The sequence below is a fragment of the Epinephelus fuscoguttatus genome, linkage group LG16 (assembly GCF_011397635.1).
Source record: "Epinephelus fuscoguttatus linkage group LG16, E.fuscoguttatus.final_Chr_v1".
NCBI lineage: Eukaryota > Metazoa > Chordata > Actinopteri > Perciformes > Serranidae > Epinephelus > Epinephelus fuscoguttatus.
The window spans coordinates 37,529,493-37,813,765 of NC_064767.1; the positions used below are offsets into that span (position 1 = coordinate 37,529,493).

A 284,273-nucleotide genomic window follows, 5' to 3' on the forward strand; every position below is an offset into this window, starting at 1 on the left:
GTCCTGACCATGCAACTGTATTGAAGTGGGGATATGTTTGACAGTTTGAGCATGCACAACCAGAAACTATATATTACTAGAACCATCTGGAAACATGGATAATTATAAAGCAGCAGCCAACAATGTAAGAAGATGTTAAAAAAAAAAAATGTGGATGCAACAACCTCTGTCATGGCAATTTGTCAGCTGTTTTCCATGCGTCATTCAGTGGGTGTTTTGCTGTAGAACATCTTTATGTTGCACCACAATGTTGCACGTGTTGCAAAACACTTCACCCCTACTTTCGTTCAGAACATCGATTGTCTTGCATTAAATGCTTTGATTGTGACATCACAAAATCTTAGAGACGCTGCTTTATGCTCCTGTCAACCTTCACATGAACACAAGGAAACTACCATATGTCAAGCCCATAATAGATCTGACAGTGATGCCATACACACACAGATGTTATGATGCCATATGAGGTGTGCTTTCCCAGACACGCTGTAATCTGATTTTATACCGAGAGGACAAGTAGTGAGGTGTTTAGTTACAGCTGACAATCTGTGACTCAGTTATCAATGTCCTGCTCATACAAAAACTCACCAAATCAATTGGACCTACAGAGGTGTGTGTTGATCACAAACATCTTTCTTTCTCTACAACACACTAAACACACATGCGTAGGGCTATGGTGGGGAAATTTAGGACCAGTTGGGATTCAAATCAATTGGACAAACCCCACCTCACACATACACACACACTCCTCACACCATGTGTCCATCAATGTGAACTGAGCAGCTTCCGCCTTAAACCCATGCTGCTATACTCACCAACTGTGGGAACAGTTTCCCACGCTGGTTTGGACTCGTCTACCTCACCGCCTCGCCCACGCCTGCGTGTGTGTGTGTGTGTGTGTGTGTGTGTGTGTGTGTGTGTGTGTGCGTGTGTGCTCAGTACTATGTGTGTCTTTATATTTTTTAGTTCTGTATTTGAGTATGTGTTTGTGTGCGTGTGTATTTTAATTGAATATCAAATATCTGTGTGCACATGTAATGGCTGATTACTTTGTGTTTTGTGTTATTATGTATGAACTGTGTATATGAGTTTTGTGCATGTGTACATTAAGAAGTGGAGTATTAAATAATTATATGTATATATATATATATATATACATATATATATAATATAATAGTTTACACATGTGTTTATATAATGTTACACGTGTGCATGAATTTGTACAGTATGTGATTGTGCATGTTTATGTTTTCTCAGTGTGTTTGATCAAGCACATTCATTTGTTCCCACACATGTGCTTGTATATGTGGCTCTTGTCTATGTAAGTCTGTGTGTGAGCATTTATGCACGCAGTGTGCATGTGCCCACAGTCTGGTTGCTGCAGTGTTCTCAGACATTCACTCAGCTCAGCTAATTCTCAGCAGCGGCAGTTTGCCAGGTATTTTTACTGCTTCACCTCTGTGTGTGTGTGTGTGTGTGTGTGTGTGTGTGTGTGTGTGTGTGTGTGTGTGTGAGAAGAGAATGTGAAAAGCAGTCCAGCGACCTCCAGAGGACTGAAGTAAAGGCAGAGAACATTGTAAACCCTGTAGCAGATCCAGAGGCAGCTCTCTCAATCACAGCCATCAGTGGAAGGGTGGAAGGGTGTGAGGTTCTCAGCGAACATCAGAGGTCCTGATCACTGACATGCATACACACAAACCTCATACATACTGAAGCCATTGTAGGTCAAGTTTAATTATGTAGCACAATTTGATAGAAATGCCTCATTCATTGGTGTTGCACGTAAGTGCTTTACATGGAGATAAACATTGTGAAAATCAGGCTGTTCTCATACACTGTTGGAATGTTTTCATACGAAAAAACAACTCCACAATTCGTACATATCTCACATAATGATGAGCCAATAATTTGTGCATAACATCCGTATTTTGGAAGGCTGTGAAATGCACCAATGACAGTAAAAAAGAAAACAGTCCTGACTGGGCCAGTTATGAGATGTTGGGGCGATGGTTCGGTCACAATACACAGGACTTTCCCCAGGGGACCAGTATTTGGAACTCTAAGCAAACTTTGACTCATTTTAAGGTATGTCCTGTAGAATGTTTCTTTCCCAAAACCAAACCACAGTAACTTTATTTGTTTATTTGCATAAACCTAACCTTCTTATCTTTAAGTGAATTACTTAACTTTACCTCAGGGGCGTAGCATTATTCGTGGGACACTAATTCATATGATATCATATTTGTATGGCAATTCCTTGCAAAAATTAGAGCACAAGCAGTGGCTGACTCAGGCTGTCTGAAGGGTAAGGGCAAAAAAACAAAAAAAAGGGGGACTCCAGCTATATGTCACTGCACTGGAAGGGCACCCTCGCTCTGCATTATGTTTTTGTGAACATTTGGATTACCATAGCGGACATTTTTTTATGTTTTTTCTACCATGGGGGAATCCAAAAGTGCACTTTTATTTTGAACATGTGAGCCTCAGGAGGTGGGGTGATGGAGGGAGGGATTCAGGATGCCCCTCAGGGTGCTTAAGTCTTTCTGCACCTGCACCATAGAGAACAAACTGACAGGCAGCATCATCACCTGATTTGGAAACAGCACTAATTGGGACTACCTGGTGTTGCAAAGGGTGGTGTTGTCACCATAATGCATTATCCTACGTCAAGTCATGATAGACCTCCATCACGCCAACAAAGTAGGAAAGAGGACATGATGCAGTACAGTATATGCTGAAGGGATATTATTGCATTAATGCTGTCTGATTTTCAGCCATTGGTCTCAAGCTAAGCCCAGACAGGGAATAGTGTCTTAATGAACAAAGTTAATTTCAGTTGTTCTGCAATGGAGAGCACAGGTAGCCAAGGTAACAATAACGGAGCAGACTGGCAGTTGGTGTTTCTCAAAGGCAAGGATGCTTCCTTGGTAAGACGAGTCCTCCCAAGTCGGGTCCTACAGAGGGTAGGCAAGATTTCTTCCTAGCATTTAGTAAACACACATTGGAACAGGCTAGCGAGGGTGTATGGGTATGTGTCCTTCAAGTCCGTAAATCATGAGTATTGTGGGTACTTCATGCTTGCTGACGATACACACAGGCATCCTTAAAAATTCCCTGAAGGAATGACCCAGTCCTTGGTGGAATTCAAAGGATTCTTGACATTTAAACAGTCTTTCGGTGGGATTTGATGATGTAGCCTCCTTGACATTCAGGCATTTTAGGATCCTTCCTTGACTTTGAAAAGTACCAAAAGAGTGAGCAGTTTTCTGTTTGTTTGTTTTTGTTTTGTTTTTTCAAAAAGGCAGGAGTCAGTTTGAGTGTTCTTGTCATGGACTACAGACACTGAGGTCATCTGCTTCTCTGTGTGCTCTAAGTGTAGCACAGCACAAGTCATGAAACACATGTGAAGCTCTCTGTAGAAATCCTTGACCTCTGCATCAACATGATCCTGCACCACCAGGTCAGAGTCACAGTCTAGCCCTGGCTCTGTGTGTGTGTGTGTGTGTGCGTGTGTGTGTGTGTGTGTGTGTGTGTGTGTGTGTGTGTGTGTGTGTGTGTGTGTGTGTGTGGATAGATCCTATGCTTCAGCCAAAGATGGATTGTTCCTCTGTTGGTCTCATCCTACAGGTGATTGATCTGTTAACAACTATTTCCTTTACAGACCATTGATTGAGTGCTGCTTGTCTTTGCCTGAAAGGACCAGTGTGTGTGTGTGTGTGTGTGTGTGTGTGAACTAAATGATACCCACAGACTGAAAGATCATCACAAACACTTCACTCACTTTTTTTCATTAATAAGTTTTCAGATTCATCACCGCTGTATCATCAGCTACTGAGCTTCTTTGGTTAGTTTTCTTCTGTATCATCACTTTGTTTAAACTGATCAAGAAATGAGAAATTGTACAAACACTGGCACTGTCTGTGGAGCAGTACTCCATGAGATTCGGAAAAAGGGTATCACTCAACAGCAGAGGTGGGACCAAGTCATTGTTTTACAAGTCACAAGTCTTAAGTCGTTGTACTGAAGTCCCGAATCAAGACAGGCAAGTCACAGGTCAAGTGAAAAAATAGTAAAAAAAAAAAAAAAAAAAAAAAAAAAATTACTATTATAAAAATCATGAAATTTTTATTTTAATATATTTATTTCCTAAAATAAGTTTGTTGCAATCTGTTGTGTTTGCATCAGTAATTTTCATTCGGCACATTTAACATAGTGCAATTCATTTTTTGACTACTGTGCACTTTTTGAACAAACAAAATTATCTGTAGTATCATTTTTTCAAACTGGCATTCAATAACATAATGTTAATTCTTCATGGTTCTCTCCTGCAACTTGACTGGATGCTGTTTGATTTGTTCAAACAAAGTGGATCTGGGGAATTAAGTGTCGACTTGCTGGGAATGAAAAGCATTTATAAATGTTAATTCAGGAAAAAGAAAGGAAATTAATTAACTAATGGCACACTTCTCAAATAACATTCTTTTTAATCTTAGGTATTGGAAAAGGTATCAAGTATTTTCAAGTCAAAAGGCTCAGATCCACGCAAAATCAGGAGTCATTAGAGTTAAATTTCAAGTTGAGTTGCAAGTCTTTTTTGATTTTGTCAAGTCAAGTCTAAAGTCATCAAATTTGTGACTCGAGTCTGACTCAAGCCCAAGTCATGTGACTGACGTCCACACCCCAGCGCCCTCCTCGGCTGATAAAAGGCTCAGTACCTCCTGCATTTATGAAGGCACCATTTAAGGACAAAATCATTCTGAAATTAAGTACCAAGTGTGAATGCGCACTGTGTTGGCAGTGTCTTTGTAACTTTGATAAAACAAATAAGCTTTTTCCAAGGTAGAAACTTAACTTAACAGTCCTTAACCTATGTTTTCCCAGAACCTTAATTTTCAACAACCTTGTGGTACTAGGCAGTGCTGGGGAGTATCTAGTTACATGTATTGGAGTTATGTAATTAAATTGCAAAATAAATTTAACTTTAATCAGTTATGGTTAGTGAGAAAAAAAATATGTGATTGTTGATTATGATCGTTTCAGAATGACCCCCAGTATGTTAACAGAAAAGCAGCTGTGAATTATGACTCAGAGGTGGAAGTAGAATGCCAATGTTACAGAGCCACAGAGCCTGTCAATTTTAGAGTGAATTGATGGGTCAACAAAACTATGTGACTTTTACATGGGAAGCCACTGTTTTGCTTCTGGTTTCTTTCAACAATGACTATGATTGTTCCCTAACCTTTAACCCTTTAGCACTGCACATCTGCAAACTGACTCAAAAAGGACAGTTTGAATGCAGCATAATCAGAGACATCATCTCTTTTATTCCAAGCATCCTTCTTTCTTGTCAAAACCTGAAGGTTGCTGCTCAGGTGTTTTATACTAGTAGCAACTACCCTGGCTGCAGAGGTCTGATAAGTTCACCTCTTTATAACTGCACACCACTGACCTGGAAATCAGGATGCCCCGCCCCAAGCAAAAATCAAATTTGCACTGCACGGGAATCGCCTATTGGACCAATCAGATCAGTCTATCTGACAGAGGCGGGCTCTGGGCAGGCGTAACATGATGAAGACAGCGCTGCACCGTAGGAGTCGAAAAGTAAACAGCCAAGATGGCAGCTGCTGAAGGACCGCGTCCATTCGATTTAGCTTTGGAAGAAACACTAAGCCAACTACACTTGTCTTTTTCCTTGAGAGAGGAACAGAAGACTGCCCTAGAAGCCTTTGCTTCCAGGAAGGACGTTTTTGCCGTTTTGCCAACGGGATACGGCAAAAGCATAATATATCAGTTAGCCCCACTGGTTGGCAAACAAATGGGGCTTAGTGCAATGAATACGTCACCTAGTTTTTTGCTCTGATTGGCTATCGTGCTATCCAATTGCATATGGCAGCATTTAATATGCCTCACTTAGTGCCGCCCCTTGGGTAGGAAGGGTGTATCGGTGAGGGCCAGACTCAAAATATTTCTAGATTTGAGTGTGGATTTCCAGGCTAGCACACCGCCACATTTTTTATTTTCTTCAGACTAGAGGTACATTTCCTGTGAAAATGTAAGTGTATTTTGAAAACAGACAATGCGTGTACCAGGCTGAAGTTGACAGAACGTCAACAATCATCACACCCAGGGTACCTTGTACATCATATCTCGACATGGAAAGTCCATGATCAAATGTTGATATGTGACGAGGTCGGAGTGAGAAAGTGTTGTACCACAGTAGCTGTTTTTAACCAAAGCCACATTATTTACTCTACTTTAACCAAGTAGTTTGTGTATTTATAACCTAATTACAACAGACGTGCTGAAGCACTTTTCAGAAGTTTCCAAGAAACTAACAAAAATGCATGGCACATTGTACAGATCAGATTGAGTTTTCCTGCTAACTGGCACTGTATGTGAAATGTAGATACAGTATAATTATTTGGATGACTGTATATTTTAATAACTAAAAAGCAGGCACAAATCTTTGATTCATGTCGTTCATAGCTGGAATTTTTTTTTTATTTGTAGGCTACAGCACAAAAAAAATCATAAAAAAACAACAATAAACACAAAGCTTCAGTTAAAAATGAGACCAACATTTTCTACTGATGTGAAATTCTGAGCCACAACGAAGGCCAAAATATGCCTTGTAACAGAAGGTAAGGCTTGTTGTCTTCAGTTGAGCCAATTTCTGGAAAACTTGCAGCCACTACTTGCCAGGTTAAGAGGAGTGAGGAATTCAGTCAGTGAAGGCATAAAACTGTGAATCCTTGCAACCATGAGAGGTCCCTGAGCATGCAGTGATACATGTGCAAACAAAATATTAGGCTGATTGGTCCAGTAGTTTTCGTGACTAGGTGCAGACAAACAGATACACACTTACACACCTATCAGAAATAATAATGTAATCTTACTAAAATCAGAAAACATTTGTGTTGTTTTCATAGGCAAAGAGAAATGTTTGGGTTTTTATCAGTTTGGAAGACTTGAAAGCTACAGCACAGCCATGCACCTAGCTGGATTCATCATAGTTGGTAATACATATGGCACCATGTGTCTTGTGTATAGGCATTTGTTCAAAAGTAGCATTAGTAAGTAGCATACAGCTACTAAATAAGACTTCCATCTATGGCACCCTAATTGCCATACCATATTCAACCACTTATCAAGAGGCCGGGTCGCAGGGGCTGGAAAGTATTCTAGATTCCCTTCTCCCCACCAACACTTTCCAGCTCCTCCTGAGGGATCCCAAGGCGTTCCCAGGCCAGACGAGATATCTAATCCCTCCAGCATGTTCTTAGTCTGCCCGCAACACCTCTAATGGGAGGCAACCAGGGGGCATCCTGATTAGATGCCCGAACCACTTCAACTGGTTCCCTTCAACGCAAAGGAGCAGCAGCTCTACTCCGAGCTCCCTTTGGATGTCCAAGCTCCTTACCCTATCTCTAAGGCTGAGTCCAACCACCATTTAGAGGAAACTCATTTTGGCTGCTTGTATCCATGATCTCATTCATTCGATCATTACCCGTAGCTCATTACCACAGGTGAGGGTTGGGTCATAGATGGACTGTTAAATCGAAAGCTTTGCCTTCTGGCTCAGCTCTCACCACAACAGTCCAGCACAGCACCCACATCACTGCAGATGCTGTGTCAAACTGCCAATCTCTCTCATGTGCCATTCTACCCTCACTTGTGAACAAGACCCTGAAATACTTTGTTTGGGGCAGTAACTCTCTACCAACATGAATGGGGGCAATTCACTGTTTTACAGCACCCTAATTGAAATTAATATATGTACATTTATTTTAGATTTGGTGTCTAGCTGCATGAAGACCAACACATTACAGCCTATGTCCTCACTACCACTAGTTACTGCAGGTCACCACTTAACAGAAACAGCCCTGGGCAGCTGAACACTGGAGATGATCTGCAGAATCATCTCCTGCAAATATGGCCTCACTGTCAGCCTCAGGTTTGAACAGATCCAGGTGTCAGAGCAGAGGCTGACTCTGTGCGGGCTGTAAGTGGTCATATGGAATGGGTATTACTAGCATATGTTCCTTGAAGGAGGGTATATTTGGTCAAACCCAGCAGGGCAATCAAAGACACACTGGATTTGAGACTGGAAATGACTGTAATGCCAGGCTCGCTCTCTCTCCCTCTCTCTCTCTCTCTCTCTCTCTCTCTCTCTCTCTCTCTCTCTCTCTCTCTCTCTCTCTCTTTCTCTCTCTCTCTCTCTCCATCCAGATGGATAAACAGTTGAAGGCACACACCTAATGACTGGGGCCTGAGAAAGTGACTGGAGGACCACAGAGTTACTTGAGACCTCTGGCTCAGCTCTGTCTGTTATTTGGGTGGTTGTAATTGTGCAGAACAACAGAAGTGAGCTGACAGCAACTGTGTGCTGGTGATGAGACATAGTCACCCACATAAAGTACACAAAGTCAGATTGCACCAGTGTTGGTTTGGGACTGAAGCTGGATAACCGGGTACAGTGGACCAAGAGCTTACCTGCACTACTACACTCACACATTCCCGTAAAATTCGGATAAGCAAGGACATCAGCTGAGTAAGGGCATATGGCCACATTCTTTCAGCAGTGTGTATGCTTATGTGTTGTGGGCCACACTGAAGGACTACCTACTCAACTGATGTCCTTGCTTACCCGACTCAAACTTTCTGTTGCTGCTATTATTCAGGTTAGAGGTGGCGCTGAAGGACCATCTCCAGAGCCGTTCTCCTCTGGGGCTGGCAGACAGTCAGTTCAATGTCTGGCCAGTTGGCAGGAGCTAACACAGTAGCAGATGTTAAATGGTCCTGACAACCTCACACAGACACCAAAACAGCTCAGCTTCTGTGACTGTTAGATAACGCCGGCTGTGTTGTGCTAACAGTTAGGCCTGTCACTGTGTGTGTGTGGAGGCAGACTCTCACCAACTGTCCTTGCGTGGAGCTCACGCTCCCACTGCAGTAGTCCCCTGGCACTGGGGAGGTGGTGAGACCACGAGGTGTGCTTGTCTCATCAGAAACAGACAGAGAAGGGGCGAGGAGGGCCTGAGCAAATCAATATGCTGTGCCCAGCTTCACAAAGGAATCAGATTTTACCCATTTTAAATAATGTGTAGCCTGGCAAACCTCCAACTGCTTTAAAACAACAAACCATTTGGGCTTTGCAGGAATTATGTATGTTTTTATTTGCATATAAAGCAGTTAAGTGAGATCCAATCACAAGTGGTCACTCGAAACACATGTTGAGACGCATTCTGATGTCAGGGGTGAACAGACAGGCTTGAGTCATGTTTCCACCAAAAAACTTTGGTATAGTACCATACATGACCCATATGGACATGAAGCCTAGGCTACATAGAGTGAGACCACAAAGAGAGAGTTGTTGGAGAGATCTGGGGGACAGTGTGATGCAGCCAGGAGGCTATGAGGGGAGACTTTTCATCGCAGTGGCTTATCAGAACAGGTAAAGACATTTTGACTTTAGAGAGGGCCCTACGAACTATTTCATGTGACGTGTACTGAGGGTCTAAAGCCCATCCTAATCCAAACCCAGCTCAACAAGGTTGAGGGAAAAGAGAGAGATAAATTATGGGGGGAGGAGGAAGAGCAGAGGGAGGAGGGGAGATGGCAGATGGCTGCACGTTGGAATGTAGAGCAGGAATGATGGAGGGAGAGAGAGGTGTAACCAAGGTAGTAAATTGAAGGAAAGGGGGGTTAGAGGGGAAAAGGAGAATAATATTTAATAGAAAAAGAGAAATGTTTCACTGACATGTTCCAATAAAAACTGTTTTCTGTGTGCTGTTATTATCCACAGAGATCACGCAATAGGGCTGTTGCAAAGTCCCTTCTTTATGTCACCTTTGCATTTTTAAACAGAACCACAGGACAGTGGCATCATTCTGCTCCAGTGTGTAATTTTAGGGGCTGTATACATGCCGTGTTTTTTGCGCCCTTGAATTAATTGTTTTTAATGTAGATGCAAGGCAGGCGCACTCAAATGCCAGAGTGACGCCATCGTGGCCCGCATGCATTCCTAAGCGCCTATTTTTCAGGGTGCAACTGCTTTGCCCTGAGATAAACAGAGTTCAGCTTTTGGAACACAGCAGTGTGCACCACTTGTCATGTGATGAGCAGCACCCAATCACAGCATCAGGCACAGATAAAAAAGCCATCCTTTCCCATTGGCATGTTGCTGGTCACCATTATTTTGTAACGGCACCCGGTGGCATTGGGGGAATGTGGCTGGAAGACAACTTAAGTTAAGGGGCAAAAAGTCTGAGTAGGGGGGAGGTAGGGGTGTTGGATGGGTCTAAAAACCACAGACTTTCACCCGCTAGGCCAGTTTTCACTTCCCGTATGATTGTAAAGTCAAACCCTGTTACTTTTTTGTAAACCCAACCATGTGCGTGTTAGCTAAACATAACCATATGTGTTTGTTGTTGAAGGAAAAAACATTAGTTCACAATGTTGTACTGACGTAGTGTATTTATTTTTAAGGAGACTGTATGCAAACAGTACATTTTCTTTGAAAACAGACAATGCATGTAACAGTCTGAGGTTGACACAGTGTCCCAGAACGGGAACAACCAACACACCCAGGGTATCTTGTACGTCATATCTTAACATGGAAAGTCCATGACCAAACATTGATATGTGACAAGGTCAGAGTGAGAATGTGTTGCCATGGTCCTGTCCTGCCGGCTGTCCCTTCTATAAAGACACCATTTCAGCACTGTTACTACCTCCCATGGTGGCTTTAAGGCCACACCACTCTGTCCCCCCCATTCCATGGTTGTACCTTATATACAGCACTGCGAGGCAGCATGACGGCAGTGTAACAGGGCTAAAGACCGAAATGTCACTGTTGATTTTTTAATACTGTGTACATCACAAACTAAATAGGCTACCAATCACTTCCATTGTACTGTAATGGAGGACACCAGTGTAATGTTCTCTGAATGTGCCTTTCCACCTTCAGAGCAGTTGGCAGTGTTGTGTCATTTCACTACAGTGTGAAAGTCAGTTTAGTGATGTAATTCATCACAAGCAACATTATGTCAGATTATACCAGTTACATTATTGTGACGTAGTTCTGCAGTGCAGACTATTCAAATCAGCACTACGTTACCACACAACCATCATGTCACTATGATTTTAACAGTTATGGATGGCTCATCACAAGCCAGTTTACTGCAAGATTGTTTTTGGAGCATACCAAAATTAATGGAACCCAATGGATGCCAACGATCTAAAACTAAAATATGTAAGGTGATGTAAAGCATAGATAGCTGGTAGTAACTACCAAGACATTCTGGAGAAAACACACAAATACTGAATGGTGTTAAACATAATGATCAAATATGAATTATGTTTTTTATTTCAGTGTAAAAATATATTTTTGATAACCCCATACTGATGGCGCTCTGGTGATGAGTGGAGAAACAGAGAAGAGAGAGGGAGAATAGGAGCAGAGGGGGAAGGGTGTTTGCCCCCTGCAGGGCTGCTGATGGATGCAGGGCTCCTGGGGTTAAGGGGAGGGCAGCCAGGCCCTGAGCCAGGGTACAGAGTGGCAGCTACCTGCCGCTCATCACACACACACACACACACACACACACACACACACACACACAGGGCAGAAGATGCTAATGGGAGGGAGGGTAGGAAACAGAGAGACAAACCATGTGACAACATGAAGCCTGTCAATAGAGCAGACAACAGATGAAGTGACTCCAGCATGTGATACGGACAAAGCAGAGCCCCATTCACAGCTCCACACTGTCTTCAAAAATGTCATATTACACCATCAAGGGCACTGCAAGCTGTTGCAGAACCAGCCTCTCTAGAGCGCCCACTGGTGGCTTTACCCTGTATGACAGGCTGACAGTGAGACCACCTTCTCCGGTGGGCTGATTTCTCAGTTGTGATATTCTCTGATATGTCTTATCAAGATGTGTCAAAGCCAATTCGAACATTATTGATTCATAACTCTGCAGTCTTTCAAGTCACCCTAAAGCATCTCCTTGTTTGGCTCCCAGCTTGAGTCTTTAACCAGTAACTCACTTTACACTCCAAACAGCGCAAAGGGTGTTCTCAATGAAGCAAGTCAAGCCTCTCCACCTAATCTAACGACCTTAAATGGCGTTTATTAATCAGACCGTGCTGAGTTTCTGTGTCCTTGTTGTAGCCGATACTGAGCAGTCTAATTAATGCTCAATCAATCAATAAAACCTAACGGATAATTGAATGGCTATTCTCTATAATAAAAGGGTGCGATTTGCGGATAATTAATGTGGCGCAAAAAAACAAAATGGGCCTATTTCATTTCAGGCTGTGAGGTGTGAATGTCCCACTTGTCCATACTGCTGTCTGCTTCATCTTAATGAATTCATGTCTCACTCTGTCCGCAGCTTTGCTCTGCAGCCATTCTTGTATTGCTTTGGATAAATCCATGAATAAGTCTTTAAAAGCCTGTTTGTCTTTGCAGTTCACTCAAACCTTTCTCTTTATCAAATGGAGGGAGGGTGTGTTTTAAAAACGCTAATCGCCTGTAATCCTTTTAATATGTCTCACACTTTGCTCTGTCAATACACAAAGCAGCTCGATGCATCCCCAAACTGGAGGAGAGGAGTATCCATGGGCATGAGAGGAGACATGAGAGGAGAGGAGGAATGAGCAGGAGGGTCATCAGGTTACTACTGACCATTCATCACAAACACAACTGTATCGTGATGATGAGAGGGGGTCCTTTTTTATTTAACTGTTTTCCTCAGACTTGTGGTGGCAGTGCGCGCAGGGCAGCCCAGGCTCCTCCTCACCCCTTTCCCCCCCTACCAAGTGTGGACCGCTCCTCAGGTAGAGAGATGTTTTAAATCAAGGGGGGAGGGAGGGGAGAGTGGGGCTGGGGCTGTCCGCTTTTGTTCTGCAGAAAAGGGGGCTTGTTCTTAGCAGATCAGCCTGCCATTTTAACCGGGGGTGTGTGAGCGCTGATCGAGAGGCTTGACACGGGAGCGGTGTGGGATGGGAATAGAGAGAAGAGAGAAGGAACGTCCAGCCTGCAGTCCTGCCACAACCGAGCGGAGCAGCAGCATCGAGAGATCACTGAAGCGCCAGTCTCCTCTACAGCGGGGTCACATACACCTGAAGGCCGCAGAGGGATTACAAACCAGGGGGAATAGTCTGACAGCCGGACGAACATTTGTTTTATTGGAGAAGAAAACCCTGCAGCGCTTTTCCCTAAACTTTAACGCACCGCTCCACTTCTGCAAGTGCACTTAGACTTTGCGTATAGCCCTGTGACAGAAACAGGACATCATTTGAATGATTCTTATTAGTCAGTACTTTTCGGCTTCTTGATCGTCTTATGGACTTACAGTATATTTAATGAGGAATGTGCCTGCTGTGCGCGCATAAGCCTCTCTGTCAACACCCCTGACCTTTTTTGTGGATTTCGATGAAATCTTTGGACTTGAGTGATTGATTTGTAACGAGATCTGCTGGACTTTGCGGCTCTGAAAGGATCAGAATTTACTGGAAGAGCTTTTCACTTCCATCCAACATGCGACCTATCCCATCAAGACTCAGCTATCTGTGAGTGCCTCTCATTCACCGCGTCCATTCTTTACGCACTATCAATGCTTTAATGCATTAATGCTTAATGTATGTTTTATTTTTTGTCTCTGCAGGTGTCTACATTTATTCGCATTTTGCTACTATGCTCAGGTATGTCACTACTTCATTTCTTTTCTTATACAAGATTCAGAATGTTGCGTTTTTGTATTATTATTAAGCATATGGCAATCAAAGCGTGTGATGCGCAGCGAGAGGAGGAAAGGTGAGGGATCATCATAACATTATGTGATACAACAATATCGGATGGCTCCCACGGTGCGCCGGACAGCGGGGCGCGCGGCCTGCTGGCAGGTTGTTGATGAACATACCGGCCCTGGCACAGGACGCGCGGGCACAGGCGGGGCATCGGGGCATCGGGAAATGCTTGCGAGCCTTGTGAAAAATGTCGTGGGGTTCAAAAGTAACCAGGGCCAATGTTTCCGTCAGCAGCCGTCATTCCATCACAGCGGAGCGCGGCGGATAGAGGGATCCAAGTGAAAGAGAAATACAAATAGTGAAAAGTTAAAGTGGATGCTCTGTTAGTTCATTTATCCAACGTGTTTGTGCTCTGCGATGTGGCGCGCATTCTCCTGTACGCACAACCTGTAATCACACCGTGCGTCTGTTTTGGAAGCTGTTAATTTCATTTGGCAGCAGCTCTCCTGGAACTTGTTACACTTGTCACTCGGGGAAAAACAACAACAAGCTGTTGTTGCGTTTGGATATCTTTCCCCTCTGTGTTTAAGAGCCTCAGTCATTTCCTACACTAACCTGCAGACACACAATTGGTTTCAGTCTAGTCCAGATTGTTTTCTTCTTTTTGCGCAGTTAAATGTCCGTAATATATATATATATATATATATATATATATATATATATATATATATATATATATATATATATATATATAAGACAGATCTACACATACTGATGATTGTGATGACATCTAATTTCTGACAGGTAACCAATCAGTCCCCGCCTAATTTCACGCAGCATGTAAGCGAGCAGAGCAAAGTTACGGACCGCGTGAGCCGCAGGTTGATCCGGATCTACCAGCTGTACAGCCGGACCAGCGGCAAGCATGTCCAGGTCCTGCCCAACAAGAAGATCAACGCCATGGCCGACGATGGAGATGTGCACGGTAAGAGAAGCCCTGCAAGTCCCTTGTGGTAGCCAGAAATCCTCCTTCTGAAACCCGCCGAGATCCTTTCAATGTTTTGTATCAAGGTGGATCTGTGATTTTTTTTTATGAATTAATTAATTTATTTGTTTATTGAGTTTCCTAACATTTTTATGTGTGTTCATTAAATTTCGCAACAGTGTAAATATTGTCTGGATCTATTTCATGTTCTGGTCATTTACGACTTGACAGAAATCTGGCATTGTCCGTTCAGCGCAGGAAATTTTAGGTTTAGGCGTTTGATTAAATTTCGCTTTGCAATTTAAAAAAAAAAATCCGTCCTTATTAAATTCTGTCTCCTTTGGACTGCAAAGTTAGAGTTTTTGTATATTATTGTTGTTGTTATTATTATTATTATTATTATTATTAGAAAATTTCATAAGGTAGGTTCCGAGATAAATTTTAACTTCTACATTTTGTTTTTGCTTTGTGATTGAAATTATTCCCAGCGTTTTTACACATATGACTCAAGGCCAATATTCTAATATCATTAAACCAGTGAAGAGGGCCTGAAGCATTTAAAGAGCAAACTATCTTAGATATGAAAATTAGCTTCAAATTAACACGTTTAATTTGAATGTTTTAATTAAGAGGTGTAAATTAGCGAACATTTATTAATCAACATATTAGCAGAATTTGCTCCTATTTATTCAGTCAGTCAAAGATTTTTTGTCTTGTTTCAAGATACTACATTTCAAGACAAAAGTGAAAGCCTCTTATCACCATCATTATCTATACCTATTAAGCAAACTTAGAAGACCACTTCCACTGACTGGTGGAAGTGGTCTTCTTTGCACCATTTGTGCTCCCACTCTTTACTGTTGGAGGAGAAGAGGCTCAGAGCTCCGAGAAACTGTCCGGTAGATTGTAGATGGTGCTGGAGGTGATCCTCCAGAGATCCCGGAGGTCTGGAAGAGCCATTAGAAGTCATCCTACTTCTACCTTCCGAACATTTCCTGCATAGCTCCTTCTCCCCACCTCGCCTCCACCCCCATCTTCAACCCTACTCCGTCCAGCCTGAACCAAACGGGCTTTGTCAAGCTTTGCAGCCACTCTGGCCTTTTTTGTATTTAGAGTGAACTGAACTCCACTAAAATATCTGTTAATCATGGTGTTTTTTCTGTGCAGGGGGTTGTTGCAGAATGTAACTGTGTGCACATGCATAGCAGTAAAATGAGTGTGCAGCTATTCAGGTTCATACTGAAGTAATTGTCTATGAAATGAGAAAAAAAAGTGTACATGGGGGTGGTGTGTGTGTCTCCCACAACTGTCCGTCATTCAGCCTGCCTAAAACTGCTGATTTTGACCACAACTATAGCTCTCAGACATGTAGTGGTTAGTCAGTGGGTGTGTGACCTCAGTAACCCTGTGGCTGACGCCATGAAACCATTTTTATTAGACACTGTGGATTAAAAATGGTATTTATAAAAGGTCTTCTGCTATTGGCTTTTAATATTCAAGAGAAATATCTGTGAGAATGTCAAATCACTGCAGCGCAAACACATTGTATGAACTGACAATACACAGTACTCTGTTACTCTGCATAAGTGAAATAATAATTGTTCTTGTAGCTTGTTGAAAAGCAATGCAACATAAAGTCATGCTCTGCGAACTGTCCATATTTCCTGTATCTATCAGTATGTCTCTGGATATAGAGATAAATGTGGAGCTTTATGTGTGAGGTCAATACAGATTTATTTGAAAAGGAATTCTTGATGAGCCTGCCAGGGTCGCCTCTTTAGCTTTTAAAGAATCAAAAGACACGTGGTTTTATCATTTTGCAAGAATTTCAGCTTGCATAAATCCCCAGGAATGGTCCCATAGGTTCTAGTGTGTGTGTGTCTGTGTGTGTCTGTGTGTGTCTGTGTGTGTGTATAGAAAGAGAGTATGCATACTTGAAAGCACAGTCAAGCATTCCTGCGTGTGTTGTCGATGCTTTTATGTCCGTGCACATATGCATGTGCCCTGAAAAGTAATTCATTCAGGTTTTAATATTTGAGGAATATTTCAGACGGGCAACAAAAAAGACACATTAACATTTTTTAACAACCATCCTGTTCTCAGCTGTAGTTGCTAAGGAAAAAAAACCAAACTCTTTGTTTTATTTCTATAGCTAAACTCATTGTGGAAACGGACACATTTGGGAGCCGAGTGCGCATCAAGGGTGCTGAGACGGGCTTCTACATCTGCATGAACAAGAGGGGGAAGCTCATCGGCAAGGTGAGGAGAAAAGCTGATCTTAAGCAGCCGGGACAGAGGCAATGAGAGGAGTTAGAAGAGGATTCAGAGTCTGTCTCGTGGACTTTATTTTGTAAATGAAAACCTCAAGGCAAATAGTTGTGAGCGGAGAAATCAAAATCATCCATTAGTCCTTGGTGTGTCATTGGCTCTAGGGCTCCATGTTAGCATCTTTGGCTACATTTTATGAGAAGTGAAAAAATAATATGCTGTAGAAATTCTAAAGCAACCTCCAAACTAACCCAAGTTTAGGAGGCTCATGTTAAGACAGGTTAAGTTTACAGTTAATAGCACATTAACATCATGTAGAATAAGCTTGGACTACTTCCCCAGTGTGTGATATCAGTGCACAGCAGATGAAAATATGATTCCTCAGCTAAAATAGCTCCAAAAATGACCCAAGCTACATCAGTATTCATTAGTTTATGATACTTTTTAAACAAAATAGTATGTAGTCTTTTTTATTAATGGCAACAAGTCCTATAGGAGATCAAAAGCAAAACCTGATATAGCTTATTCCTCTTTACAAATATGTATTAGTCCACAGCTGAAACTAGTACAATAAATCAATTGTTTCTTCCTATTTATTAGTCCAAAACTACTGTGACCAGCTGTTTTAGAAAATTACGGAGGCTTTTTTTTTTAAAAAAACTGAAAGTATATATTTGTGAGCTGTTTTTAAAGATTTACATCATCAGTAAGAACCAATGAGCTTGGAGCCGAGAGCCATGGCAGAGTAGAGATAGTATTGTAGGTCTGTAATAATCACAAAGTAAAAAATAATTTCAACCTGCAGAACACATCTTCAAATCCACCAGAGGCTTTGGTTTTCCTTAGACGTATGACTTCAAGAACATGACCTGCTAGATAACGTAAGGTGTTTTGCTTGATGCAGCATGTGTAAAGGCTAATGATTTAAAGTATAAATATATCAGAGGTGGAAATCACCAGAGACCCCACGATACAATATTATCAAGATCCTAATGCAATTTTAAATGTTTCGCATTATGCTGAGTATTGTGATAGCATATATTGATATATAGATATATCATGATTTATTACCTTTTTCAACTGCAAATTATTCATGCAAAGGAAAACTTTGTCAACATGTGTTTAAAATTTTCAGTCTCTTAATCTAGTGGACAGAAAAAGCAGTTCAGTTTATTATTCTAGTAGGCTACTAAAAGTTTAATTTACATTTGCAATATTTATAATCAATACTAGACGTGGTGTTTGTGTATCAATACAATGTTGCCATGCAAAATATTGCGATACTATGCTATATCAATTGTTTCCTGTGTGTCCCGGATGTTTATTCGTTGCTGTTATGTGAGCATGTAGGTGTGTGTTATCCCAGTGCCCCTCTCTCACTGTGACGGCTAATAAACAGAGCTGCCAGCATCTCTGCTCCCCCCACACACACACTCCCCTCCACCCACCAAGCACCCTGCCTCGTACACCATCTGCCCCAAGCTACCGGCCCAGTCACAGCCTGACCCGGCCCTAGTGTGTGTGTGTGTGTGTGTGTGTGTGTGTGTGTGTGTGTGTGTGTGTGTGTGTGTGTGCACGCATGTCTGTGTGTGTGTGTGTGTGTGTGTGTGTGTGTGTGTGTTGAAGAGAAAGAATGAACAGAGAGTGTGCCTTTTGGGTGTATCATGACTATTTTTAACACACTGCTTGTTACAGTAGGCTAGCACTGTGTCCAAGTCTAGTTAACGCTGTTTCAGCTGACCTTACTGTACATTTGGTGTATTGTGTTTTTCACTTGATGATATCACCAACTGGAAGTCACACTTCACCCAGCTGTTTAGTTAGTGTCACAGCACACAGCAGAGGACTGGGGATGTGTATTTAAGGACCTATTGATTGTTACTCAATTCAAGCAGACCTGCTCGGTTAAATTTAACCACAAATGCAACAGAAGATCAAACCAGAGGTGAAAGTGACACTTGGGGGCTGATTAAGGCTTTATGGCTAGAGGATCCATCCCACAGCTACTGACCCACAAGGGCTGCTGGATGTTTGCTGAAGGGGGAGAAGAGTCATCGCTTACTGTCATCCCCCTCTCTCTGATCTGTAATGACTGTAGCATATGCCGCATGTATGAGGGGAGGGCTCTGTGTGTGTGTGTGTGTGTGTGTGTGTGTGTGTGTGTGTGTGTGTGTGTGTGTGTGTGTGTGTGTGTGTGTGTGTGTGTGTGCAGGGGACAGGCTGCACAGGGAAGCCTTTCTACATCTGATATTTGCCATCTGTAAATCTTCTCTGAACATTCCCACTAACTGTGTTTCTATGTGTGTGTGTGTCTGTTTCTGCAGAAGAACGGACAAGGCCGTGACTGTATCTTCACAGAGATCGTTCTGGAGAACAACTACACGGCGCTGAGGAATGCCCGCTATGAGGGCTGGTACATGGCCTTCACCCGTCGCGGGCGGCCACGGAAAGGTTCGCGGACGCGCCAGCACCAGCGCGAGGTCCATTTCATGAAGAGGCTGCCGAAGGGGCAGCAGCCCGCCCACTCGAGCCACCACCGCCCCTTCGACTTCATCCACTACCCCTTCAGTCAAAGGACTAAACGTACGCGCTACTCGTCAGAGCGCTGACGAGGAAAGGGATAGAAAAGACAGAGAAAGAGGATAAACTGACAGACTGACCGAATTTTCAGCAGCTGGCACACTCCTCCACTCTAAAAACCTCTAAAGACATTTTTATACTGAGCATTACTATATCTTAATATGTAGGTTGTTTTCTATTTTTCTCAAGGTCAAAAAAAGCTGTACATAGACAAAAACATGAGAAATTTATTTTTGTACTCCAGACTTAGTACTGACCCGTGTGTTTTTAGATGCACCTAACTAACTGTCTGACTTATTTGGACATCTTAGTCGAGTGCGTGGTGTTGTTTTTTTTTGTTTTTTTTTTCATTTTGACCAGTAGAGTCATTTTTTGGACTCTCGCCTGCTGCTCAAGGAGACTTGAAGGGCCCTGATTGACCGCACTGCCAGGAACGCTGCGTTCAGAGACACAAACTGTCACACACTGTGTGTTGGGTAAACGTTGCAGAAACATGTTGCAGTAACACTGCAGTGTTTAATCATTCTGACTGGGATCATTCTGTATCTTTCTCACACAGTGATGGAACAATGTGGCAGCTACATTTGATAAACAGGTTTCCTGTTCTGACTGTATTGTTAATGTGTACAAAATGCAGTGTGTAAGGCACCCCGACAGGCCCACTACCCCTCACCCTCTTGTGTTCTTGTTGCCCACTGAATGTTTGTTTTTATACATATAAAAATATATTTTTATTTGAGGATGTGTAAAATAATTTTAAGGATGGAATATTTATTTAAAATGTGTAATAAATGTACATTAAAATACTGATATTAAACTCTTGTTTGGTACATGTTTGCTTTGGGCCCATTTGTGAAACCCTGAAAAGACACACATCGGTTTGCTGAACAGACTAATCTTCTATGAGTACATACTGAGCTGTCTGTAAATACATGTGAGCTCAGTGTTTGTCTGATAGCACCTGCGCTGCGCCTGATGTAGAGGAAATAAAAAAACACAACTTCTTTCATGCTCTCTTTTATGTTTTGTTCACACCGGGCGTGAATAAAACAATTTGCGTGATTGAATTACAAAGTCAATGTAAAGATGCGATAAGATGCAAATTCCCGCTGGGCGGCACAATAAACACAACGGACGTGATGGATGTGACGTGAGTAGCGCGATTTCACATCATACCTTTATTCACGAGAGTTAAAAAAAAAAATAACTTAAGCGACCGATTTGTGCCGCAATAGCCAGTCCACATTGAGATCCATATGACACTGAGGACGTACAGGCAGAAGTTAATTCATGGGAAAAATGGAATAGAAACTGATTGTGTGCTGATTGCTGATTGTACCCCAAGCTGTACAACACCACGTCCTACTTTTATAGAAACAGGGATAAAAAGTAACTCACTTGGAGGAAAGTAAGTGAGGAATTCGTATTATCTGGTAAGTTGTGACAATATTTGTCTCTTAGTTTAGCATGTTAGCCTGCTGTGTAAGCCCCTCTTCTCTCACAAAAATTCCCATGCACAAATTCATGCACATATGATGCGAGATATTAGCACGTATGAAGTGAGTCAACACTCGATGCAAAAATGTGCATCCCGACTTATTTCTTCTAGGATGCTGAGTTCGGGCCAATGCCCAGCTAGGTCATTTTGGCTACCTGGGGTGTTCTCTCTTTACTCCAGTGGTAACTCTCCATGCAGATAGTTTCCTTGCTATTACAAAGTTGAATGGAATTTCATTTGTAGTGCTTACAGTATTGAAGTATGACAGTTCCTGTATTCCTGGATCAGTGTGCAAGGTCTTTGTGAGTCTGACCCCCTTATTAAAACATTGAACCTTCTGAAAACCTACAAATCAAATCTGTTCAAAGTCTTATGAATTAAGCATTTATTTCGACAGCTGTCATGTGCTGTTAATAATATGGTGTCCTTATTTTGTCTGCTGAAAGTCAGTGGTCTATTCCAGCACCAAGCTCTAAGCCATTTCATTGCAGATCAGGTTGGGGGTCTTACACAAGGTCAAAGGGTTTGGTTTATTTTCAGCTTTGGTGGAGGACACAAATGGAATGGGGCCCTGCATACCCTCTTAATCTACGCCTATGATCTTATATTAATGAATCAGGTCTAGAACATTGATTTAGTCAAAGGCCTAATTGCATGCTCACTTCTAGCTCTGAGTTTTGGGGGTATGGGGCTGAAATAAGTTTGCAGGACTTGTTTTCAGTACCATTTCTTGGTTTCTTATAGTACATGGATTATAAATTTAGGGTTTCCCAGTCCATAAACCTCATCTGTCTATTCGGTTTTACTCAGACCATTATGAAAGGAATCTTTTTGAGTGGGATTTTGTTTTCTTCCAGGAGGTTTGTTGAGCAATAAACAGGTGCTTCTTTTCTAGTGTTAACCATGCAACACCAACTCCTCTCATCTGAACAGAATGACAGGCTGTGGCCTGAGGTTTCTCCCTATATGAAACCTGACCAGGGAAAGCTAACAAGGAGGGTGTTCTTAGTGTGATGCCAACAGGGATAATAAGGTCACCACCACCACTCCCACCCCTTTCTTTTTAGCAGATAGCAGCATGTCAGTGTCAGAGTGCTTTGCTGTTGAGGGGATGATACCGTTGTGTTTGTTTTTAGGCTTTAGCGTCCTTCAGGATCTGTAACTCTCTTCAATGTTATTCTTAAATCTCCCGCTTTTTAACACCTCAGCATTTAATCTGATTGGACAGTCCCACCAAGCACAAGTGTGTGTGTGTGTGTGTGTGTGTGTGTGTGTGTGTGTGTGTGTGTGTGTGTGTGTGTGTGTGCATGTGTGTGTGCATGTGTGTGTGAGTTAGGTAATCTGTCAATTTCTGTGTTAATTTGCGTATTTGTTTGCCAGCAGGGAAGCAACTCTGCTGATTAAAGTTGACCATACATTTCCTTCAAGAGGGACGTGCAGACCATAATTCTTCTTCAATTCTTATTGCTATCAATTGCATGAATGTGTTCCAAATATAATTACAACCTTTTAAAGGTCTAGTCAGTAGGATTTGGGGGCATGTGTTGGCAGAAATGGAAATTAATATGAAAAGTATGTTTTCTGTCTTATATAATCACCTAAAAATAATTTGTTGTGCTTTCATCACTTATAACAAATAACAGTTTTCACATCAGTCACTGCACCTTCTACAATGACAGCTTGAGAAAAACACAGATTTTTGTTAACATGAATCCACTAACTCAGTGTTTTTATGAGGTCTGTTTGTTATGGGAGGAAGAGACCTCTGTGGATAATTCGGCTCTACGTAAAATCTCCTAAACGCCTAGATCTTAATTGTCAGAGAAACAAGGTGAGCACACATTAGCAGGTGCTAGTCGCACATTTGCAGTGTGCCAAACAGAGTAGGGGAAACATAGAGGGAGCGATCTTCGGGGATAACTTTGCACTCGGTAAAAACCACCTGAACTACAAACACTGTGCTTGCAATCTGCAATTATCACCACTAGATGCCACTAAATCTCCCTAAATCTTTGACATTGTTCCTTTAAAACAAAACTAATGTCTCATTTCCAATGCATGTTTTGGCTTGACTAACTTTTGGTACCAGGTCCTCCTCTCAATTTCATTTTCCACTGTACATAGTACCCCCTCAGTGTAGGATGATTCTTGGCTGATTGCCATAGAGGTGCTGTGTGAAACTGCTGTGACATCATCTTCAACTCATTTAATCCCTACTCATCTGAAACCATCAGAGCAATGTCGGCACTTTGTCAATTGCACGGCATAGTGTGCATAGTGTATGACAAAGTGCATTGTATCGTGTGTGGCATAGTGTTCAGTGTAATGTGGACTGTAATGTGCAGCACAGTATGCAGCATAGTGTGCATAATGTGTGGCATAGTGTATGGTGTTGTGTGGGGCATAATGTGCAGTGCAGAATGGGGTGTAGTGTGTGGTATATTGTGTGGCGTAGTTTACAGTGCAAGGTGTGGTGTAGTGTGCCACATAATGTATTTAATATTGAAATTAGAAGTTTACCCCGACTGTGTGAGCAGTGTCCCAGTAATGTGCTACATGAAATTATTTATCATGAATTAAATTTATTATGAATTTTCCCAACATTTATACTGCATGCCAATCTTCATAGCTCATTTGTTGTAATAGAAATCTAATTTCCTCCCATTAAAAAAAAGCATGTTATAATAAAAACCCTTTGTGACCCTACTGAGAGGACACAGCTGAAAAATTGATAAGTTCCTTTATTAGTTAATTGTGGCCTATGAAGGGCTGTTTAACCCAAAGTACTGAATTAAATGGTCTTGACAATACATGACATTAATCTGATTAACTCCTTCCACATTGGATTAACAGAGGGGTCTGTCCCTGAGGACTTCCCTCAGAAGCTCACAGACACCAAAGCAATCAATTAAAGTTGGTGCTTTGTGATAACTTTATGATGTAACCTGATAGCAATAGAAAAATACTGTTTAAAAAAATGCAGTTTTAATAGATTTAATAGGTATGGTTTTGCATGTTACTCCATGAGTTTATAGTGTTCCTTCTCAAATCCAGGACTTGCGGAGCCTCTGGAAGCCAGTAGACATTGTGTAAATTTATTCAATTAGGGCCCTAGTCTGCCTCTCCATTACAGCCCCCACCACTGCCTCCAGTGTCTGTTAAGTCAGAGTGAACCTCAGTAAACCTCAGTAAACTGGTTTGTGGGAAAAATCACACCTTCTGGGTCGCCAGTGCTGCCATGCAAATGTGGAGCAATTCCAGAGCCGAAAAACGGGGGTAACATCGCTTTCATCCATTTTATTGAGCCGCAACCATCATCCTTAACCCTGGATAAACAAACAAAACTACCTTTTTCATTTGCTTAGGGAGCAATTTAACCCCTGCCTTGACCCCCCCCTGTGGAGGCCGTAGAATAGCAGGAGTGACCAGAGAACGTGACCCTGCCTCCCTAAGCAGCTTCGAATGCCACAAGCGACACAGAAGCTGCCCCCATCAAAAAGCACTTACAACCTCCAGCCACTTGTATACACTTGGAAACATTCAGTAAAATGAGGATTTTCCCAGGGAGCAAACGGCTCTTGTTGACCCTGTTGGCTGACTTTGAGCTGTAGATGACAGGAGAGTCACAGAACAATAGCAGTCTGAACTTAGATAGATAGATAGATAGATAGATAGATAGATAGATAGATAGATAAAATACAGTTTGAATGTATTTTCCCTTTTTTTTGTTTTGTTTTACCATGGGTTGACTTAATGTTTGTTTTCTGTCTCTTTCTCTGTAATGTTATGCCTGTGATCTGTTTTGTTATGAATGGATGACTGAACAGGCCTTCCGGGCACAGGCCCATGGGCCCAAAGTGTCCGGGGCCCCCCTTGGCCTTTAACATACAGTACAGGCCAAAAGTTTGGACACACCTTCTCATTCAATGCGTTTTCTTTATTTTCATGACTATTTACATTGTAGATTCTCACTGAAGGCATCAAAACTATGAATGAACACATGTGGAGTTATGTACTTAACAAAAAAAGGTGAAATAACTGAAAACATGTTTTATATTCTAGTTTCTTCAAAATAGCCACCCTTTGCTCTGATTACTGCTTTGCACACTCTTGGCATTCTCTCCATGAGCTTCAAGAGGTAGTCACCTGAAATGGTTTTCCAACAGTCTTGAAGGAGTTCCCAGAGGTGTTTAGCACTTGTTGGCCCCTTTGTCTTCACTCTGCGGTCCAGGTCACCCCAAACCATCTCGATTGGGTTTAGGTCCGGTGACTGTGGAGGCCAGGTCATCTGCCGCAGCACTCCATCACTCTCTTTCTTGGTCAAATAGCCCTTACACAGCCTGGAGGTGTGTTTGGGGTCATTGTCCTGTTGAAAAATAAATGATCGTCCAACTAAATGCAAACCGGATGGGATGGCATGTCGCTGCAATTTTGAATAAATCCCCAACAGTGTCACCAGCAAAACACCCCCACACCATCACACCTCCTCCTCCATGCTTCACAGTGGGAACCAGGCATGTGGAATCCATCCGTTCACCTTTTCTGCGTCTCACAAAGACACGGCGGTTGGAACCAAAGATCTCAAATTTGGACTCATCAGACCAAAGCACAGATTTCCACTGGTCTAATGTCCATTCCTTGTGTTACTTGGCCCAAACAAATCTCTTCTGCTTGTTGCCTCTCCTTAGCAGTGGTTTCCTAGCAGCTATTTGACCATGAAGGCCTGATTCGCGCAGTCTCCTCTTAACAGTTGTTCTAGAGATGGGTCTGCTGCTAGAACTCTGTGTGGCATTCATCTGGTCTCTGATCTGAGCTGCTGTTAACTTACGATTTCTGAGGCTGGTGACTCGGATGAACTTATCCTCAGAAGCAGAGGTGACTCTTGGTCTTCCTTTCCTGGGTCGGTCCTCATGTGTGCCAGTTTCGTTGTAGCGCTTGATGGTTTTTGCGACTCCACTTGGGGACACATTTAAAGTTTTTGCAATTTTCCGGACTGACTGACCTTCATTTCTTAAAGTAATGATGGCCACTGGTTTTTCTTTAGTTAGCTGATTGGTTCTTGCCATAATATGAATTTTAACAGTTGTCCAATAGGGCTGTCGGCTGTGTATTAACCTGACTTCTGCACAACACAACTGATGGTCCCAACCCCATTGATAAAGCAAGAAATTCCACTAATTAACCCTGATAAGGCACACCTGTGAAGTGGAAACCATTTCAGGTGACTACCTCTTGAAGCTCATGGAGAGAATGCCAAGAGTGTGCAAAGCAGTAATCAGAGCAAAGGGTGGCTATTTTGAAGAAACTAGAATATAAAACATGTTTTCAGTTATTTCACCTTTTTTTGTTAAGTACATAACTCCTTCAGTGAGAATCTACAATGTAAATAGTCATGAAAATAAAGAAAACGCATTGAATGAGAAGGTGTGTCCAAACTTTTGGCCTGTACTGTATATCAACCAGGAAGAACCTCAAAAAGACCACAAAGAGACACAAAATGACACCAAGGAGACACAAAGCCACTACAAGTCTGTATGTCTTGTTTATATGTAGGAAAGGTGCCCATGCATTTTGTATTTTGTGTTTTATTGTTTTTACACAACCTCTCATATACATTTACGTACAATATTCATGTGTATATGCACTGGTAATGCATCATTTTCAAATAAATTGCTTGATCATGCAAACAAAATAAAATCAGTGTTTAAAGGTTTTCTCCTGCATTACAGTGGTTGTTTAGTTTTGTCATTTACAGGTTAAGCGTCCTGCAGAGCTGGTTATTGTTTGGACATTTTTTGATATTGGTAAAAATACAGTATTCTTTTTAATACCTTAATTTAATTTAAAAAAAAAAAAAAAAAAAAAAACACACCAAAGTCATATTTTCTGTATTTTTAATAGAATTTGAAGGTATTAACAACCTGAAGGGGAGTTTACATTACAGTTGTAGACAAATTACACATGATGTTTTTTTTTCAGGCATAAATTATTGAAATAAAAAAAAATGTATCCTCTTTTTTACCAGAAATGTATTCCTGGTAATGTTCAATAATTTTACCAGGAAATATGTTTTGAGAGAAATTATGTTTTTTCATCAACATAATGATGTAATACTGCTTATTAGCATACCTGGCAAGTCCTAAAAATGTTGATATTGAACATATCAGTAAAATGATCACTGACAACATATTTCATTTGTTTTCTGCCTGAATATGTAATCTTGCAGTTCACTACCCAATTGTAGTGACCAGAGCATTTTTAATTGTAACTGAAATGTAACTGAAATCATAATATTTTCCTAACCTTCAACTTAAGTGCTGGTATCACAGTCCTGCACTTTGTATATCCACCCTATTTCATTAACTGAAAGAACATTTGTCTCTGAATATGATCCAGGCAGCGATTATGTTCTCACCACAACATTATTATGAAAACAATTTATAAACATACAATTTTTAGGAGACAGGGTTGCCATGGCCAAACTCACGCATTTAATTGTACTACATGATATTACAACAAATGGCAAAACAAAATTTGCACTAACAGTACATTTTAAATATCATACAATGTATAATCAATGTGTCTGCAATTTCCCAACAATTCCAAGACTGTTAGTGTATAGCCACTACTCAAAAAAACCTGGTTCTGATCCCTCTGACCATGACAATTGTAGAGCAATTTCTTATCTCCCCTTTTCATCAAAAATCTTAAAGAAAATAGTCTAAAATCAATAGCTGGAGGTTTTGATCAGTAATATTTTGTCCTTGCAAAAGTTACCAATGCCATCCTGATAAAAGCAGATGCAGGTGAATGCTCGGTGGTGGTTCTGCTTGAACTTACAGTGTCTTTAACATGATGGATCATAGCATTATTATTGCAAGGGTGAGGACATGGGTTGGTATCGCAGGGACTGCCCTCCAGTGGTTCTCTGCATACTTTTTGTTAATGGGTTTACCTCCTCTCAAGCATTTTGTATCTATGTGGTGCCAAAGAGCTCCATTCTAGGACCAAATTTATTCTCTCTTTATTTATTCCCTTTGGCCCACATTATCAAACAGCTTGATATTTCATTTAATTTTAACAGAAATTATATTCAGCTGTACTTTTCCTGCAAACTATCTGTATTACCTATGTTATCCTCCCTGCATAATTTCCTAGCTGTGGTTATGTTTTGGATGGCAGAAAATATTCTACAGCTTCACACTTCCAATATGTAAATTCTTATTACAGGCCCTGAGCAGGCTTGCTCGTGGTACTCTAGCTCAACCTTTTGAAAACTACTGTTAAAAACCTTGGTGTTATTCTAGATGACAACCTCAGTTTGCAGTCCCATGTTAAAAAGTTGGCTCAGTCATGTTGTTTTCCCCTCTGAGACACATTTCAAATTAGATATTACTTTTAATGATCTTCAAAGAGTTATTCATAATTCTATCACTTAATGTCTGAATCATTGTGATGTGCTGTTTACTTAGCTTGGCCAAGACATGATTACATGTGTTTAGGGTGTCCAATACACAGCCACCAGACTTAAGCCAAATTGCATAAGCATGATCACATGTCCTCTATTTTAATTTTCCTTCACTGGCTGCCTGTTAATTAGGGCCTGAGCACCAAGCTGTGTGAGGACCCTATTGAAATGCAGAGTTCTTCTTCTTCTTCTTCTTCTTCTTCTTCTTCTTCTAACTAAAATAAATTGCCTTTGGGAGGGGCTTAATATACTCAAAATCTCATGACACTTTGCAAACATATCAGAAGTGGTGAAACATTTTGTATGTTAGGAGTTTTGTGCTCGGTTGCAATAAAATAGCTCAGTAGTGCCCCCTACAAAATTTCGATGAAACAGCCCCTGAAGGTGGTTTAACCCACATGCATGAAATTTGGTAGGCACATGTAACAGACATACAAAAAAAAGTCTCTTGGACCCATGCTCTAAACCCCACAGGAAGTCCGCTATTTTGAATTAACTATACAATTTTTGTGCATTTTGGCCATTTCCAGGGGTCATACTTTAATGAACTACTGTGTCGTCAAACGTAGAGGTACCGCCACAAAACAGGAAGTAGTTTATGACTCCAGCATACATGGTCCAATCTCCCCCATACTCACCAAATAGGACCGATGACAGTCTCACCCTGAATACATCTATATGTTAATAATTAGTGGAAGTTATAGCGCCCCCTACTGGTAACAGGAAATGTTTTATCCTTTGATGTATATCTCCTACAAAGTTGACCAGATCCACCTCAAACCTGGTCAAAAATGCTGTAAGACCTAGGTGATGCTTTATTGTGGAAAATGTGAGTTTTCATCAAACGGCGCTGCCATGATGGTGGAGCAAATGCACAAAAATTGGTACACACGTGTATCATGCCCAGATGCACAAAAAAGTCTCTTGGACCCATTGCCTAAACCTAACAGGAAGTTGGCCATTTTGAATTCCGTGGTCAGTTTTGATGTTTCCCACGTGTTGTATTTTATCAAACTAGTCCTAGAGATTTCATCCGATTGACTTCAAACCTTGGTCGGTCCCATCGAAAGATGAAAAGTTATTACAAGCTTGAGTTTTCATCCATCTCTGTGACTGTGGCATGACGTCAAACTTAGGTGTACTCCCATAACACAGGAAGTACTTTATAACTCCAGCATACATTGTCCAATCTTCCTCAAACTTCACAGGATTAATGACAGTCCCATCCTGAACACATCTATATGCCAATATTCGGTATTATACATAGCACCACATACTGGCAACAGGAAGTACATCTATTCAGACACTTACTGTTTGATTTACCTGAAATTTACATGCTGTGGTCTATATTTGATGTGTAAAACATGACGTATCGTTAGTGCATTCTCCAGCTCCCTCCGGTAGAAAGAGGAAGCGGTACAAAATGTGAAATAGGTAATTCCAGCACTGTATCAAGGACATGCCAACTCACTCCTGCATGTGATGTCTGACTTTGATAGAAATTAAGTGCTGCATCAGCTGGCGCCCTGCCAGCACCCCTGAGCTTCGCAGAGGTGCGAGGGCCTGTTCACTCTGCTTGCAGCTTTAATTTTAGAATTGATTTGCAAATTTTAAGGCCCTGTACGGTTTGCCACCACACTACCTGACTGAGCTTCTAAATCATTACATACCAGTCCATAACCTGAGGTCCTCTGATAAGGCCCTTTTAGCTATTCAGCAGTCAAGGCTGAAGACTAGGGGTGACAAGATGCAACATTGGATTGTGCTGTTAATGTAGTAACTAGCTCACTAGCATCAAGGCAGTCTTCTGATTTCCCTTTTTTGAATGACTAATACAGACTACCACCATCTGCTAGTGTGGAAAGTTATTTCCTCTCACGTAGGTGCAGAACATACATGCTGGTTGGTCATTGGCTGTAGCCTTTGTGGTGTGTTCATGTGCAACTTTTTGGTGGTGACACAGGCAATGTCAGAAGATGCAGTTCACTGTTCTCTTTTAAATCATCTCTCAAGACTCACTTTTGCTGTCTCTCTTTTTCTTTGTTGTGTTATCTGTTCTTTTATGTGTACTTTTCACTACATAATTTTCTTTACTTTTAGCTGCTTTACTATTTTATTTTGTTATTATTTGTTGATATTTGATTGTTCTTCTGCTTTCTTTTATTGGTTCTAGTATGTGATGCACTTTGTAATGGTAGTTTTGAAAGTGGCTATAAGTGAAGTTATTAATTATAAGCAACGTAACACTGTTTCACTTCATGTACTTTTTTACTTTTTACTTCACTACACCTTGTATATAATAAGTGACTGCCAGCAGTTATTACATATTGAGCTACTAGCTAACACTATTCTGAGGATGTTCAGATGTAGCCTACTGAGTACGGAAGCAGTAAGGTGGATGGATTCTCTATCAAAAATGACAGGCAGCCCATTAAAGCCCCCATTCAGCAGTGCTAACAAAAGCCACCAGTCCCACCAGGCTGGATAATTGAAACGCAAACAACTGATCAAAGTGAAGCTCCAGCTCGACAGTTTCATTGTTTATGTACGGGCCTTATGCGAGACCTGTTGACTTTTCCAATTGGAGCTGTAAACTTTTGTTTGTCCATGCATTTCCAAGACTGATTGTCAGACTGATCTGAACAATTACCAGCTAAATGTGTTTGCCAGCTCAGGCAGAGCACCCCCTTGCTGCCCTAAAAAGATCAAAAGGGAAGATCCCTCTCCCTTCCATAGCCCCCTTGAAACACCCCCACCACAACCCCCAAACGTCCCCTCCACTCCTTTTAACCCTCCTCCCAACCTCTTCATTTCCTTTTAACCATGACAGTTCAGCTGGAAAGCCAACCATAAATGATTTTTTTCGACGGCCCAGTGTTTGGGACATGGCCTTATAGAGAGCACAGCCTTAAACAGAGGGATATGTCTTTTTTTTTTTTTTTTTTTTGGTAAAGGAAGACAGAAAAACAATCTGCATATTTCAATTATGTGCGGTTGTGCACAGCTGATCAAAGAGCTGCAGGGATGCCACTTGCAACTGAAGGCTTGAGGACCCTCATGATGTGAATGAGCACAAATTGATGCTACTGATGCTAAACGGTTAAACGCCTCACAAAATGTCATAAGGTCAGTCCACTTTTGGTGGTCATTTGACCATAACACAACCTTGGCAGTTTTAGTGACTAAACAGCCCTCAGGGCTGTGCTGGGCTGGATTCCACTCTCATTCTATTGCACAATGTCTATATAACTCACAACATGAGGTTGGGAGGGAAATCCAATGCATGCTGGAATTAAGTGAAATCAACAAACATGATTCATTATAAGATTATAAGGATAAGATAAGGCTCAATAAAAACAGAACAATCTTTTAATTTGAGTGAAGTGACCCTTAAAATTTTCTTCTTGTTTTATTGTTTGTTTGTTTTCTTACAGATCCATCTTATATGAGTTCAATGAATGTCCAGCTGAGTGCTCACTGAACTCACTCAATTATCTGTGTTTGGGTTAAAACCATCTCTTTTCTGCTTTGAAGAAAAGCAAAAATGGTCGTTGTTTAGTGATGCACAGGTCGACCCACAGCGTGCAGCCTTACCTGTGTCGGGTGTTTCGGGTAATTTTGTCAAAGAATATTGCAGGTTTCGGCTGGGCGGGTCATACAGTGACAAAGCAGCATTATGAGTAGATATTAATAGCTTAAAATAATATATACTTTATTGATCCCCAGAGGGGAATTTCAAGTATCACAGCAGCACAAGACAAAAAGACATTAAATAGAATACAATAAAATAGAAAAAAATAAAATTAAAAGATGACAATAGATAAATAAAAGATAAAATAAAAGTAAAATTGCTGCATCAAGATGATTACAGTGACTAAAAATGGCAGACAAAGTGTCGAATAAAATAAAGAGTCATTTGGCAGATTAAGTGTCATAAAGTGTCATGTTGATCAGATGCAAAATAAGTCAGTTCAGAGCTGGATGTAGTTTAAGCCAAACTGCTGTTGTACAGTCTGATGGCGGTGGGCACAGAAACATTGTGCAATAATCCATTCTCTCTTCCCCTCTTCCCATCTCTCAGTCTCTCACACAACAAGCAGTTTTACTGCCAGCGCTGCTTTGCTCTGGGTTTCCGTTGTGTGGCTTTTGACCAGGAAAATCTGTTGAAGTCATATGAAGACATATTTAAATGTCTCCAGATATAATGTCCAGTAAAAATATTTCCCTCTGCAAATATGCAGGCCTAACACGGTATCCTAACAGCAAGCAAGTGCCTCTCTGTCCACACAGAATCCATTAAAAAGGCACTCACTGGGGCATCAGTGGCTTAGTGGTAGAGCAGGTGCCCCTATTGCCACAGCAGCCCAGGTTCAAATCCAGCCTGTGGCCCTTTGCTGCATGTCATCCCCCCTCTCTCTCTCCCCCCTTCACACTTACCTGTCCGGTCCATTAAAGGCAAAAATGCCCCCCCACCCCAAAAAAGTGAAAGTTTTCACCATTTATTTAAAGACTTTGTTTGAACGTTTACATTTAGACCATGTTTGACCGGTATTTCCAATTGTGAGATTTTTCATCCTCTACATTGTGCAAATAATACCCTGTCCTCGCTTTGGGGCCTAACTAAGAAATCACATCCAAATTTCTCAGTTGAAAGTCAATATTGCAAATCCCAGTGAAATATGGTCTATGGTGTATGTGAATGTGAGGTCAATGTCTTCGACTAGTTTGTGAAAAACTTTCACTTCTGAAACTATTCTGAAGGTCTTTTCACCACCATAGATTTAAATGCCTTTTAACCTGAAAATGCTCTCGGTAATATTTAACTACACAAGTGGTTCTGGCTTTAAGATTACAACTATAATAGCATACAAGTTACATAACAGGTCAGACTAACACATTTACAGCTTCTATCAAGGGTTTGATATATATCTTTAAGTATAACTATAATTTCTGTAACTGCAGAATGAAATGCACGAAAAACACGTTTTTTTATTGTGAATTTTACTGGACATACAATATAGCCAACAGCAAGTAGGTCATCACCAGACACTTTCAGCTCCAGTTTGCAGGTATGTGTTTCAGGTTTGGGTCATTGATTAATGCATATGTTTACAGGTCAGTCAGGTTGGATTTGCTCTCATAATGGGTTGGGTTGGCGCTGATTTTAGAAAACCCTGACTCGCACATCACCATTGTGGTTGCCTTTAATAATTATAAACATAATGCTATGTCACAATGCCTACCTCTGTTTAGTCATTTTTGTTTGCTTTCCTGGTATTCCAGTCATCGAAATCTCCAGTTTGACAACTGCTTTTCCCCACCTGCCCTGTAGTTGCTTGCAGTGGGTCTCATTCATGAAACCTGAGCAGAACAAATTTGTGTGTAAACTGCAGAAGGAAAAGTATGTGTATTTTGGCATTCATCAATATGTTAGTAGCTCTGATGTCTTCGTAGGTACTAACAAAATCCACACCTGCTTCTGACTGCTCGTAGTGCTTGTGTAAATAAGAAATTGCACATAAATGTTGCTTGTCACCATTACAAATTACAGGATTTTTTATGCATTGTGCTCTGTTATGTTCACAATACACAAATGCCTTTGAAGTATCCTAAACATGACAAGAGATTGGAAATGTAACACATTTAGTTAAATAAGTTGACATTTAGCAGATTTAAGCTTCAGATTAGGGTTCTTAAAAATGTAAATGAGTTATTTAAATCGACTTAATACAACACTGGAAAATGCTGTTCTCTGAATAAATAAAATAACAAACCAATGTGCTCCCCCTCTGCCCTCTTTACACACTACAGCCCCAAAATGCATGTCATTTTTGTTTAATTTAATTATCAGAGACGTGACGTAGGAGATGTAAAAATTATTTCAAATTGGTTTTAAAATGTGTGGACATGGGAAAGCAATTTGATGTCTATCTCCACTTGCACTGGGCAGCTGGTGAACCTAAATCTGGCAGAGAGTTGAGGGGAGATGGTGTGGTTTTACGCTGGACCATCTTGTTAAACATAACGGAGGGTTATTGCCTACATTAGACTGCCTGCATTAACATGGTTAAATAGTGGTTTAATTTTACAACAGTGACAAACAATGCTGAGGCTTGCGGCAAACTGACAGAGTAGTCTCTACATGCAATGTAGGCTACTTATCTGCTGTGACTGGGACAGAGCCTCCTGTAGCTGTTGTGGGGTATTTTTGTGTACTTGTACATTTTTTTGCATCTAGTTTATGTTGAACTATGTTCGTTTAACATTTTGGGTGGTTCTTACAGCAGAGAACACAAAGTTAACGGCGCCTGTTAAATCCGTCAAGCCCTTGATTTACCTGTCGCTGACGCACCACTACTAACAGAAGAAAATAAAATGTTTTTCTCAATCCTGCTTCACCTAAATAACTTCAATCTCAGCATCTGACAAGTTTTTTTTCTTTCTCTCTCTCTCTGTCTTTGTTTGCTTCATGTTCACAGGTCAACAGGATGCACCTGTCCATAGTTATTATCACCCTCATATATGGCAGTCACTAGCTATTCATGATAATTGCCGACTTGTGGGAGCAGGCTGTGTTTTCACGATTGATTGGCATTCATGAACATACACACGTGCCTACGATGAAATCCAAGTTTTCCACAGTGTTCATGAATCCGGAGTAGGCTTTTAGTATTGAGGTATCTTATGGGTAACACTTTACTTAAAGGTCAGATCTATAATGCATTATGAGCACATTCATAAGACATTATAACACATTTATAAGGCTTTATAAATGTTGTTACAAATGTTAATAATCATGTATGACAACTTATATCAAGGTTTATAAAGTATTATAAGTGGTATAAGTAGTGTTTTGCCGGAATGAAGCCTACATTTCCCTTGAGCTCTAGCGTGTATTGTCGTAAAGACGCTTACCTGGCTCACGCATGTGTTTGTTTGGGGATGAATGAAACAACAAGACAGGAAAACTTTGCCCCCGCTCCTATCGGGGATCCCAGCTCACCTCTGCCGTGCCCCATCTCTACCTCTCCAGCATAAGTGCCACTGCCACCGGGGGTAAACGCAGCGGTTGGCTGGTAAGGCTGGAGGCCTGTTTGGTGAGCACTTCCACGGCTTCTTGGACTGAGTATGGAGCGGTGCCTCGCCTCTTTATTATTCGGCACTCGATGGACCCTGTCGACACCTGGCTGGTACCTGTCGTCGGCCCGGGTGAGGTGTTCCAGCCCCGCGGCCCCTGCTCTCCTCGTCCCCACTGGCACAGTGAATCTGCGCAACCTGCGGCCTGTGTGTGGCTCCCCGGACAGCTAACGCCGTGGACCCGCCAGGATTGGGCTGGTAAATGCTAGATCGCTAGCGAACAAAAGGTTTATTCTGAAGGATTTCCTGACTTCCCGAGGACGTCGGGTCGAAGAGGAGGAATAGCGACTATTTATAAGAGTCACTATAAATGTAAGCAGCTAGGTAAGATGACATGTGCCGTCTGAGTGCCATAAATCGTTTTGTCCTGGAAGCGACCTGGGACGGACCCGGAGACAGTTTGCTAAAGGTATGGATATACACTACATAGAAATAGCTTATCTTCACACCGATGGTCTCATTTGCTTTTGTAGGTCACGCACAGACATCAGCAGAAACGAGAGACTTTTGCATATCCAGTAAAAGTTCCTTGTAGCTGCTTTAAGCATTTATTATATGTCAGAGCAGTTCTTTGAGTCTTTATAACTGGCTAAAGTTATGATATAATGTGCTATGTAACCCAGTACTTCAGATTCTTCTTTCAAATGCTGTTGTCACTTTGGCACGGAAGTATCAAGCATTATGAATGCTGAATTTATAATGCATTATGTAACCACTTATAATACTTTATAAACCTTGATATAAGTTGTCATACATGATTATTAACATTTGTAACAACGTTTATAAAGCCTTATAAATGTGTTATAATGTCTTATGAATGTGCTCATAATGCATTATAGACCTGACCTTTAAGTAAAGTGTTACCCAATATAAAGAGGGTCCTCACATAAACTGGGCTGTCTCTCTCGAAAGACACAAATACTTTTGAAGTTAGTACAACATGACCAGAGCAATGAACAATGGACAAAAATAACCCTGATGCACTACGTCACTTTACACATATCCACACCTTTTATCTTGTCTATTGTTACAGTTTTAATTTTATACTTCTTTTTAAGATCTGTACACACTGTGTGTGCTTTCAGAATCTCTGCTCTGCAATTGTTTCTAATCAGTGTATTGTCTTGTCTTGTATGTGGAGCCATGTTGAAGAAGATTTTCTGTTATGACAGACAATAAAGTTTTCTGAATCTGAATCTGAAAAAGAAGAAAAAGGACTGTGATGTTCACTTTTGCTCAAGAGGTAGAAAACCTCCAACTACCAGAAGGCACTGGAGTTTAAAGGTTCTGCACAGTATCTTGACTCATTAACAGCTTCTTCCCCAGACCGTCAAAGCCATCACCCCACCCATCCCACCCAAAGACTGACACTGGAACCACACTAAAATACTGAGCGCAATACAATACATACTCAGTGCAGATGTCTCTGTACACTATGCCAGCCACTCGGTTAACGCATTCTAAGTACGCTGTTCCTGCCTGCATCTTACACCCTGCTTTTATATGTCTCAGGAGCATCTTTGCACAGCCTGCATCTGGGGTCCTGTCTGGTGTGGTAGACCCCTGCTTCTATTGGTCTTGTACTAAGTTCCTGTTCTTGTGCTGCCATGATTAGTGCTTCTGTGTTCTCTTTCAGTCCAGCCTTTTCTAGCCACTGGTAGAATTTCTTGATGTCGGCCACTTCTTCAATCTGTCGGTGCCTGAGGTACTCACTTAGCAGCTCATCTTTGGGGGGCATCTTCCTGATTTATTCCTGGATCTTGGTTGTTTCATCCTAGACAGTGGCTCTGACACTCATCAGTCCTCAGTCCCCCTTGCTACGCTCAGTGTACAGTCTCAGGGTGCTGCACTTGGAATTCCTGTAAACCCTCTATGCATTGTGACATGCTTCTTTTTCTTGATATCAGTGGCCTCTATCTCCTCCTTTGGCCAGCTTATTATACCAGCAGGGTATCTGATGACTGGCAGGGCCTACACGTTGATGGCCTGGACCTTGTTCTTTCCATTCAGCCAACTTTTCAGGACCTGCCTTACACTGTGTAGGTATTTGGCTGTGTCTCCTTGCGGCCTCCTTATGGTTCAGAACAGCTACCACTCCACCTGGCTCAGTCTTGGCAAGGTGCTGAAAACATCACTGAGTCTAGATTGGTAGAAAAAAATTCTACATCTATCCAGTGTTTCACTTTATTGTTAAGCTTTCGGTCTATTTGACCCCCAAAGCATTCATGAAGCAACAATGGGCAGGCTGGCAAAAGTAACCAATCTCAGTCTAATTACCAGCTGTATGCAATACACCTGTGTGCAACCCTGGTGGTAGGAGCTCCACTTTCTGGGAGTTGTAGTACTGGATGACAAAGTGAAAGGCACACAAATGGAAGCCATATTTGTCTTGTCATACAGTACCACAATGTAAAACAAGGGTGGAACACAATGAAAACAGAAAATATTTAAAATCACAGAGCACCTTATAACAATATCAAATCACAATTACATCACATAGTAAATAGGGCTCTGAAAGGAATCAGGCTAGAGCCATCATTAATCTGATTAATGATGGCTCTAGCCTGTCCATTGTTGCCTCGTGTATGCTCTGATGAAGGTGCAATAGACCAAAAGCTTAACTATGAAGTGAAATACTGCATAGATGTAAGCATGTGGAAATCTTTTTTTACCAATCTGGCCTCCTCATGGTTCCCATTGGCCTGCGGGACCCCAAGGTATTTGTAGTTGTCCAGAACATCTGCAATGCCGCCCTCTGGTAGTTCAATCCCCGCAGTCCTGATCATTTCCCCTCTCTTTAGCCCCATTTCCACCAAACATTTTTGGTATGGTACCTTTGTAACCGAAAGTACCCTTCAGACATGGTACCTAGACCCTAGCATTTCCACTGCAAACCGTACCTTTAAATATGGGCGGAGTTATTGTCACTCACTGTATTTCCTCATTATCGGTGACACAGTCTGCACCCCGGTTATTGTCCACAGAACAAGACTGCACACCAACATTTTCAGAACAAAATAGCTCAAAACAAACCAGGCTGCAGTGAGAGTCTCTCTCCATGGGATATGCAAAAATAGTGGGTTTGTGCATGTAGTACTTCTCAGGCAAGCTCAGGGGTTTAGTGTTGAGTTGGCCTGACGCCCTTTTGACAACCCTTTTCTTTTCTCCAAGTGAGGATTTGGATATATGCAGTTCACATAACCCGGCTGAAATTAATATATTTAAACGCTTGAAGATCCACTCATTACTAAAAGTGCATGTCATATAAAAACTGAAGTAATGGTCAAAGTTGTCATATGCAATATCTAAGGTGTGCTGATTGAGTCATGTTGTCAGCTCGTGCACTGTGTAAAATTACGAGTTCATGTTCCACCTTAAAAATCCCAGCTGTTGGCACAGTATCCATGTGTATGTCATTGAGTCACAGGCTTTCTTGTAGTCAATCCTGGCAGTGCACAGGTAGGTCTGCCTGGTATTGCAGTCTTGGGTAACTGCTATATCAACCAGTAGCCTGTTGTTGGGTCCCCTCGTATCACTACCAATTCCTTTCTGGGTCTTGCTCTTGTATTGGGCCATGTGCCTGTTCATCTAAGCCGCTATGATGCCTGACAGAAGCTTCCATGTTGTACAGAGGCAGCCCTTCTGGGGATCCTTCATGATCAGGACTGTCCGTCCTTGGGTCAACCACTCCGTATGTAATCTCTCAAGACAGATTCTGCAATTTACATTGTAGAATCTGTCGGCAGCCCTGTGTGAAAGACGACTGTGGGGGGGGCATGGCTTTGAGTTTGAACGATGCTGCACTTTTGCCAATCACAATGGAGGGGGCGTGACCGAGACATGCAGGTGTCCCCAGGAAATGTGTACCTACAGAAACAGCAAGCTCCGCGTTCATAGCGACCGCTCCACCCAAAACGCCATCTCGTCAACATGATTTTTTTTTTTTTTTCCAGTGGATGTCTTAGTTACAACATGGTTGAGCAAACTGGAGTAGTTTCATGTTGTATCCAGCAACAGGAGGCTTGTAGCAGATGACATCCTGATGTTAGCTTTGCTGCTGCTGTTAGCTGTCCCTGTCAGCTGCAGTCTGATGCTTTCTAGACATCGTGATTTCCCAAAACTGAATAAATACCACACATAGCAACACAAAACTGCTTTGCTAGCTCAATCATGATGTAACTAAGATATCCGCTGGAAAAAATATTTTATTCACGGACCGTTTATTGAGTTATTACCTTATTTTTATACAGTCTATGGTTATTACAGACACCGCTAACGGCTAACGTTAACAGCTAACGGTTAGCCCAGCTAATCTACAATGTTATTATTGTTATTATTTACAAAACGTGCACACAGAAATAGTAACGTTTGTTCAGTCATTGTGTTTATAGATTTAACAAACATCAGATTAGTCTACACGGTGATACAGTGACGTGAAAAATGTGATATACAGCTAAACTCTGCTGGTTTTCTACCCGAAGTATTTGTAAACAACACGGCGATTCCCTGGGGGCACCGCCGGAAGTGAAGGGCGTGAAAAACTCCGGGCTGTGCCTTCAGAGGTAGAAGGGAAAAAAAAGTTTTGTTTTTTTTTTTGTTTTTTGTTTTTTTTTACCAATGGATTTCCAGATTGCTCTGTAAGTGTCCCATCCATCAGCAGCTGGTTTATTTTTGCTGCCAGGTGTTCATGGGGTGCAGTTAGTTTCTTTGGCCAGTAGGTGTGGATCATGTCAGGGCCCGGTGCTGTCCAGCTCTTCATACCTCATACTCTTTCTTTGTCTGTCTGCCATTGTAATGGTAACTGACTCTTGTTGGGAGATTGCTGTGGTCTGCTCTTAAATCCACTAGCCACTTAGCATCAGTGTTATGTGATGCCTCCCTCTCCCATATGCTCCTCAAGTATTGTTCAGTTTTAGCCCTGGGTGGATATATTCTTGTGTTGTTACCTTGCCACTGACAGTACACTTTGGATGGTTCAGTGGAGAACATCCTATTTATCATCCTTGTGTATCTCTCTAGTGGGTAGCCAGAGATGTGAGCCTTTGCTTTGCAGTCTCCAGTGCCTCAGGTATAGACAGATTGTTGTACTTCCTAGGTATTCCTTTCTTCCCTACACTTAAAGATAAGAGTTAACTAACCTCTCTCCATGTCGCCTTGATCTTGGCCTCCAGCCTCCTTCTTCTTCGTGGCTCATGGTGTTCGTCTTGTAGCCAAACATCTCTAGGATCACTGCTGCTGTGGTGTACATCAGCTAATCTGCTTAGTTATGGTCCTAGTGGGGATAGTACATAGTTCTGCATTCACATCATCTAGCAGACTTTCACTTTGGTAATCAGCTTCGGGGGTGCTGAAATTCCAGTTAATTCATTATTATCAATCTCAGGTCAATCGCCCTTGTTGTAAGGGAATCTGTGTCATAAGGACTTGGGGCTTGGATGATGATGACATCCCCACTTTGACCTGTCGTCCTGGCTCCACCTTGCTGTAGCATGTTTGTTGTACCTCATCAATCTCTAATTGTGAAAGCAGTTGCAGTTTGTGGATGTTGGGTCACTGGGCTAGGAGTTGTTTCTTTGTCAGTTTAGATGTTCGGTTTCAAAGCATCCATATATCCTGCATCCTCTGGATGTAGCCCCTCTCACTGGGGTTACTTGTATCATAGCATTCAAACAGTTCCATATTCTCTGCTCTAGGCCATCTATATCTTTGTTCCAGTAACCAGTAATCAAGGTGTCCTGGTTCCCCAACATATTGTTTATTGGAGCAACATCCGACTCCTGTTTTTGTGGTTTCACTCCCCCTGAGGTAGGCTAGCAGCATTATGGTCCTTGCCTAGCAGCATTATGGTCCTTGCCTTACGGTGCTTTCAGACCTAGAGTTTACTTGCTTTGGTCCGCATCAGGGATGAATGTTGTTACAAAGCTGCATAATTGCCTAGAGTTGGTTCGTGCTCTCACAGCAGCATTTACAAGTGGACCAGATAAAATACCTTGCACAAGAAAGCTGCTCTTGATTGGTCAGAGTTTCCATGTGGGAAAAATCCAGGAAGTAAACAAAATGTTAAAGAAGAGTACACTTGCACGATAAATGTGACACTTTCTAATGTCACAATGGAGGGACAACTGATTTTAGCGCTGGTCATCTGGTACTATATTAATTGTATTGTTCATTTTAGGCAAACCATAAAGTTTGAAAACAAGGCACGGCTCCAACTAGAAAACAATGTTTTGATGTATTGGATGCGCCGGATGCCCATATTAAGGCAGTACAGGAGGAGGCGCACTGTCACATGCTCATGCTTATTTAACCCATACAATGCCTAATGCAACTGCAGTTGGTTCAGACTGATGGTGGGACACGTTCTCACCTCAAAGAGTTCATTTGAAACAGGACCAGTCCAATTGTTTTTGTGCACAGAATGCACCAAAGTGCTACTGCTGTGTTAACACAGCAATATAGCAAATTCTGGAGGTAGTCTCTGATAAACACCACCCTGTGGGGGCAAGCATTGTCATCTTGGAGGATAGAGCTCGGTCCCAGACTGTGGAGATATGGGATTAGCACTGGTTGCAGAATTTCATCTCGATATATCTCTCTGCATTGAGATTGCCTCCAGTGAGGGGGATGCCGCCCCACACCATCACACTGCCTCCACCAATAGATGTTACTCTATCGGTGCAGCAGTCAGCAAAGTGTTCTCCGGGTCTATACATATATGTATGTATATATATATAGACATGCACACATGCACACACACACACACACACACACACACACACACACACACACACACATATTTATCCCTCAGAGAAAGGAGGGAGAGAGATTTTCTATTGTAAGGACTCTAGAAACCCATTTTCACTGAGAGGTGTGAGGTAAAGAGACCGCTTTAACGAGTTTTAGACTTATAAGGTTTTTTTAACAAATTAATCTAATTTATTCTGAAGAAATTTTTTTTTTTTTTTTTACATCTTTCTTTCCTTCTTAGACCTTATTGATTACATTACATTATAATGCTTGAAGATAATTTGGAATGAAGGGTTTGAATTATTGCATGTGATTATTATCAAATTCTAGGCTCACAAGAGTAATGCAACAACAAATAAATAGTAGATGACACAAACGTGAGGTCATGTAGTCCTCAAATAAGTGAATAAAGCACTGCATAATGTAACAACATTATTTGATGTGGTTTAAGGCTTCAAGCCACTGAATAGTGTTAAGATAGATGGATGCTCAGTTGCATTGCACAGTGTATTATATATCAAATACCCACCTCAATCAAATCTAGTGTACAACATACAGGTGCATCACCATAATTTAGAATAACGTTAAATAATGTTACCTTCGGGAGCATGGCACTCACTTAGGCTGAATCCAAATCTCCACCTCTGGATTTGCAGACTGAGCCCTGCGGACTTCAGGCGTACGTAACGTGACATCTTCACCGTCACCACATAAAGTCTGCAAGAGCGGAATTCTGCAGCATTATAAAATGAGGACAGAGACAGGCTTGGAGTCTGTTTCACTCGTTTCCGTGGGAACATTTGAGAGACCATCATGTATATGGTGATCACTGCAGCACTCACCTATGTGATCAGATTGCACAGCTTTTATAGGCTATTCTGCAAAATACATGTTGATTATCTCTATAGCCTATACCTCTACATATTTCTCTATCATGATGTTGTTGAATTTTATATCTGGCCTACATTATTCAAGTAACGTTTTAATATTACAATTTATAATACGTTTATGGGGTTTTGTGTATGTGTGTGTTTTCTGTCAGCAATTTGGAAAAATTAAAACATCACGTCCGTATTGCAATGAATTGTGGGTAATTAAACTAGTGAAGTCTGCACCCCAAGCGGACTCTCTGGAAGTCCAAAGAAAGTCTGCTTGAGGCCCCTTGTAGACTGAATGAATTGTGGATTTGGACAGCCCTAAGCACTCCCGGACTTCCCGTGAACGCTCCTGCAAAGTCCACAAGTCTGCAAGTGCGGTGAAGGGCGAACATTTGTGTTCAGCCTTAAAGGGATAGTGCACCCAAACATGAAAATTCACCCATTATCTACTCACCCCCTCATGAGGATCAGGTGAAGTTTTAGAGTCTTCACAACACTTGCGGAGATCCAAGTGGAGAGGAGGTAGCAACAAAACTCCACCTAATGGAGGCTTAAGGCACCCCAGATTCAAACGTCAAAAAAACACATAATTGAAACCACAAAATATCTTGATACTGCTAATCCGTAGTGATCCAAGTGTCCTGAAGCCCTGACATAAGAAGCTGTATGGAAAAGGCAACGCATTCATGTGTGCACGCTTGTGTGAGACCAGTGAAAGCACGAGATGTTTACAACATATCTGAGACAAAGGCCATTGTCCACCTGAACTTCCTACACAGACTTCTGGAGTGAACGCCACAGACGGAACTGTTCTAGTTGTATCCATTTCTTGATATATATCCATCCATGTCTTTTATATTTTATTAATTTGCGATGGTTTGCATGTGTGCTTTTCCTGGATGCTGGAACCAAATGAAATGTTTATCTTCAAGACCCACTGAGCTAATTTTTCTCTCTTTGAACCCAATGTACTGTCCAGTGGGGGATGGCTAGTTGTCCCAAATGGCTCCAACGATACAGGAGGGCAAAAGTTTTCTGTTGTGTCTGCCGAGTTTTTCCCCTCTCAACGCCCACTCCAAAAAACCCGATAAGCCACCAATCTGCACTGGCTGTAATAGAAGATATACAATGCACTGTGATTTCACATTTGATGCACGGTCTCGTCAGTACTGATGTCCACATTCTCAAGTGCAGGCATCGCCAATTCCCAGTCTGAGCTTTTCTCATCTGTTGGCATTGCTTTGCATTTGAAACAACTACACCACCAGGTTTCCAGTGCTCGACTCCGGTATTCTGCGGATGGCTGAGTGTTAGGCTCATGAACTGCGGCGGCTGCTTCGTCCAGTAGCCTGAGTTCCGTCCATATACTCGGGCTCAAACAAATACGGTTCAACAAAGAAATGCTGTTCCTCCTCAGTTTCAAAGTCTTCAGACATGTTGGGCTGTCCTTTGCTAAAAGACCGTAGTGCAAATTATCTTTTAGCTCTGTGGTTACTGTTGTTTCTCCCTGTAGTGCACGTGTCACGTAATGCAAATAAAGATGTACAGGTAAGCAAGCGCTCGCGCACATACATGAATGCGGTGCCCATGTCTCACGCAAGCATGCACACGTGAACGCAGTGCCCAGAGAGGCAGTTAGAGCTACAGGCTACAATGAGGCTAAAAACAGATGACGTTCAAATGACGTTTTTCCGAACAACTTTTTATGTCGGGGCTTCAGGACACTTGGATCACTATGGACGAGCAGTATGGAGATATTTTGTGGTTTCAATTATGTGTTTTTGGACGTTTAAATCTGGGGCGCCTTAAGCCTCCATTAGGTGGAGTTTTGTTGCTACCTCCTCTCCCCTTGGATCTCAGCGCAACCTGATCTCACAGAAATACGTGAAATGACCACGACCTCTTAACACCACATTCCGTGGTGGCAGCACATAATGGGTTGAAATTATGTGCCGGTACCATGGAAACAATGCCAATGTAAAGTCAATTAGGATCCTTTGTCGTCATGGACACACGGATTCCCTGATTCAACAATGTCCTGTATACACACAAAAGCACAGAAGTGTTCTTGATATTAAAATGGCAAATATATTCCTCTTATAATTTCCCACCAATAATAATAATAATAATAATAACATGATAGTTTGGCTATACTAGATATTTGATATATATTCAGTAGATTTACTTTTTTATGACACTATTTGACCCCTCTACAACTGGAAGATCCTCCACACCAAAAACACCGTTTCTAGATTACTTGCTAAAATATCTAACCATCTTTACTTTTTCTTAACACAGTTCATCTAGGTGCAATGTATTTACTAGTTCGGCTTTACTAGATATTAGATATATTCAGTAGATATATCTTTTTACAACCCTATTTAGAACCCTACTTTGCAAATCAGAAGAACTACAACTATGTTGCTGATATGTATCAAGCTGCATGGCGCGGTCCTAGGGAATTGTAGTTTTTTTTAAAATATAAGTGTTTTTCCTAGATTTGGAAGTAAATACTGAATTGAGAGTACACTGTGGACTATAAGGGGATGGTAAACACATTTGTGTAATCAGATTTTAAATCTAATTTCTAAATGGGTGAAAATTACTGGTATCTAGGCACCAGTTTGATGGAGGAAAGATGGAGGACAGTTAATTTAGACATACTATCCACACTGTTTTGATACAAAGCTGGTTGAACATTAGCTATATTTCCCTCTAAGGCGCTCCAGTTTACCCTCCTGGTCCTTGTCAGTGCTTGTCTCCAGACCCCATGGTGGTGTGGAGGAACCCATGTAGCTGCCCAAGCCAGTTGACACCCATGAAACTTTCACACCACTTTAGAGAGAGGAGGTGTCACTTCTATGGCCAGGCTAGCCACTTAACTTCAGTCTGTCCAGTAAAAGGTGCTCACCACTAGGTGAGAGGGCACAGGTGAACTACACTCACAATCTGGACATTCCCTCTCTGCCTCATAAACATCCCGAACACAAAATAAGAAGAAATAAGGAAATCCAGACAGAGGGCAGAGTCTCTGCAGAAAAATACACTGCACACACTGAGTGTGGGTCATAAGTGATGATTGCTTGTTGGCCCTAAAACAAAAAAAAGAAATGTTGCTTAATAATCTAGGGAATTTAACTCCCTGGATTAAATCCGAGGTTACAAGTCTTGGTGTTATCCTAGATTCAGATCTCAGCTTCAGGTCCCACATTTTCAAGGTGACGAAAACATAATTTTCCCACCTCAGAAACAGAGCTAAGGTATGGCCATTTCTAAATGAAAAAAGATCCAGAGAAATTGATTCATGCCTTCATTCATAGCTGACTCGGCTACTGTGATGCACTTTTTACTGGCCTCCCAAAAAACACAGCTGAAAGACTTGAGCTCATTCAAAACTCTGCAGCTCATCTATGAACCAGAACTGAGAACAGAGAGCACATCAGGCCAGTCTTAGCTGCTCTGCACTGGCTTCCTGTTGCATTTAGAATTGATTTTAAGCTCCTCCTCCCTGTATACAAAGCCATACTTGGGCTAGGCCCAAGCTACATTGCTAACTCCCTTGTTAACTATTTGCCTCTATGAACGCTGTGATCATCTGCTGCTGGTTTACTGGAGGTTCCCAGCAACAGCCAGAAGAAGATCAGGAATGCAGCCTTTGTCAATTGTGCCCCAAAGCTACAGAAAACGCTACCAATAGATATCAGGGAAGCCAGCTCGCTAAATATTTTTAAAAGGAAGCTAAAAATGTATTTGTTCACTTTAGCCTTTAACTAGCTCCGACTTTCCTGATACAGGTCTGAAACTCTTTCTTGTGTCTTGTGTGTTCCTGTGTTTCATGAAAGGCGCTATTCAGTAAAGTGATATTCATATTCAATAAGGGATATTTGCTGTGTGAGTCTAAACACTGTTTTTAGGAAAATTCTGCAGTACACCTTTAAAGGTTTGCTTTGTGTTCTAGTTTTGCTCTGGCCTCATCTCATAATTTGGCATGTTTTATTGTAAGGACTTTTGTAACATACAGAAAGAATGTTTACACCAGGCGCTGCAAAAATAAGGCCATGAGAATAATGTAAGGTCCCAGCCACCTGGATAACTTTCTTTTCACCCCGATGAGATCAGGAGGAATAATCAAGATACACTAGGCCAACGCTGAGAGGTTGAGGAAGAGCTCCTACACCCAAGCCATAAGGATACTCAATAAAGACCCTGCATAATCCTAAACACTGACATTTATTTATTACTACACTACTTTGAATATACACATCAATGGAACTGACACCTGCATATCCTGAAATCAAATTGTATGATTTGCAGAATCATATTCTATGATTTCATGTGACAAATGAATTGATTGATTGATTGATTGATTGATTGATTGAACTTTATAGTGCTAAAAGTATTTTGTGAAGTAGCCTCGTGTATGAATACTTATTATCATAAAAAATACGTAGATCAGTGTTATCACATACACGCACATGGATTCATATAACAACATAGTAGCCTACAGAATACAGATAAACCTGTTGTTCAGGGGTATTGGGAAAGACAAAAGTCTGAGATACACAAAAAGCACTGAGCAGCATACGTCATCACGTCCAGTTCCGTCGCACTGTCGTCATTCTCCGTCAGGTCATTGCTGGAATGGCTTCCTGTTTCGTCTGTCCTGCAGCTCTCTGAAATTGAGACATGATTATTTACTGTGTTTATCAGCCATTTTTACAGTAGCATTGTGTGCGGGCTAACACACAGAGCCGAGCTGTCAGCATGCTGCTGTCCCAGCTGCCAGAAGATGTTCTCTATCATGTCTGGTCGTATTTGGACTACAAATCTCTCAGTCGCCTCTCTCAAGTTTGTAAAACTATTTATCACTTTATAAACCGGGACACTGTGTGGAGGAAGATTGCTAAAGAGTTTTTAAACACTGGAATTACTCGGAATGGGACGGACATGTAAGATAACAGCCGCACACCGATGTCAAAAACCTCGTGTATTTTTAGCTTAGCGTTAGCTTCAACTGTGTTACTAATGGTGCAGTGACAGTGTTTACTGCAGTCTGTTGTCTTTGGACACATACACTGTGTATTGGTCATTAGTCAGGTACACTATAACAGTGCCTTTATACTGACTGAGTGTGTTGTGGTGGCGGGGATACTTTAACGTTAATCAGGAATGACCTTATGCATCAGATTTTAACAGCATCAACAGAGTGGTCGTGAGAAGGTAGTCTGTTTATATTTTTATCATTAAGTACTTGAAATGACATCCATGTTGGGAATGCATTAGTGTTACCTGTAGGGTAAAGTGTACCACGCCCACGTTTCTTTCTCTCTGCAATATATTGTCTACAGTCAGTGCCGGACTTAGCACATTCAGGGCCCCCGGGAACCTTCCCCTGACCCCCGACCCCCCTACCGCCCAATTTATTATTATTATTATTATTATTGTTATTTTTCAGGGTAATAGCATTTATAACTAACAAGAACAAGTGATATTGAGAAATCAACAGAAATAAACAACTTAGCTATAAAACAATAATAATAAAGAATGAGAGAATGCAGTATGTTCAAATTTCATCCTCTTGTTTTTGTACGTTCTCATCCCAACTTATCAAACACGGCCACTCTCTCAGTGGACCTAAACCAGAGTCCTGCACTGGGTCAGGTACCCGACGGATACTTGCAAAAACAGCGGATTTGCGGGTGGTTTTTAAAAAAACATTTTTTCCCGGGTTCAGATCTGGGTGGAAAAAATAACATGCCAGTCGGATCGCGGCTTTTAGATAAACACATCAGTCATCAGTTTGGTAAACTACAGATAACTATCTTGGTCATTATTTACTCTCTGAGGATCGCCTCTGCTATTTCGCAACAGTCATTGGTTCAGCTGTTTACACGCGTTTCACCATCTAATAACATAATTTGTGATTGGACGACAGAATCAACATGGCTGCCACCGTCTAACAAGCGCCGCTTCCAAAACAGTAATTATTTAGGTATTTGAGAAATAAGTGGATAAAACGTACAGCTATCACTTTATAATGTTTCTGAAGTGTTTCCCTGATGGATTACTTCTCTCCTCAATGGATTCTAAAAACACGTGATGGCTCGTAACTGCTGAACATCGCTCTGGACAGAAAGTAAGTCTATTATTACACATGTAAAGTTCCTTTACATAGATTAAAAGTTTAAAAGCATTAAACGTAACGAACGAATGCTTTTACACTTGTATGGGAGAAGAACACAGAGGGTTGATGATGGAGCTGAACTCAGGTTTTTATTGTGAGAGCTGCTTCATTCAGGTCATTGTTTACTTACTGACACCTTAACTGTGGCGATATGCTGTTCAATATTCAGCCAATATGACCCAGAATGATTACTTGAAATCCGGGTTACGGGTCGGGCTGCGGGTCGTGTTTCAATGGGTCGGACCGGGTTGTGGTACTAATTGGCCTGATGCACGGGTTTGTGGTTCGGGTGCGGGTTTGTACGTCGCCAGGTCGGGTTGGGGCGGATTTTGAAAAATGGACCCTTGCAGGACTCTGACCTAAACAGCCAAATATGATGTACAAGGTACCCTCCTGTATCTGTTTTTTAAGTTCTGGGAGGGCGTGTCAATGTGCACTTGCGACATGCATTGTGTCATTTCAAACAAACTTCCTTTTTAGCAGGAAACGTACAAATTTCACTCGTTACACGCACACAGTCATTTTTTAAAATAAATATACAGTGTACCGAAAACACCTGGTTTTTATGTTTATTTCCTTGAGTTTGGACAACCAGAGCATGTGAATAGGTTTAGAAAAAACATCATAGCTTGGCTTAAAATAAGTACTGTAGGTACATACGAAATGGAACATAACATACGCCATGTGATATATGTCACTACCATAGCATGCTACACATACTAGCATGCTTCATTGTTATTAAAATAACTCCAGTGATAGGAGAAATGAACAGTGGGGTCCTGGGTGAAAGTCCAGTGTTTATTTGACCCAGCCACTTCCCATCCTACCCTATTGGGACTTTCTTTATACTACTGTAGTTGCCTGTGGCATTACAGACTGCCCCAGGCCTGTGTGTTTCATAATGCTACAAAAGGTGCCTTTGTGCATTGGAATCTTACGCAAATGTACACCGACATAGCACTGGTATTTGATGATTTTGGTAGTTAGCCACTGCATCATCAACTGCTGTGACTCGGTGCATATCATATTGCCGTGAAAGGTGGTGGTATTTGATGAGTTGGGTTATTTTGGCTCACCCCCGTTTGGGAGGTGCCCTATGCGGCCGCCCGTGTCGTCTGTAGGGAGAGCCACCTCTGATCCACCACATGACCACATAATAGCAATTGTGTTTTAAATAATTTAGCACATAAATTTGAATATGCAAAATATGAGCCCAAAACTGAAATAATCTAGAACTTCAAACCTAGTCTTGCAAAGATCGGGTAATAAAGTAGGACCCTCCGTTTGGTCCTTATCCTGTCCTGTGGTATTTTGCTTGAGTCGTACATGATACCAAAATAGTGTTTTCAATGAAATTAGCAATTAGGATAAGGAAAGTGTTGGTTTTGCCTTGGTACTAAAATTCTCAAAGGAATACAGTAAAAACAAAATATAACTATAAATAATGGTATTTATAACAGTCTGATATTCATAGACTTGTCACACATATCTGTCAGATAGAGCATTGCAGTCACCAAGTTAATGACAGAGGCAGTGACATTGCTAAGGTACAAGAAACAGTCAGACCATCAGTCAGGTTGATAACAGACCCCTTGTCAAACTTGTTAGGAAGAAAATGAAGGCCAACTATCTACAAATCTCAGGTGTGCTCTCTTTCAGTTTGGCCTTCTGTCTGACAGCTAGTGTTTCTTGACCTGTTAGACTTTTTCTTACAGACATGCATCAGTGGGCCCTGGCTGGATCGGCTGGCGGCGGTGGATTGTGATTGTTATGGTTTCATAACCAGCAAAAGTGATGGCCATAACTACAAAAAGTGAACTAAACTACTTAAAGAACTAAAAGAATCAGCCCTCACGTTTCGATGTGGGTGTGACTGACTGAACCAGCACAGCCTGCAGACTGACTGACTGACAGGTCCAGAACCACACTGGCATCCCAGTGTCCTCCCTCAGGTCTTTCCTCCAGTCAAACCCACACAGGTCACTGTGGTTGCCTCAGGGATGCAGGTGATAGTGTAATGGCAGTTGTCGACCCTGCTGAGAGCAAGAAGGTGATACATCCTCTAGTTCCCACAGTGAGACGGCTTCAAGCTGCTTCCTCCTGCTTTCTGTGCTCCCCCTTTGCCATGGGCTTGCTGACCACATGTGAATGCATATGCCACTGTTCTGGATGAGTGTCTGCTGCTCCTGCTCACAGGCCCCGACCCCTCAGACAGGCATTGCAATATCAGTGTCGGAACAGCTTCTGCCTCTCATGTTTTCAAAAATGAAGTGTCACAGCATGACATGTGACAGTTTAACAAGCTATAAGGCTTTGTGAAGACTTGTCCAATGTTCTAGTGCAGTCTTATATTCATACCACAACCACAAATAGTGAATTCAAATTTTAACCTGTTACATAAGATATGCCTGCGTCCCGCGATGCAAACAAAATGACATTGATAGCTGCTAACTTCTTCCTTTGCCACCATAGTATGGGACGTGGAGTGCAAAGAGGATAAGGTTTGTTTAAGTGTCAGCTCACTCATCTTAGTATGCTTTCCCTATTTTCATTGTAATAGTCACATTTAATTTTTATTCTTTCTTATTTTTTGTTGTAAAACCTTAAACATAGAAAAGTAAGTGAACTTGTCATATGATTTATGAAATTTGTGTAGACTATTGATTTGTTTGGGAATTAGGAGTGTTCTTAAAGAGACAGTTCACCCCAACTACAAAACTCCTGAAATCATGACCTGAGGCCTGTACTGCGAAACAGGATTTGAAGTTTGAAGGGTTTTCAGCACTACGAAGCTGGTTCTCTTTTTACAGGGATAAATCACAGTGGTAACTTATACTGAACAGCTTACCTGCTCCAGAGCAGTTTAACTTCAGGGGATCAGATCACAACCTGTCAACATCCCGAAATCTGACCAATCAGATCACTGAAGAAAAAAGTAGCCATGAAAGAAAGTCCGGAGTGACAGGTGAAAAAGAGGAGCCTATATGCTGTTATAGCTCAGCAGAATCATTTAATATTTCCACTGGTTTCACATGATTTAGCACTATTTGAAATTATTAAAGGGATAGTGCACCCAAAAATGAAAATTCAGCCATTATCTACTCACCCTCATGCCGAGGAAGGCTCTGGTGAAGTTTTAGAGTCCATACATCCCTTGCAGAGATCGGCGGGGGGAACGGCTAGCACATCTAATGGCAGACGGTGCCCCAGACTACTGTCCAAGAACACAAAATTGAAACCACAAAATATCTCCAACATGCTCATCCGCAGTAATCCAAGTGTCCTGAAGCCCCGACATAAAAAGTTGTTTCGAAAAATACATTTGAACTCTGTTTTTAGCCTCACTTTAGCCTGTAGCTCTGACTGCTTCTCTGTGCTCCACGCTCACGTGTGCGCTCTCAGGGTGCAGGCATTGCCAATTCTCAGTCTGAGCAGCAAAGACTTTCCTCATCCATTGGCATTGCTTTGCATTTGAAACAACTACACCACCAGGTTTCCAGTGCTCGACTCTGGTATTCTGCGGCTGGCCGAGGCTCATGAGCTGCGGCGGCTGCTTCGTCCAGTAGCCTGAGTTCCGTCCATATACTCGGGCTCAAACAAATACGGCTCAAAGAAATGCTGTTCCTCCTCAATTTCAAAGTCTTCAGACATGTTGGGCTGTCCTTTGCTAAAAGACCGTAGTGTAAGTTATCTTTTAGCTACTGGGGTTACTGTTGTCTCTCCCTGCGGTGTATGTGTCACGTGATATAAACACGGGTGAGCAAAGCTCATGCTTTCACTGGTCTCACATAAGAGCGCACAAGTGAGCGCAGAGCACAGAGAAGCAGTCAGAGCTACAGGCTACAGTAAGGCTAAAAACAGAGTTCATATGACGTTTTTCAAAATAACTTTTTTTTGTCGGGGCTACAGCACACTTGGATCACTACGGATGAGCAGTATGGAGATATTTTGTGGTTTCAATTTTGTGTTCTTGGACGTTAGTCTGGGGCGCTGTCAGCCATTAGGTGTGCTAGCCGCTCCCCCCTCTGATCTCCGCAAGGGATGTGAGGACTCTAAAACTTCACCAGAGCCTTCCACTGCATGAGGGTGCGTAGATAATGGCTGAATTTTCATTTTTGGGTGCACTATCCCTTTAAGTTTATTTTAGTCCGCAGTGATAGTGCTGCTACTTTTACACTGGTTTCTTCACTGCAGCTCAAAATAACATGAGACACTTGTGTCTCATGTTATTTTGTGATAAGAACTAGGATAAAACAAGGATTTGTGATAAGAACTAGGATAAAACCTAATATTTTATTAGTAAAATAGTCCACACACTGTTAATTGGCTCTCGTCCCTATAAATGTAACATTTTGGTCAGACAGACCTCATTAGTCATAAAATACTTTTCCACCCTTTACTTTAGTAGCAGAAACAGTCTGGCATCACTTTAAAGTGTTTTATGTGACATATTTAGAGTAGTTTCATCATCCTCCAACCTCAGTGATACCTGCACGTAACTTAAGTTTGGGATGATGGTGAATTTTAAGATAGTGTTTTCAATCTTTCTGGATTTTCTGTTTTCAGATTACATCTTGTCGTTTACATCCCACACCACCGACATGTTACTGTCTCGTCGACAAAACACTTACGCTACCGTTTCATCACATATCATATGAAGCAGCCTACTTCATTCATGGTTCTGATGATGTCGCTCACAATTAACTACCCGCCTCTTTCACATGAACGGCTTGTGGCTGGATAGGAAAACACAGCGTTGACTGAACTAGTTAATAACCAGCTTCATGGTACCGGTTATCCAGACGGCCAATGTTTGGGTTAGTCAAACCATAAAACGAGAAGATATCCTGGGAAAGTTGACCTGGCTTCGTAGTACAGACCTCTGGTTACTAAGGATAATCCACAGACCTTGTTGTGAGCAGTTTTATGTAGCAACTTTTTCTTTGTACTGAACTACACGTGTCTGCCAACCTTGTCAATGTGCTGAAGAAGGAGTACATCTCAACAGGCACTACTGAGCGAGCTAATGTTACATCTCAGCTAAAGAGGACACCATTAACAGGCTCATTCAAGATGAGCCAGGCCTGCGCAGATTCAGTCACCATGGCCGCACAATGCATGGCAGTTAGTTTTGTGTCCGATTTCATCCTGACTAGCTCTGATGTCATGCAAAAGTGGATAATGATAATCTCGCGAGATCGAGGTGGCCGCAGTTTTTAGAGCCAGACACTGGAGTTGCTCTCTACCAATTGCAAGATGGGAAACGCCTGGCTCTCACCTGATCTAAAAGCTGATTGGTTCAGATGTTGACTCAACAAGATGACGTTTTAGATAAACTTTTCATTTTTGTTGAATTTCAGAGATTTAAATGATATTTGTCTCATTTGAAATTTTATTCTGTGAACAGAAAACATGTTGTGTGACTGATGGTGAAGTTCAGTCATCAGAGACCAAATACATTCATCATAAACTATAAGAGTCTACTGTATATTAATATTGGACTGCTTTAATTATTGAAGAATTTAGCATCACAAAGACTACTAAGTGGGATGTGAGGATTCTTTAAATAACATCTGTACAGGTGTGAAGCCCTGACTGTATCTGACTGATCTTTAATGAAAGCTGTTATCTTGTATTACTTTCCTCTGAAAACATTAACATTATAGTTAAAACACAATTTATTTAGCCTATGTAGTTGAGGGCATAGATCTGCTCTGCAGTAGCAAACTTATGTTTTCATGTAAAACGGGGGTTGAACCTTGAACATAAATTACAGATTGCCTGTAAAGCATTTTAATAGGCTACTGTGTAATAATAAAAAAAATTGGAGACTGAGAACAAAGTAGTCTGATAACATGTTAATAAAGCCTCATCAGATCTAACAGGATGTGAGTGTACAGACTGAAGGCAGCTGGAAACTGTTGGGAATTTGTCAGACTTCACTGCAGCTTTTCGTCACCGCCTGACCTTGTCCACTTTTCAGACGTGGCGCAGTTAATCTCAAATGAGCCAAATGTTTATCTCTCGGGCTGTCATGAGTACAAGCCTCTCATCCATAAGTAGATGCAGGATTCTTTCTGCATTGTGATTCGGTTGGTGGGAGTACTTAGGTGACATGAAGTGGCATTAAAAAGTAGTTTCTTTCTCGTGTAATGCTTATTTACGTGTAAAACTGGAATGAATTAATCATTTAAAAGAAGTGATCCAGTATGTCGTCTACCACTTAACAGATGGGATGGAGATGTTTTATACATATTACACAATAATATCCACCCTTCAAAATCTACAGTGTAGTGATGTTAAACTGTCACTGTCATTGCAGATATCCTTCCATCCCGCTGAAAGAGAGAGTGAAGATAGCTCAAAACTGGTATGATGGTGTCTGCAAAAGGGCAATTCCTCTCAAATGGAAAACAAAGTGAGTATTTTATTTATTTATTTATGTATTCACCGTTAAAAGGCTGGTATGCTTCAACCTTTTTTTTTTACTCAATATCAACCAAACAATATGAAGTGTAACTCATGAGAAATGGAATATGTATGAATAGGTAAGAATGTAGAGATTATATACTGAACATAATGGCCTCTAGTTTCCCGGCGCGGTGCAGGGTGGCACAGGGTGGTGAACCCCGCACAGAGCTAGTTTCGAGCAGCGCAATCCAAGGCATGCTCAGTTTGGTTGTTTGGCAGACCGAGGTGCACTGAGATGGGTGTGGTGGCGCAGCAGGGGGAGGTGTCGACAGATCCAGCTTGGCGCAGTGACAGTTTTGTGCCAAAAGGCTTTGCAGAAGGTGCGCTAAAAGCTCGCCAGCTGAAACCAGGTCTACTGTCAGCGCAGGGGGAGCGCAGCCGGTGTAAGTGGAAGTTTGGCTGACAGTGTACACATGTCACCAAAACCTCACAGGCAGGTTTCCAGAATATCAGGCACATTAATAATGCAATAAATACCCAAAAAACCACAATTCAATGCAACTATCTGCAATCAGCACATAAATGTATCTCTATATCAACTGTCTTGTCACATCTGATGTCAGATCAAAGGGGATTGGCACCGTTTGGCACGCATAATGGAAACCCAACCTGATTTGATTAACAAAACTAATGAGTTCACATCCCTCTCAGCCAACCACAAACAGCCACAGCATCAGATAGGGAGTATATATTCAGCATCTGTCATCTTAGAAAAGTCAAAAGAAAAGAAACAGAGTGAGACTGTGAGAGAGAAAGAGAGAGCACGCCCGCACGAGAGAAACGCAACATTGATTTACAATTGTGGTGACCTCCTCCCAGGCTACCTTTGCATCATCAGCCCGTGGAGGTCTGCTCGCAGTTCCGTATATTCGGACACTGTGAGCTTGAACCTCCCGGACCAAAACATCAGTTTCCTCCTGGGAGAAGTTTGGCCGTCTGATGCTGCTGCTCTCTTCTGCCATGGCAAATTGAGTAAACTCTCATTACGCCTTCACGCGGCGCATTTAAGGGTGAGGAGAGGGGCTCATTTGATTGGTGTGATGTGTGTAAAACCCACTCCACGCCTCTCTCCTCCCTCTTTCTGACTTACGTAGGTAGGAGGGACGGAGGTGGGAAAGAGGAGTAGCTGCGCCAGCGCGCATGGTGTGCCAAACTTGCAAAATCTGCCTGGCCACACCCAGTTGGCGCCTGGCCTCACCTGGTCTGCGAAACTAGAGGCCAATGTGTTTTACAGTAGGATAAGTCCTCTGAGGCTGTTTCCCCAGCATCCAGTCTTTATACAAGGCTAGGCTAACCATGTCCTCACTCTGTCTCCGTATATAATTAACAGACAGATTCTCACGAAGAAACTTAACAAGCGTGTGTCCCCAAATGTTAAACCATTCTTTTAACAATCATCACCATTCTGTCATGGGGACTTTACATTCATGTTAGCTTTACTCCCATCATTACACTTAAATCGCATATTTTGTCTTCAGACTGTTGCCATGGTTGCAGCTAGATGGGGACACACTGTTTCTGTCTCAGGCTGCTGATATCGGAGCGTACCATCTACACAAAGACTCTGGGAGGCTTCAGCGTAACCCATATGAAATCTACTCGGGCCACAAGGGCGATGTCTGTCGCTTTGTTCTGACGGACTCTCACCTGATCAGTGGTGGAAGGTACCATGCTTTGTTTTCCTTGTGACTTTATTTGACATAGACAACATGTATTTATATCTCATATAGGGATTTTCATATCTATCTATCTATCTATCTATCTATCTATCTATCTATCTATCTATCTATCTATCTGTCTGTCTGTCTGTCTGTCTGTCTATCTATCTTATTTATTTATTTTTTAATTATTTTTTTTACTTCAGTTACTGATGTTATGAAGCGTTCGTATAAGCAGTCTAAAATTAGGGAGATTATTGAAACAAAATACTTTGTACAATGTTATGTTGTACTCTGTACAACCAACAACATGTCAGAGGGCTAAAATGCTTATAGCTGTTAAAAATGGCGAAGCTGGGGATCATAAACCACTCTGTGGTGTTTTGGTATCTGATAACGCTTCAGGCTTATTGATCTGTTACTCAGAGTAGACTTCACCAGTTTTCATTCTCTTCTCTGCACTCTATGCCGCATTCTCAGGGATTCAGACAGACAGTAGACGGTGAACCTTATATAATTTTAGTGGATGAGAGTGGGACGGTTAAATTAGGAGTGGCTGGAAGAGAATATAGGCAACAATAATGGTAGGTGGAATTGCCTTACAAACTTGAGATAATTCAACATTTTGCCATCCTCTAAACAGAATTTACAACTGGATGTTACGTAGCTTCTTCACACCGGACTAAAACATGGACAATCTGGACAATTACTGGACATTTCTAGAATAATTATATAAAATAATAAACACAAAATACCTTTATATAATATATTTTATTCCATTCATTGTAAACAATTCCACATCAGTAGCACAACAAATTTTCATGCATGTTTGGTTTCACCATCCAGCCATTCCATTGGATTGTTAGTTTGTTTTTGCCATGTTGTCCAGAAGGTGTTGTCCATGAGCTGTCTACCGTGTGCCTGATTCCGTGTGAACGCAACATTTACAACACACCCATTCCAACAAGACACAGGGCTATTTTCCACTTCAATATGGCCTTAGTCAATGGCCAGCAAACAAAAAGTCAGACTCCATCTATGAAAAGTTAAAAATAAAGAGAGCAAAGGTACTGTATCCAAAATTATAGTTAGCCCATTTTCAATTTAGCCTTTTCCCAAACAACTGAGCTGGATAGGAACATGTTCTGTTCTTTAAGCATACTTCATCAAAACCAATAGCTAATTAGCACATAAGACAATGTCCAGAGGTAGCAATGACACATTTCCAACAGTCCTATCAAGCTGTTCCTTGGCTAACTCATGAGCATAAAACATCATGCTAATGAAGTGTCTTAACAATCAATTTAATTAAATAATCTCAAATTAAATCTTAACCTTGGAAATAATTTGACAAAAAAGTCTTACCTCAAGGCCTATTTACCAGCTTATTCCATTGACACAGCTACACTGAATACTTACCATCAGTAAATTGAGTTTCCTCAGTTGTCATAAGCCCATTTTACACAGAGAATGCACTAAAGAGCCGCTACAAAGTCCTGTCTTTGTGTCTCCTTTGCATTTTTACAAAGAACCAAAGGACAGCTGCATCATGCCGCCCTAGTGTGTAATTATAGACAGCATCCAGGCATCGCTGAATCAAAAGAGGTGTGATGGGCATGACATGTAACACCACAGCATCAGTGTCTAGTGTGACATAAAACATATGCATCAGTAGCACTCTATAAACAATAGCAATGGCAAAACATGGCGGCAGTGCTTTATAAACAATAACAATGGCAAAACATCAGAGGGTAAGGAGCTCCTGAATCTCACTGTTTTAACAATTTGTGGACATTTACAGCTACTGTTCTTCTTCTTTGAGTTAGCCACTAGCTATAAGTAGCTACTTTCTAAATCTCCTGTGGTGGGTTGCATGCATAACATGCTGTAAAAACATCACACCTATCTTGCCAATGGTCCCATCCTACTGCCTGTCTTGTTTATGCAAACATCAATATGGCGCTGTTACTACCTCCTGTGGCAGCTTGAGATCGAGAAATCTCTGTCCCCCATTCTGTGATTGTACCTTATATACAAAACGGTGAGGCAGCGTGATATTTTCGCCTCGAACAGGCAGTGTAACAGGGGCTATAGAGTTGGTTCACTTGTTATCATGTAACCTAGTAGTTCTGTCATTTGTCAACAAAGATATCTGTTTACAAATGAAGGTCATGAAATGTGGTGTAAAGCTCTGGAAAAACCTAGTAAGTGGACCTTGAATAAAGATTTGATTTTTTTTTTCCCGCCAAACTTTGACTGCACTTTACTGTATTTGTGCTGAACTACCTGGCAGTGAATTATATAATATCGTACCACAATGTACATTAGTTATTGCTGTGCATGAAATTGGTCGGTAAGTAAGACAAGCTTGAGCGTGAGTGGAGAAGTACACAAATGAGACATAAGAGAAGGGCTTTCAACTCATGCTGGAAGATGACTTGCAAATGTTGTTTTTCAATAAAGCCTCACGTGTTTTGTCCAGCTAAGATATCAGACTAGTCCTGAAAATATCTCTCATTTGTCTGTGTAAGTGATGGCAAGATCCTGGTTCACAGCAGGAGGAGTGACATGTCGGTGGAATTATCAGGTCATAACCAGGAAGTCAACTGCCTGGATTCAAAAGATAGACTCATCATCAGTGGATCCAGAGACCGAACAGCTCGGGTCAGAACACCACCACAATTCACATTTATTTATATGATACACAGTGCCATGATCTGCACAACCCACATTGGTTAACTGCATTGTTTTGAAACAGAAACTGTACAATTCTTCTGAACAAGAAAATGGCATGTTTTATTGCAGATTCAATTAATCATATAGCATCTCTGTTTATGCAAAAGTTATTTAATGTGTTAACTGGTGACTTTTGTTTCTCTAGATATGGACTCTGACTTCCAGCTGCCCGAGAGACACCATCCCCATGTATGACAGAGTGTGGTCTGTTGCTATTAGTCCCACATTGAGGTAAGAGTCACAGCTCAGAATCACTCACAAGAGTTTGGTTAACAGGAGCCACAAAGAGGTTGACAAATGTAGCTGTCAGTGGAGGTGGTACGCTCTTGAGATGACATTAATTCATGGTCCAGCAGGTCAATATCTAACTTTAAGCTAACCTCAACTGCATACAGAGCATACTGGTTTAAAAACGTCTACATGGTGGTAATGTAATTAGCTGGAGGCTGATGTTGGACTTGTCTTGTATCGAAGTCAGGGCTCTAAGCTAACATTTTTCACTAGCAGCACAGTGGCCCCTAACTGAAAATTTTAGGAGCACAAGCAGAATTTACACCATAAATGGACTTGCAACGCAAACATTCACATCCCTATCATTTTCATTGTATTACTGATGAATAATTTGATAATAATTGCAGAAATGGCTATTTGCTTTCAGTTCACAGTGACACATTTTATTGTACACTTTTAAAAAAGCAACATTAACAATATAGCTGCAAGCAGCAATTGGGGGGGCAAACAACATGGCAGGGCAGATTCTGTAACCTTGGCAGCATAATGGAAGTGTCAGAAACACGGCAGTAAACACTCGAGAAATGTGGGAATTTCAAAAGAAATTTGGCAGAAATGCTGCACACTATACTGGCCAAAAGGCACCAACTCTATTGCAAGTCCTCAGCCTGAACTGGACAGCCTGGAAGAAATTTGGAACTTTGAATGAAATTTGGTACTGAACTGCTGCACACAATATTGGCCAATAGCCTCCATCATTTTTGAAAGTCCTAAGCTATGCTAGAGAGTTTCTGAGATATGAGCACACTTCCAGTGGTCAAAGCCGGTAACTATATTGAAAATTCTTAGGATGAGGTGATGAGTCCATGCGCAAAGTTTGGTTTTGATACATTACATCAGATCCCCCTGTGGTGTACAGGGTGCATCAGAAGGCCAGCCTTTATAATTTGGCCTCCTGGATCTTTTGGCCTGACTGGACCACATCTGAACAGCCTCTCTGGCATCAAAATCCTCTAGGCTCGGTCCTTCCATGCTAGTTTGAATTAAGTCCTCTACTGTGTCAACATGTAGAGACCCCCTGACATCAGTTTTGATCCTCTTCTGTGCAGAAAATCCTCTTTCACATACAGCAGAGGAGACAGGAAGGGCCAGCGTGATATGCACTAGTTGGAGTATGTTCTACAAAGAACAAAATTTGTTAAAATTAGTTGAAGCTTTATTTAATAAAAAGAAGTCCTAATTGCCAAATAAATTAATGAGGGTATGATATGTAGGCTACCTTATAATCTGAGCAGAATGGCAACTTTGTTAGCATCATCTCCCATAATGCGTGGTAAGACTTGTTCATGTAGTTCTTGAAAATGATGCTCTGGCCAGGAATCATGATTGAGTATCTTGAATGACCTCCCTGCCTTTGCTGTTGCTGATGCAGATTCTTCAGCTATCAAGGAGCAGAAAAAGAGAGACAACAGAAAGACAAAGATGAATGTGTCATAATGTTATGTCTTATTAAATCTTCACAGAAAAAAGTATCTTGAATGAATATAACTTGCCAAGTAGACTATTGAATCTTTGCCTAATGTGCTGCATAGTGCAGTCAACAGTTGCTGTAATTGCTTGTTGTAGCTTTGGTGTGCTGGTCATGGAGAGCCCATCCTTTCCCAGTCTGTCAGCTTCTCCTTTGATGGTGACCCCCTGAGTTCACACAACATTTTACATTAAGATATTATGGACCTTTAGAAAACCAAATCAGTAGCTGAAATTATTCAAGTAACTGCTTACCTGATACTTGTACAAAGGTTGAGTCTCACTGTCCTCTTGTCATCCTCTTTGTGCCTTAAAGGATAACTTCAGTATTTTTCAACGTGGGCCCTATTTCCCCATGTGTATGTGTGTGTATGATTCATAGGTACAACTCGTTTTAAAATTGGTTTAGTATTGAGGGAGGCGGATGCAGCCGGCAACTGCGAGGTAGATATGGGGGCAAATGCGTCCCGTATAAGTTTGCGCATTAAAAGTGCTTTTTTTCGCCACTGACCAGTTCAGATCGCTAGTGCTATCTCTGTAAATAGCATACTAAAATATTTTCTTTAAACATGTTAAATATTAAGGGGAAAAACTACACATGACCAGATAAAAATGATTGTATTTGCCCTTTATACTTTGCAAAGGGCATCTCTTCCTTGGCTATGAAAAAAGCTGTGTTGAATTTCAAAATTAAATCTGCTTCATTTGCACTGTGATTCGCAGCCTCTTCCATATGCATCAGGTAGTGAAGTACCACTTTGTTTATTTGTGAATAGGTCACGGCAGATTCTGTGCTTTTGACTCACGTTATGTTTGACCAGTGTGTCATGTTTGACCTGGGTAGTGCCAGCCTGGTCTGAAAATTTAGTGTAACCCGCATGTTGCAGGTACTGACAGCAGAATTTACAGCTCATTAAACTGGTGTCTTTTGAGTACCTTAGCCATATATATATATATATATATATATATATATATATATATATATATATATATATATATATATGAGACATACTGACTGAAATGGGCCAGCCAATCTTTGATCTTTGTAGTTGTGGTTTAGAGGTGCCTTTGATTTTTGCCATGTTTACACTCAGACACTTAATAACCTACACACACACACACACACACACACACAGCATTGTTAACATGCAGGCAGACAGATGCAGAGCACTGTCATGTTTGACCTGGGTAGTGCCAGCCTGGTCTGAAAATTTAGTGTAACCAGCATGTTGCAGGTACTGACAGCAGAATTTACAGCTCATTAAACTGGTGTCTTTTGAGTACCTTAGCCATATGGCTAAGGTACTCAAAAGACACCATTTATACAGTTACACCAGTTGTATATATATGTATATATACATATATATACATATATATGTATATATACATATATATGTATATATATACATATATATACATATATATGTATATATATAAATATATATATATATATATGAGATGTTAATATATCCACAAACATACTGACTGAAATGGGCCAGCCAATCTTTGATCTTTGTAGTTGTGGTTTAGAGGTGCCTTTGATTTCTCAGCCATGTTTACACTCAGACACTTAATAACCTACACACACACACACACACACACACACACACACACAGCATTGTTAACATGCAGGCAGACAGATGCAGAGCACTGTAACAGTATCCTGACTTCACCACCTGCTAGTCAAGCAGAGAAGCAGGTGATTGTCCATCTGGCTGCAGAGTGGAAACATCACAGCTCGAACACTCTGTAAAAACGTTTAGGATTCATTTATATAAGGTACAGCAGGTGATGCTAGCACCTGAGGTTTCTGCAAAGCAGGACACTGACTGTTATATACTGGTAGTTTTTTTTCTTTTTTAGCAGTAGGGATTCGCTTGACCTCACAAAACATGTTTTTGACCAAATCTCATGAACTCAGAAGCTAATTATGACAGAATTTCACACAAATGTCCAATAGAATAAAATGATGAAGAAACACTGTTCTGGCCTTTACTCAAAGTCATATTTCATGAACAGAAGGGGAGACATTTGATTAGATACTGAGTAGAGATGCAACAGTTCTCGGTAAAATAATGAACCGTTCAGTCCGCCCCCTTATGGATGGCGGGTTTTCGGTTTTGCAATTAATTTTGCATTGATGCTTTACAGGCCACTGTGCGTGTGGGTGTGTGTGTGTGCCCGTCCACGGGCCGAGTCCATGGATGTATAAAGAGAACGGCCGAGTCAGCCTGCTGCACAAAAGCCCTCCCCGCGAGTTAATGTCCAATCACTGTTGCTCTGCCCACTCACCCCCTCACACTGTTGTAACTGGAGCTGGGGAAAGTGACGCTTGCCTCACACAGAAAAGAAGCGGAAAAAATAAACAAAGAGAGCCATGGCAAGTGCAAGCGGAGGAGCTGAGAGACAGAAGTTTGAAGAAGCACCGGCTTCATACAAATCTCCGTTGTGGGATCATTTCGGTTGAATACAGAGATGAGGGAGTGAAAATAGTTAACAGAAATTTCACTGTCTGCGAACGTTGCTTGAAACATGTCCCATACGTAAAAGGAGACATGAGCAATAAGTGCAAGCAAGCATCTCCAGCGTAAGCACCCTGATGTAACGCTTTCTGACAGTAAAGGATTCGAGAGGTGGTTTACCATTTGAAAGTGTTGTGTTCAGTAACTGTTTACATTTGAAAGAGTTTCTAAAAGATATGTCATACTACTGTATTTAGTATAGTGTATACTGTAAAAGTTGTCAAGGTTAAGAGGCTGTTAACTTAAAAAAATACAGTATGTTTACATTTGGAAAAGTTTTATTCAATACACCAGTGATACTGGAATTGTTTACTGCAAAATGCAGTTTTTACTGACAGGCAAAATAAAAAAGATAATTTTAGGGGGGGGGAATTGTTCTCTTTAAGCACAAAACACGTACCGAAACCGAACCGAAACCATGGCCCAAAAACCGAGGTACAGACCGTGGTCTACCTGTACCATTGCACCCCTAATACTGAGTATGTGATAATAATTTTGTGTGCCCATCTTGAAATTGTGCTAATTGTAAAGATCTTCTGTGCTGCCAGGGGGAAGATGTTTGTGAAGCATCCATTTTTTCACAGACATGGATGTAAATTGTAATTGCAACTAGACTGGTTTGATTCAGCCGTAGGGTGGTATTTCTGGTTTGGGATTGTTGCAGTCTAAAATGCCTGATTTCACAGCAGCTTTATTACAAAATTGCAATGCATGTTGCAGTGTTTTTATACATTTCTTTTTGCGATGAAATTGCTGGAGCAAGTGAAAATTGCAGAAATATTTGCTTTTTTGTGTATAATTCATTAAAAACCTCAGCAGAGGGAATTGTCTAAGTGTGTTCTAAGTAGCCTCACCTAAAAGGCTGAATGAATAAATAACACTACTCCTAACTCCTAAACTATTTCTTTATCAGACACACACACATTGTGTATGCACATAAACACACACACACACACACACACACACACACACATACACACAGTTGGTCATGCAAACATGCAAGCACGCCTCTATCACTTTGCGATTCATACTACATTAACGCTTCCACTAACCACACATATTTAGTCTAACTCACTTTGATTCTTTCAGTATGTGCAAAAGATGTGGATGTAACAGCCTGTGTCATGGTGATTTGTCTTGTCTGTTGTTTGCATGTTTCAGCCATTCTCTGTGTATGTTTTGTCGAAGAAAAATGTTTGTCAGTCAGTGACTTTTGTTTCTGTTCCATCACAACTATTGACGCAGTGTGAAACAGTTTACACAATCTTTTGTGTAGAACATCAAGTAATTACCTCCTCCGTCTTAAGATGATTTGTAAAATCAGTAAAAAGGTGGAGTAATTGGCTTAAATGGAAAGTCACAAGAATTCAAAAACCCCAGATTGTGTTTCATGATGTTTTGCAATATCCAATATGAACCCTATAGAGTGAAGTTTTTTTATTTATATCTTTGCATGTCACCTACTGTAGTGTTTGGTTAAGGTTAGGGGAGTAAATAATAGGGGTGTAAATCATCAGTTTCATTATGATATGATATAATAATGATTCTTTGGACAACGATACGATAATTGCCAATATTACAAAGGCTGCCAAGATACGATTTAGATTTGATACGATTCAGGGGCCTGTGATCAATAAGAGACGATATCATCTGCCCATTTATCACAATCAGTTACAGAAGACACTTCCCCCCCATTCTTTTTTTCTTTTGGCCATTAAAGATAAAAAACAACACAGAAATAATAAGTACAGTAAAATTTACTTTAAACTGACTCCACTAACACAGAAAACAGCACATAGGATAAATTAACCTTCAGGGCTCTCTGCCAGAGAGACCTTTCTGGAAGACTCTTTTTATTTTAAGTAAAAGGGCAGGAAAACATCATCTTTTTCATAAAACTTAAGGACTATCTGGTTTCTTGCCCTACAGGCAGACTTCTCCCAACAGCCATAAACATGGATTAACAGCAAGATCATTTGACAGAGGTGTACAGTTCAGCTTAGTAATAACTGTCAAGGTTCATGGACAAATAATTGTTTTTTAATAGTTGCTCATTATTAGCTGAAGACTGTTTACATTGCATAAATTAGCCTAGCGGCTAGCAGACTTTTTTTCCCCCTCCACTCAGCTTAAAAAATTACATGTAATGTTGTCATTTTTCTTACTCACTGTTGGTTTAAGCCACTGCAGTGTAGTGAGCAGTTAGAAGAGTGAGATGTGGGGCGCTGGTGGCTTAGTGGATAGAGCAGGCGCCCCATGTACAAGGCTGTTGCCGCAGCGGCCCGGGTTCGACTCTGGCCTGTGGCCCTTTGCTGCATGTCACTCCCTCTCTCTCTCCCCCCTTCACGCTTGTCTGTCCTATCAATTAAAGGCTAAAAAGCCCCCAAAAAAATCTTAAAAAAATAAAATAAAAAAGAAGAGTGAGATGTCCGAACAGGCAGGTATGTCATGTTTTATCTCATAACAGCATTGTTTACATACGGCATGTGTTCTGTCTGTTGATCCGTATTTTCTCCAAAATTGAAAATATTTCCACAGTGCTGATTTATTCCTGAATAAATAACGTTATCCTCATCGTCTCTCTCTCTCTCTCAGCTGCTTGCCATCTGCCTGCTGCTGTTTGACTGTGACACAGAATTTCAAAATAAAGGCATGTCCTATAGATGATGATATGGATCGATGTTTTCACTTTGCATCAATGATATTGTATTGTTAATCATTGATGTATTGATCCAGATTGATGGATTGTTACACCCCAAATAAATGAATGCGTAACCTACATTTAAAGTAACTAAAACAGTCATTCATTTAAATGAGACCACTGTGTTGGCATGGCAAAGAATCAAATACATGCAAATGCACGTGCCTGGTAAATGACATTGAAACTTAAAGAGTGTATTTCTGCTGTTTCCCCTGATAAGAGTTCCTGTCCCACAATATGATAAACCGTCTGATATCTGTTAGATTCACTACATACCCATCTATAACACCGACTTCCACACCTCTGCTTTCCTCTTGCCTATATAAAGGACACACTGCCTCCTGTATTTGCACTTCACTGTTGAGTCATCCAGTATGGACAGAATTTCTACAGTTCTGGACTGTTTTGAAATGGTTATACCCCTGACCCATTATACAAAAGATCTTATCAGTATTCATTCCTTAACACCTAATATTAGAATTACCTCTAACCCTAGATCCAACTTGAATCCTTTCAACCCAATCTTCCTCCAGTCTAGGGATGTAACAATTACTGGTAAAATGATAAACCACGGTAAAATTCCTGACAGTTAGTATTACTGTTTCAAATTTTAATTATCATTAAAACCATGTTTGATTACCGCACTCACGATGATACAGACATGACACACTATACGATGGTCAACACCAGTTATCCCCGGTCGTCTTTCACAACGTGTGTGATGTCATCGGGTTATTCTTGTCCTATTTTTTATTACTTTTACTATTATTTCAGTCACTGTGTCTGTTCATGTGCCAGCCGAAATGTTGTTGTAGACACCTAAAAAGCTAATAAGTATTTCACAATAAAAGCCTATTTAGAAAATGGAGGGATTCTCTCAGCTGAGGTTATAAGGGACTTTTTATGATAATAATGATAACCGTGATAATTTTGGTCACAATAATCGTGATATGAAATTTTCATACCGTTACATCTCTACCAGTCATGTCCTAAAGCCTTGTAAATAAGTGGGGAGCAGATAAAATGTCCTCATTTTCAGTCAAAAATTGTAACTGTTGCACACAAGGAAATAAGAAATCCAGTATATCAGCATACATGCATGGTGGCATTATCTGTCTGATCCAGGCTTCGCAGAGACTCTCAGATCTGAGAGGAACAGGCAGATTATCCACATCATTAATTCTCCAATTTGCTGGCTGAAATAGCAGACTGTGCCTCAGTCCACCGCCCCCTCATAATGGAAACCTGCTCCCTACCTCTCACTGACCAACGGCCTGGTTAATTAAAATTCTTCTGGAAAGCAGGTGTCAACTCACTGATAGACCTGTTAACTGACTTCTGCCCCACACACCAAGTATCTCACCCCTCCTGATCCCTGAAAGGTTTAAGCATAAGGCTAGCTATAAGTCAAAGGATATGGCAGAACAAATAATATCAAATCAAGCAGTTGAGAAAGAGTTGAAGAGCTGGGAGTGAAATGGCTGCAACAGACAATTAGGTCTGAACTAAAACAGTCGTGATTGACTTCCACCAATGTACCAGATAGCCATTGTTCTATGATGTAATTGTCATTTTTCTCATCAGATATTATGATGCAGTATGCATGTATTATAGAACTGATCAGTACTCACTTTATATTGTGAATGGTCTTTAAAATAACTTTGTGTCATATTTGCTGAGTTTTGAAAGATGTACATGACACAGATGTTTGTTTTTCAGAAACATATTTTAGTAACCATTGAGCTGTAAAATAAGAAAGTTTGCAGCCCCATCCACCATATTGGAAACAGTCAACTGAAGTACCAATCACCACCCACCAGCCAGAGCACACTTTCTTATCTTACGTTGCACTAAAATGTGTTTCTGAAATCCTTTGGCTAGAGAAATAGGCAATGCAGTAACAGAATCTTTATTCATATTTGATCAGCGACCGCAGTTTACAAGTGGTGACTGACATGATTGACAGTTGCGTTAGAGACTCCTCAGCTTTGATTGGTTGTTTTCATTCACATTCATTGAACAAAAAGCTAATATAACTAATTTGCAAAGCTGTTTGGAGATGTGGATTAGGACTACTTTGAATTTTAAGTAACAAACTTTTTCAGTTTGCTATTGCTGAGACACTTCCGCTGATGTTAACCATGCCTCGAAGGAGAGACCCCTCAGTAGACTGTAGATCAATAACTGATTTATTGTAAAGTGGAAAGGGTTACAGAGTTACCTGCTAGACTAAAGATATTCATCCATTCACAGTCAGACAAGTTGTCTACAAATGGGGGTGACTGAGAAATGTTGCATGTCTCTGTACATGTGGTCACCCAGCCAAGATGACTGCAAGGACACAACGAGCAATTGAGCTTAGCATTAGTTAAGGCAGCAGTGGCGGTTCTAGGCCAGTTTCAATGGGGAGGCCAAGCTAGGGCCAGTCCTTTTGATACAGGGGCACATAGAAGTACGGTCAAATATCTAAGTCTGAACAATAAGATATATATATATGTGTAAGGGGGTCCGGGGGCATGCTCCCCCGGGAGAAAATTTTGTATTTGATTTAAAGGCATCAATCTGGTGAATTCTGAGAGCAAAGTTATGATGGCAGAATATGCTTAGATTTCAACATCTTTGTGCTTTTTATGTGTGAAAAATGTTCCATTTTTACTGATAAAAACACTAGTTGTATGTTATGGTGAAGTGTTACACTCAAAATACGGCTAAGTATTAGTGGTTAAACATTTCAGTAATCAAAAGAAAAATGACTGACGTACTGATCTGTCTCTGGAGGGCTATTTTAATATTTAAAATCATGTGCAGACAAAATATTCTTTTAAAATTCTCACACTCACAAGTACAGTTCCAGATACGCAAAACAATACAAAATACGCAAAACGAAAGGAAAACAAAAGGTGAGATTCAAATAAATTACACACAAACAGGCACAAATTACTGCTTTCCTCCCTCCCTCTCGATTTGCAAGTACAGCACCCTGAATCAGAGCATTTCAAAAGCCCTCTGGTAGTTGAATGTCTCTGGGACAGGCCCATTTATAGCAACCTACTGGATCCGTGGTGTGGGCGATCCAGCCGATGCGCGGGTGCTGGAGCTAATAGCAGCCATTCAAGAAGCTGCTCCACCAGCCGCGGCCTAGAAGCGGCTCGGCGCTCCGCTCCGCTAAAATTACGCGCCGGGTCTATTTCTGACGGCACGTCAATTTGCACAGACCAAATGAGTCAAACAGGAAGTCAGGCGCAGAAAAGACGAGAGTATCCAGTCGATTTTCAAAATAAAAGACCCATGAAAACTCCGTATCGTATTTTACATCACTACATAAACATGATGTGACAGGCATGAGTCAAATGAAAAGGAAAAAGTTTTCAGAGCTTACCTCAATGGTGCTGTATGTTGCCGTGCAGGCTCAGAGTTGTCTTAAATACAGCCACACAATTCTCTACTGATGTGTTCTGGGTGTTTTCAAGAATGCTCACGAAGTGGATGTCAGTATTCCTCAATATTCTGCTTAGAAATGCGGTCTGCTCTATCAACTCAGGCTCACATTAGAGCTAGGAGAGCGACATCTGTGGTGAGGCCGGGGAGGGTGAGGGGGAGGGAGGGGGGAGCCGAAGAATTCCCAGTAGGAGCTCCAGCCGGTGCGCTACAGAGTGACGTTCATTTACCGGAGGCATTTTATATCTGGCCAGTTTTTGGAGACTGTGGCAGGGCAAATTAGTCAATGTATGGGAAACACTAAACACTAGAAAACTCAGGCCCTTTTCCTTCTTGTGTGGTGTATTCTGCATGATTCACTGGGTGCGTCTCTTTAAGTGGTCCGACCGGCAACCTGTTGAGACGATTTAGTTCCGCGTTCCCCCTCCGACTCCTCAGCGGGGGGGCCACAGGGGGGGCCGGACTCGGAGTTACAGGGGCACTGGCCCCTACTGGCCCCCGCCTAAAACCGCCATTGTAAGGCAGGCCATGATGTCAAGCTCAGCTTACATCCTAGCTACATCAGCTGATCTCAAACAGCCCAGTCAGCTGATGGAGCAGCTGATTGATGGAAGGGAGTCAGCTTATAGATAACATGATTCTTCTTCTTCTATTCTTTCTATGCAACCAACTGTCAATCTCATTCAGGGTGCCCTATTTAAACTGCTTTGGCCTACCTTATGTTGCTTTCTCTTCAAGCTGCTTTGCAACCCACCTCCACCCCAGCTCCTCCTTTTCATGTTGTGTTGTTCCTGGAGGGTCTTGGTGGCTGCTCTCTCTGCCTTAGGCTTTCCTTGTAGGCACATGGAAGGGCAAAGAGGTGTTCATGGAAATTAAGTTTTCTTTAAATAAAGTGATCATGACTGAAATATGTGTACTGTAAAGTGTAAAAAGAGAAAAGGCTTAAATGCATGTCATTGGAACAGGTTAAGAATTCTGTTCATGAATCAACCCAACAAAAATACTGTGGACAGACTTCAAGTAAGCCATTCACAGCAGATGTTCAAAGAACCTGGTGTAACTAAAACAGTTTTGTAATGGGTCAAAATCCCCTTTGAGAGGTCTACCAATCTAATCTGCAGCTACGTTTTAGGAGGTTCAGTCAGATATTAAATCCAATGATTCACCTACTTTTTCCACCAGCAATGTGAATGTTTATTAGGTGTGTTCAGTAAATACATATTATATTTGTTTCTGTTATTATTAACTTAAGTCTGTTTTTTCTATACCTTAGATAAAGAGCAGATAACATTTTATGACCAAATAAGGCAGAAAACCAGGTAATTCCAAAGGGTTCAATCTCTTTTGCTTGGCACTATATTTACACTCAAGCAGCATAATACACACTATAAAGGGCAACTTCTGTATTTTTCAACTTGAACCCCATTTTCTCATATTTTTGTGTCCAAGTAACTAATGGCAACAACAGTTTTTGAAACTGGTCCAGTATTTAGTTAGACTGCTGCTGCCAGCTGCAGTGTAACAGGCTGCAATGTTACCACTTACCACAATTGTGCATCGTCAATTTACGTCCACTAAAAGTGCTTGTTTTTTCCACTGACAGGCTCAGATTATTATTTTAAGTGTCTGGCAACATAATGGAAAGAGACTGACCTTTTTGATTATGAGTGAGGTCCTTTGTGTTAACCAAAAACAGCCTCGAAATTGCTACTGCGAAAGCCACCAGACTCTATTTAAATAAAGAGTAATTTTATTATCATAAAACACACTTCATTCAAAGTCCACAAAATAGAAATTACAAAAGCTGTCTTGGTTTGTCTTTCCTCTGTTTCAACAATCACCAGCTCCAGTTTGATTGCACTGAGTCCTTAATTCACCCAGTTAGATCTGAAAATCTGCTGGCTCTGCTGTTTATTAAAATGGAGTCTGGTGGGTTTGACAATGATAATTTCAGGGCTGTTTCAAGTCAAAGAAAAAGAATTTTACTCTTTAACACAAAGATCTATCTCTGAAATGATAATGTTCCATAATGTTGTTAGACACTTACAAGGGAAGGGAAGGAGTGCTGGACACCCTTTAACTCTTCACCTGCACTGAAAGTGTGCGACGGATGTAAATTATGTATGCTGCACAGCTGTTCAGCTGCACTATGTACATTGTCTAAGCTAATGACTTGATTTAGTTAATATAGACTGCAACATGTGGTAGTGTGACAGTGCTACAAGTGTGTCTCAGAGAGAATGAATAATGTGAAAATCATTGTCCTTGCAGTCTTAAAACTCAGGACCATGATCCGTGTACTCCAGCTTATCTTGAACATAGGTTCCCTCCTCATGTGCACACAGTTTGACTTAGTTTTTATAGTGTTTGTGTGTACGCTTTGTTTGTTTCATTCTGGAGGCTTTCAGTGAAGACATTACTAACAATACTACTATGACAGCGGTAATAACTTTTCAGGGGAGATTGCATAATAGTTGTTCTTTTATAATGGAATAAAAGTATATAATGTTTTGAAACATCTGCTGAATAGACAGTAGATATAGCACTGACAGTGCAACCCTGGTCTCCAGCAGCCAAGATGTTCTCCAGTCGGGAGGCTTATTCTCTTTCCAGATGTACGACTCAGGGCAGGTGTTGTAAATCACTCTCTTGAACAGTTTGTGGCATTTGTTTGTGCCATGTGCCTCTTTGACAGATTTTGTTAGATCTTTAAAAGTTAGTTCAGAGTGAATGTTGTGAACGGTGGCTGCCTCCACAGTACACCATCCACCAGAACAGCTTTTGTTAGACATGTAAGTCTCTGCTTCAAACACCTTTAATCACATACAGCAGTTGAAAAGTCTACAGAAACAGCATCTTTATGCCTTCTACCGACGATTTCAACTATGTTTTTGGATTTTTTGTCCGTCCATCCGTCCCATGCTCGTGAATGCGATATGTCAAGAACTCCGTGAGGGAACTGCTTCAAATTTCGTACAAACGCCCATTTTGACTCAAGATGAACTGATAAGATTTTGGTGGTCAAAAGTCAAGGTCACTGTGACCTTGCATCCATCTTATTCTTGTGAATGCAGTATCTGAAGAATGCCTTGAGAAAGCTTCCTCAAATTTGGCACAAATGTCCTAAGTGGGCTCAAGAATGAACTGATTAGAATTTGGTGGTCTAAGGTCAAAGATCACTGTGACTAATTCAATTCAATTCAATTTTATTTATAAAGCCCAATATCACAAATCACAATTTGCCTCACAGGGCTTTACAGCATACGACATCCCTCTGTCCTTATGACCCTCACAGCGGATAAGGAAAAACTCCCCAAAAAAAAAACCTTTAACGGGGAAAAAAAAACGGTAGGAACCTCAGGAAGAGCCACTGAAGAGGGATCCCTCTTCCAGGACGGACAGACGTGCAATAGATGTTGTACAGAACAGATCAGCATAACAAATTATCAGTAATCCACATGACACAATGAAACAGAGAAAGAGAGAGAGAGAGAGAGAGAGAGAGAGAGAGAGAGATGCAGGTAATGACAGTAGCTTACAACAACATTATTGAAAGTAATAATATTATAGTTATAGTTCTGGCTACTGCGGTACAATATGTTGAAAGTATGTATTAATATCTGGCAGTATACAAGTGTGACAATAGTCATATGTGTATAATAACAGTAGAAGTATGACTAATGACTAATGATAACAGCAGCAGCAGCAGGAGGCATCTGGCAGGACCACGACAGCAGCACAACCACACACGTCACGCTGTCCAGGCACCGCTGCGATATGAGTTAATCTGAGAGACAGTGGAGCACAAAGGCTCCGGAGAAGAAGCCGAGTTAGTGACATCCAGAATGGCCGAGTTAGCAAGATGCAGTAATAGAATACGAGGGAGAGAGAGAGAGAGAGAGAGAGAGAGAGAGAGAGAGAAGGAGAGAAGGAGAGAAGGTGCCCGGTGTATTATAGGGGGGTCCTCTGGCAGACTAGGCCTAAGTCAGCCTAACTAGGGGCTGGTACAGGGCAAGCCTGAGCCAGCCCTAACTATAAGCTTTATCAAAGAGGAAAGTCTTAAGTCTAGTCTTAAATGTGAAGACGGTGTCTGCCTCCCGGACCGTAACAGGAAGATGATTCCACAGGAGAGGAGCCTGATAGCTGAAGGCTCTGGCTCCTGATCTACGTTTGGAGACTTTAGGGACCACGAGTAACCCTGCGTTCTCAGAGCGCAGAGTTCTGGTGGGATAATAAGGCACTATTAGCTCTCTAAGATATGACGGAGCTTGACCATTTAGAGCTTTATAAGTTAACAGTAGGATTTTAAATTCAATTCTGGATTTTACAGGGAGCCAGTGCAGAGAAGCTAAAACAGGAGAGATATGATCTCGTTTCTTAGTTCCTGTTAGTACACGTGCTGCTGCATTCTGAATTAGCTGGAGAGTCTTTAAGGACTTACTAGAGCTACCTGATAATAGAGAGTTACAGTAATCCAGCCTTGAGGTAACAAAAGCGTGGACCAATTTTTCTGCATCTTTTCGGGTCAGGATAGGCCTAATTTTTGCAATATTACGCAGATGAAAAAATGCAGTCTGTGAGGTTTGTTTTAAATGAGAATTAAAAGACAAATCTTGATCAAATATTACTCCGAGGTTTCTTACGGTAGTGCTAGAGGCCAGAGCAATGCCATCTAGAGAAACTATGTCATCAGATAAAGAGTCTCTGAGTTGTTTGGGGCCAAGAACAATAACTTCAGTTTTGTCTGAATTTAACATCAGGAAATTGGTGCTCATCCAGGTTTTTATGTCTTTAAGGCAGTTATGGAGTTTAGTTAATTGATTACTTTCTTCTGGCTTCATCGATAAATACAACTGTGTATCATCCGCATAACAGTGGAAATTTATAGAGTGATTTCTAATGATGTTACCTAAAGGAAGCATATATAGAGTAAATAGGATTGGTCCGAGCGCAGAACCTTGCGGAACTCCAAAACAAACTTTGGTACGTAAGGACGATTCATTATGAACGTGAACAAACTGAAAACGATCAGATAAATAAGATTTAAACCAGCTCAGTGCAGAACCTTTTAGGCCAATTAAGTGATCCAGTCTCTGCAGTAGAATTTGATGGTCAATTGTGTCAAACGCCGCACTAAGATCTAATAAAAGGTCATTTGTAATTTTAACTAGTGCTGTCTCAGTGCTATGATGCACTCTAAATCCTGACTGAAATTCCTCAAATAGATTATTATCATGGAGAAAATCATACAGCTGGTCTGCGACTACTTTCTCAAGGATCTTTGACGTAAAGGGAAGATTAGATATTGGTCTATAGTTGGCTAACACCTCTGGATCCAGGGTGGGCTTTTTTAGTAGAGGTTTAATTACAGCTGCCTTAAAAGACTGTGGTACATAGCCTGTTAATAAGGATATATTGATCATATCTAATATATGAGTGTTAACTAAAGGAAAGACCTCCTTAAGTAGCCTAGTTGGGATGGGGTCTAAGAGACACGCTGATGATTTAGATGAAGAAATCAATGCGGTCAATTCTTGGAGAGAAATTGGGGAGAAGCAATCTAAATATATATTAGGTTTTACAGCTGTGTTTGAGGTTAGATAGGTACTGTCTGAGGACAGGAGGTCATGAATTTTGCCTCTAATAGTTAGAATTTTGTCATTAAAAAAGCTCATAAAATCATTACTGCTAAGGGCCAAAGGAATACAAGGCTCAATAGAGCTGTGACTCTCAGTCAGCCTGGCTACAGTGCTGAAAAGAAACCTGGGGTTGTTCTTATTGTCTTCTATTAATGCTGAGTAATAGTTTGCTCTGGCATTGCGGAGGCCCCTCTTAAAAGTTTTGAGACTGTCTGTCCAGATTAAACGAGATTCTTCCAGTTTGGTTAATAGCCAATTCCTTTCAAATTTTCGCGATATTTGTTTTAACTTACGGGTTTGAGAGTTATACCAAGGAGCGAACTTTCTTTGCTTTTTTAACTTCTTTTTAAGAGGAGCTACAGAGTCAAGTGTTGTTCGCAGCGAGCCTATAGCGCTATCGACAAAATGATCAAAGTCGGTACAGGAAACCTCTGTTACTGAGGGACTTGGTATTGAATTTAATGACGGAGTAATCTTTTCCTTAAATTTTGCGACAGCACTATCTGATAAACATCTAGTATAGTAACTGTTGCTGAGTGGCGTGTAATCGAGTAAAAAGAAATCAAAAGTAATCAGATAATGATCCGATAGCGAGGGATTCTGTGGAAAGACTTTTAGATTATCAATTTCAATTCCGTACGTCAGAACTAGATCGAGGGTATGGTTAAAACAGTGAGTGGGTTCATGTACACCCTGACTGAAGCCAATGGAGTCTAATAATGAGATAAACGCGGTAGCCAGGGAGTCATTATCAACGTCGACATGAATGTTAAAATCGCCTACAATAATAACTTTATCTGATTTAAGAACTAAACTGGAACTCTAATAGTTGTCTATTAGAATTAAATAATTAAGTGATGAAATTTGATATCCAAAAGGTCAAAGGTCAGCTTCACTGTGTTCTTCTGTACTGCTGGGTTGAAGATGTGTGTGAAGCATCCATGTTTTCACAGACATGGATGTAACCTGTATATGCAACTTGACTTGTTGGCAGGGGCATATAACCACAAGGTGGTAATTGTAGTTCTAAATGTTGTAGGATTGTAGGATTGTGTGAATGCGATCATTTTGAATGCATCCCTTTCACTTCAAGTTTAACCAAGCAATTTATAGCACTTTATGTGCACTGAAATTCTGCACAACGAATTAAGTAAAACAATAATTTTAACTAAGTTGCAGTCAGTCAGTTAGTAAAGTAAGAGCTGTATCAAAATTATAAGGTGAAGTATAGCCTACTGTGATTTTTCTTTTTTAATACTTCATATTGTATTATTAATGCCCAGCAGACCAGTGCCTCCATTAGTTGCTTGTGCTGAACCAGCAAGATACACTATTGTTGTTATTTTTGGCTTCGGACCTCTTGTCTGCTCCCTGTATTTTGTGATACTTGGGCTGTATTTTAAAGGATGGTTGGATTTGATAATGACTCGAAATACACAGTGTATTTTTGTCTGTACAGTGTGCACTGCAGGCATTAATTGGTGCTTGTCAAGAGGCATTGATTATTTACACTATATAATCAACCAGCTGAAGAAAAATCTATTTCTGTACAACTGATAATCTATAGATCTATTCCATCCAGCACATGCATACACACACACACAAACACACATCTCATCCTACCTCTGTTTCCATTCCCGTGTATCTGTTGTTCCACTGGATATCATCTCAAGGTCTGTAAGTGAGGATTACTGTGACTGCAGTGAAAGGCCAAGGCTAGCACAGGACGCCCGCCTCCGTCCATGCTGCCTTGGAAAAGATACTGATCCCATCAGTGCCCATGGACCTTGGCTTTTTCCCCTCCATTCAGATTGCTTTTCCCAATTATATTTCTTTTTCCACACCATATTGTGTGCCCATTGATGGAGCTCATATTGGACGGGTCCAATGAAATATGACGAGGCACTACAGGAGCTTACAGGGTTAAAGTGGGGACAGATAAGTTTTTCTTACTGGTATCTGTGGGTCTGTTTTGTTCCTGTGAGGTTTAATCTCCACTGTCCAGGGCCTTTTGGTGGCTCTTTCAGTTGTGGTCTTGAAAGACATTCCCAGAAAATGCAACAGTTTATAATTTGTAATTTGACTTATTATTCTGATATATGTAATTTTACCATATATGGTCAATATATAAACTACTTACTCTACCTTATCAAAAATATTTTGTGTCAGATTGATTTTGTAACTTTTAGTTAGCTTTTTATGCCTTTGCACCAGCTACCATCGTGGTTGGAGGCATTATATTTTCGGGTTGTATGAAAACATTTGTACGTCCTATTCTCATGAACAGGATATCTCAAGATTGTCCTCGAAGGTATTTCTTCAGATTTGACATGAACGTCCACTTGGACTCAACAATGAAGTGATCAGATTTTGGTGGTCATGGGTTAAGGCCACTGAGAACTTTCATTCATCTCATGCTTGTGAACACAATATTCCAAGAAAACCACTAAGAAATTTCTATAAATTTTGCACAGTTTGAGTCATGGATGAACTGATTCAAGTTTGGTTGTCAAAGGTCAAGGTCACTGTGACCTCATCTGTCTCATTCTTGTGAACGCAATATCTCAAGAACATCTTGAGGGAATTTCTTCAGATTTGGACTCGATGAAATGATTAGAATTTGGTGGTTGTAGGTCAAAGGTTAAGGTCACTGCAACCTCACAAAACATGATTTTAGCCATAACTCAAGAAATCATAATTGGATTTTTAACAAAATTTCACACAGATGTCTATTAGGATAAAATGATGAAGTCATAACATTATACAGTGGTGGAAAAAAGTTTTCGGATACCCTTAATTTTACACAATCTCAAATATTATCATGAAATATTTGTGGAAAAATCTTTTTTGTGTTTCAAAAGGTGTGGCTGCATTAGACAGATACAGACAAATACAAATTATATTTTTTTGTTTATTGTTTACAAGAAAAACTAACAAAACTAAATTCTTGACAGTTTCAATATGTCAGTTCTCAACATTGTCGGTATCAAAGTCAACAAATAACAGAGAATGTGTTCAAAACTGAACAAAAAATAAATAAACCATCACATCATCAAATTAATATTTAGTAGTCCTGCCACTGGCACGTAGTAGAGCTCTAATCCTGGCTGGCATGTTCCCCACGAGCCTTTCACACTGTTGAGGGGTAATCTTGTCCCATTCTTCTTGAATTACTGCTTTTAATTCTTCTAAATTCTTTGGTTTATGCTTTGAAACAGACCTTTGATAATCTACCACAGATTTTCAATGGGGCTCATGTCCGGGATTGAGCTGGCCACTCTAAGACCTGGATACTGTGCTCCTGCAGCCAAGTTCTACTGGCCTTGGATGTGTGGCAAGGGGCATTATCTTGTTGAAACATCCAGTTTTTACCTCGACGGAACAGTGCACGCGCAGAAGGGAGCATGTGGGTTTCGAGAATGGTACAATACTTGGTAGAGTTCAATGTGCCGTCACAGACAGTGAGATGACCAACACCAGCAGCACTCATGCATCCCCAAACCATGATACTGCCTCCACCATGCTTGACAGTAGGTACTGTACATGCTGGAGATAATGCTTCGCCTGGCCTTCTGCGTACCCTCACATTAGTAGGAGGACGATAAAGCTGGAAACTGGACTCATCTGACCACAAAATCTTCTTCCAATTCCTGGCTGTCCAGTTCTTGTGTGCCTGGGCCCAACGACGCCGGGCTAACCTCTGTCTCTCATTGATCAGGGGCTTCTTGATAGCCTTGTAGGACCTTAAGCCATGATCTAAAAGTTGGCCACGTACAGTGCGGGTGGAACACTGGACACCAGTTTGGTTTGACCACTGCTGCTGAAGCTCCTGTGATGTCATTTGGCGGTTTTGCCTGCACATGCAGATCAGGATGCGGTCATTTCTTGCTGAAGAAACCCTTGGACGCCCAGATCTTGGTTTGTCTTCCAAGCTGTTGGTTCATCTGTATTTCTGCAGAGTGTATCCAACTGCTGAAGGACTGCATCTGCACTTCCTGGCTATCTGGCGGCAGCTGTACCCTTCCTGGCTGAGAATCTTTATCTTCAGGCGTGTTTCCTGCGTTAGGTTCCTTGTTTTAGCCATTTTTGTGTCTGAAGAACTTTCAAATGTGCTGGCTTTATGTAGACACGAAGCTTGGCAACAAAAATTGTGTCTTTTAATAAAAAGAACGACCTTCATCACTGGTACCAATGACCCAATACTCAAAATTTCTTATGTAATTTTTAGTTTTTAATGGCTTTTTTAGGATTTATTTAGTATTTTGGCTGTGACTGTACTAAAAGAAATTGCACTTGAAGGCCTAAGAGTGATTCTTAATGCAATATTTCACAAATGCATGGGGTGTCCGAAAACTTTTTTCCACCACTGTATAACCAGAAGGTCAAAGGTCATCTTTACCGTGACATCATAATGTTCTGTAGAAACACTTTTCTGGACATTATTCAACGACATAACTCAGAAACAGAAGGGGAGATATTTGGTCAGATACTGAATTAGTGACACTAATCTTGAGTGCCCACTTTGAAACTGGGGCGATTGTATAGATCTTCTGTGCTGCTGGGGGGAAAATGTGTGTAAAGCATCCACGTTTTCACAGACATGGATGTAAACTGAAAGAGAAACTTGACTGGTTCACCAAGGCATACAACCACATATCAGTAATTCTAGTTCAAATTGTAAAAAAAAAAAAGCCAAAAAAAAAACCCAGAAATAATTCTGAAATCGTTTTGTTTTGTTTTTTTTTTTTTTTTTTTTTTTTTTTTCAATTTACTAAAATGGAAATAAGTGAATTAATTAATTTGATCTCGATTGGCATGTAGGAGAACAAACATGCTTGAGTGCAGCAGAGGAGATTGGCACATGGCACACCGACAGGAACACGTGAGGAATCTTTTTCTTCCTCCCTTGTTTTTTTTCTCTCCCCAATAGAGATGGGTATTGTTAAGATTGTAACGGTACTACTACTCTTATCGGTACTGCTTATCGATCTGGTATTTTAACAGTACTCTTATCGATACTTTTTGAGGAAGAAAAAAACAAATTAAGAACATAAATTGCTATATTTACTCAATTCTCATTATGCAACAAAATAGTTTTTTAACAAAACATTTTACTTTTTACAACTTGAAATGTAAAATACATAAAATAATAGTGTTGTCACGGTACCGAAATTGGGACCCACGGTACGATACCAGTGAAAGTATCACGGTTCTGAGTAGTATCACTACACCACAGCAAAAATTAGGCAGATGTGCCTTTTGTCATTTATAAAAAGATGAATTACTTTTCTATAATATAATATATAATAATCAATGATATTTCAGTTGAATAAATTACTTATTGACTCATTCATACTTCAAAAACAGCATCAATAAGTGATTAACATGGGGGGATCAAAATAAAATAAATAAATAAAATAAAAATCAACCAGCCACCCTCCTCCTCTGACAAGTAAAGAACAGTCCCTTAAGTGTGGTGAGGTTTGTGGACCGTTACCTGCCACAAAGAGAGAAATGTGAATGGCTCGTTTCCCCTCTGACACGTCACATACCTGTGTGCTGCCACGGCTCGGCTGTTCAGGTACTTCTGGACAGCCATGACATCAACAAAGAGGAAAACATTGGACCTGGAGCCCGGCTTCTCCATCGCCAGTAAGCCGTACTTGCACCGAGGAGCACTATGGCCGCCGTATTTGACAGGAATATGTATTCCTGTTTGTGACCCCCGTTCAACCCACAACCGACAGGATTCGCCTGCTGCTGGTTGAAATCTGTACTCGCACAACGTGCTCCTGAATGATTTCTTTTATTTGCACGAAACTATTTTTAGTCGCAAATGCAGTAAAATGCTCGCACCGTAGAGCTCTGTGGAAAACCAATCACTGTAGCATATATAAACAAATCTAGCCTACAAGTAAAAATATTAGGTATTCTAGGTATGTTAGGTATTCTAGGTATTTTATATGGTGATGTAACATTAATCACTATGGATATATAGTAGGGCCGTAACGGTACGTGTATTTGTGCCGAACCGTTTGGTACGCGACTTTCGGTTCGGCACGACCCTGTACCGAATTATTGGGTGCAGGATATTATTTTATTTTATTTTGTTTTATTTTAATTCCGTTTTTGCAAGCCGTACCATTTAAAATATCTAGATCCCTGACGGACATAATTGAGTGACGGACCGAGTCCCGTAGATCTCCGCTTTCACTTTGTGCAGCGCATTTTCGCATTTTGACAACATGGCAAGTGAGCCTGACGAACCTGAAGACCCACCCGCAAACAATCCTCCGTTTGGGAACACTTTGGTTTCAGGGTAAAATACAAAGATGGAAATAAACAAGTGGACAAGACAAAAGCAGTGTGCCGACACTGCAGAACAGCGGTCGGGTATGTACTTGGAAACACGTCTAACATGCTAACGCATCTAAAGCGACACCACCCGAGTTTGAACGTTAAATTATTTAAGCTGCACTTTAGATATAAGCATGTTTTGTTTACTGCACTTTAACAAAGTGGGAAAGCTAAGTAGGTTCCTAGTAAAACTGAATCTGACCAGGCTTTAAAGCTGACCAGCTGCACTATACTTTTTATTTTAATTGAGTAAAACTGTTTAAGCAGAAATGTATATTTATATTTTTCATTTAAAAAATGTGTTAAAAAAACAGCAGGATTTTATTTTTCACTTTTATATTTCTATTTTCATTCAAACAATGTGAAAAAGCAGGATTTTATATATATTTGTTTCATTCAAAAATTGGGTAAAAAGAGTTAACTGCTGTGGTGGTATGTTTTAATAAGGTTACCAATAAGTAAAAGATATTTAATAAGTGTCTGTTTTTTTCATTACTGTACCCAAAAAAAACCGAACCGTGACTTGTATACCGAGGTACGTACCGAACCGAGATTTTTGTATACCGTTCCCTAATATATAGACCAGAGGGGGGGGAATCCCACGCACCCAGCCCAGGCTATAATTATGGTTATATTCATGTATTTAGAAATATCTGAAAAATACACAAATAAAATCCCAAATCTGAAACCCTATTTAGTAAATAGGGTCGCAAAATAGCTAATGGTTATTAACTCCACGTGTTGGCTGCTAGCATAATGTTGCAAACCTGGACTGGACGTAGATGAACTAGCTGTGCTAGGGCAGTCAAACCCTGTACATCTTTCTGTCTGAATATGATGCACTTTCGCAAGGTGTTTTGACAAATTACTAGTCTTGCCGCCCTTACACGCAAAACATTTGTCACACTTGAGACAACGCGCTGTGTCTGCATCAACTCTTGTAATGTAAAGCCACACTTTTGACCGTTTGGCTCTCTCTGCCATCGTTATCTATCTAAAGGTAGGCTACAAGCTTGAGTTGGTGTATGCGCTGTCTTGTGTGTGTGTGTGTGTGTGTGTGTGTGTGTGAGATAACATTTATCTTGTTAAAAAAAAAAAAAACGCGACTGCTCCTGTACCGATAGCAGAACCGTTAAGGTCAAAGCTTATCAATACTGCGGTCTTGAAGAATGTAGCCCCGGGGCTCGTTCAGTACCGGGGTTCGGTACCCATCCCTACTCCCCAAGCAGGTTCTTTTCCCCCCGTGCACATTTAGGTGCTGGGGTTTTGTTGTTTTAGTTTATTTTGTTAGTTTTGGCTGGAGATTGCCAGTAGTTACGTTATTTGTGTCTTTCGTTTTCTTTAGGTAATTCATGTTTTAGGTAGTTTCGAGGGAGACATCTTCGCTCCTTTTGTTCCTTTTGGCTGGGGTCTCCAGTCCCTTTTGTTTTGCTTTAGTTTTGTTTGTGCTTTTATTTAATACTTGGGGTTACACAAAAAAGCTGGTGGGTAAACCGTTACCTTTGATGCGGCATCCTCTTTTTTTATATGTTGCAGCCTCCTGCCCTATTGAGCCGGGTTATGTTTCTGAGCCGGGTTTGTATGGAGGACGTAACATTTCTTTCTAAGAAAAAAATCTAGTAGCTCAGTCCATAGGGACTTGGGTTGGGAACAAGAGGGCCGCCTGTTCAAGTCCCCAACCGGACCAAATATGGAGCGCGGACTGGTAGCTGGAGAGGTATCACCTCAACTCCTGGGCACTTGAGCAAGGCACTGAAGGCACTTGGTGGGAAAAGGAAACTTTAAGGAAGCCTTGACTCTGCCTGTAGAGCACCTTCCACTGCTTGTTATTTCCTACCAGTCTGATTCCAGCTTTTGCCACCTTCATGTTAATCGACTCTCCTTACTGCAACACCTCACTGGTTCTCAGTGCCTAGAATTCTGCTTCCAAGGACCTGAGTGACAGTTGCAGCTTTTGTTATGGCCATAGCGTCAGATGCTGCTCAGACTCCTAGGCAGCCCCAGCCATCTTCTGAGGTGAGAACTTATTTTCCACTCCAAGGCCTCAACTACTGAGACTGGCTTTTCATACACCAGCACTGGTTATCGTATTCTGGGCTGAATGCCATGCTGGTACGGCCATGCTTTAAACTTCTGCCAATCATGACCAGTTCACTGCCCTCAGCTAACTCTCCAAATCAATGCAGGTGGACCATGTTGATGACATATCCCTCAGGTTGCTGTTAAACATCTTGCTGCAGCTTTTCCGTGATAGTGGGCATGGTAGAATAAAAGGAGTAGGTCAGGGCAGCAGAGTGGTGAGTGTAACATGACTCTTTTGTACTGATGGAATTAGAACTGTCGAGATTGACATTAAACAGAATTTAACACATGAACCAATATTGTACTCTGGCTATTATTTAAGACTTGATCATTATTTCTTACGCGCGCTCTCTCTCTCTCTCTCTCTCTCTCTCTCTCTCTCTCTCTCTCTCTCTCTCTTCTGTCTCTCTCCTGCTGTATACCTGGTGTGTGTTGGTCTAGGCCATAGGAAGTGAGGCAGGTGGTTAGCTAATAGTTGACTGAGGTGTTTCCTGCAGACCCTGCTGTCATTCAAACAAGACCCAACAGGTTGAAGTGTGGGTTAGGCAGCTGCAGATGTGTAGCAGCAGTTCAGCTCTCACACTGAGTCACGGCTGATTAGGTTTCTTGGACAAGGTTGGCTTTGAACTCAGCACCCGGCTGGGTGCTTGTTCAGCTCAGTTATCTTCTGTGGACATAAGATTTGGGTTTTAATTGGGAGGTCTCTTGTTAGCTTCTTGTTGAGCATTGTCAGTGAGGCAGATAATGTATATGCAATGTTAATCTGGCTGTGATGGTCCCTCAAGCCAAGTAGCAAACAGGCAGAGTATGTTTATGTTTACATAAACATTAGTGTTCAAGTTTTGGGACTTAACCTAGATTTTTATGCTTCCATGCAAGTGATAACCATTTGCCAGAGGCTAATTAAATAGAGTCTTTTGCCGATACCACAGAGTCTGCCATGATACAATGCAATTCAGGGGCCTGCGATCAATATGAGATATTATCTGCCCATTTAACACAATTTGTTACGGAAGAAGCTGTCACCCCTTTGTTTTTTACTTTTTGCCATAAAAAATAAAAACAATGCATAAATAATAAGAGTGCAGCATGGTGGTGTGGTAGTTAGCACTGTCGCCTCACAGCAAGAGGGTTCTGGTTCGATCCCAGGAGGGAGCCCTTCTGTGCGGAGTTTGCATGTTCTCCCCTTGTCAGCGTGGGTTCTCTCCGGGTACTCCACAGTCCACAGACATGCAGGTTGGAGATAGGTTAAAGGGAAATTTTGGTTTATTTCAACCTGTCTCCTATCGTCCTAAATTTGTTTCAAGTGACTAGTGACATAAAAATAATAGTTAGCATGTTAGCCATTAGTCTAGATACAGCCGGGGCACATTAGTAGCGTCAGACCTGTTAAAACGTAAGTGAACGGGCAACCTTCAAGTGCAAAGTTAGTCCACTCAACAAGACACACAAAGACCGCCTCATATCGTTAGGATAAATGTCAGAGAACATATAGAAAACGACATGCGCTTTCCAAAGCGCAGCCGAAATATCGCGAGAACAAGCAGCGATCTCATAGCAGCTGGAAGGATTCACTGACGAAGAGCTTCGTGAAATTGAACAGAGGAGGAGAGAGAGAGGCGCAACAGGTAGAGAACGAATGGCTGCTGCAAGGCTGCGTAGCTCTGGAGATTGGTGGTGTACCTGTGAAGAATGCCTTTGTTGCAAGGAATGGGACCGGTTGCAGCCTTATTTTCAAGGTCTGGATGTGACCGAGGACGAGACACCTCCACCTGGTGTAGTATCCAGCTGGGCTTTATCTAGAGCTGGCGAGATATATTTCGGCCGCACTTTAGAAAGCAGAGCTAGAGGGATAAACAAACACGGCACCAAACCGGTAAGGTAAGACAACACGTTTACATGTTGTTTTCTATATGTTCTCTGACATTTATCTTAACGATACGAGGTGGTCTTTGTGGAAAAAAAGCTTGTTTAGTGGACTAACTTTGCACGTGAAGGTTGCCCGTTCACTTACGTTTTAACAGGTCTGACGCTACTATGCGCCCCAGCTGTATCTAGGCTAACGGCTAACTATTATTTCTATGTCACTAGTCACTTGAAACAAATTTAGGACGATAGGAGACGGGTTGAAATAAACCGAAATTTCCCTTTAATTGGTGACCCTAAATTGTCCGTAGGTGTGAATGTGAGCGTGAATGGTTGTCTGTCTCTATGTGTTAGCCCTGCGATAGTCCTCTCCTCATAGTGTAACAAAGTACATGTGAGGTTATCATTTTTCTTACTCACTGTAAGTTTAAGTTACTGCATCTCCCGACAGAACAGCTTGGTTGAGTTTCAGCCTACATGCACATTTTCTTCAGCCAAACATTGTCGAAACCGAGCAGCTAATGTTGCTGCAGAAGTTAGCGGAGTGAGATGCTCGTCCAGACAGATAACATTACGTCATGTCTTCATGTCATCTAGTATCAACATTGTTTACATATGACGTGCGCTCTGTCTGTTTATCTGTATTTTCTCCAAATTCCAAAATATTTCCACACTGCTGATTTATTCCCCAAGTAAATAATGTTAACCTCATTGTCTTTCTCTTGGCTGCTTGGTGTCTGCCTGCTGCTGTTTGATGGGGACACAAACTTTCAAGCTAAAGGCATAAATTAAAGATGATGGTATGGATGGATATGATGTTTTTACTTTGCATCGATGATGTTGGCTCATTGATCATTCAATATCGATCCAGATCGATGGATCGGTACATCCCTAGAATGAAGTGGCATGTAGTGGTGAGGATCGCAGATAGGAACAAGCGGAAACTTCTCCAATGTGCCAAGTGGGAACTCCTAATTCCCTCAGGGTTCATTGTTCAGGAGGCTTTTACTGTGAGCTGAATTATCTGCAGAGGTCTCTTCCTCTCCAAAACAAACAGACCAGGTGATTAAAACCAGTAAAAACACTGAACAAAGCAGATTCATGTTACAAATCAGTGTTTCTCTGACGTGGCTCGTCATGGAGGCACTGCTAACTACAGTGGCTGACCCCACAGCGCAAATGTCGCTATCTAGAGCAAGCGTTTAGTTTGACCATTCTGGGCTACTGTAGAAACATGGTGGTGCAGTATCTCCATAGACGAGGACCTGCTCCCTGTGTAGATATAAACGGCTTAATCTAAGGTAACAAACACAATGATTCTGATTTTCAGGTGATTATACACTAAAGAAAACACACTTTTTTTTTTTTTTTTTTAATTTCAATTTATAGTCCTGTGCACAATAAGAGAGCAGGGCTTTGCCTGTTAATTTGACTGCCAAGTAGCATAAAACCAGTCACGTCTGCATGTTGCCCTGTGCCAATTTCCTGCCCTACTAGGCGGGTATCCTGACTTGGAGCTGGGATGGGATTTGGCACTGGGGGTACGCTACACTGACCACTAGTGTAGAGAAGGGGGGCTGGGCAGAAGTCAGTGAAGGGAGAAGCTACCCTGAAGAGAGGTGAGAACAGGGAGGGGGTTACAATTGTTTTGTCTAGAATTCCTCAAGCACAACTACAAAGATGTTGCAGGGGCCAAAAGCGCTTTTGAAAGTTTCCAAAAGGAGAAAATGATTGTTGGATAAACCGTCCCCAATTCGCCACTTTCTCACCACCACCGGGGAGGATGACCTTTAACCTCCAGTATCAAAGTACAGGGTGACGCCACAGCAGCCACCCAGCCAGCCAGAGCCGGCTCTCTCTGACTGCACCCCCACCACCACTGCCACCACCACCCAGCCTTACACACTCCAATTTCACCCCCACTGCTCTGCCCCACTCAACCGCAAGAAAAAGCCCGAAATTCATGTCTTTCTCTTTGGTCTCTCCCGAGCCGTCCCTGTGGCTCAGGAGTCAAGAATTCAATTAGTTAAAAAAAGAGAAGAAAAGAGCTAGGCTGCAACAATGCAGCGATAAGGGGGCAGAATGTGCGTTCCCACACGCTAAATACAGGGCGCTTTCCCTGGGGCCCACAGAGCCAGAGGACCCGCACCGCAGGAGGCGAGAATAATCACAGCTCCCTCTGAACCCCCTCATTACAGACACACACACACACACACACACACACACACACACACACACACACACACACATGCACCTTACATTCCTTACACACAGATAGCTTCACACAGACATGCATTTCAGGCAGACATTCCCTTGAAGAGAGACACACCTTGCAGATGCCCTACACTTACTACACACATAAAGACACACTGAGAGAAACTTCCAGCACACACACACACACACACACACACACACACACACACACACACACCTCAGTACATAAAGACCTCTTATTACATGCTGGCCTCATACAGGTGTTGTTAGGTCTCAGGTTTACCAGGGAAGAGTGTTTTCATGCAAGACACACTCTGCCTTATGTAGACGTGATAAAAACACAAACTGTGTGTTTCCACATGTTCCAAACAACACATACTTACCTGATAGAGATATTTTTCCTAAAATTGTCTTGAACTGTACAAATACAGCATGTCACACAAAAATATGCAGATAACATGTCTACTCATTTTTATTAAAAAAATTTTTCCAAACAGCTGAGTCCTCAGCTAGTTGAACTTCAGCAGTCACATTTATATGAGGTTAGAGAAAATGGATTTATTTTGTTTGTCCAACTGAAATAGGTCTTTTAAAATACATGTAAACATGTTAGTCCAACTGAAATCGTATGAAATCGAATTTCTCAAAGTTGGACTGACACACCCCGATAATGTTATTGGGAGTCGAATTCCTCCTGCATGTATACAGTTAATCTGACCCAAAGTGGCTTAGGTGCTCTGTGCATGCTCCATAGTTCCCACCCCAGGCTTTGACCAGGAAGTCGAATAGCATAAAATGTGTAACAGAAAAGGAAGCCAGTAACAACATTGCCAAATTCTAGATCCAGAGCTGTACATTTTTGGATGGCTGAAATGTGCAGAGTTGTAAAGTTGTCCAAGTTTGCTGCTAGCTAACTGTAGCCAACTTGTTTGTCTGTGACGTAATAGGTCAACCGGAAAAAGGTCCAGTACTAACAAGCTGAAAGGGGGCATATCGCCACCTATCGTAGCAGAGTCAGGCATACTTTGGTCAATAAATTGATTTCCCTCCTGTGCTTGTGTACTTGGTCAAGGACAGTAGTCCAATTAAATGGCCTAGTAGAGCTATAACTGTAGCTCCACTTAACTGTGCATGTAAACGTATGGAGTGACTCAGTAAAGCCTACTGATAGAGCAGGGATACTTAACTTGCCTTGCCTGGGGGCCAATTTAGCAAAATGACAGAAGGCTAGGGGCTAGCTAATAAACAAACATTAATAATATTTATCAGATAAAATAAATAAACATTAGAAATAAAAGCAAAATTAAGGCAAAATCGTCTGTCCATTTTTCATTAAATAGCCTGTTTTCACTCTTTTGACATTTGCTGTTCTCACTCGTCTTTGCCAAGAGGCACACCCAAACCAGCAGCCCTGCATAGGTCAGGTGTATGCAGGGGTGTTTTCTAGGATTTGAGGAGTTTTAGGGCTTAAGACATCTGCCTGGGAGTTTTGTTTTTTTTTCTGTCGATTAGATAGATAGATTTAGTCATTTTAGTCAAATTATCACTGGTGTAGTGTTTCTGTCCATTATAATTTGATTAATTCGACTTGTAATTATTATAATACTCTCAAATATTGCTTATTTGATATATTAGATACATCTTTTGTACATTGTCTCATCAATCTGATCTGTCCATAAGATAGGGCTGGGATCACTTAGGATCACAAATAATTTGATTAGTCATTTGACATAATCTGTTCAACACTTCATTCATTTATCAAAAATACTAAACATTTGCTGTGTCTTGATTTGGTTTTCATCCCTGTAAATTTAAATCTTTGTGCTTCTTACTGGAAGTTAAAACAAAACAAACAAGACATCTTCTAGCTCACTGAGCTAATTGACAAGTGACAGTTCATGTGTGGCTTCACAAATTGACTAAGCCAAGCATCAGGGTGCCAGACAGTAGCCATCCATGCCATGGAAAAGCAAATTTCAAAGTGAAAGTTCCAAAGCTGTAGCACATATGGTTGATTTGTTAGGAATTTTCAAAGTTTTGAAATTTAGAGGCTTGCTGTAGCGCCACCATCAGGACATCTGGCATGGGACTGGACCTTTATGAAAAGTTTGGGTAGATTTCTCATATGGAAATGTTGCACGAGCTGAGGCTTGAACTCACAATCTTCAAAACCAAGAACCATCCTCTATCTCACTGAGCTAACTGGCAAACAGAAACGTCACATGGAGCTTCACAAATTGACTAAGCCAGTCACTTGTGTGCAAGACAGCAGCTGTTAGTGTGTAAAGGCAGATTTCAACGGCTGTCAAAAATTCAGTTATTAAGACAAAAGTCCGAAAATACACAAATTGCATCTAGACAACAATGATTTATTGGCTCCATAAGTGAAAAACTGATGTTTAAAAATGCCATTTTTGCATTGACTCCAATTGTTGACATGAGAGCAAAATTCAAAATGCTGTCAAAAATTCAGTTTTTGAGATAAAATTCTGAAATTTTCCAAACATCATCTACCATGACTCCAAAATTTTACCATTTTTTTTTAATGAACATTGAAAATGTATTTAGCAAGAATTTGTCCGTATATGTTTACAATACCATTTACAGTCAAACATTTTGATGCACTGTAGGCTCAATTTTCGATAAATCAAAAATCTGTGTGGATGGTTTGTGTAGGACAGTCTGAAGATGCTCTGTGGCAAGTTTGGTGTCAATTGAGCAAAAATTGTGGGAGGAGATAGGTTTAATAGGTTTTACAGTTTTTGAAAAAAAAAAAAAACAGAGTAATGGACTTCATAATTTGCAATAGGTTTAAATGTACAAAAGTTTCTTGAGTATTGGGGCTACATTTTGGTGAAAGTTGCAAATCTGTAGCACATATGGTTGATTTGTTGTGAATTTTCAAAATTTTGAACTTTAGAGGCTTGCTGTAGCGCCACCATCAGGACTATTGTCCCTGTTTTTGCAGCTGAGGCAATCTGGCATGGGACTGGACCTTTGTGCAAAGTTTGGTGACTTTTCGCGCATGGGAAGTATGATTTCCTCGGAAGAAGAAGAAGAAGAAGAAGAACGTGCAGCAAAACGATAGGGTCCTGGCAGCTTAGGCTGCCCGTCCCTAATAAACAACTGATGCTCAATTGTACATTATAAACTGTGCTGTCAAACAGTTTTTAAAATTGTGATAAATTGCTGAATTTGAATGGTTCATTGTGATTAATCACATTTTTAAAACTGTATTAACAGGATGAAGCAATTCTTATAGGAGTGCTTTGATTGGGAATCAGATCATTGCAAAGACTTAATGATCTTGGCTTTTAGATTTATTTATTTCAAATCAGTGCTGCACTGCTACAACAGTGTGGTCTGAAACCATGACTTGGTGGTAGGAGACAACTTCAAAATGCTTATTCTGTCAATTAAAGTGTTTGTTTTCTTTTTTTAAATGATTACACTGGCACTGTCTGTGCCAGTTCTCATCACCTTCCTTGCAATGTCCTCTGCAACTTCGAAGGAGTGCTGGGCACGTGTTTTTACATAGTGTCGTTCTTTTGTATGTTGAACCATTAAAGCAGAAGAGTGCAATGTCCAATCAGTGTCAATATGGTGTGCAGTTACTCCGAGTTAATTTTGATTACTCACTGACATCCGATGATCCCTGGTTTACGTGACAGCATTTGTACTTTTCAGAAGTTCCAGTTTACTTTCTCTGATTCATACAGGTCCTGTATGCATGAAATTATTGTTCCCCGTGACAGTAAGACATATGACTGGTCACAACATGCCAACCTGAGGACGTTCCTAAGGCTCGAGTCTTCCATGATGTTGACTGGTCCGCAGTCAGTTGCCACCCATTTAGCGAATGCTGTAGTGAACTTCTTCAACTTATATTTTAAGCAATGTGCTCACTCCAAAATAGTGCTTTGCTGGCTTTGGTGTTGCTGTTACACACTGACATCTCTGATTAGCTGCACCTACGTGCTCAGCTCGTAGCTGGTAGCTTAAACTCATAGTACTTTGATGATATTTTAATTCTGTTTGACACAAGGTGCATATTACTTTTGACTTGTCAACTGAGCCATCTGGGATTTTTTAAAGTAAAAGGAGCCATTCAAAGTGCAGCTGCAGTATGGTAACACACCATAATGTATCTTTAAGCAGGTAGAAATGTTCAGTAATATAATATCTAACACATAAGTGGATGCTGCTGTATTAACATATATTAAATTAAAACACAGCACAGTTGTCATAATTTAAAAATGTCTTTCTAGAAAAAATCATAATGATTAACAAATACTTTACATTTGGAACTGCTCCTTAGAACTACATTATATAGTCTGTCAAGTAAACTAACCATTACTTGTTTAATTACTACTTCTAAATACTAAATAGGGGTTAAAGTTAAGTGTTGCCAATTAGCAATCATTGACTTAGACTGCAAAATAATAAGAAGTGTTACTATTACAGTTTGTCAGATCCCAAAGTGGCACCTTTTTATGCAAAAAAAACATTTTGGTATTCTTATCTTAACCTTCTCTCTTAAATTGTGTTTGTGCCTAAACAAATATTCAAAATACAAGAAAAATAATGAAGTTCTCCTAAATTCTGCCATCCATGCCTCTTAAAAACCATGTCTGTGCATATGAGTGGTTCTTGCATGTGGTTCTTGTTTGGTGTTTTCACTTAATAAATGACTTAAATGATCATTGAATTATCAGAATTATCAGACTCAGCAATCAGTGAATTGTTTCAGTTGTTCTTAAGTTTATACAAATAAAGGTTTAAGGATGTTGAGTTAAAGCAGCAGGTCAGATAAGCTTTTCTGTGGAATGTATTCACAGTTCTTTCTATTCGTTTCAGAGCCAGGTTCTACATTGCATTTTTAAGAAAACTCACATATGTTGAAGTAAACGTGTGTATTGATCCAGGCACAGTGGAGCCCTGACAGTGTGGGAGTGTGCGGTGTGCACTGACAGCAGTGTTATTCATACAGCACATTATCCTAATGAGCGTCACTCCCACCACATTTTAGCAGGAGAAAGCTCTGTGATCACTTAAGCTCTGCTTCTGGTGGATCCCAGTATAAAAGTTGTCAGTCGTGCTCCTCGCTGACCTTGACCATACAAACATTTGTCACAGAGACCTCCTTTCACTGATTCACACCAAAAATGTCACCACATGATTGTGACTTGAACTCATTTTGCCTCAAAACAAACGCTTTTGAATCATCCATTCACTGAACTGCTTCTTCAAAAGACGTAAGTCCAAATTGTTCTGCTGTGTCCTGGTCTTTACAAGGATACAGCTCAGTGCACTGAAGTGAGTTTCCTCCTGATGAAGGCCTTGGGTCACTAATTAGTAAACAGTAATCCATCAATCAATCGTAGTATCCATTAATCCATCATGGAGTTAAGGACATTGGATTAATCATTTATGTATTGGTCATTGGGTTAATTATCTATTTTTTTAAGACAGACCAAGAGTCAATGGACTTAAAAGAAATACTTCACCCACAAAATGACCATTTGTATATCAGTCACTGCGTGTTACCTTAACTTTGTGAAGGAAGCTTTGTCTTTCTTGCAACCTCTGTGCATGCTCAGTCACACTCAGGGCATGCTTCTCATAGGCTAAAGTCTTATAAATCATAATGTTTTGGTGAAAATGCATGTGTCTGGGGAGTACTGAGTATTCAACTATATAAATGATACTTGGCTTATACTGCACGAGTTGTTTAAGATGTTTTGATATAGTTTTGCTGTTGTCAGACACAGCCCCCATATACTTTGAACGTTTGCCTTTTTTGGATTATCCGTTCACTGTGGAAGCATGCAAGGAAAACAAAGTGACTTTTTTTGCAGACCGATGCAGAAGTTTGTGTTGCCTTGATAATCTCCTCAAAAAGCCTATGGGATTTTTCCATTGGATTTTAGATTATTGCAGAAAATAAGGTCTGTGGCAAACAAACATTTATGATACTTACAGGTTTTGTTAAGCAAGATAATCTTTTCAAATGAATATCACTTTTATGATTTTTTTAAGCTTAATTGCAATCACCAGAGGTAAAAAAAAAAAAAGCTTCAAAAAACTCATTAACTTTGAGATAAGAGAAACTGGAGTGCTAAAATGATAACTCATTTCCAGGTTTTAGGACTCATTCTTGCACCACTTTCTTTTGCAGGTGAAGTATTATTCTAATATGGAGGGAGAGGCATGCTTATAATCAATATCACCATAATAGGGTTGCAACAATATGAGATTGTCATGGTACAATAACCCTCTCAGAAAATGTTGCGGTTTTGTGGTATTACAGAATTATTATTATTATTATTATTATTATCAGTCAGAATGACCCTTAAAGAAATGAAAACAGAAGGGTCATTTTTTGTTGACTAAACGTTTTATTACTATAATTTAAACTTAAAACCATTTTTTAATGGAATGATGCATAAAAAGTCTCCCTTTTGAAAAATAAGTTGAGGTGAGATTCTCCATCCAGCTGCATTTTTTTAATATCATAGATAAGCAAAGGTACACTGTACAAAATCCGTCAATTTTCATATCACTGTATACCTTAAAGCCCTGCGATAGTCTGGCGACCTGTCCAGGGTGTACCCTGCCTCTCGCCCGATGTAGCTGGGATAGGCTCCAGCCCCCCCGCGACCCTCAAGAGGATGAAGCGGTTAGAAGATGAATGAATGAATGAATGAATGTATACCTTAAACCATTGCAACCCTACACCATAATCAACTGTAGATTGTACAATGGCTAAAGAGGAGCATGATTTGTCTCTACACACAGGTATCCAGTATTTATAACACTGAAGAAGGTGGTTAGAGATTGTTTGATTAGAGAGATATGACATGTATCAAAAGTTTACCACAGTGGCCACAATGAGCAAAGGTGTTAACAAGAGATTTGTTATTGATTAATTGTCAATTCATGTAATCAAGTAAGCACAAAAACAAATGCCTTTGCTTTTTTTATAGCATGATAAAATAAACAGGGTTTTTATTTAAACGTAAAAACTCTTAAAATAAGACAAAATAAATGATGATTAAAAAAATAATGATTAACTAGGGCAAGCTGGCTTCACTCTCCATGATGATGTTTTGATATCCACAGTGCACAAGTCATGATGATTACAATGTGAGCCATTCAAATAATAGTTCTCTAATATCATCAAGCTATTTTATCATGTACAGTATGTGTAATTTATTCATGACTCATCAATACCTTACACACATCGCTTCTTGTAAAAGTCACTTGTGGCAACAGTGACCACTGTTCACCATCAGTGAGAAATGTATTGTATTTTAACAGTACTTACAGGGACAGCTAGTTAACATTAGGGTGTTGTTGTGTCTGGTCTGTGTGTCCGGTGTGCACGGTTGCGCTGGGTCCCAGCCTGTTCCAGCCGGGTGAACAGAGCCAAGGGGCCGGCCGAGGAATGTCCTGGTGACCCTACACAGGAGACACAAACAGAAGCCAAAAGGGCCCCGTGTGGGGGGGGGTGGGGGGTGGGGGGGGGACAACAGGGTCCAGGCGTGTGCGTGTGCGTGTGTGTGTGTGTGTGTGTGTGTGTCCATGCATAACTGTGAATTTGTGAGAGACAGTGCATGTTTGTGTGCATGCATACGTTTGCCCATGCATATCGCTGTGTAAGAAAGGGCTAAAGGGAGCAAGGGAGGGGAGGCCAGGAGTGAAAGAAAGCAAGCGAGTGTGTGTGTGTGTCTGTGTGTTTTGTATGTGTGTAAGTGTGTGTGTGTGTGTGTGTGTGTGTGTGTCAGCGGGGGTCAGCTCTTGTACCCTTTGGCCATTGTCTCCCTCCCTGACCGATATAAAAGCATCATAACCCTTTGAGCTCAGACATATTTAGAAAGCAGATAAAAGCACTTTTTACAAACTAGATACACGTCAGGCACAAAGCCCGGGGTCAAGCGCAACAAATTAACAACCCTCTTTCTGGTGGGAGGTGGGGGTGGAGGGATGAACTGCCCCTAGAGTCCATAGCCAAATGCCTCCACATTCCCAGAGTGGGGATGTGGGCTGTTCTTTTGCATTCATGTGTAATTGGTCCCAGGGCCAGAGGCTGAGATAAATACTGACTTACTTTTTGTGTTTGCATTATGTCCTCTTAAAAGAGAACTTGTTTGGAATTTCCTAATTCCAACAAAAGTCAAGATGGCCATTATGAAAGAATTTAAATTATTTGTTACTCAGGGTCACAAGGGCCATCACAGCCAGCTTCCACAAAGTGAAATCCCAAACTTTTTACATTATGTGAATTTTAGATAAGCTTTTACATTCAGCAAATATGTGGCATATACTTACATTAAGAGCACAAGCACAATTGTACAGCTACACAGGTGAAATTCATCATCACAGCTTAGGGCCACGTCCACACACCACAGTTCTGTGACAACCTTCTTAAATGGGGTTCCATCTCATTTTGACACAATTAGTAATAGTTTACTTGACAACAAAAATAAATTTGTATTTTGATATTTATCATGTATCAGTCAAAAATGCCAAACATCTGTTGTTCAAGCTTTTTACATCATTGTAAAGTAAATCTCTTTGGGTTTTGGACTAGCCAGTTTTGCTATCACAATTGTGATGCATATTTATAGCTATTTTAAAAGGTCTGTATGGAATGGAATGGAAAGGAATGTATAGTAAGTTTATTTTCTTTAGTGTTTAATCACCTGAAAATAAGAATCATGTTTCCGTTACTTTAGAATGAGCCGGTGCTTTGCTTGGCCTACTGCCCCAGTAAGCAAGCCCCAACAAGCAAATAAAAATGGATCTTTAGGGCTGATTGACTTGTCATTCATAGAAAATGTATTTTTTATATATATACTTTGTGCAGATTTTTGGCAGTAAATGATTCTGAAAAGGTAAATTTCGGTTCATCTCTGTAGTACTAAATCATGTTCATAAATTAGCACAGCTGATTAATAGGAAAGCCCATAACCACCCAAGTGATGGCACAAAAACAATATCCTGTATGTCATTACAATGAGAAAATTTATCAAAACATAATGAGTTACCTATCTCAACTAATGAGCTAGCATAAAGCGAGTTGGTATTTTAAGAAATAATGAGAAAAATTCTCAAAAAATTGAGAATCTTTCTCAAAATAATGGCTTACTTACCTCAAAAATATTGAGTTAGTATTGCAAAAAGAGTAGTCTCTATATACAGACTCTACATTCAGTGAATGTAGAGTCTGTAGGCAAACCCCGGAGATCTTGCCTCCAGAAGAAGAGCGGAAGAGCCCTGGTTTCCCGTTGTAGGCTGTTTGTAGTCTACGCGATATTGACCAATCACGTTTGAGCCGGCTGCAGTTGTTGCCAGGTTAAACAGTCCGTGCGGTGAACTAACGAGGCAGAACATAAATGGTGTCACTGCAAACTCTGATTCCATCGCAATGGTTCAGCATATTTACTTATATATAAATGGAAGTCGAATTCGCCGAATACAGATGGGTTCGGAGAATGCAAAAAGAGGGGAAACTCTCAGAAAGTAATGAGTTAGCATTTCAAAATAAGGAATAGCTTTCTGTAAATAATGAGTCAGCATTTCAAAATGATAAGTTAGTATCTCAAAATAATAAAGTTTCCCACAACATCTCAATGAGCTAGTATTGCAAAATAAGGAGGAACATTCTGAAAGTAATAAGTTAGTAACTCAGAATAATGAGTTAGTGTCTTAGAATAATGACTGACATCTCAAAATGATGACTTATTTCTCTAAATGATAAGTTAATATCTAAATAAATGAGGCAGTATCTCAAAATGAGAAACTTTTCAAAATAATGACTTTTTTATCTAAAAATGTCTTAATCAAAATAATTAGTACCTCAAGATAATGACCAATTTTCTCCAAAAATGACTTATCTCGATATAATGACTTATGTCAAAATAATGAGGTAGTATGTGAAAAAAAATTACCTACTTATCTCAAATAATGTCTTATTAACATTTTTTTTCATTCTTTTGATATTAAGTCAATATTTTGAGAAAGTTTCATGTTATTTCTGAGATACTAAGTCATGTTGATACTAACTCATTGCTTTTAAAAAGTTTCTCATTCTTTTGAGATACAGTACAGTGGGTGCTCAGGCAGAACTCAAGACCTTTAGTTCACTAAAAATCCAGAGGAAAATCCAAGGCCCTCTGTTTCCTGATGGAATCCAGTTGAGTTCAATCCACCAGCAGCCTTACACTACAGCGGAGTCTGGGAAAGGCTCATAAGGTCTGTCCATCAGGTGCTGAACTCAGTTCTTCATCAGCAAACCATCGTTGATGAAAGCACAGTTTATAAAACTGTTTGTCATTTCTGTACTGAGACTTTTGGAAAGTCACCAATCTCAAGAGTTATGTTTTTGAAGAAGCTTAAAGTCCTACACACTTGTGGCTAAATACATGTGCGGAGAGGTTCCATGTTGTTGTTGTACACTGAGCTGGGATCAGAGAATGGTGACAGTCTGGACAGCAGCACTGTGTTGGTGGTGGTCTTGGGAAAGTGTGGTGCTCGCTGTGCGGTCAGCGTGTTGATTTGGAGCTAACAATGTTGGTACTGTTGGACTCAACTCCCAGCAGGGGCTCTCACACTTTGTATGTGTTTTTGTGTGTGTCATTGCTGCCAATGTCTATGCATCAGCCTCTATGAATGAGTGTGTGTTTGCACGCATGACAGTGTTGTGAATGTGTGTAGATGTTTCTTTCCATATCTGTGTGTGTGTGTGGCTGGGTTCCCACTGAGGACTCGGTAAGTTTGTGTGACCCTGCCACACAGGCCCTTAGATAATACAGCCAGCTGATGAGGTTACCCAAACGGCAGCAGAGGCCCAGCATGCTGCTAATGATGAGAGGTGGAGTGGGGTGGGGGGCAGATCGAGGCAGTGCAGGGTGATTCTGTTTGGTCAGAGATATGACTGTGCGTGTGTGCGTGCGTGCGTGCGTGCGTGCGTGCGTGCGTGCGTGCGTGTGCACATATGAGTGTGTTTAGGGGGGACACTTGCCCCACATTAGGCGAGAGAGGCTCTGACCTTAGCAGCTATAATATCAGTGCAAGCTCTGACCCCAGATCAGGCCTGGTTGGCCCTTCAGCAGGGTGAGAGAACTGGGAGAGACAAGGGGGGAGTCGTTCTTTCATTGTATGGCTGGTGTCCTCTGTCCTGCCTCTGCCAGTGCCATGGCCCAGTGAGGGGTGAGTAATGTGAGTAATGGAGAGTAATAGGGTCCAGATAGTGAGTGTGACCGTAACCCTATTGTATCCTGTGTCAGCAGGGTCAGAGGTCACGCAACGCGCATACTGGTCCTGGCCCCTCCCGACCCATTTGGGCCATAAATGAGTTTACCCAACACTAATTACCGAGGGCCTGCCAATGGGCCGCACTGCTTAATGGGCCTGACAGCTGCCCCTATGCTGCACTTAGACACCCCCCCCCCCCCCAAACACTGTCCTGTCCTGCCACCCCTTTAACCCCCCTCACAACACATCCCACTCCTCACTACTCCCCTTGGCAATATATTTGTGTACCCCTCAGTCACAGCACTGTTTGGAGTGCTGCATTGAAAAGTCATTTGGAGTCTGTTGGATGAATTTCTTATAAATATCAATGTTTTATTAGTTGCATTGGTGGGATATTAGATAACAATAACTACAGATGAGACATGGGTCAGGTGATTTGGTTAAGCTGATTGGAAAAAAAATCTCTGGTTTCAGGTGGGTGTGTCATAAAGTGACATAGCAGCATTCTGAGCAAGTTATTAATAACTTACAGAAACATTGTGCAATAATCTCTCTCTGTCTTTCTCTCGAGCACTTTTTAAACAGACATCACACTATAGAGCTGCTATGAAATCCCTTCTTCATGCCAACTTTGCATTTTTACACGTAACCAAACAATTGCGGCATCATGCCGCTCCAGCTTGTAATTTTACACAGCATCCCAGCATCCTAGAAACAAAAGAGGCATAACAGGTGTGACATGTAACACAACAGTGTTGGTCTCTTGTGTTACATTTAACACACACGTCGTCAGTGCTTTATAAACAATAACAATAGCATTACCCTGGCAATAACAATCATTTATACGGCAGCTGATCTTGTCCTCTGCTTGGAGTGTAAGGAGCTCCTGGACCTCATTGTTTTCCCAATCTGTGGACATTTTCTGCTGCTGTCCTGTTTTTTTAATAAGCTGCTCTCACGATCAGCTTCTTTTTAAATTTTCCACTGTGGATCACACGAATAACACGTCGCCTAAACCTCACATCCATGCCGCCCATCATCCCATCCTGCCAGCTGTTTGATTCTCTTCTCCTCCACTGAGCTGAACTGCCAATCAGTTTGATTTCATTCACCGATGAGCTCCACAGTCACCATGCTGAATCAGGCATTTATCAGGAACTGAAATATCCTTTGATTCACTGAAACTTCTGCACGGCGCCATTCAACCAGGAGGCTTCTTTTCTGAATGGCAATCAGACAGTGCAGAGGACTCTAGCAAAAGTTACCAGAACAAGAAACCATGGATTACCAGAACCATCCAGAATCATGGGCAATTCTAAGGCGTCAGCCAACAATGTAAGAAGATGCAGAAAAAGAATAAATCACACTGCACTAGTTAAAGGAGCTTTTGGGATCCCATTTCACTGGAGTTGTACCTTGTATTATTCCCGTATGACCAATAAACCATGATTGATTGTTTGATATATGACATTTTAGAGGACTTCCATGCCGGAATGTCCTGATATTGTCTGAGTGACTCTCGGTGGGGGTACGCTGTCATTTTAAAGTCAGATTGGTCTATGGAATAAGTTTGACTAATACCACAATGGAAATTGCTTTTTTTCTGTTAAATATAGTTTTTTATTGTTACTTGTTTTATTTATTATTTATTCATACATTAACTTTATTTTTTTCCATTATTTATTTTTATTCATTTATTCATTATTCATTGACAAACTGTAAAATTGCCTATCACATTCACAAGAAGGTCGCTTTCATTTTGAAGTCTGTTCTCACACGCTCTTACTGTAATGCCTAGTATATACACATACCACAAAACAAACAAGTGGAGGCTGGTTTGACTGCAGTGCGTTGCATTGGGTGGTGTTTTAAGTGATGGAGCAGATGCACAGTGCCATTTTACAAGGGCTCTCCTGAAACCAAACCACCTCCAGATGATAGACACACTGCGGGATCTTCCTCTATTTTAAACTGATGTGAACTCAGGACAGTGCTTGAGGTTAAACTGAGCCGTTATGCTTTCAGCCATGTTTGTTGTTGCTAGTATGACACCATTTTGGCAACAACTCAGAATATTGCTGTTATCACAATATGATTTTTTTCCATTATTAAAGATGATACCTGTATTCTTGTGAACAATTTGATATGGCACACACCTAGTTTCAATCTCTTAATGACATATGTTGGTCTTTGTTCCCCTCAGGTAGTTGCAAATCAATTAAGTTTCTCATTCTAGATTCTTATGCTGGCCCACCCTGTAGACACTTCACATTCTGATAAAGGTCAATGATCATCATAAACCTGGTGCTCTGAACACAAGCATCGCGATTCAGCCACCATTTCCGAAGCTGCAATCATTAGCTGCTTCATAACTTTGTAATGAAATTCATTGTCAGCTACATCCCAGGATGGTGGCACACATTACAAGATTATTACAAGAATGACTGTTGAGTAAAGGAAAAGTGACAACAGAATAGAAGCACTGGTTAGTTTACAGGAAGCTCGAGACTCTGGTCACATTGTGATTGTGTTCCTGACCTATGCTCCACCACAGCTGGAGCTAATAGCTTCCTTCCCTTCACTGTGGTTTACAGGCAGGGAGTTAACCTTGGGGTCAACATAAATGTGGTTTCTGCTTTGAATATACATACAGTCAGTCCTTCAAACAATCTCTGGGAGTTTCTTATACCCTCACACGTCCTCATATGCCCCTCTGGTTTGATTGACAAGTTTATCTTCAACAGGGGATGCAAATACATATTTCAATGGAATAATGATGCAGATGCTTAGATTTGGATGCCTAATACCTAAAAATTCCTAAATGGAAATGTTAAAGGTCTTCATTTTCCTATGCAACTTTGTGTTTATTGCAGAAATGATGTTAGTTATTGGTTTAGTTGCGTAACAAAAAATAAAACAATGGTAATTCAATTTAAGTCATTTACTTATGGCAAGGCTGACTAGTAGTGATTTAGTTTTCATGCACTCATATTTTTTCTAGGACTTTTCAGCTTTATTGCTCAGTTTAAAACATTTGTTAGGAAAGCAAAAAGTAATCAAATGTAATAAGTTACATTACTTTGATAAAGTGATCAAAGTAGTGAAGTTGCTTATTTTATTTTTTACAGAGTAACTACTAAGTAGTAATCTGTAACCTATTGCATTTCAAAAGTAACCTTCCCAACACTGTCAACAAACACTTTTGGATATGTGGGCATGTATCATTATATTTCCACAAAGCCACTGGTCAGCTTTTAAGTTAGCATATTCATTTAAGTTATTGAAGAAATCTACAATGACATTTTGATGAGTGGAAATTTCGAAGCTTTAAAAGGAATTGTAGATATCCGTTAATATAATCGTTACTAGTATGAATATAATTTCCCCTTCTCCACCCACTTTATGATTCCACAGAAATGCAGGAAGGTTTATCATGCTGCATCTGTCTCCTCCATCTCTAGTATTCTTATCCAGCCAACAGCACTTGTCAGTAACTATCTCTCGGAATGTAAAAGGAAGGCCCTCCCCCCTGTCCGTCAACCCTGTAGGAGGGCACTAAGCCCTGCAACTCAGGCCCGGTCCAACAGAAGCCCCCCTACCACCAGCACCCCTGGTCACCACACCACCCTCTCCATAGCTTCTAACAGCCAAACACACCCACTCCCACAGCGCTCCTCCCCTCTCCTTTCACTGCTCCCCCACCTCTCCACATGCGTGGCATTCACTGTGCATACCTAGGCTGCTAATTCCAACCTGCCACTCCAATCAAAGGATCACGACTGTTGTAGTTTTCTTCTCTTTTCTTCTGCTGGGAAACAATGTATGGTTGATGGAGGCAGGGACTAGTGTGTGTGTGTGCTGCTATGTGACAGCAAGGAGAATCAGATCAAATCAGACTAAAACTGGGGGAGCAGTCCTCCTACTTGATGATGTGAAAATTACAGTTAGCAGTTGTGGTTGTTTTGCCCGTGTTAGTAGTTATTTTATGTCCCTTAACTTTGAGGAAGTTTTTGTCTTTTTGACATAAATTTATGTCTTGTTTGGTCATTTGTGTCTCCTTGTGGTTGTTTTGCCCATTTTTTTTTGTAGTTATTTGGGTGTCTTTGAGGTAATTTGGGGTCTTTTTGAGGTCATTTTTTGTCACTTTGTTGTTATTTGGTGTATCTTTGAAGTTGTTTTGCCCATTTTTGTAGTCATTTTAGTGGTAGGTAATTTATGTCATATTGAGCTAATTCTGTCTGTTGTGGTCATTTTGTGTTCCTTTGTGGTGATTCCACCTATTTTCATTTCATTTTGTGTATTTTTTTTATTGTTTTGCCCATTTTTGTAGTCATTTGGGTGTCTGAGGTAATTGTGTGTTTAATGAAGTAATTTTGTGTCTTCTTTGGGCATTTTGTGTCACTTTGTGGTTGTTTTGCCCATTTTTTAAGATATTTTGTGTCCCTTAATAGATCCTTTGCATCTCCTCCTGGTCTTTGAGGAAAGTTTTAACTCCTTGAGATAATTATGTTGTCCTTCTGGTCTTGAAGGTAATTTTGTCTTATTGAGGTAATGGTGTGTTGTTTTTTTCTCTTTGTAGTCATTTTGTGTCCCTTTGTGGTTGTTTTGCCCATTTCGTGGTCTCTTTGTGTCTCTTTGCAGTTCCATTGCATCAGTTTGTGGTGTTTTTGTGTCTCTCTGGGGTCGTTTTTAGCCTCTACCTGGTTAATTTCAGCAGCATTTTGCAGAGGAAAGGCAGTGGGACCCCTGACGCATTAGGCCCCTTGGCCTGTGCCCTGGTAGGCCCATTCAGTAATACATCCATGCTTATAAAGCAATACATCAGACTGATATATAAAGTTTGTAACTATTAGTTGTTAACAAATGTCCTGAAACAATAAATCTACTGTATTTAAAAAACCAACAACAAAAAAAAAAGACGACAAATGAATTAACAATAAAACTAATGGTTAGTTGCAGGAGCACAAGATGTGCAGTTACCAGTTGATAAACACAGCCAGTCCACATGATATTGGTCATCAGATGTCGATGATGGGTTATTGATGTAATGAGGCAGTTTTTTCTGTGTGAACATCATCAAATCATGTGATTTGGTTTTGGGGAACACTGTAAGTTTTAGTGCCATTTATACTGACAACTCAGATGTATTTTGTTGGCCAGTACTGTCTGTGTACTGTCTGTCAGTGTGTCGTCCTTTTCAGTCAGTATGGGCTACCTGAAGTAGGACTGTATTTATGTTATTGTCAGTAACACTTCACTTTTTTCACCTGAGATTTGAGGTCAGCTGCTTTCAGTTGTTTTTGTGAGACTATTCATACTCTGTCTCTCTGTCTCTCTCTCTCTCTCTCTCTCTCTCTCTCTCTCTCTCTCTCTCTCTTTCTGTGTGAACAGATCATTTGTAACAGGCACTGCATGCTGTGAGAACTTCTCCCCTCTTCGTATCTGGGATGTTGAACGGTAAGTCAAGAGGTTTCTCTGACATGCTGCAGCACTGCTGTAAATTGTAACACATCAAGTGTTTTGTCATCCCACGTGTTATTGCAAGTTTCCTGATGAACGATATGGTCAAAGTGTAGACAGTGATGCAGCCATGTAATCCAAATGACATAAACATAACATGAGATGGCAGGTGATGATCCTTAAGGAGAGCACAGAGATTACACCATAAGGAAGCTACGAAGGCCCTTCTTAATGCTTCTGCTCCAGTGTATAATTTTAGACAATGTGCCGTCATCGCAGAACCAAAAGAGGTGTGACAGACATGACGTAACACAACAGCATCAACCTCTAGTGTGGCATATAACATATGTTTTAGCAGTGCTTTATAAACAATAGCAATAGCATAACATGTCAATAACAATCATTTAACATCACTGTTATATGGCAGCTGATCTCATCCTCTGCTTGGAGGGTAAGGAGCTTCTGGACCTCATTGTTTTCCCAATTTGTGGAAATTATCAGCTGCTGTTCTTCTCCTTTGAGTTAGCTGCTAATTTCTACTTCTGAAATTTCCTACGGTGGGTCCCACAAATAACATGTTGTCAAAATGACAAAACAACATTACTTTAGTAACAACCATACTTAATACAGTACTTACATAACTGCATTTATACAAGTATATTTTGAAAAAGACTGTATGCATTTAACAAGCAGGAACTGTACTTTACTGTGACAGGAGTGTATTTTGAAAACACACAATGCATGTAACAAATGTAAATTGACACCTTGACCTTGAATGTCCAAAACTGACGCATGAGGAAACCTAGTGCATCATATTTTGACATGTACAGTACAGGCCAAAAGTTTGGACACACCTTCTCATTCAATGCGTTTTCTTTATTTTCATGACTATTTACATTGTAGATTCTCACTGAAGGCATCAAAACTATGAATGAACACATGTGGAGTTATGTACTTAACAAAAAAAGGTGAAATAACTGAAAACATGTTTTATATTCTAGTTTCTTCAAAATAGCCACCTTTTGCTCTGATTACTGCTTTGCACACTCTTGGCATTCTCTCCATGAGCTTCAAGAGGTAGTCACCTGAAATGGTTTTCCAACAGTCTTGAAGGAGTTCCCAGAGGTGTTTAGCACTTGTTGGCCCCTTTGCCTTCACTCTGCGGTCCAGCTCACCCCAAACCAGAGCAGAAGGTCTTAAGGACCCTCAAACCCTATATTGAGTATATTTTTACTGCTTTCCCTTAATGTCAGACGGTTTCCAACAGGAAAATGAAGCCGTTATATCACTTTCTTCAAAGCCAGACTCTATTGCAAAAAACAGTAATTTAACATTGCTGAACACAGGAGCTGCTGGTCTACCTCTGCCTCCAACAGTTATTGTGTTTTGTTTAGTGAGGTACAATTTTCTTAATGGAGTCTGGTGGCTTTGACAAGAGCATAAATGGGGAACTGAAGTTGTTAACAGCTTCTCTGTTGAATGGGGCTGTCTAATGGAAATGTAACGCGGCAAAAAGATATTCTAAATAAATAATGATTTTTTTTTTAAGTGCCTACAGTACATATGTTTTGTTGCTGACCCCTCCACAGCAGTACATTGATTCGCTTCTTTGTTGGACTTCGGCCTGCTTTTCCAAACTGGGGGCCTGCCAACATCTACTGTATGTAATATATTCACTATGGATAAGTACCCCATACAACCCCATTTCAGAAGAACTGAATTATCCCTTTAATTCGCAAAATGATTTTTTAAGAAGAACCAAAGTGTCAGTAAAAGCTGAGCTGCTCTGTAATCAGTCCAAACATTTATCATCTTTGACATTAGTAACATGCACACATGTAAGTTGAGTTATTTTTGTATAAGTCATCATATGATGGACATTATATGGGGTCAGTTAGCCACACCTTGTCCAAATGATAAGTTTGTGAGTGTCATCCATCACTTTATCAGTAAATCCTGGCAGCAGACAGGAGACACACAGACAGATGAGCTCTGAAGTCACAGTGAAATGTCTACCGGTGAGTCCATGAGCTAATCAAAGATGAAATAAAAGGCGAAATTTGTGAGTTGGATTACAGAGTTATCGTTTGAATTTTGCTGTCTCTATTGTGAAGGGGGAAACATTTGAGCTGTCTGTCATTTTTTAGAGTCAGGTTATTCATATGAACCAGAGGTGATCGTACACATACACACCTGTGCATATTCAGTGCCGTGCACAGACATATTTTGGGGGGCAGGTCCTCAAGCCAATAAAAAAAAGGGCTCCCCATTAATTATTTATACAAAATAAAGTTACATATAGTTGCACACCCTTTACTTACTTACATATTTATTTATTTCAGTACCCATACACTCACAGTGGTTTAAATTCACAACAGTGACAAATCGAGGCTTAGGGCAAACACTTTTGTTACCTGGCTTCAGATGAAGGCAGGTCACACTGTCAGGGGGACATGGATGCTGCTCTGCATGTGTGTGTTAATTGTGATAGTTGTGACAAGGGAAGCTAAAGAGAGAGGGGGAAGGGCTCAGTAGTCTTGCAGAATTAGAACTCAAATCCAGTTGGGCATCACAACACCTTTTAACTGATGCCATGGGCCAAACTTAAAGAAAAACTAAAATATTAAATTGGAAAAAGAAATTTCAAAAAAAAAAAAGTCTTGCGAAAAGGGCACACATCCAGTCAGTGGGCAAAAGGGCAGGTGCTTGAGGACCATCTAGGGTCTATCTGTGCACGTGCCTATTAGCCATCCATCATAAAACATTCCTACTGAAGTTACAACTAAACCTATGCTCATGTTCTCACTACCTTGTAGACTTAAGCCCGGTATACAGTGTGCAATTTTAGGCTGTCCTAGACAAAATATGACCAATGTGAAAGACACTTGGCTCTAAAAGAGTGGTCCTACATCACACAGTGAGAGAGGTTCAAGGATGGCTGTTGTTACAGTCTTGCGATCAAGGACAGCCTGGGATAAAATTCTGACAGTGTCATAAATTTGGGATGACCATCTCACTGTGTGACTGCTGTTAATTGCCAACCATTAGAAATGCTAACCAATGCTACCCAGTGCTAAACAACCAATAGAAATGCAGCATGAAATGACGCACTGATCAGTGCAACAATGCTAAATGCTAGTACATGCTTATAAGATCTAGTTGCAAAATTAGCATGCCAAATTGGCATCTTTTCCCCAGCCACGACTGCATCCACATTCTCCTCCTCCCCTCTTCTTCAGACTTTAAATAAATGCTGCCACAGCAAGAGCTCTTTGTTTTCTTTTCATTTTTTTCTTACAACTACAGCGGCATAGATGGATGACGTTGATGGATGTATGTTGCAGCCTGCAATTTGGTAGGCGCTGTCATCATACAGTCTGCATACATCAAACTTGATGTTGTACCCAAGTTTATTAGATCTGTGTCACACAGTGTAGCTGCAATAAACTTACAAGATTGCTAAAATCTCACAATCTGCAGGAGGATTTAACCTCCTCCTCTTTCTCCTCTCTCATGTCATTTCAACCAAACCTTTTCTCAGTAGGGTGGAAGTGAGCATGCATGATAGTCATCATCGGCTTCTGTTAATAAATCTCTTTGTGCATTTAATAAATCTTTTTGTGCATATACTCTTGTGTCTTTCTAAAAGAGCATGAGCATTCATATATTATTTGTATCATGGTGTCTAAGGAAAAGTCTAGTTCATGATGATTAAAGGAGAGGTTGCATACCAAATGAATGTTCCCACATGGCGTCTGTTGATGTGAATTTTCCTTGTGCAACGTAACTGCATCAGCAACAGTATGGCCCCTGAAGCAGCGGTTTGGAAACACCATGGGACACACTTTTCTAAAGCAAGGAGCTGTTCAAAATGAGGGGCCTCTGAAAATTCCTGTCTCTGAAAGGCGAGGCTTAAACCTGATACATCCTCACCAAGGCTGCTGTAATTCCCAGCTTTACCTGGGCCAGTTAAAATCGTCCAACACAACACAACACAAAAAGCTGCTTCCTGCTCCCAAATGGTGTGGAAATCTGAGGAGGGAAGAAGACAGGAGACATACGGGGAGAAGGAAGGAAGGAAGGGATGGGTGGGCAGGTTATGCTGGAGGTTGCAGGTGGTGAGAGAAATGGACATGGTTACCAGGTGTAGCATATGTCCTCCTTCTGACATAGAAATGTATTTATGATGGAAAAAGACAAAAGTTTTTCAGTAATTATTGTGAAATCATTAAAAAATATATCCCATTCTGTTATTACTTTATCAGTTAATATTTAAAGATGAGCTAAAGAGAGCACTTTAAGTCAATACAAAGAAACTAAAAGAGAAATCCTGGTTGTATACAGGGTTGAACAAACCTTTCAATATTAGACTCATCAGAAAGGGTTTGGCTCTCCAACAGCTCTCAGTATGCTCATAGCTTAGGGGCAGATTTAAAGAAAGTTTCATTCATACATTGGAAATAATCACTTGTCCTCACTCTTCATGATAAAGGAACAAATACAAACTGCCGGCACAAGGTTTTAAGATTACTGTCCTCTAAAACATTCCTGTATATTTTAGCTAGTTTTAGATTTATTATGACGTTTAGATATGAAAAATATTGAATTACATTGCTATTCTAGTACTCACTTCCTGTCGGTGTCAGTGTTCATTTCGTTGGCAAAAACTGTGACAAAATCTTTTGGAAACAACCTTTTTTCCATGACGAAAATTAGACGATGACAAGCTAAAAATAGATCTTGAAAATAAAAACTAAGACGAAATCTATGTTTTATTTTCGTGATGAGACGGGATGAAAATGTTTGTGGTCGACTGTCAGACACTGAAAGCTGAGAGCGGCTGTGTTTGCAATGATCCTCTAATGCTGCATAAGCAACAGGATGGTAAACTCCAGTAAGTAGTCTGCACCAGGATGTTTTGCTAGCCAGAAAAAACGCTCACATAGGAGCAGCATCAGCCATTGGTGCAAGTTGTGGGCTATAATTCAGCAGTAAATGATCAGCAATGTGTGTCTGACTGTGGATGGTGGAGCTGCTGAATGGATTTGTGGAGTTTGTTGTAGCTGTGGCTGTTAGAAATTAGCTCTGCTTGTTATCCACTGAATGGCAGTGGATCAAGCAGCCACTGGCTGCCAGATTTTACATCTGATCCCTGCAGGACTGCACTCAGATCAGGACTGTCTGGAAAAGGTTTATGGGTTGATGCTGTTTGACAGGCAGGTAGGAGGCTCAGTTATCTGTGAGTGTAGCTGTGCTGTAAGTTAACAGTCTGAACTCTGAAGTTTTCTCTGACAGAAATTAAAGTTTTGTTTTAATCACCAACACTAATTGAAACCTCCAGACTAACATATTGCAGACAAAGAAAGAATTCATTATTCATCATTAATTCATTATTTCTCAGCTTCTTAACAGTGAGATGGATAAGTCAGAGTTTACAGTGAACCTACAATAAAGTAGTTTCATTGTCTAAACCTAATCACGACTATTTCACAACATTAACCATGTGTTACAGTGTGTTTCAGCTGTGCGTGTTACAAACACATTAAAGGGTGCCTTTTGCATCACTATGAGATGCTGAGGAGTGTGACAAAGCATCTGTATTTGATAGCTTGGGAATGAGACGAGGCTGGGCATTATTAACTTTAATGTCTTAACAAGTTTAATAAGCAAACTGTAGGGTTGCAACATTATTTTCACAAGGTTTCACAATATGATAACTATCTCATAAAATATTGCATTTTCACAGAATCAGGGTATTACAGAACTGATAATATTATCAGTCAGACTGACCCGTAAAGGGATGGAAACAGAAGGGTTTTTGTTGGTTGAACAAATGTTTTATTACCATAATTGAAACTTGAAACTATTTTTTAGTGGAAGTATGTGTAAAACATCTCCCCGTAGAAAATAATTAAAGTGAAAAGGATATTCAATGTCCAGTTGCATTTTTTTCAACATCATAGATAAACAAATGTACACAATATGTTATTCGTCAACTTTTGTTTCATGGTATACCTTAAAACTGGTATATCAACCCTTGTGAACTACTATTAGAACAATTTTAGTCTTTTTTTTTTTCTTCTTCTTTTTTCTTTTTAATCACAATTTAGATCACAACCAGATTATTGGTCAGAAGTTGCTACTCTATGTGATTGCTTTCTCTTGGATGGCACTGATAGGCTAACCGCAAGTTAAAAAAGGACAGGGGGTCATGAAGCCTAGGCTCCCTTTGAGCTCTTGTGGCTTTGATTTTGATTTAATTTAACACTTTCTCTTTTTCCCTCCACAATTAATTCTGTGTCTTTTTTCGTCTGGGCGGCACAAAGAGTTCTTATGATCAGCCATATAGAGGGGGATCCCACAGAAGTAGCGCCATTGGAGCAGCACCCCAACTTTTCACACTGTCTTCCCTCATGGTTAAACACAGAGGGGACAAAAAGCATCAAAGGAAAATCACCCTGACCATCACTCCCAGCTGCAAAGATTCCCCTCTGTTCCTTCAGAAAGGAAGCCCTCTTTTTTTTTTTTTTTTTTAACAATCGAATGGCCGAGCTAGGATTCCTTACATTCCTGACACTGAAAAGAGCGGAGTGAAACGTCTGTGTCAGGGTGGACGCTCTGTTATACAAATTGCAGCAGTATTGTCTTTGCGGCACATGCACGTATGTGACATTTTAAAGGTGGTCATTGTTGATGCGCACCCCCTCTCTGCTGTCTCTGCTCACATTCCTGCTGCAGCGGGCTCAGAGGTGCAGGATGAATTGGGTGGACATGCAGCAGGTTGCATGGCTCCCCTCTGTTTGTTTTAGCGAGTAAAAACCTCAGCAGGGCTTCTTTTCTCTACCTGTCTGATGGCTTTTGACGAGAGGGCCTGTTACCCAGTGCATCCCCAGGCTCCTGTTCAGAGCTCAACCTCCAGCCACTTCTGACACAAACACACACACGGCTTTTCTTTACCTGTCCCCATACTAAAGGATAATGCCTTTAGCTTCTTCTATTTTTTTCCACATTGTCAATTCTTTAATGATTCCTTTTACAACTTGTGTGTGTGTGGCCTTTAAAGCCAACCTGACTCCTGTAGTGAGACCAGACAGGCTTAAAGCAGGACTTAGGCCCTGTGTGTCACACAGCCAGCAGTCCCTTCATGACAATCACTAAGTCTGTGCCCCCTAGGGCCATTAGTCTACCCATCTCCCATAGCAGCTGCCACACTGCAGCTCAAACTGCTTCATTCTGAAGCAGCAAAATGATTTCTCTCAAAAACCATCATTTCCATTTGAATCTTTGTCACATAAATGTTTAGATGAGGCTCACAGGATCATTTTCATAAAGTTATAACTTTGGTGCTATTTTTGAAGTTCAGCCATGTGGTGTTTCTGTTATGATTCCAATGTAAGCCCCCTTCGCTCCAGTAAACCATGCCTTCATTTCATCTATCTCATCGTCATTGGGACTCTATGTGACTTTGTTTTCAGCTCTTAAGCCAGTCATTTTTGCATGTAACCTTTGATTGTAGTGTTTTTTAGGGATGCACCGATTGTGAAATTCTGGGCTGATGTTTCACATAACAATTTGGCCGATGGCCATTAATGATAGGGTTTTTTTTTTTCTTATTGTCTATATTGTTGTTGTTATTTATTCTCCTTTTTGTGCCAGGAAAACAAAGACATCTTCATTTTAAGAAAAATAACAGTTCTAAAGTCATTCAGCCCTTCATTAAACTACCTTTGAATGAGCACAAATTCAGTCCTGAAATTTATGAAACCACCTTTAAAATGAGCTTGAAAAACATTCTTAAAAAATAATTGCTTCAAAATCCCATTTGCTATACATAATAGCTCATAGTTCCCTCTCTAATATCTATAATATATTGCTCTGAAAACATAAACAAATTTTTCCTTCACAAGATCACATCTGAACACATAATGAGAACATTATAATTTACCTTTGCCCAATACTAATTTTTACGGAATAAAACTTAAACATATAATAATGTAACCCAGTGCAGCCTTCGTCAGCAGTTCGTTCCAGCCTCTCAGCTAACAGCGAACATTAACTAGCTCTCCACCTGCTGATTTCAGTACAGATTTGTTGTTCACAATATAGCATTATCAGGGAAACAATAGGATGTATCCCCAGACTGCGTTCTTTCCTCCTGACAGCATCCTGGGGAAGATCTCTGTTCGTCCCGAACACATTTTCTGTTGTCCCTGGAATGCTGTGGTTTTGCGCCCTGCTTTTTAGCCTGTGCAGAATTAATGTGACACAACAGAAAAACATCGGCCACTGCCATCAGTGAATCCCATCTAATTAGCCAATAGACTGATGGAGATAAACCGGGCAAATATCAGCCAATACCAGTGTGCAGCCGATACATTTTTGCATCCCTAGTGTTTTGTGTATCATGTACTTATGTTAATTAACAAGTCACAGGACTAAAAGCCCTGACACACAAAGCCAACAGTCAGCCATCGTTCAATGTTAGACCATTGCATGTGTCCCGCATTGACTTGGGCAACAGTCGGCCCTTGTCAGCCCCAGTCAGCTATTTTTTGGCTGATTCAGCATGTTGAATGATACTTAGAGCAACTGATATTAAGAGCGAGAAGGTCTGCGTATGGCAGGAGGGGGGATGAATGGGTCAAACAAAACACGACTTTCGCCCAAGAGACCATAGTTTATGTCCCACGTAAAACCAAAAATGAATGTTGTTTTAACATAATGTTGTGAAAATGTAATGTTATTTACACATGGTCGACGTAAACTGACATCACTAACAAGTAGTGTGTGTGTACCACAGCTTGATATATCTTCTTCTTCAGTGGCATACAGCTCCATAGAGCTCCTGTAGTTTATTTTGACTCAATCCCACATACATCTTCCTGCCGCCACACATACTCACTAGAGCACCAAATGTGGAATAATCCGCTGCTGAAAGTAGTCCCCAACAAATGCACTATTCCCTCCTATTTGTTTGATAAAAAAATGTGTTTGTTTTTTTCAAGATTTACATCATCAGTAGGAGCCAATGGGCTTGGAGCTGAGAGTGCACTGAGACATTGTTAGTTGTGTTGACCATTAACAATGATGTTGAGTAACGCCTGTCTTATTAAAGCCTTGACTAAGTGTAAACTGAACAGCAAGATCGAATGTCTTTTTCATTTCATTATAAACATACTCCTGTATTAATGGACAGTTTTTTTAATTACTTCATATTTAGGAATATGTAGTTTAGAATCTTTTATTTCTGATGGAGAATTATGGATGGATTGACATCAATGTCACTTTCTCAAAATAAATGACAGTCTTCTGTTTTTTTTTAAACTGAGGTTCATAGGGAACTACAGCCCTTATTATAGGGGAATCCACGTGCAGTGTTACTGTATGTTCTTTTTTTATGCCTCCTTGCCAGTGATGGCAGTGTTCAGAAGCATTATGTTTCCAGGTTGTCCATCTGTCCAAGAGTTTGTCCGTCCTATTCTTATGAACACAATATCTCAAGCCTTGAGGGATTTTCTTCAAATTTGGCACAAATATCCACTTGGACTTAAAAATGAACTGATTAGATTTTGGTAGACAGAGGTCAAGATCACTGTGACCTCACAAAAGATGTTTCTGGCCATAACTTGAAGTATGGTCAGATACTGAATCGATGACACTCATCTTGAGTGCCCACCTTAAAACTGTGTTGATTGTATAGATGTTCTGTGCTGCTGGTTTGAATATTTGTGTGAAGCATCCACGTTTTAGAATATGTAGCTTCTTTGCAACAACATCCAGAGCCCACCTGAAGCATTGTCAGCTGTCATGGCTGCATATGAGTTAGGACCGACATGGATATAAACTGTAACTGCAACTGGACTGGTTCACCGACACATGGAACCACAAGGCGGTAATTCTAATTAATGTTTAAACAAAAGCACTTATACTAATCTTAACCAAACTGCTTTTGTTAACAGACTGTGAGATTTTAGTAATTTTTTTAAGTTTAGTGCAGCTGTGCGACATGAATCTAATCAACTTGGGTACGACATCAAGTTTGATGTATGCAGACTGTGTGATGACAGCACCTACTGAATCGCAGGCTATGACATAGAATAGAGGGCCACATCATTAAAGGAAATGACCACTAGAATGAAAATACAGACAGTATTTACTTACCCTCATATTGACAAGAAGTCCAGTGTAGTTTTTTAATCCACAAAACTCGTTCGGGGTATCGGAGGATAACAGCTAGCCGGATTTTTCCATACACTTGAAATGCATGGAACCCACATCCAAAATCATTTTAAAAATGTAATAAAACTCTACTAATGCATTTCAAAAATGTCAGAATGGCTCGTCTGTCGTAATCCAAGTGCCCTGAAGCCGCGACATGCAAAATTGACTTTAAAAGACATAATTTACTCCACTTCTATAGCATCATTTATCACCGTGGTCAGTTAGCCTGTCCTGCAGGCGTGCTGTGTTTACATGGCAACTCACGCAAGACTCGAGAGCGGTACGAGACGTTCTTGTTCTTGAGTCTCGCGAGTTGCCATGTCTGTATTTATCACAGCAGCTAACTTTACCAGATTTGTTCTTAATCACCAGAACTAACAAGACAGAGATCATTGTATCCGGCAAGAATCCATGAATTAAGAAAGCATTGTAGCAGATGGCAAGGAGATGAGCTCATGATGGCATATTTGATGTGCTCAGCAGTGATGTGATCCAAATGACATGCTTTGTTATCTGCTAGCTTGTTTATAGTGTGGGACACCTCATGTGAGAAAATTACCTTTGAATCAACACACTCAACATTATCAGGCACATATATATCACTTTTGACACAATTAAGTAAGGTGCTGTAGTGCTGTCTCCATAGCTCAGCAATATTTTTAACCCCTGAGATACCATCTACAGTGCCTGGGGGCGATATCCATCCATCCATCCATCCATCCATCCATCTCTCTATCTATCTATCTATCTATCTATCTATCTATCTTCTGCTGAGTATATCACTTACCCTTTGAGGACACTGTGTGTGTGTGTGTGCAAAGGTTATGACTCAGCCAGTCAGCTATGTTTTTGAGCCTGCCATTTGAAACTTTCCTGTCAGGCATGCTGGAGGCCAGACCCAGGTATTCAGCATTATGGATCCAGCCAAGCAATAGAAAGGCTGGTCAGATCAGAACATTGCGCCGCTGCTCACTAACAGATACAGTCATTTTGACAGATTACATGCTTATGCCTCTGTCCTGTAATCACACGCGGCCCATAAAAGTCAGTGACCTATCAATTTGACAATCCCTGCTGTTTTGCACTGTGCACCAGCACATTGTATGGTGCTATTACTGGCTTTAAGATCACTGCGCAGATGTCAGGTCCATTTTATGGAAACCTAGCTTTTATTTTTCTTTCACATTTGGGTGTTTGTAAGTGTGTTTTTCAGAACAGCATAAGATTGTAATCATGTTGTTTGAAGGATTTCAGATGGGAGGGTTATGAATTGATGATCTCTTTGTAGTTGGAGTGGCCTTGCTGTGATGGAGACATCATTATTTAGTTATGAATGAACAGGCTCGTATCCCTTTGACTTGAATGAGTTTCTTTTTGTGTGGCATGTGCTAAGCTCCTTGGTTTTAGTGGTAAGGGGAAAATGAGGGGTCACTACCCCACACAGACACAAAGTCAGCCTCATCACAGACTCCCCATTGGCCCGGACTTAGTCATGAGACCCTGGCAATGGGAAAGCTCTCACCCAATAAGCTACCCTGTGGGGAAAGCCCTGGTCCAATAAGAAGGCCCCCTAGGGTAAGGGCTGGGGGATTACCAGCCTGAGCCTGTGGATTGAGCCCCAGGGCGAGGGAGGGGGGCACGAGTCGATGCACAGGGCTACTTGGTCGCCAAGGCCAGCGGCCTCCTTTAAATGGTTGCTACGGGGCAGGTATCAAACGTGCGAGAGTCGCACACAGTCACGGTCATGGAGGGTATTAAATGGCAACAAAGAGACAGTTATTCTGCAATAATCCGCCCTGCTGAGTTCAAGTTATTCTCCAATAATCAAGAGGCGAGGAGCAGGCGGGACAGAGCTGTGATCACAGGAGCATGGTGCTGCATGGAGCTTGACTCGCACATACACACTCTTACACTCAGGTCACACCACATCAACCCAGACACACAAACTTTATTTATCACTTGTAAAACTCATGTGTGTGTCCAGTCCCACACTCACTAATCTAGGCTCAGTGACACATAGGACATACTCAAACATGTTTGTTGAAGATGAAAAACTTGAAATGGTGTGATAATGGCACTAAAAGCCAATCATAACAGCAGTGATTATAACAGTAATAATGATAATGAGACAAAATGCTGCCTTATAAATCGATCTCAGTTCCTCAGAGTTGATTACAGCATTTACATCTATTTTACAATTATGTGATGGTGTGTGTCCAGGCTTTTGTCCAGTGTTTGGTGGGACAGGCTCCAGCTGTCTGTACATCTCAACACAAAAACATGGAATGATGACATATTTGTTAATTTGGGCCATTTGACAGCACATTGTATACCATGAGACTACATAATGTGTTGAAATTCTTAATTTGTCAAGTGTTTAATTCACTGGATTAGACAAAAACTGACATTCCCATTTCATTCATAAGAATTTGAAGAATTTGTAATAGTGGATTTCGACTCTAAATGTACTCATAAATTATTAGAAATTATGTTTTTCTTTGAGTAGGATAGATCCAACAGACTATGTTTTTAATACAATAATCTTTGAAAGTAAAAAAGAATGATATTTTTATATATTTTAATGATTAACTCATATTAATGAATAAATGTATGCTTGTCAGGGCGTCGGTGGCTTAGTGGTAGAGCAGGCGCCCCATGTACAAGGCTGTTGCCACAGCGGCCCGGTTTCGAATCCAGCCTGTGGCCCTTTGCTGCATGTCATCCCCCCTCTCTCTCTCCCCCTTTCATGCTTGACTATCCTATCTATAAAGGCAAAATGCCCAAAAAAATATCTTTAAAAAAAAAAAAAAAATGTATGCTTTTAAACACATCGCATATATATTTTGCACAGTTTAAACATTATGTACTTCAACAATTTGAGTAAAAGACTGAAATATGCCTTGCTCTTCCATCTTGCACTACTGTCTGTCACTGTCAGAAGGGAGGGGTGTTTTCAGTTAGTTTTGTTTTTTCACCTCTGGTCTGATGAAGAGCAGCCCACAGCTGCTTAAACTGTCTCAATCATAGGCCCAGGTGGTGTGAATAATGTAATGCACAGCAGACTAATTACAGCTGTATTCAGATTAAATTATGAGTTTATTTTTGTAATATTACAACTCTATTCTTGCCCTTTTGTGAAGTGGCCAAGCTGCTACAGCATTGAGAGCGCTGGTTTTGTTCTCACCTTGTCAGTGTGTGTGTGTGTGTGTGTGTGTGTGTGTGTGTGTGTGATCATAGTGAAATGTGGTCGAGGTGACACCAGTTTAGTGGGGACTACTACAGAAGTTTTGACTATTTGCCACGTGTCTGTTTGTGGACAGATTTTTCTTTTTTTTTTTTTTTTTTTTTTTAATGTGATCACGTCACAACCATGCAAGATAGTCAAGATACGATACAGGTATGTAGTTGAGATCCCAGTGAGGGCTGAAGTAGGGGGATAGGAAGAAAGAAAGGGGCTGTAGCACTTTACACCCCTGGCCTACATTTGCTTTATGGCTAGAGTGATCCCATTGCAAGATGGGCTGTAGTTTTATCCTGCAAGGTATTTGTCATAATAAGCGTATGAATTATGGCCAAAAACATGTTTTGAGGCCATAGTGACCTTGGCCTTTGACCTATGATCGTCATATTCTTATCAGATTATTATTGTGTTCAGTTGGATGTTTGTGCCAAATTTGAGGAAATTCCTTCAAGGTGCTCCGGAGATAGTGCGTTCACGAGAACGAATGGACAGCCAACCTGAAAACGTGATACCTTCAGCCATGGCTGTCACCGGCACTGATACATAATGGAGGCAAACCAAAGATTAATATCCATTTACTTATTTCATTGTCCATTTATGAAAATAAGTTTGTCACATTTTTGCTTTCATTGTTCACATTTAATGTGTGGTGGCACATGTGGTATTCAGATATGTCACATGTGAATTAGCATATTCTCCATGTGAAGACTCAAACTTCACTTGTTCATTCCTCCATTCCTCTCTCCTCCACCAGGTTGGAGTGTGTGTGCAGTCTAGGCGTAGAGTTTCGTCGTGGGGCTGGTGTGTTGGATATGGTGTTTGAGTCTCCATTCCAGCTCTTCACCTGCGGCTATGACACCTTAATTCGACTCTGGGACCTCCGAGTCAACCCAAGGTACACCACTTATTGCAACAGTCAGTGCTCCTTTGGATTTTAGCTTTTTTTGACTGTAAGATGTTATAAGATTTTTCTTTGGTCAAAAACAATAGTACAAAACATCAACATCATTGGCAGCCTTTTATCAGACATAATTTTTTTATGGCTTGTAAGGCAGGGGGAATTTGTCCATCTTGAAACATATGAATGATTCATCAGTCTTAGCAGTAAAGTAAGTCTTTCCATCTCATTAATCTTCATGAATCTGATTCATGAATTTGATTATTTCAGGCCAGCTATCTACTATAGGCAGATTATCTTGTGACCATTTATGAGTGATTTGCTGCAACTGTAATTATTTTCAGGTGGTATTCATCATTTCCTGAGATTCTTTTTGGTAAATTGCTCAAACAAAGTGATACACATTGAACAAAAAAACAAGGAAGTCTTGCTGTTTGTAAAAAAAAAAAAAAAAATGCAGACAACCAAGGAAAAAAACTGAGGCACTCCGTCTTCAGGTAAAAATATATATAAAGTAACTTTTATTATTTTATTTTTATTATTTATTATTATTATTTTATTATTACTTTTATTTTGTTGGCTTTGCTCTAATAAAAGTTACTTTATATATATTTTTACCTGAAGACAGAGTGCCTCAGTTTTTTTCCTTGGTTGTCTGCATTTTTTTTACAAACAGCAAGACTTCCTTGGTTTTTTGTTCAATATCAATTCACCTACTTCACTGAAGAGCACCTGTTGAGTCAGAGCCTTGTTTACCCAAGCAGCGCTTCCTTCCTTCTTTCTTTTTCAAAAAGTGATACACATGTCAGTGGGATCTACAACCCAAGAATGTGCTGCATGAGTCTCCAAATATTTCCCAGAACAGTTGTATCTTTGTGCAGATTCAAAAAATGTTATGGTGATTTGCCTTAACTTCTCCGCCGTTTTTCCAGCATGTATAGTCTGTAAATAACCACCTTATTCATAGCCCCCATGATACCTTTCATGAACTCTGTTACATAATATATACTATTTACCTGAATATTCCTTGTCTGAGCCTCTCTGAACAGACTGTGTTAGTGAATTCTGGATGCTGAGACATTTCCCTCGTCTTCTTTTTGGTTGTAGCTCTTTCATTAGGCCATCACTGCTATTATGTGTCGTATTAAACTACTCAGGCTTGGACATACTTTCTGCATTGAATATCCCCCAGCAGTAGAGGGAGGGCAGGGACATGAGCTTACTGTCTTCCTCCTGCCAACACAGGTGAAAGTAAAACTAAAAAAAAATGCTACTGGGTCTGGAGTAAGTTGAGTAAGTAAATGGTAAATGCACTAGATATGTTCACAGCAACAGAACATTGTTTTCACAGACAGTTTAACATTCGTAATACAAATAGGTACGACGTAGAAGAGAGAAACGAATTCCCTTTTTTATAGATCCTATTGACACTAGGATAGATCTTCAAAATGTAAACATAGAATCGAGAGTATTGACAATTCAGTATTGACCAATCGCTGCTGTGATTTCTATCGCCCTATCTGAATCAGTGGGGACTGGTTGCTTAAATGCTGTGGGTATAACGTTAGCATGTAGCGTTTGTGTTGCCCCTTGTTTTCGTCTGGTTCCACCAATAGACACACTGGTGCGAGGTCAGCATAAATGAGTCTACATGTTTAAAGTATTACCCCTGATGTAACTTACTGTCATGTAGCAGATGCAGAATTATCATAGATTTTTTTTTTTTTATCCACCACTCTCTCTCACCATCGTCCTCATAATTCTAAGTGAAACCAAAGTAGCTCCAAATGCCAGACCTGTAGGTTATTGGACTATCTTGTATTTCTTGTCTGTTACTGGTGTTACTAACCAGATAGTAACGAACTATCTTAATGTAGCATCCCAGTGTGTCTGACTTCAGTTTAGGGGGCGGTGGGGCAGACAGCATGTTGTTGTTCCGTCCTGTGGGACGCCTTGTTGAGCGCAGTGGTACTGCGCACCAAACGAAATGCTTCACTACAAATATGTCTTTTGTTACACGTTTTTACCCTGAATCAAAGCTACAACGCCAAGTGAAAATATTTTGATTTCAAGTCCATGCAACAGATTATCTTGGGTCTTTATAGGTGTAAATCTTAAGTGAGCCAGTCAGCTGCTTAATATAGCAGCATAATCCTGTGCGCACTGTTTTGCTACTTTATGCAAATATCTGTTATCTTTCAATGTGGATAGCTCCTTAGTTCCCTCAGTATTGTCCTCTTGTCAGGATGGAAAAGCTTCAGAAATAACATTCATGGCATCAAAATCATTCCAAGCCTTCTGTTTTATTTCCAGCAGTGTGAGCATTGGGAGCTAACCTGCAGCCCTCTGTGGTGTACATACTAATGCAGCAGCCATCACTTCACTATGTGCCGGCAGGGTCCCTAAGATGATTGGGGAGGGCAGCATTTCTTTTGGACAGCAGGGGTTAGAAGGGTTTCAGCTTGTATTTCGGGGGATCAGTCAAGTAAGACAAATCAGATCTGATTGGCAGATAGCTCTGGGGACTTAGAAAGGGGCTGGATTGGGGTAAAGGTTGGCAGAGGGGGGTCCCTCTTTAGATATCAATAATTCATACGGTCAAACCTAACTGGCCTCAAAAGGCTTCCAGGGTCATTCAGGAGGTTCAGGTTGTCTGAAAGTTGGGGGTCACCACCAAACAGAAATGTTCTGTGACAGACAAAAGAACAAATGCATATTCTGTATGTTTCCATAAGGCTTCACCAACAGTTGAACTGCATCAGAATATATACATATATGTGTGTATATATACATATATTACAATATCAATGTATTCTATGATGTGATAAAAACTGTTTTTCTGTTTACAAAGAAACTAATCAAGTAGGGATTTCTGTCTTTAGTTAATCTTGCAAATTGAATTCTTGACAGTATTTCATTAAATTAATGATAACATGATATTGCCATAAATCAGTCTTGGTGATTAATATCAGATATAGTGTTATGTAGTCTCTATATACAGATTCTACATCCTGTAGTCTGTAGGCAAATCCCGGAGATCTTGCCTCCAGAAGAAGAGCGGAAGAGCCCTGGTTTCCGGTTGTAGGCTGTTTGTAGTCCGCGTGATATTGACCAATCATGTTTGAGCCGGCTGCAGTTGTTGCCAGGTTAAACGGTCCGTGCAGTGAACTAACGAGGCAGAACATAATTGGCGTCACTGCAAACTCTGAATCCATCGCAATGGTTCAGCATATTTACTTATATTTAAACAGAAGCCGGAAATGAAAATTCGCCTCCTCCGCCCAAATCAGACCGGAATGCCAAAAAATCGGGGGTCTGCCCCCAGAGGCTGTATTCGGCATCTGACTTCCGGCAGATGGCGACATATTCACAAATCATAGCTTTTAATTGATGGAACACCACTCAGTGAAGAGGAGTAAGAACTGAAATGATTTTGTACATTAGTACGAGGTTTAGTAGTATCTACATATGAGGAGTGATGTACTGCAACATTGAAAGTTAGGCTTAGTTAGGCTGGGGAGTAATTATTTACCAACTCTGAGCTTAATCATACTGTCACTATATGATGTTATCATGTTATCCCCCCCTTCAAATGACCAAGCGGCAACCTCTGGGGCTAAAAAATGAAGCCAACACGGAAGTGCCAAAAACTGCAGTTCCTCTAACAGCCACTTGAGGCTGGCTCCAGAAGCAAGTCAATCCCCATAGACCACGATGTTAATATGCCCAACTTTATAGCAGAAATAAACATGTTTATAGGCTTGTACCAAAAAAAAAAAAAAAAAAAAACAGTTTTTGCACTTGCTAATTTCCTGATAATTGCACAGGGGGTGAATTGTTATATCAAGTCACCCATTTACATTTGATTAATGCTAAAAGTTATGCATAATCAAGGGTGGGCAGCTTTGAGTGACAGGCTGCCTGCCGTAGTGTCCTCGGCTTCTCAGTCAGATCCGCCCCTCGCTCCTTCACAGTGCCATCCTCTCGTCTAACTTTGGTCACTTCTGGTTCCAAAAAAAACAAAATAGCGATGTAATGCTGAATGTGAGGCTTCAAACAGGGGTCCTCAAACCAAAGGGTGACGTCATGGTAGCTATGTTCATTATTTGAACAGTTTATGCAAATGACTGATATCTGAGTGAATATTCAAACTTGGTTATTAAGGGAACACTCACATCACATATCAGATCTTATTGAACAAATTATTGAAGTTGAAAATCTTTACTGATGTACATTGCATAATTTGTTGAGAACAAAATGATGTAACAACAGTCAATGGAAATCAAAATTATTAACCCACTGAGGGATGGATTGAAAATCACACTGAAAATCAAAGTAACAAAATGAAATCAAATTCAACTTCTCAAATTTATTGAATGAAAAGATGGTGCAGTTTGAACCTGAGATAGTAGAATAGATTACCACAGTATGCCAACACAAAAAAACAAGTATAGTGATAAACCAAAACAACCAGCAAGTGGCAGTACTCGAGAGGGAAATATTCCCTTTTATGCTCAATTAGCTGTATTTGAATTAAAACCAAAACTCATCACTTCAGTAACTTCAGCCTTTTTTGTCAGACTTGACAATGCTTTCATGCACAGACATGAAATAAAAATGTCCAACCACTGAGAAGTTTTTTTTCAAAAAGACTCAAATATGTAGCTTTAGCTGAGTACTCACTCATTGAATATATAACAAACAATGTCCTAGTAAAACTATTAGTCACTTATTCAAGCATTAATCATAAGGCTGACATACCAATCAGAACATTTCAGTAACAGCCATTTTTAACAGACTCAGTTGGTGTTTTCATGGAAAATACAAGAAATAAGTAAGTGCAGCTACTGAGAAGTATGTAGCTTTAGCTGAGAATCCTCACCGGATCTATGACAATCAACACTGCACTATGGAAAAAATTCAGTTTCTTAAGCAGCAGTTTTCATCCACAAACTCAAAATAAATTAAACAAAAGGTTCATTTCAAAACTTCATTAACTTTTCTTCTGATTACCTTATTAGTAGGTAAATACTGAAAAACATTGTGCTTTTAAGAAAATTAAGCAATTCAACCTTTGGTGAAACACTGACATCACAGCACTGAGTTTGGAGGAATCAGTGGGAGAACTAGGCATGTTTTTTGCTCCTGACAAGAGTCTCAAAGTCTGGAGTTATAGTAGACAAAGCAACTCTGAGGTCATGCTCAATGTTCAGTCTGCGTCTGTGTTTTGTCATCAGCTGAACCAGAGCTGAGAAGCCACACTCATGTATTGCATTACAGGAGAACACGTTTTTTTTTGCTTCAAATGTCAGTTTGTTTATTGTATATATGATTTTTTTTTCAAGCAGTTGACATATGGTGTTACACTGTATTTGCTTTAATCACCCAGTTCACACAATTTGTTTTCTCTAATACAGCAAGTATTGTGTGCATGTGTGTGTACTTAAGTGGCTTGTGTTAGTGTTTTTCACCTTCAGGATGCAATGACAATGAGTGACCTCCCCATTTGCTAGAATTAGAGTCTGCAATTCTATTTGTTTTCTCTCTCTTTGTGTGTGTGTGTGTGTGTGTGTGTGTGTGTGTGAGAGAGAGAGAGAGAGGGAGAGAGAGAGTCTCCAGACGTCTCTGCTGCCCCATTGTCTGCCCCTGGTGTCTCTCCATCACTTATTGATGAGGATGCACTAATGGAGGATCAATGTCTATTGGCAGAAAATACTTATCCCAAAATACTTCCCCTCTCTTAACCACAGCCACCTCCACCCTGCTGCTGCTGCTGCTACTCAGCCTCCTGCTGCCCACGCGCGCGCACACACACACACACACACACACACACACACACGTTCTTGTTAACTACAGCATTGTCTATGAATATCCACAACATCCACTCAGATGTTGATCTCACCTGTTCTTTTGCAACTTCAATTGTCTAGACTTTATTTTTAGTGAAGATTGTACATTTGTGGCATTTTTCCCCAAACAACCTAACAACCTAGATTCAGACAAAGTACTGGGGACCTTTTTTATGGGTTGGAATCAGTTCAGTCCCAGAAATTCCCCCAGAAATGAACAGCTGCCTGAAAATAAAACACAACCCTCTCAGAACTTTGTCTCTATTTTATCTGTGATGGGCTCATGGACTTCAGATTTTTTGAAGTGGAGTTGTATGAGCTACTTATCCATAGTCAGTATATTACATACAGTCTGTCAGTACACCCTCAATTTGGAGAAGCAAGCTGGAGTCTGACATGGAAGCTTAGCAATCTACCGCTTTGGAGTGGTCAGCAACAAAACATATTTAAGGCACCTAAAAAAATCTATTACAGTTGAAGTGTATGCTATATTTATAATAGTTTCACTGCTTACCCTTAACGTCAGACAGTGATTTCCAACAGAAAAATGAAACAGTTATATTGCTCTGCTCAAAACAAACCTCTATTGAGAAAAGCAGTAACTTAACATTGCTGAACACAGGACCTGCTGATCTATCTGTCTGATGGTAAGAGTATACTTAAACTGATATTGATTTTTTAGTTGGGACTTCTACAACAACTTCTACGACAAAAATACATTTTGTCGCTAACCAGGGCCGTCGCAACCGGACAGGCAAACTAGGCAATTGCCTAGGGCCCCATGCTGGAAGGGGGCCCCCAGAGTCGGCTGACATTGGTCCATATCAATGACAATATGATGGAACCCCTGTAGACACTGCAACAACGACAACATGTTGGAATCCCCCCTAATGGGGCCCCCTACTAGCTGCTGCTTGCGAGTGGCAGTGGAAGTAGGGTGACCAGATGGCCAGCATTGCGTGGGATTGCACAGCATTTCTGTCTCTTTTCACACGTCACGCAAATTGAGACCATGTCCTGCATGATTGGTTGCCACCCGCGCTAGCATTGTTGGAGTACCGTAGTACTACGGTACCTCACGGTACCACTACTGTGGGATAAGTTCAAAGTCCAATCGCAAGAGCGTGAGTGTCCATGCGCCGTCCAATAACGGCGCGCGCTGGCCACCTGGGGGGGGGGGGCATTCCATGTCGGACTCCAGCCTCCTTCTCCAGAATGGGGCCCTGCCAACTGACACCTACTGTATTTGATACACTGATTATGGATAAGTAATCTATACAACCCCACTTCAAAAAATCTGAGCTATCCCTTTAAGTTTGGCTTCATTTGTCCAATACATTTTGGTTTCCTTGCAGTTGTGGGACTATCTATGAAAAGGTCTGCACTTCATGGTTAAGGCATATACTGTACTTTATAATCACTTTGATTCCAGCTCAGTACCTTAGTTGAATGTCCTCTCTTTCTCTTCCTGTCTGGATCTGCTGTCCCTGTTAATAAAAGCCAAATAAAGCTAAAAAATGGTGTTTATCAAAAGTGTTACAGTTCTTTCACTATTCATCTGATGTACATCATGCAAACACCTTTAAAGTTAAGCTGTCAAGACTTAACATTAAAGTCACTGTTTCATTTGAATTCCAGCATGTAGGAGCACAGAGCTGTCTCTCCGTGTTAATGATCAAGTCTGTATTGTACACAGATTATAAAATGAAGTTTAGTCAGACAAGCCCTGGAAAATGTATTCCTGTACTTTTAGAAGAGCTGCTACATATACACAGTAGAAAACATACCTTCAATCTGCACTAAAGAAAGACAGAAGCATATCCCCAGCAGGTCTGCAAGTAGTCCAGTTGCCTTCTACATACAGTATCTTTTCAACACATTTTCAAGTTGAAAACATTTAAGAATCAGATGTTATGTGGATCTCCAACTCAACACGTGTTTACCCACTCCCATCCTTCTCAACAGGAAGTGTGTAATGGAGTGGGAGGAGCCTCATGACAGCACCCTCTACTGCATCCAGACAGACGGAAATCACATGATAGCCAGCGGCTCCTCACACTACGGTGTGGTACGACTCTGGGACAAGCGGCAGACTGAGTGCCTGCAGGTGTGTTCAGTACATCCTCAGGATGAACAGTAGCTCACCTGCTTTTAGGACCAGTCTAAAACACCATTTTATGAAGTGAATGCCAGATGTTAAACGCTAAAGTTAATGCTCTTATAATGTAATATCATATTTTGTTTTTGTGCAGTTCTTCCAGCTGAGCTCACACCCAGTGAGCAGCCCAGTGTACTGCTTGAGGTTTAGCAACTCCCACCTGTACGCTGCATTGGCTACCTCCCTGCATTCACTGGACTTCAGACAGAGCCCCAGCTACATCAGATGACGCACGCACACACCGTTAAAATTAATATCTTCAATAAAGCTGTCTATTTTCACAATAAAACAATGTCGGTGCACTGCTTATTCTGATCCAGCAACATATTTACCTTGAGTTAAGCTTTGTTAATTTTGTGCACTGCTTTTGGTTTTGAAAGAACTGAGAATTTGTACATGTCACAGAGATGTAATATTCCATAAAGGTGGGGGACTCATAAGAGAGAAGAATGGTCAAAGCAGCAGAGTCTGAGATATCCTGAAATTCAGTCCCTGGTGTGATTTAAAGGTTCAGTGTATAAGATTTAGGGGGATTAAGTGGCATCTAGGGGTGAGGACTGCAGATTGCAACAAGTTAAAACTTCTCCTGGTTAGGATTCCTTTAGTATTTATTGTTCAGCAGGTTTTTACCGGGAGCCGAATGATCCACAACTGGTTAAGAAAAAAATAAATAAAATAAAAATAAAGCAGTTGCCCGTTACAAATCAGTGTTTTTCCAAAGCCGTTTGTTGCAGGTGGGCTAACTACAATAGCTAATGCAAAAACGCAAATGGCCCAATCTGCAGTCAGTGTTTGATTTTTTAGTTTTGGGCTACTGTAGAAATGTGGCGAACCATAGACTGTAAAAAATAATAGACATAGCTATTAGGGCTGGGCAATATATCGACTATGTACGATATATTGATATTCTTTCAAACAAGATAGAAATTTAGACAATACTGTTTATATCGATATAGGGTCAAGTTGTGTTACATACAGTGCTTAATTTGTAAAATTAGAAGTAGGGGAACACTTTGGGCCTCTGAGAGACGGTACGATACCAGTGAAAGTATCACGGTTCTGAGTAGTATCACAATATCACAGCAAAAATGAGGCAGATGTGCCTTTTGTCATTTATAAAAAGATAAATCACTTTTCTATAATACATCAATGATATTTCAGTGGAATAAATTACTTACTGACTTATTCATACTTCAAAAACAGCATCAATAAGTGATTAACATAGGAGGGATCAAAATAAAATAAATGAATAAAATAAAAATCAACCAGCCACCCTCCTCCCCTGACAAGTTAAGAACAGTCCTTCCATAAGTGACAAACCTGGAGTCGGACTTCTCTGACGACAGTAAGCCGTTATCTTGCGCCGCAGAGCTGCCGTAGGCTATTTGACCGACTTATTCCTGTCTGTGACCCCCGTTCAACCCACAACTGGCAGGATTCGCTTTTAGTTTCTGCTGCTGGTTGAAATCGGTATGCTGAATGATTTATTTTGCTTGCACAAAACTATTTTTAGTCGCAAATGCGAGTAAAATGCTCGCATGTAGAGCTCTGTGGAAAACAAATCACTGCAGACAAGAAAAAAAAAATAAATAATAACTTTCACTGCTCAAAGATACTCACATGTCTGGAAAACAAACCACTACAGCAGCATATTGAGTGCCAGGTGGCCAGTGCACGCCGTTATTGGACGGCGCATGGACACTCTCCCTCTTGCGACTGGACTTTGAACTTATCCCACAGTAGTGGTGCGTGAGGCACCATAGTACTACAGTACGCCACCCTGCAACACTAGTGACATCAGCCAATACTGTATGTAGTTTTTAGATGTGAAAAGTTCTAGACCTGTTCTTTCTAGCTGTGCGAAATTGCTGGATATTGGCAGGAACTGGAACACGCTGTCATATACGCCGATCCAGAGCATCCCAAACATGCTCAATGGGTGACATGTCCGGTGAGTATGCTGGCCATGCAAGAACTGGGATGTTTTCAGCTTCCAGGAATTGTGTACAGATCCTTGCAACATGGGGCCGTGCATTATCATGCTGCAACATGAGGTGATGGTCGTGGATGAATGGCACAACAATGGGCCTCAGGATCTCGTCACAGTATCTCTGTGCATTCATAATGCCATCAATAAAATGCACCTGTGTTTGCTGTCTGTAACATACGCCTGCCCATACCATAACCCCACCGCCACCATGGGCCACTCGATCCACAGCGTCGACATCAGCAAACCACTCACCCACATGACGCCACACACGCTGTCTGCCATCTGCCCTGAAAACCAGGATTCATCCATGAAGAGAACACCTCTCCAACGTGCCAGACGCCATCGAATGTGAGCATTTGCCCACTCAAGTCGGTTACGATGACAAACTGCAGTCAGGTTGAGACCCCGATGAGGACGACGAGCATGCAGATGAGCTTCCCTGAGATGGTTTCTGACAGTTTGTGCAGAAATTCTTTGGTTATGCAAACCGATTGTTGCAGCAGCTGTCCAGGTGGCTGGTCTCAGACGATCTTGGAGGTGAACATGCTGGATGTGGAGGTCCTGGGCTGGTGTGGTTACACGTGGTCTGCGGTTGTGAGGCCGGTTGGATGTACTGCCAAATTGTCTGAAACGCCTTTGGAGACGGCTTATGGTAGAGAAATGAACATTCAATTCACGGGCAACAGCTCTGGTTGCTCCTGGAACATTTTAGAGTCGCCTTTTATTGTGGCCAGCCTAAGGCACACCTGTGCAATAATCACACCTGTGAGGTGGGATGGATTATCTCGGCAAAGGAGAGGTGTTCACTAACACAGATTTAGACAGATTTGTGAACAATATTTGAGGGAAATGGTCTTTTGTGTATGTAGAAAATGTTTTAGATCTTTGAGTTCAGCTCATGAAAAATGGGAGCAAAAACAAAAGTGCTGCATTTATATTTTTGTTCAGTGTAGTTCTGGAACACACCAGGGCCTTTTCTGAAAAGATCCTGGTATGCGTTCCAGTACGTTCTGGCTCAAATTAAGCACTGGTTACATAACACCTTTCTTCTAAAAGAGCCATGCCAGTGTGCATCTCTCCTCTCTCACGCTCCCTGCAGAGCTCCGCCCTACTCACTGACTCACAAGTTCCTCAGCAACTCTAAAGCCCTGTTTCCACCGAGCAGTACGATACGGTCAGGTTCAGTTGTGGATAGTACCAATGTAACTGTTTCTAACCATTACCATTTTTAGTACCGCTTCTGTTGGGGTACCTTGCACACAGATCTGGTACTAAAAGGTGGAGCTGTGGCTGGTTATCAGTGAGAAGCCACTGTTCATATCATGAAGAGTTTAATTAGTAAACTGTAAATATGCAATGAAAGGATGTTTGCAGCCGGAGTTTGAGAGAAAAATGACTTCATTCACTGGGCCGTCTGCCGGGATTTATGGAACATTAACTCGTAATGTTACTCAATGCACAAGCTGACAAGGTGACTCAATCAGCACACCTTAAATATTGTATATTACAACTTTGACCATTACTTTAGTTTTTATATGACATACACTTTTAGTAATGAGTGGATCTTCAAGCGTTTATATGTATTAATTTCGGCGGGGTCATGTGAACTGCATATATTCTAATCCTCACTCGGAGAAAAGAAAAGGGTCGCGTAGCGTCTGGCCAACTCAACACTAAACCCCTGAGCTTGCCTGAGAAGGACTAAATGCACAAACCCGGTATTGTTTATATATCCCATGAAGAGAGACTCTCACTGCAGCCTGTTTTGTTTTGAAAATGTTGGCGTGCAATCTTGTTCCATGGACGACAAATGGGGTGCAGACTTTCCTCTGTGTCATCGATAATGAGGAAATACAGTGAGTGCTGGACAGAGCAGTGAGTGACAACAACCCTGCCCATATTTAAGAGTACTGTTTGCAGTAGAAACGCTAGGGTCTGGGTACCATGTTTGAAGGGTACTTTCGGTTCCAAAGGTACCATACCGAAAATGTTTTGTGATAACACGCTCTAAGAGAAACACAGAGCTGCTCCTCTGTTTAATCCGTCTGTTAATTAGTCTACAATGTGACATCGGTGTATATGTTGCATGTGCTACAATAAATTAGTTTGTGAGATGAATGAAATGACTGTCGTAACACACATGCGGTACAGTGCTGCGCTGCATGTGTGGGAGAGAGCTGCTTGATTTTTTCAGGTGAGCGCTTGTTTGCTAGTTTGTGTATGAAGTGGAACACAGCACATTGCCATTCTTCTTGGTAGTTGTAGTCTATTGTGTGACATTGAGACAGCGCCTGGAAGCAAGTGACGGATGTGCTTTAAAAAAAGCGCTGCAACAACACAGATGTTTCATATACAAGACATACATAACAAGGACAGTGTCTCTCGCTCCTTCCCACCCTCAGTCTTTCTGTCAATGCTATGTGCAGAAATAAGATTAATAGCACTAGATTTATTTGAAAGACCATGGAGAACGACTTTTATACCACCCACACCCACAAAGATTTTTAATTGTTCTAAACTCTAATGGATTTAGGCCCACTGCTGTTTATTTTATCACTTTTTATTTACATAACTGACCTCTATGATTTCTTCATCCAAATCATCAACCTGTCTCTTAGACCCCATTCCACCTAGGCTACTTAGTCATATTAGACATGATCAAAATATATTTATTAACAGGCTATGTATCACAGTCTTTTATGGTAACTGTAATTAAACCTCTTCTTAAAAAAGCCCACCCTGGATCCAGAGGTGTAATTTTAGGAATTTCAGTCAGGATTTAGAGTGCATCATAGAACACAGACAGCACTAGTTAAAATTACAAATGATCTTCTGATTGCTTCAAACAAAGGACTCCTCTCTGTACTTGTTTTATTAGATCTTAGTGCCACATTTGAAACAACTGACCATCAAATTCTGCTCCAGAGACTGGAACATTTAATTGGCCTGAAAGGTTCTGCACTAAGCTGGTTTAAATCTTATTTATCTGATCGATTTCAGTTTGTTCACGTTTGTGATGAATCATCTTTACCTACTAAAGTTTGTTTTGGAGTTCCACAAGGATCTGTGTTTACACAAATTCTTTAGCTTTATATATGCTTCCTTTAGGTAACGTCATTAGAAATCGCTCTGTAAATTTCCATTGTTATGCGGATGATACACAATTATATCTACTGATAAAGCCAGAAGAAATGGATCAATTAACTAAACTTCAAAATGCCTTAAAGACATAAAAACCTGGATGGTCACCAATTTCCTGATGTTAAATTCAGACAAAACTGAAGTTATTGTTCTTGGCCCCAAACAACTCAGAGACTCTTTATCTGATGACATAGTTTCTCTAGATGGCATTGCTCTGGCCTCTAGCACTACCGTAAGAAACCTCAGAGTAATATTTAACCAAGATTTATCTTTTAATTCCCATTTACAACAAACCTCACAGACTGCATTTTTTCATCTGCATAATATTGCAAAAATTGGACCTATCCTGACCCAAAATGACACAGAAAAATTGGTCCACGCTTTTGTTACCTCAAGGCTGGATTACTGTAACTCCCTATTATCAGGTAGCTCTAGTAAGTCCTTAAAAACTCTCCAGCTAATTCAGAATGCAGCAGCACGTGTACTAACAGGAAATAAGAAACAAGATCATATTTCTCCTGTTTTAGCTTCCCTGCACTGGCTCCCTGTAAAATCCAGAATTGAATTTAAAATCCTTTTCCTAACTTACAAAGCTCTAAATGGTCAAGCTCCGTCATATCTTAGAGAGCTCATAGTGCCATATTATCCCTCCAGAACACTGCCCTCTGAGAATACAGTGTTAACTTGTTGTTCCTAAAGTCTCCAAAAATAGAACGAGAGCCAGAGTCTTCAGCTATCAGGCTCCTCTCCTGTGGAATCATTTGCCTGTTTCTGTCTGGGAGGCAGATACTGTCTCTAATTTAAGATTAGACTTAAGACTTTCCTTTTTGATAAAGCTTATAGTTAGGGTTGGCTCAGGCTTGTCTTGGACCAGCCCCTAGTTAGGCCGGGGGACCTCCTATAATACATCAAGCACCTTCTCTTCTTCTCTTTCTCCCCTCAATTTCTGAAAAGTTGGTTCTTCTTCACTTGCTAACATTCACGTCCTATTACTGCATATCACCAACTCTGCTTTACTGCATGTCACTAATTCGGCTTCTTCTCCGGAGCCTTTGTGCTCCACTGTCTCTCAGGTTAACTCATATCACAGCTACGCCTGGATGGTGTGACGTGTGTGGTTGTGCTGCTGCCGTGGTCCTGCCTGATGCCTCCTGTTACTGCTGCTGTTATCATTAGTCATACTTCTACTGTTATTATACACATATGATTATTATTGTCACATACATATACTATCATATATTAATATATAGTTACAAAATATTGTAATTGTTATACAATATTACAGGTATTATAATATTATTACTTTCATTAATGTTGTTGTAAGCTACTGTCATTACTGTCTGACCTGCATCTCTCTCTGTCTCTGTCTCTGTCCCTCTCTCTCTCTTTCTGTCTCATTTTGTCATATGGATTACTACAAATGTATTATGTTGATCTGTTCTGTATGACATCTATTGCATGTCTGTCCGTCCTCGAAGAGGGATCCCTCCTCAGTTGCTCTTCCTGAGGTTTCTACAATTTTTTTGTGGATTTTCTGTGGATTTACTATTGGTTCTGCAACGTAGGGAGTTTTTTTAAACTCTGAAATTGTATCTGCCCATCTAAACACAAAATCAGGGAGAAAGATATCAGTCTTTAGTTAAGCAAAGCGTCTAAAGACTGACTTGTGAGTCTACTTATCCATAATCAGTGTATTAACTACAGTAGATGTCAGTTGGCAGGGCCCCAGTTTGAAGAAGCAAGCTGGAATCTAAACAATGTCCTGCTGTGGAGCAGAGCATGTGAGCGGAGCGGAGCGGGTGAAAATTTCCACTCCTCGTTCACAGACCTGTCGTCCGCTCCACTTGGTTCTGTGCATTCCTCGCTCCGCTCCGCTCCACTCCATCATAAATTTTATCCCGCTCCACTCGCTCATGACTCCGCTCAAAAAAACTGCGTCGTACTACCCTAATCTGTAATCTTCTATTCACAAATAAAACATGAGCTTGGTAGATTCTCCAGGGAAGCCCTCTCCCCTCTCCCCGCAGTTAGGAACCGTTCTACACGGTACTGCTGTCTGCAGGGTGGAAATAAGTCAAAGTGTAGAGGAGACGGACCAGGTTAAGCAGCTGACCTCTGGGAAAGCCCTCTCGCCTCTCCCCGCAGTTAGGGACCGTTCTCCAAGGTACCACTGCTTCTCTTCTCAGTTTCTTTTCTGAAGTACACAGTAAACTCCATAGTTTTGAAAGAAAATAGTGTGGGTGTGCACAGGTGCAAAGATGCATTCTGGGTGGGGCATGAGCAACCGAAGTGAAATTGGAACGAGAGATAAGGCTCCGCTCCACCTTTTAGCCACTCCTCGCTCAACACAAAATCCATCCGCTCCGCTCACATGCTCTGCTGTGGAGGGAGGGGTTAGCAACTAAATGTATTTCAACCTCCTCAGTTGAAGGGGGGTCCTTACCCGCTGTGAGGGTCCAAAGGACAGAGGGATGTTGTATGCTGTAAAGCCCTCTGAGGCAAATTGTGATTTGTGATATTGGGCTTTATTAGTAAAATTGATTGATTGATTGATTGATTGATTGATTGATTGATTGATTGATTGATTTTGTGCAAAAATATTTTGAACACAGTCTATTTTTTATAAAAAATGCTTGTACAATTTTAAGTCTGGCTTTGACTTGCAGCTGAACATGTAGCCCGTTTAATAGAAAAAAACAGAGATATATATATCTTCTATTGCCACTGAGCCTGAAAATACCGAAACATGATTTTTTTGCCCAAATCACCCAGACCAAGTAGCTTCTGTGACGTCATCCATTGGGTTGTGGTCTCCCATTTTGAAGCCTGAAGTTCGGCACTTTAATTGTCATCATCTTGTTTTTTTAGCCAGGAGTGACTAAATTTGGGAGAGAGGGTGAAGCTGTGGAGGATCAAGGTGTAGATCTGACTAAGAAGCCAAGGGCGCTATCAGCATACAGCCCATCACTCAAAGTGGCCTACGCTTAATTATATGTTACTTCAAGCCTTAATAAAATGTAAAAGGGTGATTTATTAAAAAAAAAAAAGATAAAAAATCACCCCCTGTACATTAATATTGAAAATACTTAGAGACCAAAACTTTTTTTGTACCAGGTTGTAAACATGTTTATTTCTGCTGTAAAGTTGGGCATTTTAACATGGGGTTCTATGGGGACTGACTGGCCTCAAGTGGCATTAGAGGAATTGCAGTTTTTGGTATTTCCGTTTTGGCTTCATTTGGCGAGCTCCATAAACAAAGACCCGTTCCCTATGTAGATAGAAACAGTACGTTCTAATGAAACAAAGACACAAAGATCCTTATTTTAAGGTGATTATAAAGCCTACTAAAGAAAACATACTAATTATATTATATTCCATTGTATGTCATTTCTGCCAATGTATCCCCCTAAATCCTGCACATTGGACCCTCCAGCTTTAAAAGCACTAATTCTTATATTTCCTATTAAATAGGAACACCACACCTGCTCCAGCCCACATAACAAAATTTGTTATGTAAGGTGGAGCAGGAGACAGCAGACCAAAGAGGCTCAAAAAGATCACTCCTTATTCTGGGGAAACAGCAACTTAACATCACACAACCAAATCAACTGAAAACCAGGACTTAAATACAAACTAGTTTGACGAGGGGATAAAGTACAGGTGGAGGAAAAAGGTCAGAGGAGCTCAGATGAGGGGAATAAAGTGATGAGGCAAAAGAACAGGCAGGGAGCTGATTGGCTGGGAAAAACTCAGGAGCAAGGAAGGACTAATGAGACTAATGCAGGGCAGGTGTGTAGCTGGGTAAACAAGGGAAAGGGGGAGTAAGAACAGGTGAGTGAAACTAATCAGGGCGAGGCTGACGAAGGCAGGAAAACAGACAGAGATAGGAAATACAATTAGACTTGACAAAAATAAAACAATAAACAGCTTAAACATGCATGTGCATGAAAAAAGTAAGAACAGAAAACCCAACAAACAAAATCCTAGAGATAAGACTACAAACAAAAAACCCTGGATCATGACACTATTATGCAACTTGATAGGATCTTTTATTGATAAATGCTGGTGTCTTTTAATTTCCACAACCCAAGTTTGTAATGCAGGGTTTATTTTATGGTAGACTGGTAGATTAGACTCTTGCCGTACCCGGTCGGCAAAACAGCAAAAACGTCCTTCTTGCAAAGGAAAGACTCGAGCGCCGTCTTCTGTTCCTCTTTTAGAGAAAAAGCCAAGTCTAACTCGTACATTCTAGCGGCCAAAGCCATTTCAAACAACTGGTGTTCATCCGTAGCCATCAATGTTTACTGACTGATTCTGGACTTCGTCGTCGCAGCGCTGTCGTCATCTGTTTAGCTCGCCTCTGCCCCACCTATATCAGATACACCGATGTGATTGGTGCAGCTCGGCTCCAACAGCATGGGTAACGAGCATCATTACTGATTGCCAGAGTGACTCGTTGAGCAAATTCAAATTGTGCTCTAGCAAGAACTCTGGATTTCCAGGGTAGTCATTTTGTGTCTCCTTGTAGTCATTCCATGTTTCTTTGTGGTTGTTTTGCCCCTTTTAGTTATTTTGTGTCTGTTTGCTTTCATTTGTGGTCTTTTTGTGTCTCTCTTTGGTCATTTAGAGTTTTTTGCTGGTTGGTAAGTGTTATTTTATGTCACATCGTGCAGGTGAAGATGAATATATATCCACATACCCTTTATTAGAAATATGACCCTTTGTTAAGTTTAACAATAGTTCATTTCTTAGCTAACAACAATTCATTTGTTGTTAAACAAATGAATTAAACAAGTTAATTCAGTTAAACAACATTTCATTTGTTAGCATTCAGAAACATCTGTTTACATCATACTAATATCAGTGTGATTTTTGAATAGCATTTTTGTCAGGGATGATAAATGAAAGCACTGAAAGTGAGCCGGACAGAACTTGTGTGTTGGACATGAGATGCATGCTGGGGCCTGCCAGGAAAGGGCTAATCCATAAGCTTGAGGCACTGTGAGCACAAATGCTCAGCACATAAAAATCATGTGCACACAGTGTCTGTTGAGCCAGTCAATAAGTCCCAGTGAGGAAAACACAGCTCGGTCCTTTCCTCTCCAACACTCGATCCATCCGAAGCTTCTGAAGGGATTAAGGCATATTAGCCTCTTGACAAACCCATCTCATCACCGTGGAAACACACTGTTTGGGTTTACATACATTTGACCCCTGCACCTGAGATCACACAGGAGGGGATTAGAGTGTTTGACCCCCCAAATCCACTCTGTACAATGTGAGGATCCACTTGATGGACAGAGATCAGATCTACGTCATCGCACATCTGGATTATCAAACCACACATACAGTGCACCTGGTGTCAGACACACAGGAACAGAATAGCTGGAGTTCATGTTTGTGTGTGGTCAGTTACAAGAGTCAGTTGAAAGGGATGAAGGATCAAACTGCTAAGAACTGCAGAGTAAATTTATTTTTAGTATATACAGTACAGGCCAAAAGTTTGGACACACCTTCTCATTCAATGCGTTTTCTTTATTTTCATGACTATTTACATTGTAGATTCTCACTGAAGGCATCAAAACTATGAATGAACACATGTGGAGTTATGTACTTAACAAAAAAAGGTGAAATAACTGAAAACATGTTTTATATTCTAGTTTCTTCAAAATAGCCACCCTTTGCTCTGATTACTGCTTTGCACACTCTTGGCATTCTCTCCATGAGCTTCAAGAGGTAGTCACCTGAAATGGTTTTCCAACAGTCTTGAAGGAGTTCCCAGAGGTGTTTAGCACTTGTTGGCCCCTTTGCCTTCACTCTGCGGTCCAGCTCACCCCAAACCACTTCACAGGTGTGCCTTATCAGGGTTAATTAGTGGAATTTCTTGCTTTATCAATGGGGTTGGGACCATCAGTTGTGTTGTGCAGAAGTCAGGTTAATACACAGCCGACAGCCCTATTGGACAACTGTTAAAATTCATATTATGGCAAGAACCAATCAGCTAACTAAAGAAAAACGAGTGGCCATCATTACTTTAAGAAATGAAGGTCAGTCAGTCGGGAAAATTGCAAAAACTTTAAATGTGTCCCCAAGTGGAGTCGCAAAAACCATCAAGCGCTACAACGAAACTGGCACACATGAGGACCGACCCGGGAAAGGAAGACCAAGAGTCACCTCTGCTTCTGAGGATAAGTTCATCCGAGTCACCAGCCTCAGAAATCCCAAGTTAACAGCAGCTCAGATCAGAGACCAGATGAATGCCACACAGAGTTCTAGCAGCAGATCCATCTCTAGAACAACTGTTAAGAGGAGACTGCGCGAATCAGGCCTTCATGGTCAAATAGCTGCTAGGAAACCACTGCTAAGGAGAGGCAACAAGCAGAAGAGATTTGTTTGGGCCAAGAAACACAAGGAATGGACATTAGACCAGTGGAAATCTGTGCTTTGGTCTGATGAGTCCAAATTTGAGATCTTTGGTTCCAACTGCCGTGTCTTTGTGAGACGCAGAAAAGGTGAACGGATGGATTCCACATGCCTGGTTCCCACTGTGAAGCATGGAGGAGGAGGTGTGATGGTGTGGGGGTGTTTTGCTGGTGACACTGTTGGGGATTTATTCAAAATTGAAGGCACACTGAACCAGCATGGCTACCACAGCATCCTGCAGCAACATGCCATCCCATCCGGTTTGTGTTTAGTTGGACGATCATTTATTTTTCAACAGGACAATGACCCCAAACACACCTCCAGGCTGTGTAAGGGCTATTTGACCAAGAAGGAGAGTGATGGAGTGCTGCGGCAGATGACCTGGCCTCCACAGTCACCGGACCTGAACCCAATCCAGATGGTTTGGGGTGAGCTGGACCGCAGAGTGAAGGCAAAGGGGCCAACAAGTGCTAAACACCTCTGGGAACTCCTTCAAGACTGTTGGAAAACCATTTCAGGTGACTACCTCTTGAAGCTCATGGAGAGAATGCCAAGAGTGTGCAAAGCAGTAATCAGAGCAAAGGGTGGCTATTTTGAAGAAACTAGAATATAAAACATGTTTTCAGTTATTTCATCTTTTTGTTAAGTACATAACTCCACATGTGTTCATTCATAGTTTTGATGCCTTCAGTGAGAATCTACAATGTAAATAGTCATGAAAATAAAGAAAACGCATTGAATGAGAAGGTGTGTCCAAACTTTTGGCCTGTACTGTATATAACTAATATTTATTTTGCTCTTATTTACAGTAAAACAAAGATAAAATACATTTAGAGAAAGTTAGAAAATAAATCCTCAGGACATTTTATTTCCAACATTACTTATCAGTTCTAGTACCATTATAGTTTTTTTTTTATTATAACTGTAAATTAACTTTATTATTACCAATAGCAAATAAATGTTGTATATATATATTTTTTAATTATTATTATTATTTGAAAAATATTATGAATTCACACGCTAGAACATATGACTCTCAGAAATAGACGTTAACAGCTGAAACAAGGACAACTAGAATTACCACCTCCCGGTTGTATGCCTCTGCACACCAGTCAAGTTTCTCTCACAGTTTACATCCATGTCAGTGTAAACATAGATGCTTCACAAACATCTTCCCCCTGGCAGCACAGAAGATCTATACAATCGGCACAGTTTCAAGGTGGACACCCAAGATTAGTGTCACCAATTCAGTGTCTGACCAAATGTCTCCCCTTCTGCTTCTGAAATATGATGTTGAATAATGGCCAGAAAAGTGATTTATGCAAAATATTATGATGTCACAGTGACCTTGACCTTTGAACTTTGAGCACCAAATTCTAATGAGTTTATTCTTCAGGCCCAATGTACATTTGTGCCAAATTTGAAGAAATTCCCATAAGGCATCCTGTAGGTATTGCGTTTGCGAGAATGAGATAGATGCAAGGTCACTGTGGCCTTCACCTTCTGATCAGTTCATTGTTGAGTCCAAGTAAAGTCTGTGCAAAATCTAAAGAGATTCCTGTAAGCTGTTCTTGAAATTTCGTCTTCACGAGAATGAGACAGACAAAGTCACAGTGACCTTGACCTTTGACCTATCGCCACCAAAATCTAATGAGTTTGTCATTGAGTCAAACAAACCTTTTGTGCCAAATTTGAAAAAAATTCCCGCAATGTGGTCTTGAGACATCGCATCGTTAGAATGGGACAGACAAACAGACGCACAACCCAAAAGCATAATGCCTTCGGCTGTGGCTATCACCAGCAAGAGGGCATAACAAAACTGATCAAAAGTAAAACCTAAACATTTAAGTGCTTTGTTCAGATAAATATAAATACCAACAACAACTACATTTGTTGAAGTGGGGCTATATGAGGTACTGATCTTTTACATAAAGTAGATGGCGGTCAGCGAGCTCCCTGATTTTAGAAGCAGACAAGACTAGCACCCCAAAAGCTCAGCAATGTATTTCTGTGGATTAGGGTTTTAAGCAAAATGGATTTTAGCCACGTAAAAAAGGCCTACCTAAAAAAAAATTGCAGTCTAAGTGGATGCCTTAATGAGAATATTTTCTCTGCTTTATTGTATTCAGCTGCAGGTCAGGTGTTCAGGTCAGAAAGTGCTGTTGCGCAACTGAAAAGAAACTTCACTTTTCTAAAGATTTCTAAGATGGTGTGTCCTTGTGTTTGTCTGGGTTGTTCAAACAATGACATGAAAATAGCTGTGGTTCATTTCACTGAAAATAAAGACATCAATACTCCACCTGCAATGCTTAGGCCTTGTTCAGATTACCAGTCTGGACAGCAAAAAAACACATGAGATCCGAGTTTTCCAAATCTGATTCAAACCACATACGGAGGTGTGATGCTATTCCAATCGGAGTTTTACAGATCCATTTCAATCTGAACGTCTCGGCTGCTCAAATAGGATTTCCAAGTGTCTTCTGCGTCATTTGCAGCACGACAGGAACAACAACAACAACGACCTAGATCTGGGGAGACGCTCGTTGCCTAGCGATGCCTGTGGAGTTACAAGTGGAAGAAATAGTCAAGCCACGGGTTAAAAGCATGGAGGAAAACAACAAACCGTGGACAGACGAGGAGATAAAGTGCCTGATAGTGGGGGAATTTGTCAGTTCAGAAAAAATTAGAAGGTGCATACAGAAATAAAGCCATATATCAGGACATGAGTATCTTGACGAAATTCTTCGTGACAAGCCCAGTGGGGATCCTAAATTTGTTCTGGACAGCGCAGCAGAGGAAGACCACAACATTCAGGAAAGCAACTGTCAGGAAGATGAGGAAGAAAGGCTGGATACTCCTGGGAATGGTAAGTTCATAATACTAACATGACTTTTCTTAACAGATTTAAATGTAGGCCTATAATGCCATGATGGAAAAAAGAGAGCTGGACTGGAGTTTTGAGTTCACTCATTGATGACTCCACTAATCGCTCCTCTACCATTCCAGCGATGATGGCAGCACGAAAGGCGACACAACTTAGCAGTCTTCTCTGTTTCTGTCATTCATTCATTCATTCATCTTCTAACCGCTTCATCCTCTTGAGGGTCGCGGGGGGGCTGGAGCCTATCCCAGCTGACATCGGGCGAGAGGCAGGGTACACCCTGGACAGGTCGCCAGACTATCGCAGGGCTGACACATAGAGACAAACAACCATTCACGCTCACATTCACACCTACGGACAATTTAGAGTCACCAATTAACCTAGTCCCCAATCTGCATGTCTTTGGACTGTGGGAGGAAGCCGGAGTGCCCGGAGAGAACCCACGCTGACACGGGGAGAACATGCAAACTCCACACAGAAGGGCTCCCACGCCCGGGATCGAACCGGCAACCCTCTTGCTGTGAGGCGAGAGTGCTAACCACCACACCACCGTGCCGCCCTCCTGTTTCTGTCACTTCCTTGCAATTCAGACGAAGGTTGCGCCAGGGGTTCACATAACCATTTGGGACAGAAGCATGCACAGTTTGCTGTTGCCATTGTTTGTTTTTCCTGGGCGTAGCCTGTTACCATGGAAATCAATGTGGATAAGACTACGTCAATATGGACACATGCAGATCGGATCTGATCACTTGCAATATGTAATGCAAACGGTCAGTCAGTAAGATTGGATTCTGATCAGATTTGCAAAAAAATCGGATTTGGCCTGCAGTCTGAACAAGGCTTTGGACAAATTGATGTTTGCAGTGAACATTTTTTCTCAAGGATTTTGTACAATCCCCGCCAAATAAGTGACACAGACACTTTCTGAAGAGCACTGCTGTACCCAACCAAAATGTCACCAAGACTTCAGTAAGCCATGGTTCACAGCTGATTTGTTGAAGCTGCTGAGGAAAAAGAACAAACTGTATAAAAGATATGTCTTAAATCCTACTCCTCTTACTCATGGTGCTTATAAATCCTACAGAAATAAATATATTAATTCTATTAGATCTGCAAAAAAGAAATATTTTAGTTATGAATTAAACAGGTGTTCAAACAACATTAAATCCATATGGAAAGTATTAAACCAGCTTCTTCAAAGAGAAAAAACTACCTCAGAATTACCTTCTCCTACATCTTTTCCCTGTCTTTAAAGACAGGAGTTGTGCCAGAGGATTTTAAAATTGCCAGAGTTATTCCCTTGTTTAAAATGGATGATCCATGATGTTTTAACAATTATAGGCTCATATCTATTTTGCCATGTTTTTCAAAAATACTTGAAAAAATTATCTACAACAGGATTCTTCTTCATTTAGATTTCAATACAATTCTTTACAATCATCAGTATGGTTTTCCAAAAAATTATTCCACTTACCGGTATATGGCTCTGCTTCACCTGATTGACAAGGTTACGTCTGCTCTTGAAAACAATGAATTTGTTTGTAGTATTTTCTTAGACTTCTCTAAAGCATTTGATACTGTAAATCACAATGTCTTATTGACTAAGTTATATAAATATGGTTTTCAGAATGTTACTCATAAATGGTTGACAAATTATGTTTCTAACAGAGCTAAATTTGTTTGTGTTAAGGGATGCTATGTTAACAGAGCTAAACTACACTGTGGGGTTCTGCAGGGATCCATTCTTGGACCACTATTGTTTCTTATTTATATAAATGATTTAGCAAATGTTTCAAATTCTCTTCTGTCATGTTTGCAGATGACACAATCCTTGTTCTCTCACGCTCAAACTTTAGTTCACTGATTGAAAATGCAAATATTGGTTTAGATGCCTAGGTTGCATGGTTTAAAATAAATAAATTATCTTTAAACATTAAAAAATCTAATTTTATTATTTTTAGCTGCAGAAAATCCTATAATAAGGATTTACCTCGCATTACAATTGAGTCCATTGAGATACCCCAGGTATCAACAACAAGCTTCCTGGGAATTATCACTGATGACGGTCTGAGCTGGAGAGAACAAATTGATTGTGTTAGTAGAAAAATAAATAAACCTATTGGTATAATAAGGAAGGTTAGCCATCTTATCACTAGAAATTGTCTTCTTACTCTCAGTTTAGGACTTACTTCGTAGCAGATTCACTTGTTCATTCATATAGTACACATCAGTCATCAGCTCTCCATCCTCCAAAATGTCTCACTTGCAGAAGCCAATTTTCTATTAAATTTAGAGGCACAAAATTATGGAATACATTTAATTAAAGCTTTGTAGCAAAACATTTAGCCCACTTGAAAGCTTTCTGTATCTCATTTCCAGTTTTTTTATCTTTATTGTAATTTTTATGCTTTGTATTTTATTTATGTATCCTTTATGACACTGTCATTTTAATTGTATTCGATGGAGGCTCCAAATAAGCCAGTCGGCTTTTTGCCTCTTCCTGCACTGTATTTTCTACAGTATATTTTATTTTTATGTTGTATTTTATATATTTTTTGTGCAAAAATAAAAAACCTAAAACCTAAACCATCAGGTAAAATTATGCTAAATACCTACAAATAAATGAACCCACTTACCAAACAATCAGTAAATGTGAAGCACTGACATCTTCGGATTCAGAAAGATCCTGAGGTTGTGTTGTAACCACTTAGCTCTCTGGGTCTGTGAGCATGTGTTTAGAGTTTACACAGTTTCAGCTCCATAAAAGTTTCCCTTCTTTCTTTTTTGTAACTCCAATTACTTGCTTAGTTTCAATAGTTGATCATGATTAATTGCATGTTTAAAATTCAATTTTTTATAGTTTTGAACTCCATATAACCAAGGTAAAGCAACTCTTACTAGAGTGTCCTGACCGGGAATTGAACAAATGCAAAGAAACCATCATCACAGACTGACGTTATAATCAACCTCTGTAAACTAAGTGCAATGCATGGCGTGTATTTGTATGACAGGAGACTTCCTGCTGCTGTCACATTCCGTGCACTGTCCACGACAGTTGTCACCTTCTTTGCAATGTCCCGTTGCTCTGTAACTTCAGAAGTGCTGGACAAATGTTTCTGCATAGTGTTGTTCTTCCTTTGTGTGTCAAACACTTAAAGCAAAAGATTGCAATGTCCAATCAGTGCAGTCAGTGTTCCCACAGAAGTTTCTCCTCTGTCTTTCTTTTTTGGCCTGTTTGGCCTTCCTCTGCAGTAGTTCTTCTTCTGTATACGCTGGTTCACAAAGGTCACCTTTTGTCTCCACAGTGAACTACATTACATCGTTGCTGTCATAATCATTCCGTTTTATTATTATCTTATAGATGTTCTCTCTTCTAAACTGCTAAAAGTCTGACCAAACAGTTGATCTGCAGTTTAACAGTGCATAGCTCAGCTGCACCTATGCGGACAAGTACAGAAGTTACATTGGTGAAAGTATGTAATGCCAAAGGAAAGGGCTGTCAAGGTGAAGATACTGTCAGTACTTTCAATATGACAGCCATTTGAACTGATGTAGATTTTTTTAGGCAGGCCTTTTTTTTTAAGTTGCTAAAATGTGTTTTGGTGAAAACCCCCACCTACAGCAATGCACTGCTGAGCTTCTGAGATGCTAGTCCCTTCTGATTCTCCAAACACGGAGCGTGCCGACCACTATCTACTGCATGTAACACACTGGGCTCTAGTTTCCCGGCGCAGAGCAGGGTGGTGCAGGGTGGCAAACCCCGCGCAGAGCTAGTTTCGAGCAGCGCAACCCGAGACGCGCTCAGTTTGGTAGTTTGGCAGACCGAGGTGCGCTGAGATGGGTGTGGTGGCGCAGCATGGGGAGGTGTTGACAGATCCAGCTTGGCGCAGTGACAGTTTCGTGCCAAAAGGCTTCGCCGAAGGTGCGCTAAAAGCTCGCCAGCTGAAACCAGGTCTACTGTCAGTGCAGGGGGAGCGCAGCCAGTGTAAGCCGAAGTTTGGCTGACCAGCGGACAGCGTGCACACATCACCAAAACCTCACAGGCAGGTTTCCAGAATATCAGGAACATTAACGATGCAATAAATACCCAAAAACCACTATTCAGTGCAATTATCTGCAATCAGCACATAAATGTATCTCTATATCGACTGTCCCGTCACATCTGATGTCAGATCAAAGGGGATTGGCACCGTTTGGCACGTTTGGCACGCGTAATGGAAACCCAACCTGATTTGATTAACACAGCTGCAAACTAACACGTTCACATCCCTCTCAGCCAACCACAAACAGCCACGCATCAGATAGGGAGTATATATTCAGCATCTGTCATCTTAGAAAAGTCAAAAGAAAAGAAACAGAGTGAGACTGCGAGAGAGAAAGAGAGCACACGTGCGCACGAGAGAAACGCAACATTGATTTACAATTGTGGTGACATCCTCCCAGGCTACCTTTGCATCATCAGCCCGTGGAGGTCTGCTTGCAGTTCTGTATATACAGACACTGCGAGCTTGGACCTCCTGGACCAAAACATCAATTTCCTCCTGGGAGAAGTTTGGCCGTCTGACACTGCTGCTCTCTTCTGCCATGGCGAATTGAGTAAACTCACCTTCGCACGGCGCATTTAAGGGCGAGGAGAGGGGCTCATTTGATTAGTGTGATGTGTGTAAAATCCACTCCACGCCTTCTCTACTCTCTCTTTCCGACTTGCGCAGGTAGGAGGGACGGAGGTGGGAAAGAGGAGTAGCTGTGCCAGGGCGCACGGTGTGCCAAGCTTGCAAAATCCACCTGGCCACACCCAGTTGGCAAAGCGCAGGTCCGCGGCGCCTCCGCCTCGCCCGGTCTGCGAAACTAGAGCCCACTGACTTTAGATAAGTACGTCAAGCTGTGCCCATCTGGTTTGAGATGACCCCATTCTTAATTCCACCTGCAAAGCTTTGATTGGCCAACTAATCCTCCAGCCAATCTAAACCCATCAACAGGCTGAAAACACTGAAGGTGTGGGCAGTGATTTAGGAAACCAATCAGTACTTTTAAGTTTTCAATACTCAGCGCTACAGACACACTTTGGTCCAAAATGTTCAAAGGTTTAATAACCAGCCCTACGCAAACTATAATAATTTGTTGCATTTATAGGTGAGGTTTTGTTTTGGTATATCTTGTTAGTTGTGCTGACATGTGGGAGCACAGTTACACTAAAAATAAGTCTGACAGAACAATAAACAGGAGCACTCAAAGCCTCAGACATGTTGAAAACAACCTTATCTGGAGAGAAAAAAGTTGATTAATTATAAAACTACTGATAAAATTAATGATAAATCTGTTACAGACCCAATTCCTGCTTTAACTTTGACCTGCTCTCCTTTCTGTACTTTACCTCAATGACTGTCATCTTCAACAAGCAATTATTAGTGTCACATGGCAGAAGTAAATTTTTATTATTATATCTATATTTTATGCTTGTTGTATCTTTTATATTGGTTGCTGTGGTTATTTTACATTGCATGTGTTTTTTTTTTAACCTTTTTGTATGCACCCCATGTTTTATCCAATGAGGCTCGGGGAGGCAGGAGGAGCAGTGAATGGTGGGCTGGGAGGAGAGGACAAAACGTCTGCTACACAGAAATGAGGAGACGACAGACATGCCAGACACGTAAGAGATGCCAGGGACACCAGGTTGGAAGCACCAGGAGAATGATACTGAGCAGTGAGGTGAGGAGAGCACAAGGAGGAGCAGCCAGACAGACCAGAACGGTACTCTAGCATCATGAAGAGATGGGCAGAGTTAGGAAATCTCCCCTTATGCATATGTACCACTATTGAAAGTGCTGTGAAAAAGAAATGAAGTAGGCCCAGAGTCTTGGACTTGTTACTGGCGCTCCTCTCTCATGTTTTTGTTTACCAGATCCGCGGGGAATAGTGGCAGAGGGACGAGGCGCTCGGCAAGGACCTGCCACGAGGACGGCATTCCTTGGCACCAACGAATCTGCTCCCCCTGAATAAGACATTGTAAATTGCATGTTGTATGAGACTTTTTTAAGGACTGATTTATTTAACAGGGTCAATTATACTGCAGTAGTATGTGTGACAAAGTTAAATGTCCTACATTTGTAACAATAAGTATTATAATTTCACAAAATTTGTTTCAGTTGTTAGTAACTGACATGCTTAGGCCTCTGCACACAGTGGGTCTCATTCATGAAAAAATCCCTGCCCATGAATAGCCAATAACCACCACATAAGGAGGTGTAGATGCATCCAGTGACCTGACCTGTCAGTCATGGCGCAAACAAAGACAGAGAGGGAAAGAAGAAAGACTTTTTCCGAAGCGGAGATCAAAATAATTTTGGGTGAAGTGGACTTAAGAAAAACATTTTATTTTCTTCAGTTAGTAGTGGTGTGACAGGGCAGACAAAGCGAAGGCCTGGAGGGAGGTAACAGATGCTGTTAATGTTGTCTCCGTGGTACAAAGAACCATGTCAGAGGTGAAGCGTAAATGGTTTGATATAAAACTGGAGGCAAAGAAATGCATAATAGCCCGTAAGGTGAATCAGAAAAAGTCTCACAGAAACTGATTTCCGCTCCGACATCTAAGAGTGGGCTACAGTGAGTACCGGGCCATCAAATCACAGCATCCGCGGTGAGAGGACACGGAATTGTGTGCGCTTTTACGCACGCGGGTGTAGGTGATCACGGATATTTGATGTGGGAAAGATGGAGCCAGATGTATTACCTGTTTAAGATACGTGGCTGTCTGTCCGTCTGTCCGTAGCACGAGTCATGTGCGCCACTTCACCACCGACCCAGCGAATAACGCTCAGGCGGAGATCATTACGCTCAGACGGAACAAGTGCCGAATTACGACCCCGATCACAGGACTCTTGCGGGGTTATGAGCTACGAACTCCCGCTGATTAGCTGAACATGTATCGATCTTTTTTATGAAGTAAAGATCGTGTAGTCCCCAGATGTCGGAACGAGATGAAACAATAACTGCATTCACCTTATGGTATATAAGCACACACAAAAAATACAGCGGTCACCAAACAAACAGAAGATTCATTTGTGGGGTCTTGAATGAAGTGGGAACGGCCGAAGGCTGAAGAGGCTGTGATCCGGCTGTCCTTACTTATATTTTTATTATTATCATTCAACATGTAGAAAGAACGTGTAATCTATTGAGTCGGTTTACATAGATAATTCACAATCATGAACCTAATCTGGATCTTAAACCTGCTAACTGCCAACTAATTTAACTAAATGTGTTTATATTTTTAATATTTTGTCATGTTTAGATTACGTGTTTCAAAGGCATCTGTGTATTGTGTACATAACAGAGCGCAATACGAATTAAAATTATAATTTCCAATAGTGACAAGCAATATTTATATGCTTTACTACATTTACACAAGCACTACGAGTGGTCAGGAGCAGGAGTAGATTTTGTTAGTAGCTATGAAAAGATCGGAGCTGCTAAAATATTGATGAATACGGACACGTACGTAAATGTCCGTCTGCGAACAGTTTACACACAAATTCCTTCTGCTCACATTTCATGAATAAGACCCAATATGTGGAATGTTTGATAACTGGTTTTTGTACCCCTATGTTCACCTATGGGGGTACCCCACCTATAAAGGGGTGTCTCCCACTTTGCCTCTCCCCTTTTGCTGTTGTGCTCCATGGGAGAGGTAAGCAACATTGCTCTTGTGGTAACTTTCGTGTGTTAGCACTGTTGAACTATGATTATAAAGTCAACCGATTACATTTAGACTTGCCCTTCTGAGGACATTTAAATTCCTTTTAAGCCCCTATTGCTTTTAGCGTGGATCTTATTGTCATTTGTCAATAAATTATTGTAAACTTTTGATCAATTTTAAGTTATCATCATTCCTCCTTTGGTTATTCAGCTTGCTCCCCACCTGATTAAAAGAGTTCCCTCCAAGAATGACCTTTTCAGTTGCTGTGTAATTAATGCATTCACACTGAAGGTGTGTGAATGTTAGAGACATAAAATAAAAGTATGATAAAGCTGTGTGTAAGTTTGTGCTTGTGTGTTGCTCTGGCAGCCACTCATGTCTGTGGGTGTCCACTCTGGCAGTCTGGACAGAGACCGTCCCTACTGGCCATTAATGGCATATATTAGATCATATGTCATCCATTAGCTAATATGCCATGGCCACATAAGAGGAGTGGCCAGAGTGCGTACAGACATTGCACACCCATGCAGGAGATGTGACCCCCAGGGACTCCTGACACTTGAATTAATCATAGAGGGCGGGGATCAGGACAGTTTCCAAAACAACTCGCCACATACCAGATTTTCTGGGTGGAGGTTTTTGTTCAGTATAATCAGCAGTTCTTTAGCCAGGGTTGGTAAGTTGAGGAAATCAATACCTGTTGTCCACTGTCTCACAAAGCTGACAGTAATAGCAGTAGTAGTGACAGTATTGGTATGGCTGGAACAATACTACAGTCACTAAATTTTAAGTTTGATACATTAAATTATGTTTTAAATACAGCTGTGTACTGGCAGCCTCATGGTTATGTATTGCAATTGCAATGTCCCTGGTTCAGATCTGGTTGGGAACTTCCCTTGCCTCATTTCCTCAGGTTCCAGGTAAAGTGTCACATCGCGACAGGAGAGACAAGTCCATGAACGAGTCGAGAGGCCATGGCTTGCTCAGACATGTTTGTCAAAATCCCAAGACAGACAGCAAAGAACACTGTAAATGTGTTTGGACAGCTAAGATTACAACTAAAGTTGTTTGAAATATATTTTGGATATAGATGAAAGTAGCCATGCGGCCACACTGGTAAATTTCATGGGAGCTGTAGTGTTTTTGGGGTGGAACAGTGGGCCCTGCTGTGCAGAGTTTGCATGTTTTATCTCATACAGGCTTCACCCTCTACTGGACTCTATGGGTAATACTCTCTTCCAATCACAACCATGCATTACCCACTGAATTTTGTATAAACGTAGCCAGCTAATCTACCCAATTACGAGCAGAGCCCAAAGTACATATAGGACAAGTATGACGGTCTCACCATCCTCTGTTCTACAGTGATTGGCAATTTGCCTACTGACCAGCTTTTTTATGAATGGAGTTACTGCTTCTACAACCTCAACATCATCATCAAGTCCCGGCCTCATTGCTGGAATAGACCTTCAGAACTGCCATTTCAAGTGCCTCAGACCACACAGAGAGCAGTGTTCAGCAGCCACCTCCCTGCGAAACCTGTCGAGAGCTGTCCAAGATTCGACCCCAGCAGCAGTTGGATCACATCAGACGCTTTGACGTGATGCTCCGTTGCAATAAGAGTTAGCCAGCGCGTAAGATCAACAACACCAAGATCCCAACTCCGACAAAACGTCTCCTCTGTTTCCAGTACTTCAGCATTCCACAGGAGTCTCCCGCCGATATCTCTGCGCAGGGACTCCAGCTAGTGATGACCATTGGTTCCCATTGCCTGGGCCATTCTGTCCAGTTCTGCCTCGTTCCTCTTTTGTTCATGGGCATCAAGGAGGTGAATCTATCCTCCCAGGAGACGACAGATTATCAGTCAGCAGAGATCCAATACTTGTGACAGAAATAAGCTGTGTCTGTTATCCCCACTCATGCCGAACAGAGGGGGCTCTACTCCACATACTTCCTGGTTCCCAAGAAGACTTGAGTTCAGACCCATTTTAGATCTCTGCATCCTAAACTAATGCATGCCCACAATATGTTACATATGCAACCATCAAGCAGTTACTGGAACTGGTCCAGCTGGGCAATTGGTTCACCTTTATCAACTTAAAAGGCATAACTTTCGTCTCGAGGTGTCTCCCAAAAACAGAAAATTTTTATATTTTGCTTTCTAGGGGATAGTCTACAAGTACAACTGACTGCCATTCAGCTATTCCCTGGCACCCCGCACCTTCAGCAAATGTGTGGATGTGGTGCTTCAGCTACTGCATGACCATGGCATGAGGGTCTTTTTTATCTTGATGACCTCATCATCATGGCCAAGTGTAAGGTACTGGCTATGGTTCACACAGCCCAGTTGATCTTACACGTAGTCAAATTGGGGTTTGTGATCAAGTGGGAGAAGAGCAGCCCCCTAACCACAGCAACAGGTGGAACATCAGGTGGTTGTGCTCAGTGCACCCAGCCTGTGAACCATTCTGTAAAACACATACAGATGCCCCGGCAGCAAGCAGTTTACAAACTGCAGCTTGGTGAGACAGTGACGGCATTGACCTTCATGCAGGTGCTCACGTCCATAGCAGCTGCCCACCCATTGTTACTGATGGGGCTACTGCACATGCAATACCTGCAGAGGTGGTCTGCCAGCCTATGCCAAGATGCATAAGCAACGCTTAGTTACCATTCCTTCCTCAGTACAGGAGAACCTGAGATACTTGGGGTCCCCATCACACCAGTCGTAGGGAACACCACTGGGACAAGTGACCTCCTACATAAAGGTGTTCATGGATGTGTCCCTGACAGGGTTAGGAGGGACCTGCCTGGGAATAGTAGTAGGTGGTGTGTGGCCTCCAATGGAGGTCTGACACATCAAGCTCTTTGAGCTATAAACTGTGGTTTTGGTCCTTCAATACTTCAGGCCCTTGACACAGGGAAAGCACATGCTAATGAGGACCAACAACTGCACCATGGAGGCCTACATCAACAGGCCGGGCAGAGTTCAGTCCACTGCCCTGATGAGGATGGCGGAGAACCTGTGGTTGTGAGCCTTAGGGCACCTGTTGTTTCTGAGGACTCATCACTTTCTGAGACTGGAAAACCTCATGTCAAGGGGTGGTCCCCTACCTGACAAGTGCTGCCACACCGAGGTGGTAAAGCCCGGAGTTTTTCGACTAACGGAATTGCAGGGGCCTCGGCGATCGCTCACGCCCTTCACTTCCGGCGGTGCCCCCAGGGAATCGCCGTGTTGTTTACAAATACTTCGGGTAGAAAACCAGCAGAGTTTAGCTACAGTGCCCTCCAAAAGTATTGGAACAGTTAGGCCAATTCCTTTATTTTTGTTGTAGACTGAAAATATTTGGGTTTGACATCAAAAGATGAATATGGGACAAGAGATCAACATTTCAGCTTTTATTTCCAGGTATTTACATCTGGATCTGATGCACAACTTAGAAGATAGCACCTTTTGTTTGAACCCACCCATTTTTCATGAGAGCAAAAGTATTGGAACATGTCACTGACAGGTGTGTTTTGTTGCCCAGGTGTCTCCCAATTACACTGATTATTCAAACAATAAATAGCACTGAATGTCTGAGCTCAGTTTCAGATTGGGTACGATAGATTTTGCTGTGCAGACTGCATTTAGAGGTGGAACCAACATGAAAACCAGAGAGCTGTCTATGGGAGAAGATGGACAATCAATCAGAGCCATTGCACAAACATTGGCCATAGCCAGTACAACCATTTGGAATGTCCTGAAGAAGAAAGAAACCACTGGTGTACTAAGCAACAGACGTCGAACAGGTAGACCAATGAAAACATCAGCAGTTGATGACAGAAACATTCTGAGAGCTGTAAAGAAAGACCCTAAAACAATTGTTAGTGACATCAGCAACAACCTCCAGAGGGCAGGAGTGAAGGTATCACAATCTACTGTTCGCAGAAGACTTCATGAACAAAAGTACAGAGGCTACACCAGAAGATGCAAACCACTCACTAGCAAGAAGAATAGGAAGGCCAGGCTGGAATTTGCCAAAAGGTACAGAGATGAGCCTCAAAAATTCTGGGAAAAAGTTTTATGGACTGATGAGACAAAGATTAACTTTTTCCAAAGTGACGGAAAGGCGAAAGTTTGGAGAAAGAAAGGATCTGCTCATGATCCCAAACATACAAGCTCATCTGTGAAACACGGTGGAGGTAATGTCATGGCGTGGGCTTGCATGGCTTCTTCTGGGACGGGCTCTTTCATCTTCACTGATGATGTAACACATGATGGCAGCAGCAAAATGAACTCAGAAGTCTACAGAAACATTTTGTCTGCTAATTTAAAGAAAGATACAACCAAACTGACTGGGAGATCCTTCATCATGCAGCAAGATAACGACCCAAAACACACTGCCAAAACAACAAAGGAGTTCATCAGGGGCAAGAAGTGGAAGGTTTTAGACTGGCCAAGTCAGTCTCCAGACTTGAACCCAATAGAGCAAGCATTTTACCTGCTGAAGAGGAGACTGAAGGGAGTAACCCCCCAAAACAAACAACAACTGAAAGAGGCTGCGGTGAAAGCCTGGAAAAGCATCACAAATGAAGAATGCAAAAGTTTGGTGATGTCAATGGGTCACAGGCTTGATGCAGTTATTGAAAGCAAAGGATTTGCAACTAAATATTAAGTCTCATTCACTTTAATCTATTTTAAGTTTATATGTTCCAATACTTTTGCTCACCTAAAAATTTTGTGTTCCATTACAAATAATGCTATCTTCTAAGTTGTGTATCAGATCCAGATGTAAATACCTGGAAATAAAAGCTGAAATGTTGATCTCTTGTCTCATATTCATCTTTTGATGTCAAACCCAAATGTTTTCAGTCTACAACAAAAGTAAACGAATTGGACTCACTGTTCCAATACTTTTGGAGGGCACTGTATATCGCATTTTTCACGTCACTATATCACCGTGTAGACTAATCTGATGTTTGTAAAGTCTATAAACACAATGACTGAACAAACATTACTATTTCTATGTGCACGTTTTGTAATTAATAACATGGTTATCGAAGATTAGCTGGGCTAACCGTTGGCTGTTAACGTTAGCCGTTAGCGGTGTCTGTAATAACCATAGACTGTATAAAAATAAGGTAGTAACTCAATAAACAGTCCGTGAATAAAATATTTTTTCCAGCGGATATCTTAGTTACAACATGATTGAGCTAGCAAAGCAGTTTTGTGTTGCTATGTGTGGTATTTATTCAGTTATGGGAAATCACGATGTCTAGAAAGCATCAGTGGCTGCAGCTGACAGGGACAGTTAGCAAAGCTAACACTGGGACGTCATCTGTTAAAAGCCTCCCGTTGTCGAATATGACATGAAACTACTCCAGTTAGCTTAATCATGTTGTAACTCAGACATCCGCTGGAAAAAAAAAAATTTTCACGTTGATGAGACAGTGGAGCGGTCGATATGGACGCAAAGTTTGCTGTTTCTGTAGGTACACATTTCCTGGGGACACCTGCATGTCTTGGCCACGCCCCCTCCATTGTGATTGGCTAAAGCGCAGCATGCGCCTTTCTAGCCTGCGACCACCCAAAGCGCATTTTGCACTACGATTCACATTCAAACCATTCACACACTGGTGGCCAAGGCTACTGTACACGGTGCCACCTGCTACTCAGTTTCTGATACACTCATACACTGATGGAAGCAACATCAGGAGCAATTTGGGGTTCAGAAGCTTGCTCAAGGATACTTTGATATGCAGACTGGGGGTGCCGGGGATTGAACCGCTGATCTTCAGATTAGTGGACGGCCCGTTCTACCTCTGACCCACAGCCACTCTAACTATTCTCTGAATCAAAGCTGAGCCTCGTCATGGCACAGCCACACTAAGGTCTGATAGAATTAGTATGGCACATTTACCAGAGTCAAGAGACAACAGCGGATCATTAGAGACTTTAAGTAGAGCTGACTCCATTCCCTGAAACCTGATTGAAATTTCTCCACAATTTTGTAGTTTTTTAAAAAGTATAATAGTTGAGAATAAACATTTTTTTTCTGTGGCTTTTGATAAAAATGGCTACTTAGAAATAGGAAATTGGTTAGAATGGTTATATCAAGGTTAGGCTATTTAACAATGGGATGTACTAACGCATGTTTAACGCATGGGGGAACAGAACCATTCGCTTGACTACTGTTTAGAATAAGTGAATTTGCAGGACCTACAGTATCATACACTTCCTTCAACAGGCATGTGGGAAGAGAGTTCAGGGGACAAACAGACAGCTTAGTATATGAAGCTCCTTTTTTCCATTTGAGCGAGAGACACAACCTCAAACTTAGTGAAGACTGCAGAGCAAGGGGGAACAACAGAAAGGGCATAGACAGGAGGTTATCAATTTTACTTAAAGGGAAAGTGCACCCACAAATGAAAATTCAGCCATTATCTACTCACCCTCATGCCGAGGGAGACTCTGGTGAAGTTTTAGAGTCCTCACAACACTAACGGAGATCCAAGGGGGAGTGAGTAGTAGCACAACTCCACCTAATGCAGGCTGATGGCGCCCCAGATTAAAACGTCCAAGAACACATAATTGAAACCACAAAATATCTCCATACTGCTCGTCCATAGTCATCCAAGTGTCCTGAAGCCCCAACATAAAAAGTTGTTTGGAAAAACGTCATTTGAACTCTGTTTTTAGCCTCATTGTAGCCTGTAGCTCTAACTGCCTCTCTGTGCACCACGCTCACATGTGAATTATATTCAGATTGCACTTAAGGAGTTTTTGGGAGTATAATAGAGGCCAGTAGGTTTGTAAATTCTGCACATGTGAAAAGCCAGCTGTGTCTAAGTAAATCCCACACCTTTAACCCCTTAAGTCAGGGGTCTTCAACATTTTTCAGGCCCCTTGGCTGATAGAGAGGCAGCCATACACAGCATTTACATTTTTGAAAAAATAAATCCTTTCAAAATATTCATTCATTCTTTCATTCATTCATCTTCTAACCGCTTCATCCTCTTGAGGGTCGCGGGGGGGCTGGAGCCTATCCCAGCTGACATCGGGCGAGAGGCAGGGTACACCCTGGACAGGTCGCCAGACTATTGCAGGGCTGACACATAGAGACAGACAACCATTCACACTCACATTCACACCTATGGACAATTTAGAGTTACCAATTAACCTAGTCCCCAATCTGCATGTCTTTGGACTGTGGGAGGAAGCCGGAGTGCCCGGAGAGAACCCACGCTGACACGGGGAGAACATGCAAACTCCGCACAGAAGGGCTCCCATGCCCGGGATCGAACCGGCAACCCTCTTGCTGTGAGGCGAGAGTGCTAACCACCATACCACCGTGCCGCCCCTTTCAAAATATTATCAAACAATATTTTGTTGGACCCCATAGGGAACATGGACCCCTGTTGAAGACCTAGGCTTTAATTCACACTTTACCCTGCTTCATCTTTCTTTTCTTTTTTTCAGCGAAGCCCTCAGACCCCTGGTAATACTCAAATTTATTTGTTTTAATACATTTACTAAGTCAAAATGTGAAAATTGTTTTAAAATATTCTTTTTATCTAAAGGTCTTATAACCCTACGTTAGTAGAGTCATTTTTAAGAGAAGTGGTCTAGCTGCCAGAAGTTTGCCATCCAGAGGAAGACATCAGTAAAACCATGCATAGTGGAAATTGATGACAGGATGTCAAGTCCTACCTGTGTGCCCTTGAGCAAGACACTTAACCTTTATATTGATTTCTTTCATTTCAATTTGTAGCTCAATCTATGTTAGATACTGAGACCCTAGGTATGTAGGAAAGAAGCCCAGGCATTTAAGGATTTAAGCTTTAGATGCATTTTTGTTGATGTCTTCACAGGTTCTGCCACTCCTGAAAGAAAAACCTTGCTTTAGGGTCCTTCTTGAGAAGCCTGAAGAACCCAGTGATATTACAGCAGCTGTTGTGGCTGCCCTCCTGAAACCCAACTACTCTGTTCTGGGAAGCAACAGAAGACCAAGAGAGGAGTTAATGGTGGTTAAATTCAGAGAGTTTCTCCAGTGTGTACGAGGTAAATGGATATGATTATGAAGTTTGGCTGAAAAATAAGCTTTTCCCTGATAAGCTTTAAGCCTTCATGAATCCAGAAATCACTCCATATTACAGTCCTTTAACACCTTGTACAAGTCAGATGCTACATTCTCCTTATGCGACAGTCATTTAAGCAATATCACACGAGAGGGAGTGATGTTGTACTGTATATCGTCACGGCTGTGATTCGGTCATAGACAATCACAGCTGCGACAATACACAGTACAACATCACGACCTTGAGTGTGATATTGCTTTTATGCAACAGTTCAACAACAGCTTATTAAACAGCAATGCTGAGTAAGGAAATGTTAACAAAAGGTGATGAAATAAATTATTTAAGTATGTTATGGAGCTCCGCGAAAAAAAACAGTTCCCCCAATTTGTTGCCAGGCAACGCAGCACACAAGCCAGGAACTCACAAGCTACTTTGTATTTACATTGATCTGCAACTGTGTAACTTCGGCCGTTGAAACGTTGATTAATTCAAATGTCATTTTGGGGAAAATATCCATCTTCTTGGTGTAACGCTCAAGTGTCAGTTTGTGTCAATGTAGCAAGTGTGACAGTTTGTATTTATATTTATAACACCTGTGAGCGGAGTGATTTTACTGTTACAAGTCCCAGTGATGTTGTACTCTATATCAGCACTCATGGAATGCCTCTCACCCAATCAAATTACTCAGTCGGAACTAACTGTTGTATAATAGAGTATGTAGTAGAGGATATTGCTGTTTGTGTAAAACTTGTGCACTATCCTGCTACAGTTGTAAGTGCTACAATATGCGTGTGGTGTTAAGTGTTTGTTAGGCCTTTTTTCTACATTTTCCTACCTGTGTTGAAGACAGTTACAATCATTTCACGGTCTATAATCTGTGACAGATATACTTTGAAGATATGTAGAGATAGTTTGGTTTTGTACATATATTTGTAATGTCTATATTTCCTGGGTTTTGTATCTTTTTCACCCTTGTAGAGAAAGAAGTTGTTGAATGTCTTCATGCCAGGACCCTCATTGAGGAAGAGCAGGCGTTTATGCTGACACTGAATCCTGGACACATCCTAGGCTTTGCAATGGGAAGCAGCAGAGTTCCTGCAATTGGATTTCTTCCCAGTCCAAAACTGACTTTTGTCCATGATGACACAAAACACATTCCAGTTGCTCACACATGCTCAAATGAGCTCCAGATCTTTATTAACAGAAAGAATCTGGCAGATGATGATGAATTTGATTACCATTTTCTGGTGGCTCTCATGAATGGTGCCATTTTCAGTGCAGTGTAGTGTTCCTACCAGTCCACTCTGATAGTATTCACAGTGCAGCATTTGATAAATGTACACCACTACTGACTGACATGTTAACATTACATTCTTTAGTTCAGTGCCTTCATTAGTATGGGCTCAAGAGTTACAGTTAGACATTTACAGTTTTGTGGTATACAAATTCCCGTACTCTGCAATATAATGTTTTTCCTTTGTTACCATCATTTTCAAGAGGGTTTACTGCAACAACCAATTCTTGCAACTCCTGCTGGTAAAGTGGGCAAAATTAGTTTGCGCTTTAAACTTGTTTAATGTGTGATTGATCCTGGGAATGTACACAAGTTTTAACTACGTAACTAACCATGAACAGTGTGGACGGTACCGGCGGAAGTGCACCTTGGAGTGCAGCACACAAACCTACAATGACCGCCCGTTCAATCTCTCCTAATTGGAGAGAACCAGCCATGTTTCAGTCATTCCCTTACTCAACATTTAGCTTTACAATTGGCCGCACATTTAGATTAAACATTTAGATTTAACATTTAACATTTAACGTTTAGATTCACCATTTAATTTCTACCTCAAATGTGAAGAAAATGAGCTAAATGTGAAGAAAATGAGCTAAATGTGAGAAAAGTGAGCTAAATATTCAAAATACACTGAACAAAAATATAAACGCACCACTTTTGTTTTTGCTCCCATTTTTCATGAGCTGAACTCAAAGATCTAAAACATTTTCTATCCACACTAAAGACCATTTCCTCACAAATATTGTTCACAAATCTGTCTGAATCTGTGTTAGTGAGCACTTCTCCTTTGCCGAGATAATCCATCCCACCTCACGATCTTGGAGGTGAACATGCTGGATGTGGAGGTCCTGGGCTGGTGTGGTTACACGTGGTCTGTGGTTGTGAGGCCAGTTGGATGTACTGCCAAACTGTCTGAAACGCCTTTGGAGATGGCTTATGGTAGAGAAATGAACATTCAATTCACAGGCAACAGCTCTGGTGGACATTCCTGCAATCAGTATGCCAATTGCACGCTCCCTCAAAACTTGCGACATCTGTGGCATTGTGCGGTGTGATAAAACTGCACATTTCAGAGTGACCTTTTATTGTAGCCAGCCTAAGGCACACCTGTGCAATATTCATGCTGTCTAATCAGCATCTTGATATGCCACACCTGTGAGGTGGGATGGATTATCTCGGCAAAGGAGAAGTGCTCACTAACACAGATTTAGACAGATTTGTGAACAATATTTGTGAGGAAATGGTCTTTAGTGTGGATAGAAAATGTTTTAGATCTTTGAGTTCAGCTCATGAAAAGTGGGAGCAAAAACAAAAGTGGTGCGTTTATATTTTTGTTCAGTGTATATCAGCTAGAAAAGTGTGACTGAATTTTTACATTCAGCACCCCATATGAGCTAGCATCATGACTTTGACTTAGAACTCAGCTGGTCCATTACCTAGCTAAAGTAAAGTTACCTAGTTCATCAACTTTTTGTAGTTTTAGTTGAATATATATATACATATATATATATATATATATGCAAAAATAAATGTCTTTGTCCTTTTGGTAAGGCAATTTCGGTGCCTACAGGTGCTGATTATAAACAATGCCCAGGTAAGATGGCGAATGGTTATCCCATAAGTTACGACGTATGCCGATCCAGTTATTATATCTATGCTTGTAGATGCACAGAATTGGTTCCACTGTGACAGAGACAAACCAAAAGTCTTTGCACACTGACCAACCTCCATTATCACTGGAGACTGGGCAGAGAAATAAACTGTTTTTTATCAAGAAATTGTTCCAAAGTACCTCCAAAACCGAAAACTGTGCTTTTTACATTCCTATTCGTGAAAGGATTGAATGAGATACAGCGTGTTACTCAAAGACCTTCAGAGCTGTTGGTAGATGTATTGTTGAACTTTGGACAGAACCAAGCTAGCTGTTTTCACCTGCTTCCAGTCTTTATGCTAAGCTAGGCTAACTACATCTTGATTCTTTACTTAACACACAGACGTTAGATGATATTCATTTTTTATCTCATCCTTGAAAAGGCAAATAAGTGTATTTTGCAAAATGGTGAACTATTCCTTGAACAATATCTTTATGTAATGATTATAAGACATTCTCTCTATGTTCTTTCATCCCGGATGTTGAAAGCATCCAGCAGGGTCACTAGCCATGTTTCCATCCAAAAGTGATTCGAATCATTGGGAAATGCGCATTAAAAGAAATACGAATCCTGTGTGTTTCCATTAAATGTATGGACTTTGGTGAAAACTACGAACTCGCCTGAGTTTTCCGCAGAACCGGAAACAAAACAAGTCTCGCGTTCTTCTTCTTCTACGTTTTCTGGCATTTGGCAACCAGCTTGTGAATGCATTACCACCTTCCCGACCCAGAGTGTGGATGTCATCATGGAGAGAGGTGCACTACGTCAGACTTAATTCAAACATTACTGTTTCCATCCCCCGTTTTGCGAATCAACATTTTTTTGAATCAGCCAAAACCTGGCTAAAGTTAGCGTATTTTAGTTTGTGCGAATCAGGTTTTAAGATTTTAATTTGAATTTTGGCATTTCCATCACAATTTTCCAATGTGATACTTCTAGATGCGCATTTAAACAGGCTGATGGAAACATGGCTACTGTAAGGGAGCGCTGAGTCCTTAAATCCTACTCTGGTCACCATTTGGTTAACCCTTACCTCTGACGGTGAGCCTTCAGGGGGAATTTCCATAGTATCAGCTCAGAGTGCTGCTCCAGCTAGCCTAAACAAACACAGAGTAACCACTGCAGGCACCTGTCACACATGGAAATCCACCATCCTGTGACTCATTCCCTTTCACACAATGGCTAACCTGTAATTTACCCCTAGCACTTAACAAGACCATCACCGTAACATGAGGAGATGTAAAGAATCGACTGCTGTTTTCTTTGGCCAAGTTCACTGGAGCTGAATGGAGCGGACAGCTTCTCTTTTCACTGGATGTGAGGCTTGTTTCCTTCAGCTCTGAGGCTGGGGTTGATTCCTGGCTGCAGCAGTGGCAGAGACAGAGGATAGGATATCAGAAGCAGCTCACTGCTTGTGGTTTGTGTGGTTTCTGCACAGATTATTGGGTTCTAAGTGTTGGTTCAATAAGCAGTCTGTCTGTCTTTTCTGTGACATGAAGAGCTTCAGTTTGGCTTCAGAGGGCTCTCTGACTGTGAGAGTCCTACTTAAGACATATTTGTACCAATGGGGCCATCTGGTGTTCATACACTGAAGTAACATCTTGGTGTTAACGGATACACATGCATACACTCTTTCCCTTGAGATTAAAACCAGGTGTTACCATGGGTTGTTTCACCTCTTTTGCCATTTGGATATTTGAATCAATTGAACCCCCACTTTGTACAGCATATTGCTGTTGATGTTAGAAAAACATTTTTCAGGAACACATATGAAATTTATATTTTCAGATGTGAAATAAATGAAGACTCCATGTGCTTATATCATGTGTTTCAGTTTTATCTGAAATGTCAAAAAACACATGTATGCCTGATTATGTTTGAATTTTTCACTTTGAAAATTTCTTTGAATTTGTAATAAAAGTACATGTTCAAATGTGAAATTGATGTTGTCATATATATGATGTCTTGCATTCTTACATTTTCAAATATTTCACATGCAACAATCAATCATTTATTTGTCACATGGAATTATAAGATAAGATAAGATAAGATAAGATAAGATAAGAAACACCTTTACTGATCCCACAAATTCCAGTATTACAGCAGTCAAGGGGAAAGAGTCAGATGAATGACTCACACACATGTAAAAATCATCTAAAGTTAACCAAAAACGCATCACCAAGACATGCAAAAGAGACATAAGAGCCTAAATTTGGCAGGTTCTTTTGTCAGCATTCATGTCCTATTACTGCATGTCACAGCCTTTGTGCTCCACTGTCTTGCAGGTTCCCTTAAATCACAGCTATGCCTGGATTGTGGGTCGTGGTTACACTGCTGTCGTGGTCCTGCCTGATGCCTCCTACTACTGCTATTATTATTGTCCTGCTTTCGCTTTCATCATTTTATTGTCACATACATACACCGTCATATACCAATATTTACTTAAAACATATATGCTATCAAAATACTATTATTGTTATCATTAGTAGTAGTCGTAGTAGTAGTAGTAGTAGTAGTAGTACTAAAATCAATGTTATTGTAGTCATCGTTTGCCCTGCATTTCTCTCTGTCACTGTCTCGCTTAGTCTCTCTCTGTCTTTCCCTCTCTTTATGTATCATTTTGGCACATGGATTACTGTTAATTTATTATGTTAATCTGATCTGTACAACATATATTACATGCCTGTCCATCATGGAAGAGGGATCCCTCCTTCCTTGCTTTTCCTGAGGTTTCTACCATTTTTTCCCCCGTTAAAGGGTATTTAGTGGAGTTCTTCCTTATCCACTGTGAGGGTCCAAAGGACGGAGGGATGTCGTATGCTGTAAAGCCTGCTGAGGCAAACTTAGATTTGTGATATCGGGCTTAGTCAATAAAATTGAATTGAAAATTGATTTGAACAAATTTAGCGGATATGACAGCAACTGGGAACTTGCGTGCCTACCAACACAACAGTGAGAGTCAGTGGACGACAGTTACAGTTTTAAACCACTGGTTAACATTGTGAGATGGCTGCAGTTAGGCACCAGAAGTACTTGGTTAGGTGTAGAAAATAGGTCACAGTTTGGGTTAAAGTAAGTATGATTGTTCAGTAATGTAAGTTACAGGTATAAGTTACCTTATGTTGCAACACAAGTTCAGTGTGATACGTGCATGATTTTAGTTAAGTACATCAAGTAAGTTAACAGACGTACGTAAAGTAATGTTGATTTATGGATTCACACAGGACATGTACATCAGTCTCCAGGGTTAAAGTCCTGTATTTCTTTGACCTATCCATCCACCCAACCTCCTTCTTACATGGACTTTGTCACTCTTTATACTGCATCATTTGACCCTACTTATTTGGTTCCATCATAATTACTACAGGCAATAGAGGTAGTTGCCTAACAATAAAGTAAATATGGGTATTAATAAGCTGCTTGCACGGATGACCTGTAAGGCTGGGGGGGTTTTTGGACAGTCTGTTCACATGGGATGTAAAAGAGCACCAAATCAGCATAACTCACTGGTGAAAATACTCCCCAACAAATGTACTATTTCCTCCTGTTTGAATAATGTTTCCTAAAATTAAGGTGACCAGCGGTTTCAGGAAATTAATAAACCTACTAAACCTAAACAATATACAGTAGAAACCACTTATAGTAATAACAACAATAATATCAACTGCTTATATGAATCAAAAAGCTTTGGACAGCATTATTTCTATACAAAGGCTGTTTGAATAATTTGTTTACAGTAATTAAATAGTCCACTTAGCCCACATTTAATCTCTTTTATAGAGGAAGGGGGGAGAAAAAGAAATATGGTTATTCTTTAGAGCCCACATCCACAAATTATCCAACCTCCCATACCCTCTCAGCTCTTACCCCTCACCTGTCAGTCATTCCTGGGTCCCCGGTGCTAAGGGGACCACAGGCCTGTCAGACCTCCAGCAGCCCTTCAAAGAAATATTCCCCCCACCCCCCCATCCCCTGTCACAGCCCACCCGTCCCTCCCCTTCCTCACCCCTATCCCTCTTGGGCCCGCCAAACAAAAATAAAGTCACATTGAAGAGAGAGTGGTTGGGGCTTCTGCTTTGCAGATCAGTCAGTGGATACCTGATTGTCACTCATGGGGTTGGGCCCTTAATCCTATTGTTTCTCTGACAGGATTACTCTCTGTGGTCCCTCTCTCCCTGTGGCTGTGTGCGGGAGAAAGGCCAGATTAAGGGGATTAGCGTGTATCCTCCTGACTTGTCAAACTGGGATGTAAGGAACCATTGACTTTCTTGGGGACCCTGAATGAGGAGAGGCAGAGAGGTGCCTAAAGAAGAGGTCATGAAAGGCAGCGAACAAGCCAAAATTCCCAAGGAGACAATGTGATTTGTTTGCTTTTGTTCCCTTGAACTGGGCTGAAAAGTTCAAATAGCTGGCCCAAAGGAGAGGAGAACACCAAGCCAAGAGAGGTAGAAGGAAAGAGGAAGAGAGTAGAGGGAAGTTAACTGAACAAATTTAATGACAGTTAACTACTGCTATAGCCAGGATTATGCTGATGTATGGGTCTATTCAATTCTTGTGTAGAGTGTACACTGAAGAGGTAAAACTCTAGCAACACTTGCAGTATACAACCCCAATTCCAAAAAAAGTTGTGTGAAACGAAAGAAAAACAGAATGCAATGATTTTCAAATCTTTTTTGTTGTCACATTTTGCGATTCATAATTCACCTCACATTTTCAATGGGAGACAAGTCTAGTACCTGCAATATTTTACTAAGCCACGCTGTAACACAACCAAGGATGTCACTGAAAAAGACGTTGTTTGGATGGCAGCATATGTTGCGCAAAACTTGTATGTACCTTTCAGCACTTATGGTGCCCTCACAGCTGTGCCAGTTACCCATGGTGCCATGGGCACTAACACGCCTGCATACCATCAGAGATGCTGGCTTTGAAGTTTGAGCTGGTAACAATCTGGATGGTCCTTTTCCTGTTTAGTCCAGAGGACACAACATCCATGATTTCCAAAAACAATCACAAATGTGGACTTGTCAGACCACAGCACACTTCTCCACTTGGTGTCAGTCCAGTCACGTTGACTAAGTTCAGTTAATTTTTTATTAAGATATAGTGACTTAAAATGTGCTCTACCAAGCAGTCGAGCAGATCATTTAAGGGTTCAAGCATTTAAAGGGTCACTCTCAACCAGATTACTAAATGAATAACTTAGTCTACAAATTTTCTCATTTACCTCTTGTGGTAGCCCATCTACTGGAGGTTTTATTTGTCCAGATTTGAGACATCACTCTTAGATATTTCTGCCACCACCTCAATGCAGTGGGCATGAATAAAATAAAATTCTTCGTGTTCACATGGTTGAAAACTGACAATATGAGCATATGAGCACAGAAAACATTAAGAATAGTTTGTGGACTATGGAAAAGGTTCTGTACAATAGGCCAAACACAATGTCCAAGGTTAGATATCACTACAGGTTAGTGACAAAAAAAACCCCTCTCACCCCCACCTTTACCAACACACACACACCCAACCCGCATATTTTTATTTTCATTTGCTCTTTGCTTTGAAAGGGCACCACAGATGTAAACCTCAGGCCCAGGATGTATTCACCAGTCTTACAATTGTAAAACTGGTATCCTTTGGCTTAGACCATAGCCAATCATTGGTTGGCAAGTTAAACCAGAACCATAACCACATCCTTTCTGGCCTGTCTCTGGGAACAGTGATGGTGCATATAGGTGGATGCTTTTCAAATACTAGACAACTTGGCACATGTACTGAAGCCTGCTCTTGTGTTATATCATTTGGCCTCATGTGGCTTTTTCTTGGTTGAAATCATAAAATGCTGTTCCACTTTTTTTTTTCTGTGTATGTTTTCCACAGGCCAGCACCAGAGAAGAGAGACACAGTGATGACCACCATTGTGTTGTGTGTTATTGTAAAACTGCTACCCAGAGAGTTGCTCGAGAATTTGGGAGTCCTGATGAAGGTGGGTTCTGCTGGTCTGCTAGGTCTGTGGGAGCACTGGGTTGTGTGGGCAATCTGTACACCAAGCCATTCCCTATACAACCATGGCCATGGATGACAAGAAACTACCATCTGACTTCTGAGTCTTCAGAATGAATATTCCTGAACTTTGAGATTAGCCTTGGCCTTTTTTCTGTCCTTAAAGTTTCACCTAAATTTTTGTAATGTCCAGGGCAAGGCTGGATTTACCCTCTTGAGAGCCCTGGGGCAAAAATGAACTGTGGGCCCCTCTAACCCCCCTATCTGTCTCACTCTCTGTGCATTGTTTTAAGAAGTAATTTGTGATTAGTTTCTGGTAATTCTATTTAGCATGACTTTATTTAGGTAAATGCACCATGTAACAGTATGATGAACTAAAAGAACATAGGCTTTGAAAGCCCTCTAGCAGATGTTGTGCCTTCAGATTATGTAACACTATCATTTCAGTTAATGCATATATAAATAATATATAAATTAAAAAAAAACAAGACAAAATGGAAAACTAGAGACCATGGTGTGATAAAATGAGTCCAGCAACACTACTTTCTGTGACCTAAATGAATGATGGCCAGGGGCATAAAATGGGGTACAATGGCCCCTTCCCTACTTCCTACCTCCCTGCTTGCGGTGACGGTGCTTGAACCACACCCTTCGAACTGTGCATTCATTTGGATCTCAATTACCCATCTGTAAAGTTTTGTGACTGCATCTTGCATGGTTGTGACGCTAACAGGTTGACAAAATCTGTCCATGGAGAGACAGACAAACAGATAGAAAGACAGACATGTAATTATATGGCAAAATACTCAAAACAGCTTTTGTGGTTGTTCCCATTACAATAGGTGTCACCAGAACCATATTTTGTAATGATGACTTGCACACAAAGACTCAAGGTGAAAACAATACCAGCTGTCATGACATGTTGGTCTTATTATATGCTGTAGTTCTACAACCCCGATTCAGAAAAAGTTAGGACACTGTGTAAAATGTAAATAAAAACAAAATGCAATGATCTGCAAGTCATTTTTGATCTATATTCAGTTGAATACAGTGCAAAGACAAGCTATTTAATGTTCAAACTGATACACTTAATTGGTTTTTGTAAATATAGAAGGTTCAGAGAATCCAGAGAAATCTCTGTATGTATGGGGCAAGGCTGAAAACCAACACTGAATGTCCATGACCTTTGACTCCTTTGGGAACCCTGCAGTTAAAAACAACACTATTGTATAAAGCAGGGGCGTAAATATAGACAGTGCAGGCAGTGCGAGTGCACCGGGGCCCATGGGGTGGAGGGTGGAGGGTGGAGGGGCCCGACTGCCACCTGGAAATACGCCCGTGTTCAAAGAAGAACTCACATTAAAACAATAATGGTGCTTTTTTCCCATACATGCCCTAAATAAGGCAAACCCATCTCCATCATGGTTTTCTGGTTTTGTAAAACAGTGTCAATCTATAACAAATTATAAACGTATTCTACATAAACTATTTAAAAAACTATAATTTACCAATAAAAAACTATCAAGTTAAACTAATAATTTCCTTTTTTCCTTTGTAGATTTGTCTTATATAGATATGTAATGATGATGTTGTGTAATATGTATGTTAATGTGTCCAATATCAAGTATCTGCAAGTGGATGTAACGTAAAAGCAGCAGTAAGACACACTGTTGCTAAAATATATATATACCTAAAACTGTGTGTGTGTGTGTGTGTGTGTGTGTGTGTGTGTGTGTGTGTGTGTGTGTGTGTTTGTGTGCTTCATAACTTTTAACTAGGGCGTAATAGTGCCGCTCATATTAGCGTGCTCATATTGGCCCGCTGTAACTGCCTTACACCACTGGTATAAAGGATATTACTGCATGGGCGTGGGAAGACTAGGGAAGACTTTGGAAAACTTTGGAAAACTTTGTCAGTAAACATAGCTCGTCGCTGCATCCATGCAAAGTGAAAGCCAGATATCAACAATGACCAGAAACATCGCCAACTTTTCTGAGTCCAAGGTTATCTGAGATGGGTTAACTCTACCATACAGTTTTTGTATGTAATGCTACAAAACCCGCTAGATGTTGCTGTGTCTTTAAACATTATGCCCTTTCCGGTTCATCTCCTTCAGGAAGTTGGTAATAGAAAGTCACTTGAGATGAAAAAGGCTCTGTGTGGTGGGATTTTAAATGGTAGGTATATTTTTGACATTTATTAATTTCAGAGGTCTTACTAAGAGATTTATGTAACTTTGTACAAAAAATAAAATTTTAATAAGGGTCAGACAACTTTAAAAAACATGCAACCATGATCTACCAAATGGTTCATTTGTCCTTTCATGGTGAAGGTAGTGAAGCTAAGATATTAAAATTTACAATTTTATTGAATACAAATAGGATTAATATTTAGTTGTTAATACCATACATCTAATATTATTCCATTATTTATCTGATGAAAACATTTATAACAGTATGATTTTTCACCATATCTGAGATGTTTTGAAAATACTGTGATGGTATATATCCATAAATACATGAAAATAATACGGTTACTGGTGAAACAACTTCTTTTTGTTGTGGTTATTATTATGGAAAGAAAAAAATGCAAATTAAAAAAAAAAATTCTTAGTGTGGACATCAAAGGTTTAACTGATTATTATTATTACTATTATTATTATTATTATTATTATTATCATTATTATTATTATTATTATTATCATTATTATTATTATTGGTGATTATATTGATAATGCCAGTGTTTCCTATTATCTCTCCACTGCATGCATTTAAAAAAGATTAAAAGTTGAGTGCTGGGGTAAAACTGATCACATCTGCCTGGTGACGTAGTGTATGCTGATGACAGATATGCACACGTCAACCAGAGCACCCTTTTAGAGCGACAAAAGCAAGAGCCAATCGCTGTTCAAGAAACGCCTATATTTATGAATGGACCAATGGCTGAAGAGCTGAACTGTTTAAGGAAACTATTGTTAAAGTTTGGCTGGACTTGTTTTGGTCTGGTCAGCCACCGAGACCGACGTTTTGTTGACAATGTGATCGTCAAGTAACAGCTGAGTGGTAAAGAAATATTAGTGTCAAATGTTTATGGCAATGGGGTCAGTGAAACTCAACGCTGGGCAAGAAAATTCAGCGACGGCGGCCACAGTCGCAGAGGTAACAGCCAGCCGACCTTCTTTAACAGTTGGTTAGCTAAGGTTAACTTAGCTAACGTTAGGTTACATTAACTTAGCTTTTAGTGAGCTTGTTGGCTAAATCGTATTAGCCCGATTCTCACTTGTTTCATTCTTTGGTTAAAGGTTACTGGCTACGAACTTGTCAGTAGTTAAAAACTACTTTCCCTGAAGGCCAGCTTTCGTATCCGCCGTTAACATTGCTAATGAAGTTAGCAGTGTTGTGAAAATATCAGTTAGACCAAGCTAACTTAGCTAATTCGGGTAACATTAACGTTTTTGAGTGATGGACATGAACACACGTTTTGCTTTCTGATTTATATCAAGCAATACGAAGAGTTGACCTAACGTTATATCTTGGCTTTAGAAATGCCAAGGACTGTCATTTATTACGTTTTATATTACGGTCCGGACTCAGGGGTAAAAATTAGATCGAAAAATGAATGCTACAATATTACGTCCTAGATTTACAGAAGCTATAGTGTCACATGACACATTGTACGTCACAGAAACGTCAGTGGTGTATACGCTTAGTAAAGTAATTAGTTTGTCCTGAAATTGCATAAATTCAATAAGATATAATTAACTTTTTACTGTAGTGATAGCTAACATTCTGCTAATCCGTCAGATTGTGTGTGTGTCCTGACGAAGTATTGACAGATTAGCTGTTTAAGGCAACACACACTTTATACGGCATGTGATTTTTATGGATATTTATTCACTGGCAATAAAACTAACATTCTTAAACAGGTTGCAGAATATGGTACAAACCAGATTGGCCAAAAAATAGAAACATCAGGATGGCCATCATCAATACAATGAAGATGTACCTATTCATCACCCATGATGGCACTAGTTGGGTCCAACCCATCAGTGGTGGTTAGGACTGTGAAGTGTGACAAGTGTAGATCCATATCCACTGAAAGTGACTCATTGGAATCTAGTCATAGCTTCTGGTCAGCTGTATTACTTAGCAGAAAAGACAGGAATTTGTCTTTGCTCAGTGATCTGCTGCAGATAGAAATGTTAGTTAAATGTGTCAGGACATCCACTCAAGAGGCTGACTGTGTTTACTTGGTCAGTGTGATATTTGATTCCAGAGGCTGTGCTCAGTTGGATCCAGACAGTCTCTGGGCAGCCGAGCTCAAGTTTGTTTTCTTCACCAAGAGCAACAAATATATAAATCAAAGACATTAGGATTGGACCTGAAACGATCAGACCACTAATTGATAAGTTGATCCATAGAAAATTTATCAGCAACTCTTTTGATAACCAGTAAACTATTTAAGTGGGGAAGGGCAGGACTGCGTGATAATATTTACTGTATTCTTGAAGGCATGTAAAACCTTCAGTACAGTTTTATAGCTTATATTGTGTATGCATCACAGTAAAGCTTGTTTTTATGCTTTTATCCCACAACAGTGGTGTTTGAATCTTGGGTAAAATTGTGTTAAAAAGTACGCTGCAAAATAAGCACTTTGTGAGTGATAATAATATTTATTTTAAAAAGTAATGAGTGTTATGTTTGAAAAATCATTTTTGGCCACTGTTTCCTCAGTGTCATGGTGGTAGATTTAATGTCAGTTTCAGAGGTTTTCAAAAAATAATTTATAATGTGCTTGATATTGGTTATGGTAAGTAGTATATTCATATAAAATGCCCAGCTCTTAATATAATCAGAATGTGGTATGTTCATGTGTTTACAGGCCAAGTTGGTGTGCCAGGGAGTAAACAACCAGAGCTACACCTGTGAGTCAGGTCACTGCTGTGGAGAGACACAGTGCTGCAGCTACTACTATGAACTGTGGTGTGAGTTACCCATCTCCTCTTTATTTATTTATTCATTCTGAGTGTTGGATGATTTCTCTTCATGACACTTATAAACAACATGTCCATATATAAATTCATACTGCTCATTCAACGTGCATTTGCTTTATTTTTACCTCATCAAACAAATATTATACTTCAAAGTAAAGGAAATCTCAAAACAACAAAGGGAGGAAGCAGAATGAGGTGCTGATGTTTGATAAAATTCAGGAGTAGTACCAGTTAAGCAAGTAGAGCCAGGCCCTGTGTATAATCTGTCACTCACAGTCTGCACTTGTTTACTTTTTTGCTGCTTGGCTGCCTGGTTGTCTCTCATTAAAATTGCATATGAATGCTTCTGTTACATAAGGACTCCATACCTTTCAAAGCAACCTCTGATTTTTTTATTCTTTTAAATTAAGTTGTTGTTTTGATACAGAGAACACCAAAGTTGACCAGTGGCAAAGGCCAAAGATAGAGGAAGGACTTATGGGGCTTAAACAAGTGAAGGGGCGTTAATGTTGACTGAGACAGGGTGTTGCTCACTACTAATATCCCTTTTCCACCGATTTAGCGTGCGTACAAAGGGTTTTTTTTAAATACAGGTAAACCCCCTAAAAATAAAACAGTAGACCAGAGCGGTGTTTATAGCTCTGCAGCATACGAGTATGCCTTTCTGTGTGTGTGTGTGTGTGTCTGTGTGTGTGTCTGTGTCTGTGTCACATTCAACATCACGGATGGACTAGAAAAAAGGTTTGTAAAAACTAGAAAGCTGTAATAACATTATGGTGGTTACTTCTGTTTACGTATCTTTTACTTATTCGGTCTCTCCTTCAAACTGGGTGCAGGCTAATTTGGGACAATGTTTAAGTGCTGCTTGGGGGCAGATGGACAGTGTTTGTGGTGGCATGTCATTGCATCTCGCTGGTTAAGGGGCCACCAGGGTGTTGTGTTCCCATCAATGCTGATCAGAGCTGAAGCCGATAAATACCATGATTTCTGCAATATTTTTTAAATTGAATCCACCATTTTCATATGAATTATAAATGTATTGTCTTTTAATCTTGTCCGTCTTATTATTCCAAAGGAACTTAAATATTTTTTGTTCAGAAGTTTTAAAGAAGGATGCCTCTGGTGAAGGAAGTGCCAATAGGAGATAAATGAACTGAGGAATTACGAGAGTGTTTATCAATGTAACCTTTCCTTGTAATGTCAAAATCCTTCCTTTCCAAGTTTGTAAAACGTATTCAATTTTCTCCATTTTTCGATCATAATTTATCTTAACTAAATCTTTTGGATTATCTGGAATATGAACTCCCAAAACATCTACTGAACTGTTACACCTTTTAATTGGAGCTTGGCACTGTAAACCAAAATCTGTACCTCTCAATGATCCTATTCTGATAATAGTGCATTTACCAAAATTCGGCATTAGTCCAGACAAATTTGAAAAAAGTTTAAGGGCATCTAATGAAGATTTCTCAGGCTGCAGGAAAAAAAGTCGCGGTCCATAAGGGCATATTGGTCTGTGCAGGGCGGACCGAACGGTTCAATATTTTACCGAGGACCATTGCATCCCAACTGCATATCGTGTCAATTTTGTTTCTATACCGTTTGGTTTTAATTTTGTAACACATAAAACACCACGGTACATATGATACCATAATCACGGTACACTACTGCGGGATAAGTTCAAAGTCCAATCACAAGAGGGTGAGTGTCCATGTGCCGTCCAATAACGGCGCGTGCTGGCCACCTGGCACTCAATATGCTGCTGCAGTGGTTTGTTTTCCAGTGACATTTCAGGTATTAGCTGAGCTACTGAGTGTCTTTAAGCAGTGAAATTTATTATTTCTTTCTTTTTACTTGTAGGTTAGAGTTCTTTATATATGCTACAGTGATTTGTTTTCCACAGAGCTCTACGGTGCAAGCATTTTACTCGCATTTGCGACTAAAAATAGTTTTGTGTGAGCAAAAGAAATCATTCAGGAGCACGCTGTGCGAGTACAGATTTCAACCAGCAGCAGAAACGAAAGGCGAATCCTGCCGTTTGCGGGTTGAACGGGGGTCACAGACAGGAATACGGCAGAGGCTCCGCCGTATTCCTGTCAAATACGGCGGCCATCGTGCTCCGCGGCACAAGATAACAGCTTACTGGTGACCGAGAAGCCAGGATCCAGGTCCAATAATTTCCTCTTAATTGGTGTCATGACTGCCCAGAAGTACCTGAACAGCTGAGCCGTGGCGGCACACAGGTATGTGACGTGTCAGAGGAGAATCGAGCCATTCACATTTCTCTCTTTGTGGCAGGTAACGGTCCACAAACCTCAGCACACTTAAGGGACTGTTCTTTACTTGTCAGGGGAGGAGGGTGGCTTGGTGATTTTTATTTTATTTATGAATTTTATTTTGATCCCCCCTATGTTAATTACTTATTGATGCTGTTTTTGAAGTATGAATAAGTCAATAAGTAATTTATTCCATTGAAATATCATTGATGTATTATAGAAAAGTGATTTATCTTTTTATAAATGACAAAAGGCACATCTGCCTCATTTTTGCTGTGGTATCGTGATAGTACTCAGAACCATGATATTTTCACCAGTGTTGGGTAAGGGTTACTTTAAAAGTAATCAAAGTACGTTACTGCGTTACTTTTTAAAAAAGTAACCAGTTGCTTTACTGCGTTACTCCCTGAGTAAAGTAACTCACTTACTTTAAAAGTACTTCCAACGTTACTCCCTGAGAAAAGTAACTCAAGCACTTTTAAAGTACTTTTGAGTATTCTACATTTCCTATTGGGTAATGGATCACAGGGCGCTAAGCCTACATTTTTTTGTCTCCAAAATTAAAGTTATGGTACACTTGCCCTTCACTGAGATCCAATTCTCTCATCACAGCCGTCACTTTGACCAGTAGAAACACAAACGATCTGCTGCCATAGACAACTGTATGACAATAACACCCCAGCGTTTTTAATATTTCCTCTAGGGATGTTACCACACAGAGTAAAAGGGGGAAATGATGGTGTGAAACAGCAGAGGCACTTTGTCAACCCGCTGAGTACTGTCATTAGCATCAAGCTAGCAAACAATATTACATCCTCACGGTCAGATATAAAGTAATAACATTAACAAATAGCGGCGGGGCTTTTACTCACCACAACTGCAGAGGCTCCCAGCTTCATTTGAAACAAACTACATTATAGATGGCCCGTTATTTATTAATCCCTCTGTGTGTTGATATATTTACTTTTTATCCGCTTCGTTGTCTTAGTTAACATATCACACCGTCATTTCAAACTCAACGCTTGTTTCAGATTAAAAGCCCCTTATTACCTCGGCTGAGAGAATCCCTCCATTTTCTAAATAGGCTTTCATTCTGAAACATTTTCCAGAACTTCCTGTGGAAGATACAGTAGCTTGACAGTTTACAGATGGCGCTTCAAATGTACCTCCTGCCATGTGCTGACGCTTTTAGGTGACTACAACAACATGTCAGCTGACACATGAACAGACACAGTGACTCAAATAATAGTGTAAGTAATAAAAATAGGACAAGAATAACCCGATGACATCACACACGCCATGAAAGACGACCGGGGATAATTGGTGAGTACCAGCGTGTAGCGTGTACCAGGCATAATGCAAGTCCTGAGTCTGAAATATGTCTGTTGGTGAGTCCTACTCTACCTATTTAGACTCCACCGTAGACAACGGCAGCATTTCTCCAACCACGTAGCGAGCCACAAGCTCCGTGGCTTCTTTCAGACTGATAGGTTTAACGTTATCTCCGTTATTAGAACCAAACGACACCCGTTGCTGTTTCGGAGCTGAAGGACCAGCGTTCTAAAAGTAACAGAAGTAACTGATGTCTTGTTTGAAAATGTACTTAAGTATTTGATTACTCAAACAGCAAGCTAACGCGTTAGGTTACTCGTTACTGCAAAAAGTAATCAAAGTACTCTAACGCGTTACAAACTAACGCGTTAGAGTACACCCAACTCTGACTTTCACTGGTATCGTACCGTGGGTCCCAAAGTTTGGTACCATGACAACACTACAACGAAGACTTATTGGACCTGGAGCCGGGCTTCTCGGTCGCCAGTAAGCCATTATCTTGCGCCGCGGAGCACTATGGCTGCCGTATTTGACAGGAATACATATTCCTGTCTGTGTCTGTGACCCCTGTTCAATCCACAACCGGCAGGATTCGCCTTTCGTTTCTGCTGCTGGTTGAAATCTGTACTTGCACAGCGTGCTCCTTAATGATTTCTTTTGCTCGCACAAAACTATTTTAAGTCGCAAATGCGAGTAAAATGCTTGCACCGTAGAGCTCTGTGGAAAACAAATCACTGTAGCATATATAAACAAATCTAGCCTACAAGTAAAAAGAAATAAATAATAACTTTAACTGTTCAAAGATACTCCGTGGCTCAGCTAATACCTGACATGTCACTGGAACACAAACCACTGCAGCAGCATATTGAGTGCCAGGTGGCCAGCGCACGCCATTATTGGATGGCGCATGGACACTCACCCTCTTGTGATTGGACTTTGAACTTATCCCACAGTAGTGGTTCCGTGAGGTACCGTAGTGCTACGGTACTCCAACAATATGGTATCATATGTACCGTGGTGTTTTTGTACCGCGGTCTCCCGTTGGTACCAGTATACCGTGCAACACTAATGCCATACCATGACTTTGTCATACCAAAAATTTGAAAAAACAACATTTGGCCACAGGGGGAGCCACAGCGATGCCTGTATGCCTACAAAGTTGTGTGGTGATTGGTGAAACCCTTGAGATGTTATACACCTTTATGTGATGAGCCACGCCCTCCGCAATATTCATTGCCTTATAGAAGCTCAGATTCAGTAAGTTTTCCAACTTTTGCCAAGAGTGACTTAAGATATTGGTCCCTAGATTATGTTCACCGAGTTTCATGCAGATCAGTCAAACTTCCTAGGAAGAGATCAATTTTAAGTGTTTTTCAAAAAATTCAAAATGGCGGAAAATATTATGGTTTCTTCAGGAAAATTTGTTCCTGGTGAGGAGAGGCATCTCTGTGCAGAGTTTCATGTCTCTACGACATACGGGGCATGAGATATGCCCATTCAAAGTTTGCAATTTCAGTCGGTTGTTATAGCGCCCCCCTTTGGCCAATTGATGTATTATTGCTTCATTCGCATCCTCCCATGACCCTCTACCACTGTGCCAAATTTCACATGGATTGACCAAGTCAGTGAGGAGAAGAACGTGGAACAGACGTGCACACACACACACACACACACACACACACACACACACACACACACACACAGAGTTTTTGTCATTATATAGTAAGATGTTTGGTTTTGTCACAACAACATTAAAGAGTGACACAATTGTTTGGCGTGTTTTGTTAATGGAAAAGAACTGTGAACTGTTTATATACTTGTTTGTTAGTACTGAAGCTAAGATTTTGACAGTTACGTAGACAAGTCTTTGTACTATATGTCAAGATATGTATTAATTGTGGTGTTTTTGTGTTTTTGGCTCCCTGCAGGGTTCTGGCTGGTGTGGGCTCTGATCATTATCCTGACATGCTGCTGTGTTTGTCAGCACTGGCGCTCCAAGCAGCGTTTCCAGCAGCAGCGCCGGCAGAACGAGATCAACCTCATTGCATACAGAGAGGCTCACAACAACTCTCAGCTACCCCTCTATCTCAGTAAGTAGTTGGCATGCACATTTCATACATAGTTAGCTTCTACCTCTCAGACACATGAGGCCTGTATTCACAAACATTCTGAGAATACTCACAGAGACCTCCTAACTTAGCCTAAAAATGTTTTAGTAAGGAGTCTTAGCTTAGGAGTGACTTAGGAAAGATCTCAGGGCAACTCTTACTAAGGAAGGGACAGAAACTTTTATCTTAGTGAGGAGGTATGGTTGACCCTGTTGCTAGGTGTGATGCATTCTTGTAACAGATGTGATTGGTTGTCACAGACACGTTCTTTTGTGAGCCTGCAAGGTGTGGACACTCGGGAAATAAAATGAAATGCTGACTGTTAAAGTGATGTCATTTTTAGTGTGATCACTCTGCTGATGGAAGGTTGAGACAGACAAAAGTCATCACTGCTGCACTGTTGGATTTTTCAAGTTTTTCAGATATCTTAGTCTTTTGGTCAATTATTTCTGGTGTTATAGTATTATTGCGTTGAGTGTGAAATGTGTGCATACCCCTAACGAGAATGATCACATATATTATCCTTGCATGATCTAATCTGTAGCATTTCATTGACTCACTGTCATGCGGTGTTTGGGGAATATTTCTCCGACTCCTCGTGTTTCCACCATTCCCTCCTCTGCTTCAGAAACTCCTAAGTCTCTTATAAGTCCTCCTCCCTACTCTTTTATTTGTACTTTATTTTTATAGAAAGAACAAACACAACATACAGTATAACAAAAAAAAAAACAACATAGAACAAACAGTTGGTCACCTACAAAATGCGTTATACTGATGGAGATACAAGTCATACAGTAATGGCTCAGTTATCATCTCTTGTGGTCACAAACATAATCCATTTTCCCAGTATTTCAAATACTTATCCATCCGTAGACTTAGTGAAAAGGTCATCCTTTCCATATTTTGAATATTAGTCACAATATCTATCCAGTCTGTCTCTGTTGGAGGTGTCGCCTGAAACCATTTTCGGGTTACAGCTTTCTTGCTGGCTGCTAATAATATTTTTGAAAGATATTTGTCTCGCATCAGTAAATGGGGTACAATATTGCCCAAATAGTAGATTGTAGAAAAAGAGCAGTAAATTTCGTCACCAAAAATATTTTGTATCACCCGTATAATCTCTTGCCAGTATGGCTGAATAGCTGGGCAGCTCCAAAATATATGAAAATGGTCTGCTAGCTGTTCTCCACAGTTCCTCCAACATAGACCTCTGACCTCTGTCTCCCCTGTCTGCACACATTTTAACTTAGGAGTTATGAAATACCTGACCAGATTCCGCCAGCAAAAATCTCTCCAAAGACCAGAACTAGTGGAAGTTGACTGCACAGAGCACATATTCAACCATTCTTCTTCTGTGATGATAGTTCCAGATTCTTTCTCCCACTTTAATCTAACCTTATCTGTTGAGTGTTTCTTATTAGATCGAATATGGGAGTACAGTGTTGAAACAAGTTTCTTATTGTCCTTATTTTTGTACATGTCAATAAATATGTCAATTAAGTTAGTCTCACATTCCTCTGTTGGTTTTATCTCATCATTAAAATAAGTCCTGATTTGAAGATACCTAAAGAAATCCAGTTTTTCTAACCCATATGTATCCGAAATTTTCTGAAAACTATCAAATTCTCCCTTCAATGAAATTGAACAGTAAGAAGTGATTCCCCTTCTGTACCAGTGTTTGAACCTCCCGTCAATCCTAGCAGGTTTGAATTCAGGGTCAAAAGCAACCCATCTTAGCAGTTTAGACTGTCTTTCAAGTAATGGTGATTTACATTCCTTAAACCAAATTTGAAGGCAAACTTTAGACCATTGATTCAGGCCACTAGAATGCTGTTCATACAGTATTTTACTACCCAGTATAGATTGTAACGGTATATCTAATTGTGAAGTTTCCAAATCCTTCCATTTTGCTGTATAATTTGGGTTACAGCAGCATGCCAGTGGTCTTAATTGTGCTGCCTTATAGTAGTCTGCTAAGCATGGTAATGATCTACCCCCTTTCTCTTTAGACATTTGCAGTGTTTTGAATTGAATCCTTGGCCTTCTTCCCGCCCATATGAATCTTGAGATCCACTTATCCCATTCGTTAAATTGCATTGGTGTAACCATTACTGGCAGGGATTGAAAGAGATATAACAGTCGAGGAAGTAGGTTCATTTTTATTGTTTCTATCCTATTGTGCATATCTAAAGGCAGCTGAGACCATCTGTCAGTATCTGACTTGATGTTTTTATTTATGGGACCATAGTTGCTTTCATAGATCTTGGATAGATCTTTAGGTATTCGAATCCCCAGGTACTTAATTTCAGATGAATTCCATTTAAAATCAAATGTATTTAGCATGTCTTTCTGACGAGTGTAGTTATAACATAAAATTTGGGTTTTTTGCACATTTAATTTATATCCAGAATAGGTTCCAAAGTTTTTCAGTGTAGACATCAACCTAGGGATGCTGACCTCTGGCACTGTTATAAGAAATAACACGTCATCCGCATATAGGCAAATCTTTTGCTCCAAGCCACTGGCCATTATTCCTTTTATTGCCAGGTCATCCCTAATTGACTGTGCTAAGGGTTCGAGAAATAGTGAGAAAAGAGCTGGACTGAGAGGACAACCTTGACGGCAGCCTCGCTCCAGCTTAATGGGCTGTGAGTGATGTCCGTTAATTTTTATTCTGGCATCTGGGGAGAAGTATAGTGTTTTAAAACATCTAATCGAGTCATCTTTAAATCCAAATCTTCTCAGCGTCAGATATAAGTACTCCCAGCGAACCGAGTCAAACGCCTTTTCGGCATCTAGACTGAGTGCTACAGCTCTGTTATTCCCCTTAGTCACATGATCAAGTACGTGCAGCACCCGTCTAATATTGTCTTGCGTCTGTCTATCACGCACAAAGCCTGTTTGATCTGGATCCACTAGGTCTGGTATTATATGTTCTAGTCTTTTAGCCAGTATTGACGCATACAGCTTGTAATCAATATTCAGTACAGAAATTGGTCTATATGCAGTACACTCTTTTTTATCCTTCCCCTCCTTATGAATAACTGAAATTATTGCTTCCCTCCATGTTCTTGGTGGATCCCCTTCTTTAAGTGTGTGGTTAAAGCAGTCCAAAAGTATGGGCACTATTTGCTCTTTAAAGGCCTTATATCATTCGACTGGCAAGCCATCCGTTCCCAGCGCTTTATTGGCCTTCAATTTAGAAATTGCCTTTTCTATTTCCTCCTTTGTGATATCTGCTGTTAGGGCTTTATTCTGTTCTTCACCTATGGAGGGTAGATCTAGTGATTCTAGAAATGTATTTATATCCTGAGGACTAGTTTTATTTGGTTTCCTGTATAGTTCTCTGTAGTAGTTTTCAAAAATGTGTTGTATGTCCTCTAATTTGTGGCACACTTTTTTAGTTCTAGGGTCTCTAATTTCAAATATGGAACTCTTTGCCTGTTGCTTCCTTAGCCTCCATGCCAGGAGTTTCAGGGCCCTAGGGCCATTCTCATAATATCTCTGCTTAACAAACTTGGCTTTTTTCTCTAATTCCTTCTCATAGAGTCCATTTAATTCCTTTTTGATGGTGTTGATTTTATTTAGAATATGGGGATCCTTCCCTTCAACATGTTCCCTCTCTAACACTTTCAGATTTTCTTGTAGATCAGATAGCTTTTTATCTCTTTCCTTTTTCTTATGTGATGTGTAGGCAATAAGCTTTCCTCTGATCACTGATTTAGCAGCGTCCCACAAAACACTTGGCGATACTTCCCCATTATTGTTGTTTTCCATGTGCTATTTAAATTCCTTTAAATAGCACATGGAAAAAAAAAAAATACATGGCCGTTCTTGTATTCCGTACTACGCTGGACAGCTACGTTGTCTATGTAATAATACGTTGGTTATGCCCAGGTACTGAATCAAATGTGTTTTCAGACATTTTTGCTTAGTTCACCTTATTGTCTATTTGTCTCATCATGTTTCATGGACATGGCGATGTGAATAGTGCTGTTTCAGCTCATTTCTGCTCACTTTTGAGGACTTCCGGGTCTGTTTTCCTCTGCTGAATGAAACCATGGCGACACGAAATGCGGGTACCTTATTGGTGTAGCGTGATCACGTGACGGCCGTGCCACCACTCGCGTACCAAATCTCATTACTCTCAGGCGGAACAGATCATTACGCTCAGACAGAACAAGTGCCAAATTACGACCCCGATCACAGGACTCTTGCGGGGTTATGAACTACGAACTCCCGCTGATTAGCTGAACATGTATCGATCTTTTTATGAAGTAAAGATCGTGTAGTCCCCAGATGTCGGAGCGGAAATCAGTTTCTGTGAGACTTTTTCTGATTCACCTTACGGCCTATTCCCTCTAAGATGCGTATGAATGCGTATGTTATTATGCCTCGAACGTGATTGCAGGTCTGTTAGCTTAATCTGCAATATTTCCTGGGCTTGTAGTGACTGACTCAGCGCCTCTCTTAAGTCCACGGTCCACTCCTCGATGTCGGCTATACGGCCTTCAGCTTCGCACACTCTTTCGGTTGTAGCTTTAAGGTTGGTTGGTACTTCACCTAGCTTATGTTGAATTTCCTCCCTTATGTCGGCTAGTTCCCATTTCAAATCTTCTCTGATGCTGTCTTGAAAATTACCCAGCTCAGACTTCATCTCCGTGACCATACTCTTTATGTCTGCGTGGATGGTGGCGATGCTAGCTGCCATATCCATTGCTGCTAGCTCAGTGTGTTGTCCTCATCCGCCATTACTGTCTTCGTGTTCCTTGGCTATGGCCCCTTCTGTCGCCAATTTGTCTCCCTTCTCTGCTTTCCCGGGTTGTTTACCATTGCCCTTCTTGTGTCTTTCCCCCTCCATCATTAATTAAAGCAAAGCTTGGAGAGTATTTGTATTTAAATTGGGGAATGAACTCCGACCGACCGGGAGGGATTATTTATGCGGCCATCCGCAGAAGTCCGCAGAAGTCCCCTCCTCCCTACTCTTAACATATTTTAACCTTTGGAGCTCTTTTAAGGTCTAAGAGGTTTTGTGAATAACATTTATCTTTACAAGGACCTAGTCTTAACTGTAAGGGGAAATTCATAGAAAACGTCACAATTCTAAGAATTTTCTTAGAATTTTTGTTACTAGGAGCAACTCTTAGCACTAGGAGGCTAGGAACTATTGTAGTTCTTAGAATGCTGTTTTGAGGGACTTTTTAGCTCCAATTACTCCCTCAGCACAAGACGAACCTTAAGTGAAACAAGTCTATTGTAGTACGCTGCTCAAATGTCTGTATCTGCAGCAAAAGGCATACTGGTCCTCAGTCCGAAGTGCTTGATCTGTGTAAAAGCACATGCTTAAGTTTAGCTGGAGATAATAGCAGTTTGAGTAAGACAGATCTAGTTACAGTCTTTTTAGTACAAAATTCTGCTTTAAAGCACTGTAGAGCTAATGGGAACTCAAGAGTTGGGGGTATTTCTCTGTGAGTTGATCACTTTGAATGACCCCTTTTTTACATTCTTCATGTCATTTGATAAATATATTGATATTTGCAGCTTTAAACTATAATTATTTTTCTTTGTGATCATGAGAATGCTTTGTAGAAAAATTGTTGATGGAATAGTGCTCAGCATCCATACCCTCAGTTATTGTAGCCTACTTGACCAAGAATGACTGAGACTGCCATGATGACATGACTTGTCCTCTTTCATACTTGTGTTGTACGTGTAAGTGTACTGTGTTTTTCTCCAGGATTCTTGCCCACCTACCTGTTGCCAGCCTATGAAGAGGTAGTTGATCGCCCAGTCACACCACCTCCTCCCTACACCCCTCTTCAGCCAGCACCTACTCCCACAGACCCACCTGAGGAATGCCCTTGCCCACACTCATCAGTCTCTGTCCCTAGTGATGCTGATGCAGTACTCCCTGCTACTCCAGAGGTCACGCAGCCCCACCTTCACAGCGCGTACAATCCCAACAAGGACTCAACGCCGGGCAGGTACCGGCGCTTCACAGGGGATTCTGGGATTGAAGTGTGCGATGGCCAGGAACTTTGGGATCAGCACAGCTTTTTAGAAAATGAGGAAGAGACAGAAGAAGAGGGGACAGGACAAATGGAGGACCCATGTGATCGCTGTGGTCCAGAGATCTTTGAACACAGCCATATTGGTGGAGCAGACATTACTGAAAACACAGATGGACACACAGCCATGGATACAGAGCCCCACAGTCCCTTAGGTAATCCAAAAGAATGCCTTTAATATCTGCAGTCCTAAAACAAAACTCTGCAGCAGTCTCTTCTGCAATATTATGCCTTTGGTGCTCAGAGGTTTGGCCTGTTTTCACCTGTGTACATTTGTAACACCAGTGTGTGTGACAGGCCTGAAGACAAATATGACTAAATGTTTTAATAATTTGAAAACTGTAAAGCTACATCATGCAATTTCTGGTTTGGAACAGAGTGTGTTTTTTCATTTTCAAGTCGAATTTGGACAGTTGCTCACATTGAAGAGCTGTCCAACTGTCTGCATTAAAATTTTCTCCCACCAAGGGGCAGCACTGATTTTCATGTTGATATACTCGGTTCTTAAAGCTTTGTTCAAAGGTTCCTTGAGTCACAGATCCTGATGTAACTTAAGGAGCTGTTGCTCTGTCACTGCATAGCATTGGTCTAGGTGAGGGTTCAGCAATATAGAGCTAGAGTTTTTTTGCAGATACTGATACATGAAAGTTGTTTTTTTAAATCCAGTAACCATATAGGAAAAGATACTCGTTTTTTTACATACAAGCATAACATTATTTTTTTTTTCCCATAAAGATGCCTTAAATTTGATTCTAAAAGAACTGTGACCAAAATATGTACCAATTAGAACATTTTGTAGTGATAATGTAACTATGTAATGTAATGTAAGCCACCTTAAACATTTCCTCTGATACTGATATATCATTGATAAGATGAAATCAGCCCGCTGTCTAGTGGAAGCTATGTCTTAAATATCTAAGGTTGCAGTAAGCTATGTAGAGCACTGTAGAAAATCATTGAGCAGGACGGCTTTTTTTGCCCTTAATCCCAAAATAGACAATATTCTTATTAAGCTATTTACACGGCTAATGAAAATTCCATTAATAGTCCAGTTAACATGCCCTAGCATGTCAATGTTTTATAAAAGGCATGGCCTCATTTATGATATAATATTTTACAGAGGTAAAATTATTATGGCAGTTACATCATTTATTTACCTATATATATATATATATATATATATATATATATATATATATATATATAGGGGCAGCACTGATTTTCATGTTGATAGAAAATACACTTTCAGCACTGTGGAGAAGGACAGCTCCAACTTATGATGTATGTCAATATGGATAAGTGGAACAACTTGGGCGGCTTGTCATTTTTTCAAAGTTTTCTCACCAGTGGTGGACTTATTGGATCATGCAAACACAACCTCCCTCTTTCATTCCCTTTAAAAACCTTGAAAATCTTTGCATTGAGATATTTCTGGACATAACAAAACCTGTTGATATCCAAGGCTTTCATAATGTTAAAAGGTAGATGTGTCTTCTTCTGACATGAATTGTGCGCTTTTCTTTTGCATCTCTACCCCAGCTTTGCAAACTGTTGGTGAATTGGTTTGGTTACAACACATCAATGACAATGTACAGAACTGACTATAAACAGACAAGAGGCTGTGTCGCAAACTGCGGTTAAAAACACCAGTTGAGATGTATATTGTGATTGCGCTGTATACATGCCTAAAGAATGCTATTAAAACACGAATAATACAGGCATATCCCACATCCCATCAGAAAATGTAAAATTCAGAATAAGGCCTCATTCAGAATATCTAAATGGAATATGCTATTTACATGACCTGCATCAAATTCAGAATACTGGCATATTAGGAATAATAGTGGAATATTAGTGTGCACGTAAACATAGTTAATGTCATGAAGTACCTTAAGTTGTCAGGTATTATTGCTGGATCAGCCCAAACCAGACAATCCTGGCCGGTTATTGTATCCATAACACTTTCTGCATAGATATACTACAAACTGTATCATGATAAATATTATTTTAATGATCTAAAATTACAAGTATTGCACATGTGGGTTTCATACATTTTGCCCACTTTATAACAAGTTAAGTTGAACTGGTAATTTCAGCTCAGTGCTACGTTTGACATGAATGCCCAGTCCAACCAAGCTGAACAGAGTCTAAACTGCAGCTAAAGAGCCGCAGAGGAATGCCACATACTAGTGCTCTGTAGTAATGCTGTATGTGACACTTAAAACTCACCTGTCAACTTCACTGACAATATAAAACAACTTTGCATATTGTACTGTATTCACATTTACTATACATAAGCATTGCCATCATAATGCCACACATGGGGACAACATTCAAGTTCAGAGACCATAGCTGAGCTGATGACAGAGCTACAGCCCCTAACTGTCCATGTTTTTTTGTTGATCATATGATCAACAAAAAAACATGATCAACAAAAAAACATGGGACGCTTTTAGGACAGTTGTCACATGATTGGAGGTTTTGCAAAAATGTTCTGCATTTGTTTCTTTGATAATAACGCTGACAATCAGAAAGTGGTAATTTAGAAACCTAGTGTTTTATATAATCAGTTTTCCATCATTTAGATAATGTACCAGATAGTGAAGTCTGATACAACAGGACTAATGTTTTACAGACTGTCACACTTGGTATAGTCAACCAGGACAGGTGAGAAATGTATTGAGATGGTAAAAAAGAAAAGGTAAATGTGCAAAATATTGCTAAAACTCCAATCATGGTCAAATACTGTTTATAAAAGGGTTTTAAAAAAACTCAAGATTGATTTAATGATACTGATTGAAAATCACCAGCTGCCTATGCATTCACTGCCAGCATGTTTGTATACAGGATGGACTCTTAAGTACATGATCAGTTTTCTGCTCCCTGCTGATGATCATTAGGTCTAAGGTCAAAGAGTCTTAAGTCAGCATCACACTGTTATATTAGATGTCATAGTGCCATAATGTATAGCCTTATTTAGCCTTTGAATAGAAAATATTTAGGTGAACTTATTCATAGCTCTGGAGTATCTTTGACTTTGAGTTGACAATTGTAACCCCTCAGTGTACTCTGATACAATCATCATTCAACCCATGCCATTTTATGCAGGATTTGGGTTTCTTGAAGTTTTGCCAAAAAATTCTGCACGTCAGATCTGGGTTTAATACTGCACAATGCCCAAACTCAATTTGTAAAGACTATTTGAACATATCACCATCAGTGTGTTTATTCTGAAAGCACACAGTATACAAAGGGGATGACTGACTATGGTGCAGCTTGAGGATACACTCCATGTAAAAACGTGTAAGTCAAATACAAACCTTTCAGTGCACTGAGGGAACGTTTCTCCAGTTGAGCACTTTTCAACATTATGCAGCATTGAACAGTGGTCTTCAGCACCTGCTGCTACGCTGTATGTGTACATATATGTGTGTGTGTGTGTGTGTATATATATATATATATATATATATATATATATATATATATATATAGATAGATATATATATGCTCTTTATTATCATCTGAATGAAATTATATTTTTCTGTAGCATTTTGTATAAAATATGGTTATTAAAAGTTATGGATGACACATGGCTACTACTGTTTTTTTTGTGTGGGACTTTAAGTAACTAAACAAGATCACTTATACAAATGTAACTTTTTTCACAAAGTAGAGCTTTGTTATACACATTTTATTTTACATTGATCCTCATGGAAATTAAATCTGTACTGTATGCAGTATACAGTGCACATATAATCCATAAGAAAGTGTGTAAACCCCTCCCACTTTTCTGTGGTACTTAATTGTTTTATTTACTCCTTTTTATGCCTCTATGCTGGTAAAAGCTGTGGCGGGAGGCATTATTTTTTAGGGTTGTCTTTTTTTCCATAAGAACGTTTGTCCATACATATGTCAGTAAATCCATCTGTCTGTACTATTCTTGTGAATGCAGTATTTCAAGAAAACCAAGGGGGGGAAGTCTTCCAATTTGTCACAAACATCCACTTGTACTCAACTATGAAATAAATACATTTTGGTAGTCATAGGTCAAACATAAGGGTCACTGTGACCTTGTCTGTCTCATTCTTGTTAACCTGATATCTCAAGAATACCTTTAGAGAATTTTTATATAAGTGTGGTCTGACAGATTTAAAGAGCAACTCAGGACTGCCTTGAAGAGACAAACTGGGATATTTTCTTTCAGTCCTGCCAGGATGCTGACAAACTTACAGATATCATCACACCATGTATTTAATTCTGTGAAGAAACCATGTCTGAAACAAAACTGTGAGAATTTTTCCAAACAAATCCCAGGTATCAAAACAGCTAAAAAAAAAAAAAAAAAAAAAACTGAATGAAAGGAAGATTGCCTTTTGTGTTGGCAATACTGAATTGCTGCATATAAAAAGGGAACAGTTAAGAGGGGAAATGTTTAAAGCAAAATTGATTTTAAAAATTAAGTGGAGAGCAAATTCCTAAGTGGTAATAATAAACAAGTGTGGGATGGATTGAACGTATTAATGGACAGATCCAGTAAAAAGAGTGACAGTCACGTAAGTAATAGACAGAACTTCATTATTGATTTGAACAATTTTTACTGTAGATTGGACACTGCATGGCAGGACAGAATGTGATGAGATATGCCAAAACCCCACTGCAGAGACATCAGTAGTTATTAGTGAGGATGATGTTGCCCCAAGTCTTTTAAAACTGAAGCCAAAAAAAGACCACTGGCCCAGACAGTCTGAAAGCCCGACTTCTTGAAGACTGCGCTGTTCAACTGAAAGCAGTTTTGCGAGGTTGTTTCAGTCTCTCCTAGACACATGCACAGTTCCAAAATCATGGAAAATCTCAACGATAAGGCCAGTGCCAAAAAAGTCAGGCGCAAGTTTACCAAGTGATTTCAGGCCTATTGCAGTAACTTCCATTCTGTGTAAAACCATGGAACGTGTTTTGGCCAGCCAACTGAACAACACTGTGGCCACTATGCTAGATCCACTCCAGTTTGTGCTATTCTCTCTGTTTACAAATGAATTTATGATCAATGAGGAATATTTTAGATTGTTTAAATTTAGTTAGTCTTTTACAGCAAAAAGACCCATCAGGAGAAGCTGCCTACCTGGCCCACACTACAGCCCTTCAAACATGGTGCCACATCAGCAAGTTAGAAATTAACGTGACCAAGACTAAGGAATTACTTATCTGCACAAAACCAGATTTAAAGACAGCGCCAGTTTCACTCAACGGTCAACTTGTTGAAACTGTGGAAAATTTTAAATACCGCGGTACGGTTCTGGACTCCCATGTGAGCTTCTCTGGAAATACTGAGTATATTTTCAAGAGATGCTCACAGCGACTTTATCTTCTTAGGAAACTCAGTAGCCTTGGTGTTAGTCAGCAGATTTTAGAATTAGTGTATAAAACTATGGTTTAGAGTGTTTTAACTTGTCACCGTCCTGCCTGTTACAGTCACCTTAACTGTACATTTAAGAATAAACTCTGTAGGATTGTGACACTGGTAAGTAAAATAGTTGGCAGGCCACAAAAGCCCTTGATCCAACTCTTTCCTGAAAGGACAAGAAAGAAAGCAAGGAGTATCTTGGCATATAGTTCTCAGCCTCTCTTTGGCCAGTTTGAGCTCTTGAGCTCTGGGAGGCGCTATAGAGTCCCTCTGGCAACCAAAAATGTATTTAAGAAGTCCTTCATCCCGAGTGCTATCAGTGTCCTTAACTCAACCAAGTGATTGATGAGTTTTAAACCACAGACAGACAATGTGCTGATTTAATGTGTTAAGTGTTTATAATGACTCTATCTGTTTTACTGACTGTTTGTTTGCTTTTACAATGTTGTCTTTTGTGTTTGGTGAGCCGAAGACAAATTTCCACCCATGGTGGACAATAAAGATATATTCTATTCTATTCTATTCAGGGCCACGGTCACTGTGACCTTGCATCCGTTTCATTCTTATGAACGCAGTATCTCAAGGCCTGGAGGGAATTTCCTTAAATTTGGCACAACGTCCACTTGGACTCCTGTATGAACTGATTGAAATTTGGTGGTTGAAGGTCAAAGGTCACTGCGACCTCACAAAACATGTTTTTGGCCATAACTCAATAATTCATTCATTCATTCATTCATTGTGACAAAATTTCACACAAATATCTAATAGGATAAAATGATAAAGTGATGACATTTTATATCCAAGAGGTCAAAGGTCAACTTCACTGTGGCAGCATAATGTTCTGTATAAAACACTTTTCTGGCCATTACTCAACATCATATCTCAGGAACAGAAGGGGGAGGCATTTGGTCAGATATTGAATTAGTGACACTGATCTCCAAGTTGTGCTTATTGTGGAGATCTTCTGTGCTGTCAGGGAGAAGATGTGTGTGAAGCATCCATGTTTTCACAGACATGGATTTAAAGTGTAACTGTAAGTTGACTGGTTTGCTGAGGCATACAAAGCAAGGTGGTTGTTCTAGTTTAATGTAATTATTGTATAACTTGCTACTGCATGGATTATTTCCTTTTTTTCCATACAGATGCAATGCCCATGTGTTGTTTTGAAATGTGTTGGTTGTCAATGTTAATGGAAATGGATGTTGAAGCAGGTAGTAAACTCCTACGGATTAAAGCAAAGCAATACAAAATTTAGGATGTCAGCTGCAGTAACAACTTAAAGAAGGTGGGGTGGTGGGGTGACAAATGTAAAGGAGTAGTGAAAAATAGAAATAAGGTACTTTATGTAGTAATATGAAGCGAGGCAGGAGAGACGGGGTGCAGGAGCGCATGAGACAGCATCACCTGTCTTGCATCCCCCTGCCTTTAATTATCCTGTCTAATGCCCGTTCTCTGCGCAATAAAACTGCGGAACTTCAGGCTCTTGTCCGCCACCATCATGAATTTAAAGAAGCCTGCATCCTGGCCTTCACAGAGACCTGGCTCGGGGAAAGGGACACTGACGGTGATCTGGCCATAGACGGGTTTGGGGTCCCGTTCCGCACCGACAGAGCATCCGCAACAACCGGGAAGTCATGCGGAGGTAGGGCATGTGTGTATATCACTGAACGTTGGTGTAAAACTGTTTTAGTGAGAGAGAGACTCTGTACCAAGGATGTGGAGCTGCTTTCTCTGTCCAAGCGCCCTACGTATTTGTCACGAGAATTTCCACAGATTTTTGTGACTGTTGTTTATGTCCACCCAAAGGCAAATGAAAAAAACGCCTCAGAGCTCATCTCTCAGTCTGTGCATAAACTTCAGTCCTTATCCCCTGACGCCCCTAACCTGGTTTCCTGCCCCACCAGGAAAGACAGGATTCTTGACAAGTGTTACGGGTCCATCAAAAATGCATATAAATCTATCCCACTCCCCCTGCTTGGCTCAGCTGACTATAACTGTGTGTTCTTGGTCCCATCATATCGGACATGTCGTCAGAGGGGGAAGGTGGCAACCAGAAACATCAAAGTGTGGTCAGAAGAGGCCACACTGACTCTCCAGGGCTGTCTGGATAGCACAGCCTGGGAGGAGTTCATTGAATCCTCCAGTGACATTAACGAACTCACTGATGTGGTCAGCTCCTGGATAACCTACTGTGAGGATATTGTTCTTCCTGTTAAGTCTGTTAAAACCTATCCCAATAGCAAACCACGGGTGAGCAGACACCTTGAAGCGTTACTAAATAAAAAGAAACAGGCTTTTAAACAGGGTAATTTAACTGAAGTTTTGTCTGTACAAAAGGAAATTAAACGGGAAATTAGGAGAGCCAAACTATCTTATAAACTAAAACTTGAAGACAAGCTTAGCAACAATAATCTGGGTTCGGCATGGGACAGTATTAGGTCTATGGTTGGTCTGACTGACAATGTGAAAAAAAGGGTATTATTAGATGGGTTCACCTCACATCTGGCTCTGGCTCAAGAGCTAAACAAATTCTACTGCAGATTTGATGTGCATGATTTTAATAATGACGCTGAAAAACACCACACTGGAACCAAATCAACAAGCCGCTCCTCCTTTTGATGTTCTTTCTGTTGTTAAAGCTTTTAAACACTGTAAAAGAAGAACAAGTGCTGGTCCTGATAATATCAGTAGTCGAATACTCTCCAACTGTGCTGAACAACTAGGCCCTATTTTTAATTTATCCTGGTCTCAGCAGAAGGTACCTAATCTGTGGAAACAGTCGACTATAGTTCCTGCTGCCAAGTCTAAACATCCCAGATCTTTAAATAACTTCAGGCCCATAGCCCTGACCTCATTAGTTATGAAATCATTTGAAAAACTGATCAAAGTTGAACTGCTGAAAATTACTGAACACTTGATTGACCCATTGCAGTTTGCGTACAGGTGCAAGAGGGGGGTCCAGGACGCCACCATAACTTTATTAAATTACATCTACAAGCACCTTGAGAGCTCTAACAATCATGTTAGACTGATGTTTGTTGACTTTTCATCCGCCTTCAATACTATTCAGCCTCATCTACTAATCCAGAGACTGATGAACAACTTTGGTCTGGAAGGCAGTATTGCTGGCTGGATTTTGGACTTTCTGACCTGCAGAACACAAAGAGTCAGAGTTAATGGTCAACTCTCTGATCTATCTGTATCATCTACTGGCTCACCTCAAGGATGTGTCCTCTCTCCTCTGCTGTACATACTGTACACAAGTGACTGTCGCAGCAAATTTGAAAACCGTCATATATTGAAGTTTGCAGACGACACTGTCATAGTGAGCCTGCTGAATAACTCTGTAACTTCATATGGTCCTGTGGTTGATTATTTGTTAAAATGGTGTCAGGAATTGTTTTTATCTTTGAATGTTTTGAAGACAAAGGATATGTGTGTTGATTTTAGGGGAACTGCCCATTGGTTCGACAGCCCATTGTTCCAACTATATTAAACTCATTGTTCCGAAGTCCGTTCTGAAATCATCATGATGCCCTGTGGTTAAGGTCTGGTTAGGTTTAGGCACAAAAACCACTTGGTTAGGCTCAGGAAAAGGTTAAAGGTTAAAATGAAAAAGAAAGTGACAAACACATAAGCCGTGAGCCTGCTCCGCCTCAAGCCGGTCGCGGCGCACCATACGCCCGCCACGAGCCGTTCAGCACCACGGACAGTCAGACTAATGGGATGTCGAACCAATGGGCTGTTGAACCAATGACATGGACCCGATTTTAGACGTGTGCAGCCCTCATCTCCTGACTTCACAGTGATTGATGGTCAGGCAGTTGAAATGGTAGAGTCCTATAAGTGCTTAGGCACTATTCTTGACAATAAGCTGACATTCAAGAAAAATATGGACTTGATTTATAAGAAAAGTCAGCAGCGTCTTTTTTGTCTTAGGAAACTTGCTAAATTCCAGGTTGACTCTACCCTGATGACTATGTTTTATCGTTCTTTTATTGAGTCTGTGATCACATTTTCCTTTATCTGTTGGTTTCAATCCTTGAGGGTAAAAGAGAGAAATCTCCTAAACAAAGTTGTTAGTGTGTGTAGTAGAATAACGGGGTCTGCACAGGAAACTTTACAGGGCCTTTACAGCAAACAGCTGATTAAGAAAGCAAACTCCATCTTGTCCGACTGCTCTCATCCACTACACCAACAGTTTCAGTTTTTACCATCAGGTTCACTGCTCAGACTCCCACTTGCTACAACAAACAGATACAAGCACTCCTTTGTTCCTTCTGCTGTCTCTCTTCTAAACGCCAGGAGGAAAAGGTAGCTTATTCATTAGTGCGGAACATCTTAATTCTTTTTGTTTTTAACATGAGTATGAGTGAGTATTTATTAGGCTTGTCCACAATGTGTTTATTATGCTGTGTGTATCTGTGTATTTGTGTATTTGTGTATTTTTGTACTTTGTGTTGCTCCCACTGCTGCGAAACTAATTGCCCCACTGGGGACAAATAAAGTGATTGATTGATTGATTGATTGATTGATTGATTGATTGATTGATTTAAACTAATCTGAGGAGGCAGAGAGAAAACGAAATCTGCAAAGAGGCAGTGAAGATGAGCAAAAATGTCCAATTAAACATGAGATGACTAAAACTGAGAGTGCACCAGGGAATGATAAAATATGATACATCATGTAGAGGGACTGAAGGACTATTACATCGACATCATACGTAAATTTATGGAATGGATGGTCAGTGAGAGGTTTTACTTATTGGAGAAAAGATGTATGGTGGCAATGTACCAAAGTGGATTCAAGAGACAAAGGGGCACAATGGATCCAGTGTTGTCTGGAGATGAGTCAATAAAGAGACAGCAACTGCAGTGTTTTTTGATGTGGAAAAGGCATATGACGAGTTATGGAGAGAAGAGTTGTTGATCAAATTAAACTCACTGGACAAAGTGACAACATCCACTCTCAATCCAAAATGAAACAGCTGTGGTAAGAAGTATAGGAATAGATTGGGGGCAATCAAAAAACAATAAGCAGAGCAAAGTAAGGTTAATGGTACCCTTTTCATTTTTGAAAAACATAGTTCCCACAGGTCATTGTAAAAAGTCCTGAGACAGTGGAGCACATTCTAGTAACGCACATGTGGGGCAAAAGCGATAAAAAGACGTGTAAAAGTAGCAGAACAGATGTATTATAATGTGTGTGCAAGTAATGGACTGTCAGTAACGCAAATATGATATTTATATCGGAGTTTTGCGTGTGAAAGTCGAAGTGAATACCATGTTTCACCGATTAACACATTACTGTGGAAAGCCATAAAATTACCAACTGTAACCTGCTAAAGTATGAGCAGAGATGGAAAAAGTACTGAAAAATTTTCTATGATGAACCATAGAATTCAATTCAATTTAGGGCTGCACAATATCATTAGAGCATCACCATCGCAATAGTCACATTGTGAGACTCATAGCATAAATTCATCATTCATTCATCTTCTAACTGCTTCATCCTCTTGAGGGTCGCGGGGGGGGGTGGAGCCTATCCCAGCTGACATCGGGCGAGAGGCAGGGTACACCCTGGACAGGTCGCCAGACTATCGCAGGGCTGACACATAGAGACAAACAACCATTCACGCTCACATTCACACCTACGGACAATTTAGAGTTACCAATTAACCTAGTCCCCAATCTGCATGTCTTTGGACTGTGGGAGGAAGCCGGAGTGCCCGGAGAGAACCCACGCTGACACGGGGAGAACATGCAAACTCCGCACAGAAGGGCTCCCACACCCGGGATCGAACCAGCAACCCTCTTGCTGTGAGGCAAGAGTGCTAACTACCACACCACCGTGCCGCCCTAAAGTCATCATATCAATATAATATTAGTCAAAGGCAATATGCCATACTTATTTTGCTGGTTAATACTTTAGGTTGTGAAGTTCTCAATTTCCATGACAGTTTGATTGTAAAATGTACAGTATATTTCATGCAAATACAGCCTTTCCAAAGCCCAAATGATGACTTCTTTCCAAATAGAGCTATTCAGGTTATTGCAATACACTGTATATTGCAATACATATCGCAGTATACAAAATCGTCGTCGCATTGTCAGTTTTGTCTAATACTGCGCAGCCCTCACTCATTTTGATTCACCAACACAACTGTTAGACTGATGATACACAGAGCAACTTTTTAGCAATGTTGTTGGGCATTATTCTCAGGGATCCAAACAGGTGTACGGTCAAAAAAGAGAGAGCTTGTTGAAGTGAAATTCTCAATATTAAAATACACTAATGCTAATTTGGAAGAATACTGTGTATTCCAAAACAGAACAAATCCATTGAGCAACAGTGTTTCCCCTATATGCAGCTAGCAGCGGTGGTGCTTCCCTGCTAAAATATGACCGCCACTGCTGATTTATTTTTAGTTTTTTTGTCTTAGCTCTTTAGAAACTACCGTTATATTATTTGGCGCTATGGACACGTCATATCCTGGTCAATTCACATACTTGTGAGCAGTGTTGGGGAAGTTACTTTTAAAAAGTAGTGTTTGCTCGTTATTTGTTACTCCTTAAAAAAAAAGTCATCCCTTACTTTACTTAGTTACCCTCTGTGAAAAGTAACTTTTTACGTTACTCGTTACTTTTACGTTACTTTTATGGTGCTTGACTTTGGGTAGAACCCCATCTCATTTCCTAAATGTGAAAAAATCAGAGTTTCCCACTGGTATTTACCACTTTGGTGATAAAATAAAGATTAAAGAGTGAGAGTTCATTTGTGTTAACTAGGCTACATGAATTTGTTACATGACAGATTACTACTACTAATAGCCTATTTGCCAGACCTGCTGTATCACTGAATGAGGAAAATATTAATATTCACAGACACTATCTTTGAACAAATAGTGTCATATTCATGAATAAATCATTTTCTGTTCTGTTATTACGTGTGTAACTGTGAGACTGTGTCTGTGTAACAGACTCATACTTTGCAGTAAGCTACAGACCTGCACGAATAAATTAATTCATTTTCTCTTCTGGTATGGTATGGTAGGTACTTTATTAACCCGTCGGGGGGAAATTTCAATGTCACAGCAGCAATTTAAAATACACAAAATAGGAACTGCTGCAACAGGCTGCCGTTCACACAGCACCAGGAAGGTAGGCAGGTTATGATTGTTCTGTTTCTGTTCACACAATGCTGCATTTTATTGATGTTGGGGGTCGTTTTGATTTCCTTTGAGGTTCCGGGGTCATATGTTGCCCATGTATGAGGTCTGACTAGCGAGGTTAACGTTACATTAAACAACACTTACCCAGCCATACAAGTGCAGTTCGCTGTCAGTATATAGTTGGTTGTCTTGTTCAGAGTCGCCCAGGTCTTGTACATTAGTTAACGTTACTGTTATGTGTCCTTGTCGCTAGCTTGGCAGTACTTCGGTCCGTAGAGCACAAAAACCATCAGATAAATCCCGGTATTCAATATCTTGGACATGACCGCAAAGTACAAAATTATACACATCAAGGGATTTATATGCCTTGAGTTTTTCATGCGTATAAACGCTGGGTTTCTCCACAAGATATAAAAAAATGTCCGGTCACTGTAGCTTAGGCCATTTCGTTGGGTCGGTGACTCACTGACCCGACATTAAGTATGGATCAGGAAACCTCACTCCGTTGCTAATTGTTAGCTTATTACAATAAGCTAACCTGTCTTCGGTTGACAAACTGTTAAAATAATCCGAGGAGGCATGTGTATCTTCCATATTCCTCATACGATTCTTGATTTTGGCGCTCCTGTCTGTACTGTTGACCTGGCAACTGTCACAGTTCCTGCCTAGTGCGCAGCTGAGGCAGACAGGCAGTGTCACCGTCAAATCTGTCCCCGGGAAAAGTAACGTTGTGCCCAACTGACAAAGTAACTACGTTCCGTTAGCATATTTTCAGTAGTAACGCGTTACACTACTTTTTACCCAGTAAAAGTAGTACTGTAACACGTTACACACAATACTGCTTGTGAGTAAAGCATATAAGAGGAGAGGAGAGGGCTCCGTCTTATCTCTTCATAAACTATAGTTTTATTATTTTGAGTGACAGACGCTTCATATAGTAATATAATATACTATTTATCATGTTATACGGTGAAACGTTTCACCTTATAACATGATGACTTATATTGTTTACACGACGGCATGTCATTTATGTCTCTACATGGTCGCACTTTTACAATCCTCCTCTGCTCTCTGTATCGCGCACGGTGGAGTTCGGTCCTGATGCACGTGCGCGCGCGCACACACACACACACACACACACACAGGTGAGCACTAGAGGCTGACATTTTTGCAGGAGTCCCACGGGTCACGTGATTCCCATGGGATTTCCACGGGATGGGAATCAGTTTCACTATTCGTCACGTGATTGAGACGGGATATTGGGCGGGATTGGGAATCATAATAAGGCCTGTCACGATATGTGATAAGTCGGTTAATTGCACAGTAAATTAAAAGGGATTAATTGCCATATTCATGCGTGTTTGTTTTCCTCGTCTCTCTCCACCAAAGAGACTGGACGACAAGAGCATTCACTGCTGTGCATCGTCTGGCAGCCAGGTGAGTTGGTTCATTAGCGTAATGAACGGAGGGAAAGCTCTTGTCATTGAGCGTCTTGGGAGAGGTGGGGCTATGGACTAATACACACACACACACACACACAAACACACATGGTGCGATCTTCGTGAGGGGGGGGAGGCAGAGGAAAAAAAATCAGTTGAGCGTAAGAGAAAGACAGGGAACTTGTTCCTAAACCAAATGCCACGGTCCCTGTGTGCGAGTGTTTTGGATTTAAACCAAATGACAGAGGGGAGCCCAGTAATTTGGACGAGCTGGTGTGCCGGGTTTGTTCTAAAACCATCTCAACAAAAATTGCGAATACAACCAACTTAACTGCAAACCTGAGAGTGAGAGACTGAGGGCCAAATTCACAAAGAATGAACTGCGGCCGCTGATAGCACCTTGAATTGCACTTCACTTTCACCCGCAGTTTGCTCCGTTTTAACGTCCTGTTCACAAAGGATATTGCACTAATGATATACCAACGCAAACACGCCCACAAAGTCTGGCAGCTGAGTGCAGTTTGCCCCTGATTGCAAAGTATAAATGCTGGCTTTGCGCCAAGAACACCGTGGCAGAACAATGGCAGACTCTGTTTGGCAAAGTACTGAATACTGTATGCCCCCATGTAGTGATGTCTGATAAATATATATATTTAAAAAATCTTAACAATCCAAACTTGTTCTATTAAAATCTGTAATCTCTTATCTCTCAATAGCTATTTTCATTTTCTCTCCACTCCTATCCTCTGGCCTGTAAATGGCATTTGAAATAGACGTGATCAGGCTCTTTGCTGTGTCTTCTTTGCACTGTAGCCAAAAAACTATTCATGAACAAAATCAAATTCATAATGGAAATTACTCTTCAATACTTCATCTTTCAATATGTGTTATCATTTTGTCTGTATCTCTATCATACATTGTACTGTTGGCATTTAGAACTGGCCAAAATTTCTGGTCCAGCCAGCAGGTTGAAAGTGCAGATGTTTATCAAGATTTCTGAAGACCTAATGACTAAAAGAAAAACAGTTTCCAGGTTCAATACTAATACTTTAAGGATAATAAATGATGATATAATGATATTTAAGTATCTGAATTATGGAGCTGATTGATTAGGTGAGGTCAAAGTCAGGCAGGAAAATGGTTCAAAAGTCAAAGGGGAGAAAATCTCCATTGAAACACAGTCAAGTAGGCTTACTGGGAGCAGGTGGGCTTAAAGGGAACATAAGTGAATTTCTGGTTAAAAGTCAGAATATTTTATTCTGCACACATGACATTAAAAAACAACTACATGAAATGAATCTATATATGCTGCACTAACATAACATGAAAAGTATCAATTGATCATGGAGACACTGAAGTAATTAGCTATACTCATTTACATCCCTAAACGGTGTGATTTTTTTGCTGGTGTCCCCTTTAAGCCCACTTGGTAAAAATGTTAGTTAAAAAATAAATAAAACTAAATATACACATTCATTATCTATTTAACAGTATAATAATATATTCTGCATACAAAAATGTAAATATACATGCTTATCATGCTTTATGTCATTGCAATGAAAAATGCTATGCAGCGACTGTACTGAAGCAGCATGTGGGCTGTTTGCTGCATGCTAAAATGCATATTTTGACTTCAAAAGAAAAAATATTTCTAATTCGAGTAATATTCCAACATATATTTTATTCAAAGCACTGATCTCTTAAATGTTTATAACAAATGAGTATTTACCAAAATCAGAAGTAGAAATATGGAAAAAATGCTGTTTTCTGAGGGCACCAAAATCAAGTGTTTTTGCAACTTCTTCTGGGAGCAGCAAACTTAATAGACAGTTGTAGTTAAGTCTAAAATTAAATGGCTCTACTGGTTTGCTCATCATGTCCACAACAATGCTTCTTTAAAAACATTCTTGTGTCTAAATACAGTACTTTCTGATAGCAGTAATTTAATAGTTAGCCCAAAATACTGTCACATTAGTGCCACAGGTTTTTAACCTCAGGCGTTGATTTTTATCATGCATGTTTTGTTTAACCCAAACCATCTCAAATCCAGTCAAAGCCTGAAAGAGGGCCCCTAACTAGAAATACAGGATTTTGGTCTCTAAAGTTTATTATAAAAGTGGAAACAGGATTTCTTTTTTCCTGAAATGTCTTGTCAAGGTATTAACTAAGTTAATTAAGTAAAAATGTGTTTATTAATAATGCCAAGCTCTAAGGCCTTCTTTGAGCAGGGAGAACAGTCCTGAGCAAGAGCTTTCTAGCCAAAGAAATTCTCTCACAGGATTTTTTCAGTCTTTTTAAGAATTTGTTGATATTACAAGTTAATATGATGTTCTGCTGTGTTGAAAATCAACAAAATGTTCAGATCCTCCCTGCTGATAGTTCAAAGACTTTCACAGTCATTATTGCATTGCCCCAGGTTTAATGAACAGGCGGCTCACTCAATGCGTGGCTGCATCTGTTAATAAAATGAAGGCTATATTAATTGATTAAGGCCAGTTATTACAGTTTTGTATTTCTCTGTAATGTAACACAGTGTTAACAATGTTATTATAATATCCTTTCTCAAACCTGGACTCAAACTATTTTGTTGCCTCCCAAAAATACATATTTTAATAATTAAATTAAAACCATAAGCATGCGGACAATTAGTCGACTAATGGCCTTAAATGACGACCACTGGTAGACTAAGACAATTCTTTGTCGGTGTTACGTCCCCCAGCCGCCTGTGTATGTATTATGTGTATGTGTTTATGTCTATGTAGTCTATGGATTTGATCACCATGTTTAGTGGAGAGTCAGACCTCTCTTTCTGTCCAGAGATCGTGTGTGTTGTGTTTACAGGTGTGCAGGTGATTCGCTGGACGATCGTGACGTTGCTCCGGCGGGATTGGCTGAGCAAGGGGCTCGGCCTTCTGTGTCAACGGTCGCCGACTGGATAACGAGCGTGACGTCACCGCTGCCGGATTGGTGGAGCAAAGGGCTCGGCCTTCATAATGCCGGCCACACGGAAGCCGAGAGACCCGGGTTGGCTGGAGAGGAGGTGAGCGCGCGGGCAATCAAAACAAACAAAACAGTGATATATGGTTAAAAACTCTCAGAGTAATAGTCGGAGAAATCTGACAGGTGATCCTTTGAGAAGGGCACCTCCAGATCCTTCGAGGCGAAGTGAGAAAATGGGGAAAAACAGAAAGAAGAAGCAACTTTTCATGGACTCGGTGGGTCAGCACGGCTGTGTTGTGAATGGACCAGAGATAGGAGCTGGTAGGGATGAGTCTGATGAGGCAGGAGATGATTCTTTCAGTGATAGTAGTAGCTTTATGGAGGTAGGTGCTGGGCCGAAGCAGAGAAGGGAGCGGGATTATCTTGGAGGTAGCGGTAGCGGTACTGATAGGACGAAGAGAACTAAAGTGTCTGAGGAGAGGGAGCAGAGCCGGTTCAGACCTCCATGGGGCCCTAGGCAAAATTCTGCAAAGGGGCCCTCCTCACTGAATTCAACAGCACCTGACACCGCAGTGCTTCCACTCATCCCCCCTTTAAACATATTGCACTGTCACCACGACGCCACCTGTTGGTCTAACTAAGAATAAAATCAGAACAAATTAGAACAAATCAAATCAAATTTAATGTGTAAACAAACAATCTAAGTAATCTAAATCAAAGTAACAGCGTCTACACACACAAGAGCACAAAGACTGAAGGTCAATAGATAGATGGACACATTTACACATCACATATAGTCATAATAGAAAAGGATGTGTATTGATACAACCTACATAGTTAACTCACCATTAAAAGTGTCCCTTTCTACACTTTTTGGATGCAAAATCATCAATGATGTCGTCATATGATATTTTCTTCCCCACCTCATGGTTGATACTCATGATGGCCAGACCACTCAGACTCCTGGGACTATAATTATGATTCATTTAGCACTGTTTATGCATTTATATTTGCCTGTGTACTGTCTATCCAAGCACATAACATTTATTCTTAGTCAATATTCCATTACTTTCCATGTATGTAGTATAATGTTTGCTTAATTGTAGTTGTAACTACGCTACAACTTATAACAGAAGCCAGCAAGAGTCACACAGAGACTGGGGGGCTCACTCGCGGGCTAACCGCCCTGTAATGTAGGTCAAACGCAGACTAGTCCCTCCCACTCTCTCACACAGAGAGGGAAGTTACCTGACTGCTGCTCCCGAAGCTCATTGTCATGCAGTTTCTTTTTCCTCTTTTCATATCCAGAAGGGAAACTGCGCTTCATCGTGGCCTGTCCCTTTTGTGCGCTGGGAATGCGGAGAGACACACGCGCGCTGCGGACGGTCACCTCGTCTTTTTTTTTTCTCCCCGCGTCAACGTTGCCGAGGTAACGGGGCCTCCATTGGTTTGCGAGGCCCTACGCAACGCGCGTAGTGTGCGTATTGGGTGAACCGGTACTGAGAGGGAGTGAGAGGAGTTGGGGTATAAAATCATATTGAGATTTGGTGAGGAGAAGGGAATTTCTTCTATGAATCCAGTGAAACTCTCTGGACTTTTGAACAGTAAGGTAGGTGATATTCGCATGGCTAAAGTCCTGAAAGACGGTAACTTGTTGATTGTTTGCAAGAATGAAAAGCAACGAGAGCGGGCTGGTAAGATCACCGAAATAGGACGGAGTAAAGTGGTTAGCTGAAGCCGGATTGAAAGTAGAGGAAAGCAGACAAAGGGAGTGATTTGGGGAGTGCCAGTTGGAGTGTCAATGGAGGAAATTAAAGCCTATCTAAAAGGGGGAGTTTTGAAAAGTGCCCTGCGGCTGCAGATAACTCGTGGAGGAGTGAGAGATGACAGTGAGTCTGTGTTGCTTGAATTTGAAGAGGAGGTACTCCCAAAGAAAATCACTCTGGGTTTTTTGAGTTATAGTGTAAGAGAGTATGTGCCAAAACCAATGAGATGCTACAACTGTCAGAGATTTGGACATACAGCCAAAAATTGCAAGGGAAAGAGAAGATGTGCCAGGTGTGCCAGGTGAGTATGGGCAATGTAGACATGAGCAGCCTTAATGCTGTAGCTGTGGTGGCAATCACAGTGTGGCGAATGGGGGGTGTGAAGTAATGAAAAGGGAAGTGATGATTCAACAGATAAGAACCCAGAATAAGACCACCTATGCAGAAGCTGTGAAAATGGTGACACAGAGAGAGGGGCAAGATGGAAGGATGGAGAGAAGCAGAGCAAGAGTACAATCAGCAGAAGTGAGAGAGCCAGATCAGGCAAGCAAGGGGAAGATGATGTTTGAGGTAAAGAATCTAGTCACTTTCATCGCAGGTATAGTCAATGTCACAATGGAGGTCAAGTCAAAAACAGAGAGAATCCAAAGGATTGTAAAGGCAGCGAACTTCTATCTAGATGCCGGTGGGCTGACTTGGGAGGAGGTGAATAAGAGTCTCAGTAGTCAAGAAAGTCAGGAGCAGGCATGGGCTGGGGTCTAGTGCTGTTAATGGTTTTTGTACTACAATGGAATGCAAGAAGTCTATTGGCTAATGGACAGGAATTTAAAAAGTATGTAGATGAGTTGCCCAGTAAACCAGATGTTATCTGTGTACAGGAAACATGGCTAAAACCAAATCTGGATTTCAGGATAGTTGGTTATGTTTCTGTCAGGTGTGATAGGGGGGGTGGAGTGGGGGGAGGCTGTGCAACATTTATCAGAGAAAATGTTTCTTTTAGAGAGGTAGGTATAGGAAATGAGCTAGAATATGTCACTGTTGAGATATGGACTAGTGAAGGGGAGCTGGTAGTCATTAATTATTATAATCCTTGTAAGAAACTAGAGGTAGATAAGTTAATGCAAATTGAGGGGATGGATGGAAATAGGATAATGTTGTGTGGAGACTTCAATGCTCACAGTACTTTATGGGGAGGAGCAAGAACAGATGCTAATGGGATGGTAATTGAAGAATTGCTGGAAGAAAAGGGCATGGTTTGTGTCAATGATGGTAGAGGGACCAGGATAGATGTGCATACAGGGAACACTTCGGCACTAGATTTAACCCTGGTTTCTAGGAATTTAGCAGGAAGATGTGAGTGGGAAGTGGTAGATGACACAACAGTAGGGAGTGATCATTTTCCAGTGTTGTGTAGTGTATTACTCCAAAGGAATGAAAGGCAAGGGAAATTTTGGGGGAATTGGATATTTAATAGTGCAAAATGGGAGCAGTTTGAATATATGTGTGAGAGAGCAGTATCTAAAATAGATTTAAATGAGGAGGTGGAGGAGATTGATAGAAAGTTTAGAGCAATATTGATAAAAGTAGCTAATCAGACAATTTCTAGAAGTAAAGGAACAATGAAGAGAAAGGCTGTGCCCTGGTGGACAGATGAGTGTAGTATGGTAGTGAAAGAAAGGAATAAAGCTTTAAAGGTTTAAGGAGAACACATAATTTCCAGAACTTAATTAAATATAAGCAAGCTCAAGCAGTTGTTAGGAAAACTGTACATAAAGCGAAAAGGCAAAGTTGGCAGATTTTTTGTAATAAAATTGGTAGGTCAACTCCTGTTAGGGATGTTTGGGGCATGATTGGAAGCATGAGAGGTGTCAGGAGAGAATGGCAGTATCCAGTTTTGAAGCTGGAGGAGGAAATGGCAGAGTCTGAGGAAGAGAAAGCTGAAATGTTAGCTAGGGCCTTCATTAAGATCCATAGCTCTGACAATTTGTCTGAGGAGGGTATGAGAGGAAGAGCAAGAACAAGTGCAGCACATCCTGGGATTTTGGAAAGAAGGGAGGATACAGACAGTGTAATGGATGCTCCATTTACTTTGGCTGAAATGAGGAGAGCACTAGCTAGATCTGGGCTAACATCTCCTGGTGGGGACGAGATTTGCTATATAATGCTAAAGCACTTAGGGGTCTTAGCATCCATGAAGCTGCTAGGTGTATATAATAAAGTGTGGGAAGTGGGGAAATTACCAAGTAGCTGGAAAGAGTCAGTGATTATTCCTATCAGGAAGCCAGGAAAGGATCCGTCAAGTCCAATGAATTATAGACCTATATCCCTAACATCACATATGGGGAAGATAATGGAGAGAATGGTCACAGATAGACTGACATTTTATATGGAAAGCAGAGGACTCCTGTCTCCTTCTCAGAGTGGGTTTAGGAGGGGTAGAGGGACCATGGACCCTGTTATGTGTCTTGAAACAGAGATCAAGAAAGCACAAGTGAACAAAGAATCTGTAATGGCAGTGTTCTTTGATGTAGAAAAGGCGTATGATATGGTATGGAAGGAGGGAGTAATGATCAAATTAAATATGATGGGAGTAACAGGTAGGGTATATAATTGGGTTAAGGAGTTTTTATTTGACCGATTTATTCAGGTTAGAATTGGAGCAGCTATATCACAGAAATATAAGGTCGATAATGGTACTCCTCAAGGAAGTGTTATTAGTCCTTTACTGTTCTCCATTATGATAAATGATGTTTTTTCCCAAGTGCAGGGGGATATTGGGCAGTCATTGTTTGCAGATGATGGGGCCTTATGGAAGAGGGGGAAGAATGTTGAATATATTGAAAAGAAAATACAAGAAGCAGTCAATGTAGTGGAAAAATGGTCCTATTCTTGGGGATTCAAGTTTTCTGTAGGAAAAACCAAAGCAGTATTATTTACAAGAAGGAGGGTGCTGATCCTCAGTTAAAGATGTATGGACAAATAATAGAACGAGTGAAAGATTTTAGATTTTTGGGTGTGTGGTTCGATGAAAAGTTGACATGGAATGAGCATATTAATAAGGTACATGCTAAGTGTAAAAAAATACTGAATGTAATGAGATGTTTAACAGGATTAGAATGGGGAGCAAGTAGGTCAGCTTTGAAAATGATTTATGTTGCACTGATCAGGTCAGTATTAGACTATGGGAGTGCTGCATATGGTTCAGCATCTAAGTCTTTACTGAAAAAGTTAGAGGTGGTGCAGTCTCAAGCCTTGAGGTTGTGTTGGGGCTTTCAGATCAACTCCTGTGTCTGCTCTTCAGGTTGAGGTGGGAGAAATGCCACTGCATTTTAGACGAAAGCAGTTAATGATGAACTACTGGGCTAATCTTCAAGGGCATTCTGAAGGGCGACATCCAACAACAAAGGTGCTTCTTCCCTGTTGGGAGAGTGAAAGGGCCAAGCGCGAGTGCTTTGCTTGGAACAGTGTGAAAGTAGCTAAAGATATGGCATTAGATCAGTTAAGATACTCACCTACAGTGCCTTTATCAGTAACACCACCCTGGTTGTTCCTGCAGTTTCAGTTGATTTATCTATGCTCCAGGAGCAGAAAGAATCTGGTAATATTGCTCAGCTAGTTGAGGATAGGCTGAATACAGTGTACCAATTAGCTGTGCCAGTGTTTACAGATGGATCTAAGGATCCGGTTACAGGGAGAACAGGGTTTGCTTTCAGTGTCCCAACAATGGAAGTCTATGTTAAAAAGAACCACAGGTCATTTGTCTGTCTATACAGTTGAGATGTTGGCAATAGCATCAGCATTACAGTGGGTAGAAGAGTCACAAATCAGAGAGGTTGTTCTTTGCTCTGATTCATGTTCAACACTAATGTCCTTACAGTCAAATATATCAGACAGTAGGCAGGATATTATTTATGAAATTTTTGAAACTTTGCACAGGATTAAAAATATGAACATTGGGGTGACATTTATGTGGGTTCCGGCTCACAGAGAAGTTGGGGGTAATGAATTAGTAGATACATTAGCTAAAGAGTCACTAAAAATGAACAAGATCATGGAAATCGCATTGAGCAAGTCAGAAGCAAAATGTTTAATAAAGGAGAAGATCATGAGAGAATGGCAGCACGAATGGGATACAGCTATTACAGGTAGACACCTGTATGCAGTCCAGTCAGTAGTTGGCAAAGTAAGACCAGCCAATAGAACCACCAAAGAGGAGAGGATTTTAACCAGACTGAGGGTAGGACATGCTGGAATAAACAAGACACTGCACCTGATAGGGAAACATCCCTCAGGGCTATGCGAGCATTGTCAGGAAGTAGAATCAGTGGAGCATGTTATTTTGTGGTGCCCAAAATATTCACATGAACGTGAAGTATTAAAGAGAGAAGTCAGGACTGCACAGGAGGAGCTGATACTGAAGAATGTATTAACAGTTGGTGTAGGAGGTCTTTTCAAGTTTTTAAATGATACTGGGTTAATTAGAAGGATTTAGTCGAGTTGAAACTGTTTATTTATCTATTTTTCTTTTTTTCTTTCCATTTATTTATTTATTTTTTGTTATTTTAGTGCTTTTGTTTTGAAATAGAGCGATAACGCTGGTCCACACTCCAACACAGTAGGTGGCGGTAATGCACCTCAATGTTGGTTGCCACCCACCAAAAACACCAAAAAGAAGAAGAAGAAGAAGAAGAAGAAGAAGCCGAGAGACCCACGCTCGTACATGGCAGCAGCACATTGTATTGTTCTCTGGTTTTGTGATTCATAAGTACTTTGTTATGTGATCCACGTGTGATTATTTAGCTTGCTTGCTAAATAATTAATTCTTTTGTTAAGACCAGCGCCGTAGGGCCAACTGAGTCGTTTGTATATATTGTAAATAGTCATTGTCACATATTATTGTTTGCACGGAGCGTAGGGGTGAGCTGCTATTTTTGTTATACCTGTTTTCTCCTGTTTTTCGTTAGCCTAGGGAGTTAGGCCTAGTATTGTATTTTTGTTTCTTTTGTTTTTGTTAGGGATTAGTTATTTCGCCGGTCGGTAGACAGGTTGCTTTTTGTTTGTTGTTTTGGCCTGGGCTCACCCTGACATCTTTTGCTCCATTTTGTGTGCGATATTGTACAGTGTGTTTTTGGAGTGTGTAGCAATAAATTGCTCACTTGTACATTTACTCTCGTGTTTCTGTGTGTCCTTATGTTACGCACCCACACCCCTAGACCGGGGCGTAACAGTCGGGGGTAGCCCCAGTTTATTGCTGCATATAATCTGCATATACTGTGGCTGTATGCTCTTTAACAACCCACAGTAGGGAAACACTGATGTCATCTTGTTGCACTGCAGTGATGAACCAGCTCGAAAGACACTACCCGTTGTGACTGTCACTCCAACTTTTCCCAAAGATGTCCAGATGAAGCTTGATGCGAAAGAACCACGTCACATAGTTCCAAAACTATGCAACAAAATAATCAGAGTGCTGTATGAAATGATGGCAGAATGCATGTTGTAAGTGTAACTGTTAAATTCTCTCTCAGTTCATAAACTGAGATCAAAATAAAAAAAGACTATATATATTGAGTTTGGAAGCGTATGTCTTGTCCTGTTCTTGAGTCATAATAACCTAAACAGAGCTGTAAAACAGAACAAATGACTGGAACATTTGCTGAGGAACCTCCTAAAGTCTTTCCTTCTTTCACAATTTTTAAATCTATTTTTAAGAAGCTTTATAAAGAAAGTGGTGGAGGGAAAAAAAAGTCATAACATTAACCAATATCTATCAATATCTAAACTTTATCATTAAAAAGAATTACACCCGAAACGTATCAAAACTGATCAATATCTATCCTAAACTTATCATTATGTCTCTAAGCCAAAAAAAGGAAAAGACAGAGCTGTAGAGAAACACTAAGAAACAGTGTGTGTGGTGGTGGAATGACACCAAGTACTCTATACCTGGTGGTGCAGCTAAGCATGGCGCTTTACCTGTGAGGAGTTACTTACAGCTCTGCTCTGCATGGAAAATTGTTACACCATCGCCGTACTTCTGCCGTCACTTCCACCTGATTAGCACGCGGAGCCCAAGCGGACATGTATACGAAGGGCCTGCCCACTTGGTAGAGTGTTACGTGCACATTAAAGTAGCCACGGCAGAGCGTGTGATGTCTCTCTGCTCCTCTCTCCCTTCATACCGTGGACTAGAGGCGGGTGGCTGGCGGCGATCGCGGTGTCTCTCCTGCTCCCTCCATCTCCTTCTAAGCCTCGTGGCACAAGGCTGTTGGAGAGATGGGCAGAGGAGGAAAAGGAAGGCACAGGTCAGTCTAGTTGAGTTAAGAAGAATGAGACAAATCATTTGGGTTGAGGCAGGTCGCGAAGGTCACTGTGCCGACAGAAACACCAAAACCGTTCACAAGTCAGTCATATTTTATTTAAGAAAAAAAACAAACATCCAAATGAACTTTCTTATTGTTAAATGATGTGCTCTAAAAAACCTGCTGGGATTCTTTAGTAAGTGATTTCCTGTATTATACTGCAGAGGACACTTCTCAGTTTGGAAGATATCAAACAAGGTAAATGCAACTACAATATACATTTCATTTGCACCAGCCATAAAGTGTTTGCTGTAACTTGATTTAAAGCTAACAGTTTTACCTTCATAAACATAATTTCTTCTGTATTGATACTGGCCTGTTTCCAGAGAGTCAGCAAACCTCCTGCGCCTGGCCATCCACTTATCATCACAACAACTATCATTAGATAATATTTACTGTGACCTTGCTGTAAATTCTGTCCTGTTTTTGTTGCAACAATTCCAGGAGGGTTTTGTCATGCATTACTAGTACTAACTCTACTGTTAACTCTGTACTGATTCCAGTGTTACTGGCTCTGATACTTACAAGAACATCAGGTAGTACTTTTACTGCTAATACAACAAAAACTGCCACGAGTATTACTGCTGCAATCCCAGCTGGCGTTGGACAGGGGGCGGGGTGCGCCCTGGGCGGGTCGCCGGACTGTCGCGGGGCTGACACATAGAGACAGACAACCATTCATGGCTAAACTAAGACTTAGGTGACTTAACCAAATAATTAGAATGGGTGTCCACGTAACTTTGGCCATATGGTGGACCTGTTCAATGCTAAACCATCTGAACTGTATTTATGGTGAACTCTCCCTAATGACTCAGTAAGAGACAGAAAGGGCTTCAGGGCGGTCTAACCCTTCCTAACACTGACCCTTTGGAAAAATAGGATTCCTGTTGTTCACACATTATTATGGTGTACTTTGTTTTCATGTACTTCACTGACTGTACTGCTACAAATCACACCATTGTGACACTGCTGCTTTGTAATTTTAACTTTGTATCTATTGTATTTCTATTCTTATTTTTTTATTTTACATACCTGTTGGATATGCACTATACTATTAACCTGTTTACAAGCCTTACCATTAGCCTGTTTACATTTCTGCCATTGTGTACTATTTTTGCACCTTAAGGATAATCTTTATTGTTTATATTTTGCTGGATTTGCATGCTATATATTTGTACTATTTTCTTGTGCTGTACAACAATTTCCCTCTGGATAAATAAAGTACTATCTTGTCTTTATTTTATTGTGTTTTGTTTTGTTTTTTAAATTCTCTATATATCTGTACTTATTTATTTCCTTGTGCTGCTGCAACACCTGAATGTCCCCTCTGAGGATCATCAGATGCTTATCTGGTCTTATCTTATTTGTATGGGTCAATATATTATGGACATTTCATGTAGGGTAAATTAGGCACAGCTTATCTAACTGATCACTTTGTTTGTAAATACCATGAATCATTTTATCAGTCCTGGTGGTAGCAGCATCAGTGACACACACACAGGTAAGCTACAGGCTGGGCTCTGATATCATAGGCTACGTTCATACTGCAGGCAAATCACATTTGTTTCTCAAATCAGATCTTGAATACAGACTGTCCACACTGTAATTTGCAGGTAATCAGAGTGGATTTGTTTGTCCAGACATTACCAAACTATCTGCACGGGTTGCTTTGGTAATGTCGTAGCAACACTAGTGATGTGGCTTTCCAACAAGGAAGCATGAGAAATAGAGGTCCATCATTGTGCCCTCCAATTTATTTTAACTAAGTGATGTGATAGTGATGTTGACCTTTGGTTGCAGCGTACCTGTTCTTGCTATTTGCTGTCTCTTTTGTTTTTTATCTGATTGTTGGTTTTATCAGACAGTATTTGCACATTTTAATTTTTCTCGTTTCTTCCCTGTTTTGCAAAGCACTTTGAGCTCCACCCCCTGCATGAAAGGTGCTAAATAAATAAAGTTTTTAATGTTTCAAATATTGATGACTTCTTAATTTTAAGTATTTATTGATATAACTTTTATGCATGTATTGCTTTTTTCTTTTCCTAAGTTGCATCTAAACTTTTTGCTCTGCTGTTGAACTTACTCTAATGACTCAGTAACTGAAGCGAAGGGCTTTGACAATGTTCCATCCAAATGTATATTTTCATTAAATGCAATGTAAACAGGTATAGGCCTCAAAGTTGATTTCATTCAACTGTTTATGTCTCATACTTGAGTGAACCAGTGAAGAAAATGCCAGGAGCAACGCAGCTACTTGAAAGAGCATTTCAGTTTTAGCCACAGGAGGTCAGGAGTGCACAGCATGAGCTCCATAACAGGTACCCTGTAGAGTTTTTGATCACCGGTGGAACTATGGAGCAATATTTTGATGACTGGGCTCCTGTTTTGTTTGTGTCTTGTGACTGATTAGCATGTGTGCGAGGACACGTGTACATGCATGAACATGCGAGTGGCACAATACACATTCCTATCAACCAAAAAACATAGCAATTATCATTACTGACCTGTTGTGTAAACAAGGATGTAAAAACAAATTAACTGCAATCTATTATTAAGTACCTCAGTACATCTATATCTATCTACCAATGTAGGCTAAATATTCAGCTGACATTCACACTCAACACCTGGAAATGACAGATGTGCTTATACTTTGACAAAAGAGTGCAGGCTGTGATATTAATATATGAGACCCATCAACTCCTGACCTCTTGTGGCTGAAATGAGTCTAAAATCCTATCAAATACTGATCAAAGTTGTTTAAGCATGGGAAACTGTTTCTGTCAAATTATTGCCTTCACATAATGCAGTGTAATAAATATCAGTTGGAATATTGTCAGTAGACCCTCCCAAAGTCCTCTTACTCTGTCAATTATCAATTGTTTATTTTTACTAAAGTTTTGCTGCTGTTGAACTAATTTCAGACTGAGAAAGGGCTGTAAGATAATACAAACATTATTTTATTATTATTAGAATAATACAAAAATAATACTTTTGTAACCAGTTTCTAACAGTTGCTTTTAAGTTCTCATCAGTTTTTTCCTGAGCAAATGAATTAGACATAGTTAGGGATGATATAAGAATAATGACAAATAACTAATTTCTGGCGATTACTTTCAACTGCCATTAATAATGACATTGAAAGAATGACATTAATAATAATGAGCAATGCCATCTTAAAGCCTGTTTCTTCTTTTTCACTCCTTGATTTATATTTATATTAAGGATGAGGCTGCTAAATATTTATTGATATAAATAAAACTCATGAAAAGATCAAAAGCAACAATGCATTAGTCCATCTCTCAACTCTTTCTGACTTCCCAACTCTGTCTGTGATGCTCAGCCTTAATCTGACTATGTAAATCTGAGTAATCTACTACAAGAGCTGGGCACTGTAGTTTTTAACAAACATTACTCAAACAGTGAATAGTGTATTTGTTGCAGACTTTTCCAGCTGAGCTTTCATTAATATTTGCTGCTTTAGTGAGTATTTTCCACAGCAGAATGTTGTATGTTGGATTTACTCAAAATAAACACAGTGTGTGTTCATGATGATGAGTGAACATGTCACCCAGTGAAAGCATGTGACTCACTGATGGGTAGGCTATCTAATTGCTGTTTTACAACAGTGGAGGTATATGGCACATTTAAATAAGATAGACTACATTAGGTTTTGGACACACAGATAATATAGTTAGTAGGATCAATTCATTGTTGGATTTGGTCTTTTCATGAAATGTGTTGACACTGATAATAATGTATTATATCACCAGACTCGTTCTTGATAAAAGTTTTGTAAAGAAAGTCTAGAATAATTTTTAGCATTCACGTACAGTATATCCTGAGGATCTTATAGAATTTGAAAGATCTGAAATTGACTTTGAACAGTCAAAAGTGACACGAGGAAAAGGCTTAAAGAGGGTCTAACCCTCTATAACCTTTGATAATGGTCCATCTAAATATATTCTTTCTGCTGCTCACACACTAGTTTCACAAACTATCTAACACTGGTGTATAGATTCTGGAAATGTGTTTACCTGCTAATCATTTCATATACTGGGATGTAACCAATCAATTAGACATCTAAAATATTAACCCCAGAAGGTTGGTGGTAGCTCAGTCCATAGGGACTTTGGTTGGGAACCAGAGGGTTGCTGGTTCAAGTCCCTGTCCAAGTTGAAACTTCTGTGCATAAAGTGTGGAAAAACAAGTTGGAAGGCTTATCTTTACATTTAGATATACTAGGGTTTTCTTTCTTTATCTTGTTTTTAGAATTTGTTTTGGATTGTTTACTGAACTGTAACTTCTTTTAACTTTTTAGTGTCATTTCAATTATTCAAAGTTAAGCCCACATTGATATTTGTTAACAACAGTGAATTCATGAACTAGAGCTTCAAGCTAACATCAATTTAGCTAACAAGCTAATTAATCACTCCAGGCCCACAGGCTAATTTAATTCAAAACACCCTAAAAAGCTTTACAGTTGTTTAAAACGGTTCGTTTTATTATCCTCTCCATGTCGAAATGGTGGAACTGAGGTCAGTCAGTAGTCTGTTGCAACTGTTTTGGTTGTTGGTTTTAGCTGGCTTAAACTTCCTTCAAAATCTCTCTCTCTGGGTTCAGGAGTGAAATGGTGACTGACAGCAGAGCCACCTGCTTATATACAACCCATAGCAACCATAGAATCCTAACGTTCTTTCGTCATTAACGTCAGTAATTGCCTTATTTAAATAAAGTAGCTACCATAGTCTATGAGTAGCTACGTCACTTACCTGACATGTAGCTAATAATTTAGCTAGGAGGTTGCACAAGTGCACATCAAAATTTTACACAATATATATGTAACTAATTCTTACCTATCCAAATTTTTAGACATTGATAATAATTGTACCTTCTGTAATAACGAGATTGAATCCATATCCCATTTATTTTATCAATGTTCATACTCACTTAACTTCTGGTCTCAGATTGAGCGATATGTATTGTGTAAAACTAATAATATTATCAAAATTGATTGTAAAAGTGTCATTGTTTATTTTAACCACAAAAATGATAAAACAGAATTTATTGTTAATCTACTGATTTTGTTTGGTAAATTTCATATCCACAAATGTAGATTCTTGAAAGTAACCCCTAATTTCAAAAGATATTCACTGGATTTTGTTGAATATATTAAAATGCTAGACTGTATTAATACAACCAAAAGTAACAAAACTGTCAATATATATAGAGATCTCTTTGAAGAAGAATAATGTAACCCTTTTCCTTTTGCAATGATGATTTTTTTGTTTGTAATGCATTTTATATGTGAGTCCCTCTTTTTCATTTATTTTTTTTTGTTCTTCAATTGTACGTTTTTTACGATTGAATTGCTTGTTGAGCACTTGTTGAGCACTTGTCTGCTTGTTTTGTACATGCTATTTTTTTAAATAAAGTTTGTTAAAATCTTAAAAAAAAAAAAAAATTAGCTAGGAGGTTTGAACATATAAAAAGTCCCGACAATTAAGGCTCTCTGTTCAGCAGCGGTTAAACCACAAAACTTTATTTACAAAATGTTGCTTCACAGTGCATCGTGTATGCTGCTATAAAAACAAGTACAGAGATGTCATTAGATTACCTTTCCCCCGACACGCTTCTGTGTATTTTGAACATGGAGTTAAGATTTGTAACTTACTGAGTAGATTTGTGCTGTTAAAACATCTTTTTACATTCTGGTACATCATCACTACTGCATGTGTTGTTTTCACATCTCTTGCTCACAAATATTACAGACTGGAGATCTGAATATTTCTAGATGGCTGATCTGCATGTGCTTATATTATATTATATTATATTATATTACCTGAAAAGAAACTTCAGCTTGATGAAAGCTAAAAGTTCAAAAAGGGTTGAGACATGATGCAGTTCACATTACAATCAAAACAGCATAATGAATCCAATGATTAAAAGTTGTAAAACTATAAAACATGAAAAAAGTCAGTGAATAGAGGCAAGCCTGAAAAATGTAAATAAATAAATAATAAATAAAATATGTTAACAGCACCTGACCTTTGACCTTTGCTTCATTTAATGAATTGTTTCAAACATGTCATAGAAATAATCTCTGCAGATGTAGAAGTATCATTAGAGTGAACCACTGACATGACTTTCCAATTTTATTTTATCACTATTTCTCCTCATCTTCCTTGTTTTCCTTCATGTCAAAGGCTTCACTTTAGAACTACAAAAGTGTTTTTTGTGCTGTGAAGTCTGTGTCCTCCCTTCATCCTGTTTGTCTGGGGACAGACACTTTCCATCAACTGTGGAATAACTATGAGGGGCTTTCTGCATCTTTGTGACCAGTCAAACAAAGGTCCTGCTGTGTGTTCATGATAAATATTTTAATCCACTGGAAAACTAAGTAATTTTAGGTCCATGTTTTCCATGCTCCGGAGGACAGATAACTTGAGCACACCAGTTTGGCTTTTTCCTTACTGTGATCAACAGGCACTGCAGAGGGCACATCCACTGCCAGCAGATGGCAGTGCAGTCTCTCACACTGCAACAAAAAGATATCTCACATTCAACAAAGTAACAGATTGACTGTTGATGAAAGAGGAACAGAGTACCATTTACCCATCACAGTCAATTCAATTCAAATTCGCTTTATTGACATGAAAGTTATAATAACAATATTGTCAAAGCACTTAGAGAATTAATAACATAAAATAAAATAAGTGTAAAAATAGTATAACAACAATAATAGTAATAGTATTAGTAGTAAAAGTAGTAGTAAATAATAGTAATAATAAGTAATAACAAGTGATATATAAAATTTAACATTAAACTATATACATGTATGTGTGTCTGAGGGGGTTGAAGTGTTACATTGTTGTGTTTATGTGTGTGTGTGTTCATGTGTGTGTGTGTGTTCATGTGTGTGTGTGTGTATTAGTTGTGTATCTCAGTGTCCACTGGTCGTTTTCAGCTCGTTACAGCAGCAGATGAATTTTGCTGCGGTCGTGAAACATTTGGGGATTTCTCCCAGTAAATAAGGGAGTTTCTCTGTGTCTGTTTTAAATTCAAATTCGGGGCATGTTTGTGTTATATGTGTGAAATATTTGTTTCTTAACGTTTGATATTTTGGACATGAGGTGAGGAAGTGGAGCTCTGTCTCTACCTGTCCTCTGTCACACTGGGAGCAGAGTCTGTCCTCCTCTGGCAGCCAGTTCTGTCTGTGGCGACCTGTTTCTATGGCAAGACTGTGTCCACTGAGTCTGTACATAGTCAACACTTTCCTCACTGAAGCACTTTGGATTGTGCTCAGATAATTTGCTAACGTGTATTCTCGTTTAAGTGCCAGATAACATTGTAATTTACTCTGTGTTTTGGTTGTTTCTTTCCAATATGTAATGTATTTTTCTTTCTGATGGTTTATCATTTGGTTGGGTCTGATTGGGTTGGTGTTTTGGTCTGCAGAGAGCCTCAGGACCAGCCGGCCGAGGGGACTCTTCTCTGGGCAGCTGAGGGCTTTGTGATGGTATGTCTGTGGGTGACTTGACTTCAGGTGGTTGTAAAATTTAATTGATCTCTTTTGTATTTTTAAAATAAGGGGTATTGGCGAGTTCTGCTCTGCAGGCGTTGTTTGGGGTCTTTCTCTGGACCTGCAGGATGTTCTTACAGAACTCAGTGTGAAACTTTCTATGACTGTTTTGTCCCATTTGTCGAAATTTTGATTTAATTTTGGACCCCAGATTTCACTTCCATATAGGAGAATTGGTTCAATTACAAATTGGAATATTTTTAGCCAGATTCGAATTGGAATGTTTGTTTTACATTTCTTTTATGGCGCAGAAAGCTCTTCTGGCTTTGTCTCTCAGATCCTTCACAGCCATGTTGGTGTTTCCTGTGTATGTGATGTTTAGGCCGAGGCATGTGTAGTATATAGTCTGTTGTAATTTAGTGTTGTCCAAATAGAAATTCTGTGTGTTCATAAGATTTGTGCAGTGCTTTTGAAAGAACATTATCTATGTTATTTTGGTATTTACTGTCAGGGCCCAGGTCTGACAGAAGTCCTGCAGGATGTTCAGGTGCTGTTGCAAACCCTCTTTAGTGGGTGAGAGCAGCACTAAGTCGTCTGCATATAGGAGACTTTTGACCTCTGTGTCTTTCAGGATGAGGCCAGGTGCTGTGGACCAATCTAATTGGTTTGCTAATTCATTGATATATACATTAAAGAGGATGGGACTGAGGTTGCATCCTTGTCTGACCCCCCGGCCCTGGGAGAAGAAGGCTGTTTGTTTGTCTCCAATTTTTATGGCATATCTGCTTTTTGTATACATATCTTTGATGAAATCGTATGTTTTCCCCAATTCCACTTTCAAGGAGCCTGTAGAAAAGACCCTCGTGCCAGATGGAGTCAAAGGCCTTTCTGAAATCAACAAAACAGGCGTAGACCTTTCTTTTCTTTACATTTAATTCTTGGTCAATTAAGGTGTGGAGAGTAAATATGTGGTCAGTTGTGCGGGAATTTGGCAAAAATCCAATTTGGCATTTATGTAAAACATTATGTTCAGAAAGAAAATTTACTATTCGTTTATTAATGATGTTACAAAATATTTTTCCCAGGTTACTAGTGACACAGATCCATGGTAGTTATTTGGGTCATATTTATCCCCAGATTTATGAATTGGAGTTATTAAACCTTTGTTCCAGATGTCTGGAAAAGTGCCAACTGATAGAATTATGTTGAATAGTTTGAGAATCGCCAATTTAATTTTATTGTTTGAGTATTTGATCATTTCGTTTAATATTCCATCGACTCCACAGCTCTTTTTTGTTTTGACGGATTGGATGGTTTCTGTGAGTTCTTGTTCTGTTATTGGGTAATCTAGGGGGTTTTGGTTGTTTTTTTTTTTTAGCGCAGATTCCAGGGTTTTCCATTTATTGTAGATATTGTTTTGATCACTATTTTTTGTGATATTACTATACAGATCTCTGAAGTGATTAGTCCAGGTATTGCCATCTTGAAGTGCCAGTTCATCTTTCTGGTTTTTGTTTATGGTGTTCCATTTCTCCCAGAACCGGTTGGACTCTAAGGATTCCTCGATTTCACAGAGCTGGTTCTTGGTGTGCTGTTCTTTCTTTGTTTTTAGGGTATATTTGTATTGTTTCAGAACATCATCATACTGAAGGCGTATGTTCTGGTTATCTGGATCTCTGTGTTTTTGATTGGATAATCTTCTTAAAGTTTTTCTCAAGTTTTTGCATTCGATGTCAAACCATTTGTTGTTGTTTATTTGTTTATGTTTTTGTTCGGAGATTTTCAAATTAGATAATAAAGCCAAATGATGAAAAATTGAATTGATTTTGTTCACAGCAAAGTTTACACCAATGTTATTATGAGGAAACATTTCAGACAGAAATAAATGAATTAAACTCTGTATTTGCTGATTTTCCAGCGCCTCCTGGTACTTCCCTACACTGTCTGGTTTCCATCTGAATGAGTGTGTGCAGTTATAAAGCTGACATGGTCGGGGGACTGTGTTGTTGGATGGTGCCCTTTTCAGATAGATTGTGATCTTGCTGTGGTCTGAGAGGGGTGTGAGGGGGCTGACTGTGAAGGCTCTGAGAGACACTGGGTGTAGATCTGTGATGAAGTAGTCTACTGTGCTACTGCCCAGAGCTGAACTATAAGTGTAGCGACCCAGAGAGTCCCCTCGCAGCCGGCCGTTGACTATGTACACACCCAGTGCACGACAGAGCTGCAGAAGCTGGATGCCACTTGTATTTGTGACTTTATCAAAGCTCTTTCTGATTGGGCATTCAGGGAGGGGAGTATATCCCTCAGGTAAATGTTTGTCTCCTGGGTGTTCAGAGTGTCTGCTCTTTCCCCTGTTCGAGCATTCAAGTCTCCACAGATCAGAATATTTCCCATGCTTTTATAATGGTTAATATCTTCCTCAAGGATAGAAAAAACATCAGGGTTATAGTATGGGGATTCTGATGGTGGGATGTAGACTGCACACATGTAGACATGTTGCTCAACACAAAGCATCTTATTTTTAATTTTCAGCCACATATATGATTCTGCTTTTTAATTATTTCTAATGAGTGAATGAGTTCTGATTTATACCATATAATCATGCCTCCTGAGTCTCTTCCTGTGTGATTGTGGGATTTTTGTTGATGGGATAATAATCTCATTGTATTTTTGAGGACGACCAGTGGAAACGTCTTCTCTGCACCATGTCTCCTGTAAGACAATGATGTCAGAGTCTTTTAACTCTCTAATAAAGTCAGAGTTTCTGCTTTTTAGACCAAAAGCAGAAGTTCTGAGACCTTGAATGTTCCAACATGTTATTGTGAGTGACTTCATCTGTAATTGTGATCTGTTAAAAAAAAAAAAGCATAAGATGAACACTGAAAGAAAAGAAAAATCATGTGTAGATAAATAAAAGGAGCGAAATAATATATGATAAGTGAACTGATAATATGTGGTTTGAAATATTGTTAGGAATTGTTGTTTTCTAACAAACCACTTAAAAAAAAAAAAAATCTAAACATCATGTTTAACAATTAACTATTATTTGATCATTAAGCTCTCTGCTCTTCTAACAATCAATTTAAAAATCTAAACATCATGTTTAACTATTATTTGCTCATTAAGCTCTGGGCTCTTCTACCACGTCCCTATGAGGCGAGAGCATAGCAAGTTTAACATGTGTTGTATGTCCCTGATGTCACCAGAGGAGGGAGGCCGATGCTCCTCTCACAGCTGCAGTGTAGCTCCGTCCGATGTTCTGCTGCTCTTGTAGTCTCGTCTCTGCTGTTGGGAGGAGGGGGGGTACGGGACCTCCAGGCAGGGTGGTTCTCCGGCTGGGTATTGGAGGTCTGTGTTGGATCAGCTGTGGTGTAGGCTGCTCGTTGTGATGGTGGTGATGTGGTGGGTGTCGTGGGCCGGCCATTCTCTCTGATGCTCTGGGGTGAGTGTATCGTGGGGGTCTGGGTGGTCTGGAGGGTTGAAGAGATCTTGATGGTCTGCGTGGGATCTGCGCTGTGCGGTTGTTCCTTGGGGTATCTGTAGGGTTCCTGCTGAGGGCATCGTCTTTCAGGGTCTTGGCAAAGATGGGGACTGCTTCTTTGTACAAATGGACGTTGTCATAAAGGCAGTCCAGGTCTAGAGTTGGATGTTGAGCCAAGAAGACGTTGGTTTTGAGTGCGCAGTCCCTGGAGAGGCTGAAGTTCACTCTGTCTATGGTGCGGGGGTGGAAGTCTCTCCTCTGCAGCAGTGTGGAGATGACGATCTTGCTGTTGGGGAAAGTGGTGGAGGCCTTCTCGATCACTCTCTTCAGAGAGTCTGCCACTCTGTCCTGTTGGGGCCTTAAGTCGTGGGTGCCGGTATGGATGATGATGTGGCTCGGCTCACCGAGCTCACGCACCGTCAGCAGCTCCAGAGCTTTCTTCGTGTTGGGGCACCAGATCTTTTCTGCTCTGTGCCTTGGGAACAGGGTTTTTTCATCCAGGAACTTTCCACTAGAGTCCATGAGGAGGAGGATGTCAGCCCTTCTGCCTGGGAGTGTTTGTTGACTCTGGGCTGTGTCTGGATGTGGGGCTGTTCCTGCTGCTGCGGTAGTTTCAGGTCCAGAGCTGCAGGTTGGGTCTCCAGTGGACATGGGGGGTTGGCTGGTTGTTGGGTCAAGGACTTGCCCGAGGTGTGACTAGAGGTTGAACTTGGTATATGTATAGTGGGGAGCTGGTTGGGAGAGGAAGGTGAGTAGGGGCTACATTCGGCTGCGTTGGAGGGAGTGAGCCCTCGAGGAGAGGACTATGTTGTTCTTCAGCCGGTGTAGTCTGAGTTTGGCTGGACCTGGTCTGGATCTGAGGGGGGTCTGTGGACATAAGGGACTGTATAGAGTTCAGTCTTACTTGCTGACTGGACAATGTTCTGTCCCTCTCCTTCAGTTCCTCTCTCAATGTGGCCAGCTCAGCTCTACAGTCGTCTCTGTCTTTCTGTAGTTCCTTCACCTCTACCCTTAGATGAACCAGCTGTTTCCTCTGATTAGCTGCTTATTGTTGAATCTCTCTCAGTTGTGAGTTGACATTGTCCAGTTCTCTCTTGAGTGTTACGATGTCATTTTTTGGGATGAGAGTTAGTTGTTGTTGGTCCATCTGCTCCCTGAGCTGGACTAACTCGATCTCCATTTGGGAGAACTGTTCCCTCATGCAGTCCAGGTCCTCAGAGCGCTCTAGGAGAGGAAACTCGCTGTCGGCATCTGTCGGCCGTTTGTCTGGAGCCGGAGGAGAACAGGACGCTTTGACTCCCAGGGTTGTTGGTGTGCCTGTGAGATTCTCTTTCTCCTTCTCAACACTTGGTTTCATAGCAGCAAAATCGTGCTCAAACTGTCCAAGGTATCCTTGTATCATGGCAGTTCCATTTTTGAACAGGTTGATTGTTGTTCTGGTTGAGTCTGGATCATTGTCTTCCAATATACTGATTTTCCATCCATTACAAATGCCTGTTCTCTTTACTGTTGAGTAATAAGAGCTGATGACATTCAGCCAGGCATAGGGTTCATCAGTCCAGAAGATTAGATTGCAGGTCCTGCCATCTTTGTAGTGGTCCAGGAACAGGGTTTCTGGTCTGTCTCGCAGTGTTTTTTGTTTATATTTGTTCCTTGCTGTTTTGCTCTTAACAGCTGGAGGATAATCGATTGTTTCAGAGCAGGTAGACATCTTGACACAGTTGTTGATATTCAAGGATCTGTATGTTTTGCCTTGAAATAGGGAGGCTTCTATTGCTGCTGCTGCTATTGATGCCGTTGCTAGGCAACCACACACAGCCAACTGTTGTTTAGCTAGGATTAGCTTGTTAGCTGTTAGCTTCAATATTTCAGTTGGAGCTTGTTTTATAGATATAATTGACAAAACTCACTGATTTCAGTGTCCAGTAGCTGGCTGATTGCTGTCACTTTCCTTGTCCTCTCCTTCCTCTTCCTTCTTTGTTTGTTTTGCTTTTTTCTTCCTTTGTTTGATGTCTCTCTCTCTCTCTGAAGTTTTCCTCCAACTGTATTTCCTCTCTTTCTTCCTCTTCCTTTTGCTCTCTTTCTCTCCTCTGATGAATTTTCATCACTCCTTTTACAATTTTTACATAAATCTGTGTTCATCCAACTTTTCGACAGAAAACAACTGGTTCATTCAGGAGCTATCATGAAGCATGACTGCTCTGCTCGCATATTCTCTGTCTCCATCCATGTAGATTTTTATTTGCTGAGGTCTCGTCTACCTCTCTGTTCATGAACGAGTATTTGAGGGTTGAGTATCTTGAGCTCCAGAACAATGCATCCTTTTGCATGTAGGCATTGTAATATCAGCTGTGCAAAAATGAAAACTAAGCTTCTCTGTCACTACAGCACGCACTGAGGAATTTATTACTTCAATTGACTGAATTTACCATTAACACTTAAAATGTGGCGAATTCAATATGAGGCGCATGTTGTCAGTGTAAAACAAAAATAAGGCAACACAGCAGAGTACCAGCTTAATGAGGGACAAGCAGCATCTGGGCAAGGAGGTTTAAGTAGCTCAGGAACACTGGCAAGGTGTTCCCAGTTAGGGCAATCGCACCTCAGCTATGAGTTGTGTGAATGTGTGAATATGGTCAGTGTCAGATTGAGTTTATGTTGTTAAACAGATGTTTTGTGCCAGGGAAAGTCAATAGTGAGCAAGGATACAAGAAAATACCTAAGGTTGTTCAAGTAAGGTAAAGCTGCAGTTTCCACTATTGAGTTGTTCAGTATCCCTAGCCTGCAGCATGCTCTGTGTGTGTGTGTGTGTGTGTGTGTGTTTTTATCTTTCCCTTGAGCCTCCCTGAATGAAATGCATAACCCTCCCCTCATCATAAATATCTTTTTTATATATTCACATCAAAGAAAAGCAATATTGGAGCCAAGGCAACGAGCAAACAGCACCAAATGACTCAAACAGACTCTTATGTCAAATGCAACTCCTCCTTAAAACATACTATTTAAGGACCATCTTTTTCTATCTTTATGGTTTCTGGCAAATGGATGTTTTTGGCCAAGAAAGAAAGCATGCCTTTTAAACCCGCCAGCGGGATTCTGTCATAACGAAGCTGTGGTGTGTTGGACCCAAAACGCAGACTCGGGCAGAGCACAGTGATCACAGGTTTATTAGTGGAGACAGAGTGAATCATGAGAGAAAAGAGGCTCGGTGAGTGGAGAGGGGTCCGGGAAGCAGGGCAACGGAGGTGGCTGAGGGCGACAGTGGAGCAGAGGCAGGCAGTGGCTGGCAATAGCAGGTGGAGGGGAGCTCAGTGGATGAGACAGCCGGAGCAGGTCCAAGGGAGCAGCAGGCAGTGCTGGAGAGGATTCCTGGAGCATGGAGACAAAGGTTAGTTCTCACACTGGAGCTAGAACAACAGAAACAAAAGGCTAGAGGTTAGCCTGACGCAAAGTACCACAAAGAAAACTGCAACGATTTGGCAGTGAGTGACTGACAAACTGGAGTATTTGAGCAGAGGCTTGATGAGCTGGTGGGCATCAGGTGTGTCACCTGCAGTAGCTGCCAATGGACCTTTTTCACAGCAGACATTTTGACTTGTGTCAGTAGAAAAAGCACAGGTGAAATTGATAACATTAAGGATGGCTGAGTTCCATTCAGTGTCCCAGTAAGCTAGTAACATTTAGCCAACATGGACAATACCAGGGTCTCCCCTAAGTGGAACGGAGCTGTCATTAGTGTCATTGAACACACCTGTGTCGCTCCTACTCTGACGTGTCAAAATGTCTGCCGTGAAAAAGGTCTATTCCTGGGACCCGCCCCTGGAGGAGAGAGAGTAGCCATTTCTCAATAGGCTCGTTCGAGATGAACTGCGCCTCGCCTGAAAAGCAGACGAGAGCAGGCGGCCGCAGCGGGGGCGGTAACAAAAAGCTGTGGTGAAGTCGGACAGTTTCCCGACAGTTTCCAGCAGCCTTCAGTCCGTACAGGAATTCACAGACACACTTACATCCTGTCTGGAATGATGTCAATTCATTAAAAAAGTGTTCAGACCCACATATCAGTTTGTTTTCACCATCAGTTACACAACATGTTTTCTGTTCACAGAACAAACCTTCAGGTCAGACAAATACAATCTTAATCTCTAGAATTCAACACAAATGAGTAGTTTATCTAAAACGTCATCTTGTTGAGTCGGCATCTGAACCAATGAGCTGTTAGATCAGGTGAGAGCCAGGCGGTGCAGTCGGTGGAGAGCAACTGCAGCGCCTGGCTCTAAAAACTGCGGCCGCCTCGCTCTCGCGGCTTTATCGCCGTCCACTTTTGTAATACGTCAAAGCAAGTCGGGATGAAGTGGGACACAAAACTAACCGGCATGCATTGTGCGCCGATCGCCGGTGATCGACTCTGCGCAGGTCCGCCAGGACGTGTGGAAAGGATGACGCAGTTATTTGGCAAACCACCGTTTATTACTGAACAGTAGCCTACAGGTTACTGTTGGCTGTAACCACGCCAAAACAACCAACAAACAAGAACTTAGCTGTAACTCCAACTGTGCACTGCTCTCTCCTCCAGCTCGCTCCTACACACACCAGCCCCCTCACACATTGCCCTCATTCCCGTCACACCCGTACCCCGCCCCCCTACCTATACTCATTCAATCCCAAACATGCCATTAACTCACAGAACACTGACATTATAACAGAACATTTACTACAGGGTCACTACTATATACATATATATATATATATATATATATATATAGATATATATATATATATATATATATATATATATATATATATATATATATATATATATATGATGTGTATATTCATATATATATATATACCCTCTTGGATTTTATTTTGACGTTTTTAGACTTCACTTCCGCTTCCTGTCTGCCCTGTCTGTGCTACTGTCTGTCCCAAATGAGAAATGAAAAAAGGAATTTGCAAAAACCAAAATCGTTTTTCTGGTTTTTCGTTTGGAAACAAAAAAGGAATAGATCACGTGACTTCGTTTTTCGTTTTTGGTTTTAAATTGAGAAACAAAAAACCATGTGACTCCATGGGTTGTTTCATTCTTCATTCCAAAACGAATAAGGAGAAAAGGAATATTCAATAACGAAAAAACGGCTCGGTTTTGATTGGTTTTTCGTTTTTTGATTGTGACATCAAAAACGGTTTTCTGACATCAAAAATGGTTTTTCCATTCTTCGTTTTGAAAGAAATATCAAAATAACGTTTTTTTCATTTGTCAATTAGAAACGAATTACGAATTATCCAAAGATACCTAGGCCCATATAGCAGGTAAGTTACAATGTTTTTTTTTGTTTGTTTGTTTTGTTTTTTTGTTTTTTTAGGGCAGCGTTCTTCGTATACCCTTTACAATCACTTATCAGTTATAAGTCAAAGTCTTGCTTTGGCTTAATGGCACGTCCATACCTTGTGCAGAGACAAGGCTTAGAGTGATCTGGTTCATGTCCTGAACCCTGGGAAGGTTGCTGTTCTTCTGGTTTCCCTTGTCCAGAGATCAGATCATCCTCACTGATCTCAGGATGCTGTATGGCAGGTGTGTGCTGGTCCACTCAGGTGTCGAGAAGGTGCCGACGGTTGCGCCTGAAAATCTGTCCGTCACTGGTTTTAATGTGGTAGCTTCGTGGAGTCTCTGCAGGTTGGATGACAGTTACTGGTTTCCACCTGCCATCATCCTGCTGGAAACGGATGGGTGCTCTAACGTGCAGTGTTGGTAGAGACCTAGCAGACCTGTCATAATGCTGTTTCTGACGCTGCTGGCATATCTCTCTCCTTGCTTGCACTGTGTTCTGAGGGGTTACCTTAGGTCGTAGCTGCAGTGTTGTTGTGGGTAAGATGGAGCGCAGCCTGCGGCTCATCAGAATTTGAGCAGGAGATTTGTGGCCATCAACTGGCGTGTTCCTGTACTCTAGCAGACTGAGGTATGGGTCTTTCTTGTCCTCTCTGGCCTTTGTGAGGATCTGCTTTGCAGTTTGTACAGTCTTTTCGGCCAGGCCATTGCTCTGTGGATAATGTAGGCTTGAGGTGACATGTTGGAAACCCCATGACTCTGCAAACTGATGGAATTCATGTGAGCTGTAGCATGGCCCATTGTCGCTGACAACTTTACATGGTATGCCATGTCTAGTGAATACTGCTTTCATTTTGTGGATGACAGCAGCTGTGGTGATGTTGTGCGTTCAACTTCAAAGTACCTGCTGAGGTAGTCACATATGATGATGTAGTTCTCTGAGTTCCATGTGAACAGGTCTGTTGCTACAGTCTGCCATGGGTTCTCTGGGATAGCCTGTGAGAGCATGGGTTCCTTTGTGTTGGTGTTGCGATGTGTTTGGCATATATCACAGTTAATTACAGTTTTTTCGATCTCCTTACTCATACCTGGTCAAAACATTATGTCCCTGGCCCTGTGTTTGCTCTTCTCCACCCCGAAATGTCCTGTGTGTATACGTTGCAGCATGTTTGCTCTGAGTCTGTGCGGAATGATTATCTTCTCACCTTTCAGAAGAAGTCCATCCGCCTCTGTGATCTCATCACGGTGGTTCCAGTATTCACTGATGTGTGGGTGACATTTTTTTCTTGTTTCCGGCCAGCCTGACCGAATGACTCGCTTGAGATTGGACAGCCGCTCGTCCTGAGCCGTAACTGTCTTGATGTCATCGAGCCTGTCTGCACTCACTGGAGCTGCACTGATGACAGTGTGTACCTGGGTCTCCTTAGCATCAGACAGTGAACTGTCCTCGTCATCCAGAGATTTTCTTGACAGCATGTCAGCCACTGGGATCTCTTTTCCTGGTCTGTGTATGAGGGTTATGTTGTACTTCTGCAGTGCAAGCATCATGCGCTGCAGGCGAGGTGGTGCGAGTGCTAGTGGTTTGCGGAGTATAGTCTCTAGTGGTTTGTGGTCAGATTCAACAGTTACATGTCACCCATAGAGGTATTCGTGGAATCTTTTACACCCGTATAGGACTGCATAAAGCTCCTTCTCGATTTGGGCGTAGTTTTTTTCTGTGTCGCTGAGTAGCTTTGATGCATATGCAACTGGCCTGCCTCCCTGCATGATAGTTGCACCCAGGCCATTTTTCGATGCATCCATTTGTAGTGTCACTTCCTTTTCGGGGTCAAAATAGGCTAACACTGGCCCTGGCTCGGCCGTGATAGTGTCTTTCATCAGCTGAAACGCTTTTCCATGTGTTGTGTCCCATTTAAACTCCGTGTCATGTCTCAGCAGGTGTCTGAGTGGTGCGGTCACCTCGGCCAGATTGGGAGCGAATCTGGTGAGGTAATTCACCATGCCGAGGATTGTCTCCAGCTCTGCCTCATTTTCTGGTGATGACGTGTCTCTGATTGCTTTTACCTTGAGGGGGTCTGGTTTCAGGCCATTGGCTGTGAGTCTATGTCCGAAGTAGCTCACTTCAGACACACAGATGCGGCATTTGTCCGGATTCAGCCTCAACCCTCTCTCTCTGGTTCGGCTGAGCATGGCTCGGAGGTTGCGGTCGTGCTCCTCTTTTGTCTTTCCGAACACAACGATGTCATCCACGATGCAGGCCACTCCCTCGAGGCCCTCGTATGTCTCATCCACTTTCCTCTGGAACTCGTCCTGAGCTGACACGATGCCGAAGGGGAGTCTGAGGAAACGGTATCTGCCAAATATAGTGTTAAAAGTAGTGAGCAGGGATGACTCCTCACTGAGCTTGATGGCCCAGTAGCAAGATCTTGCATTCAGGATGCTGAAGTATTTTGCCCCAGCCAGTTTTGATGTCACATCCTCAAGTGAGGGAAGGGGGTAATACGGCCTCAGGATTGCCTTATTCAAGGGCCATTGGTCTAGGCACACTCTGAGCTTGCCTGTTTTTGGCTTTTCACATGTTACCAGGGCATTAACCCTGTGGGCTCAGTCACTTTGCAAATTATGTTGTGCCTTTCCATGTTGTCCAGCTCTGTTTTTAAGCGGTCTTTTAGGGCGAATGGCACCCTCCGTGGCGGGCAAACCACTGGTGCTACACTGGGGTCTATCCTGAAGCTGCACTCACCCTGGAATTTACCAATGCCTTTGAAGACATCGGAGTACTCACGCAGTATGTCAGCTGGCTGTGTGTTGCACTTTGCCTCGCTGGTGTCAGTGACCGAGTATACTACCTTGACAAGTCCCAGTTTTTTACACGCTTTGAAGCCTAGGATGGGCGGGCCGTTGCAGTCTACGTTGTGAAACTTCTGGGTGGTTGACTTGTCCTTATATCTGGCTTCTAGGTTGCAGTAACCCTTCACTTTCAGCGGATGCCCCCCGTAGCCAAGTCGCTTGCATTCTGCAGTCATTAGTGGTGTGCCGGGCATGAGTGTGGCAAAGTCTGTTGCAGGTATCATGCTTGTTTGCGCTCCTGTATCAAGTTTGAATGTCAGTTTTTTATTATGTAATCCCAGTCTTATGTCTGCATAAGCACTTTCATCATCTTCACTCTCTGCTGTAACAGTGTCCACAAACAGCTCTGAGTTAAAAATACTCATCATCTCTCTCAACTGTGTGTATGTCTCTGTGTCTTGTTTTGTTGAGAGTATGGGACTTTGATCTGCATGCTCTTGCAAAGTGGTTAAATTTTCGGCACTTTAAGCATTGTTTCCCCTTTGCTGGGCATTCAGTTAGATTATTGTGGTGCCCCCACATGCACTACAGGGTTTGTTTGTCGTCTTCGGGCTCTCATTTGGCCTGCTAGAGCTTCTCGCCGTGCCTGGCTTGCTAGTCTTGTGGGGTACTGCATGCACTTCGTGGCTGTTATTAGCCATAGCTTTTAGCTGCACCTGCGCTAGCTCGTAGGAGCGGGCTATATCGATTACCTTTTCTAGTGTTAGCTCCGGTCCCTGACTGAGTAACTTTTCTCTTACTCTGGGTGAGTTGGTAGCAAATACTATACGGTCCCTGACCATTTCCTCACCATTTGTATAGTCACAGTCTTTAACAAGCAGTTTAAGCTCTGTTACGAAGTGTTCAAATGGCTCACCGCTCCCCTGCATTTTCTCATGAAACTTGTACCTGGCAAATATGGGGTTAGCTTTCGGCATGAGGTATGCTGAAAATCCATCGTAGTACGTTTTTAACAGTTTAGCATTGTCCTCAGTTAATGTCCAAGTGTTGCTGATGTCCCTTTCTTTATCCCCGATCCATAGAAGGAGGAAACTGCATTTTTCTCCCTCCGTCTTCTCTTTGAGCGGGCCGGTAAACATGAGTTCAGCATGTTGTCTGAAGCGCTGCCATGCATCAGGTAAGTTGGATGAATCCCAATCCATCTTCGGGGTAGGGACACCGAAAGCCTCCATTTCGTCTGTTTGCAGGTGGGTTCGTCGTTCTTACTCTGACACCATGTTGTGACTATATGTCTATATTAATAAAATGAGGTACACAGTTGCTCGGGAGCATCGGTCATGCCGTCTGGTTTTATTTACCTTCCACTCTGCACATCCATACAGTCAGGTCCTGCTGTAGCAGTAGTATTAAACATTACATATATATATATATATATATATATATATATACAGTACAGTTACACAAGTTAACTTATTGAGTTGGAATCATTGGCTGACAGCTTGGTCCCCCCCAGTTCAAAAATTCCATCTGCGCCCCTGATGGAGCGGACGCCCGTGATCAGACGCCCAGCGCTTGATGCAGCGGCTGCGGGTTCAAATCCAGCCTGCAGCCTCTCGCTGCGCGTCATTCCCTCTCTCCCTCAACATTACGCTGTTTTGCCATTAAATACAACAAAAGCCCCGAAAATAATCTTAAAAAAGAGGAATTCCGAAGAACTGCAGGTTTGTCAGTGTTAATCAGAAATTAATCTACGTTACATTATGCGTGATTCATGAATACTTTTCATAGGCTATATTCAAAGATTCCGCGGTGTAATTGGCTCATTTACGGGACTCAACACCCCATAATAGCTCCATCTGAGCATAAATAAAGGAGATTACGTGAATCAGGAGTCATTTTACAGCAGTTTAGCAATTCAATTAGACTAAGCTCAGCCTAATATTGACAGAATGAAGAAAGTAGCCTATAAGCAAAACTTCTACCAGTCTGCACAACATTTTTGTGCACTGCCCAGTGTGTTTGGGCTCCATCAGATTACAGTTGAATAAATTATATTCAAATATATGAACTCTGTGTAATGTTTCTGTATTTTCTGTAGGCCTATATTAGACACATTATCACATCACATTACATAGCCTAACATCACTTCACATTAACACACTGCAGTCTGTTCCCATCACGCCTCACGCTGTTTAGCTGCAGCTGACGTGTTAGTTTTTATTTTTTTCATTTCGCGGTCATCAAAATCTCCGACTCAGCTGTGATGAAACAAGCGGCTTTCCGCTTTCGGCCACTGAATAGCACTGTATCTGCACTCCACTGATGATGTCTTTCGGTGCTTGCCGTGAACGCGCGTTCCTCAGGCTGAACTCATTCTGATCAGCTGTTCTGGAACCGAAAACTTGGAGTTTCTCAGCTCAGGCTCAGTCAACTCGGAGATAGGCTCAGAGTTTGTTGAGCCTGCTTCCTGAAATAGGGCCCAGGAACAGACTGCATGGCGTGTCCTTTTGTGAATGAAGTTTAGGACGTTGGGGCACGGTTTGTTAAGATGATGTTGTGTAAAAAGAAGGTGATTAGACCCCGTTTGGGCACTCTATCATTTATCTAACAATCTTTTCCACTCAGATATATCAAATATTACACATTGTGGATTTACATGATCATTGAAGCAAATTTTATGCATTGCCCTTCAATTCTTCTGCAGCAGCAGTTTTCTTTATAACATCAGAGACAGTGAATACATCAGCAAGGCAAATTTTGTCGGGTCGTAAGAAAAGTGACTCTGGCTCTGAAAAGACTTTTGCCCGTTTCAGCGGTTTTCCCTGGACATAGGGCTGCCTAAATCAGAAAGGATTATCAAGAACAGTCTTGCGGGTCATCAGTGGCATGGTGGATGGAGCAGACTCCCGACGGAAAAGAGCTCTAGGTTTGATGCAACGGCCCAAGTTCAAACTCAGTCAGTAGTCCTTTGCTGCGTGTCATTCCCTCTCTCCCCATAACATTATGCTGTTTTGCCACTAAAGTCAACAAAAGCCCAAAAACTAATCTTAAAAAATGAGGAATTCCACAGAACTGTAGGTTTGTGACTGTTAATCAGAACTTAATCTACGTGGATAAATGATACAGTGATTCATGAATAGCCTACTTTTCATATCCTATTCAAAGATTCCGCGGTGTGATTGACTCATTTATGGGACTCTCCTCCCATAATAGCTCCATGTGAGAATAAAGGAGATAACTTGAATAGGACGTCATTTCACAGCAATTATTAACCTCGGCCTAATATTGACAGAATGAAGTAGGCTAAGTAAAGGCAAAACTTTGCAGTCTCTATATCATTGTGTTTGATTTTGAGTTTGTATCCAGTATGTTTGGGCTCCATCAGATGAATAAGAGGAAATAGCAAATTATATTAAAATATATGAACACTGTTAAGATATAAAAATGGTTATATTTTTTGAAGATTAGACATGCATTAACTCATCGCATTACATAATGTCACCATTAACATGCTCTGCAATCTTTTCCCATCACACCTCACGCTGTTTAGCTGCAGCTGCCATAACAGATTCGTTATTCGAATTAACGTTATTCGTTATTAAAATCTCCGATTCAGTTGGGATGAAACAAGTGGCTCTGCTTTTAACTCCGCTTTCTGCCACTGAGAATCATGTTATCTGCACTCCATTGATGATGGCTTGTGGTGCTTGCCGTGAACGAGCTTCCCTCAGGCTGAACATACTCAGAGTTGATTGAACTGATTCTGATCAGCTGTTCTGGAACCGAAAACTCAGAGCTTCTCAGCTCAAGCTCAGTCAACCCGGAGATCAGGATTAGGCTCAATTTGTTGAGCCTGCTTTCTGAAATAGGGCCCCAGGTTGAGGAAGACAAAATCCAGGGGGAGGCAGCAGAGTAACTTAAAACTTGCCATCTGCCGTAAAACCCCAAAGAAGAAGAAGAAGAAGAAGAAGAAGAAGAAGAAGAAGGAAACGGTAAAGAGGGTGTGCAATGTTGTCGTATCCTTGTCGACAATGTGTTTGTATTTTAAAAGACTAATGTTACAGTAAAGGGCTGTTTCATTAAAAAAAAGGGGTGGCTATAGCCGCCACAGTTATGCATTAACGTGCTGTTTTAAGCGTTTACTGAAGTTGCGTTAACTTACCCAGCGGTTGGATTTGTTAGCTGGCTAAACGAACAGTGGTAACGTTAACGGTCCACCCGTCAGAGATGATGGAAAAATAACGGAGCTGTCAGCTCGTTACTGGAAGCATTTGAAGTTACACTAACGTTACCTTTGCTGGACACCGAGCTAACGTTAGTTTAGCCTTCATGGTTCTGCTCTTATTTGGAAGAAGTATTAACGTTATGCCAAGTTGAGTCTACAAATCTGGCGTATGTGTGACATGGCCCTGTAACATGACGAACTGATCATGTTTAACCTTCAGAGTCTATTACTAATTTAGAATCGTTTTAGAGTTTATAGTATATTCTAGAGCTGTATTACCATATGAGGAATATATGTGATAACATTGTTGAATAACGATATTACGGGCGATACATAAACCTATAATAAAATGTACTCAGTGCAGCCCTATTTCTGCTTTCAGTATACAGCTGAAATACAACAAATTGCTTGTTGAATTTAAAAATGAGAGGAAACCAGTTCTACCATAATTTTATTCAACAAATGTAACATTGGAATGGCAACATGAGGTTCCAATAAAAAGATTGAAAGTTTCATGTTAAATTTATGTCTTCTACTGATAGTGTCTTTCAACTAACTCAAAAAATACCCATATGCCACATCAGAGTCTTTTATAGCAATATCTTTATTGTGCAAGTTGATATTGCAATGACGATTAAATCAAAAGTTGATATATTGTGCAGCCCTAGTACATTCTAACGAGTAGGTCATCACATCTTAGTTTTACTGTATGTTTTGGTGGGAGAAGACTGTATCAATTAGACAATTGTGTTTTAAAATTTAGGATTTTCTTTAAATAAATGTTACTTTGTGAATCACATTCATATTTTTTTTCTCTTTGTTTGCTACAGCTTAAAAGTGTACTTTGTAGTAATTTGATGTAACGTTGTCATGTTAGAGTTTAGAACTGTTGACTGCATATCTGTTCCTGTAAATCTCTGTTTTAGCATAGCACTGTTAATCGTCACAGTTTGTTTTGGTCAGAATGTTTTCTCATCAGGTCACTCTCTGTCAGTAGACTGGGTTAATTTACAGTCACTAGTCACTGTCACTGTTTAACACAACAATCTTACATGTACAAAGACTAGAATTTGACAGGCTGACTGACTGACTGTGTGTGGTTATGAATTCAATAGGCAGCTTGTTTCTTTCCAGGAACAGTTTTTACAGTTGAAGATGACGACTTCATGGAGTGACCGTTTGCAGAACTATGCCGACCTACCAGCCAACATGGACGGTGTGGCCATGAAAAAGTATCGACGTGAAGCTAACCACAGGTACGGTGGCCAGTCCTGTTCCTTACACAGATTCTATTCAATCATTTATTTATCACATAGAATTATACAGGTACAACTCCAGTGACATTTAGTCCTTTTTTGCATCTTCTTACATTGTTGGCTGCTACTTTATAATGGTCCATGTTTCCGGATGGTTCTGGTAATCCATGGTTTCTTGTTGTGGAATGATTTAACTGTCCACACATCTGGACTTAGACAAGATGGCTGTATGGTCGCTCCTCTTGACCACGAGCAGCACTGCACTGCAGCTGCATCTGAACGGTGTTTAACAGTGATCCACAGCAGGAATAGGACAGCACCTCACATTCCCACCATCACACCAGTCCTTAGTCACTGTAAAGCACACTCCTTCTCTTGCCAGAGTCCTCGGCTCTGTCAGATCAGCATATAGAAAAAGAGCCTCCTGGTTAGATGGCCCTGTCCAGGATTTAGCCAAGTTTCTGTGAATCAAAGGATATTACAGTTTCTGACATCCCATTGAAAACTGATGTAGCAATGAAGGTAATCTAGTGTACTATCCAACACCTGTACACTTGCCGTCCAGGTGATAGTTTTGCTGTTCCCATTTTCTCCTTGATGTTTACTGATGTTTACATTTGAAAACCTTCACCCTGCAAGCTAGCAGAAGTTGATAGGTGGAGGGTTTACAGACTTATGTGTTGATTTCGTTATTCCAGAAATGGACTCACAGCCACACGCCACTGCCGTCCAAAGCCAACTACAGAAAGCACCACCAACACTTAAAATAGATAAAAGAGCCTGAATGTAGTGCAAATGTAGTGGAGCTGAGAGAGAGGCAGCTGGAAAGATCTGTGCGTATGTCATAATCTTAGTTTGGGATTTAATATTTCCGGAGCACTGAAAATGCAGCAGATGAATGATAAATGATAAAAACAAGTTCACATACATAGAAGAACCGGTGTATCTGGTACCTCCTTCCTCCAGCCTCAATAGGGAGAAAAGGCAGTTATCAGGGTAGCTGGGGTCTGTTATGATTCTCCTGGCCTTATTTTTGCAGTGCTTGATGTAAACATCCTTTATGCAGGGTAGAGCAGCCCCTATAGTGTGTTCAGCCAAACAAACCACCCTTTGCAGGGCCATACCATCCTGTTTGGTGCTGTTTCTTTACCATCCCCATCAGGAAACTTAATGAAATGAAATCTTAATGGTGTGATGCAACTCCTCAGTATTTGAGGGGATATCTGTAATTTCTACAGACATCTCAGGTAAAACAGTCTCTGCCTTACCTTTGTCACCACTGAGTCAGTATGCAGCAGCCAGGTCAGGCCCTCAGTGATGTGGACACACAGGTGTTTGAAGCTATTCACCCTGTCCACCAAGGACCCGGTGATATTAAGGGGGTTGTAGTTCCTTTACTGCCTTTTCCCAAAGTCCAAATTAGGCAAGATGGCGCCCCCAGTGCGGACGCCTGTTACAGCAGCTCCTGCTCACTGCTGAACTTTTCTCAATTTTTTTCTTTTTAACTTTCTTACTTGGGCTTTTTTTCCCTTCAATTTAGCTAGCACTTGTGTTTTGTTTTGGTGTGGAGACAAAGACCACTTTCTTCATAGCGGTCTTTCTTCCATTTTTCTATGGATATGATCATGTGCGGGGACCCCGCAAGCTGCGGAGAAGGAGACAGGGATGTCGTGCTGGAGTGCAGCGCCAATACCAGAGGAGACGGTACAAACCCGTCCTTCCGTCCGTCGTCATGGGGAACATAAGATCGCTCCCCAACAAGATGGACGAGCTGTCGGTGCTGACTCACCATCAGATGGAGTACCGGCAGAGCAGCGTGCTGGTGTTTACAGAGACATGGCTGAACGAGGAAGTACCGGACACGATCGCCGTGCTGGACCGATTCCAGCTCATTAGGCACGACAGGACAACAGACAGCGGTAAGAGGAAAAGAGGAGGGCTGGCTGTGTTTGTGAATGATAGATGGTGTAACTCTGGGCACATCACTATCAAGGAACAGCATTGCTGCAGGGACATTGAGCTGCTGGCTGTTGGCATGAGACCTTATTATTAGGGAGTTTTCTCATGTCATATTGGTAGCAGTGTATGTCCCCCCGTCTGCTAAAGCTGAGTCTGCTTGTGACATTCTCCACTCTGTTACGAGTAGGCTGCAAAGCACCCTCAGGCCCTCCTTCTGATCTCTGGGGACTTCAACCATGCCTGTCCTTCCACCACCCTGCCCACCTTCACCCAGTATGTTTCCTGCCACACCAGGGACAATAAAACACTGGATTTATTTTATGCCAACACCAAGGAGGCATGGGAGGATTACTCCAGATATAAAAGCTGTCCTGAAGGAGAAGCGGAGAGCTTTTAACTCTGGAACTAGGGAGGAGCTGAAGGCCGTGCAGAAAGAGCTACAGAGAAACCTCAGGCGGGGAAAGGAAGAATATAAAAAGAAGATGGAGGAACAGCTGCAGCAGAGCGACGTCAGCGGAGTCTGGAGAGGTCTGAAAACCATCTCAGGACACAAACAACCGGACTCCCAGGCCAGAGGTGACCAGAAGTGGGTGAATGAACTGAATCTGTTCTTCAATAGATTTGATCAGTCTGCCCCTCCCCTGGCCCAGACATCACGGCTGCAACCCCCCACATCCTCTCCTTCACCTTCCCTAGGTCCGTTTCCACTGCAGGAACTTCGGGGTAATTTTACGGGGCCGGGGCTGTTGGTGCGTGTTTCCACTGCAGGAACCACCCCTGAAGGACAGAGTTCCGGAACTTTTACAGGGTCTAAACAAGTCCCTGCTTCGGGGTAGGTACTCAGAACGGCCCCGAAAGACTCCTGGCTGGGGCTTGGGGTTTACTTGGTGCTGATTGGATATACTCAAGGAGGGATGTGATGTCAACAGAAAGCGACAAAATAGCCGGCATTTTTAAAACTCAGCAGACGAGGGTTAGCTTGTTCATATAGCTTCCGCCGCCATCTAATAAAAACTCACTAAATGGCCCGTGAAAAAAATATTTTTTCCAGCGGATATCTTAGTTACAACATGATTGAGCTAGCAAAGCAGTTTTGTGTTGATATGTGTGGTATTTATTCAGTTAGGGGAAGTCACGATGTCTAGAAAGCGTCAGCTGACAGGGACAGCTAACAGCAGCAGCAAAGCTAACATCAGGACGTCATCTGTTAAAAGCCTCCCGTTGTCGGATACGACATGAAACTACTCCAGTTTGCTCAATCATGTTGTAACTAAGACATCCACTGGAAAAAATATTTTTTTCACGGTCCATTTAGTGAGTTATTACAGACACCGTTATCGGCTAACGGCGTCCCTACGTCGCCGTGGTCAAAATGGTCGCGCAACGATTACGTCACATCCAGAGCCCGTAACTTTACAGGAACCTTCCTCGTACTCCACTCTCTCAGTGGAGACATGGCGGTTGAGAGGGCCGAGCGAGAGGACATTCCTGTAGTAGTTCCTGCCCCCCATATAGTACCAGGAACTTCTTCAGTGGAAACGGGCCTCCTTCCACCTACACTTCTGGCACACTGCTTCAACACCTCCCCCAGCCCTGCTCCCCTGGACATCTCACCACCCCCCACTCCTCTCCTCACCTCATCACCTACACCCCCCAGCACACAGGTTACAACGAAAAGGCATGGAGAGGCAGCCTTTGCTTATTATGGCCCTAAACTCTGGAAGTCTACCTGAGGGTCTAAATCTGTTGAAACTTTTAAACGAAATCTTCAGACACACCTTTTCACCATTGCTTTCTCTTGAAATGTGTTTTTATGTATTAATGTTGTTGCTAGGCATTCTTTTATTCATGCTTTCATTTTGTTTTTTATTTCTAACAAATGTCTTGATTGTCTTTTCTGTTCAGCACTTTGTGTTGCATTTTATGCATGAATTGTGCTATATAAATAAAGTTATTATTATTATTATTATTATCTTATCATATCATCTCCTTAGTTTTGTGGACGTTCAGGAGTAGATTGTTGTCTTGACACCAATGAGTCAGGTCCTCTACGTCTGTCAGGTAGGCCTTTTTAATGTTAACTGTGATCAGGCCCACCATAGCTGTGTCATCAGCAAGCTTAATGATGGTGCTGGGAGTCTGAAGTGACTAGGGAGTACATCTGGGGTCTCAAAACGCAGCCCTAGGGTACTCCTTTGTTAAGGATGAAGTTGGAATTAATGTGTCCACCTGGGGTCTGCTTGTCAGGAAGTTGAGGCTCCACATGCACAGTGAGGTGTTTAATTCCTCTTTGATCTTCTCCAGCTGAGTCAGGGTGGCGTGGAGGATATGTGCTATGGCGTCTTCTGTAGATCATTTGCGACGGCAGGCAAACTGTATTGGGCCCGGTGTCCTGGTTAGTGAGGAGCAGATGTAATCCTTACCCAGCTGTTAAAAGCCCTTCATCAGTACAGAGGTGAGAGCCACTGGGTGATAGTCATTCAGGCAGGTTGGTTTTGTGTTCTTGGGCACAGGAATGATGGTAAATTCTTGAAGCACATGGGTATGACAGACTGAGCCAGTGAACGGTAGAATATTTTGTGGACACTGGTGCTAGTGTCCCATCCGTGCTTGTGAACAAGTCAGCCTTTCGAGGATGCTCCTTTCATACCCAATCATGATGATATCACCTGTTACAAATTAACCTGTTTATCTGTAGAATGTTCTAAACAGGTGTTTTTTGTGCATTCCCAGTCTTTTATTGCCCCTAGTGCAACTTTTTTGGAACGTGTTGCAGGCATCCAAATTAAGAATGAGTGTATATTTACAAAAAAACAATAAATTATATCTGTTTTAACATTAAACATCTTGTCTTTGGATTGCATTTTATTTAATATAGCTAGATAGAGTGTTAAAAATCACTGCATTCTTTTTTTAATTTACATTTTATACAGCGTATAAACTTTTTTGGAATCAGGTTTATAGATAGCAGGCTTGGGGGCTATCTTTTTTCTTTATTCTACTGTTCCAAAAATCACCAAATCTGGTTTGGTCACAATAAACCTGAGTTAGATGTGAAAATATGCTTGCCTTTCCCCCGACACCCATGGTCTGTCTGCCTTTGTTTGTCGGTTGTTTACAGTCCTGTAACATTATCCCCACCACTCACAGTTGTTTTTCAGCTCAGCTGCCTGTTCCACTAGTAGAGAATGCAATACATCCTCAATACAGCCTCTCAGTATGAGTTTAGATCAATAGAAAGAAGAGCGTCTGTATTTTTGACTGTGTTGAAAATCATACCGTCAGGTTTTCTACCAGCACAGTGGCCTAGTGATAGAGTGTCCGCCCTGAGACTGGGTGGTCGTGGGTTCGATCCCCGGCCGGGTCATACCAAAGACCATAAAAATGGACCCATTGCCTCCCAACATTTCACTCAGAATCAGGGGTTGGAATGGGGGGATTAGATCACCACATGATTCCCGAGTCCAGCACCACTGCTGCTTACCGCTCCCTCAGGGGATGGGTCAAATGCGGAGAACAAATTTCACACACTCAGGTGTGTGACAATCAGTGGAACTTAAATCTTTAATCTTTTACCCTGGTATGTAAAGTCTTATAGATAGCAGGCACTGGAGGCAGATCTTATCACTCATAGAACATAATAGGGTACTGAGTTGCAATAGAATACAGATTATTCACTGACAAAGACAGTACATCAGAGCCATGTAGCGTAACATCGGTGGTAAGACCAGCAGCCATAAGTTCAGTGGTAATACTACATGTATTCTCTATTACAAAGCTTTCCAAGGGATCTGGCTCAAAACCATCCTGCTATGAGGTATGCCATCCTTTTGTTGTTAAAACAAACTGAGACTACTGACTAAATCACGCTTCCATTTTGATGTTCATGATGTGAATTGATTGTACATTCAGCTCTCATGAAACTCCTTGATCCTTTAATCCTCATCCGTTACTGTCAGTCTGATGTCATCTCTCACACAAACTAAATCGAAACTAAAGGTCAGTGTGCAGCCTGAGCAGAATCACAGATTATATGATAACATTATATAATACGTATTTCTGCAGAAGCAATCAGAGATGTAAGAAAAGCAACAAGTGTACAAGTCTGTTTTTTGTGAGCTGCTCGCAGTGAGAGTTTAACTGTTGATGTGAATCACTGCTGAGCAACAATTCTAAATAATGTGGAACCGAGGAAGTTAAAAACAGGGAAAAGAAAGTGCACAGAAGTTGTTTCAGCATGTCTGCAGGTGACTTTCTAGGCTTTAAATGTATAAAATGATAGTTAAGGTCACGTGGTTAGAGCTGGAAATTAAATACCTATGGTTTTTGAGAAGTGGTCTTTTCTGTAGCATAAAGTCTCACTCTGTTAACTATTTCATTAATTCATATATCATTTAAGTTATCTATCAAACAACAAAGTCAAACTTCCCCCACTGTGGGGATTTTCTGATTTTCTTTGTTTTATATCATTGTAATCATCAATTTAGAAAATAATTTGCAGATGAACTGATAATGAAAATAGTCTTTAATTGCATACTTGGTCATATATCATGACCTGAAATCAAATGCAGTGTCATACTTGTAGTTTGTTGTTTGATTGTATACGTTGTAGTTTATTATGTCTACCTGGCTAAAACTAATGCAATCTACCACCTCTACACAACTGGATTCAGTGTTACGGAGCGAGCAAGCAAACATCAAATTGTTTCAGTTTTTCCCACTAAAGATGTCCTTACCTGCTCCATGCAACAGCAAACAGGCAAAGCGACGTGTAAAAAGAAAAAAAAAACACTCGCCTTGACCTTATTTTCCCCAGGTTTTGCACTCCTGCTCCACCTTTGACCTCTTTTCTGGAGCAACAGCAAGCTGTTGCTTAGACTTCATGGGTTCCCTCTTGTTGCACGTAGTGTATCTAGACATTTTGTAGCGCTTTATCTGCCAGAGTTTGCTTGCTTGCTTTATGTTAGGAAGAGGTGTAAGTCAGCAGTACTGTAATGGAGGTTCTGATGTTCAGTGTCTGTTGAAACTGTTATGAGACCTGTTGATTGAACTGTGTGATCATTTTTGAGGCTGTAGTTTTTGCTGCTGTTGAATTTTGTTGGTGTATAGTGAGAGGCAAGTCGAATAGCTAGTCTAACCTACTGTGAAACTGAAGTTAGTAACCCGAGCTATTATTTGCTTAAACCACTGAAATCAACAGACCTACAGTATATATCATACAGGCCTTAGATTCCTTTCACACAAAACTGTTGCTCAGCAAAGGGAAATACAATCAAATTGTTTATTTGAACTAGTATGACTATTACTTGTTTAAAAATTAGGGTTCAGATAAAATTTCAATCATGAATCATTTATCATTGATGAATCATGATGATGAATCATTGCTGAATCATTGCTCCCATTTTTCACAGGTTTAAGTTAAAGATCTAAGACTTTTTATTATGCACTCAATAAATATATTTCTCTCAAATTTTTATCACAAATTTGGTAATATCTGTGTCAGTGAGCACTCCTCCATTTCCAAGATAATTCATCCACCTGACAGGTGAGGCATATCAAGTAGAGATGTACCGATACCACTTCCAGGATGGACAGACGTGCAATAGATGTTGTACAGAACAGATCAACATGATAAATTAACAGTAATGACACAATGAGACAGAAGGGGAGACGGAGACAGAGAGAGATGCAGGACGGATGGTGATGACAGTAGCTTACAACAGCATTAATGAAAGTAATAATATTATAATTAATATTACAGGCTATTTTGGTACAGTATGTTGAAAGTATATATTAATATCTGATAGTATACATATGTGACAGTAATCATCGATCAATCAATCAATCAATCAATTTTATTTATAAAGCCCAATATCACAAATCACAATTTGCCTCACAGGGCTTTACAGCATATGACATCCCTCTGTCCTTAGGACCCTCGCAGCGGATAAGGAAAAACTCCCCCCAAAAACCCTTTAACAGGGAAAAAAAAAACGGTAGAAACCTCAGGAAGAGCAACTGAGGAGGGATCCCTCTTCCACGCTGGACAGATGTGCAATGTGTATAATAACAGTAGAGGTATGACTAATGATAACAGCAGCAGCAGGAGGCATCTGGCAGGACCACAGCAGCAGCACAACCACACACGTCACACTATCCAGGCACTGCTGCGATATAAGTTAACCTGCGAGACAGTGGAGCACAAAGGCTCCGGAGAAGAAGCTGAGTGACGTGAGGCATTACGTGGTATCGGATTGGTGATAGGCTGTACTCGCCGATACCCGATACTGCATTTTAGGCAGTATCGGAGGCATTTCAGATACTGGTATTGGTATCGGTATAACTCTAACATCAAGATGCTGATTAAACAGCACCTTTACTAAACAGGTGTGCTATGGGGTGGTCACAATAAAAGGCCACTCTAAAATGGGCAGTTTGATCACACAACTTAATGACACAGATTTCGCAAGTTTTAAATGGAGCGTACTGTTGGCATGTTGACTGCGAGAATGTCAAGCTGAGCTGTTGCCTGTGAACTGAATGTTCTTTTCAATATCTTAAGCTGTGTTCAGTGTCTCTTTGAATTTGGCAATACATCCAACAGACCTCAAAACCACAGACCACATATAGTCACACTAGCTCAGGACTTATACATCTAGCAACTTCACCTCCAAGATCGTCTGAGAGCAGCCACCCAGACAGCTGATGTAATAATTTGTTTGCACAGCCAAAGAATTTCTGCACAAAACGTCAGAAACTGTTTCAGGGAACCTCATCTGCACGCTGGTCATCCTCACCAGTGCCTTGACCTGACAGCCGTTTGTCATTGTAACGTTGCAGTTGTTAGGCTGCCTGGATGTACTACCAAACCCAAGAAATGACATTGGATATGTCTGATGGTTGTGAAATGAACATTCATTTCATGGGCAACAGCTCTGGGGGACATTTCCTGCATTCAGCATGCCAATGGCATGCTCCCTCAAAACCTGGGACATCTGTAGCATTGTATGTAATCAAACATCCAACATCAGACAACACATTTTAGAGTTTAGAAGTTCTCTGAGTTACAGATACACCTCTCAGTTTAATGCAATACAGTGTAACACAACTGCAAACTGCAGCCAACAGCAAGTAGAAAGTTGAACCAACAGCTGTCTAAACAGTTTCAACACACACTGAACATTAGGACTTCCATAAAGGATGATCTTATTGTAGGACAGTTGTATTTGACTGTAGTAGTTTTAGCTGTACCTAATAAACTGGCAACTGAGTGTATATTTCCATATTTGAGTGATCATTTGTGTATTTTATACTGCGTATAACATCTTATTTTGGTGGTAATATATTAGAAAGTTTGTGGTGCTTGTCTAACAATACAGACACATAGCAATGAGTATAAGGCAGAGGTACAATTTACACATCAACGATGACAGTATTCTTGCCTGGGTGTTGTCTTATATGTTAATGTTGAGATCAAATATGGAACATCCAGATCCAGACTCTCATAATATTAACCACTTAGACTTTTAGAAAAAGGGTTTTTAAATGTAATATGTCAACATTTAGCCTAATCACTAAAAATCACCTGAACTCATCATCTGATGGGAAACAGTAGGCTATTGGCAGGTTTTTAATTCAGATGCACTGATCAATGTATAAATAACCAGTAGGACTGCATGTCTTGTTGGTGTTGTGGTTGTTTAATTAAAGTGACTCATGATAGTTCACACAAACACAGTCTGCCATGCATTAATACCTGACCTCAAGGAAGTGTTGCTCAGTCAATGCTACTATTTAGTTTTTTCTCCTGTAGCTTAAAAATGTTCCATCATGCTTATTTGTCTGCTGTTATCTATAAGTAAGAAGTGTGCTGTATAAGGCCTAAGCTGTGCAGCATTTGATTTGGAGTGCCAGCTGCCAGGCATTGATTGACCACACATTGTTCTCCCCTTCCAGAGTGTTTGTGAACCGAAGCTTGGCCATGGAGAAGATTAAGTGTTTTGGTTTTGATATGGATTATACTCTGGCAGGTAAGTGCAGTCTGAGCCCTGTGGTATCAGCCTCGATAAACACATAAAGGTGTAGTAACTAATGCCTACACTGTGTCTGCATATAGACTCTGAAAGTACTGGCACTTATCTCACTGATACAGATTGGTATGTGAATAAGATCAGTAGGATACACTTCATACATCCCAATTTTTCAGTCCCACCTAATTTGTTTTATTCACAATGCAAGTCTTCACATATGTAGTCCTCATGACTGGCAATATTTTCATGCCTCCACGCCAGCAACAGCCGTCGCCATATTGGCTGGTGCTATGGAGGAATGAGTAGTGGATCTGACTGAGAAGCTGAGGGCACTATCAGCAGGCAGCCTGCCACTAAAAGTGGCCCGGCCTTAATTATGCATAACTTTAAGCCTTAATAAAATGTAAATGGGCGAGTTACATAAAAATTCACCCTCCATACAGTTGTCATGAAGAGGGAAATTAACAATAGAAAAGCAGTTTTCTGTACCAGGCTGTAAACTTGTTTCTGTTATAAAGTTTGGCATTTTAATATGGTGGTCTATGGAGAATGAGAGGCTTCTGGAGCCAGCCTCAAGTGGATGTTCAAGGAACTGCAGTTTTTGACACTTCTGTGTTGGCTAAATTTTTCAGCCCAGAGGTTGCCACTTGTTTCTACTGCATAGACAGCCCAATTTGTGGAAAGACCATCTTCCCAGAAAAAACTGACAATGACATTGAATGTTATTTGTGAAATTTTGAGTATTTTCTTACTGATCTGTTAATTACATTCATCCACCAAATGATGAGACACTCTTTCTGATGACAAAACATGTTTGAATCGTAGAACACAGAATTTGGAAAAAATGAAAAAACACAGAATTTAGGAAAAATAAAACACACACTATAAAAGGATTTTAGAGGGCTCCAAGCTGTGTGTCATTGTCATCAAGCTTCTCCAATTGAGCATTTTGAAATTTACCAACGCCAAACGCTTTATAATCTCATGTGTTTAACTATTAATTTGGAGTCTGAAGCTTGCTAGCAACACTACTAGGTTTTCTTTAAGTAGGGGTCCCAAACAGACGGCTCTGCGGCCAGATCCAGCCTGTTAGACATTTTCATATGGCCTCCCAGTTCTTAAGAATTTAGTGTTACATATTGCTTGCAGTTTTTTTCTTTTCTGTTTTTTCTTTCTGTTACTTCCAGTTGTTTTTTAAAATAAAGTTTACAGATAAAGACCATAATGCAACACGAGGCACCATCTTACAACAAAAATATGTCAGCATGTGTTTAGAGTAATAACAGGAGTAATACCTAATTTCACGTTTTCTTCCTTATATGAATTAAAAAATGAGACCAAACTTGATATAAATTGCCTGGTTTTGTTTGTCTTTGTGATCAGATATTTTAAAGAAGCCTAATTAACTTGAACTATTCATCAGTCAGGCTGTTTCTGACTCCATGTCTCAGTGGCAGAGAACAATCCTGAAACAATTCCAAGTCTTACTTTTCTCCTCATTTAGCCTAAATTTTGACTTCACGATCGGAGTGAAAAATAGTGAGGGGACAGTCTTCTGCCCTGTTCACTGGAGCACCCACTGTAACCAAAGCTGCTCCTGTCCAGCTGTGTCTGAGGATATTCTTGGCCTGGAGACAGTCAAGACAGTATTTCCATACACCACGGTAGGAGGAGGGGGTTGGGGTTCACATAGGGGTTATTATTGGCTGATATCAGTATGTGCCAATATTCATCACCATCAAACCATTTTTATGGCTCAGAAACAAATAACCAGTTTTCAGTGGTTATGTGCATGTGGACAGCTTTGACACATCTGCAGGGCTGTACAGAGACCATACAGGCAATCCCTATTGGTGTTTTTAGAAGCTTTGTAGGACAAAGTGCCAACATGTGGGGTTGACAAGTGAAGCCAACATCAAAAACTGCAGTTTCTTGAATGACCACTTGAGACTGGCTCCAGAAGCAAGTCAGTTGAGTTTTTAACATTCATGACAACTATGGTGGGGTGAACTTTCATATAACTCACCCGTTTACATTTTATTAAGGCTTAAAGTTATCAAATTAAAGTCACGTCTCCCTTATGTTAGCTTCCAGTTGGAATTCCCTATTGTGCTCAAAGTTAAAAAGGGGCACATGGAACAATATTAAAACCATTCAGCAACTTAATTTACAGCAAATCTTTGGAATTATTCCAGCCCATATTCAAACAGAAAGTAACATTGAATCTTACAACCCAATGCATGAAATTATGAATGTGTAATAATGTCCTTTGAGCTGGGTTTCCTTGTAAATTTCATAAAAGCTGTACAGTAATATCACATCAAATTTGACAAGAATATAGGCAGGAATTCTTTGAAAATTTCATTTAATATGTAAAGGATTTTTTAATAACAGTTCAAATATAAGGAAGTAATGAAGGTGTTGTAATGAAATTTGAGCTGAAATCCCCTTTAAACTTCTCAAAAACTGTACAGTAAAACCATATGAACATTAAGTCATAGGGTAATCCGGAACAGGTTCAGCTAACCTATGAAGGAAAGGTTTTTATAAATGGTCATATATGAATATTATTAAAATATTTTAACTTTGGAGCTCCCTATTTCAAAATTAAAAACCTGTACAGTAAAATAACTTCAAAATGGATTTTATTTAATGTGCAATATTATGTTGTTTTACTTGATATATCGAATTTGAGAAATTATTGCTAGAATACAGGTCTTTTGTTGTCCTTTTTGGCCGCTCAAAGCATCCGTAGCCTAACAACAGGCATCAAAATCCATGCAGCAGTTGGCTTGAAATGACGGCTCACTTGGCCACAGCAAGAACCATTAGTCAGGATAACAATCAAACTTATGTCCATAACTAATGCATCATTTAAAGATGATGCTGTGTAATGCTTATAGGATACATATAATGTCATAATCACACATGTGAAACACACCATCTAAACATTGCCACTTAGTGTCTGTCTGCGGTATCCTGGGTTGCAGCTGTAAACATAATGGAGGGCCCATCAAGGAGGCTGTCATGTGACAAACTGACTGATGGCAGCCATAGATGAATTATTATTAATTGCTAAATGTTCTTCTTGATAAGGGCCACTGGCAGGCCTTCACAAACAAACAAAAATAATGCCTTGACAAAAGGGAGCTTTGGATTTCAAAGGGCAGATGCTTGAGCACCCTCAGCCTCCCTCTTTGCATGTGCCTGCACATCTGCCTGTCTGTCTGTTTAGTGTATAAATCTCCAGAGTATGAGTCACTTGGCTTTGACTTGACGGTGGAGCGCCTGGTGTCAATTGGATATCCACAAGAGCTGCTCAACTTTGTCTACGACCCCTCCTTCCCCACCAGGTTCGTTCTCAAAGCCCTGTCTTTTTGAAATCAGTTTGAATACCAGTGCAACAAATTCATACTCTTAAGTGGGCTTCCTGCTTCCATTATCTGACTGTTTGCCCTCCCTCCCCTGTGTCCATTCTTCTCAGAGGTCTGGTGTTTGACACGATGTATGGCAACCTGCTCAAAGTGGATGCATATGGGAACATCCTGGTGTGTGTGCACGGATTCAATTTCTTAAGGGGGTGAGGTCCACTGAACCCATTGATCTGTCAACATAGTCCACCACATCTCTAAAAAAAAGCAGGCAGTTATCTGCATTGTCAGATCCTTTCTCTATCGCAACTACAACAGTGTTATTTAAATGAAACATAAAGAAGACTTGAAGTCGACAGCCATGCTGGCAGCCCTGTGAGGCTGTGCTTTAAGCTAGATGTTCCAAAAACAATCCCATGCAGATTTATTTATCAAGCACATTTAAAAATAGCAGTTGACTAATGTGCTGTACAGTCACAAACAAACAAACAAACAAAAACACACAAAAAAACACAACACAAACTCCAGTTAAGGGGGGGGTTTAAACACCTGTAGTCGGGTGTATGTTGTCCGCACCAGAGGGAATGAATATATACTATAAGGAAAGTCTAAGTAAGGGATAATATGATGATATTGGGCTTTATAAATAAAATTGATTGATTGATTGATAATGTATAGTGAGCCGGTGACTGTTGAAAAATAATTCCTGACAGGGGAATGGAACCTGAATGGAGTTATTTTTCAACTGTCACCGGTTCACTATACATTATCCCGCTTAGAACATGGCTTACTACTAAAACATTCAGTGATGTGACACAAAATAACGATTAAAGCACGTTATGGCCGTTGCTATGGCATCCCTAGCAACGGAGCAGCAGAGCAGTGGTGATACCTCAAGAAATAAACACCACAGAATTTTGTTGATTGACCAATCAGAATAAAGTATTTAAGAGTGCCATGTTCTAAAGGTTAGGGTTAGTGATACTGCCTACCATTGTTCTATAGCCCATACATGTGAGTGTGGCTTTACTGATGTGTAGATAAAAGATGTCTTGGCATCTGGCTTATAAGCAGCCATTAAGACATGAAAGTTACACAAGATGGAGGTTAATCAAGATCATTTGATAGACTGGATTTAAATTTGCTGAATAAGTATTTAACCATTGTTGGTTCTGTGGAGCAGTGTCTTCATCAGCAGATCCCTACAATGTTAGTAAATCATGTTCTAATAGCACATGCACGTAACAAGCACAGTGGTGGCAGGATATTTCAGACTACTGCAGAGGGAGCTAAAAGAAATACATTATACTCTACAGTATAACTCATGTACCCTGGTTTGACCTTCTTCAGCACTGGTAACCCTCATGTATGTTTGTATGTGTGCTCACTCTGCACAGACCTGACATCAGAGAGATGTATCCCAACAAATTCATTCAACGTGGTGACACAGAGCGCTTCTACATCCTCAACACACTCTTCAACCTGCCTGGTAAGAAAACACATCAACACAGTTTCATCCTCTGTTGGGAAAATGAAAACAAATAATATGACAAAAATAAGTACAATAGCTGTAGCACTTGGATGCTGATTTGATATGTATTGCAATTTTTAAGTATTGTTATACTGCAGGTACTGCAATTTGATCTTAAGATTTATTGTGATTCTTGTTTACTTTTTAAGACTAGACCAAGACCACTGGAAAAAGTTAAATCATAGACATCTAGAGACTGTATATCATGAGACATATTACCAAAATCAGTGCACATCTAATGTTAGTCAGTCTTTGACTTTTATTTCAGCAGCATCATATAAGATGCTTACGCTTAATATTATACTGCTACATAAAAGATGCTATGAAATTAAATGCAATAAGAGTAATTATTATAGGAAATGAGGCTGCCATCTGTTGCAGAAACTGGCAGATGGGCCTTTCGGGGAATATTTAATTTTCAAATTTTATTCCAGTGAAGCACTTTGTGACCTTGTTGACTTCAAGGTGCTCTATGAAATATACTTTATTTACTTACTTACCAAGATGACCATTACACGTACAATAGAATCAATGAAAAATAGTTTCTGAAGTGAACTTAAACAGCTTCATTAAGCTCTCCTTGCTAATTAAGCTTGCAGTGTTTCCCATACATTCATTTCTTTGTGGCAGCTGCCACAATATCAACATTGACCGCCACTCATTGATTTGCTACTTTTTTATAGTATTTAAGGGGTCGTACTTATGCCACGTCTTTAACCACCTGGAAAACACAAGGTCAGGCATTGGACGCTACTCTTGTGCCTTTTCGGTGCCAGGTTTCAAGAGTGCGGCGGCAAGTTGCATCTGAGGTTGCTAAGCAACCTCAACAAGCACTGTATCACAGCCTATTTACCTGAAATCCTGAGTGCAGAACTGATGTTCTTCAATGCGCTGTTTGTGTTCGTTGGACAAACGTAGCAACCCCTGCACTAAATTGATCAACTTCTCTTCTATATTTATCACAGACTAATATTTACGGAAAAAGGGAAAGATGTCTGTCTGCTGTGATTGGTTGGTCCTCATCACATGACATGCGGTGTGCACTGCTGCATTCCAAAACTCGTGTAAATTAGGCGCTGGGGAATGTGTGTGCACCACAAGGACATTGCTCTTGGATTTGAACGTGCCTGCCGCATGTCTACATTGAAAATAATGAATTTGAGGGCACAAACACAGCATGTGTGCGGCCCCTAAAATGGGTAAAATCTTATTCCATTGTAGAGCTGTGTGCAGCGCATTGTGCTCTCTCTCTATCTTTTTTAGCAAATCACAAATAAGAAGAGGAAGGACTGTGGGAAGACTTGTTTGCCGCCCTGCAGTCCCTTCCCTCCCTCCCTGCTGCCAGGAGACTATTTATCAGGGAGAGAGTGGGCAGAAACTCTGGGGATGGACTCAGTAGCAACTCGAATTCAGCCAGCGCAAACCTCAGTGCCATGGTTCACAGAGGGCTGGGTTTAATCTGTGTATCAGCAGCAACGGAGAGTTTTCTGATCTGGCGGAAGGTGTGCGCTGGGCTAAATTTCCACTGTTAAAGCCACAACTTACTTCCCCCTTAACATTTGAATTAAATCCATTCAAAAAGTTTACAAAAGCATCATCAGGCAACATCCAGATGATAAAAAACTAAGTGCTGGAGTCTGCACACTAGACTGTGCTACCAAAAATATTTAATTATATTACAACTAAGGTGACATTTCATGAGACTGCAGAAGAAGACTTTCAATAATTATAAAGTGAATCAATGTTTTTCCCTAGTATCATAATTTCTTTTTCCTTTCACTGAAAGTGATTTTTTATCATCTTAATTTGAGTTTTGTACTACTTAGTAAAAGTGTTAAATAAAAATGATGTGTTCAGTTGTATATTGAAAAGACTGAAAGAAAAGAATGAACATTTGAACTAGAGTCCACTGACAAGGCTCTGAATGTGGTTACACTGTCTTCTGTTGACTGTTGATTTGTCAGATTGAATGCATGTTTATATTCAGGTTTACAGTCAGTCTCACTGATTCTAGTCTCATTTCCTCCTCCTCAGAAACCTACCTCTTTGCTTGCCTGGTGGATTTCTTTAGTAACTGCCCCAGATACACAAGGTACTGCATACTCACTAGAGGTCAACCAACAGTGGGTGTTTAAAGGCCAGTATAATAATTATATAGTATGGAGCAGGAAGAAGCCCATGGCCCATTAATCAGCCAATATCCAACCCTTAATGATTTTTTTTTTTTGATACTGTCAGAAATGACAGATCTTTGACTTTATTAGATACTGACTAACTGTTGAACTGAACATCTAAATCAAAGTAATAGATACCTAAATAGATTAATAAGTCTGGATCACTAGAAGTCTAACTCTAAGTAATAAATACCTAAAATAGAAATAGAAATCTGAAACTAAACATCCAACCTATCGTAGTAAAAATAGGTGGGAGTGATTTTTATTTTTTTGAGCCATTATTTTTCCTCAAAGGCAAGGCATGATTTTCCGTTACACAATGACATTACCCTGGCTTCAAGTTTGGAACGTCCATGCAAAACAGTGACCAGTAGCCCAGAACAGATAAACCAAACACTGGCTAAAGATAAGGCCATTTGCATTTTCATGTCAGCCACAGTAGAAAGAAGCCCAAATGCAATGTGCAGCGCTGGAGTTGGGTTAGGGTTAACCAATGCCAAAGGGCACCAGAAATACATGGAAACTGCGTTATGCTGTGTTTTACCAGTTTAAATGACTGGGTCTGTTTGTTTTGGGGGAAAAAAAGAGACCTCTACGGATAATTTGGCTCACAGTAAAAACCTCCTGAACATCTGTATCAGAAAAAGGTGAGCATACAATAACTTATTAGAGAAAAGGTGTGAGTGCACAATAGTATGTTGTGGACAAGCCCCAAGATACTAAAAAGTGTCAGAGATGCATTGATCTGTGACGTGAGATTGCTTTATTCAGTGTTTTTAGTAATTCTGTTTGTTTTGGAGAAGAAGAGACCTCTGTGGACAATTCGGCTCCTGATTAAAAACTTCCTGAAAAATACATACTGAAGGAATTCTTGCCAACTGAAGTATTTAGCTGGTTGCAATCTGCAGTGCACTGCTAGACGCCACCAAATCCCCCTAAGTCGTACACACTTCACCTTTAAATTCAGAAAGAAGTCTGTGAAAGATCCTAAGTCTACATATTAGATTCATGATGTGTTCTTAAGTGGCAGAATTGTTTGCACCTGTTGCGCATGCCAGTTGATACCAATTTGCATGTAAATGCCCACAAGGGCATGAGACTGCAGAAGAAGACCTTTAATAATTCTAAAGTGGAGGTACCTCTGCAGGAATTAAACGACAAACAAGCTATCATATTTAATAGCGTCAGTATAGGATATTGAATAACACAAAAAGATGCACGAGATGCTTAAAATACGCATTTATCAACCACCCGTACACAACCTGCAAACTTCATGCAATAAAGCAGCACAATTTTCAGGACTATGGGCAGAAACTGTGTGTGTGTGTGTGTGTGTGTGTGTGTGTGTGTGTGTGTGTGTTTGTTTGTGTGTGTGTGTGTGTGTTTGACAGAGTGAGAGACAGAGAGGGGGGAGAGAAGGTGAAGGTGGACTATATAATGCAATGTTTCTTTAAGTTATTATTAACTTACTTGGGAGGGCCGCGTTGTCACTGTTTTTCCTGCCCACCCGAACTGCCCGTGATACTTTCTAGCGTGATCAGTCACTAATTTAGTAGATTACATGGTTCCCAATAACATAATACTACATTCTGTAGTATTATACAACTATAGAACTGATGAACAAAATATGTATAAGTGTGCTCTTCAGTGTGCATAGATTCTGTTCTTGCCTAAGAAGAAATACCAAATGAGAAAACACTTGTGAATTCCAGAATCAAGTGGTTATTAAGAAGAAATTTTTCTGAAGAACAGATGGTGAATGAAGTCCAATGCTGTTTCAGAACTTTTGTATATTATCAATAACACAATTCTGGGGGAAACACTGAGTCCTTGTCATTTTTGACCCTCAGAATTTCGTGCTATGTAGACTGTAGTGTTAACATGATATAATCTGTCTCTGTAGTTGTGAGGCTGGCTTCAAAGATGGCGACCTTTTCATGTCCTACAAGAGCATGTTCCAGGATGTCCGAGATGGTGTGGACTGGGTTCATTTCAAGGTAGAATCCTTTGTTTTCCAGTATAAAAGCTGTTTCCAGCCAGTCAATCCAGTCACAGGCCTCAGCCCACTCTTATTTGTTTTCACAGGGCTCCTTAAAAGAGAAAACGGTTGAAAACCTGGAGAAGTATGTGGTAAAGGATGTAAGTAAGCCAGCATAATAAAGACTGCTTTTACATAATCACCAACAACCAATACCAGCTTGAATTTGACTGTATAGTTAGGGTGACAAACAGTGCATTTTAGCTTAGTTTCATCTTTTAGCTGTTCAATTTTCTGCATCATTGAAGTTTGTTTTGTTCTTTTCTCCACCAAGCCGAAGCTTCCTCTCCTCCTCAGTCGTATGAACGAAGTAGCCAAAGTATTTCTGGCCACCAACAGCGATTACAAATACACAGAGGTGAGAGGAAGATTTACATTCAGATAGATGCTTAAAGCAAATCACAATCTGCTGTCTCATAATGTCATCAGCACAGATTCATTTTTACAGTTAAATGAATGGTTGCCTAATGAAGTTATGATACCAGGTGATGTTAATGATGGGGTATAGTTTTCTTTTTCCGTGCTGCTCTGATACAAGACATTAAGATATACTCTCCTAAATTCAAGACTCCTTATTGATTAAAAAAATAATAATTTCTTTGGAATAGGAATGTTATTAATTTATTGTTTAACTGTTAACCAAAAAAGGGGGCGAATGACTCGCAACACTGCAGGACTCTTTGCAGAAAAACAATATAATTTATTGCAATTTATTACGGCGCAATAAATTATATTTTTTTTTTCTGCAAAGAGTCCTGCAGTGTTGCGAGTCATTCACCCTTTTTTCATCTACGACTATCGACTCAGCACCTGCCTTCCCACGGTGAGATGTGCGTGCCTTTGGTTTGATTTTTTGATCCTTAACAATAAGAATTTTGACCAAATAATACTATTAGTTAAACAGTTTAATACATACATATATATGATCAAATATGATATATTCTGGCACTGCGAGTGGAGATGATGCTGCTGCTGCCCAGAATGGCATGGTACGACATTGCATGGGCAATGCCATAATGTTACCGCACCGCGACTACCGCACCCTCAACAAGCTCATGGCCTAGAGGCAAAGGTGGACACCTACATGAAAGACACTGGACCAGCACATTTTCTGTTGCTGTCATTACACAGAACAGTCAGCTCAATGTCTGCATGGTTAGCACTAGCTAATACAGCAGCAGTGGCTAATATCCGACATGGTCCCATCAAACTCACACAGACACCAAAGCAGCTCAAATGTTGTTAAACCTGTTAGGTTTGTTAGCCACATGATGCTAATAGTTGGCCCTGTCACTGTGTGTGCAGGGCAGGGTGACTCCCTACGTCCCTGGCGCAAAGCTCATAATCCCACAGCAGTAGTGTCATGATAAACAGAGAGAGCAGGGAGAGGAAGCACTGAGGGAAGCCATATGCCTGGGTCTATGACTCCATTAAGCGATATTAACCACTTTTGGAGTAGGACATGAGGCATCAAAACATTATTCAGACTTAATAACACACCAGGGTCAAAAGACCTGGGAGGCCAACCTAAATCAGGCTTTTACTCAGTACGTTTACATGACACTAGAGAAAATGGATTTATTGTGTTAGTCCGACCAAAATTGGACTTTTGAAATACATGTAAACATGTTAGTCTGACTGAAATCGTACTAAATTGAATTTCTCAAATTTCTTGGACAAACACACCCAGATAATGCGATTGAGAGTTTACTTTCTCCTGCATGTATTCAGTCAATCAGAGCCAAACTGGCCAAGGTGCTCGGCGTGTGCTCCACAGTTTCCGTCCCAGGCTTTGACCCGGAAGTCGAATAGCATTAAATGCGTAACAGAAGAGTAACAGAAGAGAAGAAAAAGGAAAAGTAAAGCATGCAGCATGTACACAATGTACAGAGCTGTAAAGTTGTCCACCGTGGTACCAGTTTGCTGCTAGCTAACTGTAGTTATCTTATTTTTTCAGATTGTTTGGTCTCTGATGTAATAGTTCAACCTTAAAAAGGTCCAATGCTAACAAGCTGAAAGGGGACAAAATCGCCACCTATCTTAGTGGAGTCGGACATACAATAAATTGACTCTATTTTATCATTTCTTGTATGATTACTTGTCCAGCACTTAGTTTTTTATCATCTGGATGTTGCCTGATGATTCCCCTTCCATGTTTGTATACTGGGACAAGGACAGTAGTCCAAGTAAATAGCCTAGTTGAGTTATAACCGTAGCTCCAATTAATTGTGCATGTAAACGTACTGACTGACGGAATGGAAACTAAAACTGCATTTTGAGCCACAGTTCCCAGAACTTTTATACCTAAGGACAACTTTTCAAGGAACTAAAAAGTTCCAGCCCATTGTTATTAGCATTTCCACTGCACGTAAGGCAAATGGGTCCACTGTTGTATAAAAAAGCTACATGACAGGATGAGGGCTGAACAAATAGTACTGATGCAAGTTGAATGTAATGATTGACATGCAGAGGGAGAAAATGAAACTAAGTGTCTGTATCCACAGTAAATCATCTGTTGAGTGTTGTTTATTTATGCTGTAGAATGTAACCACTGTGAAAAGATGTTGTTTTAGTTCCCTCTTTCACTGGCTGTCTCACAGCACCACAGTGCTGTCTCTCAGTTGCTTTCCCGTGGCACAATACCTCTCTCTGTTTCCCTGTTTTTTTATATTTAAGGAATAAGGCAGGAAGCTGACAACTAAGCCTGACTTCGCTTGTACTGTTCTAAAAAAAGAGACAGAAATTTTCTCCACTCTTCCTAAATTGGTGCTAAACTGTTACTAGAGTACTTTGTTATTTTATGAAGAAAGCGGTAAATGAGTTGTTGAAGCAGCAGCGCTGTGTGTGTTTGACCACTCAGTGACGGTCATCCTGCAAACCCCATTCCAAAAGATCCTGTACTTCCAGTACTACCCCTAGGTCAGTAATCAAGAATGTCCCCTGAGCTTAACCTTGGACCTTGGTCCCTCGGGTCAGAAAGCAGTGAATTTGATAAAAGGTTCCTACTCCCTGGGGAAAGTTTCTTCAGGCAAAAAGGGGCTTAATTTTTAAAATAATAATAATTTAAAAAAAAGTTGCATAAATTCTGAAGTATAATTTAAGATACTTAAAAGAGCACATTTGACTCTGACAAGATTGCAGAGAGTTAAACTTACAGATAATCAGACTTGTTGGAGTTGTAGGGTTGATCACTGGTACACTTATTCATTTCTTATGGGAATGTCCCATAGTGTAGGCTTTATGGTATGCTATTCATTTAAATATAAGGCAGATCACAGGCCAAGATATTCCTTAAGCACCTGCTCTATATGTTTTGGGGGATCCATTACTGCTAAGAAATCTCCCTACATCTGGAGCTGACTGGGCTCACACAGCAATTATGTTTGGTAGGAAGATCGTTGTTTAAGAGTAGAAACCTGTTGATTTGCGTCCAGCATGTGTATGGTTCTCTCAGCTTGGAATTGTAGCATCCTAAAAGAAACTGTCTACTAGGATTAACAAAAAAAGCCCTTGAAACCTTTTGCTATCAGGGAACAGCCCTTTTACTCACAATTTATTTGTATTAAAACACTGAAAACCCATGCTGACATTATAAATACCTCCTTCATACGTGTAATTATTTATTTTTGCACCATTATTTTGTTGTGTGCATTTGTGTGTCAGAGGGTCAAATGAGGATAAGGCCATTTCTGCAGTCTACTGGATTTTATTATTATAACAGTTATTAGTTTTATTGAAGTCCTTTTCTCAGTTTTTTCACAATGGCCCAATTTTCTGGTTGTTATGTCTGTTTAAAAAATGTAGTGCTAATCTTGAAATAAACTCTTCTGTCTTCCTACAGAAAATTATGACCTACCTGTTTGACTTTCCTCATGGCCCAAAGGTAACACTGATGATTTAATAACATTTGTATATATTTGTCAACAGATATGATGTGATGATGAGAAAAATAAGAAACAAAATATTACCTATATCATCCATGAGAAGAGGTGTCTGTACATATGATATGATAAATGGTAAATGGACTGAACTTGTATAGCGCTTTTCTAGTCTTCCAACCAATCATTTCCAACCAGCACTTTTACACTACATGTCTTATTCACCCATTCACACACACAGTCACTCACTGGTTTTGCAAGGCTACCATACAAGGTGCCACCTGCTACTAAGTAACCATTCACACGGCGATGGAACAGCCATCTGGAGTAATTCGGGGTTCAGTATCTTGCCCAAGGATACTTTGACAGGCGGGATGGAGGAGCCAGGGATCAAACCGCCAATCTTCCGATTAGTGGACGACCGGCTCTACCTCTGAGCCCCAGCTGCCTCTGATACTGTTCATCCATTCATTCAATTTCCATAACTGCTTATCCTGTTGGAGGTCAGGGGGTGGCTGGAGCCTGTCTGGCTGGAGCTGACATTGGTCGAGAGGCAGGCTACACCCTGGACAAGTTGCCAGACTATCGCAGGGTTAAAACATAGAGACAGACAACCATTCACATTCACACCTATGGGCAACTTAGAGTCTTATACTAACTTAGAGACTAACCTGCATGTCTTTGGACTATGGGAGGAAGCTGGAGTCCCCGGAGAAAACCCACGTGGACATGGGAAGAACACGCAAACGCTCACAGAAAGGTCCCTCCATCCTGGGTTCAAACCAGGGTGCATCGTTGCCTCCTATTGGTTAGGCAACAATGCTAAAATGAAAAAATGAGGGAAGCCACTGTGAAGCAAAGAACACATCCTTTAATGGCTCAAATCTGCCTTACAGGGATAGTGCACCCAAAAGTGAAAATTCAGCCATTATCTACTCACCCATATGCCGACGGAGGCCCTGGTGAAGTTTTAAGCCTGATTTATGGTCCTGTGGTGTACCTACGACATACCTACGTCGTTGCCGTGACGCCGTCGTGAACCCTTCGAACTTCTCCGTCACTCCATTTCGTTGCGGTGCAATTCACTGCCAGAGCGGTAGGAGGCTGCGTTCCTTTCCTGAATGTTATCGTCATCCCTAGTTCATTCTTTGTTTAGCTTCCAGCTTTTCCGGTCACAGAGAAATGAACGCAGAGCACGGACAGACGGCTCCGTATTGAACATTGAGCATAAATGGGCCTTAATACTGCAGCATCTACATCGCAACAGAAGATATTTAAAGATGGCGGGGATGGCGCAATCTGGAAATACGGAACCGGAAATGCGTTGCTACCAAGCAAACCAATCACAGCCCTCTTGGTCTGCACTGGGTCTGCGTCACCTCGACATGTAGTTACATTTTTGGGGAGGTGCACGTCAGGCTACGCCTGGGGCTACGGCAAGCCTTCTGCGTGGCCACGTACCCTACGACGTAGCGACGTCATTGATTTAATGAAGGACCATAAATCAGGCTTTAGAGTGCTCACATCCCTTGCGGAGATCAGCGAGCGGAGCGGATAGCACGCCTAATGGCAGACGGCGCCCCAGACTAACGTCCAAGAACACAAAATTGAATCCACAAAGTATCTCCATACTGCTCATCCATAGTGATCCAAGTGTGCTGCAGCCGCGACATAAAAAGCTGTTTCGAAAAACGTCATATGAACTCTGTTTTTAGCCTCACTGTAGCCTGTAGCTCTGACTGCTTCTCTGTGCTCCGTGCTCATGTGTGCGCGCCTGCGCGAGACCAGCGAAAGCATGAGCTTTGCTTACCTGTGTTTACATGACGTGACACGTGCACCGCAGGGAGAGACAATGGTAGCCACAGTCGCTAAAAGATAATTTGCACTACGGTCTTTTAGCAAAAGACAGCCCAACACGTCTGAAGACTTTGCATTTGAGGAGGAACAGCATTTCTTTGTTGAGCGGTATTTCTTTGAGCCTGAGTATACAGACGGAACTCAGGCTACTGGACGAAGCAGCTGCTGCAGCTCATGAGCCTCAGTCAGCCGCAGAATACCGGAGTCGAGCACTGGAAACCTGGTGGTGTAGTTGTTTCAAATGCAAAGCATGCCAATGGATGAGGAAAGTCTTTGCTGCTCAGACTGGGAATTGGCGATGTCTGCACATAAGAATCTGGATATCAGTACTGACGAGACTGCTGCTCTTCAGAGACCATGCATCACCGATCACCCTGAGCGCGCACACACGTGAGCGCGGAGCACAGAGAAGCAGTCAGAGCTACAGGCTACAGTGAGGCTAAAAACAGAGTTCATGTGACGTTTTTCGAAACAACTTTTTATGTCACGGCTGCAGCACACTTGGATCACTATGGATGAGCAGTATGGAGATACTTTGTGGATTCAATTTTGTGTTCCCGTTCCCCCCGTCGATCTCCGCAAGGGATGTGAGGACTCTAAAACTTCACCAGGGCCTCCGTCAGCATATGGGTGAGTAGATAATGGCTGAATTTTCATTTTTGGGTGCATTATCCCTTTAAACAGCGTTAGGCAGGCCAAAAACAACAACCACCACCTTGCCGCCCCCTGATACTGTACCGTACTAACAGTACTTCAAAAGCATTGAAATTTGAAATTACAAATGGTGTGTGTGTGTGTGTGTGTGTGTGTGTGTGTGTGTGTGTGTGTGTGTGTGTGTGTGTGTGTGTGTTTATTGTAGCCGGGTACACCCCACCGGCCTTGGAAGTCCTACTTTGACCTGATCCTGGTGGATGCCCGCAAGCCTGTGTTCTTTGGAGAAGGAACAGTGCTGCGGCAAGTCGACACTGTGAGTGTGCACTGTAGAAGCCTTCACTGACCAAACACCATTCTAACACCATTACTAAAATATCATTTGTAAATTACAATTGGGCCAAGCTGTTGGGCCACATTTTTCCTGTATGAAGAAGATAAATACATACTGTATACGAGTGTGTGACTCACGCTTGGTTTCTTTCAGACTACAGGTCGGCTGAAGATTGGCACATACACGGGACCTCTTCAGCATGGTATTGTTTACTCTGGAGGTAAATAATGAGCTTTCTTAAAACAGCTGGTCATTTTTATGCCTCTGGGCAAGCAATAGTCGTGGCTGAAGGCATCATGTTTTTGGGTTGTCCATACATCTGTACATCTGTTCATCTGTCCCGTTCTCCTGATCTCATGAACACCAAATTTCTTCAGATTTGGGACAAATGTCCACTTGGACTCAACAATGAACTGATTCAATTTTTGTGGTCAAAGGTTAGGCCCATTGTGACCTTGTGGCCATTTCATTCTCATGAACGCAATATTTGCAGAAGGCCTTGAAGGAATTTCCTCAAATTTGGCACAAATGTCCACTTGGTCCACTTTGGGGTTCAAGGGTCACTGTGACCTCAAATAACACATATTTGACCATAACTCGAGAATTCATTTGCTGGTTACAAAATTTTACACAAATATCTATTAGGATAAAATGATTACAATTTATATCAAAAGGTGAAAGGTCAACGTCAATGTGACATCCTAATGTTTTGCGTGAAACTCTTTTCTTGCCAGTACTTAACATTATATCTCAGGAACACAGGAACAGAAGGGGATACATTTGGTCAGATACTGAATGGGTGATTCTAATCTTCGGTGTCCACCTTGAAACTGTGCTGATTGTATAGATCCTCTGTGCTGCCAGGGGGAACATGCGTATGAAGCATCCATGTTTTAGAATTTGTAGCTTCTTTGATACAACATACATATTTGAAGCATTTTCAGCTGTCATGGCTAGACATGGATGTAAACTATAACAGCAGTTTGACTGGTTTGTGGAGGAATACAACCGTGAGGTTGTAATTCTAGTTTTTTTCTGGATTGATTTGCTTCAAAAATTAATATATTCACACAAACACCGATCAAAAATTGTCTGGAGGTGATATTTGCTTAATGCTTGTAAATCTGATCATTTCTCACTTTAAAGTAGCAGATTATAATTTATACCTTTAACCCATTCATTACAGTACATGGCTTTAAGCCCAGTCCTAACAGTTGTACACAGATTAAACTAACTGAATTTTCTGATGCTGATAAAGGTTTGTATACATCTAACCTATATTACTTTTGCACTTTTGATCAGCTAAGAAATACAAAAGTAGTCACATATAGATGTTGTATCTGTTTATTTTAGATGGTCCAGAGTGCTGACTTGGGTCCTTAAAATTATAGTAATAGATTCGGGACTGAGCCTAAAGAAACCAAAAGTAAACACTCCATGAATCACTTCCTGGTGCAGTACAGGAATAGAAGACCTGGGGCCTCATGTACAAAGACTTGCGTGGATTTCCTACTGAAACATGGCATACGCTTAAATCCAGAAAACGTTGTACACACTAAAACATCCACATGTATGAATCTGTGCGTACGCATGAATATAAGCACATTTCCTTTGTACATCCCAATCAACGTGGAATTGAGCGCACATGTTGAAGTACCTGACCCCTCCCTGTCCACTCCCCCATTTAAATAGGCAAATCATATTTAAATTGGCCCTGCACCTGAGATTCCCCTTTCTGCACGATCAGAAAACTAAAACAAAAGAATGAGACGCTACTCACTGAAGTGGAGGTGCACAAAAATGTACTTTTTGGCACGCTGTCCTCTGGCATCAGTACTAAACCCAAGAGGAGTGAGTGGGAGAGTGTGTGTGAGGCTTTCAATGCTGGGAAGCATTGACAGCCTCACACATGAAGCCCTTGATGTGCTGACTCACACAATGAGTTGTTAAACTGAAGTGTGGGCAGCATTAGTACCACAGACCTGTAATGTAACACTTGAATCTCAGCTAGAATTGCAGCTTTATTGGTTATTGCTTCAAGGGGTTTTTTATAGTGTGGGTAAAACTTAAAAATGCCATATTTGTACTTCAGGTTCTTCAGACATTGTGTGTGACTTATTGGGCGCTAAAGGAAAGGACATCATCTACATTGGAGACCACATTTTTGGTGACATCCTCAAATCCAAGAAGCGCCAGGGCTGGCGGACTTTCCTGGTGATACCTGAGCTGGCCCAGGAGCTGCATGTTTGGACTGATAAGAGCTGTGAGACTGGACACAAACACACCCATGCACACATGCACATATAGCTTTCTAATTACTGCTTTAAATTAAACACTGTTATTTAGCAGTAACAAAATGTAAAAGAGCTGTTATGATCAGGCTTCATTAGAAATTGAGTTATTAAACTTTTAATTGTAACATTAACAGCACTCCAATACACTACCATTCATGGCAGAAAATGTGACTGTTTTCTGCTGATTTTCAGTGGTCTGTATTTCGCAAGGTATAACCAAATGGAACAATCTGACCATGAATAATTCACTGAAGCTCAGATCAGTGCAAGGCCCACAAATGAAAGTTGAGACTTTAAAAACAGACATTCCTCTAACAGCTGCAGTAGATCATTGTTTGCATGCTCCTGTTAAAACTGATCTAAAATAAAAACCAGAATAGAAAGAGCATTCATTGTTTTTGCAGCAGAGAGCTAAGGCTTCAGTCCTCTCCGTCATTACGTCATGACCTTACATTACCATGTACCTTGGAGCAGAGTTTTTATTTTTGTATAATCTGATGAAAGAGATGTCAGATTTTTGTGTTTTGTTTTGTTTTTGGGTTTTTTTGTAAATGACACCATTTTAATACTTAATCATTTTTTATGGTTTACATGATTTACATAACCTTTTAGCTTAGGTTGTGCAGATTGTAGGAACATGAATCATTTGAAGATACTCCAAGAAATGACATCACAATAAGCAAAAATACAAATGTAGGCACTAGCAGACCATTTCTGTTGCGAGTTCAAAGGGTTACAAGTCTGTTAAAAATGCTGTCTCATTCTGAGAAGGTCTGGTTATTAAAGATTAAAATCATTCTAAATGCACTAATGTAAGTTGTTGTTTTTCAGCCATATTTGAGGAACTTCAGTCTCTGGACTGCTTCCTCGCAGAGCTTTACAAGTGAGTATAAGGCCCAGATCATCTGCAAAACCGCACTGCCTTTTTTTCATCTTAATTGAATGCCACTAGTAAAAACCAAAAATGTTTGCTGTGCTTTTTTACTGCTGCCAGGCAACCAACCCATGTCCCCCTTACCCCAACCTTCCTGTGTAATCAATCTACTGTTTAGTATAATTACTGAATTACTGAAGTGGACAGGCAGAGGGTACTTGCTCTAGCTCTGGTTTAGGGTTTGTTGGGCACAGGGAAACAGAGATCTGTGTGGGTACATGAGACCCTGAAAAAGAGGGTGGACCACAGGGAGTACCACCAGCTGGTCCAAGAGCTGCTCCTCCATGACAGCCATTTCCAGGCATAGTTAGGATGAATCAGGATCAATCAGGGGCAGTTTGACAACCTGCTGTCTATAATCGGGCCCAGCATATGTCCATTTGTCCTGCTCGGCAACTGAGCACCACCAATTTCTCCTCGATTGTTTATAAGTCGTAAACTTGTTGTCGTGACCACCACAGGAGGCCCGCCTCTCAAATCATCTGATGGGACAATGAGAAAGAAAGGACATGCTTTTCCGCTCTGAGATTAAGTTTTTTCAACAGAAGTAATTCAGAGCGCTCTGGCAAAAACTCCATGCGCCTAGTGTGCAGAAATGCGAGGCACGTAGCAACACAAATAGTGAGAAAAAAAGCTTAATTCCCATGAAAAACATTACAAAAAGCTGCCTTCAGCTGCTGAAACGCTTTCTGTGTGATCGCGGCCTTAATCAATTTTTTTTGTGTCTTGAGATGTTTTCTTTAAAAAATCTTACTGCACATTTTAGAGATTCTGGTGGGGAAACAAGAAATTACAGAAATTAGTACCTGACATAAAGGTTTAAGTGAACACTCACTCAGGTGCACACCATGAAAATCAAAACAATTGTATTTCTCTCTGTTTAAATAGTCTGTGCGTTGCAAGTTTAAGTTAATAAGTCAGCGGTGTGGTAGGATCGCCTGTGCACACAGTGACTCAGACTCTGTATCATAGATATGCTCTGAATGTTGCATACTAAGTAAATGAGTGTCAGTTTTCACTTCAGTGTATGAAACTGACCTGGGCTATATGATTTCTGTTCACGGAAAGGGTAAAAATTGGCAGCATGTCATTTAACCTTCCCTTACACTTACTTACACTCACACTTGTGTATTATCCTCAGGCATCTGGACAGCAGCAGCAATGAGAGGCCTGACATCAGCTCACTGCAGAGACGCATTAAGGTATAGCACCTTCCTGTCTTTGACTTAAACAGAGCTCCGCTAAAGTAGAGTCCACCAGAAGTCAACCAGTATGAAATGTTGAAAAATAATCATTTAAAAGCTTATGTTGCTGATAGTGACAATATTTGCACTATGACTTTGGACATCTTGTAGGATGACCATCATCACAATATACATTACCCCACAGTTATCATTGCATATTTGTATGTAACAACAAAAAAAGAGATTAAGAAATAATTAATTCGAGAATTGTTGACTTATAATTATAGAATAGTTGATATATAGTTATAGAATAAGCATATAAATGTGTTATAGATTCTACTGATTATTTTACAACAAAAGAAGAAATAAACATGAATGAGATGGATTTGCCTTTTTCGAGGGCATATATAGCAAATGGAACTGTTTTTAATTAATGACAGTTCTTTGAACACAGACATATTTTCAAGGTGGCAATCACACATAAAGGGTCCTCTCTTCACCCCACACATTCTTGGAGGGCCCACTCTCTCTATGGGTCCCCCCACCTCATGGGCCCCAGGTCAACCGCACTGCCTGCACTGTTTTTATTTATGTTTCCTGGTTTCAGTCAAAGTTGAATTTCCCAGCTGAAATTTCTATTTTTCAACCTCCAGGTGTTCCAGAGGGCTGTACCACCAAACGAGATTAGCGGGTTATTAGGGTTATGCTGCGGTCAAATCAAAGATTAAAGTTAAATTCAATAAACCAGAGAAAGCTTGAGCAGGGGACTAAGATAGACGATAGTCACTTGACAGCATAAGAAGAGCACATAGTTAACCAACCACAGCAGACAGCACAGTCAAGCAGAGACAAGTAAATATACTCAGCCTAATTCCAGCAGTGTTGAATTGAGTTGCCACAATAAAATTCACTACAGTATTATTTACCCCATTAAAGGGCCAGTGTGTAATATTTGGCATGGTTTATTGTCAATCTGAATCTGAATCTGAATATTCTACCCATTAATATGTTTATATTAATGGGTAGAATATTCATATTCATAGAATATGTTTATAAGTGTATAATCGCCAGAAAATAAAATTTGTTTGGTTTTCGTAGCCTTATAATTATGCTTTTTATATATATATATATATATATATATATATATATGTGTGTGTATATGTATATGTGTATATATATATATATATATATATATATATATATATATGTATGTGTATATATATATATATATATATATATATATATGTATATATATGTATATATATATATGTATATCTACGTATATATATATATATATATATATATACATGTATGTATGTATATATATATGTATATATGGGCCTTGCTTTAGAGAGGTCGCCATCTTGCGCCGCCATGTATGTACAGCAGACCGAGTGGACAATCCAGCCAGCCAAAGAACATGTTTCGTGTGTATAAATGAACCAACAAAGACAGCGGAAGGAAGGAAGAAGGAGGAGGAAACGGCAGAGAGTGTTAGTAGTTCGTCGATAGAGAGTAGTGAAAGGTTTTTTTAGTTATAAAGTTTGCGAATGGACCACACTTACCACGCAACAGGAGAGAATGAACCCGAACCATCATCTGCGAGGAAAAGAAGACGCAGCTTCACTCCTTGTGATGCACTCTCTGCGGCGCTTTTCCTCCTGATGATATATCTCCCCAGCGATGGTAGCAGTAGCACCGAATCCCATTCTGTGCATTCAGCCTCTCTTCTCGCCCGCTCAGCATCAAACACATGGAGTTCCTCATCTGTATGCTCCGGCTCAAACAGGTATGGCTCTGGGTCTGTGTCCGCTACAAGAAACTCTTCAAAATCGCATTCAAAGTCGTCCATTGCAGCTACTATAGTCCGGAGATATTGCTAGGCTAAATAAACAGCTGAGCTCTGTTTACAGGATACGCTGTCAGTCAGTGTGCGGGCTGGAGATTGGCGGAGCAGAGAGGGGAGGGGGGTCCCCACTCAGTATGGTAAACGAGTATGTGTGTATGAAGTGTGTCTGTTACGCTAGAAGAGTCAGAGTTTGGGACGGAGTCTTTTACGCCCTGGAGTGTTACCGGAGTTTTTGGAGTGCTCAAATAAACGGGTCTTTTTCCCAAACGCTACTCTGGTCTCCTGCTCGTGAGTGATTCATTATAATATCGTAACATGGTTTAGATTTCTAAATAAACATTCACCTCGTCGCTAGATAGACCTACTCCTGAAAAACTCGTGCGCAAGGCTTTTTGTCCCTACGAGGACACCGTCATTTACCTGACGGGAGGGGTGAGCGAGTGAGCCCTGCAATCTAGAATTTGACCACTGATGTCACTGTTTTCAACCCATTTTACACAGTGGCCCTTTAAGGGCTATGGTATGAGCATATGACCTAAGAGGTTCCACTCCCAGTAAAAGATTTGTCCTGCTTAGGAATATTGTCTGCTGCCAAAAAGACAAATCATGGCTGGCAAAATCCTCAGGATTGCAGAAACATATCAGACATGTCTCTGCTTCCACTCCAGAAAGTGACCCATGACATGGACATGTGCTATGGCATGATGGGGAGTCTGTTTCGCAGCGGATCCCGTCAGACGCTGTTTGCCTCTCAAGTGATGCGCTACGCTGACCTGTACGCCGCTTCCTTCATCAACCTGCTTTACTACCCCTTCAGCTATCTGTTCAGAGCTGCTCATGTGCTGGTGAGGTTCACTCAGAGTTCTTGTCTCCTGTACTTTAAGTACTTGTGATTTGTAGCATCACATTTCAAATTCTCCCTCCCAGATGCCTCATGAGTCAACAGTGGAGCACACCCACGTTAATATCATCGACACAGAGTCACCGCTGGCCACACGAAACCGCCACGATGTTGACCTCAAGGAGATGGAGTGCAAACGACACCAGCTGACTCGATCCATCAGCGAGATCCAGCCCCCCCACTTCTTCCCTCAGGCTCCACAGGAGATCACCCACTGCCATGACGAGGATGATGATGAGGAGGAAGAGGAGTAGACAAAGGGAGAAGAGCAGAGGAGTCTGCAGATGAAGCTCGCTGTCACATCTAGTACATCCTGTTTTCATGTTTAAGTTGATCTTTGAGCCTGGTTGGTGAAGAACAGGTACACTGAATTGACGGTTTGTGATATGGACTACTTCAAGTTCCAGCGGGCTTGCTACTTCCCTGGTAGCTGCACCTGAAAGTTAGTTTAGATTAGTTTAGATGTAACTGTTATTATAAGATTAAAGCAGTAGGGTGGTTAAGTTGAAGTGTGTTGTTAGATCCTCGTGGCTCTGCCAGGTTTGTGTAAGGACGAATTTTCTGCTTTTATCCAGGTTATTAGGAGTCCAGGATGCATCCAGCTCACTGCCATGCGGCTTACTCCTGCATCATAGCTCTCACTTTAATACATGCAAAACACTGAGGTTAACCTTAACCTGTCTTTAAGGAGCTATCCACCAATCCCTCTAGAATGTTGCAATCGTAACAATTAACGCAAATTCAGCCAATCCCCAGGAATTCTGTGCGACCTTGCAATTTTGTCCAGTCACAGTAACTTAACCACAAATTTGACTATTTAAAACAGGAAACATTTTATTATATTATAGAGCTGCGTGCAGCGTGTTGATTTGCTCTGCATTTATGATTAGACTACTGCTGCAGGACTGGAGCTCTGTGCCTGGAATGAAGTCACACACAGTGACAGGGCTAATGTTACCCAACAGTTCCTAACAGGTTTAACAACAAAGTCGAGCCATTTCGTTGTCGATGTGTGTTTAACAGCTCTGTGTCGGACATTAGCTGCTGCTGTGAGGCTTTGGCCCAAGTGGCGAAGTATGACAAGTAGAGATTAGATCACTTTGTGCTGTTCAGCAGCGATCAGCTTTTGCTGTCATCCCTTTGCCATGAATCCTGGCTAGACTTCTATCCACCATAAACCTCAGTAACACTGTTGTGACAGCCATGTCAGTCACAGACTTTGCATATTTGGGACCATATTGTTTTTGAGGTGTAATTTTTTTCCACTTCCAAAGAATACTGGCCAAATGTAGAGATGTGTTGGTGAGGTATTTCAGCGCAGCTAGAAGGAGAAATAAATATTTTTAACATCCACGATAAATATCAGCTGGTGTGAAAAACATGATTTTCACCTGCAGTAGCCTCAACAGATCCGCTGTTTGGATCATCCTGTGTTATTGACCTGCCTCTGTGTTGACAAGCAACAACCTTTCATCCCCTTGTTTTATTTTTAATTTGTTTAGGTTTTTTTTTTAAAGAAAATATAGGAAATGAAGGGATTAAAAGCACACCTGGGGGAGGATTTTTACTTGAAGAAAATTAAACTGTAGTTTGTGTTTTAAACACAGCTGCTAAAAGTATCTAACTGTTCTACACCATTAGAGTGTTTTCTGTCAAGCAGAGTTTGTAATGCCTGCTATGGTGAGGTGAAGTCAAAAAGAAATTGTACATCACAGCTATTGACACTGAATCAGAGAAACCTCACCTTCTTATTTTCCCTGTTATTCCCCTCACTGTGTTGTACGATAGGAATTCCACAGAATGTAAATGACCTCTCACCTTTAAGTCCTTACTGTTCTATAGTCTGTGTTTATGACGTGTAATGTAGATAATACACTCTGCACCTACACGGTTACGGCCTTATTCATCCTGCATTGAGTTGATACAGTGAGTGTGAATGAGAGAAATGGTTAAAGTATATTTTGAATGTGAATGCTGGATTGTTTTAATCTGAAGACAGGTAAAAGTTATGACAGATGAAGGCTATGGAAGCCCATTTCTTCCAGATGACATGAACATATTTAGGTTAAAATTCCAACAATTTCATACTCAAAGTCAACATTATGAGACCCTGAAGTATACAAGAAGTCAATATTTTAACCCAATCAGATTGACTTGACAAAATTTAGAATTATGAGATAATAAGCACGTCACAATTTGGAGTCATCAGGTTTTTGGTTATAACTCAGTTCATACACTAATTATAGCAGTATTTCACACAAATATCTCAGAGGATAAAATGAAGTGTTGACATTTTATATCAAAAGCTCAAATGTCAGCTTCACTGTGTCATCATAATGCAAGAACACTTTTCTGGGCATTACTAAACACCATAATGAAACTGTGCTGATTGTATAGATCTTCTGTGCTGTTGGGGGCATCAATGTTTTAACAGACGTGGATGTTAACTTTGAGTGCAACTGGACTGGTTTGCGAAGGCATACAAGCGAAGCGGTAATTTGAATTTTTAATGAACGGTTACATTTTTAAGTCCAAACTTATGAGATAGTCAATTAGCCTGGAAATCCAGATTCAAATCTAGAAAGATTTTGAGTCTGGCCCTCACTGATACACCCTTCCTACCCAAGGGGCGGCACTAACTGAGGCAATACAAATGCCGCCACACGCAATTGGATAGCATGATGGCCAATCAGAGCAAAATACAAGGTGACATATTCATTGCACTAAGCCCAATTTGTTTGCCGACCAGTGGGGCTAACTGATATATTTTGCTAAGCTAAATCGAATGGACGCGGTCCTTCAGCAGCTGCCATCTTGGCTGTTTACTTTTCGACTCCTATGGTGCAGTGCTGTTCCAGAGCCTGCCTCCATCAGATAGACTGATCTGATTGGTCCGATTTGCGATTCAATGTGCTCTTGTTCGTTGGGGCCAGGTTCCCATGCAGTGCAAATTCGAATTTGCAAGGGACGGGGCATTTGGATTTCCAGGGTAATAGTCAATTGTAATTATGAGAAAATTCAAATAAAAAATCTGACATAGTACTTTACATTTCAGAAATTGAATCGCACTGACATAATCTTATCATCCCATATACCATAATTTGATTTTATTTTTGTTATTTGGAAAGCTTGGTGTATGTATCTGTCCTGGCAGTGATGGTCTTCCACAGAGAGGGGAACATGCTGTTACTGTGCTGTCACTGAGTGCCAAAGTGGGCCTGTCTCCATATGCATCACACATACTGTCAACATGATCAGGGTGCAATAGTTAATTTTAGTGTGCTGAAGTGCTGATAAGGTTGTTTTTCTTTGAGTATTGTCATGTTTTTATGTTACTGTCTCGATTTCAAAAGGACTTGTGATTTAACAGGAGGACCTGTTTTCTGATCTGCTGGAGTGAGCATGCAGTATTGATGCTGAGGTGAGCTCTCTGACTCACAGCGGGCTAATCCAGCCTTTTTTCACTGAATGTGTGATTCTGCTGTTTGTGTGTTGTTACATTTCTTTAAGTTGCCTCATCTCACTTGGATTGAAGAGTCAGATTTTTGACTTGTTTAAATACCTGAAGACAGCTGATTGTTTTACCTTATTCAGGCCTGTTGCACCTTCGGATATTTCTCTTGTTATTTGAGTATGGGAGCAATATTGAAACACAAAGGTTTCAGAGTGGAAACAGCACCACTGATTTAAGTTTTTCACTCTGTCATATTCAAGTCATTTCAGAAGAGTTGAGCATGTCCATTTGCTGTCAGCTTTGAAGGCTAACGTGGACTTTGATAATTGCACACACTCAAGTGTAAAGTGAACCAAATGAATGTTTTTGTTTGTTTGTTTACCAGCAATGGTTAATGCATGCATTGAAGTTGCATTTTTCTTTAGTTAAATTTTGAAATATTGCCTTTGAAGAATGTTGCAGTGATGCTGCAGCTGAGATGGTTTGATTACAGACTGATGTTTGTAATAAATTTTCTGATCTGATGTTGTTTGTCTTTATTTTGCTGTTATTGTCTACCATTTACATCTGTGAGGAATGAAATTCTCCTGACATGATTTCTGCGACCCAAAGCTGCCACTGACTAACATGGCTGCTGATTGTTGGAACAAAGTTTAAGAGTCAGAGTTTTTATAAAGCTTTTAAATTTGCACCTAACTATTCACTGTAAATTAAATTTTAACTGGGAGTGCCAAAACTTTTGCATGCCACTGTGTAACACTGTTGTGTTTCTGATCATTTAGTGTTCAGCACTTTGGACTGAAGTCTCTGGGTCATCCACAGAGGGTCACTGTGGGACTGTTTCCTCAGTGGAAAACAGCTCTGAGTGACAAAGGCAAAACCTGAATGAGTGTAAAAACAGATATAATGCAGATGCTTTAATACAAAGAAGGAGCGCGTTTGATGAGTTTGAAAATGATGTGAATCGTATGCTATGTTCTTCAAGGTCACCAATCTCAACCCAACTGAACTATGGGGGATTCTGGCTCTCTTTCCACTATCATCATCAAAACAGCAAAAAGCTGCTTCACAGTTTGCTCTGATGAAAATCCTTGAGCTATCTGTGTGGGAAATAGCCATGAGCCTGGCCCTTCAGCACAAAACAAAATGTTCAGTCCAAAAGTACTGAGGTGAAAAGATTTGTGAGAGGCAGAGATATGAGGTGAGCCACTGTCCATGGACTTGTATCCTGGCAGACCTCGCAGCTCTGATAAGACGATGTGCTGTTGTGGGGAAAGAACATAACAGCAGTTTAGACTCAAGGTTTAGCAATGGAGCTGAAAATGGCTGGGAAGCATGCAGGAGTTTACCCCCTCCTGACGGGGTTGGCTCTGTGTCTGAGACATAGGGTGGGGGGGTTAAGGCAAAGAGACATCAGTGATACAGGTCCGAGGTTAACTTAAGTTTAAATCTGGAGAGAAGATTTAAAGTGTTTTTGGAGTGGTTAGACAGCTAATCCTTCATTTAGATATCAAGAGAGACCCAGGCACAAGGATCCACAGATACAGTATAACCACAGATAAATGCACACGTTCCAAAGGAGAGAGTGTGTCATCCAACAGATTCCCAGCTGAAGTCAGCCTGGATGTGAAGTCCAGTTATGCTGATTTTTCTCAACTGCTGTTCCCAAACTCAAGAAGAATTTTGACCCTCATGCTTCCAAATGTCTGTAATATTTAAAAAGCTCCGAACAATTTGATATGGATTACTGAACACGCCAACTGGGCACAGACTCAGGGGCCCAAAGTGTTGTGGGCCCCCTAGCTTTCACTTACTAAATGTCACTAATATTAACACGTATCGACCAGGAAGAGACTCAAAATGACCACAAAGAGTTGCAAAGGAACTGCAAAGAGAGACAAAATAAAAAAAAAACCTGACAAAACAAACATAAGGAGGCACAAAACAACCAAAATAGATACAAAAAGACCACAAAGGCATGCAAAGGAATGGCAAAGACACACAAAATAACTACAAAAATGGACAAAAAAAACCATAGAGACACAAAACAACCAGAAAGATTAGAGGGAACTACAGAGATACAAAATAGTGACAAAAATTGGCAAAACAACTAAAAGCATGGATGCAGATCCCGGGGGGGACATGTCCCCCCCAAATTCTGAAAAACACAAATTGTCCCCCCCAATTCTAAATAGCTTAAATGATTGAAATTGAACAAATGTATACAGTAGTCCTATATACTGGGAGAAAGGGAAGATGATGAGGAGAAATGGGAATCCGTGAGAGGCGAGAGATGAGAACGTGAGTAGACATAACATGCCTGAGACCCTGAAACTAGAAGTAGCATTAACTAACAACGAAGCAGTGAAAAGGAGGGTGATGGCTGGTTCCATGTACTACTGGCTGTTTAAGAGAAATAAACAGTTAAGGTAAGCATATGATTCTCTTTGTAGTGCTTTTTGAATGACTTTGTGATGGTGATGAGCCTCTATGAAATCGTAAAATATGCTGGCAATCTCAAGCGCTCTGTGGGCACGATTTGCACGTGTGCAATTAAAAAAAAAAATCACAACTGATTGTGTCCCCCCCAAACTTGTCATCAGATCTGCACCCATGACTAAAAGAGACACAAAACAACCTAAAAAAAAACCCACAAAAAGACCACAAACACATGCAAAGGAACGGCAAAGAGACACAAAATAACTACAAAAATGGGTAAAACAACCACAAAGAGACACAAAAAGAAATACACAGAAAGATAAATAACAACTAAAAAGAGATGCAAAACCATCCATCCATCCATCCATCCATCCATTTTCATCCGCTTATCCGGGCCGGGTCGCGGGGGCAGCAGGCCAAGCAAAGCACCCCAGACATCCCTCTCTTCAGCAACACTTTCCAGCTTCCCCTGGGGGACCCCAAGGCGTTCCCAGGCCAGATGAGATATATAATCCCTCCAGCGTGTTCTGGGTCTGCCCCGAGGCCTCTTACCAGTGGGACGTGCCCTGAACACCTCCAGCAGGAGGCATCCTGATCAGATGCCCAAACCACCTCAACTGACCCCTTTTGATGCGAAGGAGCAGCGGCTCTACTCTGAGCTCTCCCCGGATGTCTGAGCTCCTCATCCTATCTCTAAGGCTGAGCCCAGCCACCCCATGGAGGAAACTCATTTCCGCTGCTTGTATCCGCGATCTCATTCTTTCGGTCACTACCCAGAGCTCATGTGAGGATTGTGAGGGTTGGGATGCAAATGGACCAGTAAATTGAAACCATGACGGACCCGCGCAGCGCCTGCATCACTGCAGAAGCCGCACCAAACCGCCAATCCATCTCGTGAGCAAGACCCAGAGATACTTGAACTCCTTCACTTGAGGCAGTAACTCTCCCCAAGCCAGAGAGGGCAAACCACTGCTTTCCAGCAGAGCACCATGGCCTCAGATTTGGAGGTGCTGATTCTCATCCTGATCGCTTCACACTCGGCTGCACAAGACTCCACAACCGTGATGACTGAACTGCAGGGAATCAAGACTATCCTCGAGAGCCTAGCTGCGGACATCTCGGGGGTAAAAAGAGGAATTGAGGCTGTGAATGAGACAGTGAAAAGTCTGGGCTGCAGAATTACCGAGGCAGAATCCAGAATATCTAAACTGGAGGACGAAGAGGAAAAAAGGGCCCCGGTGGTGAATGACTTATCAAGACAAAACCGCATACTGACGGAGAAAATAACAGTGTTGGAAGGCTTTTCTCTGCGCCAAAATATCCGTATCGCGGGTGTGAAAGAAGGAATGGAAGGTCGTGACTGGGATGGCTTTATGAAAACACTGCTATCGGAGGCACTGGATATTAATGTTGACTGGTATGAAGTTGACAGGATCACAACTCCAGGCCAAGACACATCATTGTCCGGTTCCTGTGGGACAAGGCCAAGGCCGCCGTGTTAACAGCGGCGAGAAAGAAGAAGCAAGTCACCTGGAACGGTACGAGGATTTTTTTCTTCCAAGACTATGCACAGGAGATACAAAAGAAACGCAAAAAATACGAGGAGGTGAGACGAATTCTCCGAAAGCGTAATGTGGAATATGCCTTGCAATACCCAGCAACAATGACTTTCACACTGGACAACCAGCCTCACGTGTTTTCGTGTGCGGCCGATGCCAAAGCCTTTCTCAACTGCCTCGAAGATGAGGGGCAAGGGGGGCTAGCGGCGGATACGACTGCACCACCGAAATCGATACATGACAATACATTATGGAACAGCGCTACTAGGATTGTGATATCGTCGGATATCCACTAAAGGAAGGAGACATCTCTTCAGTTGAGCTGACTTTATTTGCAGGACTTCTCAGGTAACATCATAACACGGCACAACCTGTCGGTACCATCTTGTGTTACTCTGCTATATACACCCTGCATAATCATCAAATGCAAAATACAAGTGCTCCCTCTACAGGACTTGAACTGTAATAACATGCAATAGCCACTTTACAACATCCCTCCCCTCTTAAGTTCAAACTTCACTGTTTACAGGCAATCCAACACAACATAACCATGCCAATTGACCGTATGACCAAAACATAACCACAAGCATCCTCTGTTGACATTTTTTTCTTTTTCTTTTTCATATACCAAAAAAAAAATATATATATATACATATATAAATCCGAAAACCATTAACTTTACAGTCTCAGCCCAAAATATGATAAAGGAAATGAGGATAAGGGTCAGTTTTCACTGTAGAGCTACCCTACTTGCTTAAAGAAAACACTGTATTTTCTCTGCATAGTAAACATAATTTTTACTTCACAACAAAGTCTTTCATATGGGCTGGTGGTCTCCTGTTTCTTTGAGATCTGATCAACTCCTTAGTGGGCGAACCACCAGGTGTACTGTTCTGCTTATTCTGATTCCCAGTAGGGAGAACTTTATCATCCGCTTGTGTAGTACTTGTGTCCTGTGGCCCTAGGTTGGTCACTGTTGGAGGTACCACATATTCCTCAGGTATTGAATCTGGTATCAGCACTGGCAGATCTTGCTCCGGTCTGCTGAACAGTTGATCCACGTGTCTCCTGACAACTTTACCATTTCCCAGCAGCACTGTGTAAGAAACTGGTCCTGTGATCTCCTGTATCAGTCCTGGTACCCATTTAGGTCCACATCCATAGTTTCTGGTATAGATCGAGTCTCCTGCTGCAAAGTTGCGCTCTTTTGCATGTTGGTCATGGTGAGCTTTTTGGCTTGCTTGTTTTGACTCCACCTTTTTTTTCAAATCGGGGTGTATGAGATCCAGTGTACACCTCAACTTCCGACCCATCATCATCTTGGCAGGTGAAAGTCCAGTAGTTGACTGTGGAGTGATGCGATAGCTAAACAGAGCCCTGTTTAACCTTGTCTCCACTGTGTCACCGCTGCTCTTTTTCATGAGCTATTTAAAAGTCTGTACGGCCCTTTCCGCCAAGCCGTTGGATGAAGGGTGGTACGGTGCTGATGTGACATGTGTGATTCCATTTTGTGTCATGAAATCTTTGGTTTGTTCGCTGACAAAACACTGGGCATTGTCAGACACGATCATCTCTGGAATACCATGTGTGCTGAAACTGTTTCTCAGACAGTTTATTGTGTTTGCTGATGTAGCTGATGTTACTGGATATACATCTAACCACTTTGAGTGTGCATCCACAATGACTAAGAACATTTTATCCATAAAGGGACCTGCATAATCTATGTGGAGCCTCCTCCACGGCTTCTCTGGCCACTCCCAGGGGTGGAGTGGTGCACAGGCAGGTGCCTTTCTGTGTTCTTGGCATGTGGTGCATGACTTTACCTTATTCTCTATGTCATTGTCCATATGTGGCCACCACATATAACTTCGTGCCAGTCCTTTCATGCGGCTCATTCCCGGGTGTGACTGATGTAACTGTTCCATCATGGGAGCTCGTCCCTTCTCTGGTATCACAATGCGGGCTCCCCACAGCACACAGCCGTCCTGTACACTCAGCTCTTGTTGTCTTTGTCGATAATGCACAAAGTCTCTGTCCTGATTCTTTGGCCATCCTCTCAGCACATACTCATGTACTCGTGAGAGTATAGGATCCTTAGTTGTCCATTTTTTTAAGCTGCTCTGAAGTCATCAGTGGTGGATGCTCCTGATCCAACATTAGCACGTGTTCCTCTGGTGCCGAAACACTTGGTGTCTCTGGAAGTGGGAGACGGCTAAGAGCGTCAGCGTTACCATTGTTTTTACCTGCTCTGTACATGATAACATACTCATATGCTCTTAACAGTACAGCCCATCTCATTATCCTCTGGGATGCCATCTGTGGCACTGCTTTCATCTCATGGAATAAACCTAGTAGTGGCTTATGATCTATGTAAATCACAAATTTCCTTCCATAAAGATACTTGTGAAAATACTGTACCCCAAAGATGACAGCTAGTCCCTCTTTATCTAGCTGGGAGTAATTCTTCTCTGCGGCTGAGAGCGTGCGTGATGCAAACCCTATAGGTTTCTCTGCTCCATCTGACATGCGGTGAGCCAGCACGGCTCCAACTCCATATGGAGAAGCGTCACAGCACAGTATCAGTTCTTTTTTTTCATCATAGTGCACTAACACACTGCTTGATTGCAAGAGCTCCTTTGACTGCTTGAAAGCTTCTTCTTGCTCGGGTCCCCAAGACCACAGTTCATCCTTCCTCAACAACTTATGCATAGGTGCCAGTAATGTTGACAGGTTTGGCAGGAACTTATTGTAGAAGTTCAACAGTCCCAAATAAGCTTTTAGCTCCATCACTGATGTGGGAGTGGGGGCCTCCTGAACTGCTTTCACCTTTGCTGGCAGTGGACGTAACCCTGTCTTATCCACTCAATGTCCCAAGAATGTCACTTCTTTCTCCATAAACTCAAACTTGCTCCTTTTTAAGCGAAGTCCTGCATCCTCCAGTCGCTGCAGTATTTGATCCAGTGTTTGCAAGTGATCTTTATCATCCTTTCCTGTCAGAATGATGTCATCCAGATACACTGCAACATTTGCTAATCCCTGCAGCACCCCCTCCATGGTACGCTGAAAAATGGCTGGACTGGAGCTCACACCAAAAGGTAACCTTGTATATGTGAACAGTCCCTTATGTGTGTTCACTGTGACATATTTCCGTGATTCCTCATCCAGTACAATCTGTTGATATGCATGGCTCATATCTAACTTGGTATATTTCTCTCCTCCAGTTAGACAGGCTATCATGTCCTCCATTTTTGGAATGGGGTACTGCTCAATAGGGGACACTTTGTTTACTGTGAGTTTATAGTCCCCACAAATTCTTGCTCTGGTGTCTGGTTTCAAGACTGATACAATGGGCGCAGCCCATTCTGAGAACTTCACTGGTTCTATGATTTTCTCTTGTAAGAGCCTCTCTAACTCTTGCTCTACTTTCTTTTTCATTGCAAAAGGCACTGACCTTGGCTTATAGAAACAGGGTGCGGCATCGCTAGCTACATGTATTTTTGCCTTGAAGCCTTTCAATCTCCCTAGCTCTGCTTTGAACACTGTTTCATGCCTTGACAGCACTTCCTGTATAGGGTCTTCTCTGTCCTATCTTATGTACAGGTTGCCAGTCCTCTTTGAGAGCTTTAAGCCAACCTCGTCCCAGTAGACTTGTCCCTGAACCTTTGACAACCACTACTGCTAACATCTTAGTCATGCCTTTGTGTTCAACTTTGACCTTTGTTGCTCCTAGGCTTTCATCCTCGTCGCCATATGTGATATCGTCGGATATCCACTAAAGGAAGGAGACATCTCTTCAGTTGAGCTGACTTTATTTGCAGGACTTCTCAGGTAACATCATAACACGGCACTACCTGTCGGTACCATCATGTGTTACTCTGCTAAATACACCCTGCATAATCATCAGATGCAAAATACAAGTGCTCCCTCTACAGGCCTTGAACTGTAATAACATGCAATAGCCACTTTACAACAAGGATGATGCCGAAAAAAAAGAAAAAAAAAACGTTGAAAAGTTTGAACTGAACGTGAGCGGTCATTTTGGATATGGACAGAGAAAGTGTGTGTTTTAAGGAATAAAATTAATCTCATGGATACGGGCGTAAATAAAAGTACTGGATGGAGCAGGGAGCACCTGCCAACATGGGCAGAGACTTTATTTTCGATTATCGGGCTGTTAACGTGAGCAGAGATTTTATTTTCTTGACTAATGCTGATTTTCGGGCTGTTAACGTGAGCAGTTTTTTATTTTCTGGACTGAGGACTGTACTCTGATCTTCGAGCTGTCAAGGGGAATGGAGATATTATTTACGGATGGACGACTAGCAATATTGCAGATCATTTAACAATCTTAAAAGTGTCATCCTTAGACCTATATGACACGAGGTCAGAGTCTCTGGTAAGATATATAATTTGTTTCTTTTTCTCAATGTAAGGGTGCGCGCACATATAGGTGTGTGCTTATGTGTAAACACATTTTTTTCTTTACCTTTGCTACCTGTCTCATACAGCTGTCACTGAATAATACGCCGTTAAATTCAAGCTCTCTCACGGTCATTTTGCGAATTTATTGTGGATTATGATGTAGTGGTTCAGTCAAGCTTTAATAACGGACTTATAGCATTTTGCAATGGATATAAGTGATACGCAAAAACCCCGGGGGAAGGGAGAGTTGGCTGGCCTAGAAGGCGCAGCTGAGGGAACCATGTATGCTACGGAAGGTTTGATGTTGGAAAGTATTATGTTCGTAGGCTGCTGTTGCAGTATGTTTCTAAGTGACTAACTAACTGAGACAGCTCTAGTTAAAATTACAAATGACCTTCTGATTGCTTCAGACAAAGGACTCATCTCTGTACTTGTTTTATTAGATCTTAGTGCGGCGTTTGACACAATTGACCATCAAATTCTGCTGCAGAGACTGGATCACTTAATTGGCTTAAAAGGTTCAGCACTAAGCTGGTTTAAATCTTATTTATCTGATCGTTTTCAATTTGTTGACGTTCGCAATGAACCATCCTTACGTACTAAAGTTTGTTTTGGAGTTCCGCAAGGTTCTGTGCTCGGACCAATCCTGTTTACTCTATATATGCTTCCTTTAGGTAACATCATTAGAAATCACTCTATAAATTTCCATTGTTATGCGGATGATACTCAGTTGTATTTATCAATGAAGCCAGAAGAAAGCAATCAATTAACTAAACTCCATAATTGCCTTAAAGACATAAAAACTTGGATGAGCACCAATTTCCTGATGTTAAATTCAGACAAAACTGAAGTTATTGTTCTTGGCCCCAAACAACTCAGAGACTCTTTATCTGATGACATAGTTTCTCTAGATGGCATTGCTCTGGCCCCTGCCACTACCGTAAGAAACCTCGGAGTAACATTTGATCAAGATTTGTCTTTTAATTCTCATTTAAAGCAAACCTCACGGACTGCATTTTTTCATCTGCGTAATATTGCAAAAATTAGGCCTATCCTGACCCGAAAAGATGCAGAAAAATTGGTCCACGCTTTTGTTACCTCAAGGCTGGATTATTGTAACTCTCTATTATCAGGTAGCTCTAGTAAGTCCTTAAAAACTCTCCAGCTAATTCAGAATGCAGCAGCACGTGTACTAACAGGAACTAAGAAACGCGATCATATCTCTCCTGTTTTAGCTTCTCTGCACTGGCTCCCTGTAAAATCCAGAATTGAATTTAAAATCCTACTGTTAACTTATAAAGCTCTAAATGGTCAAGCTCCATCATATCTTAGAGAGCTCATAGTGCCATATTATCCCACCAGAACACTGCGCTCTGAGAACGCAGGGTTACTCGTGGTCCCTAAAGTCTCCAAAAGTAGATCAGGAGCCAGAGCCTTTAGCTATCAGGCTCCTCTCCTGTGGAATCATCTTCCTGTTACCGTCCGGGAGGCAGACACCGTCTCCACATTTAAGACTAGACTTAAGACTTTCCTCTTTGATAAAGCTTATAGTTAGGGCTGGCTCAGGCTTGTCCTGTACCAGCCCTTAGTTAGGCTGACTTAGGCCTAGTCTGCCGGAGGACCCCCCTATAATACACCGGGCCCCTTCTCTCCTTCTCTCTCTCTCTCTCTCTCTCTCTCGTATCCTATTACTGCATCTAGCTAACCCGGCCATTCTGGATGTCACTAACTCGGCTTCTTCTCCGGAGCCTTTGTGCTCCACTGTCTCTCAGATTAACTCATATCACAGCGGTGCCTGGACAGCGTGATGTGTGTGGTTGTGCTGCTGCCGTGGTCCCGCCAGATGCCTCCTGCTGCTGCTGCCATCATTAGTCATTAGTCATACTTCTTCTGTTATTATACACATATGATTATTGTCACACATGTATACTGCCAGGTATTAATACATACTTTCAACATATTGTACCGCAGTAACCAGAACTATAACTATAATATTATTACTTCCATTAATGTTGTTGTAAGATACTGTCATTACCTGCATCTCTCTCTCTCTCTCTCTCTCTCTCTCTCCCTGTGTCATATGGATTACTGTTAATTTATCATGTTGATCTGTTCTGTACGACATCTATTGCACGTCTGTCCGTCCTGGAAGAGGGATCCCTCCTCAGTTGCTCTTCCTGAGGTTTCTACCGTTTTTTTTCCCCCGTTAAAGGGTTTTTTTTGGGGAATTTTTCCTTATCCGCTGTGAGGGTCTTAAGGACAGAGGGATGTCGTATGCTGTAAAGCCCTGTGAGGCAAATTGTGATTTGTGATATTGGGCTTTATAAATAAAATTGATTGATTGATTGATTGATTGAAGTTTTTATTTGTTTGTTTGGTGTGTAACCCTAGGTGTCTCATGCAGATATAGCTTTAATATTTGTAATCCTGTGTTTCTGAAAACTTCTAATATCAGAGGAGGGGCAACCACGACAGTGGGATACTTTATTGTGATGGTAGTAGAATAATAGGCTATCTTAGCAGAGCAATGTGGAGCTGTTTAAAATTGTAACTTGGAATACATCAGGGTGCAATAATGTGGTCAAAAGGAAAAAAATCCTCACATATCTGAAACAAAAAAAGGCCGATATAGCCCTCATTCAAGAAACCCATCTTAATGATGAGGAAGCTGCTAAACTCAAAAGAGAATGGGTTGCACAGGAATATCATTGTACATTTTTCTCGAGAAAAAGAGGAGTGAGTATTTTGACAAGGAAAATTATAGACTGTCAAGTACATAAATATGTCTCACACAAGGAAGGTAGATGGGTTATATTGGATGTCACTTTAGAGGGTCAAAGGATGACTATTGCCAATATTTATGCTCCTAATTTTGTTAACCCAGATTTTTTTCACGAAGTCTGTAACTTAATTAGAAATATGGGGAACAATAATATAATTTTAAGGGGGGATTTTAATCAAGTCAGGGATTTAATAATGGATAAAACTTTCAGCCCTTTCAACCTAACACTGCCGGTGTTATGGCAACAGATGTATTGTCAGAAGAGTTGGGTCTTGTTGATATTTGGAGATTGTTGCATCCAAACGAGAAGGACTTTACTTTGTTTTCACATCCGCACTCAAGCTACTCTAGAATTGATTATTTTCTATTATCCCGTAATCTGGTCAGTCAGGTGCTGAATTCTACAATTGGAAACATAGTACTGTCAGACCATGCACCAGTGGATTTAGTCCTCTATCCTCTAGATAAAGCAGAAAGAAGTTTGTGATGGCGTTTTAACAACTGCATGCTGAACAGGGAAGAAAATTGCACCTTTATTAAATCGGAAATGCAGGACTTCTGGGAGCATAATGAAGGCTCTATAGAGGACCATGGGGTAATGTGGGATGCTTTTAAATCTTCGCTGAGGGGGCGTATTATTCAAAGAAGTTCACTTATTAAAAAAATAGAGGGTCAAACGATACTTAAATTAGATCAAGATATCAAAAAACTCGAAAAGCAATACATGGAGCAACAAGACTCAGATACATGGGGTAAACTAAATGAGCTTAAATGCGAATTAAATGACATACTGAACAGAAAAACTGAATTTGCCCTGTTCTGTACTAGGCAGAAATATTACGAGCAGGGAGAGAGAGCTGGTAAAGTTCTGGCACACAGAGTAAAACAAATACAATCCCAAAACATTATTCCATCGATTTTTGATAAAGACAATAACCTTATCACAAACAAAAGAGACATAAATACCACATTTAGGGCGTTTTATCAAGAATTGTATACATCTCAGGGTGGGATTGATAAAAACAAATTAGAAAGTTTTTTTTCCTCAATTGAAATCCCAGCTGTAACGCAGGATGGGAGAGCACTTTTGGAGGACGATATCTCCTTATCAAAAAAGCAATCGGGGCCTCAAGATAGGAAAGGCCCCAGGGAACAATGGGTTTTCAGTAGATTTCTATCAGAAATTCATAGAGGATCTTGCCCCTAGATTACTGGTCGTATGTCGAGATGCGTTAGAAAGAGGTAGGCTACCTGAAAGCATGAGGGTGGCGGTTATTGTGCTACTGCATAATAAGGGAAGAGATCCACAGCAGTGTGCTAATTACCGCCCTATATCTCTAATTAATGTGGATGAAAAAATTCTCGCCAAAATCTTAGCAACTAGATTGGAAGATGTGGTCCCATTACTCATCCATCAGGATCAGGTGGGGTTTATGCAGGGCAGGAGCTCTGCAGACAGCCTGCGAAGACTGTTACACATTATGTGGATGACAAGAAATTATGACACACCAACTGCTGCCTTTTCATTAGACGCTGAAAAGGCGTTTGATAAAGTGGAGTTCCCCTTTTTGTTTTATATGCTAGAAAAATTTGGATTTGGACCATTATTTAGGAAATGGGTGGAACTAATGTATACTGATCCAACAGCCACAATATTAACCAATGGGATTATGTCACCTCAAATCAGGCTAAATCGTGGCGTACGACAAGGATCACCTCTGTCACCTTTAATCTTTGCCTTATTTCTTGAACCCCTGGCTATAGCCCTACAGACTAATTCAAATATAAGGGGTGTGCAGGCAGGTCAGGAAGAACACAAGCTTCTTCTGTATGCGGATGATGTTTTATTGATATCCAGTAACCCTGAATCCTCAGTCCCAGAAATCTGCTCCGTTATAAATCTGTTTTCAGAGATATCTGGATATACTGTTAACTGGTTGAAATCAGAAGCCATGCCGTTACCAAAGATGTGCCCCCCAGATATCAGAAAGAATTGGAAATTCAGATGGATGCCAGAAGGATTAACATATTTGGGCATCAAATTAACGCCAGTCTGAAAAAAATAATGGAAGCCAACATATTACCAGTCATTCAGAAAACCCAAATTCTGTTACAAAACTGGGATAAATTGTATATTTCCTTGATTGGCAGACTCAATTTGGTAAAAATGATTGTAACTCCCAAGATCAAATATATCACTTGCATGTTACCGCTACATCTTCCTCCCTCACTACTTAAAACATACTGTATAATGGGATTATAGAGAAGTTTATTTGGTCAGGAAAAAAACCCATGTTTAATCGGACCAAGCTATATGCTGCAAAAGACAAGGGCGGATTAGCACTTTCGTGAATAGACTGGTATCATTTGTCATTTTCTTTATCTCAGCTATCTAAAATTCACCTATCCCCTACAAGGACCCCTCTGTGGGTCAGGATAGAAGAGCAACTAGTGTATCCTTTTTCTGTGGAGGCCTTCCTTTCACAAACAGACAGGCTGGTTCCCCTCCAAGACCCAGTACTGGCTTTTTCCAGAGAGTCTTGGAGAATAGCACATCAAATAACGAAAGCCGATCCATATTTATCAAGCAGATCCTCCATATGGTATAACAAGAAACTGTTAATAGATAAGAAGAGTTTCTTTTGGGATAAATGGATTAGGTCTGGTATTCACATTCTTGAGGATGTGATGGGAGATGTTGGATTCAGATCCTTTGATGAAATTAAAAATAAATTGTGTAATTCAGATTTTTGGAGATTTCTACAAATCAGACATTGCATTCTCTCAAATAAAGAACATATCCAGCATGGTACAACTGGAATTCAGGAAATTTCACATAAGATAGGAGATAAAAACAGAGGAGCATCAAAATTCTATGAATTTATTAGAAGTACACAAGTGCCAAAACTGGATGGTCTGAAAGTATGTTGGGATAGGGACCTAGATTGGGAGATTCCAGAAATTGATTGGAAGAAACTCTGTGCATCATGGTACTGTTACTCACGTGAAACACAGT

At 40.9% G+C, this 284,273-nt stretch overlaps 4 protein-coding genes across 10 annotated transcripts; all 4 read left to right on the plus strand.

Annotated features, from left to right (window-relative positions):
• Positions 1 to 12,852: 12,852 nt before the first annotated feature.
• Positions 12,853 to 20,346, plus strand: fgf8a (fibroblast growth factor 8a). Its single transcript, XM_049601283.1, has 5 exons — positions 12,853 to 13,575; positions 13,671 to 13,707; positions 14,557 to 14,737; positions 16,890 to 16,996; positions 19,330 to 20,346. Exons 1-5 carry the CDS (start codon positions 13,544 to 13,546, stop codon positions 19,612 to 19,614), a joined length of 642 nt encoding a protein of 213 aa, XP_049457240.1. The 5' UTR covers positions 12,853 to 13,543; the 3' UTR covers positions 19,615 to 20,346.
• A 27,584-nt stretch (positions 20,347 to 47,930) lies between these two features.
• On the plus strand, positions 47,931 to 128,317 carry fbxw4 (F-box and WD repeat domain containing 4). 3 transcript variants are annotated; one of them, XM_049601235.1, is made up of 9 exons: positions 47,931 to 48,262; positions 55,820 to 55,915; positions 57,447 to 57,632; positions 60,158 to 60,290; positions 60,508 to 60,593; positions 105,590 to 105,655; positions 119,875 to 120,015; positions 127,833 to 127,974; positions 128,120 to 128,317. In XM_049601235.1, the coding sequence occupies exons 1-9, from the start codon at positions 48,078 to 48,080 to the stop codon at positions 128,252 to 128,254; spliced, it is 1,170 nt and encodes a 389-aa protein (XP_049457192.1). In that variant the 5' UTR covers positions 47,931 to 48,077; the 3' UTR covers positions 128,255 to 128,317. The 3 variants fall into 3 exon arrangements, with proteins under 3 accessions (XP_049457192.1, XP_049457194.1, XP_049457193.1); XM_049601236.1 differs by having other exon boundaries at positions 47,936 to 48,161; XM_049601237.1 differs by lacking the exon at positions 119,875 to 120,015.
• A 41,823-nt stretch (positions 128,318 to 170,140) lies between these two features.
• On the plus strand, positions 170,141 to 187,431 carry wbp1la (WW domain binding protein 1-like a). Its single transcript, XM_049601269.1, has 4 exons — positions 170,141 to 170,324; positions 172,048 to 172,150; positions 177,696 to 177,857; positions 183,613 to 187,431. Exons 1-4 carry the CDS (start codon positions 170,250 to 170,252, stop codon positions 184,119 to 184,121), a joined length of 849 nt encoding a protein of 282 aa, XP_049457226.1. The 5' UTR covers positions 170,141 to 170,249; the 3' UTR covers positions 184,122 to 187,431.
• Positions 187,432 to 223,390: 35,959 nt separating this feature from the next.
• On the plus strand, positions 223,391 to 270,579 carry nt5c2a (5'-nucleotidase, cytosolic IIa). Of its 5 annotated transcripts, none has more exons than XM_049601205.1 (18): positions 223,391 to 223,410; positions 233,495 to 233,616; positions 243,532 to 243,605; positions 246,841 to 246,958; positions 247,090 to 247,185; positions 248,374 to 248,465; positions 250,542 to 250,599; positions 252,585 to 252,678; positions 252,767 to 252,820; positions 252,994 to 253,077; positions 256,561 to 256,602; positions 259,314 to 259,421; positions 259,593 to 259,659; positions 261,532 to 261,702; positions 262,565 to 262,616; positions 263,809 to 263,869; positions 266,369 to 266,545; positions 266,628 to 270,579. In XM_049601205.1, exons 1-18 carry the CDS (start codon positions 223,399 to 223,401, stop codon positions 266,853 to 266,855), a joined length of 1,710 nt encoding a protein of 569 aa, XP_049457162.1. In that variant the 5' UTR covers positions 223,391 to 223,398; the 3' UTR covers positions 266,856 to 270,579. The 5 variants fall into 5 exon arrangements, with proteins under 5 accessions (XP_049457162.1, XP_049457163.1, XP_049457166.1 ...); XM_049601206.1 differs by lacking the exon at positions 223,391 to 223,410 and adding an exon at positions 231,854 to 232,127; XM_049601209.1 differs by lacking the exon at positions 223,391 to 223,410 and adding an exon at positions 232,118 to 232,136.
• Positions 270,580 to 284,273: the final 13,694 nt, after the last annotated feature.

Excerpts from the sequence above, each read along its gene's own strand:
- fbxw4 (XM_049601235.1), top strand. The coding sequence starts at position 48,078 with ATGCTGCTGTCCCAGCTGCCAGAAGATGTTCTCTATCATGTCTGGTCG. Across the intron at positions 57,633-60,157 it reads CACCTGATCAGTGGTGGAAG|TGATGGCAAGATCCTGGTTC; the intron begins GTACCATGCTTT and ends TGTCTGTGTAAG. Across the intron at positions 127,975-128,119 it reads GGCAGACTGAGTGCCTGCAG|TTCTTCCAGCTGAGCTCACA; the intron begins GTGTGTTCAGTA and ends GTTTTTGTGCAG.
- nt5c2a (XM_049601205.1), top strand. Across the intron at positions 250,600-252,584 it reads AACTGCCCCAGATACACAAG|TTGTGAGGCTGGCTTCAAAG; the intron begins GTACTGCATACT and ends CTGTCTCTGTAG. Across the intron at positions 256,603-259,313 it reads ACTTTCCTCATGGCCCAAAG|CCGGGTACACCCCACCGGCC; the intron begins GTAACACTGATG and ends TGTTTATTGTAG.
- fgf8a (XM_049601283.1), top strand. The coding sequence starts at position 13,544 with ATGCGACCTATCCCATCAAGACTCAGCTATCT. Across the intron at positions 13,708-14,556 it reads CATTTTGCTACTATGCTCAG|GTAACCAATCAGTCCCCGCC; the intron begins GTATGTCACTAC and ends AATTTCTGACAG. Across the intron at positions 16,997-19,329 it reads GGGGGAAGCTCATCGGCAAG|AAGAACGGACAAGGCCGTGA; the intron begins GTGAGGAGAAAA and ends CTGTTTCTGCAG.
- wbp1la (XM_049601269.1), top strand. The coding sequence starts at position 170,250 with ATGTTTATGGCAATGGGGTCAGTGAAACTCAACGCTGGGCAAGAAAAT. Across the intron at positions 170,325-172,047 it reads CGGCGGCCACAGTCGCAGAG|GCCAAGTTGGTGTGCCAGGG; the intron begins GTAACAGCCAGC and ends ATGTGTTTACAG. Across the intron at positions 177,858-183,612 it reads TCAGCTACCCCTCTATCTCA|GATTCTTGCCCACCTACCTG; the intron begins GTAAGTAGTTGG and ends GTTTTTCTCCAG.